A 288,358-nucleotide genomic window follows, 5' to 3' on the forward strand; every position below is an offset into this window, starting at 1 on the left:
GAAGTCTGGACAAGGAGTGAGAAAGGAGAGATCTGGAAAGAAGAGTGTGCTGACTGCCAGAGGAGTGGACTAGGCTGCAGAAAGGAGAGAGACAGGGAGAATCTGCTGATCGCTGACTTTGCTGCATTGTCTAGAAAGCTAATCTGCCAGCAGATGACTGGACGAGATACTGCAGATTGGACCGGAGGGTGCAGGGAGGCTCCATCGAAGGAGAGAGATTGCCAGAATTCGCCAGATGCCATCCCTTGGGCGAGAGAGTCCCAAGCATTACCAAGGAAAGGGAACACGAACACTTGCTTCATATTTGTTATATTCCTGCACACAGTTGCGGACATTGCACATAGTTATTACAAGTTGCAGCCTAGTTCCTTTAGCTGCTATTGCTTGACTGCACTCAACACAGCCTTATCATCAGACCTGATAGCAGGACAGCCATTCTACAGGCCAAACCACTGCTGTCACCACAATCTTAAACTTACTCTTCTAAAGAGACCTTCTCTCTTTGCACCAATAGTCTTGGAGTCTAGAGAGGAGCTACTCAGGAGCTGTCTCAACAATCACTTCTAACAGCTTAAGATCTCACTGCTTTAGATCTACTAGTGACTAGTGCTTTAAAGGGGCATTACTCATGTCAATTGCTGCTTTCAAGGTGGAGTGCTGTTCTTCCTTTGCTTTATTGCTTTGTTATTCAGAGATCTATTATTTGCAGTTCTTCCTATTGTGCAATAACTAGGCCCCATCACATGCAGAAGACTCTTCACTGCATTTAAGAGAACAATGGTTGTTTGGGGTAAAGAGCTCTTTTCTTATTTCAGGCTACCTCCCTGCTTTCAGCTCCTGAGGACCCGAAGTGAGCTAGTCTTACTGTAGTTCTCAGTGGGGACTGTAACTTCACCTCAGGTTGAAGGTATCCGGTTAGTTTCTGAAAAGCAGGCCTGCTAACATTAACTCAGACTCTGTGATAAGTGTTGTATTTTCTTAATTTAAGCTGACACAAGTAAAAACTGACTTTGCACATGCCAATTCTGTTTATGCTGTGCAATCAAGCTATACTGAGGTTTTCTATAAACCTCTTTATCAGTTTACTTCAATCAGTGTTTGAGTGTACTTTCTGGTGGTGATTTATGACGGTTAAGAGTGTACTGTGGTGTCACCAGGGGTTGGGCTTTCGGAGAGGGGTCCAGAGCAACAGGGAGCCCGAAAATAATTCAGCAACTCCTAAGGAGGTAGTGCTACACACCATTACCTGCTTCCACTCCTGGCTGACCACTGCTCCTTCTGTTACTTGTTGAACACTTTTGCTCCCCAACAATAAATTTTGATTAGAATGTACACTAGAATACATATAACCGCAAGGGTTAACTCAGTTATAGTTGTTACTGCACAGATACACTTATTCTCCATAACCCCAAGAGTTAGACATGTCTTCAAGTGTAAGTAAACCCACAACAGTAAAATTAGTCTGTATATGCAGTAAAGCATACTTGTTATATTCACTGTGGAACATAAGGGGTTATTCCTCTGCATTGTGTAAAAATGCTGTTTGATCCTGATTTCTTTTATCCTTCCCTTCTTCCAGTGTTCCCCTCTTATCTCCTGATAAGACATATCATGTGGAGACACTCTGCACATGCTCATTTTGGTGTGTATTGCTAGAAAGTTGTTTTTTTTCTCTGGAGAGTGCATGTGATCAGCACAGGGCCAATCAGCACTGTCCAGATAGAGGTCAGGGGTTCTGCATCTTCCTAGAGCAGAAAGAAAACACCTCCTACAAGCTTTAACATGTGCTCAGCTGGACATTGATAGAAGTCACAAGACTGTTCTAACTGCTGATGAGAAAATGTATTTAGCAATTTATAACAAAAGACATCGAAACGGCGCAAATAAATACTCAAAAGAATAAATGATAAATATTACAAAAAAATTCCCCCCAAAATTTCCAAATAATATATAAAATATTAGTTAAATAGTCCCACTCCAAAAAATTTTTTTATTGAGCTGAATATGGTGAGTAGAGTGAAATTAAAAGTCCTTATTCCAAGACCCTTGACCAGTGTTCACACCTGTTTGTGCTAAGATCACACACCGCACTCACCAGATAATGGTGAAAAAAATGTCTTAATTATGGGCTCTGGAATCCTCGACCCCATCAACTCAGGCCTCCAATCACCAAGTTTAGGTGGAAATTCCCCTATGCAGGTATAGATATATGCCTCAGAACTCCAAACTGAATGAATGCAAACAGGATGAATGAAAAAACCAAACCGCTCACATCTTGGTCTGTGAAAACGTGTTGACGCATTTCGTGCTTCGCCGTCCAACGTACCACGTCACTTCCGGTGAGTGGAGTGCACACCGGCATGCAGCGCTCTCAGGGGCCATCTTGCTAGAGGGTGGATTCTTACATGCTGTCATCTATTGCTGACTGGGAGATATTTACCCTGGTGATGTGGAGTTCTGGCTCCAAATAAACAATACATGCTGATTATATTCTTTTAAGATGTGAGTGGTTTGGTTTTTGCATTCATCCTGTTTGAGTCTTGCAGTATTACACTATATGTAAAAAGTAGGAATATGAGCGTGATCAAGAATGTATTGTAGCGGCTAGAACACAAAAGGTAACCAAACAACACCTTCAATATAAAAATATGAAACAGAAAAGTTATATAAGTAATAAAATATAATGCAAAGTTCCTGTCACTGATAGCGACAATTTATATTATAAAGTCCCAAGGATAATAGAAAGCCCACATGGGGATCAAATGCGATTGTGAAGCATATGCGTGGGGGGACTATTTATTTATTTTGAGTATTTATTTGCGCTGTTTTGATGTTTTGTGTTATTTTATTAGTCGTTACACTAAGTAGCAGCAGCATTTATTTGGGAATTGTTTCACAATTTTTGGCACTGATGATTTTTGTATATATTTAGAAGTTTATATTTACTAAAATAGTTGCATTTCCATGTTCTGTGTACTGTTGGAGACCAGATATAGTGAATGCAGGGTCCTGGGTTTAGTAACACTTTCACTTCCAGTTCTTTTGAATACACTCTGAATTCACCAGGAATACACCATTTAAGAAATAGATTTGTTTCATCTTTAGTAATTCAGGTGAGGCAACAAAACATACATTTACTTATTAAACTCTCTCACATTGTAAAGACAAGTTCACAGCAAGTGCATAACATGCTCAGTTACTGAAATTCTTTACAGATATAAAGAACATTTGCAGATAACACAGTCCCTTCTGGCTGTGCATTACAAATTACTAGTTCACAATAGGCTGTGCTGTTACTCTGTGCCCTGCTCCATGGTGCTACCCATTCATGAACAAGTTCCAAGCCCTCTTTATCAGAAAGTCCATGGTTCTGGAACCCTGTATTGGGCTTCCATTGGAGGGTGTTGAGCAACTGGAATTGACTATATGAGCATAACAGATCCTCTCTCTTACACTCCCATCCTTGACAGCAACCACAAAGCAGTTCTTCTCTAGGGGTTTGGGGAGTGCGGACCGCACCCGGGCGACACCCGTGAGAAAGGTGACACCACTGGTGTAGCTACAGGGGAAGCAGTGGTCGCAATTGTGGCCCCGTCAGTGTTCCAGGAGCCTGTGTGCCCCACCCCCCTGTCATATTATTCCCTATCACACTCACACAGACCATACAGCTCCTTTCAGTCTCCAGTTATGGTACTGGCTCAGCTGGTGATTGGTGGGATCAGTTGAGGAGGAGCTGGGTTTCTGCTATGCCTCATGGTGCCTCTGGACTGCTCCCTTCCGCGTGGCTTATCTCCAGGTCATTGAAGAATAAGGGGTGGCTTGGTGGTAAATGAAGAGAGACACCCGGTAGCACGCAAACAAATTTGAGCACATCCTGTGTATATGCAGCAAAACCATGTCCGCAATCCTGCCTGCCATGGTGCCCACTGTCAGAAAGGCCACAGCTGCATTGAGTCCTCCTATAGAAGCCTATCTTCTGACTGTCCTGTGCCAAGCCTGACTCCTTGATGTCACCTCACACTGCATGCAGTGAGCAACTTCTGCGTGCCTGTGTGACCCCCCCCCCACATCTGTCCCAGTGCCTTCCCTCCCAGCAGCCTCTGCTTTGACCCCTAATACACATGTTCTAAACAGCCCACCCTGAGCCTTCACCAACTCTGTTCACCCCCCCCTTCTCCATCCCTTCAACTCTGCTCACCCCCCTCTTCTCCAACCCCCCAACTCTTCTCACCCCCCCCTTCTCCATCCCTTCAACTCTGCTCACCCCCCTCTTCTCCTACCCCCCAACTCTCCTCACTCCTCCTCTTCTCCATCCCCCCAACTCTGCTCACCCCCCTCTTCTCCATCCCCACAACTCTGCTCACCCCTCTCTTCTCCATCCCTCCACTTTTGTTAAACCCCCTCTTCTCTATCTCCCCAACTCTGCTCACCTCCCTCTTCTCCAACCCCCCCCCCCCCCAAGGGAGACATCTGGAGATTTGTATAGTATAGAAGGGCTGGATGGGAGTTGAGTTTGTACTGGGGGGGGTAACCAAAGAAGGGTGGTGCCTATATTAAGGATGGTCTGAAGATATGGGCTGCAAGGGGTCTATATTCAGTGGAGAGGGGTGTCTGTACTGAGGGGGGTCTATATTAAGGGAGGGGGGTCTGTTCTGAGGATGGGGTCTTTATTTAGTGGTGGGGGGTCTGTTCTGAGGGAGGGGGAAAAAAAAATTGGGGGGTGGGTGACACCATGTTTACCACACCAGGTGACACCAACCCTGTGATGCCACTGCCTCAGAAGAGGAAGTCATGTGCACACAGAAGAAGAAGAATGGCTAACCAAGACTGTCTTTACTTCTTGAATTCCTAAATTCTTGAAAATCAGAACATAGCATGCAATTACATCAGAAACACTATGCACACAGTAGGCACCTGCCTACATGTTCTGTTCATCTAGTTCTGATGCCACACAGCACAGACCTGTCTTGAAGGGCCAAAGACCTTATTTTCCACTCAGTGCACCTTTCAACTTGCTAGGGAATTCAACCATTCCTGAAAGAGTCACTTTGCTCTCTATCCCTTTGAACATGCTTCCTTTTAGCACAACAGATTGTGCTGCTTCTCTCAGAGTGTTGTTGTACAAGCATTGCAAGAAGCTAATACCAAGTAAAATTAAAGTACCTTTAAAATGTAAGGTACATTTAGTGACATATTAATAAATACAATACTATGTTAATTTCTGCCTTTTATATATTCCTTGAGTTCAACTATAACACTATGTGAGAGTGTTTACAGACTATGAATAATATGTAGATTTCCTGCTGTTGGCTACATATATAGAAGGGCATGTCCAGTTCTTGTTTACTGCTTGACAAAAGGGCTTGATTGTTCTTCACACATAGTAGTTGCTTCTTAAGATTTGCTTAAAAAATACCAGTTTGCCAACTTATCTGTGATCAGCTAGTTATTTTATTTAATGCTCCTCACTCCAAAGAGCAGCTCATCTGGTAACATACATACAGCCTCGAATCAATTATGTTTACTGTGTGGCCAGCTTGGTTCCACATAGCCTTTGCAAAAACCTCAGTCTTCCTCCTCTACACACTACACATGTGCACTGTGGCCTATTTCATTCCTCTAGGATGGCTCATGATGATGGTTGTCTCTTTTGTAAAGCTTATGCAGAGCTAACATTACTGGATGGAAATTGAAGGGTGAATCACCAAAAGTATAATTGTCCTTTAACCTCCCTAGCGGTCTGATTATGTCCATATTTCTGTGCTCAAAGAGGTACATTTTTTTGCATGGAAATATGTTTTTTTTTTATTGTAGGCCTGTAATTTTTAGGAATAACTCACTGAAATCTGTCCGAACAAGAGTCTAGTAAACATCCCGGGTAGGATAAAACTTGAAACACAAAATCATAAATTATAATTTAATAAATAATCATAAAAAATAATATAATAATAATAAATTTAATTCAATAATATAATCAAACCAAAAACACTGAAATTTGAAATATAGCGCCAAGTTCGCACATCACTGAGCAAAGTCGCAAAATCGTTTTCAGTGTCTGATGACGAATTTCCCTACAAATCATTATCACTCAATTCTGCAAGTGGTTCTGATTTACTATCGCTGTTCTCTAGCTGGTCTAAAACCGCTTTTGACCTAAAGGGACACTTTTTGGACACCATGGACGTTTCTCAGTTTCCAGGCAGAAAGAACAGTAAAAATGCAGGCAGGGCACAGGACAAAGCACTTGGGACAAAATGTATGTGAAATGGTTTGATACAGTAATGTTTTACTATGTGATTTTAGTGGTTTTAGTGAATGTCACTTTTTGTCATTTTCAAATTTCCCGCCGTTCCGTCCCCCGTATGTCCCGACGCTTGCAGGAGACGGAACCCAGATGACAGATGCCGGCATCCGCCAGATTACATTGCCGGGGAAACTGCAGGAGGGACATAGCGGCAGCGCAGGACAAGGTAAGTGATCGAGGGATCCCGGAGCAGCGCCGCATGGTAAGCCCAAGTGTAGCTCGGGGTTACCGCTTGTGGTACTGTAACTTTACCCCGAGCTACACTCGGGAATACCACCAGGGAGGTTAACCAATCATTATTGTACTAGACATTTCAAGAGCTGCCAGTTAAGGTACACCTATGAAGGACAGACTCAAGGACATAGTTCTTTTTTCAGCATTGAGAATGCACATCTTTCATCAAACATACAATACATAGTCTGCCATATCTACTTCTTTCGTATCTTTACCTTATGCAACTTTGGTGCATTATATTGTGTTTTCTGAAACTGCAATGCAGCACTAAAACAAATGTATATCTGTTCACTAAACATTCATTTGTTCCCTATTACATGCCTCAGTACATTAGAAAACCGATAAGCATAATGTATGTCATGATTTATGTTACTGTAAATACATTCTAGATACATGGCTCAGTGAAGATGAAATTTAAATGCTGTAATTGTATAGCAATTACCTGCTTCGTACTTTATCATTTCATAATAACTGCTGGAAGCCTTAATTAACATGTGTTTGCTCATGTATAGGTGTTTCCCAGGTCACACATGAAGAAATAGATTTCCCCCACAGATGGTGCCATTGTGTATAATGCATACTACCAGAGGATTATTAAAGATGGTGCATGGCAGAAAAGGTTCTGTAACCCATAAATAGCACTCACTCTATTCTGTAATGCAATTTAGAAATGTAATGTGCACGTGTAATATGAAAGAAATTGTAAAGAGGCAACACAGAAAATAGGCAGCCAATGGGGATGTTCTGCCTACATACAGACTAGGCCCCACCTTACAAACACTAATCTCCACCTACTGTGCATTTGTTGTCTATAAATGAACTAGGCTGTAGAAGAGTTTAGGGTTACAAAGAATAATTTTCTAATTACAAAATTAAAAAAGAAAGCACTCACCTATTGCACGTACCTCCTTCCCTTCCCTTATTAAAGGATATTTTGGCTTAATTTTGCTAGATTTGTGAGTCATTGGAGAGACTCACTAAGGGTACAAATGTGAAATGCTTATTAAAACCATTTAAATACAAATATATGTGTGTAATGCCCTCCAGGTTAGCTAGGTAGCTGTTTGTTTATTTTTTCTCTTTTTAGGCAGAGGCTGAGTAGCACCCTGGGATGTGTCAGCCTGTGGGTGAGACAGGAGTTTACCTCAGGACAGGCTGAGAGGCTCTAACAGATCAGGGCTTCTGGATCCCTCCCACCCTTCCAGAAACTTAGAGAAATTTCTGGAAGAGGTGTGGAGGAAGGAAGGAGGCCCAGATCTGCATGTTTGAGGGACCTTGGTCAGTCCCCTGGCAGGAGGCTGGGCATGGTGTCCAGGGAAATCCTCAAAAGTGACAGAGCCTGTGCAGCGTTAGGTCAGTGTTGGGTGGAAGATAAAGTTAGAGGCTGGAGTGTGGAGCCCAGGAGGGGGCCGAGAGGGGGCCTTCCTACTGGCAGGGTGCTGCAAATGAGGACCTCTCTGCCTCAACGTCTCCTGAGAAAGGACAGCCCAGCATCAGGCCTGAAGGCAGACACCAACCCACTAAGCTTTCAGGAGAGACAATGAATAATCCTACACTCCCTGGGCTGCATGAGGGGATAGGGCAGTCAGATGGAAAATCAGCTTCTCATCAGGGGGCTGCTGTGTTAAATTGCCCAGAGAATATCCTCAGTGCAGCTGGGTGAAGAGGAGGATTTAGCTGTGGCATGTGGAGAGACTATTTTGTCCACATCTGTACATAGTTGCTAAAGGAGAGACTATTTTGTCCACATCTGTACATAGTTGCTAAAGGAGAGACTATTTTGTCCAAATCTGTACATAGTTGCTAAAGGAGAGACTATTTTGTCCACATCTGTACAGAGTTGCTAAAGGAGAGACTATTTTGTCCACATCTGTACATAGTAGCTAAGTAGTTTGTCCTCAAGTTGCAGTTTCCTTAGGCATCCCATACGCTCCTCAACCCCATCCAAGTTCTAAACCCCTTAACAAAATCACAAAACCAAGCTCAAGGACTGTTTACTGACTCTAAATGTAAAGTGTGGAGGAAAATATGTGTTGCCTGGCTGTGCAGAGCTTTAGGGGGACCCAAAACTTAACAGCTATTAAGAGGGTAGTACTATATATATATATATATATATATATATATATATATATATACACATACACAGTGCTCAGCATAAATGAGTACACCCCAACATATTTGTCAGAAAACCTTAACTTTCCTTTCAGAATCAACATTTTCTATTGGACACTATACTAAAAAATACTCCTACAAATGCGGGCCTTTGATTGCAACCAAGATTTGTTCATTTCCACACAAAAAAGTATTTTTCCTACAAATTACAAATTTATTCAAGACTATGTTGCAAAAATGAAGACACCCCAATGAAAGGAGAAAAGCTAAATTTTAGACAACAAAATCCTAATGAACAAGAAGTCAACTACAGATATATATATATATATATATATATATATATATAAATACAGTATATATACACACACACACTATATTGCCAGAGTATTGGGAAACCCCTACAGTCATTGGGTTCAGGCGTTCCAATCACCTCCATGGCCACAGATGTATAAACTAAAGCACCTAGGCATGCAGACTGCTTCTACAAACATTTGTGAAAGAATATGTCACTCTCAGGAGTTCAATGAATTCAAGTATGGTACTGTGATAGGTTGCCACCTGTGCAATAAGTCCATCTGTGAAATTTCCTTGCTACTAAATATTCCACAGTCAACTGTTAGTGGTATTATAACAAACTGGAAGCAACTGGGAACAACAGCAACCCAAACACGAAGTGGTAGGCCACGTAAAATGACAGAGCGGGGTCAGCACATGCTGAAATGCACAGTGCGCAGAAGTTGCCAGCTGTCTGCAGAGTCAATAGCTAAAGACCTCCAAACTTTGTGTGGCCTTCAGATTAGCAGAACAGTGCATAGAGAGCTTCGTGGTATGGATTTCCATGGCTGAGCAGCTGCATCCAAGCCTTACATCACCAAGTGCAATGCAAATTGTCGGATGCAGTGGTGTAAAGCATGCTGTCACTAGACTTTAGATCAATGGAGGTATGTTCTCTGGAGTGATAAATCATGCTTTTCTATCTGGCAATCCAATGGACATATCCAGTTTTGACGTTTGCCAGGAGAATGGTACTTGCCTGACTGAATTGTGCCAAATGTAAAGTTTAGTGGAGGGGAGATTATGGTGTGGGGTTGTTTTTCAGGGGTTGGGTTTGCCCTTCGTTCTATTGAAGAGAACTCTTAAAGCGTCAGCATACCAAGACATTTTGGACAATTTCATGCTCCCAACTTCGTGGATGGGGATGACCCCTTCCTGTTCCAACAAGACTGCACAGCAGTGCACAAAGCAAGGTCCATAAAGACATGGATGAGTGAGTTTGGTGTGGAGGAACATGACTGGCCTGCACAGAGTCCTGACCACAACCCAAAAGAACACCTGTGGGATGAATTAGTGCGGAGACTGTGAGTCAGGCCTTCTTGTCCAACATCAGTGCCTGACCTCACAAATGCACTTCTGGAAAAATGGTCAAATGGAGAGATAGAAGAAATAGAAGAAGTTGAAAGTATGAACAGGAGCCAGGCGCTGTGTAGTTTTGTGATAAAAGTAATACACCTTATATGGAGGTGTGCCTTTAAAAATTCATACAGTAAAAAATAGATAACCAGCCTCTGGCGTTGGATACATGTGGTCCCTGCCCTGACAGGCATTCTACTCTCCACTGCTTCCCTCTGAGCAGACGCGACGTCCATCTTGGAACCTGGCTTCTTAAAGCCACAGGCTGGTTATCTATTTTTTACCGTATGAATTATTAAAGGCATACCTCCATATAAGGTGTATTACTCTTATCACAAAACTACACAGTGCCTGGCTCCTGTTCATACTTTCCACAAACCGATGTGTTTTACCATGGCAACAGTGAGTTTTTTCCCCACTAATCACAGTTGACATATACCATTCACTTATTTCCTTTGGGACACATCTGTGCGCTTTTATCCAGACCGAAGAACAAGTTGAACCTCCTAAATCCTACCCAGAGAATCTCATTATATATATATATATATATATATATATATATACACACACACACAGTATCTCACAAAAGTGAGTACACCCCTCACATTTTTGTAAATATTTTATTATATCTTTTCATGTGACAACACTGAAAAGATTACACTTTGCTACAATATACAGTAGTGTGTGTACAGCTCTGAGGAAGAAGGTACGACATTCGAAATGCGTCAGCTGTACTGAGTGTCTACCCCCATGATGGGATTCGCGCTGGCCTCTTGTCTCTGAAGTCCCTTGGAAGACTTACATACCTTTTTTTATTCGCTGAGCTCTGAGGAAGAAGGTACAACCTTCAAAACACGTCAGCTGTACTGAGTGTCTACCCCCATGATGGGATTCGCACTGGCCTCTTGTCTCTGAAGTCCCTTGGAGGACTTACATGCCTGTTTTTATTCGCTGTTTGTGAGTACCATTCCTTTACTAATAAATTTTGGTTACTGAGGTAATGCGCAAGGTTGGTGCGCTTCTTGTTTTTTTCACTTTGCAGTATTGTTCGGGCTTCCCCAGCCTTGTTTTGGAGCTGCACGACCTTTCATGCTCTGGTGGTCATTTCGTTTGGGTTAGATTTCACCTACTCGCCACCGGCCTGGGTCCTGGAGCGCAGGAGGAATCGTATTTTGTCCACTGTACAGCTTGTATACTAGTGTAAATTGTTTGCCCCCTCAAAATAACTCAGCACACAGCCATTAATGTCTAAACTGCTGGCAACAAAGTAAGTACACCCCCTAAGTGAAAATGTCCAAATTGGGCCCAATTAGCCATTTTCCCTCCCCGGTGTCATGTGACTCGTTAGTGTTACAAGGTCTCAGGTGTGAATGGGGAGCAGGTGTGGTAAATTTGGTGTTATAACTCTCACTCTTTCATACTGGTCACTGGAAGTTCAACATGGCACCTCATGGCAAAGAACTCGAAGGATCTGAAAAAAAGAATTGTTGCTCTACATAAAGATGGCCTAGGCTATAAGAAGATTGCCAAGACCCTGAATCTGAGCGGTTGCAAAGACCATACAGCGGTTTAACAGGACAGGTTCCACTCAGAACAGGCCTCGCCATGGTCAACCAAGAGGAGTCCAGTGGCAACCTGTGAATCTCTGGTGAACTCCATGCCCAAGAGGGTTAAGGCAGTGCTGGAAAATAATGGTGGCCACACAAAATATTAACACTTTGGGCCCAATGTGGACATTTTCACTTAGGGGTGTACTCACTTTTGTTGCCAGTGGTTTAGACATTAATGGCTGTGTGTTGAGTTATTTTGAGGGGACAGCAAATTTACACTGTTATACAAGCTGTACACTCACTACTTTACAATGTAGCAAAGTGTCATTTCTTCAGTGTTGTCACATGAAAAGATATAATAAATATTTACAAAAATGTGAGGGGTGTACTCACTTCTGTGAGATACTGTGTCTATGTGTATGTATATATATATATATATATATATATATATATATATATATATATAACATGAGATTCTCAGGGTAGGACTTAGGAGGTTTAACTTGTTCTTCCATTTCTTCTATCTCTCCATTTTACTACTTCCCACAATTGCTGGTGTTGACTTACGATGCAAAGGTGGCTCCTTGGCCTATGGCTTTTATGTGCCTGTGTTCCATGAAGAGAAACCATTTGAGGCTCAAGTACTATTTAAAGAACATTGTGGAGTGAGTCAAGAGACAGACAAGTAAACTAATACAGTAAGAGCCATAGAGGTCCTTAGCTATAATCAAAGGGAACATGGCATGGAAGTCAATAATGGGAACAAGAACAGCTGCAGGGAATTTACCGCCACTGCTAGTAGATAGTTCTTTGTTTTGTTTTTTTTTGTCTTTTTGAGCTCAGCTTTCACAGTTCAGGTTCTCTTTAAATAGACCCAGTCAATGACCAAAACAAATTGCTGGTAAAAGTCCACAAAAATCAAGCATTTTAAATTCTTACTTACTTTGTTTCTGTCTATAAACAGTTTTTTTCACATCTAATGTGTCTCTGAACTTGCTAGGGTATGAAGATTACAAAAAGTGTCAGTTCTCTAGCAAATTATAGCCCTCTCTTTTTCTGGGAGTGTCGTTTACTGTCTATACTGGTCCAGTAGATCTGCCCCTTCCTCTACCCCCCTACTTAACCTTTTTATGTATCTACCAGGGAAGGAGCAAAGGGGAATAGTATAGTGTGTCATTTGAGTGACTTCTCTAAGTCTGCTGAGACTGCTGATTTTGCATGTCCAGCAGAAGTCTCAGGGATTTTGGATGTTTTATAGGTAAATAGCAATGTAATAAATGCACATATAATCTGTACAGATTGGTCTTGACAACAGAGTCTCTTTAAGGCGAACATATGGAATGTTCTGATTTTGATCCTCAAGTTGACTTTACTTATTTTCTAGAGCTACTCTGTTATCTAAGTTAACTATGCAATAATACTAAAACCTGTTCATTAAAATATGATTTCACTGTTAGTTTGCCATGTATAGTCTTGAGCCATGTGTCCACTTTCATTACCTCCTAGTCATAGCCAATCATTATAATAAAATGTAAATTTGTAATCTCCAGCACAATTTTGAATAAAGATGACGATAATCCACTGAAACCCTGCCAATGCAATTTCAGTCTTCAAGTAACAGTTCATTTGTACAAAAGAAGTTGACAAAGTCATTAGACTTTGAGCAGAGCTAGCAAAACACCCATGCTTGGAAAAATAGTCATTTATAATACAGAAGGAAAATTAGCCTAGGCTATAACCATTTTTCATTACCAGTCAACCAAAATGCATATGTGCACAATAAGATAAAGATCAAGAGATGATTGGATGGTGTACATATTCTTTTTATCCACTAATCCTTTTAACATTCCATAGAAAGGCATATTTCACATATATTAAAGGAAACATGGGAGCAAAAAATATGAGCACTGCCATTGCTGACTTGTTTTTTTAAAATTGCAAGCAGTGGAATCTATCAACCTTGTCCTTACTTCACTACTTAATGAGATGGCAACCTTAAAGGATAAGTTCACCTTCTGGACAAATATAATACATGCACATTTTTTTGCAGGTAAGATAATGCAACAGAGGCCATAACTCTAGCATTACAGGCAAATTAAAAAAAAAGTGGTGGGTTTGTGGGTGGGGAGTTGCAGAGGGGCTTGTGACGGTCGCGGCATCAGACCCCCAGCCCTTATCACCAATTCGTGACCGTAGGACTAGCCAATCTAAAACCGCGCTGTCACGTGCGTAACAATACCACACTCAGCTGCACCCTGCACAAAGTTTTTCCAGCTAATGGACCACAATCTATGTACCGCAGCCTGAGAGCGAATGTTACTGGGTCAGGTTAATTACACAAATAACCCTTCACACTGCCACCACCTCCTTTTGTACAGAGAAAAAGGAAACTCACCAATCTTAGCAGTAACACTATGATGTTTGAATAATCATCTGTATACACACTGTCACCACAGGCAGATGTATATAGAGGTTTAAAACACACAGTAGCACTCTTCAGAGACAGGGATTCTTAGTTTGCATTAAAAAGCTTTAGAAACAGTTCAACACTTTTCAGAAAATAGGATTTATTACTAAAAAGGTCAAAATGGTGCAATAAAAGTATTTACAGAAAAAGATGTAGCCAATATATATATATATAAATAAAGAGAGCAATACCACAACAGAGAGATGACAGAAAGAAGTTTAGAGAGGTAGAATACTTGCCGTCAGCTTTGGTTTAAGCAGCATTCAAGTGTCAGATCAAAAGGGTGCCTTTTCTCCCAAAGTTGGTTCCTGATGTTAGAAGGGAGATCTCTTCAACTTACTGCTCCAAGCATAACAGCCTTTTTCTAGGAACCCAGCAGGGTGTCTCCTTTAAAGCAGAGAACCAATTGCCACATTTGGGGAGGGGTGGTTTAGGTGGGGAACTCAGGCTATGACCAAATCCCTCCCAGTTTATATCATGGTCAATAACCTTTCCTATGTACATGTAGCAGCCTAGCCACTAGTAGATTAATATGCAGAATGATATCCTGAACGTCCAGACATCAAATATGCCATATTTTACTGTTTAAGCTAGACCTATATGGCTTCCTACTCTCCTGTAGACTTTAACTAGGGGTGTAAGATATCAGGCGACTTGCATTAAAATGACCAATCTGAATATATGTTTTGCTGTATGGTATGTATTACCTACTGGAAATTACAAAATTGTATGAAAAAGTGTTTTCACATGGGATATATGTTTTACTGCTATCCTAGAATGCTTTTGAAGTCCAGTGACTGCCGGGTTTATGGCTTAATGATCAGCTTCAGAGCATTCAGAGCAAGAGTGGGACAGAAACCCTGGCATCAGCTAATTGGATTTACAACCATGAAGGATATCCAACTGTGTCCTGTGCACTTCTGAACCCAGCACACAAGGACCTCGTGTCACTCAACAGAGAGGGAGGGGGGAGCTGATTTGGAGTGAGAAATGATACAAGATGGAGGGTCTTTACTAAAATGGATGTTCGCATCCATATTTGTATGAACAATTGCTACAGGGCTGTGACTTTGTTATGACAGGCAACTCTCCAAAAGTAGGTGAGCAGTCAGGCGGATGTTAAAGAAGGTTGTAGTATTAAAGCTAAATAGGTTGGATGAAGGTGTCGGCATGCAAGGATATTTGCAAGGTAGAGAGACATTATTATTAAGTTATGAAGACTTTTTTAGTGGTGGCCAAATATGGAGACACTAGAGTGGTGGCAAGGATATCTAAAGCAGGTGGGCATAATCAGCAATGGATTTGGCACAGAGGAAGGTGGTGGACTGTCTCGGTAGATTATACAGCCCTTGAGCACCTCATGTTTTGTCTCTTGGCTATCAATGTCACAGTTTTTATTCTACCATAAATCCTGTCAAACTGAAAAAGAAGAGTAATGACAAACATAATGTCATTTGCAGTATTTGTGCATACTAGCATCTGAAGCAAAAACAACAAAGAAACATCTTTGGACAACATTGTGTTATATATCGAATAATTGTGACATTTGCATTTATGGCTGGTATGATAGGCATCACCTACCTTTGCAGTCCATTTTTAGACTTGAGTTTGACATGCCTGCTGCGAGAGGATAAAACATACCAGGGTCATGAAATAAAGATCTCTGGTCAAACCCTTTCCTATAGTACTAACCCATCTCTATAATAATAATCAGACCAGTTTAAAAGCCTTTACCACACTGGCTGCCTATTTACTTCCTCACAAATCACCTCTGAAAAAGTAAGACCTGCATGGAAATTTCAAATTGGCTACTTTTTCACCTAAAGCAGAAATCCATGACTAATGCCTAGCCACAAGCCATTGTGAAATTCTGGAGAAGTTGTTTTTTTTTTTTTTTTTTTTTTTTTTAGGGCAAAGTAAATGCTTTGGTGCTTCTTTACAGGTCATGCCTTTTAATGGAGAACAAAGAGCAGGTAAGCAGGGGGTCTTATACAATGAGAGGTCTGTTTAAATGACAGAAAAAAAAATCAGCAATTTCGAAGCTTTACATTTGAATTTCCAGACCCTGCAGCAGAAAATAAAGAGATGAGAACTCTTGAAGTCTTCTGTGCCTGGATGCTGGAAATAATTATTCAAAACTGCTGTGCCCAGTGGGATTTTTGTATTATATTGTAACATTAATCTAGACATTGACAGATTCTAGGGGATACAGATTCTGTACTTTACTTCATCTCACTAGTGAACTGCTGCATTCCTTACACAAGAGATTCAATGTAACCCAATAATATACTATAATAGTATGTGGCACCACATGTTGAATATTTCCTGCCAGGCTGCCACCCTCTCTAGAAAATGATATGAAATTTTGAGGTGATATTATTTCACCAGAAATGCAATGATAAATGTGTCTTTTTCTTTGAGATTTCTACAATTAATTCCAGCTTGCCATAAAATTTAGCTCAAGACAGTAAATTGGACTTATACTACATCAGAGTCTTGTGCTTTGGTAACTCATGCATGCTTGCTGAAGAATATGGCTGTCTCCCAACTGATCAGAATAGATCAATGAGGATTACAACAATCAGAGAGGATGTTCTATGAGCTGTACATATTATTCCTCCTGTAGGACACCATGCAGCTACCAAAAGCAGCATCAAACAGAGGGATGTCTTTTATGTGTGAATCAAACCAGTCAAGGAGTGTATACACAGAACACAATATTACTTATTCTGCCACTGCTCAAAATAACTTTGCATGAAATGACAAGGTCTCATTACAGGAAAGCATTTTAAACATTGTATTCAACCATGGAAGGGATGATTCAGTGTGGACAGAATGTTCCTGATTTCCATACATAATGCACATTCCAAACAGAACATGTATCAGGTGATAATAGAGGCATTAGTAAATAAACATTCTTGTCAAATGCAGTTTTTTCATTTGAAAACAGCACTGCTCAAACTCATGTATTTGAATGTAAAATGCAACATTTGACATTAAAAAGTGAAATTGGCTACAACAAGAAATTATGTGTCTAAAGAGACAGAATGCAACAAAAAGCAGGTCAAGAGCAGCTTTTGAACCTTCACTACTCTGTTGAAGTGCATTTGATGTGTTCTTCAAACCCATGTCAGACTTAAAAAAAGCTCACTACATGAGCCCTAAAGCCCCGTATACATGTTGAGAATATCGGACAATTGATCGTCCATTTTTTTTTTTTGCATGCTAGTCTCATATCGAAAGTAAAGAAGTTACTAGAGTTATGAAAATTCTCGTACAACAGAATAAAAATTTAGAAGATGTAATATATTGTAATGTATTTGTATCATATTTTCGGATAAAAACTGTACTGGTTAAAGAAAAATCCTACAATCTGGTATTGTACAACAAAAAATGTTCAAGCTTGTCCCTTCAAGTAATTTCAGACGATTGCTGTGTACTACCAATCAGATTTTCTGATTGTGTGTATGGGGCTTAAGGTCCAAACCTTCATTATATGCCCTTTGTACTGTTTATGATATCTGAAATGTTTGTACAACAGAATAAAAATTTGGAAATGATGTCATGTATTGTATTGGTGTCATATTTTTGGATGAAAACTGTACTGGTTAAACAAAAATTCTACAATCTGGTATCGTACAACAAAAAATGTTCAAGCTTGTCCATTCAAGTAATTTCAGACAATTGCTGTGTACTACCAATCAGATTATCATATGACCGCTTTGAAAGCAGTATTTTTCTTACGATTTTCTGATCGTGTGTTCGGAGCTTAAGGTCCAAACTTCCATTACATGCCCTTTTTTTTAGATCTCCTGATTCAGTTGTCTACAGTGTATCCCATGACTCCAGCTCTGCCAGTTTCGAGTGAAAAATGTCTATCAATTTGGTTAAAAATTGTTCATACAGCTTTTGTAGGCCTTGCTTTAGGGAAGGTCTCCTTTTTAATCATCCACTCCATTTACAATTACATACTCTTCCTTTGCAGCTTCCAGCACCAGAATAAGCAGAACTAATACATATCCATTATGACAACTAGAGCATGGCACTCTGTGACATTACGGGGCTCTACTTAGGCTACATTATTTGGTCATTGATTGAGAGCAACCACTGTATCAAGCTTTCACATAATAAACTCTTGTGGCTCCAGTGGTACAAACAGTTCAGTGCCCATTAGTACAGTAAGGTGCTGTAAGTTTAAGATTAGTGGTCTTCTTTTTATGGGAACACCAGCATGTATGTGTAGTGGGCTGAGCTAGCATTTTTGTTGCTAGGAAGGGTCATTTTATTGGCGTTTGCATCAATTGTTTGTCTTTTCAGTTGATTTTTCCTCTTGAAACATTTTTCTGCTTAATAGTTAAATGTCCTTAGAACTTTTCATTTCAGATTCCTCATGCAGTTTCCTTCTGACAGTCTTTTGGAAGAAAAAGAAGAGAAGAGAAGAGAAGATGAGGCATTACTGGATGGAACATTTTATGTGGGCAAAGAATGATATAACATACACTGCTCAAGAAAATTAAAGGAACACTTTGAAAACACATCAGATCTCAATGGGGAAACATATCATGCTGGATATCTATATAGATATGGACTGGGTAATGTGTTCAGAACGTAAGGATGCCCCATCATTTGATGGAAATTATAAACCTGCAGAGGACTGAATTCATAGACACCACGAAAAGCAAAGTGAAAAAATGATGCAGCAGGCTAGTCCATTTTGTTGAAATTTCATTGCAGCAACTAAAAAATGGTACTCAGTAGTTTGTATGGCCCCCACGAGCTTGCATGCATGCCTGACAACGTCAGTGCATGCTCCTAATGAGACGATGGATGGTGTCCTAGGGTATTTCCTCCCAGATCTGGACCAGGGCATCACTGTGTTCCTGGACAGTCTGAGGTGCAACCTAGCATCATCGGATGGACCGAAATATGATATCCCAGAAGTGTTATATTAGATTTGAAGACTTGGTTAACTCCCTGGAAAAAGACCTGACCCTGAATGAGCTGCAGTGTGCTTTGAAGCAGATGAAACCAGGTAAGAGCCCGGGCCCTGTTTGTTTCTCGGCAGCCTACTACAAATCCTTCTTAGATATCCTGGGTATTCCCTTACTTTTGGCATTTAACACTCTCTCTCAACCCCCCCAGCCTCAACATCGACTTTTAGAAGCTCATATAACAGTCATCCCCAAAGGTGATAAAGACAACACGCTGTTTTTTAACTAGACCCATTTCCCTGCTGAATGTGGACATTAAATTATTTGCAAAGATCCTCGCTAATCGACTCCTCCCCCTGCTTCCCTCCTTGATCAATCTAGATCAAGTGGGATTCATACCGGGTAGGGAAGCCAGGGACAACACCATTAAGGCCCTTAACCTTCACCATTGGCTTTGTAAATCTAACACTTCCGGCTTCTTCCTCTCCCTGGATGCAGAAAAGGCCTTTGATAGGATTGCTTGGGATTATCTGCAGGCGTCTTTGATGGCACTGGGTTTGAGTGAGAAGATGCTCAACTTTATAATGACTCTGTATTCTGGCCCCACTGCCTGAGTCCGGGTCAATGGACATTTGTCTAACTCTTTTCCTTTTACAAAAAGCTTTATTGAATAATAAGCAAAGATGAACAGACAGTCGAAGCAAAAATTCAATGACCAACATTTACAAATTACAATAAATGAAGGGAAGCTGGTGCAAGGCATGCATCGATAAAAGCATAATCTGAAAAGTTTACATAGGTGCCCTGAGGGAAGGGATGGGGAGGGAGGTTGGGAGGGAACGGGTAACATACCTTTGTGGGTCAATGATAATGTAAACTCTAAAGGGAAATTTTGCTACATCAACATTATAAAAAAACAGGAGAGGCCCGAGAAGAGGCCGCATCAAAAAACAGTACATATTCATGACCTAGAATTTAAAAAGAAATCTAGATTGCATAAATAGTATTGCGGATGTAGCGCAGAAAACAGCAGGCACAATCCGCAAATTATGTTTAAGGACAGAGTAAACAGAAGAGTAGAAAAAGAAAAATAGTAGAGAGACATGGACAACACACACACAAAAAAAAAAAAAGGGGGGGAGGGAGGGGCTCCGGGGGGATCACAGTAGAATCCATCTTCATAGTGATAGAAGGGACTGGTCGAATCTCGAGGGCTGAGCTATATCCAGCCAGGGACGCCATATCTGCAGAAATTTTGTATGGGTATCCAACAATATGGCCGTCAGTTTTTCATTGACCATTAAGAAGTTCATCCGATTTTTGACAGCCTCAAAGCTAAGGACAGGAGTCTTCCAAGCCCTCGCAATCGTCAATTTAGTTGCCATAAATAAATGTGATGCCAGCTGCCGTTCAGAGTGGAGAAGGCCCTCTAGTGGTTTAAATAGAAGCGCTTCATATGGATTACGCTTAATGTCTGTATGAAGAATAGTGCGGAGGAGGGCATACACCCTAATCCACAACCTGCTTACCTTAGGGCAAGTCCACCAGATGTGGGCCATGGTACCCAATTGTTGACATCCCCGAAAACAAACCGGGGAATAGGTAGGGATAAAACTAGCTAGACGGGCAGGCGTATAATACCATCGGTATAGAATTTTGTAGGCATTCTCAAGAATAATGACTTGTCTAACTCTTTTCACTTAAGAAACGGAACACGTCTGGGCTGTCCCCTCTCCCTGCTCTTGTTTGTCCTATCCTTCGAACCCCTACTACGCAAAATTCGCTCAAATTCTGATATCAAAGGGATCAAGGTAGCGGACAAAGAATATAAGCTCACTGCTTACGCAGACAATATCCTCCTCTTCCTTGCTGACCCTAATCTACTAAAAGATTTCGCCCTCTTTAGATTCTTATTGAATTTTAAAATCAACTTCTCCAAGTCCTCCACCCTTAACATCACTCTGCCCCCAGAAATAGTCTCTTTCTGTGAATCTCATTTCCCGTTTCAATGGGAAAAGGACTCCCCTTCCTATCTTGGAGTACTGCTTACCCGCAACCTCGATGATCTTTTTGCAAAAAATTTCCTTCCCGCACTCCGGTCTCTCCAAGAGGATCTAAATAAAGTGCATCGTCCTTGCTTCTCTTGGTTTGGAAGGGCAGCGATAATCAAAATGAATATACTCCCCCGCCTCCTTTATCTTTTCCAAACACTGCCAATTCATCTACCTGTTGCTTTTTTTACATCTTGCAAAAAACTGTGCTCTTTATTCCTATGGAACCATAAACGTCCGCATATTGCGCTCTCTCAATTGACTCTTCCTAAACTTAGAGGTGGAATTGGGCTCTCTGACCTTCACCGTTACTATTGGGCCTGTCACCTTTCCTGCATATTATTATTATTATACAGTATTTATAAAGCGCCAATAGTTCGCTCAGCGCTGTACATTACAAAGGGGGACAGAACATGTGACAGAACAATACCAATACAATGCAAAACATGAGGGGATTGAGGGCCCTGCTCTTTCGAGCTTACAATCTAGGAGGGAGGGGATAGTGGTACAGGAGGAGATAGCTGTGGGGGATGGAGTGGTAGGAAGAGTGGAGGAGGTCGGTCAAGTTAGCAGGGGGTAGGGTAGGCTTCCCTGAAGAGATGGGTTTTCAGGGTGTGCCTAAAGGAGAGGAGAGTAGGTGATAATCTGATGGGTTGGGGCAGGGAGTTCCAGAGGATGGGTGACACCCTGGAGAAGTCCTGGAGACGGGCATGGGAGGAGGAGACCAGGGAACTAGAGAGAAGGAGGCTTGTGAGGAGCGGAGTGTGCGTGCTGGGCGGTACTTTGATATTAGGTCAGTGATGTAGTTCGGGGCAGTATGGTGGACGGCTTTGTACGTCAGTGTTAGGATTTTGAATTTGATGCGTTGCGCAATCGGAAGCCAGTGGAGGGATTGACAGAGGGGGGTGGCGGAAACGGAGCGGTTGGAAAGGTGAATGAGTCTGGCAGGCGTATTCAGGATCGACTGAAGCGGTGATAGCCAGCGGCGAGGCAGGCCAGTGAGGAGGGAGTTGCAGTAGTCGAGTCGTGATACGATAAGGGAGTGGATGAGCTGTTTAGTGGTTCCTGGGGTTAGGAACGCACGTATTTTGGCGATGTTGCGGAGGTGGAGTCTGCACGAGTTTGTTAAAGATTGGACTTGGGGCTGGAAGGATAGGTTGGAGTCCAGAATGACACCAAGTACTCTGGCCTGCAGGGCGGGTTTGATATTGGCGTTGTTGGATGTGATGGAGAAGTCAATGGGGGGTGGTGTCCGGGCTGGGGGGAAGACAAGAAACTCGGTTTTGGAGAGGTTCAGTTTAAGGAAGTGGAGCGACATCCAATCTGATATGTCGCTCAGTAGGTGTGTGATTCGGGCAGAGACCGAGGGGGTGAGGTGGGGGGTTGAGAGATAGATTTGTGTGTCATCCGCATAGAGGTGGTAGTTGAAGCTGTGAGAGTGTATGAGTTGGCCAAGGGAGGAGGTGTAGATGGAGAAGAGAAGGGGCCCAAGGACGGAGCCTTGAGGGACCCCAACAGAGAGGGGGAGTGAGGGGGAGATGGTAGCATTATAGGTAACGCTGCATAGTGGATTGGCATGTCCACACTGCCTCTAAAGACTGGGACCACCTAGAAAATACCTTCTCACCCTCACCCCAGGCATCAATTCTATGGCTCCTGCCAAAACACACGCCTCAAGTCCTTCTCACTCATCCTTTGGTGGAGCCCACTTTAAAAATTTTCTGCCTGACTTGTAAATCAGCATCCATTTCTGAGTCACCGAATCCCTTAACCTCTATTCGCCTTAATCCTGACTTCCCCCCCCCGGCATGCACAAAGACTTTTTATCTAAACATTGGCCACATGACCAGATTTGAAACCAATCCACGATCTGTGTGAAAGCCTGGGTGTCCGCGAACTTACTTTTTGGGCCTATTTGCAAATAAGGCACTTTTTGCTTTCACACAAACCGTTTCATAATTGGACTCGTCCTCTTACTTCTTTTGAATCTATATGCTCGAAAGCTGAACCGCGTAAACACCTGATCTCGAAGATTTACCCCCTCCCCGTTGAAAGCAGGGCCTACAACTCTCCAAGCCGGGCTTGGAACAGAGACCTGGAAGATAGTCTGGTGGATTCCGACTGGGACCTAATATTCATGTATTCCCATAAATGCTCCCTTAATGTCTCGACACAGGAAAACGGCTACAAACTGGCTTCGAGATGGTACCATACCCCATCGAGAATCTCTCATTTCAACCCCTCCTTCCCCAACAGCTGTTGGAGATGTGGGACACCAGATGGGTCTTTTCTCCATATTTGGTGGTCCTGTCCGGGCATCCAACCATTCTGGCGGGAGGTCCATAGGCTTGTAGTTTCCATGACTACCTTGCCCTTAGCTTTGTCTCCAGCCCAGTTTCTTCTCCATCACTCTTCCCTTCCCAAGGGACAATACTTCAAATCTTTAGCCATGCATATGGTCAATGCAGCCAGACTCTGTCTTCCCGTTCAATGGGGCTCCACTCGCCCTCCTCCCATACGTGATTGGCTCACCTGTGTTGGTAAAATGGCGGAAATGGAAGAACTGATCACGACTGCACTTGACACCCCTACTAAATTCTCCCATATCTGGGCCTGCTGGATTTACTTCATATCTACCCCTACATACCAGTCCCTCATGGACCGATCTGCCTGATGTAATTTAATCCTCCTGTGGGCGATACTCCTTTACCCTAGATCCTATTGTAGGAAACTCTCTTTTTTCCTCCAGGGTTTTTTCCCCACCTTCTTGACCTTGGTGATAGCCTAACGCTTGAACTCATCCACGTATGACCCTTGGTATTGATGACAATACAAATCCCGCTCGTTTCCCCCCCGCCAACCCCCCCCCCTCTCCCTTTTTTTTTTCTCTCTCTTCTTTTCTCCCCCTTCTTTTGCTCTTTTTCCTTCTTCTTTCCCTCTTGGCACATGTGTTGATAAATTTTGGATACCTTTCCAGAGAACATTGGCATGCTAATAACTTACTTTCTCTACTCTCATCAGCGGCCATCACGACAGTTTCAGTTTGCTTTCAGATACCTCTACTGACGTGAGATTTTGTCCTCGGCATTGGTACCGCATCTACCCTCCCTCCATTTACAGCTCCGCAGTGAGGTACACACACAGGGGGCAATATTTCCAATTATACTAAAATAATGCCTGAGTATTACAAGCATTATTTTGTCGTAGACTAGTAAAACAACGTTGCATATATTTCTGCATGCTACTTCTTGCTTTTTCAGGATATGCATTGCCAAATGTCTTATCTAAGTATCATTTGCACATCTTCTGTATCATTCTGTACTTCATCAATAAACGCTTTTTTTTGGTAAAAAAAAAAAATATTAGATTTAGGTCAGGCGAGCGTGGGGGCCATTCAGTGGTATCAATTCCTTCATCCTCCAGGAACTGCCTGCATACTCTTGCCAAATGAGACCGGGCATTGTCGTGCACCAGGAGGAACCCAGGACCCACAGCACTAGTGTAGAGTCTAACAATGGGTCCAAGGATTTCATCCTGATACCTAATGGCAGTCAGGGTATCATTGTCCAGCCTGTAGAGGTCTGTGCATCCCTCCATGGATATGCCTCCATAGGCCATCACTGACCCACCACCAAAATGGTCATGTTGAATGATGTTACAGGCAGCATAATGTTCTCCATATCTTCTCCAGCCCCTTTCACGTCTGTTACATGTGCTCAGGGTGAACCTGCTCTCATCTGTGAAAAGCACAGGACTCCAGTGGCGGACCTGCCAATTCTGATGTTCAATGGCAAATGTAGTTGAGCTCTATGGTTCTGGGCAGTGAGCACAGAGCCCAATAGAGTGGGTCGGGTCCTCAGGCCACCCTCAGGACACATTCATACTAGTGGCCTGTTGGAGGGAATTTTGTAGGGCTCTGGCAGTGCTCATCCTGTTCCTCCTTGCACAAAGTAGCATATACTGGTCCTGCTGATGGGTTAAGGACCTTCTACAGCCCTGTCCAGCTCTCCTAGAGTAACTGCCTGTCTCCTGGAATCTCCTTCATGCTTTTGAGACTGTGCTGCGAGACACAGCAAACCTTCTGGCAATGGCACATACTGATGTGCCATCCTGGAGGAGTTGGACTGTCTGTGCAACCTCTGTAGGGTCCATGCAGTCCAGCGGACTGACAACTCATGGGACCCCTGTGTCCTTGCCCACACCCAAAAAAGCCTATAAAAAGATACCAGGGGCATTTAACGGGTCCCCCTACTGACCCCGGGCCCTTGGGCAGTGCTCAAGAGCTCGAATGGTCAGTCCGCCCCTGGGTCTGGTCTGTTTATCACTTCATGCTACCAGTAGTGTCACTGACCCTAGCCGAATGCAAAACTAGTGAAAAACAGTCAGAAAAGATGAGTATGGAAAAAAATGTAAGTGGCCTGTCACCTGTAAAACCATTTCAGCTTTGGGGTTGTCTCATTGCTGTCCATCTAGTGCACCTGTTGTTAGTTTTATTAACACCAAAGCAGCTGAAACTGATTAACAAGCCCCTCTGCTACTTAACTGACCAGATCAATATCCCAGGAGTTTAATTGACTTGATACTATACTCTGATTAAAAAGTGTTCCTATAATTTTTTGGAACAGTTTACATTTTACAACACACTCTTTTGTGCATATTTATTGTGTTTGACTTGGCAATTTGAGATACTGAGTTACAATAAGGTGCTTTAAGGTTAAGATTAGTGGTCTTCTTTTTATGGAAATATCAGCATGTATGTGTGATGGGCTGAGCTAGCATTTTTGTTGGGAAGGGCCATTTTATTGGAGTTTGCAATAATTGTTTGTATCCCCAGTTGATTTTTCCTCTTGAAACATTTTTTTGCTTAATAGTTAAATGTCCTGAGACCTTTTCATTTCAGATTCCTCATGCAGTTTCCTTCTGACAGTCTTTTTGAAGAGAGAAGAGAAGATCACATGAGGCAACACAGGATGGAACATTTTACGTGGGCAAAGAATGGTATAACATATATTTTACAACACACTCTTTTGTGCATAGTTATTGTGTTTGACTTTAAAGATAATCAATTACTTTGCCTTTTTATTGCAATATGACAGTTTCCTATTAGTCCACCCCCCTGATCCACTTATATTTGCCTTCAATTCATTCCTCTGCTGCATGTTTGCACTGTAATAGCCACTGCAATTACCAGGAATTTCTAAATATAAAGAAGTATGTAACTTTGTCCCTAAATGCAGTGCTTTGTTTGATTGGACAATCACAGGCCTAAACAGTCACCTGATTAGGAAAAGGAGGTAATCAACCCTGTGTAAGCTCCTAAACCCTCTGACATTGAGCTTACACATTGTTTGATACTTGGTGTTACAGATTGGCAAAAGGGCACAGAAAAGTAGAGTGTAAATGGGTTGGGGTGGGCTAATGAAAGAATTATAAAATAGAAATTCCTCTTTATATTAGTGCTAAAAAACATACGGTATATATAAACCAAAGGGTTTATATCCGGCTATTTTCATTCTAGGCTTTTAGTGCCCCTAATCACTATCCTATATATTTGAACCAACATTAACAACTACTGCTTTAAAAACATAATCACACATCATCCAACAAAACTTTTTTTAATACCTTCCTTTAATTAAACAAAACTGTTGGCAATTTGAGATACTGAGCTACAAAACAGTACGCAGATATCCTGCACTTTCATTTAATTTCAGATAAGAAATTGAAACGTGCTGGCTGCTATGATATAATTATTCCGCTACACTTTCCGCAAACTTTCCATTCATTTCCCTTAATCCCTCGAACCACTTTGAGTTTTGCCAGCAGTATAGGGTAAATCCTGGCTGTCTACACACATTCATTGTCAGATTGTTAATCAGCTTGAGCAACACCTGAAATAATTGATTGGGCTTTTTAACTTTTAGCTCATAAACATTTCATAAACAGAACAGACAATAAGGCTGAGACAGAAACTGGCTTTTTATTGCTGTGAAGCTGAAAATGACCCAGCATTACTCAACTCAAGTGTACACAAAACACAGCCTGCTAGCACTCCATTCCAATTTCATCTTTGCTATTTCAACATTACGCATATTTATAAACTGCAAATTAACTCAAATCTAATCTTTTTATAGCACTATATCCAGGGAATTCTTTTTTTCTCAGTAAGTACAAATCACTTTTGTTTTACAGACAGCTGAAGCTTTGATGTCCTACTTATTGCTCATTCAGTTGCAAAACTGTCCAGAGAAGATCAGTTACGAAGATTTTGAATAACAGATGAAAAATGCATAATGATTTCTGTGGCTGTGTCAACCTTTAATCTTTAGGGGCATAAAACAAAATTGCTTTTCACAATCACTGGCTGCTCTAGAGAGATAAAGAATGGAGAGCAGAAAATTTCAAAGCAATTTTTTTCCCCAGAAAAGTGATACCATAAAGGTAAATCTTGCGCTACACCAGTATAATAAGATCTTTGATCCTATTCTTCTTGTCTGGATGACGCATGGGGGAGGAGCTACATTAAAGTCTAATGTTGCATGGATACGTGAAATTGATGGCAGATTAAATGCTTGCACTTCTCTTTGCTTTGTTATATTTATGACTCATGATCCTAACATCATAATAGATCATTTCATGTGTCTTAATATATAAGTGCTGGGGATAAAATTAGATAGATACATAGATAGATAGATAGATAGATAGATAGATAGATAGATAGATAGACAGACAGACAGACAGACCACTGTTCTTTGTTGTTAGGACATCATACTTTACATGCAGAAACACTTGCAATTTAATTGGTATTCTTTCAAAACCCAGTAAAAATTCTCTGTTTCAGGAAATCATCAGGACAGAATAGATACCACATTTAAAACCCAACTATGGGCAAAAAAAAATTTCTGCTCATTGCTCATTTTTTTCTAGAGGAAAGTAGAGAGGAGATATACTTACCTGATCCTCCAATCCTCCCATCACCAGATTGGTCCAGCACCCCTGCGCTCCAGCGGTTTTGAATAGTGGACTGTTCCTGACATCATCATGCCCAGAGCAGGCTCTATAGACCAGAAACAGTCCACCTCTGGACCAGGGGGGAAGTGCTGCTTTCCAGAGAATCGAAGGATCTGGTGAGTATGAGCTTTCTTCTGACTCCTAGACAAAATGAGCAGTTGACCCCTGCAATGCAGGCACACCCCAAATTCATGGGAAAAAAATGTTGGGGCCCAGAATTGACTCCCATGAAATCTTGTATCCTGTGTGTGTCCTGCAAAGCTAAATTGTAGGCAGATATACACGAAAGACGCTAGCAAACAAAGCACTGTATTCAAATTAAATGTATTTTTTTAAAGCAGCAGTGTAAATACCTGAATTTGACTTGGTTTCACCCTCTTGCAGACCCTATACAGCAGAGCTCAGACTTATAGATGGAAAAACAGCTCAAAAAGCCAATCAGCTTTGCTGTAGTGCAAGGGGCATTCTGATAAGAACAGAAAGTGAAGTATAACAAAAATGAGCTCATCAGTTTGCTGCTTCTCCTTTCACTGCACAATCACTGCCTAAGGGATGAACAAATCCTGTAAGTGTTAATCAACTGCAGCTGAGAAATATCAGGTCTCCTGTCCTGCAGGAAAGAGCTGTGTTGTGAGTTAGACCTGTTTTAATCCCAGAGTGGTGTGGACAGGAATACAAACCATTTAGCAGGTAAAACAGCGCCCAAATATGTGTATCATTTGAGTGTTTTTAACTATCTGCTTGGAGTTTAGCATTATCAACTACCAGGTCAACATTAAATTTTTTGCGCACATGTAAAATCTACAGTGTTTGCTATAAATTACTTTAAAGCCCCCAAATTTTATTTATATTGTAAAAGCAGAGGCCCTGGAAAATAAAATGGTTGCAATTTTTTATGTTGCACAATATTTGAGCCACTGTTTGTCAAACTCATTTTAGGAAGAAAATACACAAAAATGACTTTTGGTATACGCAAATACAATAAAATTCCCCAATTCTTTGTAAAATATAAAAGATAGGGGTGTATTGAGAAAATTGATACCAAGCATATCAAGCCTGGGCATGAGCTCATAAAATGGCGTAAGACGAAGTTGCTGAAAATTGTCCATAGGCGATGCTTTAAAAGCCATTATGGCTTGTCATTTTAGAGTTAACCATGAAATATGGCACACAAATTATTGCTCTCACTCTGATGTTCACGGTGAAAGCTCACATGTGTGCAGAAATTGCTGTTATCTTACACATGTCTGCCCTACATATACCTGTGTATGTATGTGCGGGGCAACAGAAGTATTTTTAATTATTTTATCAAAATGTTATTTTATTAAATGTAATTTTTAAAACACTTTTTTATTTTGTTTAACTTTATTTCTATCACAAGAGGGCTAACAAGCTCCTTATGTAATAGCATGGGCAGGTGACAGGTCCTCTTTATGAAGATGTTAGTAGACCCCCCGTGTCTCCCCTGCCCTCCATTGCATCTAAGGAAACATAGATCATGCTTGTTTTCTTTTCTACCAATGAAGTACCCTGCCTAAACACAGTGAAAAAATAGAGAATAATGCTTCAAGCAATAATTAATCAGCAATCAATGTGATCAATGTGTGTGTCCCAGGTTTAGAGTAAGAAGCATGCATCTATTATGTCCTAACTACAGTCAACTATACCCTAGCTAACTTCTGACAAGTGTGTAATTCTGCCACAAACAGCTGATAGTGGGGCCATTTAAACTTGATGCTTTCTGACTCAGCCTTCAAGTGAATATATTTGTAATCCACAAAGTAGTGTATAGCTTCACAAAAGATCTCCAAATAAATTGTCAATGAAGGGATGAAGAGTTCCCTTTTAAGGAAATCCTGCCTACGTAAATGGTGTCCCAGGCTCAGTTCAACATCACAATGGGGGGCAAAAGGCTGCTCTCCATTTGGATGTCCCAAGAATGTCCTGGATACACTCTGTCTCCTGAATTTGATACCTGCAAACTGAGATTATGGCAAGAGGTTGTGGATCAGTGTGAGAAAAGGTTGCATTGTATTTTGCAGAACAAATTTAGAAGAGAGGTAGGTCACACTGCTTCTCACAGGATGGAGATTAAGCCAAGCAGCTGCCTTACAGTGCCTTCCCACTCTGTTCTCTCTCTGTGGCCAGACCATATGGGAAGGGTCATTTACCAAAATACATGGCTGCTCTTCATAGCATAAGGGTTAAAGCTGGAAAAGACACTAGAGAGTAGTTGGATGTGCAGATGCAATCTGACTTCTCTCTGGCATCTGGCACCCGTGTTTAGGTCTGAAGAGAGAGAAGTGGAAGAGGTGGGCTTGCTAGTCTCTTTGATGAGCAGGGGCTAGTGATGTCTTTATATAGCCTTTTATTTTTAGATTATTGCCCAATCCAGTCAGTAATAGTTGAATCAGAAAAGTATTATCTTTTGTCTATGAACATCTTAGACTCATAATCAGAAGAATAGGCTGTCTGTGCCTTTCTTGCCTGATAACTAGCACACCCCCATTTCTTGTATAGGTGTGATAAAGACAATAAATTAGGGCAATCTTCCTGATGGGGGCCACAGGCAGCAATAAAAACCTGATTAAAAATTGTAACTCTTCCCCACTCTAGCCAAAATAAATAGCCAGTTCAGCCAGTACTGAATTGCTGTAAAGGAAAGCACCAACACAATTTGATAATCACTATAGACAGTATTTATTATTCTCCATACAAAATAATATGGGCATAGGAGGGTTAGAAACTCTGGTGAACTCCCCATTGTTCACCCTCTCTGTTTTGTCTGGTTATCATTAGTACCAGAAAGTGATTGGTAATCTTACATTTGGGAAATTGCCACCAGAACAGGTGGTGAGGAGAATCTTATAATAGGGTCACTTGTTCTAATGACAACTATCTAAGATGGGATACCCCTAATTTTAGAGAAATTTATTCTTCTTTCTCTGTGTACCTGGTGGACAGGAAATAAAAGAACATCTCCTGGATGGACACAAACAGCAGAGAAAAAAAGGTTTTGTGTATGTATATATATGTATATATATATGTGTATATATATGTATATATATATATTTTTTTAATATATATATATATATATATATATATATATATATATATATATAACACTTTAAGCATTTAAGCACAGAGTTTTTCCAGACAGTGTGAATTGGACACTGAAATTCACTTGATCATTTGCTTTGTTGTAAATGTATTTATGGGCAACTCCAGATAGCAGGTAACATAATGTTTGGATTGATAATGCTATCCAGGAAACATTCCAGCTAAGTTAAAGTAAGGAAAGTAAAGTATGCAGTTCACTACGGCTTGTTTAAGGCAGAAATTAAGAAACTACTAAGTCATAGACAGCCAGACCGCTCAAATTTTTAAAAGGAGGTCAGCAATGGCAGGCTATTTATTTCTCTTAATTTCATTTAAAGTGACTCTGTCCCTGCATTAAAACAATATACAAAAGAGGACCTGAAAAAAGAGGCTTTATACTTAACCCCTTGACACCGACGTCACACAAATATGCTGCCACACAGAACTGGAATTTTTTCCACGGGGCCACATATTTGCGTACCTGTCTTTGTGCTGGGAGCACGCCGCACGGCGCACTCCCAAAACAAAGACCGTGGTGTCACTGAGAGCACCAGGTCCCGTTCTAACGATCGGGACCCAGGACTCCTGATTCCAGGTCACATGATCGCTGTGATAGCCTCTGATTGGCTATCACAATGATCAGTCACTGTACAGCCCGCCCCCTTGTTTTTTCCTGTATCTGTGAATGGAGGAGAGAGATATATTGTATCTCTCTACCTCCTGGCATAGAGGGGGGGGGGGGGGAAATGTTTGTGGGGAAAAAAAAAAGATAAATAAATAAATATTAAAAAAAGAAAAGAAAAAACCTAGATCAAGGTTTGATCTAGTTCAGTGCCAGGGTTAGTGTTTGGGTCAATGTCAGGGTCAAAGGTCAGGGTCAAAGGTCAGGATTTAAAAATAAAAATTTGGTATCAGTGTCAGTTAGTGTCAGTGTCAGTTTGTTTTAGGTGAAAAAAGACAAAAACAAAATGTGCACTATTGTTTCTGGGCTGTACTACGGGTACAAACAACAAATAACATACACATATATGGTATCGCTGCGATCGTCAAGAGCTGGAGAATTTATTTTGGGTTGTTCTTTGATGGTAGGTTATGGTAGTAATAGTAATAAGAAACACACAAATAAATAAAAAATATATTTTTTTTTTACTATTTTGGCCAGTTTTCCTTTGATAATCAGGATATATCCATTACCATTGATCACCAAATGAAAGCCCAATTTATCCTGAAAAAAACAAGGTATAATTCATCTGAATATACAAAGTAGTTGTGATGATACGGTTTTACTAACACATGTCAGTGTTGCAAAATTGTGCTTAGGCTTTACGATTTGTTTTACCCTTAGGAGTGAAGGGGTTAACTGTCCCACCATCCATTCCTTGAGTCTTTGCTCTGTTGATGGTGAACAATTTGGTGAAGAGTCCTCACATTCCATATATTTCAGAATGTCAGATGCCTGCCTAACCTGCCAAATTCTGGTTCTTTTCACTGACCTTTATGTCACTATTGTGTCCTGTAGTGACATGGGGGCCAATAGCAGGAATAACTGAGTTCAATGGGGCACTTAGGCATTCACCACTCCCAGCAATGTTAAATTTGAAGGTTCTCCAGGTAGTCATAGATCTTGAAAAGTAAGAAGAGAGAGGAGTGAATGGTAGGAAAGGTGAGTATGAAACATTTTCTTTGTTGATCATCTTTTTATACTTTGAATTGTTTGGTTAGGCAAAACCTTGGATAGAGTAATACACTCTATCAAGTTTTATTGCCTCCTGTGGGGAGATTCAACCTATGTTTTTACTGATGACTATTGTCACCAAGAAAGAAAGTGAGGGGAAATCCAAAATGTTAGAATTGCTCCCAGAACAAGAACTGGAGGGGAAAACTTTCAATGTGCACTCTAGTTCCAAGAACAACAGTCTATAAAGGGATATCTTTTCCCCTGTGGGACAGGAATTAAAGGGAAAATGACCCAGTGGTACACAGACAGCAAACAATAAATCCTGTGAGGAGTTTTAACCCTTTCCTAGCCTGTCCAAAACCTAAAAAAATTGTCATACACTGTATGTATTGGGGTGGATTGATGTTCTATAACTATATCTGAACGTAAAACAAAGTCTTGGGCAGGGTTTTTTTCACCATAGTTCACCTTTAATATTCAAATGAAAAAAACTGCTACCTGTTTCAATAACTGCTATTCTTTGCTCACATGTAATAAATAAGCCTCCATACAACATCTAATCAGCCTGCCCTAACTGCAGTTATCCTTTCATTAGCACGGCCCCAGCCATCTAAGTACAATGATACATACTGGTACTTTGCTTGGAGATCTTTGGCTGATTTCAAGTGTGTCACAATAGAGGTTGTAAATAATCAGCTTGTATTTTCAAAACAGAAGCCTTTCAATATAAATTATGTTAGATGTGGCATGCTAGTGATGTTTAAAGTTTCTGCTTGCATATATTTGTGAGATAAAAATATGAGGAAAGGACTTTAAAGGGGCTAGCCAGAAATAATGTTAGAAATTCTGTATATAGCCCTACAGAACAGACAGTGCACAGTCCACATGTGTTTTAATGCTTCACGTGAATACTGGAATATATATGCATAGGGTTAAAGAGTGAGTCTAGGAGGTGCGCGATATCTTGAACAGTTGTAATATGTCTGAACATGTCATTTTGTGTATATAATAATGACTTTATGTGTTTTTATAATATTTGTGGTGATGACATTATCAAATTAGTAGTTTAACAGTTTTTGATGTGTGGATTAATTCATATCTTGAGTGCCTTAATAAGCACTTTCAATCCCTATGCAAATAGTTAACAAGAATGTTGGCATAGAGTATACAATCTTGTTTATCTTGCACCCATATACTTTTCTTACTGTTTTCACTGATATATTCACTGCATGAGTTGCCTGAACGCGTGTGCATTAACACACCAAAGCAGAATGTGTGAAGGGACTCTTAAAAGAAGATTTGGTTCCAGGGTGGTATGTTGGGGTTTTCATTTCTCATGTAGGGCTTTTTATTTGGGGTGCTTAAAGCAGAACATTCACGTCTACCTGACCATTTGTTCATTAAGCTGCCTTTTTTTACAGCACACATCTAAACCACCTCACATTATATCACTCACATTAATGCAGACCTGTACATGCAATGAAAGTTAGGCAAACTCCAGTAAGGCCTATTAACCGCTATATCTTCTGCGAGTAAAACATCTGGCTGTACACTTTTTTTTTGTTGTACATTTAGGCCGATTCTGCCTCATTACCTAGTTTAGGACAAAACATGTCAAAATACAATGTGTGTGTGTTTAGTACATCCAGTCCTTCTGCTCTGATGCCCCTCTTAAAATGAAGCTGGGAATTGCTGTGTACATAGTTTAGGATTCTAGTGTAGGACAAAACATTTCAAAGTACACAGGGTGTATGTGGTATATCCAGTCCTTCTGCCTTTATGCCATGTCCTCCATCACACTTGCTGGAAGCTCCCAGTTCCTAAAATGAAGCTGGGAGTTGCTGTCTAGCAGCTGTTTCTGCTGTAAAAAAAACCCATAGCAGTGCAATAGTGTGGTATATACAGGGTTAATACAGGTAGTGAGGAGATGACACACCGCCTCCTCATCATCTGTCAAACACTTGTGAAAAGTGATTCAACGTGGATTGCTTTGCCCACTCTCTGCCACTAGTGTAAGCCTAGCCTTAGTAGATCTTCTGTTGACAAGCAATAAAATGACATTTAGAAACATGCTTTGGGTGGTGAGTGCATTCTTTATTTATGATCCATAAAGGTTTTTGCATTACTCTGAAGTATATTTAGGACTGGGGGTGGGGAGTTAAAAAAAAATAAGCATGATCAGTACGGACACAGTAAATTTCAGTTAAAAATGTAAACTGGATATTGACTACACCAGAAATGTGATTTTGTGAAGTCAATGCAAACGAATGCAAACATAAAAAAGTAATAAGAGACACAAGTGATGTGCCACTTAAATCATTTTAGAACACTGAAAACAAATTAAATATAGGAAAGAACTCATTAAAAAAGAAAGAACTGTATTTAGGACCACAATTTTTGCTAATCCGTGAAAACATTTTAGAGGTAAGATTTAAGTTGTCATAATTGTGATGATTATGGCTTACAGATTATGAAAACCCAAAATCCACAATCTCAGAAAATTAGAATATTACATGCAATCAATAAAACAAGGATTGTACATAGAACAATATCGGACCTCTGAAAAGTATAAGTATGCATTTGTACTCAGTACTTGGTTTGGGCCCCTATTGCAGCAATTACTGCCTCAATGCAACGTGGCATGGAAGCTATCAGCCTGTGGCACTGCTGAGGTGTTATGGAAGACCAGGATGCTTCAATAGCGGCCTTCAGCTCTTCTGCACTGTTCGGTCTCATGTCTCTCATCTTTCTCTTGGCAATGCCCCATAGATTCTCTATAGGGTTCAGGTCACGCGAGTTTGCTAGCCAATCAAGCACAGTAATCCCACGGTCATTGAACCAGGTTTTGGTGCTTTTGGCAGTGTGGGCAGGTGCCAAGTCCTGCTGGAAAATGAAGTCAGCATCCCCATAAAGCCCGTCTGCGGAAGGAAGCATGAAGTGCTCCAAAATCTCCTGGTAGATGGCTGCGTTGACCATGGACTTAATGAAGCACAGTGGACCAACACCAGCAGATGATATGGGTCCCCAAATCAACACAGACTGTGGAAACTTTACACTGGACTTCAAGCATCTTGCAGTGTGTGCCTCTCCATTCTTCCTCCATACTCCTTGGTTTCCAAATGAGATGCAAAATTTGCTGTCATCAGAAAAGAGGACTTTGGACCACTGAGCAACAGACCAGGTCTGTTTTTCTTTAGCCCAGGTAAGACGCTTCTGACGTTGTTTGTTGTTCAGGAGAGGCTTGACAAGAGGAATACGACATTTGAAGCCCATGTCCAGGATCCGTCTGCGTGTGGTGGCTCTTGATGCACTGACTCTGGCCTCGGTCCACTCCTTGTGAAAGTCCCCAACACTTTTGAATGGCCTTTTCCTGACAATCCTCTCCAGGCTGCGGTCATCTCTGCTGCTTGTGCACCTTTTTCTTCCACACTTTTCCCTTCCACATAACTTTCTATTAATGTGCTTTGATACAGCACTTTGGGAACATCCAACATCTTTTGCAATTACCTTTTGAGGCTTTCCCTCCTTATGGAGGGTTGTCAATGATGGTTTTCTGCACAACTGTCAGGTCAGCAGTCTTTCCCATGATTGTGATTCCTACTGAACCAGACTGAGAGACCATTTAAAGGCTCAGGAACCCTTTGCAGGTGTTATGGCTTAATTAGCTGATTAGAGTGGGACACTTTGAGCCGAGAATATTGCACCTTTTCACAATATTCTAATTTTCTGAGATTGTGGATTTGGGGTTTTCATGAGCTGTAAGCCATAATCATCACAATTATGACAAATCAGGGCATGAACTATCTTGCTTTGCATGTAATGAGTCTATTTCATATATTAGTTTCACCTTTTAAGTTGCATTACTGAAATAAATGAACTTTTGCACGATATTCAAATTTTTTGAGTTTCACCTGTATACAGAGATCAGTACAGAGTCCTGGGTTTGAGGAGTATCTTGAAGAGTCCTGGTGGAAGGGATGTCCTGGGTCTTCAGCTAGCTCAATAGGGGCCCAAAATATTGCTGTGCAATGACAAGCAGCAATAATAGATCTTTTATGTAGCTGATTCCACATAAAGGTCTCAAACTTGTAAACAGGTGAGAGGTATAAAAGGTGTCTGCATGCTGTGTCCCTTAGTGAAGAGTGTACACAGTGTGGGCTTCTGCCCGCTCACCAATCCTGATGATCCCAAGGCTCAAGGAATCCTGGGTGTCCTGGAAAGCTCCTGCAAACCACGTGGGATGCTCGGCCTAGCACCTTTTGACACTGGGATTACTCTGTAGATGGGATGTGACAATGCTCACAAGATGCTCACAAGATGCTCACAAGACTTCCATTCCATCTGGATGGATCATGTGGCCTGTTCAACTCTCCACAGCAGTGGGTCCCTGCTTTCAGCTTCAACCCATAGTCCCAAGAGGAAGAGCATTCTTTGGAGTCTGACTTATATACCCTCTCCCAGCATTAATCTCTTCTCCAGCCAGCTGGAACCTTTAGTTCCCAGCAGCATCGATTCCTAGAAATTCTCTCCCATCCAGACTACATGTCCCACAATTGCCAGCTCTCTGTGGGATCCTCCTCTCCCTCTAAGCCACTGAACACAATGTCACTCTTACAGCTGGACACTAGAGGGTGGCATTAATTCAACACACTCATTATTATTAATATCTAGCGGTGGCACAGATAAGTTGACCAGCTCTGGGCTACAGATGTATTCTTGCTAACTGCCAGTCCACCAAACTATCATTGAAGTCAATCAATTGCCAACTGCCTTCATACAGAGCTTGAACTATATATTAAAGACTAAGTTCACCTTTTCATAAACTAGCCCATGCAGACAATGGGGCCTCAGTAGTTTAAAATACACTTTGCCATACCTGTAGACCTTTCACCTGTGATACTTGGCCACTTCTATGGCCAAAATACTCCCAAAGTCTACATTCCTATGTCCTGCCTTATTTCCAGGACAAGGCAGTTATTGAGCACTGCCCCCCTATCAACATGACAAGAGTGAGCATGCTTCCTGATTCAAAATATGCATGTGCACTGTACATCTCATTTTGCAGCAAAGACTCTCCAATCACACATCTACAGCAGGAGTCTCAAACTGCTATAGCCCATCTCCATCTTCTCCATCTTCTCCATCTTCCTCATCGTTTCCATCTCATACTCTGGGCTACAACAAAAATAGCCAGCAGATTCTTCCTTTGAAGACAACTAAAGAGATTATTACGTGTTATAGTTGTCCTAAAAAAAGGCTTAGTGGCCATTTTTTTGTAGCCTGTGAACTGGAAATAAGCATAACAAATGTCTCCTCTGTTCCCTCATATGCCAGGTGCACTATCCAATAAGAATATCTCAGTGTCCATTAAGGGCTGAATATTGTGATGTTAGGTCAGACTTATGTAGCACTAATCCCCAGAAGGATCCTCCAGAAATAGATAGGTTTTCCTTCTTTTATTTATTTATGTTAAACGTGTATCCCAAAAGGAAAAAAACATGTTTACTGTAACTGCTTTTAAAGTATTAAGTGGAGTTTAGCTTCAATTTGTTAGTGTATCTAAATCTGGTGGACATCTAACACTCTCCTCCCCCAGATTAACAATACTGCTGTCCAAAGGTGCCTGCAGTGCCAGATGAAACTCTATTGGAGGACCCTAGACAGACAAAATCTGGAGCCCCCCTTGCGGGTTTCTGGATGTTTCTCATGCATGCACTCTAGTGGGATAACATTGAACATAGTAGTGTGCAAGGGGCACTGGTGCTCAATCAGGGCATATGGGGGTCCTGGTTGCTTTGTGGGGGGGGAGATGGGGGTCCTGGTGCTTAGCAGGGGGAGATTAAGGGTCCAGGTGCTTAGTGCTTGAGTTGTCCCACCCTTTGCAGCTATAACAGCTTCAACTCTTCTTGGAAGGCTGTCCACAAGGTTTAGGAATGTGTCTATGGGAATTTTTGAAAATTCTTCCAGAAGCGCATTTGTGAGGTCAGGCACTGATGTCAGACAAGAAGGCCTGGCTCGCAGTCTCCACTGTTATTCATCTCAAAGGTGTTCTATCGGGTTGAGGTCATGACTCTGTACAGGCCAGTCAAGTTCCTCCACTCCAAACTCACTCATCCATGTCTTTATGGACCTTGCTTTTTGCACTGGTGTGCAGTCATGTTGGAACAGGAAGGGGCCATCCCCAAACTGTTCCCACAAAGTTGGGAACATGAAATTGTCCAAATGTCTTGGTATGCTGATGCCTTAAGAGTTCCCTTCAGTGGAACTAAGGGGCCAAGCCCAACCCCAACCCTTGAAAAACAACTCCACACCATAATCCCCCCTCCATCAAACTTTACATTTGGCACAATGCAAATACCATTCTCATGGCAACAGCCAAAACCCAGAGACATCCATCGGATTGCCAGACAGAGAAGCACGATTTGACACTTCAGAGAACACCTCTCCATTGCTCTAGAGTCCAGTGGTGGCATGCTTTACACCACTCCATTCGACACTTTGCATTGCACTTGGTGTTGTAAGGCTTGGATGCAGCTGCTCGGCCATGGAAGGCAGCACAAAGTTTGGAGGTCTTTAGCTATTGACTCTGCAGACAGTTGGTGACTTCTGCACACTGTGCACACCTGCTTGGAATTGAACATGATACTGCTGCGTCTTGTAGTGCCACATTGCTTGTTTACCCACATTTACTTTTTTTTTGTCATTTGATATTTTTTTGGATGTATTTATATTTGTTCATCACACCACTTAGTTATATATTGACTATTTTGCATATATGTTTGATTGAGAAATTTACATTATCCAATTTGCACTGGTGTTATATTTTACCTTCAATTATTTAATATTCAGCGCTGCATTTTATATTTATATTCTATTGTGATTTGTCATCACTGTCTCTTGTGCTAGCAGCTTTGATTTTTTTTATATCAGCACTCGCTACATATCTATATATAGTCAGGTCTATAAATATTGGGACATCAATACAATTCTAACATTTTTGGCTCTATACACCACCACAGTGGATTTGAAATGAAATGAACAAGATGTGCTTTAACTGCAGACTGTCAGCTTTAATTTGAGGATATTGACATCCAAATCAGGTGAACGGTGTAGGAATTACAACAGTTTGCATGTGCTTCCCACTTGCTAAGGGACCAAAAGTAATGGGACAGAATAATAATCATAAATCAAACTTTCACATTTTAATACTTGGTTGCAAATCCTTTGCAGTCAATTACAGCCTGAAGCCTGGAATGCATAGACATCACCAGATGCTGGGTTTCATCCTTGGTGATGCTCTTCCAGGCCTCTACTGCAACTGTCTTCAGTTCCTGCTTGTTCTTGGGGCCTTTTCCCTTCAGTTTTGTCTTCAGCAAGTGAAATGCATGCTCAATCAGATTCAGGTCAGGTGATTGACTTGGCCATTGCATAACATTCCACTTCTTTCCCTTAAAAAACTCTTTGGTTGCTTTTGCAGTATGCTTTGGGTCATTGTCCATCTGCACTGTGAAGCGGCGTCCAACGTGTTCTGAATCATTTGGCTGAATATGAGCAGATAATATTCCCGAAACACTTCAGAATTCATCCTGCTGCTTTTGTCAGCAGTCACATCATCAATAAATACAAGAGAACCAGTTCCATTGGCAGCCATACATGCTCACGCCATGACACTACCACCACCATGCTTCACTGATGAGGTGGTATGCTTAGGATCATGAGCAGTTCCTTTCCTTCTCCATACTCTTCTCTTCCCATCACTCTGTTACAAGTTGATCTTGGTCTCATCTGTCCATAGGATGTTGTTCCAGAACTGTGAAGGCTTTTTTAGATGTCGTTTGGCAAACTCTAATCTGGCCTTCCTGTTTTTGAGGCTCACCAATGGTTTACATCTTGTGGTGAACCCTCTGTATTCACTCTGGTGAAATCTTCTCTTGATTGTTGACTTTGACACACATACACCTACCTCCTGGAGAGTGTTCTTAATCTGGCCAACTGTTGTGAAGGGTGTTTTCTTCACCAGGGAAAGAATTCTTCGGTCATCCACCACAGTTGTTTTCCGTGGTCTTCCGGGTCTTTTGGTGTTGCTGAGCTCACCGGTGCTTTCCTTCTTTTTAAGAATGTTCCAAACAGTTGTTTTGGCCACGCCTAATGTTTTTGCTATCTCTCTGATGGGTTTGTTTTGTTTTTTTCAGCCTAATGATGGCTTGCTACACTGATAGTGACAGCTTTTTGGATCTCATCTTGAGAGTTGACAGCAACAGATTCCAAAAGCAAATAGCACACTTGAAATGAACTCTGGACCTTTTATCTGCTCATTGTAATTGGGATAATGAAGGAATAACACACACCTGGCCATGAAACAGCTGAGAAGCCAATTGTCCCATTACTTTTGGTCCCTTAACAAGTGGGAGGCACATATGCAAACTGTTGTAATTCCTACACCGTTCACCTGATGTGGATGTAAATACCCTCAAATTAAAGCTGACAGTCTGCAGTTAAAGCACATCTTGTTTGTTTAATTTCAAATCCATTGTGGTGGTGTATAGAGCCAAAAATGTTAGAATTGTGTTGATGTCCCAATATTTGTGGACCTGACTGTATATGGTGTTTGGGGTAGAGGAACTTGACTGGCCTACACAGAGTCCTACCTCAACTCAATAGAACACCTTTGGGGTGAATTAGGGAGGAGACTGAGAGACAGGCTTCCTCGTCCGACATCAGTGCCTGACCTCATAAATGTGCTTCTGAAAGGATGATCAAACATTCCCATAGACACACTCCTAAACCTTGTGGACAGTCTTCCCAGAAGAGTTGAAGCTGTTATAGCTACAAAGGGTAGGCTAACTCAATATGGAACCCTATGGACTAAGACTGGGATACCAATAAAGTTCATGTGCGTGTAAATACTGTTGGCAATATAGTGTGTGTGTGTATTTATATATATATATATATATATATTTATTTATATATACATACACACACAACATACTGCCTGTGTGCATGTACATACAGTGGATATAAAAAGCCTACACACCCCTGTTAAAATGTCAGGTTTCTGTGATGTAAAAGAATGAGACAAAGATAAATCATTTCAGAACTTTTTCCTTTATCTTTTACCTTTAATGTAACCTACAACTCAGTTGAACAACAAACTGAAATCTTTTAGGTTTAGGGACGTAAAAATAAAACACTAAAATAATATGGTTGCATAAGTGTGCACACCCTTAAACTAATACTTTGTTGAAGCACCTTTTGATTATATTACAGCACTCAGTCTTTTTGGCACATCTTGACTTGGCAATATTTGCCTACTCTTCCTTGCAAAAACACTTAAAATCTGTCAGATTGCGAGGACATCTCCTGTGCACAGCCCTCTTCAGATCACCCCACAGATTTTCGAACGGATTCAGGTCTGGGCTCTGGATGGGCTATTCCAAAACTTTAATCTTCTGGTGAAGCCATTCCTTTGTTGATTTGGATGTGTGCTTTGGGTCGTTGTCATGCCGAAAGATGAAGTTCCTCTTCATGTTCAGCCTTCCAGCAGAAGCCTGAAGGTTTTGTGCCAATATTGACTGGTATTTGGACCTGTTCACAATTCCCTCTACCTTGACTAAGGCCCCAGTTCCAATGGAAGAAAAACAGCCCCAAAGCTTGATGCTGCCACCACTATGCTTCATTGTGGGTATGGTGTTCTTTTGGTGATGTGCAGTGTTGTTTTTGTGCCAAGCATATCTTTTGGAATTATGGCCAAAAAGTTCAACCTTGGTTTCATCAGACCATAACACATTTTCCCACATGCTTTTTGGAGACTTCAGATGTGTTTTGCAAAATGTAGCCAAGCTTGGATGTTTTTCTTTGTAAGAAACGGTTTCCATCTTGCCACTCTACCCCATAGTCCAGACATATGAAGAATACGGGAGATTGTTGTCACATGTACCACGCAGCCAGTACTTGCCAGATATTCCTGCAGCTCCTTTAATGTTGCTGTAGGCCTCTTGGCAGCCTCCCAGACCAGTTTTCTTCTCATCTTTTCACCAATTTTAGAGGGACGTCCAGTTCTTGGTAATGTCACTTTTGCGCCATATTTTCTCCACTTGATGATGACTGTCTTCACTGTGTTTCATGGTATATCTAATGCCTTGGAAATTCTTTTCTACCCTTCTCCTGATTAATACCTTTTAACAATGAGATCCCTCTGATGCTTTGGAATTTGTCTGCGGACCATGGCTTTTGCTATAGCATTTGACTAAGAAAATGTCAGGAAAGCCCTAGTAGAACAGCTGAACTTTATTTGGGGTTAATCAGAGGCACTTTAAATGATGGCAGGTGTGTTCTGACTCCTATTTAATATGATTTTGAATGTGATTGCTTAACTCTGAACACAGCTACATCCCCAGTTATTGGAGGGTGTGCACACTTATACAACCGCAGTATTTTAGTTTTTTATGTTTACTTCCCCCCTAAAAGATTTCAGTGTGTTTTTCAATTGAGTTGTACAGTTTATACGTCACACTAAAGGTGGAAAAAGTTCTGAAATTATTTATCTTTGTCTCTTTTTTTATATCACAGAAACCTGACATTTTAACAGGGGTGTGTAGACTTTTTATATCCACTGTATATACAAGACTGCCACATTAAACACACATGTAGGTTCAGCTGTTGAGCTACAGTATGTTAAACCATCTCACTGATCCAGTGTGCAGGAAACAAGAGCTGGAATAGCTGCAGTTGTAAAGCACATTACTATACAAATCAAACAAGTCAGAACAATTTGTATGAACTATACCTATTCATATCCCAGCCTAGATGAATTATTCATCTGTGAAGAAGTGCACATACATACACATTTATAAGATGAGAGGCGGTTTAGCCTTTTTTCAAGATGAATTGGATGGAGGTTGTTCAGTTCATCAGTCTACTTTTTCTTGTATTAGAAATTATCGAGCAACTGCTGAGTGAGTTGTAACTCTTGCTTTCTGAATTCCACATGGTTGAGTATTTTCTTTCCATCTTACTGACCATGCTTCTTTTCTGGCTTGTATTTGTAGAGAATAGAGAAAAGTGAATTGATTTCTGCAAGTCAGAAATTTCAACAACTCTGGATAATTTCCTTTGCCTCTGAAAAAAATTTCCCTCAAGTTAAAGAAGCATAGCCAAAGCTATTTGTTCTTACTTCTCCAAATGGATCACAGGAGTACAGTTCGTTCTGTTCTCCTCTGACTAGTTTTCAGCCAACACTACTAAGAGGCTGAGCCAGCTGCTCCCACTCCTCCAAAGCCCATCAGTCCAGTGAGCACTGGAGAGGCAGAGCAGAGAGCCAATGGAAAGGAGAGGACCTTTATTTATTTATTTATTTGGGTGGGGGGGGCAGTTTTAATGCAAAGGCATTTTAAGTAAATCAAGTAATGGTGTTCAGTGCCGTTTACATTTTCAAAGTCCTGGTGAATAATTAGTCATATTTGCATATTTATTTCTGTGAATATTTAGTCCATAATAAGGAGTGTGTCCTGTTAATACAGTCTATCTAGCTGAGTCTGCATGGCAAGTATGAAATGAACAGATCTCATTCACCTATTGAATTGTAGGTGTATGGCATTCTGCTCATATGTGGCTATTTGGAGTTCTGTCAAACTGCATTAGGTAGACATGAGCCCAGCAGAGATGGGGTGAAAACAAGCTTTTTTCAGAGTGTCAGATGCTGATCTACTGACAGTAGAGATGAGCAAATCGAAGTAGGCGAAGTGGAATTCGTTTCGAATATTAGGAAAATTTTGAATCGCGTCTAATCCGAAAATAAGCAGACTTCAAATGCGCGAATCGAAATTTTTCCTAAAATGGCGGCGACATGTGCGGCGACGGAGCGGGGATGTCTGGGAAGGCGCGCAGACAAGGAGCGCTGACCCATAATGCATTCATTCATGACATGTGATCACATTAGCCAATCAGCAGCCAGCCAGCCAGCACAGTGTAATGGTCGAGCTATAAATGGCGGCCATTTTAGAATTCTCCATTTGCCTCCAGTCATTCAACAGAGGCAGACCTGGCTGTATTCAGGGAGAGAGTTAGGGACACAGAAACGTTAGTTAGGGCCACAGAATCGTTACTTAGGGCCACAGAAACGTTACTTAGGGCCACAGAAACGTTACTTAGGGCCACAGAATCGTTAGTTAGGGCCACAGAAACGTTACTTAGGGACACAGAATTGTTACTCAGGGACAGACAGAATTGTTACTGAGGGATACAGAATTGTTACTGAGGGCCACAGAATCGTTACTTAGGGCCACAGAAACGTTACTTAGGGCCACAGAATTGTTACTTAGGGAGAGACACAGAATTGTTACTGAGGGACACAGATTTGTTACTGAGGGCCACAGAATCGTTACTTAGGGCCACAGAAACATTACTTAGGGCCACAGAAACGTTACTTAGGGCCACAGAATTGTTACTTAGGGACAGACACAGAATTGTTATTGAGGGACACAGAATTGTTACTTAGGGCCACAGAAACGTTACTTAGGGCCACAGAATTGTTACTTAGGGACAGACACAGAATTGTTACTGAGGGACACAGATTTGTTACTGAGGGCCACAGAAACGTTACTTAGGGCCACAGAAACGTTACTTAGGGACAAAGAATTGTTACTCAGGGACAGACACAGAATTGTTACTGAGGGATACAGAATTGTTACTGAGGGCCACAGAATAGTTACTTAGGGCCACAGAAACGTTACTTAGGGCCACAGAAACGTTACTTAGGGCCACAGAATTGTTACTTAGGGACAGACACAGAATTGTTATTGAGGGACACAGAATTGTTACTGAGGGCCACAGAACCGTTACTTAGGGCCACAGAAACGTTACTTAGGGCCACAGAATTGTTACTTAGGGACAGACACAGAATTGTTACTGAGGGACACAGATTTGTTACTGAGGGCCACAGAAACGTTACTTAGGGCCACAGAAACGTTACTTAGGGCTACAGAATCGTTACTTAGGGCCACAGAAACGTTACTTAGGGCCACAGAAACGTTACTTAGGGCCACAGAATTGTTACTTAGGGACAGACACAGAATTGTTACTGAGGGACACAGATTTGTTACTGAGGGCCACAGAAACGTTACTTAGGGCCACAGAAACGTTACTTAGGGCCACAGAATCGTTACTTAGGGCCACAGAAACATTACTTAGGGCTACAGAATTGTTACTTAGGGACAGACACAGAATTGTTATTGAGGGACACAGAATTGTTACTGAGGGCCACAGAACCGTTACTTAGGGCCACAGAAACGTTACTTAGGGCCACAGAATTGTTACTTAGGGACAGACACAGAATTGTTACTGAGAGACACAGATTTGTTACTGAGGGCCACAGAAACGTTACTTAGGGCCACAGAAACATTACTTAGGGCTACAGAATTGTTACTTAGGGACAGACACAGAATTGTTATTGAGGGACACAGAATTGTTACTGAGGGCCACAGAACCGTTACTTAGGGCCACAGAAACGTTACTTAGGGCCACAGAATTGTTACTTAGGGACAGACACAGAATTGTTACTGAGGGACACAGATTTGTTACTGAGGGCCACAGAAACGTTACTTAGGGCCACAGAAATGTTACTTAGGGCCACAGAATCGTTACTTAGGGCCACAGAAACGTTACTTAGGGCCACAGAATTGTTACTTAGGGACAGACACAGAATTGTTATTGAGGGACACAGAATTGTTACTGAGGGCCACAGAACCGTTACTTAGGGCCACAGAAACGTTACTTAGGGCCACAGAATTGTTACTTAGGGACAGACACAGAATTGTTACTGAGGGACACAGATTTGTTACTGAGGGCCACAGAAACGTTACTTAGGGCCACAGAAACGTTACTTAGGGCCACAGAATCGTTACTTAGGGCCACAGAAACGTTACTTAGGGCCACAGAAACGTTACTTAGGGCCACAGAATTGTTACTTAGGGACAGACACAGAATTGTTACTGAGGGACACAGATTTGTTACTGAGGGCCACAGAAACGTTACTTAGGGCCACAGAAACGTTACTTAGGGCCACAGAATCGTTACTTAGGGCCACAGAAACATTACTTAGGGCTACAGAATTGTTACTTAGGGACAGACACAGAATTGTTATTGAGGGACACAGAATTGTTACTGAGGGCCACAGAACCGTTACTTAGGGCCACAGAAACGTTACTTAGGGCCACAGAATTGTTACTCAGGGACAGACACAGAATTGTTACTGAGGGATACAGAATTGTTACTGAGGGACACAGGACCGTTACTTAGGGCCACAGAAACGTTACTTAGGGCCACAGAAACGTTACTTAGGGACACAGAAACGTTACTTAGGGCCACAGAAACGTTACTTAGGGCCACAGAAACGTTACTTAGGGACACAGAAACGTTACTTAGGGACACAGAATTGTTACTCAGGGACACAGAATTGTTACTGAGGGCCACAGAACCGTTACTTAGGGCCACAGAATTGTTACTCAGGGACAGACACAGAATTGTTACTGAGGGACACAGAATTGTTACTGAGGGCCACAGAATAGTTACTTAGGGCCACAGAAACGTTACTCAGGGACACAGAATTGTTACTCAGGGACAGACACAGAATTGTTACTCAGGGACAGACACAGAATTGTTACTGAGGGACACAGAATTGTTACTGAGGGACACAGAATTGTTACTGAGGGCCACAGAACTGTTACTTAGGGCAACAGAAACATTACTCAGGGACACAGAATTGTTAATCAGGGACAGACAAAGAATTCTTACTCAGGGACAGACACAGAATTGTTACTCAGGGACACAGAATTGTTACTGAGGGACACAGAATTGTTACTGAGGGACACAGAATTGTTACTGAGGGACACAGAATTGTTACTCAGGGACACAGAATTGTTACTCAGGGACAGACACAGAATTGTTACTGAGGGAACCAGAATTGTTACTGAGAGCCACAGAATTGTTACTGAGGGACACAGAATTGTTACTGAGGGCCACAGAACTGTTACTTAGGGCCACAGAACTGTTACTTAGGGCCACAGAAACGTTACTCAGGGACACAGAATTGTTACTCAGGGACAGACACAGAATTGTTACTCAGGGACACAGAATCGTTGAATTAAAGAGTATGTCAGACAACATGCAGAGGAGTGGCAGAGGAGGCAATGTTTTAGGAGCGAGCAGACGTGGCAGCAGAGGAAGGGGTCGAGGCAGCACTATTCGCAGCCAGAGGCCAGTGCTCCCGGTGTCATCCAGTACAGTGAGGAAGAGCTAACAGAGGGCGGTCAGGAACGGGGGGAGACATCCGCCTCTTCAGCAGCCAGGCAAAGAAGTAGTGGCAAGGAGAGTGGCTCGGTAGCCGGTCTAGAGACAGGTCTGTCTCCTGACCCACACGCAGCCGTGGGGGCTAGTAGTGAGGCGGAGACCCTAATTGATGATGATGAGGCTGATCGCACTTGGCAGCCTCGTCGTCATCAGGCTATTGCTTCCGCATCATCAGGAGAAGAGGGTGGCAGCTTGGCAGCGAGCAAAACAGTCGGTGGGTTGTCTCCATCGCCACACTCTGCCATGTGCCACTTTCAGGTCTCCTCACACACTGCTGGTGTGTTCCATTTTTTGTCATAGGGTGCTGGCAGATTACGGGCCTCCCATAGCTGCTGCCAGGCCCCTAATCTGCCATGGGCCCCTGTACCGCCTCCTCATGCTGCTGCCAGGTCCACAGTGTCTCATGCCATGTGCCACTTTCAGGTCTCCTCACACTGCTGGTGTGTTCAATTTTTTGTCATAGGGTGCTGGCAGATTACGGGCCTCCCATAGCTGCTGCCAGGCCCCTAATCTGCCATGGGCCCCTATACTGCCTCCTCATGCTGCTGCCAGGTCCAGAGTCTCTCATGGGTCCCTGTACGGTCTCCCATAGCTGCTGTCTCCATCGCCACACTCTGCCATGTGCCACTTTCAGGTCTCCTCACACTGCTGGTGTGTTCAATTTTTTGACATAGGGTGCTGGCAGATTACGGGCCTCCCATAGCTGCTGCCAGGCCCCTAATCTGCCATGGGCCCCTGTACCGCCTCCTCATGCTGCTGCCAGGTCCACAGTGTCTCATGCCATGTGCCACTTTCAGGTCTCCTCACACTGCTGGTGTGTTCCATTTTTTGTCATAGGGTGCTGGCAGATTACGGGCCTCCCATAGCTGCTGCCAGGCCCCTAATCTGCCATGGGCCCCTGTACCGCCTCCTCATGCTGCTGCCAGGTCCAGAGTCTCTCATGGGTCCCTGTACAGCCTCCCATTGCTGCTGTCTCCATCGCCACACTCTGCCATGTGCCACTTTCAGGTCTCCTCACACTGCTGGTGTGTTCCATTTTTTGTCATAGGGTGCTGGCAGATTACGGGCCTCCCATAGCTGCTGCCAGGCCCCTAATCTGCCATGGGCCCCTGTACCGCCTCCTCATGCTGCTGCCAGGTCCACAGTGTCTCATGCCATGTGCCACTTTCAGGTCTCCTCACACTGCTGGTGTGTTCCATTTTTTGTCATAGAGTGCTGGCAGATTACGGGCCTCCCATAGCTGCTGCCAGGCCCCTAATCTGCCATGGGCCCCTGTACCGCCTCCACATGCTGCTGCCAGGTCCAGAGTCTCTCATGGGTCCCTGTACGGCCTCCCATTGCTGCTGTCTCCATCGCCACACTCTGCCATGTGCCACTTTCAGGTCTCCTCACACTGCTGGTGTGTTCCATTTTTTGTCATAGGGTGCTGGCAGATTACGGGCCTCCCATAGCTGCTGCCAGGCCCCTAATCTGCCAAGGGCCCCTGTACCGCCTCCTCATGCTGCTGCCAGGTCCACAGTGTCTCATGCCATGTGCCACTTTCAGGTCTCCTCACACTGCTGGTGTGTTCCATTTTTTGTCATAGGGTGCTGGCAGATTACGGGCCTCCTATAGCTGCTGCCAGGCCCCTAATCTGCCATTGGCCCCTATACCGCCTCCTCATGCTGCTGCCAGGTCCACAGTGTCTCATGCCATGTGCCACTTTCAGGTCTCCTCACACTGCTGGTGTGTTGAATTTTTTGACATAGGGTGCTGGCAGATTATGGGCCTCCTATAGCTGCTGCCAGGCCCCTAATCTGCCATAGGCCCCTATATACCGCCTCCTCATGCTGCTGCCAGGTCCAGAGTGTCTCATGGGTCCCTGTACGGCCTCCCATTGCTGCTGTCTCCATCGCCACACTCTGCCATGTGCCATTTTCAGGTCTCCTCACACTGCTGGTGTGTTCCATTTTTTGTCATAGGGTGCTGGCAGATTACGGGCCTCCTATAGCTGCTGCCAGGCCCCTAATCTGCCATGGGCCCCTATACCGCCTCCTCATGCTGCTGCCAGGTCCAGAGTCTCTCATGGGTCCCTGTACGGCCTCCCATTGCTGCTGTCTCCATCGCCACACTCTGCCATGTGCCACTTTCAGGTCTCCTCACACTGCTGGTGTGTTCCATTTTTTGTCATAGGGTGCTGGCAGATTACGGGCCTCCCATAGCTGCTGCCAGGCCCCTAATCTGCCATGGGCCCCCGTACCGACTCCTCATGCTCATGCTACTGCCAGGCCCGTAATCTGTCATGGGCCCCTGTTGTCGCTTGTTGGCATATTCCGCTCGTTCAGATGCTCCTTCTCCTGCTACTCCTCTTCACGGATTCCGTCAGCAGTCTTTCTTGGAATCCGTTTCCAAGAGACAACAGTTTGCGAGCACGCACCCGACGGTGCAGAAGCTGAACGTCCTCCTGTCCAAGTTTCTGCTGCCAGGCTTGTAATCTGTCATGCGCCCCTGTACCGCCTCCTCATGCTGCTGCCAGGTCTAGAGTGTGTCATGGGCCCCCGTACCGACTCCTCATGCTGCTGCCAGGCCCGTAATCTGTCATGGGCCCCTGTACCGCCTCCTCATGCTGCTGCCAGGTCCAGAGTGTGTCATGGGTCCCTGTACGGCCTCCCATTGCTGCTGTCTCCATCGCCACACTCTGCCATTTGACACTTTCAGGTCTCCTCACACTGCTGGTGGTTTCCATTTTTGTCATAGGGTGCTGTATGGCCTCCCATTGCTGCTGCCTCCACCGCCACACTGTGGCTCCACACTCTGGTTTTGGCCCAAATGACTGCCCAAATGAGTGAAGTGTGCGGTGATTCTAAGATCGACGGCACTCATCTGCATGTCATACTGACTGTCAGTATTATTTCTCTTCCCCAGCAGACTCCAAGGGCATTTAAATTAAAGGTACAGTGTTCTGCACTAATATAAAGGCTCTCTGAAGCCTAGAAACACCCTTTTATAAGTTAAATTCACAGCGAATATATTCGACTCGAATCAAAATTTTTCCACGAATTCGCCGAATCAGTCGAATCGAATTTTTGAATACTTCGCTCATCTCTAACTGACAGACAACAGCAGGATGGAGGAGACTGCTAGTGTTGCGAGAAGCAATACTGTGTGACATCACACAGTTACCTGCTTCACCACTAATGCACTTCAATTTTAAAAATGATCTATATCAAGGACTAACAAAGGAGTGAAAAACCTTCCTTATAAAGCGCATCACTCCACCTTCTGCTTAGTTCAACCCTTCAGTTGCTGCATTGAACTTCTATACTGGTTTTACACCTATTTCCTTGGGATATCAAGTTGCCACATTTACATTTTAAATCAAGTTTATTAAAATTGTCTATTAAAGCATTTTGACTTTGTATACCATTTTCATTATATCATGTTGTCCAGCTGTAATGTGCTTTATATTAAATATTATTCTATTCACTTGTTATTATTACCATTTTTTGTTGCAAATTGTATGTATGCAATCTGTGTTCACATACATACTTATTTTCAACAAACAGAGAACTTTGGATAATAATATAATCTTTTTTAGAAATTACAAAATTAGTTTACTTTCTAATAGAGTATTAAGCAACATTACTTCCAGGATTTGTGAAAATCTTTCTAACCATTTAAATAAAAAATTAAAATCTCCACCAACTAGTTCTTCATTCTGCTCAGGTATTTTTAGAAAGCTTCTGTTGACATTGTCAAAATCATCACTGGGATCAAAGCTTTGTTCTATAAAATGGACCCCAAAGACAGGAGTGGAGCTTGGTTTAAAGAAGAAAGTAGGAAGCCACCAGTAGTAAACTAATGATTTTTGGTCATGCTTTGAAATATTGGTATACAATGCAATGAGCTTGGAGCAATTATGATAAATCTCTAATAATTTTTGATTTGGGCAAAGGTCACTAGAAAAGCTGTTGGCATTCTCTACATAAAATAAATTCAGTTTTAGTTCTCCCCTTGTATATAGATTTCTTAAATATACCGAAGAGGTTTTAACAAAATGAAATGCAATTGAATAATATCATTTGGAAATATGAATGTTATGGAAATTAAATTGTAGTGGCAGACATTATTTCTTTAGATTCCTTTAGCTTTAATAAAGTGGTGTTTAAAATTCATATAATTACATTAGCGTGAAGAAACATATTAACTAATGGCAGTCTCTGCAATTTGATTCTATGAGATTATCTTATTAGTTGATGTAACCATGTATTCATTTTCAGTTAGTGGACAACAAGATTTCGAGGATTTAAAGATCAATATGAACTTTACTTATCCACCATGCCCCCAAGTCTAACCTCAAAAGGTCTGCATATTTTCAATTTTCCCAAGGAAAAAAATAACAAACAGAAGAAAAGGCTAAATCTGAAAAAGATTAGGATGAAAAAAGTATTGTCACTATTGGCATGTGATAGCATCTCCTCCCCTTTAAATTGACTTGTCAAACAAAAAAGAAAAATTTCCAACTCTAACTTGCCAGCCAGCCTGCAAACAAACCAAATTAACCTGACTAACAGTATGCGGTAGCCTCCCTAGTGGTCTGATTATGTCAGTATTTCTGTGCTCAAAGCAGTACATTTTTTTGCATGGAAATATGTCTTTTTTTATTGTAGGCCTGTAATTCTTAGTAATAACTCACTGAAATCTGTCCAAACAAGAGTCTAGTAAACATCCCGGGTATGTTAAAATTTGAAACCCGACATCATTAATTATAATTTAATAAATAAACATAAAAAAATAATAATATAATAATACATTTAATTAAATAATGTAATCAAACCAAAAACACTGAAATTTGAAACAGAGCGCCAAGTTCACACATCACTGATCTTAGTTGCAAAATCGTTTTCAGTGTCTGATGAGGAATTTCCCCATAAATCATTATCACTCAATTCTGCAAGTGGTTCTGATTTACTATCGCTGTTCTTTAGCTGGTCTAAAACCGCTTTTGACCTAAAGGGACGCTTTTTGGACGCCATGGACATTTCTCAGTTTCCAGGCAGAAAGAACAGTAAAAATGGAAACAGGGTACAGGACAAAGTACTGGGGATAAAATGTATGTGAAATGGTTTGATACAGTAATGTTTTACTGTGTGATTTTAGTGTATTGAGTGAATGTTACTTTTTAAAATATTTAAATTTCCCGCCTGTTACGTCCCCATACGTCCTGACGACGCAGGGAACGGAACCCGGAAGACGGATGCTGGCATCGGCTGGAGGAGATGGCCGAGGACGCTACAGGGGGGACATCGCGGGAGCGAAGGACAAGGTAAACGCAGAAGGGATCCCGGATAAACTTTGCAGGGTATTCCCGATTGTAGCTTGGGGTTACCACTTGTTGTGCTGAAACTTTACCCTGAGCTACACTCGGGAATACCTCCAGGGAGGTTAAAAACAGGGTTTAGTTAGCACACATTTGGAAATACATGCATAAGCTACAGAGCCTTGTCACAGCACCCCAGTATTCTGTAGTTAATAACTCTCCAATTTTAAGAGCCCCCATAGTAGAAGCACACGTATTTAATGGATAGACCAAGGGCAGATGGACCTGAGGGGGCCCTCCCTTCCTTAAAGGTACAGGTGCGCACTGGACACCCAGCATGTAGCACAATGGCAGCTAAGGTGTCCAGTGTGCCCCCTCACCAACAATTCAACAGTACTAAAAATGGCCACTGCCCCAGCCTATAACTAGCCTTCACAGCAAGGATCACATGGAAGGGCGACGCATGTCAAACAACAGAAAATAAAAATTCCCAGCTCTAACTTGCCAGCCAGCCTGCAAATAAACTGAATTAACCTGTCTAACAGTATGCATTAAAAACAGGGGTTTAGTTAGCATACTTTTGCAAATACATGCATAAGCCACATAGCCTCGTCATGGCACCCCAGTATTCTGTAATTCCTAACTCTCCAATTTTAAGAGCCCCCATAGTAGAGGCACATATATTTAATGGACTTAATACTACTTATAATACTTTAAATGAATTTGTCATGATTTAAATATTTAAAAGCCCATCACCTACAACAGAAGGTTGTACATACTCATCTCTCTCTCACTCAAGAGCTATGGCCTCCAGAAAAATATTCATATCCACTATGTTGGATGTCTGGCCCCCCACTGTGCACTGTGGTTTTATCTACCAGCCCCTACAGCACTAGGCAGGGGACCAGGCAATGTTTCAAACCAGTGGTGACTGTAGCTCTACAAGAGGTAAAAAATTTAAAGCACCAACCACCATTTCTTACAACCCTTATGAAAAATTGATATCAACCAATGAAATATTTAGACAATGCTTCTATGCATTGGAGTAAAGAATCACAAACAACAAATTAACTCTAAATTTCCTTACTCTATATAACCTTACAGCTGATTCTCAGTCACTAACTTATATTCATTCTGACCTTTATTAAGATGATATTAAACCCAAAAAAAGCATTTATTATATTGCATTATTTAGCCAGTTTTATATCCATTTACATACTGATTTTTCCAAGCCTGTAGACTTTACTTTACACATTAGCCATGTGTGGGGAACTGTGTCAAATGCTTTTGCAAAATCCAAGTATACCACATCCACATACATCCCTCTGTCCAAGGTTTTGTTCATCTCCTCATAAAAAGAAATCAGATTTGTTTCACAACTTTTGTCTTTCATGAATCCATGCGGTCTGTTGCTTAACATATTTTTTTCAAGCAAGAATTCATCTATGTGGTCTATTATCATACAAGTTAAACTAGCAGGTTTATAATGACTTGGTAAGGATTTTGATCCCTTTTTAAATATAGGCACCACATTGGCTTTATGCCAGTCTAGTGGTACTATGCCAGTCAAGAGTCCCTAAAAACTGGAAACAATGGCTTTGAAATGACAGAGCTCAATTCTTTAAGGACCTGTTGGTGTACGCCATCCGGTCCAGGGGCTTTATTCACCTTTCTTCTTTCTGAATATTTCTGGATCATATCAATTGTGAGCCAATGTGGATCACCAGAGGTTGTGTCAATACCAAGCCCATTATAGACAAGAGCTCCTCCATGCTCCCTTGTATACATAGAGCTGAAGAAAGTATTTCATACATTTGCCTTCTCTTTGTCCCCAGTCACCCATTCTAGATTATTTTGTAAAGGGCCTACATGCTCAGACCTGTCCTTTTTACTATTAGTATGTTTGAAGAATTTTTTGGGGTTTGTCCTGCTATCATTTGCAATCTGTGAAAATCGGTTTCAATTTTTGCGGCTTTGATTTCCTTTTTACATATGTTATATTCTGTTATATTCTTTGGAATGTTTAAATGATGATAGCGTTCCTTCATTTTTATATTTTATAAAAGCTCTTTTCTTATTATTTATAGCTTTTTTAACTTTGGCTGTAAGCCACATAGGTTTTATTTTTAGCCTTTTAAAGGCAAATTTGTCTTTATTATTTTGCATAAATTTAACAGACATAGCATGAGAAATACAAAACACATGTACAAGTAGATAAACAAAAAAAACCCATCACAGATGAGGTTATGATCCATATGGATGTATGAAAATAATGCAGTAAAACTGCAAGAGGAAACGAACAATAACCTATATTACGGAGGTATAACATAAAAAAGTCGCAGGGGGGTATCCCCGTGCGAGATGTCTGAAACAATATGAGAGAACTCCATACAACCAAAAATGTAAACTAAAAAAAAAAAAGAGAAAGAAAGGAAAAAAAAGGGGGGGAGGGAGAAAAAAGCCAGCGGAAAGAAAAGTAAAGGAGGAGAGGAGAGAAGAGAAGAGAGGGGGTTGGGAGACGGAGACAGCAGAAAGCAACAGTAGGGTGGTTCCTTAACCAAATCTCACTGAAGCGACCCCACTGCCCGCATCTCAGCACAGGTCGCAGGGTCCAATCAGTGGATAAGCCAAAATAAAAATTAATCGTGGGAGCAAGGCTCAACTCCACTAGAGTGCAACAGGGGAGCACATATCTCGGAGAGTCACAGAGGAGGAGAAATGGAGCCAGATCGACCACAGCAACTTATGTTTATCACAGGTATCATTGGTAAACATCAGCATTTCCTCCTTACGCATGGTATCATTAAGTACAGAGCTCCACATTGGGAAAGGAGGGGGGTGACCGTTTTCCAAAAGAGGGGTATCAATTGACGGGCCACAGACAGAAAGAAGCACAACAGACTTTTCTTCTGTGCTGTCCGTTTGCCCAGTAATATAGATAGAAGGGCAATTTCCGTCGAAGGGGCCAAGGACTCACCATAGACCCGGTTATATACAGCAAAGACTTGTCACCAGAAGGGTTGTATTTGATCACAATCCCACCAGATGTGGAGCTGTGTACCAACAGCCCTATTACAGCGCCAACAAAGATCAGGTGTAGAAGGAAAGAATTTGTGTAAGGAGAGGGGATCCCTGTACCATTGAGAAAGAAGCCTACTCTTGTGAGCAGCAAGAAATAGACGATTTATGAGTAAAGTGGAACGACGTGGACCAGTCTTCCGCCGAAATGTCCTTACTTAGGTCTCGAGCCCACTCCTTAGTGTTGGGAGAGAGTTCAGAGTGAAGAGCATTGTTGAACACTTTATAGAGAGAAGATAGGACGTGTCCCTGAGGAAGAGTGGGGTTATCAAATAGTGGTGATAAGGGAGAGGGATCGGAAGATAAAAGAGTAATTATGCCTCGTTTATACCACAACCCCAAAACTGCTAAAGTCAAAGGGGACAAGCTGGGAAAACGCAGATATTCCCGATCATGCCCCCATGGTAATGCCCGAAGATCAACCTGAGAAAGATCCTGTTCAATCATACAAGAGGCTTTACGGAGGGGTCTAGGAAACCAATCAAGCATCCGAGCTAGTAACGTGGCTCTGTAGTAAAGCTCAAAGTCCGATAAACCCACTCCGCCCTCGAGTTTCGGATAAGTAAGTAACCTGTGTTTTAATCTGGAAAACCCACAATGCCAAATAAATCTAATCGAGAGGGAGCGTAATGAAAGGAAAAAACTCCTAGGGACAGTGATCGGTACAGTCTGAAAAATGTATAGTAGTTTAGGCAAAGTATCCATCTTGAGGGTGTTGATGCAGCCAAACCAGGGCAGGGCTGAAGTGCCCCATGAAGCCAAATCCCTTCAGATACGCAAAAGTAAGGGTAAATAATTAAGGGAAATTAGAGCATTAAGATCGGTCGAAATCTGGATCCCCAAGTAAGTGATAGGCTTCGGACGCCATTGAAATGAAAAGTTAGGCCGAAGGTTCGTCAGTACATGGGGAGCTAAAGAAATATTGAGGACCTCCGTTTTAGAGATATTAAGTTTAAAGTTGCTGAAGGAACCAAATCTACGAAATTCGTGGAAAAGACTGGGGAGGGAAATAAGTGGCTGTTGAACGAAAAACTAGAAGGTCGTCGGCGTATAAGGATAATTTATGATGTGCGGAGGGAGTGTGGATGCCCAAGATTGAGTCGTTAGCTCGTATGGCAAGATGTTCCATTATTAAAACAAAGAGAAGGGGCGAAAGGGGACATCCTTGTCTGGTCCCATTTGATATGGGAATGGTAGAAGAAACCGTACCGTTGACCAGGACACATGCCGAAGGATGAGAATAGAGGGACATAATCCGAGCAAGGAACCGCAAACCCAAACCGATCTGTTCTAAGGTAAGATGGAGAAAGCTCCAGTCGATGCGATGGAACTCCTTCTCAGCGTCACATGAAAGTAGGCAAGCCTTTAAGCCATGTTGCTTGATATAAGAGATAAGATGGATTGTTTTAGAAATATTATCCCTAGCTTAACGACCCGGGACAAAGCCAACCTGGTCGTGGTTGATCAAGGTTGGTAGGAAAGGGGAAAGACAGTTCACTAAAAGTTTATCAAAAAGCTTAACATCCAGGTTAAGTAGAGAAATTGGGCGGTAACTACCACAATGAGAAGGGTCCTTACCCAGCTTAGGAATAACTGAAATAGTGGTGGACAAAAAAGCTGATGAAGGTACATTCAAATCATCAATAACATTAAACGCTTAGGCCAGAAGCGGGGCTAATTGGGTGCCGAATGTTTTGTAAGAGTGTGGGATGAATCTGTCCGGACTCAGGCACTTATCAGTTTTCAGGGCCTTAATTGCCCCGAGAACTTCTATAATTGAGAAGGGCTCCTCCAAATCCAATGCATCTTGGGGGTCTAGAACAGGTAACGCCGTCTCCATAATATATTGGGACATAGTTGGCAGGGAGGAAACAGGAGGAGCATCAAGATTCGCCGCAGAGAGGTTATAGAGTTGAGAATAGTAGAACAGATGCCCTTATTGTGATAGATTTTAGTATCGTCAGGCACCTTAATATGCTGGATCGGACGCCGGGACAGTCGAGGGTGGAGTACACGCGCCAGGTGCTGACCACATTTGTTAGCTAGAGAGTAATGAGTGTTGATTGATTTGTCTCGTGCAACAAGGGAGGAGGAATCTAGTAGGTGGAGTAAATCTCTACAAGCGTTAGAGAGGTCCACCGCAAGCATCGGGTCCAATGTACATTTGTGGGACGATTCAAGGCTTGCAATGAGCGAAAATAAGCGGTGCATCTCTGTCATATGAGCTTTTTTCAAGCGAGAGCCATGCTTAATAAGAACCCCTCTAAGAACACATTTGAGTATCTCCCAAGAGGTTAAGAGTGGTGTCCGATGTGTGGTCCAGAATAAAGTCCTGGATAGTCGTCACAACCTCCACGATACATAGAGAATCTTTGAGTAGGGTATCGTTCAAGTGCTATGAAAAGTGACGCAAAGACGACGGTCGATCCTGAATCGAAAGATGGACTGGGGTGTGGTGTGACCATAAGAAATGACAGAGAGAGAATGAAATAGGAAAATCTATAAAAGACTGTGAAACAAAGAAAAAGTCTCAATAAAATAGGTGCAGCGCTAAAACAAGGTAAAATACATTAATAGATGAATATGTAAATAAATATAATTATAAAGTGGAAGGTGATCATTATCATCATATTCAAATCAATAAAGATATATATATATATAAAGTGCAAGGTAAACATCACCACATGCTGACGGTAATGGTGATAAATTGTCACAAAAAAATAAAAAACGTGAAGATCTCGTAAGATCATAATCTGAGTATATTGGTAACTGATCCAGGGGTGACAGTTGATGTGTCTGAATAAGCGAAGTGCGCACTTACCAGAAGCACGCTTTAAACACGCATTTGAGATTAATCCTGTCTCATCAGGTATAATCAGGTCATCTGCTCCCAGGTCAGGCCAGGTTCCTATACACCACTGGGTCCTTGAACAGGTGTCACAGCGTCTGGTCCCATCTGTATTAGACTCTCTGGGTCCCTTGGTATGTATCAACGCGTTAGGTCACCTCTATGATAGGCTCTGCGAATGACGGCATTCACAGGGAGAGCCCAATAAAGGACACCACATAGCGTGATACTGTATAAAGGGATTAGAGATGAGCGAATCGAACTCGGCGAAGTGGAATCCGAAAATTAGCAGACTTCGGATGCGCGAATCGAAATTTTTCCAAAAATGGCGGCGACATGTGCGGCGACGGAGCGGGGATCTCTGGGAAGGCGCGCAGACAAGGCGCGCTGACCCATAATGCATTCATTCATGACATGTGATCGCATTAGCCAATCAGCAGCCAGCCAGCCAGCACTGTGTAATGGTGGAGCTATAAATTGCGGCCATCTTACAATTCTCCATTTGCCTCTGGTCATTCAAGAGAGACAGACCTCTCTGTATTAGGGACACAGAATCGTTATTTAGGGACACAGAACCGTTACTTAGGGACACAGAACCGTTACTTAGGGACACAGAACCGTTACTTAGGGACACACAATCGTTACTTAGGGACACAGAACCGTTACTTAGGGACACAGAACCGTTACTTAGGGAACAGAACCGTTACTTAGGGACACAGAACCGTTACTTAGGGACACACAATCGTTACTTAGGGACACAGAACCGTTACTTAGGGACACAGAACCGTTACTTAGGGACACAGAATTGTTACTCAGGGACAGACACAGAATTGTTACTCAGGGACAGACACAGAATTGTTACTCAGGGACAGACACAGAATTGTTACTCAGGGACAGACACAGAATTGTTACTGAGGGACACAGAATTGTTACTCAGGGACAGACACAGAATTGTTACTCAGGGACAGACACAGAATTGTTACTCAGGGACAGACACAGAATTGTTACTGAGGGACACAGAATTGTTACTGAGGGACACAGAATTGTTACTGAGGGACACAGAATTGTTACTCAGGGACAGACACAGAATTGTTACTCAGGGACAGACACAGAATTGTTACTCAGGGACAGACACAGAATTGTTACTGAGGGACAGACACAGAATTGTTACTGAGGGACACAGAATTGTTACTGAGGGACACAGAATTGTTACTCAGGGACAGACACAGAATTGTTACTCAGGGGCAGACACAGAATTGTTACTCAGGGGCAGACACAGAATTGTTACTCAGGGACAGACACAGAATTGTTACTCAGGGACAGACACAGAATTGTTACTGAGGGACACAGAATTGTTACTCAGGGACACAGAATTGTTACTCAGGGACAGACACAGAATTGTTACTGAGGGACACAGAATTGTTACTGAGGGACACAGAATTGTTACTCAGGGACACAGAATTGTTACTCAGGGACAGACACAGAATTGTTACTGAGGGACACAGAATTGTTACTGAGGGACACAGAATTGTTACTGAGGGACACAGAATTGTTACTCAGGGACACAGAATCGTTACTCAGGGACACAGAATTGTTACTGAGGGACACAGAATTGTTACTCAGGGACACAGAATTGTTACTCAGGGACACAGAATTGTTACTGAGGGACAGACACAGAATTGTTACTGAGGGACACAGAATTGTTACTGAGGGACACAGAATTGTTACTCAGGGACAGACACAGAATTGTTACTGAGGGACACAGAATTGTTACTGAGGGACACAGAATTGTTACTCAGGGACACAGAATTGTTACTCAGGGACAGACAGAGAATTGTTACTCAGGGACAGACACAGAATTGTTACTGAGGGACACAGAATTGTTACTCAGGGAAAGACACAGAATTGTTACTGAGGGACACAGAATTGTTACTGAGGGACACAGAATTGTTACTCAGGGACACAGAATTGTTACTCAGGGACACAGAATGGTTACTCAGGGACAGACACAGAATTGTTACTGAGGGACACAGAATTGTTACTCAGGGACAGACACAGAATTGTTACTGAGGGACACAGAATTGTTACTGAGGGACACAGAATTGTTACTCAGGGACACAGAATTGTTACTGAGGGACAGACACAGAGTTGTTACTGAGGGACACAGAATTGTTACTGAGGGACACAGAATTGTTACTCAGGGACACAGAATTGTTACTCAGGGAAACAGAATTGTTACTCAGGGACAGACACAAAATTGTTACTGAGGGACACAGAATTGTTACTCAGGGACAGACACAGAATTGTTACTGAGGGACACAGAATTGTTACTGAGTGACACAGAATTGTTACTGAGTGACACAGAATTGTTACTGAGGGACACAGAATTGTTACTCAGGGACAGACACAGAATTGTTACTGAGGGACACATAATTGTTACTGAGGGACACAGAATTGTTACTCAGGGACAGACACAGAATTGTTACTGAGGGACACAGAATTGTTACTGAGGGACACAGAATTGTTACTCAGGGACACAGAATTGTTACTCAGGGACAGACACAGAATTGTTACTGAGGGACACAGAATTGTTACTCAGGGACAGACACAGAATTGTTACTGAGGGACACAGAATTGTTACTGAGGGACACAGAATTGTTACTCAGGGACACAGAATTGTTACTCAGGGACAGACACAGAATTGTTACTCAGGGACACAGAATTGTTACTCAGGGACAGACACAGAATTGTTACTGAGGGACACAGAATTGTTACTGAGGGACACAGAATTGTTACTGAGGGACACAGAATTGTTACTCAGGGACACAGAATTGTTACTCAGGGACACAGAATTGTTACTCAGGGACACAGAATTGTTACTCATTGACACAGAATTGTTACTCAGGTACAGACACAGAATTGTTACTGAGGGACACAGAATTGTTACTCAGGGACACAGAATCTTTGAATTAAAGAGTATGTCAGACAACATGCAGAGGAGTGGCAGAGGAGGCAATGTTTTAGGAGTGAGCAGACGTGACAGCAGAGGAAGGGGTCGAGGCAGCACTAGTCGCAGCCAGAGGCCAGTGCTCCCGGTGTCATCCATCGGTCGTGTCTCCACCGACAACCCTGCCATCATCGATTGGTTGGCTCGGTCGTCTTCCTCTTCCCAGGTCACCTCTGACACCTACAGCCAACGGTCGGTGGGTACATCAGACACAACCGTTAGTTGGCATGGCCCGGAAGCAAGCCCACTGAAATCACGTGTCCTCTACCTGCCCCTGTCCTTTGGTGTTCCCTCACCAAGCGAAGTATCGCATGCTGTGGGCTCAGCCCCACTGTACAGTGAGGAAGAGCTAACAGAGGGCGGTCAGGAACGGGGGGAGACATCCGCCTCTTCAGCAGCCAGGCAAAGAAGTACTGGCGAGGAGAGTGGCTCGGTAGCCGGTCTAGAGACAGGTCTGTCTCCTGACCCACACGCAGCCGAGGGGGCTAGTAGTGAGGCGGAGACCCTAATTGATGATGATGAGGCTGATCGCACTTGGCAGCCTCGTCGTCATCAGGCTATTTCTTCCGCATCATCAGGAGAAGAGGGTGCCAGCTTGGCAGCGAGCAAAACAGTCGGTGTGTTGCCCAGGAGGCAGCAGGGTCGCAGCAGTGTCAGTGGAAGGCAAACGGCCACGGAGTAGAGCACCAGCTCCACTGCAGCCTACCACCACGGCCAGTAGTGGTGCCGGTGTGCACGGAGGAAGTAGCAGTCAGCCAGTGAGGAGTAGCGGGGGCAAAGTTTCCTACTCGGCGGTGTGGCAATTTTTCGTCAAGCCGCCCGAGGAAGTAAACGTAGCCGTATGTCGACTATGTGGCCAGAAAGTCAAGCGTGGCCAGGGGGCCCATGTTGGTACTACAGCGTTGCGTCAGCATATGCAGCGTCGCCATTTGGTGGCCTGGGAAAACCGTGATAAAGATACGGCGGTTCTGCCTGCCCCAGCCCCCGCTCCATCACCCGCTCCGTTACTTGCTCCGTCACCCGACGTCATTCGCCCTCTATCAGCCAGTCAAGGCTCCAACACCTCTGCTGAGGGGAGTTGTCGCTCGTTGGCATCTTCCGCTCGTTCAGATGCTCCTTCTCCTGCTACTCCTCTTCACGGATTCCGTCAGCAGTCTTTCTTGGAATCCGTTTCCAAGAGACAACAGTTTGCGAGCACGCACCCGACGGTGCAAAAGCTGAACGTCCTCCTGTCCAAGTTGCTGGTGCTGCAGTCCCTCCCTTTCCAAGTGGTGGACTCAGCACCTTTCCGAGAAATGATGGCTTGTGCCGCGCCGCGGTGGAGAGTGCCAAGCCGGCATTTCTTCGCCAAAAAGGCAGTGCCAGCCCTGCATTCACATGTAGAAGAGATGGTGGGCCAGTCTTTGAGCATGTCGGTCTCTGCCAAAGTGCACGGCAGCGCCGACGTGTGGAGCTGTAACTACGGTCAGGGACAGTACATGTCATTTATGGCCCACTGGGTGAACGTGGTGCCGGCACAGCCGCACCAGCAACTTGGACAGGTCACGCCGCTTTTGCCTCCACGTTTGCACGTCCTTGGTCCGGCAAAGATGTCCGCCTCTACCACCTCTTCTTCCGCCGTGTCCTCAGCCGCCACCCCCGTGCCAAGTCCCATTACCCGACCGGCATATCACATGTGCAGGGCGCAACGGTGTCACGCTGTGCTGCACCTGGTATGCCTTGGCGAACGTAGTCACACAGGGGAGGAACTTCTGAGTGTAATGAACAGAGAAATCGACAGATGGCTGTCTCCGCGCAAACTGAAAATCGGAACCATGTTGACCGACAACGGAAAGAACATGGTGTCTGCTCTGCGTCAAGGAAGGTTGTGCCATGCGCCATGCATGGCTCACGTGTTCAATCTGGTTGTCAAGCGGTTCCTAAAATCCACCATCCCACTGCAAGACATCCTTTGCATGCATTTCAGCCATTCCTACACCGCAAAGCACACCCTCCTTGAGCTGCAGCGGCAGAACGGAATTCCACAGCATCGCCTGATCTGTGACGTTGCAACAAGGTGGAATTCAACCCTACACATGTTAGACCGCCTTTACGAACAGCGAAAGGCCATCACCGATTTCCTGATGTTACAAGCGGATAAAGGTACTCCCCTGTGTAACTTCGATGTCAGCCATTGGCAGCTCATGCGTGACACCTGCCACTTGCTCAGGCCCTTTGAGGAGGCCACGCTATTCGTGAGTCGGCAGGACTATGGGATGAACGACGTCATTCCTCTGTTGCACGTCCTGGAACAAATGCTGTTAACAATGGCTGGTCAGGGTGCGGTAGACGTGGCGCACAGATCTCAACGCCACATGACCCCTGTGGGGGCAGGACAGGAAGAAGAGGAGGAGGTAGAGGAGGACATTGGTGCTCAGGAATTATTGAGTGAAATGGGTGGTTTTTCCACTCAGCGGACAGGAGTGGAGGAGCAGGAGCATCTGGTAGAGGAGGAGGAGGAGACAGAGGACCCAGACGCACCGTGGCAGTATGCTGTGGAGATGGAGGCAGGGAGTCCCTCGCATTCCTTGGCACAAATGGCCCATAGCATGCTCGGTTGCTTGCGTAGCGACAGCCGAATAATAACCATCAGACAGAGGGATGACTTTTGGCTGTCCACCTTGTTGGACCCTCGCTACCGTTCAAAAATGGTGGCCTTTTTCACACCTGCTGAGAGGGAGGCCAAAATAACGTACTATAAAAACCACCTATGTAGTCAGTTGGTCTCTGCCTTTGTGCGCCAACGTCCATCCTCAGACACTGTGGGCCCTGTGCGCTCGCGTTCCCCTGCCATGGCAGCAGGGGAGGGGTGGGGTGGTAGGAGCAGTGGCAGCTCCACCAGCAGAGGCTGCCACAGTCTGCAGTCGATGATGAGTAGCTTTCTTCACCAGCGCAGTGAGGAAACTACTAACCAGCCGCAGCAGCAGCAGCATCAGGTGGACCTGGAGCAGGACCTCAAACAACAGGCTTGGGCCTACTTGGACAGCACCCTGCCAACCGAGGTAGACAATCCCCTTGACTACTGGGCAACGAAACTTGACCTTTGGCCCCAACTAGCTGAATTTGCCCTTGAAAGGCTGTCATGCCCGGCCAGTAGCGTGGCATCGGAGCGCGTGTTTAGTGCGGCAGAAGGTATTGCAACTCCGCGGAGGACACGACTGTCCACCCAAAATGTGGAGAGACTCACGTTTGTGAAAATGAATCAGGCGTGGATTAGTCTGGATTTCAAACCACCAGTTCCTGACACAACTGACTAAATTCGCCATGAATCATGCCCCAAACATGTGCCACTTTCAGGTCTCCTCATACTGCTGGTGGGTTCCATTTTGTCATAGGGTGCTGGCAGATTACGGGCCTCCCATTGCTGCTGCCAGGCCCGTAATCTGCCATGGGCCCCCGTACCGCCTTCTCATGCTGCTGCCAGGTCCAGAGTCTCTCATGGGTCCCTGTACGGCCTCCCATTGCTGCTGTCTCCATCGCCACACTCTGCCATGTGCCACTTTCAGGTCTCCTCACACTGCTGGTGTGTTCCATTTTGTCATAGGGTGCTGGCAGATTACGGGCCTCCCATTGCTGCTGCCAGGCCCGTAATCTGCCATGGGCCCCTGTACCGCCTCCTCATGCTGCTGCCAGGCCCGTAATCTGTCATGGGTCCCTGTACGGCCTCCCATTGCTGATGTCTCCATCGCCACACTCTGCCATGTGCCACTTTCAGGTCTCCTCACACTGCTGGTGCTGTCCATTTTGTCATAGGGTGCTGGCAGATTACGGGCCTCCCATTGCTGCTGCCAGGCCCGTAATCTGCCATGGGCCCCCGTACCACCTCCTCATGCTGCTGCCAGGTCCAGAGTGTCTCATGGGTCCCTGTATGGCCTCCCATTGCTGCTGTCTCCATCGCCACACTCTGCCATGTGCCACTTTCAGGTCTCCTCACACTGCTGGTGTGTTCCATTTTGTCATAGCGTGCTGGCAGATTATGGGCCTCCCATTGCTGCTGCCAGGCCCGTAATCTGCCATGGGCCCCTGTACGGCCTCCCATTGCTGCTGTCTCCATCGCCACACTCTGCCATGTGCCACTTTCAGGTCTCCTCACACTGCTGGTGCTGTCCATTTTGTCATAGGGTGCTGGCAGATTACGGGCCTCCCATTGCTGCTGCCAGGCCCGTAATCTGCCATGGGCCCCCGTACCGCCTCCTCATGCCGCTGCCAGGTCCAGAGTCTCTCATGGGTCCCTGTACGGCCTCCCATTGCTGCTGTCTCCATCGCCACACTTTGCCATGTGCCACTTTCAGGTCTCCTCACACTGCTGGTGTGTTCCATTTTGTCATAGGGTGCTGGCAGATTACGGGCCTCCCATTGCTGCTGCCAGGCCCGTAATCTGCCATGGGCCCCTGTACCGCCTCCTCATGCTGCTGCCAGGCCCGTAATCTGTCATGGGTCCCTGTACGGCCTCCCATTGCTGCTGTCTCCATCGCCACACTCTGCCATGTGCCACTTTCAGGTCTCCTCACACTGCTGGTGTGTTCCATTTTGTCATAGGGTGCTGGCAGATTACGGGCCTCCCATTGCGGCTGCCAGGCCCGTAATCTGCCATGGGCCCCTGTACCGCCTCCTCATGCTGCTGCCAGGCCCGTAATCTGTCATGGGTCCCTGTACGGCCTCCCATTGCTGCTGTCTCCATCGCCACACTCTGCCATGTGCCACTTTCAGGTCTCCTCACACTGCTGGTGTGTTCCATTTTGTCATAGGATGCTGGCAGATTACGGGCCTCCCATTGCTGCTGCCAGACCCGTAATCTGCCATGGGCCCCTGTACCGCCTCCTCATGCTGCTGCCAGGCCCGTAATCTGTCATGGGTCCCTGTACGGCCTCCCATTGCTGCTGTCTCCATCGCCACACTCTGCCATGTGCCACTTTCAGGTCTCCTCACACTGCTGGTGTGTTCCATTTTGTCATAGGGTGCTGGCAGATTACGGGCCTCCCATTGCTGCTGCCAGGCCCGTAATCTGCCATGGGCCCCTGTACCGCCTTCTCATGCTGCTGCCAGGCCCGTAATCTGTCATGGGTCCCTGTACGGCCTCCCATTGCTGCTGTCTCCATCGCCACACTCTGCCATGTGCCACTTTCAGGTCTCCTCACACTGCTGGTGCTCTCCATTTTGTCATAGGGTGCTGGCAGATTACGGGCCTCCCATTGCTGCTGCCAGGCCCGTAATCTGCCATGGGCCCCTGTACCGCCTCCTCATGCTGCTGCCAGGCCCGTAATCTGTCATGGGTCTCTGTACGGCCTCCAATTGCTGCTGTCTCCATCGCCACACTCTGCCATGTGCCACTTTCAGGTCTCCTCACACTGCTGGTGTGTTCCATTTTGTCATAGGGTGCTGGCAGATTACGGGCCTCCCATTGCTGCTGCCAGGCCCGTAATCTGCCATGGGCCCCTGTACCGCCTCCTCATGCTGCTGCCAGGCCCGTAATCTGTCATGGGTCCCTGTACGGCCTCCCATTGCTGCTGTCTCCATCGCCACACTCTGCCATGTGCCACTTTCAGGTCTCCTCACACTGCTGGTGTGTTCCATTTTGTCATAGGGTGCTGGCAGATTACGGGCCTCCCATTGCTGCTGCCAGGCCCGTAATCTGCCATGGGCCCCTGTACCGCCTCCTCATGCTGCTGCCAGGCCCGTAATCTGTCATGGGTCCCTGTACGGCCTCCCATTGCTGCTGTCTCCATCGCCACACTCTGCCATGTGCCACTTTCAGGTCTCCTCACACTGCTGGTGTGTTCCATTTTGTCATAGGGTGCTGGCAGATTACGGGCCTCCCATTGCTGCTGCCAGGCCCGTAATCTGCCATGGGCCCCCGTACCGCCTCCTCATGCTGCTGCCAGGTCCAGAGTCTCTCATGGGTCCCTGTACGGCCTCCCATTGCTGCTGTCTCCATCGCCACACTCTGCCATGTGCCACTTTCAGGTCTCCTCACACTGCTGGTGTTTTCCATTTTGTCATAGGGTGCTGGCAGATTACGGGCCTCCCATTGCTGCTGCCAGGCCCGTAATCTGTCATGGGTCCCTGTACGGCCTCCCATTGCTGCTGTCTCCATCGCCACACTCTGCCATGTGCCACTTTCAGGTCTCCTCACACTGCTGGTGTGTTCCATTTTGTCATAGGGTGCTGGCAGATTACGGGCCTCCCATTGCGGCTGCCAGGCCCGTAATCTGCCATGGGCCCCTGTACCGCCTCCTCATGCTGCTGCCAGGCCCGTAATCTGTCATGGGTCCCTGTACGGCCTCCCATTGCTGCTGTCTCCATCGCCACACTCTGCCATGTGCCACTTTCAGGTCTCCTCACACTGCTGGTGTGTTCCATTTTGTCATAGGATGCTGGCAGATTACGGGCCTCCCATTGCTGCTGCCAGACCCGTAATCTGCCATGGGCCCCTGTACCGCCTCCTCATGCTGCTGCCAGGCCCGTAATCTGTCATGGGTCCCTGTACGGCCTCCCATTGCTGCTGTCTATATCGCCACACTCTGCCATGTGCCACTTTCAGGTCTCCTCACACTGCTGCTGTGTTCCATTTTGTCATAGGGTGCTGGCAGATTACGGGCCTCCCATTGCTGCTGCCAGGCCCGTAATCTGCCATGGGCCCCTGTACCGCCTTCTCATGCTGCTGCCAGGCCCGTAGTCTGTCATGGGTCCCTGTACGGCCTCCCATTGCTGCTGTCTCCATCGCCACACTCTGCCATGTGCCACTTTCAGGTCTCCTCACACTGCTGGTGCTCTCCATTTTGTCATAGGGTGCTGGCAGATTACGGGCCTCCCATTGCTGCTGCCAGGCCCGTAATCTTCCATGGGCCCCTGTACCGCCTCTTCATGCTGCTGCCAGGCCCGTAATCTGTCATGGGTCCCTGTACGGCCTCCCATTGCTGCTGTCTCCATCGCCACACTCTGCCATGTGCCACTTTCAGGTCTCCTCACACTGCTGGTGTGTTCCATTTTGTCATAGGGTGCTGGCAGATTACGGGCCTCCCATTGCTGCTGCCAGGCCCGTAATCTGCCATGGGCCCCTGTACCGCCTCCTCATGCTGCTGCCAGGCCCGTAATCTGTCATGGGTCCCTGTACGGCCTCCCATTGCTGCTGTCTCCATCGCCACACTCTGCCATGTGCCACTTTCAGGTCTCCTCACACTGCTGGTGTGTTCCATTTTGTCATAGGGTGCTGGCAGATTACGGGCCTCCCATTGCTGCTGCCAGGCCCGTAATCTGCCATGGGCCCCCGTACCGCCTCCTCATGCTGCTGCCAGGTCCAGAGTCTCTCATGGGTCCCTGTACGGCCTCCCATTGCTGCTGTCTCCATCGCCACACTCTGCCATGTGCCACTTTCAGGTCTCCTCACACTGCTGGTGTTTTCCATTTTGTCATAGGGTGCTGGCAGATTACGGGCCTCCCATTGCTGCTGCCAGGCCCGTAATCTGTCATGGGTCCCTGTACGGCCTCCCATTGCTGCTGTCTCCATCGCCACACTCTGCCATGTGCCACTTTCAGGTCTCCTCACACTGCTGGTGTGTTCCATTTTGTCATAGGGTGCTGGCAGATTACGGGCCTCCCATTGCTGCTGCCAGGCCCGTAATCTGCCATGGGCCCCCGTACCGCCTCCTCATGCTGCTGCCAGGTCCAGAGTCTCTCATGGGTCCCTGTACGGCCTCCCATTGCTGCTGTCTCCATCGCCACACTCTGCCATGTGCCACTTTCAGGTCTCCTCACACTGCTGGTGTGTTCCATTTTGTCATAGGGTGCTGGCAGATTACGGGCCTCCCATTGCTGCTGCCAGGCCCGTAATCTGCCATGAGCCCCTGTACCGCCTCCTCATGCTGCTGCCAGGCCCGTAATCTGTCATGGGTCCCTGTACGGCCTCCCATTGCTGCTGTCTCCATCGCCACACTCTGCCATGTGCCACTTTCAGGTCTCCTCACACTGCTGGTGCTGTCCATTTTGTCATAGGGTGCTGGCAGATTACGGGCCTCCCATTGCTGCTGCCAGGCCCGTAATCTGCCATGGGCCCCTGTACCGCCTCCTCATGCTGCTGCCAGGCCCGTAATCTGTCATGGGCCCCTGTACGGCCTCCCATTGCTGCTGTCTCCATCGCCACACTCTGCCATGTGCCACTTTCAGGTCTCCTCACACTGCTGGTGCTGTCCATTTTGTCATAGGGTGCTGGCAGATTACGGGCCTCCCATTGCTGCTGCCAGGCCCGTAATCTGCCATGGGCCCCCGTACCGCCTCCTCATGCCGCTGCCAGGTCCAGAGTCTCTCATGGGTCCCTGTACGGCCTCCCATTGCTGCTGTCTCCATCGCCACACTCTGCCATGTGCCACTTTCAGGTCTCCTCACACTGCTGGTGCTGTCCATTTTGTCATAGGGTGCTGGCAGATTACGGGCCTCCCATTGCTGCTGCCAGGCCCGTAATCTGCCATGGGCCCCTGTACCGCCTCCTCATGCTGCTGCCAGGCCCGTAATCTGTCATGGGTCCCTGTACGGCCTCCCATTGCTGCTGTCTCCATCGCCACACTCTGCCATGTGCCACTTTCAGGTCTCCTCACACTGCTGGTGTGTTCCATTTTGTCATAGGGTGCTGGCAGATTACGGGCCTCCCATTGCGGCTGCCAGGCCCGTAATCTGCCATGGGCCCCTGTACCGCCTCCTCATGCTGCTGCCAGGCCCGTAATCTGTCATGGGTCCCTGTACGGCCTCCCATTGCTGCTGTCTCCATCGCCACACTCTGCCATGTGCCACTTTCAGGTCTCCTCACACTGCTGGTGTGTTCCATTTTGTCATAGGATGCTGGCAGATTACGGGCCTCCCATTGCTGCTGCCAGACCCGTAATCTGCCATGGGCCCCTTTACCGCCTCCTCATGCTGCTGCCAGGCCCGTAATCTGTCATGGGTCCCTGTACGGCCTCCCATTGCTGCTGTCTCCATCGCCACACTCTGCCATGTGCCACTTTCAGGTCTCCTCACACTGCTGCTGTGTTCCATTTTGTCATAGGGTGCTGGCAGATTACGGGCCTCCCATTGCTGCTGCCAGGCCCGTAATCTGCCATGGGCCCCTGTACCGCCTCCTCATGCTGCTGCCAGGCCCGTAATCTGTCATGGGTCCCTGTACGGCCTCCCATTGCTGCTGTCTCCATCGCCACACTCTGCCATGTGCCACTTTCAGGTCTCCTCACACTGCTGGTGCTCTCCATTTTGTCATAGGGTGCTGGCAGATTACGGGCCTCCCATTGCTGCTGCCAGGCCCGTAATCTGCCATGGGCCCCTGTACCGCCTCCTCATGCTGCTGCCAGGCCCGTAATCTGTCATGGGTCTCTGTACGGCCTCCAATTGCTGCTGTCTCCATCGCCACACTCTGCCATGTGCCACTTTCAGGTCTCCTCACACTGCTGGTGTGTTCCATTTTGTCATAGGGTGCTGGCAGATTACGGGCCTCCCATTGCTGCTGCCAGGCCCGTAATCTTCCATGGGCCCCTGTACCGCCTCCTCATGCTGCTGCCAGGCCCGTAATATGTCATGGGTCCCTGTACGGCCTCCCATTGCTGCTGTCTCCATCGCCACACTCTGCCATGTGCCACTTTCAGGTCTCCTCACACTGCTGGTGTGTTCCATTTTGTCATAGGGTGCTGGCAGATTACGGGCCTCCCATTGCTGCTGCCAGGCCCGTAATCTGCCATGGGCCCCTGTACCGCCTCCTCATGCTGCTGCCAGGCCCGTAATCTGTCATGGGTCCCTGTACGGCCTCCCATTGCTGCTGTCTCCATCGCCACACTCTGCCATGTGCCACTTTCAGGTCTCCTCACACTGCTGGTGTGTTCCATTTTGTCATAGGGTGCTGGCAGATTACGGGCCTCCCATTGCTGCTGCCAGGCCCGTAATCTGCCATGGGCCCCCGTACCGCCTCCTCATGCTGCTGCCAGGTCCAGAGTCTCTCATGGGTCCCTGTACGGCCTCCCATTGCTGCTGTCTCCATCGCCACACTCTGCCATGTGCCACTTTCAGGTCTCCTCACACTGCTGGTGTTTTCCATTTTGTCATAGGGTGCTGGCAGATTACGGGCCTCCCATTGCTGCTGCCAGGCCCGTAATCTGTCATGGGTCCCTGTACGGCCTCCCATTGCTGCTGTCTCCATCGCCACACTCTGCCATGTGCCACTTTCAGGTCTCCTCACACTGCTGGTGCTGTCCATTTTGTCATAGGGTGCTGGCAGATTACGGGCCTCCCATTGCTGCTGCCAGGCCCGTAATCTGCCATGGGCCCCCGTACCGCCTCCTCATGCTGCTGCCAGGTCCAGAGTCTCTCATGGGTCCCTGTACGGCCTCCCATTGCTGCTGTCTCCATCGCCACACTCTGCCATGTGCCACTTTCAGGTCTCCTCACACTGCTGGTGTGTTCCATTTTGTCATAGGGTGCTGGCAGATTACGGGCCTCCCATTGCTGCTGCCAGGCCCGTAATCTGCCATGAGCCCCTGTACCGCCTCCTCATGCTGCTGCCAGGCCCGTAATCTGTCATGGGTCCCTGTACGGCCTCCCATTGCTGCTGTCTCCATCGCCACACTCTGCCATGTGCCACTTTCAGGTCTCCTCACACTGCTGGTGCTGTCCATTTTGTCATAGGGTGCTGGCAGATTACGGGCCTCCCATTGCTGCTGCCAGGCCCGTAATCTGCCATGGGCCCCCGTACCGCCTCCTCATGCTGCTGCCAGGTCCAGAGTGTGTCATGGGTCCCTGTACGGCCTCCCATTGCTGCTGTCTCCATCGCCACACTCTGCCATGTGCCACTTTCAGGTCTCCTCACACTGCTGGTGTGTTCCATTTTGTCATAGGGTGCTGGCAGATTACGGGCCTCCCATTGCTGCTGCCAGGCCCGTAATCTGCCATGGGCCCCTGTACCGCCTCCTCATGCTGCTGCCAGGCCCGTAATCTGTCATGGGTCCCTGTACGGCCTCCCATTGCTGCTGTCTCCATCGCCACACTCTGCCATGTGCCACTTTCAGGTCTCCTCACACTGCTGGTGTTTTCCATTTTGTCATAGGGTGCTGGCAGATTACGGACCTCCCATTGCTGCTGCCAGGCCCGTAATCTGCCATGGGCCCCTGTACCGCCTCCTCATGCTGCTGCCAGGCCCGTAATCTGTCATGGGTCCCTGTACGGCCTCCCATTGCTGCTGTCTCCATCGCCACACTCTGCCATGTGCCACTTTCAGGTCTCCTCACACTGCTGGTGCTGTCCATTTTGTCATAGGGTGCTGGCAGATTACGGGCCTCCCATTGCTGCTGCCAGGCCCGTAATCTGCCATGGGCCCCCGTACCGCCTCCTCATGCTGCTGCCAGGTCCAGAGTCTCTCATGGGTCCCTGTACGGCCTCCCATTGCTGCTGTCTCCATCGCCACACTCTGCCATGTGTCACTTTCAGGTCTCCTCACACTGCTGGTGTGTTCCATTTTGTCATAGGGTGCTGGCAGATTACGGCCTCCCATTGCTGCTGCCAGGCCCGTAATCTGCCATGGGCCCCTGTACCGCCTCCTCATGCTGCTGCCAGGCCCGTAATCTGTCATGGGTCCCTGTACGGCCTCCCATTGCTGCTGTCTCCATCGCCACACTCTGCCATGTGCCACTTTCAGGTCTCCTCACACTGCTGGTGTGTTCCATTTTGTCATAGGGTGCTGGCAGATTACGGGCCTCCCATTGCTGCTGCCAGGCCCGTAATCTGCCATGGGCCCCCGTACCACCTCCTCATGCTGCTGCCAGGTCCAGAGTCTCTCATGGGTCCCTGTACGGCGTCCCATTGCTGCTGTCTCCATCGCCACACTCTGCCATGTGCCACTTTCAGGTCTCCTCACACTGCTGGTGTGTTCCATTTTGTCATAGGGTGCTGGCAGATTACGGGCCTCCCATTGCTGCTGCCAGGCCCGTAATCTGCCATGGGCCCCTGTACCGCCTCCTCATGCTGCTGCCAGGCCCGTAATCTGTCATGGGTCCCTGTACGGCCTCCCATTGCTGCTGTCTCCATCGCCACACTCTGCCATGTGCCACTTTCAGATCTCCTCACACTGCTGGTGTGTTCCATTTTGTCATAGGGTGCTGGCAGATTACGGGCCTCCCATTGCCTCTGCCAGGCCCGTAATCTGCCATGGGCCCCTGTACCGCCTCCTCATGCTGCTGCCAGGCCCATAATCTGTCATGGGTCCCTGTAAGGCCTCCCATTGCTGCTGTCTCCATCGCCACACTCTGCCATGTGCCACTTTCAGGTCTCCTCACACTGCTGGTGTGTTCCATTTTGTCATAGGGTACTGGCAGATTACGGGCCTCCCATTGCTGCTGCCAGGCCCGTAATCTGCCATGGGCCCCTGTACCGCCTCCTCATGCTGCTGCCAGGCCCGTAATCTGTCATGGGTCCCTGTACGGCCTCCCATTGCTGCTGTCTCCATCGCCACACTCTGCCATTTGCCACTTTCCATTCTCCTCACACTGCTGGTGCTGTCCATTTTGTCATAAGGTGCTGGCAGATTACGGGCCTCCCATTGCTGCTGCCAGGCCCGTAATCTGCCATGGGCCCCTGTACCGCCTCCTCATGCTGCTGCCAGGCCCGTAATCTGTCATGGGTCCCTGTACGGCCTCCCATTGCTGCTGTCTCCATCGCCACACTCTGCCATTTGCCACTTTCAGGTCTCCTCACACTGCTGGTGCTGTCCATTTTGTCATAAGGTGCTGGCAGATTACGGGCCTCCCATTGCTGCTGCCAGGCCCGTAATCTGCCATGGGCCCCCGTACCGCCTCCTCATGCTGCTGCCAGGTCCAGAGTGTGTCATGGGTCCCTGTACGGCCTCCCATTGCTGCTGTCTCCATCGCCACACTCTGCCATGTGCCACTTTCAGGTCTCCTCACACTGCTGGTGGGTTCCATTTTGTCATAGGGTGCTGGCAGATTACGGGCCTCCCATTGCTGCTGCCAGGCCCGTAATCTGCCATGGGCCCCTGTACCGCCTCCTCATGCTGCTGCCAGGCCCGTAATCTGTCATGGGTCCCTGTACGGCCTCCCATTGCTGCTGTCTCCATCGCCACACTCTGCCATGTGCCACTTTCAGGTCTCCTCACACTGCTGGTGTGTTCCATTTTGTCATAGGGTGCTGGCAGATTACGGGCCTCCCATTGCTGCTGCCAGGCCCGTAATCTGCCATGGGCCCCTGTACCGCCTCCTCATGCTGCTGCCAGGCCCGTAATCTGTCATGGGTCCCTGTACGGCCTCCCATTGCTGCTGTCTCCATCGCCACACTCTGCCATGTGCCACTTTCAGGTCTCCTCACACTGCTGGTGTGTTCCATTTTGTCATAGGGTGCTGGCAGATTACGGGCCTCCCATTGCTGCTGCCAGGCCCGTAATCTGCCATGGGCCCCCGTACCGCCTCCTCATGCTGCTGCCAGGTCCAGAGTCTCTCATGGGTCCCTGTACGGCCTCCCATTGCTGCTGTCTCCATCGCCACACTCTGCCATGTGCCACTTTCAGGTCTCCTCACACTGCTGGTGTTTTCCATTTTGTCATAGGGTGCTGGCAGATTACGGGCCTCCCATTGCTGCTGCCAGGCCCGTAATCTGTCATGGGTCCCTGTACGGCCTCCCATTGCTGCTGTCTCCATCGCCACACTCTGCCATGTGCCACTTTCAGGTCTCCTCACACTGCTGGTGTGTTCCATTTTGTCATAGGGTGCTGGCAGATTACGGGCCTCCCATTGCGGCTGCCAGGCCCGTAATCTGCCATGGGCCCCTGTACCGCCTCCTCATGCTGCTGCCAGGCCCGTAATCTGTCATGGGTCCCTGTACGGCCTCCCATTGCTGCTGTCTCCATCGCCACACTCTGCCATGTGCCACTTTCAGGTCTCCTCACACTGCTGGTGTGTTCCATTTTGTCATAGGATGCTGGCAGATTACGGGCCTCCCATTGCTGCTGCCAGACCCGTAATCTGCCATGGGCCCCTGTACCGCCTCCTCATGCTGCTGCCAGGCCCGTAATCTGTCATGGGTCCCTGTACGGCCTCCCATTGCTGCTGTCTATATCGCCACACTCTGCCATGTGCCACTTTCAGGTCTCCTCACACTGCTGCTGTGTTCCATTTTGTCATAGGGTGCTGGCAGATTACGGGCCTCCCATTGCTGCTGCCAGGCCCGTAATCTGCCATGGGCCCCTGTACCGCCTTCTCATGCTGCTGCCAGGCCCGTAGTCTGTCATGGGTCCCTGTACGGCCTCCCATTGCTGCTGTCTCCATCGCCACACTCTGCCATGTGCCACTTTCAGGTCTCCTCACACTGCTGGTGCTCTCCATTTTGTCATAGGGTGCTGGCAGATTACGGGCCTCCCATTGCTGCTGCCAGGCCCGTAATCTTCCATGGGCCCCTGTACCGCCTCTTCATGCTGCTGCCAGGCCCGTAATCTGTCATGGGTCCCTGTACGGCCTCCCATTGCTGCTGTCTCCATCGCCACACTCTGCCATGTGCCACTTTCAGGTCTCCTCACACTGCTGGTGTGTTCCATTTTGTCATAGGGTGCTGGCAGATTACGGGCCTCCCATTGCTGCTGCCAGGCCCGTAATCTGCCATGGGCCCCTGTACCGCCTCCTCATGCTGCTGCCAGGCCCGTAATCTGTCATGGGTCCCTGTACGGCCTCCCATTGCTGCTGTCTCTATCGCCACACTCTGCCATGTGCCACTTTCAGGTCTCCTCACACTGCTGGTGTGTTCCATTTTGTCATAGGGTGCTGGCAGATTACGGGCCTCCCATTGCTGCTGCCAGGCCCGTAATCTGCCATGGGCCCCCGTACCGCCTCCTCATGCTGCTGCCAGGTCCAGAGTCTCTCATGGGTCCCTGTACGGCCTCCCATTGCTGCTGTCTCCATCGCCACACTCTGCCATGTGCCACTTTCAGGTCTCCTCACACTGCTGGTGTTTTCCATTTTGTCATAGGGTGCTGGCAGATTACGGGCCTCCCATTGCTGCTGCCAGGCCCGTAATCTGTCATGGGTCCCTGTACGGCCTCCCATTGCTGCTGTCTCCATCGCCACACTCTGCCATGTGCCACTTTCAGGTCTCCTCACACTGCTGGTGTGTTCCATTTTGTCATAGGGTGCTGGCAGATTACGGGCCTCCCATTGCTGCTGCCAGGCCCGTAATCTGCCATGGGCCCCCGTACCGCCTCCTCATGCTGCTGCCAGGTCCAGAGTCTCTCATGGGTCCCTGTACGGCCTCCCATTGCTGCTGTCTCCATCGCCACACTCTGCCATGTGCCACTTTCAGGTCTCCTCACACTGCTGGTGTGTTCCATTTTGTCATAGGGTGCTGGCAGATTACGGGCCTCCCATTGCTGCTGCCAGGCCCGTAATCTGCCATGAGCCCCTGTACCGCCTCCTCATGCTGCTGCCAGGCCCGTAATCTGTCATGGGTCCCTGTACGGCCTCCCATTGCTGCTGTCTCCATCGCCACACTCTGCCATGTGCCACTTTCAGGTCTCCTCACACTGCTGGTGCTGTCCATTTTGTCATAGGGTGCTGGCAGATTACGGGCCTCCCATTGCTGCTGCCAGGCCCGTAATCTGCCATGGGCCCCTGTACCGCCTCCTCATGCTGCTGCCAGGCCCGTAATCTGTCATGGGCCCCTGTACGGCCTCCCATTGCTGCTGTCTCCATCGCCACACTCTGCCATGTGCCACTTTCAGGTCTCCTCACACTGCTGGTGCTGTCCATTTTGTCATAGGGTGCTGGCAGATTACGGGCCTCCCATTGCTGCTGCCAGGCCCGTAATCTGCCATGGGCCCCCGTACCGCCTCCTCATGCCGCTGCCAGGTCCAGAGTCTCTCATGGGTCCCTGTACGGCCTCCCATTGCTGCTGTCTCCATCGCCACACTCTGCCATGTGCCACTTTCAGGTCTCCTCACACTGCTGGTGCTGTCCATTTTGTCATAGGGTGCTGGCAGATTACGGGCCTCCCATTGCTGCTGCCAGGCCCGTAATCTGCCATGGGCCCCTGTACCGCCTCCTCATGCTGCTGCCAGGCCCGTAATCTGTCATGGGTCCCTGTACGGCCTCCCATTGCTGCTGTCTCCATCGCCACACTCTGCCATGTGCCACTTTCAGGTCTCCTCACACTGCTGGTGTGTTCCATTTTGTCATAGGGTGCTGGCAGATTACGGGCCTCCCATTGCGGCTGCCAGGCCCGTAATCTGCCATGGGCCCCTGTACCGCCTCCTCATGCTGCTGCCAGGCCCGTAATCTGTCATGGGTCCCTGTACGGCCTCCCATTGCTGCTGTCTCCATCGCCACACTCTGCCATGTGCCACTTTCAGGTCTCCTCACACTGCTGGTGTGTTCCATTTTGTCATAGGATGCTGGCAGATTACGGGCCTCCCATTGCTGCTGCCAGACCCGTAATCTGCCATGGGCCCCTTTACCGCCTCCTCATGCTGCTGCCAGGCCCGTAATCTGTCATGGGTCCCTGTACGGCCTCCCATTGCTGCTGTCTCCATCGCCACACTCTGCCATGTGCCACTTTCAGGTCTCCTCACACTGCTGCTGTGTTCCATTTTGTCATAGGGTGCTGGCAGATTACGGGCCTCCCATTGCTGCTGCCAGGCCCGTAATCTGCCATGGGCCCCTGTACCGCCTCCTCATGCTGCTGCCAGGCCCGTAATCTGTCATGGGTCCCTGTACGGCCTCCCATTGCTGCTGTCTCCATCGCCACACTCTGCCATGTGCCACTTTCAGGTCTCCTCACACTGCTGGTGCTCTCCATTTTGTCATAGGGTGCTGGCAGATTACGGGCCTCCCATTGCTGCTGCCAGGCCCGTAATCTGCCATGGGCCCCTGTACCGCCTCCTCATGCTGCTGCCAGGCCCGTAATCTGTCATGGGTCTCTGTACGGCCTCCAATTGCTGCTGTCTCCATCGCCACACTCTGCCATGTGCCACTTTCAGGTCTCCTCACACTGCTGGTGTGTTCCATTTTGTCATAGGGTGCTGGCAGATTACGGGCCTCCCATTGCTGCTGCCAGGCCCGTAATCTTCCATGGGCCCCTGTACCGCCTCCTCATGCTGCTGCCAGGCCCGTAATATGTCATGGGTCCCTGTACGGCCTCCCATTGCTGCTGTCTCCATCGCCACACTCTGCCATGTGCCACTTTCAGGTCTCCTCACACTGCTGGTGTGTTCCATTTTGTCATAGGGTGCTGGCAGATTACGGGCCTCCCATTGCTGCTGCCAGGCCCGTAATCTGCCATGGGCCCCTGTACCGCCTCCTCATGCTGCTGCCAGGCCCGTAATCTGTCATGGGTCCCTGTACGGCCTCCCATTGCTGCTGTCTCCATCGCCACACTCTGCCATGTGCCACTTTCAGGTCTCCTCACACTGCTGGTGTGTTCCATTTTGTCATAGGGTGCTGGCAGATTACGGGCCTCCCATTGCTGCTGCCAGGCCCGTAATCTGCCATGGGCCCCCGTACCGCCTCCTCATGCTGCTGCCAGGTCCAGAGTCTCTCATGGGTCCCTGTACGGCCTCCCATTGCTGCTGTCTCCATCGCCACACTCTGCCATGTGCCACTTTCAGGTCTCCTCACACTGCTGGTGTTTTCCATTTTGTCATAGGGTGCTGGCAGATTACGGGCCTCCCATTGCTGCTGCCAGGCCCGTAATCTGTCATGGGTCCCTGTACGGCCTCCCATTGCTGCTGTCTCCATCGCCACACTCTGCCATGTGCCACTTTCAGGTCTCCTCACACTGCTGGTGCTGTCCATTTTGTCATAGGGTGCTGGCAGATTACGGGCCTCCCATTGCTGCTGCCAGGCCCGTAATCTGCCATGGGCCCCCGTACCGCCTCCTCATGCTGCTGCCAGGTCCAGAGTCTCTCATGGGTCCCTGTACGGCCTCCCATTGCTGCTGTCTCCATCGCCACACTCTGCCATGTGCCACTTTCAGGTCTCCTCACACTGCTGGTGTGTTCCATTTTGTCATAGGGTGCTGGCAGATTACGGGCCTCCCATTGCTGCTGCCAGGCCCGTAATCTGCCATGAGCCCCTGTACCGCCTCCTCATGCTGCTGCCAGGCCCGTAATCTGTCATGGGTCCCTGTACGGCCTCCCATTGCTGCTGTCTCCATCGCCACACTCTGCCATGTGCCACTTTCAGGTCTCCTCACACTGCTGGTGCTGTCCATTTTGTCATAGGGTGCTGGCAGATTACGGGCCTCCCATTGCTGCTGCCAGGCCCGTAATCTGCCATGGGCCCCCGTACCGCCTCCTCATGCTGCTGCCAGGTCCAGAGTGTGTCATGGGTCCCTGTACGGCCTCCCATTGCTGCTGTCTCCATCGCCACACTCTGCCATGTGCCACTTTCAGGTCTCCTCACACTGCTGGTGTGTTCCATTTTGTCATAGGGTGCTGGCAGATTACGGGCCTCCCATTGCTGCTGCCAGGCCCGTAATCTGCCATGGGCCCCTGTACCGCCTCCTCATGCTGCTGCCAGGCCCGTAATCTGTCATGGGTCCCTGTACGGCCTCCCATTGCTGCTGTCTCCATCGCCACACTCTGCCATGTGCCACTTTCAGGTCTCCTCACACTGCTGGTGTTTTCCATTTTGTCATAGGGTGCTGGCAGATTACGGACCTCCCATTGCTGCTGCCAGGCCCGTAATCTGCCATGGGCCCCTGTACCGCCTCCTCATGCTGCTGCCAGGCCCGTAATCTGTCATGGGTCCCTGTACGGCCTCCCATTGCTGCTGTCTCCATCGCCACACTCTGCCATGTGCCACTTTCAGGTCTCCTCACACTGCTGGTGCTGTCCATTTTGTCATAGGGTGCTGGCAGATTACGGGCCTCCCATTGCTGCTGCCAGGCCCGTAATCTGCCATGGGCCCCCGTACCGCCTCCTCATGCTGCTGCCAGGTCCAGAGTCTCTCATGGGTCCCTGTACGGCCTCCCATTGCTGCTGTCTCCATCGCCACACTCTGCCATGTGTCACTTTCAGGTCTCCTCACACTGCTGGTGTGTTCCATTTTGTCATAGGGTGCTGGCAGATTACGGCCTCCCATTGCTGCTGCCAGGCCCGTAATCTGCCATGGGCCCCTGTACCGCCTCCTCATGCTGCTGCCAGGCCCGTAATCTGTCATGGGTCCCTGTACGGCCTCCCATTGCTGCTGTCTCCATCGCCACACTCTGCCATGTGCCACTTTCAGGTCTCCTCACACTGCTGGTGTGTTCCATTTTGTCATAGGGTGCTGGCAGATTACGGGCCTCCCATTGCTGCTGCCAGGCCCGTAATCTGCCATGGGCCCCCGTACCACCTCCTCATGCTGCTGCCAGGTCCAGAGTCTCTCATGGGTCCCTGTACGGCGTCCCATTGCTGCTGTCTCCATCGCCACACTCTGCCATGTGCCACTTTCAGGTCTCCTCACACTGCTGGTGTGTTCCATTTTGTCATAGGGTGCTGGCAGATTACGGGCCTCCCATTGCTGCTGCCAGGCCCGTAATCTGCCATGGGCCCCTGTACCGCCTCCTCATGCTGCTGCCAGGCCCGTAATCTGTCATGGGTCCCTGTACGGCCTCCCATTGCTGCTGTCTCCATCGCCACACTCTGCCATGTGCCACTTTCAGATCTCCTCACACTGCTGGTGTGTTCCATTTTGTCATAGGGTGCTGGCAGATTACGGGCCTCCCATTGCCTCTGCCAGGCCCGTAATCTGCCATGGGCCCCTGTACCGCCTCCTCATGCTGCTGCCAGGCCCATAATCTGTCATGGGTCCCTGTAAGGCCTCCCATTGCTGCTGTCTCCATCGCCACACTCTGCCATGTGCCACTTTCAGGTCTCCTCACACTGCTGGTGTGTTCCATTTTGTCATAGGGTACTGGCAGATTACGGGCCTCCCATTGCTGCTGCCAGGCCCGTAATCTGCCATGGGCCCCTGTACCGCCTCCTCATGCTGCTGCCAGGCCCGTAATCTGTCATGGGTCCCTGTACGGCCTCCCATTGCTGCTGTCTCCATCGCCACACTCTGCCATTTGCCACTTTCCATTCTCCTCACACTGCTGGTGCTGTCCATTTTGTCATAAGGTGCTGGCAGATTACGGGCCTCCCATTGCTGCTGCCAGGCCCGTAATCTGCCATGGGCCCCTGTACCGCCTCCTCATGCTGCTGCCAGGCCCGTAATCTGTCATGGGTCCCTGTACGGCCTCCCATTGCTGCTGTCTCCATCGCCACACTCTGCCATTTGCCACTTTCAGGTCTCCTCACACTGCTGGTGCTGTCCATTTTGTCATAAGGTGCTGGCAGATTACGGGCCTCCCATTGCTGCTGCCAGGCCCGTAATCTGCCATGGGCCCCCGTACCGCCTCCTCATGCTGCTGCCAGGTCCAGAGTGTGTCATGGGTCCCTGTACGGCCTCCCATTGCTGCTGTCTCCATCGCCACACTCTGCCATGTGCCACTTTCAGGTCTCCTCACACTGCTGGTGGGTTCCATTTTGTCATAGGGTGCTGGCAGATTACGGGCCTCCCATTGCTGCTGCCAGGCCCGTAATCTGCCATGGGCCCCTGTACCGCCTCCTCATGCTGCTGCCAGGCCCATAATCTGTCATGGGTCCCTGTACGGCCTCCCATTGCTGCTGTCTCCATCGCCACACTCTGCCATGTGCCACTTTCAGGTCTCCTCACACTGCTGGTGTGTTCCATCCATTCATAGGGTGCTGGCAGATTACGGGCCTCCCATTGCTGCTGCCAGGCCCGTAATCTGCCATGGGCCCCTGTACCGCCTCCTCATGCTGCTGCCAGGTCCAGAGTGTCTCATGGGTCCCTGTACGGCCTCCCATTGCTGCTGTCTCCATCGCCACACTCTGCCATTTGCCACTTTCAGGTCTCCTCACACTGCTGGTGGGTTCCATTTTGTCGTAGGGTGCTGGCAGATTACCGGCCTCCCATTGCTGCTGCCAGGCCCGTAATCTGCCATGAGCCCCTGTACCGCCTCCTCATGCTGCTGCCAGGTCCAGAGTGTGTCATGGGTCCCTGTACGGCCTCCCATTGCTGCTGTCTCCATCGCCACACTCTGCCATGTGCCACTTTCAGGTCTCCTCACACTGCTGGTGTGTTCCATTTTGTCATAGGGTGCTGGCAGATTACGGGCCTCCCATTGCTGCTGCCAGGCCCGTAATCTGCCATGGGCCCCCGTACCGACTCCTCATGCTGCTGCCAGGCCCGTAATCTGTCATGGGCCCCTGTACCGTCTCCTCATGCTGCTGCCAGGTCCAGAGTGTCTCATGGGTCCCTGTACGGCCTCCCATTGCTGCTGTCTCCATCGCCACACTCTGCCATGTGCCACTTTCAGGTCTCCTCACACTGCTGGTGGGTTCCATTTTGTCATAGGGTGCTGGCAGATTACGGGCCTCCCATTGCTGCTGCCAGGCCCGTAATCTGCCATGGGCCCCTGTACCGCCTCCTCATGCTGCTGCCAGGCCCGTAATCTGTCATGGGTCCCTGTACGGCCTCCCATTGCTGCTGTCTCCATCGCCACACTCTGCCATTTGCCACTTTCAGATCTCCTCACACTGCTGGTGTGTTCCATTTTGTCATAGGGTGCTGGCAGATTACGGGCCTCCCATTGCCTCTGCCAGACCCGTAATCTGCCATGGGCCCCTGTACCGCCTCCTCATGCTGCTGCCAGGCCCATAATCTGTCATGGGTCCCTGTAAGGCCTCCCATTTCTGCTGTCTCCATCCCCACACTCTGCCATGTGCCACTTTCAGGTCTCCTCACACTGCTGGTGTGTTCCATTTTGTCATAGGGTACTGGCAGATTACGGGCCTCCCATTGCTGCTGCCAGGCCCGTAATCTGCCATGGGCCCCTGTACCTCCTCCTCATGCTGCTGCCAGGCCCGTAATCTGTCATGGGTCCCTGTACGGCCTCCCATTGCTGCTGTCTCCATCGCCACACTCTGCCATTTGCCACTTTCCATTCTCCTCACACTGCTGGTGCTGTCCATTTTGTCATAAGGTGCTGGCAGATTACGGGCCTCCCATTGCTGCTGCCAGGCCCGTAATCTGCCATGGGCCCCTGTACCGCCTCCTCATGCTGCTGCCAGGCCCGTAATCTGTCATGGGTCCCTGTACGGCCTCCCATTGCTGCTGTCTCCATCGCCACACTCTGCCATGTGCCACTTTCAGGTCTCCTCACACTGCTGGTGCTGTCCATTTTGTCATAAGGTGCTGGCAGATTACGGGCCTCCCATTGCTGCTGCCAGGCCCGTAATCTGCCATGGGCCCCCGTACCGCCTCCTCATGCTGCTGCCAGGTCCAGAGTGTGTCATGGGTCCCTGTACGGCCTCCCATTGCTGCTGTCTCCATCGCCACACTCTGCCATGTGCCACTTTCAGGTCTCCTCACACTGCTGGTGGGTTCCATTTTGTCATAGGGTGCTGGCAGATTACGGGCCTCCCATTGCTGCTGCCAGGCCCGTAATCTGCCATGGGCCCCCGTACCGACTCCTCATGCTGCTGCCAGGCCCGTAATCTGTCATGGGCCCCTGTACCGTCTCCTCATGCTGCTGCCAGGTCCAGAGTGTCTCATGGGTCCCTGTACGGCCTCCCATTGCTGCTGTCTCCATCGCCACACTCTGCCATGTGCCACTTTCAGGTCTCCTCACACTGCTGGTGGGTTCCATTTTGTCATAGGGTGCTGGCAGATTACGGGCCTCCCATTGCTGCTGCCAGGCCTGTAATCTGCCATGGGCCCCTGTACCGCCTCCTCATGCTGCTGCCAGGCCCGTAATCTGTCATGGGTCCCTGTACGGCCTCCCATTGCTGCTGTCTCCATCGCCACACTCTGCCATTTGCCACTTTCAGATCTCCTCACACTGCTGGTGTGTTCCATTTTGTCATAGGGTGCTGGCAGATTACGGGCCTCCCATTGCCTCTGCCAGGCCCGTAATCTGCCATGGGCCCCTGTACCGCCTCCTCATGCTGCTGCCAGGCCCATAATCTGTCATGGGTCCCTGTAAGGCCTCCCATTGCTGCTGTCTCCATCGCCACACTCTGCCATGTGCCACTTTCAGGTCTCCTCACACTGCTGGTGTGTTCCATTTTGTCATAGGGTACTGGCAGATTACGGGCCTCCCATTGCTGCTGCCAGGCCCGTAATCTGCCATGGGCCCCTGTACCGCCTCCTCATGCTGCTGCCAGGCCCGTAATCTGTCATGGGTCCCTGTACGGCCTCCCATTGCTGCTGTCTCCATCGCCACACTCTGCCATTTGCCACTTTCCATTCTCCTCACACTGCTGGTGCTGTCCATTTTGTCATAAGGTGCTGGCAGATTACGGGCCTCCCATTGCTGCTGCCAGGCCCGTAATCTGCCATGGGCCCCTGTACCGCCTCCTCATGCTGCTGCCAGGCGCGTAATCTGTCATGGGTCCCTGTACGGCCTCCCATTGCTGCTGTCTCCATCGCCACACTCTGCCATTTGCCACTTTCAGGTCTCCTCACACTGCTGGTGCTGTCCATTTTGTCATAAGGTGCTGGCAGATTACGGGCCTCCCATTGCTGCTGCCAGGCCCGTAATCTGCCATGGGCCCCCGTACCGCCTCCTCATGCTGCTGCCAGGTCCAGAGTGTGTCATGGGTCCCTGTACGGCCTCCCATTGCTGCTGTCTCCATCGCCACACTCTGCCATGTGCCACTTTCAGGTCTCCTCACACTGCTGGTGGGTTCCATTTTGTCATAGGGTGCTGGCAGATTACGGGCCTCCCATTGCTGCTGCCAGGCCCGTAATCTGCCATGGGCCCCTGTACCGCCTCCTCATGCTGCTGCCAGGCCCATAATCTGTCATGGGTCCCTGTACGGCCTCCCATTGCTGCTGTCTCCATCGCCACACTCTGCCATGTGCCACTTTCAGGTCTCCTCACACTGCTGGTGTGTTCCATTTTGTCATAGGGTGCTGGCAGATTACGGGCCTCCCATTGCTGCTGCCAGGCCCGTAATCTGCCATGGGCCCCTGTACCGCCTCCTCATGCTGCTGCCAGGTCCAGAGTGTCTCATGGGTCCCTGTACGGCCTCCCATTGCTGCTGTCTCCATCGCCACACTCTGCCATTTGCCACTTTCAGGTCTCCTCACACTGCTGGTGGGTTCCATTTTGTCATAGGGTGCTGGCAGATTACCGGCCTCCCATTGCTGCTGCCAGGCCCGTAATCTGCCATGAGCCCCTGTACCGCCTCCTCATGCTGCTGCCAGGTCCAGAGTGTGTCATGGGTCCCTGTACGGCCTCCCATTGCTGCTGTCTCCATCGCCACACTCTGCCATGTGCCACTTTCAGGTCTCCTCACACTGCTGGTGTGTTCCATTTTGTCATAGGGTGCTGGCAGATTACGGGCCTCCCATTGCTGCTGCCAGGCCCGTAATCTGCCATGGGCCCCCGTACCGACTCCTCATGCTGCTGCCAGGCCCGTAATCTGTCATGGGCCCCTGTACCGTCTCCTCATGCTGCTGCCAGGTCCAGAGTGTCTCATGGGTCCCTGTACGGCCTCCCATTGCTGCTGTCTCCATCGCCACACTCTGCCATGTGCCACTTTCAGGTCTCCTCACACTGCTGGTGGGTTCCATTTTGTCATAGGGTGCTGTATGGCCTCCCATTGCTGCTGCCTCCACCGCCACACTGTGGCTCCACACTCTGGTTTTGGCCCCGTGACTGCCCAAATGAGTGAAGTGTGCGGTGATTCTAAGATCGACGGCACTCATCTGCATGCCATACTGACTGACAGTATTATTTCTCTTCCCCAGCCGACTCCAAGGGCATTTAAATTAAAGGTACAGTGTTCTGCACTAATATAAAGGCTCTCTGAAGCCTAGAAACACCCTTTTTAACCAGTTGCCTACCAGGCACTTATACCCCCTTCCTTACCAGGCCACTTTTCAGCTTTCAGCGCTGCCGCACTTTGATTGACAATTGCGCGGTCATGCAACATTGTACCCATATGAAATTTTGATAATTTTTTTCTCACAAATAGAGCTTTCTTTTGGTGGTATTTAATCGCCACTGGGCGCTTTACTTTTTGCGCTATAAATTAAAAAAGTGCAAAAAATTTGAAAAAAAAAAAAGTTTATTTGTTTCTTTTATAAAATTTTTCAAACAGGTATTTTTTCTCCTTCACTGATTTGCGTTGATGAGGCAGCACTGATGGGCCCTGATAGGCGGCACTGATGGGCACTGATAGGCAGCACTAAAGGGCACTGATAGGCAGTACTAATGAGGTTGCACGGATAGGCGGCACTGATAGACAGCACTAATTAGGGGTCACGGATAGGCGGCACTGATATGCAGCACTGATAGGCGGCACTGATAGGTGACACTGATGATGGGTACTGATAGACGGCACTGACTGGCATCACTTCTGGGCACTGACTGGCGGCACTGGCTGGCACAACCCCTGGGCACTGACTGGTGGCACTGACTGGCAGCACTGCTGGGCTGCACTGGTGGGTGGCACTGGTGGGCAGCACTGGTGGGTGGGCACAGGTGGGTGGCACTGGTGGGCACAGGTGGGTGGCACTGGTGGGCACAGGTGGGTGGGCACAGGTGGGTGGCACTGCTGGGCACATGTAGGTGGCACTTCTGGGCACAGGTAGGTGGCACTGCAGAGTGGCACAGGTGGGGGCACTGCTGGGCACAGGTGGGGGCACTGCTGGGAACGGGTGGGCGGGGCTAGTGGGCGCACTTCTGGTCGGAACTTGCGGGTGTCACTGCTGGGTACCAATCATCAGGGCACTGATCATCAGTGCCCTGATGATCGGTGCCGATCCCCGCTCTGACAACTGCCGGTTCTCGGCAGTACTTTCCTCACGATCTGACAGCGTGAGGAAAGTGCAGCCGAGAACCGGCACTTGCATTTCCCTGTGATCAGCGTGTCATTGGACACCGCTGATCACGTGGTAAAAGGCCGGTGGGATCGGCCTTTCACCACATCACGTGATCAGCTGTGTCCGTAGGACACAGCGATCACGGAGATCGCCGGGTGCGCGCCCCCTGGGGCGCGCAGGAGAGCGCGTTCTGGGAGGACGTCATATGACGTCCACTCAGAACTGGCCGGCCGCGGTGAAGCCGTCATTCGGCTATGCGCGGTCGGCAAGAGGTTAAAGTTAAATTCGCAGCGAATATATTCACCTCGAATCGAATTTATTCCTCGAATTCGCCGAATCAGCCGAATCGAATTTTTGAATACTTCGCTCATCTCTAAAAGGGATGACTTTATTTCACAAGGCAGGTGTATATAAAAAGTAAGGACACTGACCATAAGTACTTCAAGATGGCCACCAGCGGTGGCGTGACATCTGGATGCTGTAGCCCCTCTGACACGTTAGGGTGCAGGCTTACAGCAGGAGACGTCAGTGCAGGTCTATTTATTTTGAAAAATGGCGCTCACACTTATCGCGCCCACCATTTTGCCGACTATCGGTTCATGCACAGTGCGCCAGCGCCATTTTTCCGTGGACCAAAAAAAGACAATTGCATATCTCCGTGTCCTCGGCAAGTGCGTGCGCACCGTGGCGCAATTTTGTTGGCAGTATTCAGAAGCCAACAGCTAGTTTAGTTTACCAGGTAATGCAGATCGTTTATAAATCGTGAACGCAAAGTGTAAAATATAATTAATTAATTTTATTTTATATACTTTTTACACATATGTAACATATGATCATAATATGGTGATTCATTCATATGTGTAATGGGTGGATCCCGCACTTCACTATCTGCGGTACCTAATGTATTCATGAGGGATATATATTAATAAGGTACTCTCATGCAATACCCTTTCCCTTTAAGGCTCAATTAGGATATTTTATCCGAAGGCGCCCCTGCCCGTCACCGCAAATGGCAATGGTGGAACCCGGGGACCAGCCATAGGCCACAGCCCCAGAAACTACAAACATAGGCAAACATAAGGCACAGATCTAATAGAAGTAATCAACAGCATGTGCAAAAAACTGTAGGGAGAGGAGGAAAGGGAAAAACCTCCCGATTCACGCAGACAGGGAGTCATCCCTCCGGGATCTTTTGGGAGGAAGATCTGGAACGCTTCTTCTTCTTGTGATCAGACAGAGGGGAATGGAAGTCCAGGAGTCGGTAGTTGAAAGGACCAATACGGGAGGGACACTTGAGGTAGCTCGAATACACCGAGAAATGTAGGCAAGTCCCCAAGGGTGAGGAATTGAGCAGATTTACCGTTCTGGGAGGTGTGAAGTTGAAGCGGAAACCGCCACTGGTAGTGGATATGCCTCTCCTGCAACATCGAGTGAGAGGGCGCAGAGCCCTGCGCATAGCTAGAGTCTGGCGGGAAAGGTCAGGGAGGAGCATCACTGGCACTTTGTTAAATAGGATGGTGTCCTGCATGCTGGCCTCACGCATAATGGCGTCCTTTGTCCTTTGTCATATTGTTTGGCGGTTCCTGTTCACAATGTCATCCTGTTGCTACATGAGCTGTTGTATAAGAACCGTATAGGAGTTAAGGGTCTCTTTGTGGGTTTGTAAAGCGTTACACAGACTGTATTTTCAATCTCTTCCATTCACACGCAAATGTCTTGTTTAAGATCAGAAATTTCCTGCTTGTATGTGCTTTCAATATGTTTCACATAAATCTCAAAATCTTTGTGGGAATGGATTTCATGTAGGTGTGCAGGGACTGCATGTAGGACTGCAGATCCCAGCCATCCTCAGAGCAGAGAGATGCTGGGGAGGGGCTGCGGGATCTCTGTGTGCCCTGTGTTTGTTGTGCCTGCAGAACAGGATCCCCAGGAGGAGAGAGAGAGAGAGAGCCCCGAGGGCTTACCTGCCCTTCTTCTTTACGGAGCCCTTTATCGACAGGGGACGAGGAGGGGAGAGGTGCCAGCACCATCTTGGAGGCCGGGGCACCCGAGGCCTCGGCCAAGGATCGGGTCAAAAACCAGCTCATATCACTGCCGGACCAGCTCCCCGTTGCTCTCCGGAGGGTCCGATGCTGATTCCTCCCAATGGGGATTATAATGGTAAGTCCGTGAGGGAGAGAGGGAGCCTGCAGCGGAGGTCCGGGCCGGGAGCTGTGCAGAGTAGCTGCTACCGCTCCATGCGCCAAACCATGCCCCCATTTGTAGCCTTTCAAACGTGTTACCCATGGGAATATATTTTGCAGTGTGTTCACATACAGTCTTTTTGAAGAACTCCCATTTCTGTGTTGTGTCCATCCATGCCAATATACCCTCCCAGTCTAAGTTTTGGAGAGCAGTTCTCAGCCTTGTAAAATTAGCTCTTTTAAAGTTGAGTGTTTTAATTTTTCCCATATGTGCTTGTTGTTTACAGCTAACAATAAATTGAATCATGTTATGGTCACTGCTCCCAAGATGTTCTTTTATATGGACACTAGTAATAAGCTCTGCATGGTTTGAGATTACCAGGTCCAGCAGAGCATCCTTTCTAGTTGGGGCCTCTATGAACTGTACCATAAAATTGTCATGTAGTAGGTTTATAAATATTTGCCCTTTAAGTGTTCCTGCAGTGCCATGACTCCAGTCAATTTCTGGGTAATTAAAATCCCCAATTATTATCACTGTCCCAGACCTTGCAATCCATTCGATCTTTTCAAGGAGCTAAATCTCCACCCCCTCATTAACACTGGGTGGACTATAACAAACTCCAATGATTACCTTTGTAGTGCTGTATGCACCCCCATGTGCAGTTCCACCCATAATGCTTCAGCCTCATCACACTCTCCATCAAATTGGTCCTCTTTCACACGCACTTTGAAATCACTTCTCACATAGAGATAGACATCATCAACTTTCCTTTTTACCCTGTCTCTCCATAAAAGAACATAGCCAGGAATATTAATAGCCCAGTCATGTGAAGAATGAAGCCAAGATTCAGCAATACGAATTAAATCATAGTTCTCTTCATGCACCAAAGTATCTTATTTTGCTTTGCAGATTTTTGGCATTGGTGAACAAATACTTTAATTCATTGACACATTTTGCACACATATTTTGTTTATTTTTTATTTTCATACAAATGGTACCAATTCCAATGGTTGTTTTTAACATGGAAACCTTCTTATCACCTGCCATAGCCCTCCCCCCATTTTGCCCATTCCACCCACCAATAAGGACTGACCCTTGTCTGATCTGTCTGCCCCATTATAATCTAATTCTCCCTACCCCTTTGTTCCTAGTTTAATAATTCCTTCAGCCTTCCCATAAACCTCTCCCCCAGCACAGCAGACCCCCTTCCATTTAGGTGAAAACCATCTCTAGCATATAGGTTGCACCCCAATGAAAATTCAGCCCAGTGCTCTAGAATTCCAAGTCCTTCCCTCTTAAACCATGTCTTTAGCCATGCATTCAGTTCTCTAATCTCCCCCTGTTTTTCTTGTTGCGCATGGCATTGGTAATTTTTAAGAGAATATCACCTTGAAGGTCCTTCCCTTCACCTTGCAGCCTAGTTCTTTAAATTGATTCTTAAGGAGCCTCCACCTTGCATGTATTCTGTCATTGTTTCCAATATGTACCAAGATAGCTGGGTCATGCCCAGCCCCACCCAGTAATTTATCAACCCGGGCCACCACATGCCGAACCCTGGCATCAGGGAGACAGCAAACCATTCAGTTGAGGCGATCTTGGGGACACATTATTCTATTAGTCCTTCTGATTATAGAATCCTAGTTGTCAGTGAGGAAATGCCCCTTTTTTTTCAGGTTCAGTTGAGAAATGTCCCCTTACATTGATGGTAAATTGCTCTCTTTTATTGGTGGTTGGTGGTAGAAGGTCCTTTTTAAATCTGTTGGTGGTCAGTGGGAGTGGAGTATTTTTACATTGGTGGTAGGGGAGAAGGTCGCTCTGCTACTGCTCATTGTTTTTACAGTAAAAACCCTAAAGTTTAATGAAATCCTGGTCCAGATAGTTTGGTCTAGGGCATCACTGAAAGCAATGACCTCTATACTCAATCAAAAATACAGTAGGTGAAACTGTAACTACAGCAACAGCATAAAAAGAAGGGGCAAAGTGTCAATCTATTAACTCATCAAATTAGGTGTGGATCACTGTACCCCAAAAGGCATATGTATAGAAAGTTTTTAGGAAAAGATCCCTAAAGAAAGGAAGTACTAGGTGCGTTCTAAGTAATTTGACTAAAATATCAAGCTTTATTGAAAAACCAAAATATGAAATAAACAACATGAAAATTAGATTTCCACTCACCATATAGGGGAAGTGTTGAAACACAGTGCTGGGGGCAAATCAAGTGCAAATACAATAAAAGCTATTTGGTACTGATACGTTACGCCTTGGGGAGGACTCGCATCAAATAACACAAAAGTCTCCCTGGTCATCAATGCATCATATTAACCTCAGTTGGAGCTATGGTGCAAAAGAGAGCAATAGCTTTTATTGTATTTGCAATTGAGTTGCCACCTGCAGCACTGTGTCTCAACACTGCCCCTATATTCTAATGTATGTATTACAAAAATCTACATGCTTGGATTCCGAGCGGAGTTGAAGTGCTACAAGACACAGAAGTTACTGGTGGATGACATCTTCATTTGAATCACATATAGTCCAGACTCCTTGATTTTAAAATGACAATGTTGTCAAGGCTTTAATGGTGAAGGGTGGATATTTATTTTTGTCTTGTGAGTTTTCATGTTGTTTATTTCATATTTTGGTTTCTCAACAAAGCTTGTTATTTTAGTTAAACAACTTGGATCGCACTTAGTACCTCCTTTCTTTAGTGATCTTTCCCTAAAAACTTTTTCTATACAATGGCCTCTATACACCTGCAATGCTTTTATGAGGGTGTTGTGTGAAACGATGCAGACCTTTTCTAAATAACAGTTAGAAACTTGAGCAGGTACAGCAAAGGATATGGGCACGCAAGGCAGCAAGAAGCAGCCATTTGCCAGAAACTGAGAATGGCAAAACTTTTTGACGACAGAACTTAGTGAATATCCATATCAAGCAAATTAGTGTGACCTGGGTGGAATCCAATGCATCAAATGAAACATGAAAATCATAGACATAGTGAATAAATCTACAACATATCAATATATACTAATTGTGACCTTTCTGGCACTTGCTTAACAATAAATTAAATGTTAATGTGAAATTCTGCTCAAAATGGAAATAACAGTTAGTCAATATTTCAGTTAACAGACTTGCAATTAAAAGTAATTAATCATTTGAATTTCATTTAGCTTGGCATAAGTGCTGCCTTGATGCTCTGTATATCACACTTGATTATATAAAGTATTTAGACATCTATAGAGTCACATATGAGTTATGCTCTTCTCTGAGTTACACTACACTTCACCATTAGTCTAATACTGTATTTAAAACTACACTGTAGGATAGACTTAAAACCCCCTTTCACACCTTCTTTCCACCCCCAAATACTGTTTTCACTTTCTTATGTTGTGGTCACATCTACATCATCATCTACAAAACCGAAAAAAACACAAATGCAAAGAACATCCTAATACAACACAAATACAATAAAAGGCCAAAAATGCCCCTGCCCCCCCCCCCCCTAAAAAACCCTCTTAAAAAATAGGAAAGAATTTGAATATTGTTTTCTTTTTTGCTTAAACAATACACTAAGTGAAATAAAGAGTATTTGCTTTGATGGCAGCATAGGAATTATTAGGAGGAACCGGTAAGAGCTGCAGGGGACAACAGAGATCATCACTCCCATCAATCACACTTTGCGGAACAGTATCTTAGGACCAGAATAGTGTTTATTTCCAAGGGCATCAAGAGAGGTAAGTATTATATATCTTCTTTACAGGTGTGTGCTTGCGTTAGAGTTTCTAATTATGTAACATAGTTGCTTAAAGTGTAAGGTTAACTTAAAGTGTACGTTTAGGTCTAGTTTTAGTTGCTATAGTACAACTGTAGCTTTCTTTACATCATTCAGCAGAGGATGGGGTGTGCAATGCCATCTAGCCTGTGAGGGTGCCAGGTACTGGAGTGTTGCTAACAATAGCTGTCCTCCTCTGTCTGAGAAATGGTCATCATTAACCTCCCTGGCGGTTTTCCCGAGTGTAGCTCGGGGTAGAATTTCTATACCACAAGCAGTAACCCCGAGCTACACTCGGGCTTACCATGCGGCGCTGCTCTGGGGGTCCCTGCAGCACTTACCTTGTCCTTCGTTCCCACGATGTTTCCCCTGCAGCGTCCCCGGCCATCTCCTCCGGCCGATGCCGGCATCCGGCTTCTGTGTTCCGGTCCCCGTGACGTCGGGACGTACGGGCGCCGCCGGCGGCGGGAAATTTAAAAAATTTTAAAAATGTCATTTTTTTTTTTCAATTTTAAATAGTAAAACATTGCTGTTTCATCCCATTTCACATACATATTGTCCCGAGTGCTTTGCCGGCGCCCTGCCTGCATTTTGTCTGTTCTTTCTGCCTGGAAACTTAGAAAAGTCCATGGCGTCCAAAAAGCGTCCCTTTACGTCAAAAGCGGTTTTAGACCGGCTAGAGAACAGCGATAGTAAATCAGAACCACTTACAGAATTGAGTGATAATGATTTGTGGGGAAATTTTCCTAACAATTACAGCCTACAATAAAAAACTATTTCCATGCGAAAAAATGGTACCGCTTTCAGCACAAAAAATCGGAAGGAATCATACCGCTAGGGAGGTTAATAATGGTTAAAGCTAAGGATTTCTATAGCTCAGTGCTACTATTTGGCAAGCCATGTTTGTGTATTTTTAATGCTCTTGCTTTTAAGTCACATAATCCCATTTTCAGTATTGTGAATTAGGACAAAATGTTTTGTTATGGAAAATAACACCTACAAATGCATACAACCTATAAATGTACTATGCCCAACAGAGTGATTTCATATTCCATCTCTGCAGATGTTTTGCATCAATGATGCTGTTTTATACTGTGAGGACACAAGTATTTTCCAAATGAACATTTTAACACTAGATGTGTTTTTAAATCTAATTTATACACTCATTACATATATTTAGGGGCTCTTTTTTACTTTATAGGCCTATAATGGTTTTCTACACCTGAAAGAGGATGTTGTTTAATCATAATAATGATTCTGCCACAAAAGCCCAACTGTCCACTGTGTTCTTGATGAATGTCAGTGTTGCTTTGCTGTTGAACATGGTTTCCGTGATTCACTTGTATGTCTACTTGCTGGTAACAATTATATGGAGGTTTTGAATCACTATACAGTATTTCAATAATCCCCAAACGGCAGTTCTAGAATAGCGAAGAGTTCAAACTTACTTGGGTTTGGTTCAGGCTGGGTTGCTGAAATTCGGATCCTGAATCCAAACTCCAGTGAAGTCAATAGATGTATGTTAAAAAGTAGTACTGGCCACTTTCTAATAGGCAAGGGGTTGTGATTCAAATGGCATGGGAAGCATGATACTGCCCTTGAGAACCAAAGCAAAAAAAAAAAAAAAATTAACTCCATTTGATGGGGGACTAGTGATTTTTAATAATGCTTAAAGGGCAAACATTAAAAATGCTAATTCCGTTAAACAGCATGCCTGCATATACCCTTAAGCTGCCTTTGAAGTGGTGCATCTGTAGGATGCATACAACCTACTACAGCAAAAATTACATTTACTAAAAAAAAAAGAATGCTGCCTAGATTGCCTCTAAATGACAGCTCCCAGCCACTGTAATTAAAGCGGCTGGGGATTCCTTTTATCTATGTATATCATCTGATATAAATGATAGTGAGGGATCCTACATACACAAAAAGAAAAAAACAGGGTATGGTTCACCCTAATAATACATAACAGACCTTATCCTTGATAATATCAAGGGGGACCCCACAAAAACACACAAAAAAATAAAACAAGGAGCCCCCCCAAAATCTGCCTAAACCCTTATGAGAAAATGTGTGAACATGGTGAAAAGTGGGGAGGGTATCTTACTAAAGAAAACTACCCATGGCAAAGCAACTTATCCTTATGTACATGAAAACAAAGGTTTCTTCTGCTAAACCCTGACTGGACATTGTGGGGGTCTGTGGGTAAAGGCTTAACAAAATCTTGAAGCCTGCTTTAAAAAAAAAGGGTCCTCTAGATATTGCCCCCCCCCCCCCCGGTGAATAAGTAAGAGGTACTACTTAATGCTATGTCATTTAAATTAAAACTATAGGCCAAATTTTTTTTTTCATTTTTGGATAGAGAAAGGGAGAATTATACCCCCTGTCAGATTTTTTTCTGCCATCCGTGTCCCAAATGGAGATTTCCCTTCACTTCCTGTCCTATAGCCAAACGGGAAGTGAGAGAAAATACTAGCAAATAAAGGTAATTTCTTGGGGACCCCCAGGTCACCAGAACTAGTGTCCCCTAGTTTCCCCTCTATTACTTTTTTGGGGACATCCCAAAATTTGGGGGTTTCTTTTCTTTTCACTTTCAATTATAAAGGTAAACAGGACAAGCAGAGAGGGCGAATCTCCTTAATGAGTGGACAGAAATGAATAAAAATGACGAGTGTTCTAATCCCTCTCTACCTTTAGTTATACTTTAAGCGCTATGATTACACAGGTAAAGATGTTATTAATGCCAGACTTTTTAAAAAAACTTTTTTTTAACTTAAAGTGATAGTAAATCGCAGAAAAAAAAATTCCCCTGCTAGGTAATGCCATAATGTGCTAGTATGCATTGCATACTAGCACATTATATAGGACTTACCTTAAAACAAAGCCCTGGAGTGGCATGCTGTCAATGCTGCAAAGGCTTATATCTTCACCGGGTCTCCCTTCTGGGTTTACTGACTGGCAGGGCCATGATGATATCACTCCTGCGCATGAGCGAGGGAGTCCCGGGCAATGGCTCAGTAGTCCAAAGGAACGGCACAGATATGCCGTTCCTTCAGAGAACATGTGCTGGCTCTAAAAAAGAGTGAATATCTCCTAAGCAGTGCAAGTTTAGGATATATTCATTTTACCTACAGGTAAGCTTTATTAGAAGCTTACCTGTTGGTAAAAGTTAAAAAATTAGCTTACTACCACTTTAGAGGGTAACTCCAATTTTGTTAAGAAAAAAAATATCCTCTATGAACATTGCAAGGATTTTTATCAAACTATGTTGCAGAATCTTACCTCTTTCTGCTCTGAAGGAATATTGTTAGAGCATGTCTTGTGCAGGACTGATTCTGAATGAGAGTGACTTTTTCATTATCAATCAGCTTATGTACTTGCAGTGCTCTAATGAGGAGAGTGGCAGGGTCTGCATTCCTTTAAAAGTGATTAACCCTTTATAAGTATCTCACCAAAACTAAAATTGTTGCTGTAGAGGATGCTTAAAATCTGACTTGTATCTTAGTACAGACTTCTTGGAAAATAAATGAGGCCATCACACAAGCAGGAAATTACACCTTTGGGGGCATTCCATACACGATCGCATTCAGGTTGCCATTTTGCATTGAATTTTAGAGAAAATTACAGCACTATCAGTTGAAAAGGAAATACAGTGCTCTGCATAAATATGGACACCCCTTTTGAAAAGTAAGATTTTAATCAATATCTCAATGAACACAAGAACAATTTCCAAAATTTTGACAAAACTGAGTTGTATAGAACATTTGTTTAGCTCATTACATGAAAGTAAAGTTAATAATATAACCTAGATTACAAAATCTTCAGTTTTACTCAAATTAGTTGATGCAAAAATGAATACACTCCACAACAAAAACTACACCATCTAGTATTTTGTATGACCTCTATGATTTGTAAGACAGCACCAAGTTTTCTAGGCATGGAATGAACACGTTAGCGACATATTGCAACATCTGTCTTTTTCCATTCTTCAAGAACAACCTCTTGAAGCCTGGATGCTGGATGGAGAGTGATGCTCAACTTCCCTATAGGTGTTCGATTGGGTTCAGATCAGGAGACATGCTTGGCCACTGAATCACTTTTACCCTGTTCTTCAGAAATTAAATAGTGGCCTTAGATGTGTGTTTTGTATCACTGTCATGTTGGAAAAGTGCGCGAAAACCAAGAGCATGGAATGATAGTAGTATCTTCTCTTCAATATAGTGCAGTGCATCTGTGAATTCATGATACCGCCAATGAAATGCAGCTCCCCGACACCAGCAGGGAAGCCCCACAGAAGGACACTGCCACCACCATGTTTGACTGTAGGCACCACACATTTTTCTTTGTACTCCTCATCATTGCAACAACACACAGTTTTGAAGCCATCAGTTCCAAAAATATTTAGCTTGGTCTCATCACTCCAGAGTACAAAGTCCCAATAGTCTTCTTCTTTTTTGGCATGGGCCTTGGCAAATTCTAGGCTGCTTTTTTGTGCTTGGGCTTTAGGAAAGGCTTCCTTCGTGGACGACACCTATTCATGCCATTCCTCTGCAGTGTGCGCCATATTGTGTCACAGGAAACAATCACCCCAGTTTTGCTTTATACTTCTTTAGCTAACTACAGTGAACTTGCATGGTGATTTTCTTCAACCCTTCTCTGAAAACGCTCCTATCGAGGTGTTAACTTCCATGGATGGCCTGGATGTCTCTGTGAGATGATTGCAGTTCCATCTTTGTTAAATGTTTGTATCACTTTTGCTACAGTTTTCTGACTGATAAGTAAAGCTTTGCTGATCTTCTTGTAGCCTTCACCTTTTTGTGTAAAGAAATTATTTTCTATTCCATGTGGTACCATTGCTGACAGCATGCAATGAGATGGGGTTTTCTTTAAGTAACGCCCTTTTATATTCAACTGTCTGCTGGACACCTATTTAATTATTAATTAGGTTCAGCTGTAGTTGAATTCTTGTTAATTAAGATTTTGTTATCTAAAGTTTAGCTTTGCTCCTTAAGACTTTCATCGGCCTGTATTAATTTTTGCAACATGGTCTTGAATGAATTTGTTAGGAAAAATACTTTTTTGTGTGTACAAATTAAAACATCTTGTTTACAATCAATGGCATTATTTGTGGAAGTATTTTATAGTATAGTGTCCCATAGAAAATGTTGTTTCTGAAAGGAAAGTAAAGGTTTTCTGACAAATCCCTTGGAGTGTACTCATTTATGCTGAGCACTGTAACTGTTAATAACAACAAATGACAATATTTTGAGAGAGATGCTGTTCCAAGAAAATGCAAGTAGTCGTTTGCATTGTTTATAGTATTTGTTTCTAGTGAGTGTGTAAGAGATTTCTGGGAAGACGAATTGCGAATAGAAGTGCGCATAGGAACGTCCGGAGAAGAGTGGGCGGTTGTGCGCATGCAAGCAGAAATGAGCAATCGCGCACACGCACATGCACACTCACAGCGAAGATTGGTGCCAGACGGGCTATTTAAAGAGTGTCTTTGTCCATGTTAGTTGCTGACTGGTCTTCAGCTCCACTGTGTCCTGCTTGTTCCTGTGTGATTCCTTTGTTGCTGACCCGGCTTGTTCTTGACCTAACTCTGATGGCTCTCCTGATCGATACTGGTTCCTGACTTCAGCTCTGCACCTGACCTTGGCTTTCCTTCTGTTTCTGTACCGTGCTGCCCAACTGTTGATGACCCTGGCTATTCCATGACACTGCTCCTGTCTCTCACCCTGACTACCTGCCTTGCTCTGGTGCACGCCTGGCAATCTACAAGACCTGCTCTGCTTGTTACTACTGTGCCTGATTTAGAGGATCATCAGTCTTCCAAAGTCATCATCTGCAAGAGCTGTAAACAACAACTACTGGTGCTCTTGTCCCCCTGGTACCTAGACTCCCTCTGCTCCAACTCCAGTGGGGTCAGGGCTAGTGACACAAGTGAGGCCGACCTCGTCATTTCAGTCTCCCATCAGGTATGTGACAGAGTGTCTTAAAGACCATGCTGCCCCCTTCAATAAACTGATCCTAGGCAGACCTGTACTACATAGTTTTGTCTTATGCTTGTTGCATATCCCTTTACAATTTTATTGACAATTTTAATTTATCTTGCATTCGTACAGTAAACATAAAATTGCACATTACTGTTTTTCTGATTATTTGTTTGATTATTTGTGTGATGAGAAATTTTTTATAATGCATTTGTTCTGTGAGAAGGCCTTTCTGTGTACACCTTTCTTTTTAAAAAGTTAGTTTTAAATTAATTTATGCGGGAAGTCTTTAGCTGCCATTGCAATGGTGTAGCATCAGAGGTCAAAGGGGTCACACTTGCAACCCATGACAAGGGGGCCCGGGTGTCCGCTGCAGGTCCAGTACAGTGATTCTGCACTGAACCTGCAGCTGCTCTGTGAAGTCAGATTCCTGCTGCTGTTACTGCCCCAGGTAAGCAACAGACTTCTTTCTGGGAAGCCGCCAACACTTTCTATTACCACTCTGCAGCCAGTCAGAGCTTCTTGTGGGACTAGGCAGCTTTGCTACTGTTCTGCCTTCATTGTTTTGTACTATGGGGAGCTGGATAGGTTGACAGGTCCACAATCTCAGGAATGTGAGCAGAGAGAACCTGACTCACAGCTTATTTAGGAATGCAAGTAGCTCCAGTGTGCAGCTGAGCAGAGACATCATTAGCTTTAACCCACGTCTCAGCAAATGATGTCTGAAATTCCTGGGGACAGTGTGCAAGAGAAATAAGGCAATGTGTGTGTGGAGGGGGATGGGGCCAGCGTATAAATGGAGGGGGCAATCTGTGTGTAGGGGTAATGTGAGCAGGAGGAGGCAGTGCCTACAGGGAGGAGGATAATGTGTACAGGAGGTGGTGGTGCATACAGGGAGGGGAGTAATGTGTGCAGGAAGGGGGAAATTTGTACAGGAGGGGGCAGTTCATACAGAGAGGGGGAAAATGTGTACAAGAAGAAGCAGTGCATACAGGAAGGGAGTAATGTGTACAGGAGGGGGCAGTGCATAAAGTGTGGTAGTGTGGGGGGTCCCAGATCAACTTTTGCATTGGGGCCCACAAGCTTCAAGCTATGCCTCTGTGCCATTGTGAGGTGCAGGGCTTCTGCTGTGCTCCACAGACTTTAAGGAAAATGGGCTATTTTCATGGCATACCTGCCCTCAAAGTCCCTCAGAGTTTTTATTTCTTTATATTTTCCAAGAAGGAGTATCTAATAGATTAGAGTCAGGAGTTAGGGACCAAACTTCACAGAGGGGCATTGACGTTGCAGTGTGAAACACCTCTGTTTATAAGGCAAATTGTTTTTTTTTTTTGCTAGCTAGCTGGTACATGTGTTGGAAAGATTTGTATTGTGTTTGTTCTGTGAAAAGCCCTTTTCATGTGCATCTTACTTTAAAAAGCTAGTTTGATTGGAATGTGTCAGGAATGGACTGGCCAGCAATAGTGGGACTCACCTGCCTTATGAGCTGCAGTACCAGGGCTGGCCAGCGGGTGCTCCCAGCAATCAGAGACTCAACCTTGCAGCCAGTCAAACACCTGGAACTGATTATACTGGTGTATTTAAGGGATGGCCAGACCTGCAGACTCTGCCTTGGTGTGTGTTTCTCCTGGGCCCTGTATCCTGTTCCTGCTCCCTGTTCCTGTTCCTGTCTTGTTGCTGACCCTGCCTGATCTGACCTCTGCTGACTTCTCCTGCTCTGACCCCGGCTCGTTCCTGACCATCTCTCTGCCTGACCCTCTGTACCACGCTGCCCGCTACCTGCTGAACCTGGCTTGTGACCCCAACCATTCTCCGCTTGCTCCCCCTGTACCTACCTGCCCGATTGATATTGACCCGGCCTGCCTGAGGACGCTTGCATTGTATGTACTGTCATCTGTGGGTGGTTGGTTTGGTTTGTTTGCACTGTGTTATGTTTTAGTATTGCACTGCGTTTATGTTTGTATTGTTAGTGTTAATAAATTATATTGTTTATAACATATCTGAAGTCTGCGTTTCCCTGCGTCAGTCACACACCTCTGGTCATACCTGGGAGCCCTGACATTACACCAAGGCCAATCCTGACCAGAAGTGGCTGCACAGGGAAGCCATCTTGGTTTGTTGATGGGAAGGATGGATCTTGATGAGGTTGTGTATTTATATCTGCTAGTGTTTGATGACAGAGAGTATGCTTATCAAACTCTGAAGGAGTATCCCCGGGATGAACTGCTAGAATGTATATGGCTCGCTCATGTTCTAGTAGATCAGGGCACAGAATTCTCTGAGGTGCAGCCATTGATTCAGATTTGTGCGGAGTTGGCTTCATCTGGTACCTCCGAATGCAGGGATGAATTTTTGCCGCCATTTAGTGCCGACCAGGTAGAGTTCCTGGTATGGTTATTAGAGGATGATGTGGATTGCTTCTTGGAGCATTATGCTGCATGTTCACCACAGATACTAAGAGATTGTATAAACGCAGTGCAGTCTTTGGTCAGACAGGCTTTGTGTAAGCTCAGCTTTGTTCAACCCATACTGCAGACATGGATAGATTTGTTGCACCCAGCCTCAGTCAGCTTACAAAAACCCAGTCCTGCTTCTAATCTATTTCCTCAAAGCTCTATTCCTGCATTCCCAACAGCTCCTCCTGCCCTGCTATCTACCGCATGTCAGTACCCTGTTCCCACTCACTGCACCTATCCTGCCTTTAACCCTGTAAAAAAGCCCTCTGTAGCAACTGCTCCCTCCTCTGTTCCATCCTCCAGCTCTTCTCTGTCTCCAGCTGCTCTATTCGTTTGCAGACCTGCGTTTACTTGCAGTGCTCCAGTAGTTAAAACCAGAAAAAAGCGAAAATTCTTTCCAACCAATACCATCCTGCCAGTATCCAAACCGGTGAGCCTACCGTCTGAGAACCTGCCTTCCGTGGTTCAGCCTGATGCCTCGGCACCCGCACTTCAGCCTGATGCCTGTACCCAGCCTGATGCCTGTCTTCAGCCTGATGCCTCTCTTCAGCCTGATGCCTCTCTTCAGTCTGATGCCTCTACTCAGCCTGATGCCTCTACTCAGCCTGATGCCTCTACCCAGCATGATGAACTGATCCAGCCTGATGATCCTATTAGGCCAGTTGACTCGATGCCCGCTGTTGATCCAGATGATCCGGTACCTGATCCGGTGCCCGCTGTCGTGCCAATTGACTCAGAGCCCGCTGTCGTACCTGGTGACTCGGTGCCCACTGCCTTGCCAGATGACGCGGAGCCCGCTGGCGAGCCAAATGACCTGATGCCTGGTGACCCAGTGCCCGCTGTCATACCTGGTGACCCGATGCCCGCTGTCGAGCCAGACGATCCAATGCCTGGTGACCCGGTGCCCACTGCCTTGCCAGATGACGCGGTGCCCGCTGGCAAGCCAAATGACCTGATGCCTGGTGACCCAGTGCCCGCTGTCATACCTGGTGACCCGATGCCCGCTGTCGAGCCAGACAATCCGGTACCTGATGACCCGGTGCCCGCTGTCGTGCCAATTGACTCAGAGCCCACTGTCATGCCTGGTGACTTGGTGCCCACTGTCTTGCCAGATGACACGGTGCCCGCTGTTGAGCCAAGTGACCTGATGCCTGGTGACCCGATGCCCGCTGTCCAGCCAGACGATCCAATGTCTGACCCAGTGCCCGCGGTCATACCAGTTGACTCGGAGCCCACTGCCTTGCCAGATGACGCGGTGCCCGCTGTCGAGCCCAATGACCTGATGCCTGGTGACCCGATGCCCGCTGTCCAGCCAGACGATCCAATGTCTGACCCAGTGCCAGCGGTCATGCCAGTTGACTCGGAGCCCACTGTCGTGCCTGGTGACTCGGTGCCCGCCGCTCCGCCTGGGGGCCCAAGACCTGTCGCCCCGCCTGGGGGTCCGGCGCCGCCGCTCCGCCTGGGGGTCCGGCGCCCGCCGCTCTGCCTGGGGGCCTGAGACCTGTCGCTCCGCCTGGGGGCCTGAGACCTATCGCTCCGCCTGGGGGCCTGAGACCTATCGCTCCGCATGGGGGCCTGGCGTCCGCCACTCCGCCTGGGGGCCCGAGACCTGTCGCTCCGCCTGGGGGTCCGGCGCCCGCCGCTCCGCCTGGGGGCCTGAGACCTGTCGCTCCGCCTGGGGGCCTGAGACCTGTCGCTCCGCCTGGGGGCCTGGCGTCCGCCACTCCGCCTGGGGGCCCGAGACCTGTCGCTCCGCCTGGGGGTCCGGCGCCTGCCGCTCCGCCTGGGGGTCCGGCGCCCGCCGCTCCGCCTGGGGGCCTGAGATCTGTCGCTCCGCCTGGGGGCTTGAGACCTGTCGCTCCGCCTGGGGGCCTGAGACCTGTCTCTCCGCCTGGGGGTCCGGCGCCCGCCGCTCCGCCTGGGGGCCCGAGACCTGTCTCTCCGCCTGGGGGTCCGGCGCCCGCCGCTCCGCCTGGGGGCCTGATGCCTGTCGCCCCGCCTGGGGGTCCGATGCCTGTCGCCCCTCCTGGGGGCCCGGCGCCCGCCTCCTTGCCTGGGGGCCCGATGCCTGTCGCCCCTCCTGGGGGCCCGATGCCTGTTGCCCCTCCTGGGGGCCCGATGCCTGTCGCCCCTCCTGGGGGCCCGGCGCCCGCCGCTCCGCCTGGGGGCCCGATGCCTGTCGCCCCGCCGGGGGGCCCGATGCCTGTCGCCCCGCCGGGAGGCCCGATGCCTGTCGCCCCGCCTGGGGGCCCGATGCCTGTCACCCCGCCTGGGGGCCCAGTGCCTGTCGCCCCGCCTGGGGGCCTGGTGCCTGCTGCTCTGCCCGGTGGCCCGATGCCTGCTGCGCCGCCCGGTGGCCCGGTGCCTGCTGCTCCGCCTGATGGCCCGCTACCTGCTGCTCCGCCTGGTGGCCCGCTGCCTGCTGCTCCGCCTGGTGGCCCGGTGCCTGCTGCTCTGCCTGGTGGCCCGGTGCCTGCTGCTCCGCCTGGTGGCCCGCTGCCTGCTGCTTCGCCTGGTAATCCGATGTGCCTCTGCCCGGAGTCCAGCCCCATGTGCCTCTGCCCGGAGTCCAGCCCGATGTGCCTCTGCCCGGAGTCCAGCCCGATGTGCCTCTGCCCGGAGTCCAGCCCGATGTGCCTCTGCCCGGAGTCCAGCTCGATGTGCCTCTGCCCGGAGTCCAGCCCGATGTGCCTCTGCCCGGAGTCCAGCCCGATGTGCCTCTGCCCGGAGTCCAGCCCGATGTGCCTCTGCCCGGAGTGCCTCTGCCCGGTGTGCCTCTGCCCGGAGTCCAGCCCGATGTGCCTCTGCCCGGAGTCCAGCCCGGTGTGCCTCTGCCCGGTGTGCCTCTGCCCGGAGTGCCTCTGCCCGGAGTGCCTCTGCCCGGTGTGCCGCTGCCCGGAGTGCCTCTGCCCGGAGTCCAGCCCGATGTGCCTCTGCCCGGAGTCCAGCCCGATGTGCCTCTGCCCGGAGTCCAGCCTGGTGTGCCTCTGCCCGGAGTCCAGCCTGGTGTGCCTCTGCCCGGAGTCCAGCCCGATGTGCCTCTGCCCGGTGTGCCTCTGCCCGGTGTGCCTCTGCCCGGTGTGCTGCTGTCCGGAGACCTGCCCGGTGTGCCGCTGCCCGGAGTCCTGCCCGGTGTGCCAGTCTTTGATATCCCGCCAGTTACCAGACCCGGGCGGTGGAACATTTTGTCCAGCTAGGACTGTTTGGAGCGTCCTGAGACCGCTCCTTGAGGGGGGGTACTGTCAGGAATGGACTGGCCAGCAATAGTGGGACTCACCTGCCTTATGAGCTGCAGTACCAGGGCTGGCCAGCGGGTGCTCCCAGCAATCAGAGACTCAACCTTGCAGCCAGTCAAACACCTGGAACTGATTATACTGGTGTATTTAAGGGATGGCCAGACCTGCAGACTCTGCCTTGGTGTGTGTTTCTCCTGGGCCCTGTATCCTGTTCCTGCTCCCTGTTCCTGTTCCTGTCTTGTTGCTGACCCTGCCTGATCTGACCTCTGCTGACTTCTCCTGCTCTGACCCCGGCTCGTTCCTGACCATCCCTCTGCCTGACCCTCTGTACCACGCTGCCCGCTACCTGCTGAACCTGGCTTGTGACCCCGACCATTCTCCGCTTGCTCCCCCTGTACCTACCTGCCCGATTGATATTGACCCGGCCTGCCTGACGACGCTTGCATTGTATGTACTGTCATCTGTGGGTGGTTGGTTTGGTTTGTTTGCACTGTGTTATGTTTTAGTATTGCACTGCGTTTATGTTTGTATTGTTAGTGTTAATAAATTATATTGTTTATAACATATCTGAAGTCTGCGTTTCCCTGCGTCAGTCACACACCTCTGGTCATACCCGGGAGCCCTGACAGAATGGTTGCCATTTTTGTTGTAATTGCTAGATTTGTTTTACCTGCTATTGTGCTGTGCTGTGCTGAGCTTCTGGTGTGTCCTTGTGCCTTTAAGGAGGAATGGCTTCCAGCATGGGGACTCTCATAGACCTGGTTTAGAAACCACACTTGTAGCCTAGGTGCTATCTGCAACTCCAGCACCTGCCCTCTCGCAACCCTCTTCCCCTCTTCCTGCAGCCACAGCAGAGAGGGAGATAGAGCAGCTGGAAGCTGGACCAGTGTGATGTATGGGAACAGGATTTATAATGGCAGGCTATGTGTAACTTCCACTTGCCCCCACCACCCCTTCTTCTGTCAGCAGCGGGAGGACAATAATAAAGCAGTTAGAGGACTGGAGCGAGACATTGTGTGTAGCAGTGGGCTGCATATGGTGATTCCAGATCGCCATCCACTCTGTGTTCTCCCCCCTCCCTCCTGTCAACAGCGATGGACCAATCAGCAGTAAGGAGGAGGGAACAGAGAACCAGATTTTCCCATTAAAAGTGATTTCTCTCAAGGGAGGAAGTCAGGGACAGGCACCTGCAGTACATTGCTATCTCTAATAGAGAGACTGAACCTGTGGAAAACCTCTACAGTGTGCAACAGCACTGAGGGGACAGTGCTGTGACCCGAGAGTTGAGGGACGGAACCATCGCCAGGACACATACCTCACTGTGCTACCTACCGGAGTCGCCACAAGCAACCCAGAGCGAGGGCCTTGTGGCCACTACTTGTTACCAACGTTAGAAATTGAGCCATTAGGAAATGCCTACCTGACACTCTACAGCTCTAATACTGCCTGCAGGCCTTGCTGACTGCTTTAAATTGTGCCAATGATTACTGAACCACAAGGTTTAGCCAGCTGAAGAGTCAGGACTAAAGATTGCCCCTACCGGTTGCTGCCCTGAGGCCTTATCACTGTTATTTGCTGAGCAAAGTCGCAAAATCGTTTTCAGTGTCTGATGACGAATTTCCCCACAAATCATTATCACTCAATTCTGCAAGTGGCTCTGATTTACTATCGCTGTTCTCTAGCTGATCTAAACCCGCTTTTGACCTAAAGGGACGCTTTTTGGACGCCATGGACTTTTCTCAGTTTCCAGGCAGAAAGAACAGACAAAATGCAGGCAGGGCACAGGACAAAGCACTAGGGACAAAATGTATGTGAAATGGGTTGAAACAGCAATGTTTTGCTAAGTAAAATTTTTTTGGAAAAAAATGACATTTTTAAAAATTTTCAAATTTCCCGCCGCCACCCGTACGTCCCGACGTCACAGGGACCGGAACACGCCCGGCCGGGCGTTTGCGGTGCGGTTGTGACGCGGTTACGGGGTGTTTGCGGAGAGGTAACACCATTCAAACTGCATTATAGGCATTTGTGGGGCATTTTTAATGCTCGGCAAATGCCTAGCAACCTCCGCTAAACCGCGCATGCGGCGTTTGCGGAGCGTTAAAAAACGCTCTGCAAACGCCGGACCAACCCTTGCCAAACGCTATAGGGGCTCTTGTCAAGCATTGGTAAAACAGCCAAGTGTGAACGAGCCCTTACTCTGCTCGCCTTCACCATTGTACCAGCATTACATCTTTCATCACTGCATTTGTGCTTGTTTTTCTCCTCTCTCCCCAATGCGCCTGCATCCCATCTATTTCTCACCACTGCACTTTTTCTTGTTCCCAGATATTCTCCAGCTCTCAAAATACACCGATACAGGATATTTTACACTCTCAAACAGTGCCTGCATGCCTCCTCCCTGCTACCACCACCATAGTTGCACACTGCCCCCCTCAATACCACAATTACAACCCCACTTTGGCAGCAGCCCCCCCACCCTCACTAACTGACCCACCCTCAACACCACACCTGCAACCCTATAGTCCCACCTCTACACCTGTACCCCTCCCACCTTACAATTACACAATTTCCCCTGTGCATGTTATCTTTCTCAACACTTCATTTGTACATGTACAGTATGTGTATGGGCTAGCGAGCGCACAGTGTAAGCAGCTAATGCACTAAAAGGAACCACAAAACCTTTCTGAATATGCAAAATAGAAATAAGAAGTGCAGCGCTACAAGAAATAAATAAATAAATAGATAAATAACCAACTGAGTGGAGTTTTATGCAAATAGCGTATTAAATAAGTGGGATATGAATCCTATGTAATTAAAGTCCAATATAGTGTATGATATATAGTCCAAAGTGATAAATGTGACTTCAGTCAAAATTAGTGCATTCCGGTATCCCGAGGTGAAGGTATAGAAAGATTGCCCCCTCACCGGAAGCGCAATCTTAATGCGCAATATAGAGATCTCATGTAGCCGGGGGTCCTATGTGAGTATTGCCTGGTAATGAGAAGATCCTCTGGTGGTCGCTCAGGTGGCAGGTGACGGGGCTAATGGTCTGGTCTAACACTCTTGCTTCTCCAGCCTGGACAGGTACCTGGAATACTGGGCTGAGGTGTGGAAGCTCAGTGCCAAGTAGTAGAAATAGAGGAGCTCATAGTGTAGTATTACAAAGGTTTATTGAATAAAAATTAGCGAAGTAACAACATGAGCATAAACACACAGGGTGAATGTGAGTAATAATAAGCTCCTGAATACACTGACCAGTAGAACCATAGGGTGGCTGCCGGACCTCCTGATCTGGTGGCGTGACGTCAAGGCGTGCAAGGGCTTCTCCTAGACGCGTTTCTTGTAGTGACACATCTGCTGTAGGGGTAATGCCATGCTGGCCGGACGTCACACTGATCTATTTATAAAAATGTGGCCAATAGCGCTAGCGCCATCTTGCCAAAGTTTGGCCCACTACGCATGCGCGAGCGCCATGTTTTTAGTGATTTTCAATTTTAAAATGGCCAACGCACATCCCACCGTGCATGCGCGAGTGTTCCATTCGCCATTTTCTTGGTTTGAAGACATGTAGAGCCGCACTGAACAGCGCATACACGAACCGTACGGCCGCCATTTTGCTGATGTCTCAATCCAGGATGGAACAGTGTTTAACCAGGCTAAGTACAGTACTATAAATATTATAATTATTGGCTGGGAAAGTTGACAAATACCCTGGAGACAAATATTATAAGAAATACACAAATGAGGTGTATATGAAAATCGTGTGCGCAATACTCACATAGGACCCCCGGCTACATGAGATCTCTATATGCGCATTAAGATTACGCTTCCAGTGAGTGGGCAATCTTTCTATACCTTCCCATCAGGATACTGGAATGCACTCATTTTGATTGAAGTCACATTTATCACTTTGGACCATATATCATACACTATATTGGACTTTAATTACATAGGATTCATATCCAGCTTATTTAATACGCTATTTGCATAAGACTCCACTCATTTAGTTTTTTATCTATTTATTTATTTCTTGTAGCGCTGCACTTCCTATTTCTACTTCATTTGTACACACTAGGGGACAGGAGCCACTCTTGGGCAGGGAGTATGTCAGCTACACAGTGGCAGAAACAGAGGTGGTTAACCACATATCATCTTGTGGCAGGAAATGCTTTGTGTGACACCAACAACAACCTGCTGCCTGCCCTTCGGCAGAAGTCTGGTTAATACAATAAAAGAGCTGGAACTGCTGATACATGAGGAGGCTTTTGACTTTGTGGGAATATCCGAAACCTGGTTTGACAGCTAACATGACTAACTTGCAACTGTCCAGGGGTACTCCCTGTATCAGAGGGACAGGGTAGGCAAAAGGGGGGGGAGGTGTGCCTGTATGTCAAGAGCAATTTGCTAGTGAATACAAGGGATGTCATTGCTAAGAATGCAAGGCAGGAGTTGGAATAGCTAATCCAAAAAACTGTTCTTTAAAAAATATACAGCCAAGGGGACACCATTAGCATTCCAACACTACAAAAAATGCAATAAGAAATGTAAGAGAGCGATCAGGGCAGTGAGCACAGACTACGAGAGACACAAAGTAGAGGAGAGTAAAAGAAAATATCCCAATTTTTTTAGACATATTAATAGTAAAAGGCAAGGTCAGGGCATATTGACCGTATATAAAATAATCAGGGGAAGTTGGTTACAAGTGACAAAGACAATGCAAATATGTAAAATACATTCTTCTCCTTTTTTTCAAAGGAAAAGAAGGGGTATAATAAACTAGACTGTATTATAAGTAACACAACTTGGCATGTACCCGTGTTGCAAAAAGAAGCCAGTGTTCAAAAAAGACTTGAAAAACGTAACATAAAAATTCACCAAGACCAGATGGCTTACACCAAAGATTCGTCAATGACTGTAATTCCTAATCTTTAAGAACAGCTTACTGGCAATGATACAAGATTCATAAAAGATATACCTGGATACTACAGACCAGTCAGCCTAACATCAGTAGTATGTGAACTATGGGAGGGAATGATAAGGAACCATATCCAAGAATGTGCTCATGAAAATAGTATCATAGTAGTAACCAGCATGGATTTATGAAAGATCATTCTGCCAGACCAACCTTCTATGAGGAACTGAGCTGTAATATGGACAGAGGAAGGCCTGTGGACATGGTGTACCTGGATTTCACCAAGGCATTTGATACAGTACCCCATAAACCCTTAATTTACAAATTTAGGTCTGTTGGCACTGGCAATAGTGTACGTACAGTAACTGGAAAGAAAACTGGTTACTGGAGCACACACAGAGGGTCCTGATGAATAGCGTATCTTCTGGAATAGTCTGAAGTTGTAAGTGGGGTACCCCAAGATTCTGTCCTGGGACCAATTCTGTTTACCTTGTTCATAAATTATATTTAGGTTGGAAAATTGGTTCAGTCTCAGTATTTTCTGACTATACAAAGCTAGGCAGTGCACAAACTTCACAATAGGATACAGAAACTTTACAAGAGGCCCTCGATAAAATAAAGGGGTGGGTAACTACATGGTAAATAGAGTTTAATATGGAAAATGTAAAGAACAGCACTTGGGGACTAAAAATATGAATGCAAGTTACTCGTTAGGAGATGAACCTCTGGGGGAACTGAGGATGTAAAAAGATCTGATCCTAGTAGATTACAGGCTCAGCAACAGCATGCAATGCCAAGTTGCAGCAAGCAAGTCTATTAAACTATTAGCATGAAATAAAAAGGGTATCTAATCAAGAGATAAGACAATAATTCTACCACTTTACAAAATTTAGATTTTTGAGTATGCTGTTCAGTTCTGGTCACCATTTCTTAGGAAGGATGTGCTAGAACTGGAGAACATCCAGAGAAGGGCAACAAAGCTAATGAGGGTGGATGACCTCAGTAATAAGGAAATGACTACAAACACTGAACTCATTCTCCCTGGATAAGAAGTGCTTAAGAAGAGATAAGATTGCAATATACAAATAGAGGGAAAACCATTAAATCTTAGGTCTCTTAAGAAGACATGCGGCCAATAAATGAAGTTGAATGAGGAACAGTGTAAACTTAAACTGCACAGGTAGTTCTTTACTGTGAGAGCAGAAAGGATGTGCAAAGACCTTCCACAGTTGATGGTGTCAGCGGGAAGTGTTGATCATTTCAAAAAGCTTCTAGATAGGCATGTTAGCAAACGCGGTATGCCAAGTATATGGGAAATGGTAGTGACATAAACATAAACAAACACACACACACACACACACACACACTGAACTGGATGGACTGGTATCTTTATTCAACCTTACAAACCATATAACTATATAAAATAAAGTTAACAAGCATGCCTTGCCTGGCACACATTCTCATCCTGGTGGTTTAGCACTTCCTGGATAGGTACCTTGGCTTTTTAAGATCTTTTCAGGCAGGCCAGAAAGGTTTGTAGCCAGTTCAGGTGATCATATCCAGCCAGTGTGTGGCTGGGTACAATTTAGCAGGAACTCCATCTGAGCACATATTGCCTGATATGCAATATAACCCCCAGGTGGAACCTTGGCCATGCTGCAAGGGCTGCACATGCATCAGTGGGCCATAAATGAGTACCTATGCATATATGGCATGAGCACAAGCTCAAGGGAGCTAGGGTTCTTGTTACATCAGTAGAATATACATTGGGGTGTTTGCTTTCCAAAATGGGGTCATTTTGCTGATAATTCCATTGTCCTGGTGCTCCAGGACCTTAAAAAATGTGATAGGTAGTCAGGAAATTAGATGTGTAATTTCTGCCTCCAGAACACCTATAGGTACTACTTGGATGTTGGGCCTCTGTATGTGGCCAGGCTGTGGAAAAATCTTACACATGTGGTATCCCCATACTCAGGAGGAGCTGCAGAATGTATTTTTGGGTGTAATTTTGGTATGTACATGCTATGTGTTAGAAATATCTATAAATGGACTACTTTGTGTAAAAAAAAATACATTTTCATTTTCTTTCCACATTTTATGAAAACTTGTGGAAAAAAATGACATGTTCAAAAGACTCATTATGCCTCGTAGGTTATACATTGGGGTGTTTTCCTTCCAAAATGAGGTCATTTTGTGAGTAATTCCATTGTCTTGGTGCTCCAGGGCCTTCAAAAATGTGATAGGTAGTCAGGAAATGAGATATGTAATTTATGTCTCTAGAACGCCTGTAGGTGCTACTTGGATATTGGGCCTCTGTATGTGGCCAAGCTGTGGAAAAGTCTTACACATGTGGTATCCCCATACTCAGGAGTAGCAGAATGTATTTTGGGGTGTAATTTTTGGTATGTACATGCTATGTGTTAGAAATATATTATAAATGGACAACTCTGTAAAAAAAATACATTTTTATATTCTTTCCACTTTTTCCAAAAACTTGTTTAAAAAAATGACATGTTCAAAAGACTCCGACTGCAATATGCCTGCTTAATTCCTGCAAAATTGTGCCCTGTCCAAAACAGCTTAATAGTTGTGCTAACCGTGTAAAAATGTTTCCACTCCAATCAAGTCAAAACACTACGTTTTTACTGCCAGAAGCAATATGCCTGCTTAATATGCCTGCTTAGAAATTTCAGACTGTCTATACAGACTTAAGATCTGTGGTGCAAGACTGTAACATTTCATTTTTCCATTTGCAGTCTTCTACAAATTAATTATTATTATTTTTAGATGCAATGTGTTTGCATTCTACCTCAGAAATCATGGCAGATTTAACAAAGACTTCACATCATAACAGTATGCTGCACATCTGTACAATTAATTTAATTTAAATTTGAAACAAATTGACACTCATTTTTTCTTTCCAGGTGCAATATTCTTGATTAATCAGTATGAAATTGTGGTGGGTCAAAGCCGATTTTAAAGCTGTAATGCTAAACCATAAGAATGTTTCCCTCTTTAGCCTCTTAATTAGGATGTTGATGTTTTATTTTCAGATGCAATGTGTTCACTAAATCACTCTGAAGTTATCTTAATATCTATACTGCAAATCTATAAAATTCCCCCATTTTTAGTATCCTAAAACATACATTTTTTTCTTTGCAGTTGCAATGTACCTGCTCTTGCTCCGAAATGGGCACACCCAAGAAAGACATAAAAGTTGTGCTACAATCTGTCTTCAATCCTAGGAAGTAGACTGACATCTTTTTTACATGAGATCTGCCTGTTCTCTGCCTATGAAATAGCAAAATATCAGATGATCAAAAACTCTTTCAAACATCTGTTGCAAATATGCACTCATTTTCACTCTTCAGTAGAAAAACTGTTCCTTATCAAACTGAAATCTGTATGCTCTCTTCCTTTGAGATAGCATCTTAGCTAAAAAGTAATACATACTGCCAATACATCAAATCTGCTTTTCTTGCTAGAGGCTCTGTAAAATAGAATTTCAATTTAGTTACATACAATTCCTGCAAAATCTCTGTGACTTCAATTGTGGTAAAAATACTTACATGGTGTGCAGCATGTCCTTGAAATATTTCTGGCTTTTGACTGTGACATAATAAAAAATATTTTTTTTCAAAATAACATACCATATTTTCCGGCGTATAAGGCAAATGGGTGTATAAGATGACCCCCTAATTTTCCAGTTAAAACATAGGTTTTGGGCTATACTCGCCGTGTAAGACTACCCCCCTTCTGAGGCAACACCATTTAAAAACATCAGATTTTTTAATTGAAATGGTTATGACTTACCGGTACTTAAAATCCTTCAAAATCCTCATGTTCATCCTCTGACATCATAAGTTCATGAATGACATCTTGTGATACATTTGTAAGACAGTCATCATATGGATCAAATTCCAAATCAGATGGTTACTGCTGGATGTGCGGTAATACAGTAGCTTCAGCTACATACAGTATACAGTATATATACAGCCCGCTGGATGTGCAGTAATGTACATACAGTATACCGTGCTGAACCAAGCTGGCTCAAAACAAATGTCCCTATGACAGATTATTCTGTCAGCCCCTTGGATGTGTGGTATATACAGTATACTGAGTATATACCACTGTAGTATATACAGTATACTGAGTCAAGCTGTTTCAAAATGTACTGGTTTGTCCCTACAGTAATCAGACCGCTGGATGTGTGTATGTACAGTAGCTGAGGCTACATACAGTATACGCTGGGCCAATCACGGCGAGTGATATATGCTCGGATTGGCTGAGGTTGTGACATCATCAGCCCACCTCTCTGACTCAACCAATCCGAGCAGGCTTTGTATTCATTAGTAGAATACATCACTCGTCGTGATTGGCCCAGTGTATCCTGTATATAGCCGCAGCTACCGTACATACACGCATCCAGCGGGCTGATTACAGTAGGGACATACCGGTACGTTTTGAAACCGCTTGGCTCAGTGCAGTATACTGTATATACCGCACATCCAGCGGGCTGACAGATTAATCTGTCATAGGGACATTTGTTTTGAGCCAGCTTGGCACAGCACGGTATACTGTATGTACAGTATTACCACACATCCAGCCAGCTTGACCCAAACAAACTCAAGGTTCACATTTTATACCCTGCGTATAAGACGACCCCCAATTTTTGGGGTATATTTATAAGTATAAAAAGTAGTCTTATATGCCAGAAAATACTGTATGCCTTATTTTTTGCTTTAACACAGTGACCAAGAACGAAGTGTTTGCAAAATGTGCAGTGAGTCTATACAATTGTTATTTCTTAAAATAATGACTTATCTATCCCTCTTACTTTCTCTAATCAAATTGCTTACATAATCTCCAGCTACTGTGAAATATGTTTGATTGTTGTCGCAGAAACACGGTATTCTAATTTTTTTTAGTTTGCCTTAACAACTGCCTCACCTCTTTGTACACAATACAATGTGGTACTGAACAGAAGATTACAAGTTATGCTATGTGACTTGTTTTGACACTGGCAATTTGTAAGAAGTTAATAGCATTAGCTTTTTTATATTCAAAGTACATACTTTGCGATAGATTATATTCATATTCTCCCTTCTACTTCCGGAGCTCAAATATTCTCTATCACTGATAAATAAAACAATTGTTGTCTTTGACAACAACAACCTAATAAAGCCTTTTTCTTTTTTAAATCAACCATAGTGGGTTGCTGCTGCTATATGTACAGTAAGTCAATGAATAATGTAAAATAAGCTAAATTATTACACATGCAATTTATGTGATACCACAATAAATTGTTACTGTTGCTGTACCTGACAATTGTAATGTGCTGTGATACTACATAAAGCTTTAAAGCATCTTCTAAGCATGCAGTTTGAAGAATTTTTGTATTTTGTAATGTTGCCCTTTAAGCAGACTCCCCTCTGAACGAAACATTTGTACTTTTCTTTCATTTTTATATGTCCCCCAGGTCACTTCCCAGCTACCAATTCCCTTTGTTTCACAATCCTTTGCCTATTTGAAAATGGTCACTACAGATTTCTTGGCTTTCTTGACTGCGATTGGTTTTGGATTCAGAGTCAGAACTTTGGGCATTGTTACAAACCTGTGTCAAACTGGACCCAGGTACATTCAACTCACCCTTACCTGAGACATCTCAGTCTGCAGTCACACATTCCAACCATACAAACTGTACACTGTCCCAGTCTACCCCATAGACATTCCTTGCTGAGCTCAGACATGCAGTCTGCAAGTTCAGTTCAGTTCAGCAGCAGACTGTGCCCCCTCCCCTCTCTGCAGTAGCAAAGTTTCTCATTAATTCCTATCATATTGTTCAAGATTTGTTTGTGTGTTCTCCAGTATTCATACCAAGCATGAGATGCCTCTCCAGTACACACTACTTTCTAACCAGATGTATACCAGTAAAGTATGTACATTAACCCTTTAGTCACCAGGCTGAATTGTACACTCATTGGTCACTTTATTAGGTACATCTTGCTAGTACCGGGTTGGACCCCCTTTTGCCTTCAGAACTGCCTTAATTGTTTGTGGCATAAATTCAACAAGGTGTGGAAACATTCCTCAGAGATTTTGGTTCATATTGACATGAGTTACTGTTGCCTTTCTGTCATCTCAAACCAGTCTGCTTATTCTCTTCTGACCTTTGACATCAACAAGGCATTTTTGTCCACACAACTGCTGCTCACTGGATATTTTCTCTTCAGACCATTCTCTGTAAACCCTAGAGATGGTTGGCATGAACATCCCAGTAGATTAGCAATTTTTTAAATACTCAGACCAGCCCGTCTGGCACCAACAACCATACCACCTTAAAAGTCATTTAAATCCCCTTTCTTCCCCATTCTGATGCTCAGTTTGAACTTCAGTAAGTCATCTTCACCACGTCCAGATGCCTAAATGCATTGAGTTGCTGCCATGTGATTGGCTGATTAACAATTTGTGTTACCAAGCAATTGAACAAGTGTACCTAATAAAGTGGGCAGTGAGTGTATGTTCATTAAACTCTCATTGCCCTCACAGAAAAAGCATTAAACCCTCAGTCCCCTAGTTTATAAGCATTAATCTCAGTGGTCTGTCTGCAGTGTGCATGGTCTGTCTCCAATGCATGTGCTATAATTTCTCACACTTTCTACACTCCTTTCATGCACATATAGCCTACCGTCATACCCTCTGCACTCCTCTCCTGACTATAAAACATATCCAAAACCTCTACCATTCTGGAAAGGGAACACTTTTGCTAGTTATTAGGTAAAACAATGTTAACGTTTAGTAATATTCAGTTCATTGACTGACTGGCTCATTCCTCATTGGCTTACTGGTTGTAGTTGACAGCAGCAGAAGTCAATGGCTCCAACTGCTGTCCCAACCAATGAGGAGGGAGAGTCCCGAGGCTCTTGTGCACATCATTAGATTGTGATGGGGCTCAGGTAAGTATTGAGGGGGGTGGGGTACTGCTGTACACAGAATGCTGCATAGAATGCATGAAGGTAAAAAACCTTGAACCTATACAACCATTTTAATGTTTCCTTAAAAGTGCTCCATATAATATAAAATCTGAATAATTCTGCATATTTATGGTCCTGGTTAGAAAATTACATGATAAAACTGCTTGTTACTAATTACACAGACATGTTTCATTTGCTTCGATATACACCCTGTTCCAAATTATTATGCAAATTCTATTTAAGTTTCACAAAGATTAAATATTTTGTTTTTCAGTGTAACTCATGGATGGCATTGTGTGTCAGGGCTCTTTTGATCACTGAAAACAATCTCGGACACCTGTGATAATTAGATTGGCAAGTGAGCCCAATTTAAGGAAAAACTACTAAAGGAGGGTGTTCCACATTATTAAGCAGAGCACCATTTTCAAGCAATACGGGGAAGAAAAAGGATCTCTCTGCTGCCAAAAAGAGTAAAATAATTCAATGCCTTGGACGAGGTATAAAAACATTAGATATTTCACATAAACTTAAGCGTGATCATCTCACTATTAAGAGATTTGTGGCTGATTCAAAGCACAGACGGGTTCGTGCAGATAAAGGCACATTGAGGAAGATTTCTGCCAGATCCATGCATCGGATCAAGAGAGCAGCTGCTATAAAACCATAACATAGCAGCAAGCATATATTTGAAGCTGCTGGTGCCTCTGGAGTCCCACGGACATCAAGGTGTAGAGTCCTCCAGAGTCTTGCAACTGTGCATAAACCTTCTATTTGGCCACCACTAACCAATGCTTACAAGCAGAAACGGCTGCATTGGGCAGAAAAATACATGAAGACTAATTTTCAAACAGTCCTGTTCACTGATGAGTGCCGTGCAACCCTGGATGGTCCAGATGGATGGAGTAGTGGATGGTTGGTGGATGGCCACCCTGTTCCAACAAGGCCGTGACGTCAGCAAGGCGGTGGTGGAGTCATGTTTTGGGCCGGCATCATGGAAACGGAGCTGGTCAGCCCCTTTAGGGTCCCCGAAGGTGTAAAGATGACCTCTGCAAAGTATGTGGAGTTTATGACTGACCACTTTCTTCCCTGGTACAGAAGGAAGAACTATGCTGTCCGTAATAAAATCATCTTCATGCATGACAATGCACCATCTCATGCTGCAAAGAATACCTCTGCATCAATGGCTGCTATGGGGATAAAAGGAGAGAAAGTCATGGTGTGGCCTCCATCCTCCCCTGACCTCAATCCTATTGAGAACCTTTGGAGCAACCTCAAGCAAAAGATCTATGAGGGTGGGAGGCAGTTTACATCCAAACAGCAGCTCTGGGAGGCTATTCTAACATCTTGTAAAATTCAAGCAGAAACTGTCCAAAAACTCACAAGTTCAATGGATGCAAGACTTGTGAAGCTGCTATCAAATAAGGGGTCCTATGTTAAAATGTAACGTGACCTGTTAAAATGTTTAAAAAGTTAAAATGTTGTTAAAAGTTTGATTGAAATAGCTTTTGATTTCAGTAAATATGCTGCAAACACAACAAATGACAATTTTCAGTTCTTTACAACCTATAAAGTGTTTTGAATCTTACTTTATGTTTAACAAAAATCCTGTTATCATTAGGAGGTTTGTTCAATAAAATGTGAATGGCACTCTTAATAGTTGATAACATGAGAATTATGCTGACTGTTATTTACATCAATTATTTAGGTAAATGAGAAAAATATAATTTGCATAATAATTTGGAACAGGGTGTAGTACTGTAATACTTAGTACTGATATCTCTTCTGGATTCAGCACCATGGACAGAAATGTAATGTACCCTATGTAATATAAAGTCAGGTTGCAACATTGTGTAGTTCTTGAGGCATCTGCTACTGAGTGTGAATTTAAAGTGTTACTAAACCCACGGCAGTAAAATCAACCTGTATATGAAGTAAAGCATGCTTGTTATACTCACTGTGGAACATAAAGGGTTAATCCTCTGCATTGTGTAAAAAGGATGTTTGATCCTGTCTTCTCTGATGCTAACCTTCTTATACTGTCCCCCCATCCATCTCCTGATAGAACAGAGCCTTGGTGGTAAGCTGCACATGTTCAGTTTAATGTGTATTGCTAGATAGTTTTTTCTGTTTATTAGGAGGGTGCATTTGATCAGCTCAGGGCCAATCAGCACTGTCCAGACAGACTGCCTCGTATTACAGTGAGAGGAGAATTAAATCTCCTACAAGCTTTAACTGGTGCTCTGCTGGACACTAATGGAAGTCACAAGACAGCTCTAGCTGCTGATGAGAAAAGATATTTAGCATTTTATATTTATTAAAATAATTGCATTTCCATTCACTGTGTACTGTGGGAAACCAGATATAGTGAATGCAGGGTCTTGGGTTTAGTAACACTTTAACTCTAAATTCCAACACATGTACCAGCATACAGATACACCCTTTTGCACAATCCTTGCAATTGCCTGCTTAGGCAATACCTTTAAGCTACATGGGGGGGGGGGGGGTACAGAACAGTTCTAACCTCACAAACAATGACATATTCTGAGTATGTACAGTAATATATTTTATTATTTTACAATGTTGCTTAATTTAAATACAGCACCGCCAGCTCATTCTGATCCAATTCTACATAAATAAGGATCAGTGGCCAAACAGTTTTATAGTAAAGTTTTACTGCATTGTTTTAAAAGTTGAATAAAAAATCAAAACAAAAGCGCACAATCTACATTCCGGAGACATAAGGCAGTTTTATCCTGAAAAAAATTCATACATTTTAAACATTTGAGTCTATTATGTTAAAGAAAACAGCCAGCTTGTCTGTAAGCAACTTTAGTAGGCCACAATTTCACAGGGAGAGATATGGCAGTATTTTTCACAAACAATAGCCAGAGTATATTACAGTTTGTACACTGCATGTATTGAGCGTTAATAAGGTGCAGTTTCAGAGGGAGAGAAAAAGGCTGTTATTATCATGAATAAGGATCAGAATGTATTATTTAACCACAAGCCTATAGGGCACTTATACCCCCTTCCTGCCCAGGCCAATTTCAAGCTTTCAGCGCTGTTGCACTTTGAATGACAATTGCGTGGTCATGCAACACTGTACCCATATGAAATTTTTATCTTTTTTTTTGTGACAGATAGAGCTTTATTTTGGTGGTATTTAATCATCTCTGGGTTTTTTTTTTCTTAAACAAACCAAAAACCACTGAAAATTTTGAAAAAAAAGATTTTTCTTAGTTTTTGTTATACAATTTTGTAAATAAATGATTTATCTCCTTCACTGATGTGTGCTAATGAGGCTGCAGTGATGGGCACTGATAGGCTTCACTGATGGACACTGATAGGTGGCGCTGGTAGGTGGCACTGATGGGCATTGACAGGCATCGCTGATGGGTACTGAAAGGCAGCACTAATATATGGCACTGATAGGCATCACTGACTGACACTGATAGGCGGCACTGACTGGCACTGTTAGGTGACACTGACTGGCACTATTAGGCGACACTGATCAGTGATGCGCACTGATAGGCGGCACTGACTGGCACGGATAGGCGGCACTGACTGGCACTGATAGGTGGCACTGATTGGCACTGATAGGCAGCACTGATTGGAAGCAATGATAGGTGGCACTGATTGGGACTGATAGGTGGCACTGACTGGGACTGATGGGTGACAATGAAAGGCAGCTCAGATGGGCACTGATATGTGGCATTGATGTGCACTGGTAGGCACTGATATGTGGCACTGATGGGCACTGACAGTTGGCACTGATGGACACTGACAGGTGGCACTGCTAGGGCTACACTGATCATCAGGGCACACTGATCATCAGTGCTCTGGTGATCAGTGTACATATCCCCTCCGCGGAATGCGATTACCGGCTCTCCTCTCGAGCTGTCAGCATGACAGTGAGAGGAGAGAAATGCCGATAACCAGCATTTCCCTGTTTACATGTGATCAGCTGTGATTGGACACAGCTGATCACATGACCGAGCCAACATCTTCGGCTCTTTCCATGGATCGGTGATCCGCTGTGTCTGAGGGACACAGCACACCGCCGATCACCACGCTGTGCACTCTGGGAGCAGCGCATGCGCGGATAGAATGGGAGGACATCATATGATGTCCTCCCAGAACGAGAAAAACCACCTTGTGTCCGTCATATTACTATATGGCGGCAAGGAGGTGGTTAAAAGAAAACAGACATACTTTTTGTACAGTCAATACATGGTATGTAAGCAACTTTAGTGAGCCACAATTTCACAGGGAGAGATGAAATTTTATCTAGATATAAAAAGAAAAAATTATAAAAAAAATATAAAAATTAGAGTATTTTTTCCAGAGACAATGCCAACAAATATTGTACATTTACTGAAGCATATGTAAGCAGGTAAAAAAGGATGCAATATAAAAGAGGGAGGACATGAGGCAGTTTTTATTTTGAAATAAAGATTAGAGAGTATTATTTCTAAGAGCCAATAGCCACAAATATTTTTACTGCCATAACACTGGAATATGACACACTCAAAGAGACACAGTGCATTATTTATCCTGCAGCAAATATTTAAACGTTTGTAGCTAAGACCCAGGAGCTGGTAAAAGTGGTAGGCTGGTAGAAGGTGTAGGTGCTAGTAAGGGTGGCAGGCCAGCAGGGGCAGCAGAATCTGGTAATGGTGGCAAACCAGCAGAGATCGCAGCAGACACGCAAAAGTGACAGGAGCTTGTAATAGTGACAATCCAGCAAAGGTGGCAGGGGTAACGGAGGCAAGCCAGAAGAGGTGGCAGAAGATTGTAATGTCAGCAGGCCAAATGCAGTGGCAGGAGCTCATAATGTTTTCACGTTCCTTTATATTTTGGGTTAGATGACAAAGAAAGATCAGTCTACAGGGGTTTTGTAAGCATTGCTGATCCAGCAACCTGCCACTATCTGGAAATGCAGCCAACTTGGAAAGAAAGTCTTGAGAAGCCACTGTGCATCCTCCTCAGTGTGATTTGGCTAAATAGCATGCCCCATTCTAGAAAGAAAAAGCAGACATGTCCTGCCTCTCAAAGCCCCCACTTTGCTGCAGAATCTGCTTGGCCACTACTAACTGTGCATGAAAAACCTCTCCCTTTAGGCCTTACGGACATTATATACACAAGGAATTGTCTAACTTTATTAGTAGCTATGGCAATAGGGCAATTAAGAATGTGGTGCTATGGTGCACTTAACATTGTAGTTATTTCATGCACTAATGTATTGCACAAAATATTTGGTGATGTACTGCAAACAAAGGGCAGCTTTGCCTGCCCCAGGAACAAAATGACACTGCTGACTGAGAATCAGAAAAGACCCTAGCAAAATTATATTATAACGAAATATACCTCCCATAAAAAAATGAAACCTAAAACAGTAAGAAGCCAATTCCAACTCTATTCACACTCTTTAGCCCACCACACTGCAATTCAGTGTTGTGCAGCACAATACAGCACTTTTTATAGCACTCTATGTTGCATGATCTAGAGTCCACCACTCCTCTTTGCAAACTGTGCTGTACATTTTACACTCCATCCCACTCCACTCTGAATACTGCTGTATATTCTGTACTGCAAACTACTATATGTTCTGTACTTTATACCATTTGGCTCTGTACACTGTGCTATAAGTTGTATGCTGCACACCATTCCAGTCTCTGCACTGCATATTTTACACTACTTTGTTTTGAATGCTCAACGCCACCTTTTCCATTGTATTCGGAGTGTACACTATATTACTTACTGTTTGATACGTCAATCTGTACATTATATTGTATATTATTTTCCTCATGTGTATTATTATTATTCCCCATGTGTTACAAATTGCAAAAACACCCTACTCTGGACACTTTGAACAACATTGGTAGCTCCAAAATGCACCACTCTGTATTTTTTGCTGAATATTACTGTATTTGTTAAAAACACAATTATGTTATTACTCTATGTTAATTTTATATGTTGTATGCATTCTACTGTACATAACACACCCTCCAATGTCTTTTGTCCCCAATCTGGCTCTCCAAATACCAGATTACATTAAATGTAATATGACAATATGATAAAACAATGTTCAGTCAGTGGGTTTTCCTTTCTTTATTAAAATTATAGTTTGGTCCAGTAGCTCTAACCATTATTCGGTAACTTTTTATGAAGCCTATAAATGAAACATTAGTAGAGCAAGACTGTTTGCCTACCAACAATTAAGCCCAGCAGTTCTCTAATAACTGCAGAGTAAATTAATATTTTGCATTCATCTCTCCATAAAGTCTGGTAGGTCATGTTATTAATTTTAATAGTCTGCACTTTATGCTTATTGTTAGATTGCTTGTTTTTGTTATGTGTGATTCAAGGGAAACTAGTGTGTGTTTTTTTTATAAATATTAATGCAATTTTCATTTTACTTTTTAAAATAGTTTACAGACCTTTAAACTGAAATTGTATGTAATTATATTCAATGCTTGTATACATTTTTTTTAATGCAGTGTGCTTCTATGCGTAAATGTGTGTCGTGCATACTGGTCTCCCTAATAGGAAAGCCTAGTACTTGCTTGCACTTATGGACTACTCCTGCAGATTGAATATCTAGATGGGAATTTTGTCCACTAGTTGAGAAGGAGAGGGTTGTGTCAGCATCCCTGCTTTAAAGTGGAATTGCAAAAACAGCAGCAAAAGAGGTAAGATACTACACACTAAATTGAACAGGTGTATGGTCCTTTTAAGGTGATCCACCTTGAAGGAAGTCTTATCCCAGACAGTTTACTAAATCCAGCAGATACTACTGTTAAGCAATTATCTGTACTGTGAATGGAGGAGGTGCAGATGAACATCACAATTTCCCCTTCTCCATTTACAGAATGCCCTGCAATCTATAAAAAAAAGAAGCACATTTTCTGAATTGAGAACGTGTAGCGTGAACAAGCCACTATTATCTGTGTATTTCAGCCAGAAGTCTCAGTGCCAGATGTTTAACTCTTACTGTACTGTACCAGCTTAATGAAGGTAGAGAATATGCATTTCCATTTTTTCATTTCGCAAAGAGGGTATCGAAAAAAATTGAGAAATTGCACAGAAAGGCAAATAAACTTATAAGAGGCTTGGAGGAGCTCCGCTATGTGGAAAGATTAACAGAACTGAATTTATTCTCTCTTGAGAACAGATGATTAAAGGATAAATTCACTTTTTAGTAAAAAATAATAAATGCACCTCTTTTTTGCAGGTAAAAAAATGTGCATTTATTATTTTTGTCTGCAAGAGCCTGTAAAGCATTACACCAGTGATCAGCAGATTTATGTTGTCATGCAGGTCTCCTGCAGATCTTTTAGGATATCTGCTTGCTCGTACGGGATGTACGAGCAAGCAGAAATACTGACAGAAAGAATAAATTAATTAACCACGGTGCTGCACAGTGCCATGGTAGTTCATTGAGGACTACAAGCTGACAGCTGCTAAGGCTGCCGGGACTTGTAGTCTCTTATTCACAGAAAGCAGTGAATGAGTAATGTGGCCGGGCAGGCGGAGCCCTGCACAAACACGTTTTTAAAAAATTTGACAGCTAGCAGGGTGGGGGGAACATCTGCTATCTGTCAAAGCGGGGATCCAGGGCGGACCGGGGGATCATAACATGTTACACCCTGCATATGGGTATAACATGTAACATGTTACGAAAGGTGAACTTATCATTTAAAGGTGATATGATCAACATGTATAAATAAATAGTGGTCCAATAGTGAACTTGGTTTACAGTTATTCACTTTCGGTTCATTAAAAGGACCACTCTTTATGTCTGAAAGAAAAGAGATTTAACCTCCACATACTGAAAGGCTTCTTCACAGTAAGAACTGTGAAAATGATGAATAGACTCCCTCAAGAACTAGTTCTGTCAAGCTCAATAGAATGTTTTTTTAAAAAATCTGGATGCATTCTTAAAGGCACAAAATATAACTGGATACTAAATTTAAGAGGTAATAATGCCAGGGTAGTTGATTCAGGGAATATCTGATTACCTCTTGGGGGATCAGGAAGGATTTTTTCCCACTGGAGTGAATTGCACTATTCTTTATTTTCTTTTTTTTGTCTTCCTCGGGATCAACTATGACTTAGGGATAGTGTATATGGAGGTTTTCTATTTGTGTGTGTTTTTTTAATGGTAGAACTAGATAGACTAGTGTCTTTTTTTCAACCTGACAAACTATATCACTATATAAAAATGTTGATTTGTGGTGGGGGGGGAGCAGAGTCGGAGCGCAGACAGCATAGCTGCTTGATCACACAGAGCTAGGCATCCAGCTGTGATCTCAGGGTGTAGCAAGCAACTGATCTGCTCAAAAACCTATTTGTCTGGTGGGACAGGGACACCCAACCTGGGTCAACATCCTGACTGGGATGGCTCCAAAGTGGAAAACTTTGTATAAGCTGTAAAAACTCATAGCTTTCTCCCATCAGCCAGCGGGGAGAAGTGGTCAAAATGTTACCAGAATGGCTGCACAGTAGGCACGTTCCTCTCCTTTCAGAAATTGCGACTGAGCAAGACTGGTCAATCCTGGGAAAGCAGCCCAGCTAAATTCTAGCAGCGTTTGGAGGATCCTGTCAGTCTTGTGGCTGAGGTAAGCCCCTGCAGTTTCTCCTGCAGGATTCAATAGCTGCCTTCCCTACAATGGACCAACCAGTCATGAAAACAACTTTGAAAAAAATGCTCATCTCCCTGCGTTCCTCTCTTTATAGCGATTTTCTGTCACATCCAAACATTTTCTACAGAAGTGCATTCCTTGGCAGATAGGATTGAGTATGTTGAAAATAAAATGGGGGAGTTTGCAACCACCATTGACAATCTAGTTGACGTACATGAGGAAAGTGTGGAGGAACATGAGTGGTTACTGGCAAAATTGGCAGACCTGGAAGACAGTGTTAAGCGTCTGTGGTAGTGCAGATTGCCAACTCAGGGTTCTTCAGGGTGCGGAGTCTAAGCACCAGCCTACTTGTTCACCAGAGCCCCTGGTAGTGGGGATGGACTTGCAGCAAGCTGGAACCAGGTTGCAACCCTCAGGTACATCCAGCTGAGGATGCGGAGACCACTCATGTGAGCAGAGTACAACAGCAGGAGACAACAGGATATCCAGTAGACAAGCCGAGGTCAGGACTGGCGGCAAACAAGCACAGATGGTGGGCAAAGCTGGGATTGGTAAATGTGTAGTCAGGAACAGGATACACAAGTAGCAAAACAAAGGTAGCTCAAAGAACTGTGAAGTTGCTTAGGCAATGTGAACTAGACTGTGCATGTCTTATATAGGCAAGCAAACTAGGAGTTGGACCAGGCAGTAATGGAGGGAATGAAATGAAACCCACAGAATAGCAGGCAATGCCCATAGGTAAGCACAGCCAAGCCACACTTGTAAAGGAATCAGGGTAGGAACAGCACTGCAGCAAATCTGTATCAGAATACACAGGCAAGAAACTGCAGGCTTGAAGTTTGGCTAGATCCATAAGCAGTCCTTTATCTGTGACTATGTTGCCTAGAAGAGAACCTGGGTGTTCTCAAAGTGGCACTTATCCAACTTTACATACAGGCGGTGGTCCTGCAGATGTAGAAGAACTATACATACGTGCTGACAATGAGTGTTCAAATATGGAGAAATGTTGTCCACATGCACAATAACACAAAAGTAAAAGAGATTAGAAAAAATGCCATTAACAAAGTTTTGGAAGTCGGCTGGGGCGTTACATAAGTCAAAGGGCATTACAAGATATTCATAATACCCATCTCTGGCATTGAAAGCTGTTTTCCGCTAATCACCTTTTTGCATCCTAATCAGATTATATGTTCCACAGAGGTCTAGCTTTGTGAAAATTTTAGCATCCCGAAGCCTTTCGAAAAGTTCATAAATCAAAGGTAGTGGGTACTGGTTCTTAATGGTGATGGCATTGAGACCTCTATAGATTCAATGCAGGGCTGAAGCTTACCATCTTTTTTCATACAAAGAAGAAGCCAACCCCAGCAGGAGAATTTGACTTACTTATAAATAATTTCTGAAGATTTTTCCGGACATACTCAGACATGGCTTAAGTCTCAAAGATGGAGAAAGGCTAGATTTCACCTCGATGTGGAGTATTCCCAGGTTGGAGGTCAGTAGTGCAATCATAGGGTCGGTGAGCAGGCACACTGTCAGCAGCTTTTTTACAAAAATGTCCTGGAAGGCCTGATAATGCAGAGGTAGCATTAGAGAAGTGGTGACCATGGCCATGGGTACACAGATAAATGGGAGCACCTTAGGGAGAGAAGACTGATGGCATTGCAACCCCCATAACAACACTTGGCCAGAGTTCCAGTCTTGATAGGGTCAGTGTTTCTGCAACCATGGAAGTCCAAGAATGATGGGACTTGAAAACTTAGGAAGGATCAGGAAGGAGATTTCCTCACGATGAAAAACACCAACATGCATAGTCATTAAGTTAGTTTGGAACCATAGGGGTCTTATGGTCAAGGTAGAGCCATCAACTGCAGATATTGATAGAGGCATCACCAAGGGAATGAGAGGAATGTCCAATTCAGTGGCCAAGGACTGCTCAATGAAGTTCCTGGCTACCCCAGAGTCCACATATGCAGAAACTTGATATGAGTTCAGGGCCCAATAAATGGAGACAGGTATGATAAAATGGGGGAAGGTGGAGAAATTCAGGTTCTGGTCTAGATCACCTCCCTCTGAGTAACCTAGACTCAAGAGTTTCCCAGACAGACAGAACAGGACAAGAGCGATTGCTCTTGTGGAGTGAGGCGTTTCTGGCCTAACTGCATAGGCTCTTCAGATGCTGGCATGGTTCCAGAGGTGGGTTGTTCAGGAAATTTATAGAAAACAGAAGCTAAATGACCCACTGGGAAACAACATGGGCCATCCCTTTCCAGATCTCACTCCTGGAAGTGGACATCGATTTGAATTCTAATAGCAATCAAGTCATTCAAGGTGATGGGTATGGTTCTGCCAGCTAGTTTGTCATTAATACAATCTGCTAGACCCTGCCGAAAGGTTGTGGTAAGGGCCTCATTATTCCATGCCAATTCTGAAGCTAAGGTGTAAAACTCCATATTGACCAACAGTCATCCTTCCATGACGAAGCCGAAGAAGAGCTCCCACAGCGGATGAAGCCCTGCCAGGCACATCAAAGGTTTTACAGAAAACTTGCTGGAAGGTAGAGAGACTGTAAATAGTAGGGTCTTGATGCTCCCACAGTGGCGAGGCCCAAGCCAGAGCTTCACCAGAAAGGAGTGATATCATATATGCCACCTTGGAACGGTCAGTAGGGAAATGGTAGACCTCTAGCTCAAATTGAATTGATCACTGATTGAGGTGGCAGAGGCAGCTAGAGTTAAGAAGGACTGTCCTTCAATGGAGTAACAGCGGGAGCCAGCACAGCAGGAACCAGAAAAGGATCTGGAACAGACAGCGAGGAAGTGGACACAGCCTGCAGCTGATCCGAACAGGAAGAAAGTTCCTGCAGACACTGCATAATACATTCTTGATAGGCCTGCTGGCCTGCTGAACATCAACTCTCTGCGCCAAACACTGAAGTTGTTCTAGAAGAGGCTGCAGTGTCTCCGAGAAGCTCATGACCTAAGAGAACCGTCAAGTGTCTGTGGTAGTGAGCCCTTGTAGATCGCCAACTTGGAGTTAACCCAGGATGTGGAGTGTAAGCCCCAGCTTGCTTCTTTACCAGGGCCCCTGGCGGGGATGGATTTGCAGCAAGCTGGAACCAGGTTGCAGCCTCTAGGTACACCAAGCTGAGGATTCAGAAACCACTCACATGAGCAGAGTACAACAGCAGGAGAAAACAGGAAATCCAGTAGACAAGCGGAGGTCAGGACAGGGGGCAAACAAGCACAGATGGTGGACGAGTACTACATGTTCCCTGGCCTCACCCCGAGATCCCTGAGATGCCGCCAAAGTGCCTAATTGCTCCTACTGAACATTACCCCCAATTTATAAAGACAGATAGTATCTGCACATGGCTTTTTTAAGCCTTTATTCTTTATTACATACGCACATTTTTCGCTTGTTTCTTTTTATCTATTCTCTTCACTGGTGTTACTGTGGAGTCATACCAGCTCCTTAGCCTTTTTTATTGAACTGCTTTATTTATTCAACTGGACTGTTTCTAAGTCTATAACCCCTAAGTGTTTCAGCACCAAGCAGGAACCAACTACATGTTATGTCCTCTCATTCTCGTCTATCTCAATTAAGTGCCTGTAGCATTGTCTTGTGATGATACTGTTGATCAAAATTTTGTCTCTCAATACTAAAGGGTTAAATCATCCGGCCAAATGGTGTTCAATGTGGTGAGAAGCAATTGATAGTGATTGACTGTGATTTTCTCTGTATACAAGAGACGCATTTTGAGTCCTCACCTCCAAAGTGTTCCCACCATAACTTCCCTTACACCTATCAGGCAAATATCCCCACAAAAAAACAGGGTGTTATGATGGCTATAAAGGATACAGTTTATTTTCATCTTCACTGGTCGGTTATGGATCCTGCAGGCCATTACATTATTTTGATTTGCTCTCTGAATAATATGAAATATACATTGGTGAATGTCTATGCACCAAACACGCACCAACTTGTTTTTTTATTTAGAAAACTGCTGAAGAAAATAACTAAACTACAACAATGCCTACTTCTTTTCTGTGGGGACTTTAACCTAGTTCCAAACTGTAGTATGGATTCCACAGCTCAGAAGTCCCTCTGCTCAACCTTTGCTAAATGCTTACGACCTATATGATGCATGGAGATGCCGCCATCCAAATGAAAAAGATTTTACTTTTCTCTCCTCATGCTGCAATACATACTCCAGGACTGACTTATTCCTCATGGATAAGGAACTTCCCTTATGGATTTCTAAAACTGGGAAACAACATGAAATAACAAATAATGGACCACGCGCCTGTTAGTTTGGAAATAGAGGATGGTCCACCTCCTACCACTATTTGCCTATGGAGATTAAACTAGACCTTGCTGCAGAACTCTTTTTTGGGCAACATCTTGCAGCAATGCCTAATAGAATGTTTCAAATAAAATCATGACTCACTTGAGAATCCATTTAGTTTGCGGAATGCCCACAAGGCTTTTATGTAAGGGATCTTCATACAGTTCGGATCCCAAGCAAAAAAGAGTACGGCGTGGCAATTGGATGCCGTTCTGGCAGACATTAAGCACATGGAAGCACAAATAAGAACAATTCCTGTGTAGCTCTAACTTCTCTATTGACTAAGCGTAGGCATGGTCTTAGAGCCTTATTGCTCGATTCTTATGGGGAGTCTTTAAGGTGCTTAAAGATGATGTAGTATTCATCAGGAAACAAAGTGGGCAAGCTCCTAGCAAGAATCTTAAAGGGCCAGTATAGTAAAGCTAAGATCGTCTTCATCTATGATCTGTTTTCTAAGATCCAATTATATGACCCTCAAGCTATCACTGATGCGTTTGGCGACTATTATAGTTCATTGTATAATTTAAGAGATTATGTGACCACTGTCCAGCCAACCCCAGAATCTGTATAGAGCTTTTTTTTCACAAAATAACTTACCTAGCCTTTCTCATTCACAATTACAAAGGTTAAATATGCATTTTACTTCCCCAGAAATAGCCAAAATTATTGCTCAACTTCTGAACAATAAATCCCCAGGTCCACATGGGTATGCAGGAGAATATTATAAGAACTTTAGCCATACTTTGTGCAAACACTTAGAATCTGTGTTTAACCATGCCACCTCTTCCACACATTTTCCTAGTGAAATGTTATCAGCACTGATTGTAACACTTCCCAAACCAGGAAAAGAGCCTACCCAGCCTCAGAACTTCTGCCCTATATCCTTATTTAATATAGACCTAAAAATATATGTCAAATTAATCACCAATAGAATTAGAGGTATTCTCCCATTTCTCATATACAGTATGTTGATCAATCCAGTTTATAAAAGGCGGCAGTCTTCCAACACGACAAGAAGATTACTCAATATAATTAATCTAACTGCTCTCAGACGCCTTTTCTTCTTCTTGCTCTTGACACAAAGAAGGTGTTTAATAGGGCCTACTGAGAGGATTTAACACAAGTGTTGAAAATAAAATTTGAATTCAATGGTCAAATATATTTGGCTAATATGGCGTTATACTCAGGTCCCTCTGCAAGAGCTTATACCAGTGCGGTCCTTTCTCAACCATTTATGATTATGAACAGAACTAGGCAAGGTTGCTCATTATCCACAATTTAAAAAATGATTATATACACCAATAGGGAACCATGTGGCTCTCAAGCATGGTCACAATACCAGCATGATTTGTTTTGCAGCAATAGAGAAGGTGTTTTGAAGATCCTCAGGGTGGTAATTTTGACAAAAAAACTACTAAGGGAAGCAAGGTGGATATATACTGTGAATGTCACCTCCCCTCCAGGCCTCAATGTGGGAATTAGTTTCAAACCCTTTCTTTAAAATATTATTTTTATTGACTGTTTTGTACGCTGTTCCACTTTGGTGCCTTGGCATAACAATCCTTATGTATCAGTATTGAGTCCGTCTATGGGGCAAATGTGTTTTAATTTAGGAATTGAATATTTTTTAAATCTATATTGTGATTTTTATCATGTTTGTTAACTTGCTGGGTTGCATATTTACAGTAGAGTGCACTTGGGTGGCTTGGTGGCATGTTGCCCCTGGTATATGGACTGATGTGGACATTGTACACTGTGAGATTGTCATAGAATTGACCATCTGTTCTAACATAAATTAGTCAATTTTAGCCTATGTGTCTTTATACTATGGGATTGGGTTCACCAGGGATGGTCATCTGGGAGGTCTGTTGGATAGTATGGTCCATCTTTTGCCTGCCCACGGATGTAAAAAAGAGATGGAAAGGGTCTGGCCTATCTCCTTTAGTTCTGTCACTTGTATTTTCTGTTTGTTGTTCTTAATCCCCCACTGTCATGGCAGACATGCACGATGCAGCTCTAGGTCGTAATAGCTGCGGATCACGGTTAGCGCTTTGTACCGATTGCACATGTGCGGCTGTGGATAACAGAGTGCACACGCAGCCGGAAATGCAGACTATGAAGTGATATCAGTGGTGGTAGTGGTGCTTGTCCACTTCTCCCCATTGTATAGGGATTATTTATAGTATATGAGCTGGGATGGTGCCTATTAATGACACCATCGTCCACGCATTAAATGATGTGATGCCTCTCTGGCATTTTGGCACCAATTGCTTGACTTCATGAGCGAGACAAGCTGTTTGATGGTTGAACAGTGGAAAAAGATTGTTTGGGCAGTTTGTAGGTGAGTGATGTGTTTTTATGGGAAAGGCATATCTTTGTATTGCATAGGTATGGATTGGTATTTATTGGTTGTTATACTTAGTTCCTTTTTGAAGGAGGTGTCTTTGAATGATGAATGGGTTAATCACAGGGATCCGGTCATGGTTACAAAACTAAACCATTCCAATGGATAATGCCTGATGTCTTACAATAGGTATGTTTATACATTGTATATATTGGATCTATGAATGTGTCCCTGATTATAGAGTATGATATGGTTATATATTGGTTGTATTGTTAGATGGGAACAACTTAGGACATCTGCCTTGCGATTGGTAGCCCTGATATACTATAACTTCTGGTTCTAATTATCCCAGACTGGAATGGTCACTTATGTTATGGGGCAGGGCACCATATTAGCATGTTGTGTTATTCCTTTAGGCTTTTGTTTATTTTCAGGAATATTGATCATTGTTACTTTTGTTGTAGTTAGCTGCTATATCAGCTGTAGCCTTTTGGACCATATAAATCATCATATGGATACCTGATCACCCTACAACTCTAGCTTTTGATGCCCACTCTATGTCTCTCTGCCTTCTTTCCTTGATCCAGAGGTGATATGTGAGTTACACTGATTGCACTCTACAGACCCATGTGACTTCTTGTATATTAAAAATATACATCAAATTGTAAATTTATTTATAAGTCAGACTGTTCTCCTTTTCCTCTAAGTATACAAGGTCCTGAAGAAGCTAATTATGAGGAATGAGTCAAACTTTTGGGATTGTTATAGTAAAGTGATTATTGGACAGTATAAGTTGAATAGCATGAATTAATACAAAGGGGAACCATCCTCTTGTCTGGCTTTCATGATTTGATTTTACTTTTACTGTAAGAAACTTTTGTATATTTTTTAACAAAATAAATGTGTGTTGGTCCTCTCTGTACCAGTACAGTGCAATATTTTGTGGATATAAGGTTAGATAATTGATGGATGTGGTACAGGTATTATCAGCCCTAGCTTTAATATATATATATATATATATATATATATATATATATATATATATATATAAATATATATATATCAGGGGTGGACTGACTGACAACTCATGGGGCCCCCGGGCAATTTGGGGATCATGGGGCCCCTGTGTCCTTGCACAAACTAAAAAAAGCCTAAGAAAAAGGTACCAGGGGCATCTCATGGGGCCACTTACTGACCCTGGGCCCTCGGGCAGTGCCCGAGTTTCCAAATGGTCAGTCCGCCCCTGCTATATATATATATATATATATATATATATATATATAAAAAGGACATTTTTTTGAATAACCAAGAGCATCGTATTAGTCTTTTTGAAGGCGATGTCATATTATTGTTGACTGACCCTAAATGATCCTTAGAGGCTGTACATGAATCTCTACATTTGTTTAATGCAGTATCATATTATAAACTAAATGACTCAAAGTCCATAATTTTGAATTTGTGGATATGTACTTACATTAAGCAAAAACTGTGTGATCTCTACCTGGGCAGACTCTGGTATAGGTTAATTGGGGATAACCCTGATGAGGATGCTATCTCTTTTTATGTAAAGAAAATAATGGTCGCCTGTTGGATACACTAAGAAAAGATTTGAAACAACTGGCTACGCATCATCTCCTTTGGTCTGGAAGACTAGCATCATTTAAGATGATGGTGTTTCCTAAAATGTTATATGTATTTAGGTCCCTTCCCATAGGTATACCCCAGGCCTACTTTCGTAAACTACAATCTATGATTAACACATATGATTGGCAAGGTAAAAAAAAGCATGATGTGCCCATTCCAGACTCATTAAGAGTAGATCCACGAGAGGCCAAGGAATGATAGACATTTATGATTACTACATAGCCACCATGCTTGCCCAATTAAAAGAATGGATCCACCCCACCCCAACTATGCTATGGGGATCTCTGGAAGCTTATACTCTTCCAGGGAAAAACATTCTCACATGGCTACTTAGCTCCTCATTAGTAGAACAAAGAGTTTATTATCTTTTCCCTACCATACAATCCTCTGTGAAGGCCTGGAAAGTATTGATCACCTCCCCAGTAGGAGATTAACCAAAATCTCTTTACTTTCCCATTACTGTTCTCTCATTATGTATTCCTGACCTTTTGTTAACTTCCTGGCCCAATGTATGGTATTAATTGGATTGATGACCTTTATCATAGGGGAAACCCCAAACCATTTTTTATCGCTCCAACAAGAGTTTAATTTACTTCTCATTGAGTATTACAAATACATATGACTTTCTGCTTTCCTCAAACAAAAGGTATTTTTCCCATTACAATTCATAGCAATGCCTGACTAAATTATTTCTCTGATCGTCCCCATCTCAAAGGCATCTCATTATTCTATAATCTCCTGAAAGAGAAATCTGTATTAATTAAATCTATAAATACAGTATATTACACTGGGAGGGTGACCTACAGTTTCAATATTCCATATCCCAATGGTCTAGAGCTATAAAAACTAATGTTAATCTACGGGAAGTTTACCAAAAATATTGGTTAAGATGGTATCTTACACCAACTCACATTTCCAATTTTGCTCCCCACATATCTCAAGGTTGTTGGCAATCAAGTGGTGGAAAAGGCACTGTTGAGTACAAGAACGGCTTTTGGACTCTAGCAAATCGTCTCTATGTACCTGAGTCTGCTCGGGTGGAAGTCCTCAAATTAGTTCATGACTCCAAACTGGCAAGACACTTTGGGATTTCAAAAACTGATGACCTTCTGGTGGCCTAGTTACAAGAAGGATATCAAACGCTACGTGGCTTCTTGTCTGACGTGCGCACGTCATAAGACACCCAGAGCTTCTCCTTTGGGGTTGCTCCAGCCACTTCCTGTTCCATCAAGGCCTTGGGGGTCAATTTCTATGGACTTCATAGTCGAATTACCTCCCTCAAAAGAAATGACTACTATCTTGGTAGCCGTCGACCGCCTTACTAAAATGGCTCATTTCATACCTGTTAAGGTGGTACCTTCTGCTGAACAAACTGCAGAGTTGATGGTTCGAGATGTTTTTAAATTACATGGAATTCCTGATGATGTGGTATCTGATAGAGGAGTACAGTTTACTTCAAAATTTTGGAAAAGCTTTTGTTCAGCTTTAGGGGTAACTGTTAAACTGCCCTCCTGCTTTTCATCCACAGTCTAATGGTCAGACAGAGAGGACCAATCAAACTTTGGAACAGTACCTTCTGTGTTTTGTCAGTTATCTTCAGGATGACTGGGTGGACTATTTACCTATGGCAGAGTTTGCCTATAACAATGCTAAATATAGCTCCACCTCCCAAAGCCCCTTTATCTTCAATATGGGGTATCATCCAGTTTTTATTCCTGATCTCCCTATCGCAACTCAAATTCCTGCTGTTGCCAACAGATTAACTACATTCCAGTAGATTCAGACGAAGTTTATCGAGACCTTGGGGGAGGCTCAGGAATGTTATAAAAAGGCTGCCGACAGTCATCGCAGATCACTTCCTACCTTTCATGTGGGCGACAAGGTTTGGCTATCTACTAAAAATCTGAGGTTCAAGTTCCATCTGCAAAGTTGGGCTAAAAGTTTGTGGGACCTTTCCAGATTTCTGCTCAGATCAACCCAGTCACCTTACGCTTAAAACTTAAAAGTTCCTGACAGTATGAAGATTCACCGTTTTTCATGTATCACTTTTCAAACCATTTCATGAAAATCCTTTCTCTGGACAAATTCTTCCCCCTCCTCCCCCTGTTGAGGTACAGGGTGAAGAAGAATATGTGGTGGAGAAGATTCTTGACTCTAGGATGTTTAGAGGAAAATTGCAATATCTTGTCCAATGGGAAGGATATGGGCAAATTCTTGGGAGCCTGATGAAAATGTCCATGCTCCTAGATTAACAAGAGAATTCCACCAGTGGTTTCCCCACAAGCCTGGTCCTAAGACGTCCAGGGGATGTCCTGTGAGGAGGGGAGTACTGTCAGAACCTGGGATCGAACGTGGGCCTTCTGCGGTGAGAGGCAATGTTTCTTCTAACTGAGCTACCTGGGATGCTGGACTACACTCTGCCTGATCTATTGGATAATCCTGCCTTGTGCCTTGTTTTCTCTTGAATAGCTTGCTCCTCCCATGAACGTCCTGATAAAATCCATGTCCATGCACTTCCTCCTTGCCAGATTATTGTGCCTTCCCAGCCAATATCCCACTTATCGTTCTTGCTGCCGTCTACATCTTCGCTACCGACCTTTGGCTTGCTACTGACTACGATTTTGCCTCATCCTCATCTGCTACCATTTGTGACCGACCCTTGCTCTGTGACTGACTCCGCTTCTGTTTGATCCCTAACCTGTTTGATCCGCTATTGGTTTCCAGGTTGCTCATTCCCTGGTGGGGTGATCCTGAGATCTGCGACCTGGTGTTAACACGCAGCTAAATCCATCTCCGCCACTAGGAGCTCTGGTAAAAACTGGTTAATACTTAGACCCCGCACTTCAGGTGAGCCTACGCTGTTTCCCAGGGTGACCCGCTGGTGTACCGATCCTGTTGTTTTCAGGTAAGCCTTTTACTGCTATAGCAACTGATAGAATCTGTTTCTTACCACCTTAGAACCATAGTTATTCAGTGGAAACCCTCCCAAGCCCCTACTGTTATATCAACCCTAGAAACACTTTATATGCACTATCAGTATGAACTAATGTGGGCATCCGGTAGAGGCAGACTTAATACCTCAACTGTAGAATGGTCTCCATGGTTCACTTGGACACAGTAAAAATTTTGTAATTTTGTTTTTATTGATGATACTTGGAAGTTACAAAGCTTGGATATAAATATTAGAAGCTTTTGACTTTTTTTTACTCTTCTTGTCATTTCTTGCAACTGCTTCATCTATTGTGTATTGGCTATTGGAATAGCCTAAATGTACCCTGGTTTTATCAATGGAATTGGTTATTGTTTTTTTTTTTGTATACTTCTTAGATTCTAGATTCTAACAACCAAGTCTCTCACACTTTAATCTTCAGTTAAATTCTGTATCTCTGGTGTATATTCTTTTGTTATGTACTATGAAATATGTTGACTCTAAAAATTAAAGGATAATTGTGTGTACTCAGTAAGACAAAAAACAAAGTGACCATCTCGGCTATGTAAATTAATCAATCAGATATAATTGAGTCCCAGCAAACTGGAATCTAGTTGGTTGCTGCTACTGCACTTTTAATTTTTGCTTTTTTGCTCTGCCTTATAGAATGAACTCGGCAGTTACCAATTATCAAATGACAGTAGAGCCATTTCTGCAATGCACAGCCAGGTTTTATGAATCAGGCATGCAGTATGCAATGTCACTGCTAAGTACTAGCAAAGAAATTAATCCCAGCAGTAGTTGAACCAGGCACATGAACTATTAGGATGTATACCGTAGAGTGATAACAAATGCAATAATAACTAATCCTTTAATGTTTTCCACAGTGGAAGGATTTTGTGCATAGTTCTCATCTTTCACAGGTCATTAAAGCATGACGTGACGTTTGTGTTGTGATGCATGGCTCTATAAGTAGTCGAGTATCAATAGGTGCAGCCTGCGTACCGACAAAGACTCTGCTCCAGTGAGAAAGGATATTCCGTTATTAAAAGGTGACAGGAACCTGGTAAATTACATTCCACAAAAAAGACGAAAATGCTGAAGCTTCACACATCATTGTGCTGTAAACGGCAGCTCTGCCAGCACAAATGTTTGAATTGACTTCATCATGCAGTTCTTGGTCTCCATGACATGAATAAATTACATCTGTTGGTTGCGTGGCCTCTCTGTCTCTCACTTATCCTTCCATGCAGTGGATGCCTGTGCCTAATGTACTGCTGAAGCAGAACTCTGTGCTCTGTAACTCTCATTCTCATTTGTCACACAGATAGATTTTCCTGAAAGCTGTTAGCTGGGGCATCACTTCCTCATTCCTCATTGCTCATCTTGGGCTGCCGTGATTAATTAGGGAGTCTTCCAACATCCCCCCCTTTGTTCCTGTGCATATGTGTTAACGGAAACATGGATCCAAGCAAATTTACACGGTTACAGCATATAAATGAGGGTATATCAATTGGCGCTACCAGACTCATTAATGACTATCTCTGAACATTGATAAGAAAGTAACCAATCATCTCTGGCTTCTAGTGATAATTTATGGAGGTGCTCATTTTCTCTTTTCAGCTAACAATCTTTCTGCCACCAGATGCTCTAATTGGTTCGTTTGGTTTGTGTCTGACTTGTATGGCATTCCAATAAACTTGTGTTTAAGGAGGAGGTTTTAAATAGATTACTGGTTGGCTATTTATATGTAATGTATGCAAGCTGTCTCTTTTTTTTTCTTTACTTTTTGGATTAATTTGGCTGTGGATGAGAAAATGGGATTAGGAGAATTTGAAGCTAGTCTAGGGTATTGTATTTCCTCACAAAATACCTTATTATCTTATTAGCCAGTTAAACTATGGGACTACAGTTATGCTTTATAAGACACTATTCTGCATTGAACTTCCCTTCATCCCACCTTCCCTTATTTCCCCTGTATTATTGAAGAGGAATTCCAGAAATGCAGTCACTTTTTTAAATGTGTTGGCTTATAATGAGGTGTATGCCATCTTATGGACTTATTGCTTTTATTTACAATTTACGTTTTAACTGAGCACTGGGAGTATAGCTATTGCTATACTTCTTATGCTCCAACCATGAAACTTAGGGACTGCGCACTCCCAAAACAGTGACCAAGCTGTCATAGACAGCTTCCAGTCTCTAATTATGATTGGGAGACAGTGGGACTGGCTCACAATCATGTGACTACTGTGATAAATACTCACAGTGATCATGTGTTTGTCATGTCTATATGCTGCTTTTGATTGTGAGAAGGTCAAGGCAACATTCTATCACCCACAATGCAATATAGATACAGTTGTGGCCAAAATTATTCAACCCCCAATGCTGTAAAGGGGTTTAGGGACTATAGTGTACATTTGGAATTGTATTCAGAATCAAATCCTACAAGGACGTTGTAACTACCCAAATGCAACTAAAATGACATCAATTGTTTATGTAATACAGTAGTAAATGGTTCTTATGTGGTTTCTTCATTGCCACAATTATTCAACCCCTTAAAGACTACCACTCTGAAGAACAGAGGTTCATACAGGTGCTTTCCATCAGGTATTGAAAACACCTGTGGATGTCACCGAGCAGCAATCAAGCATAATAAGCACCAATTAGGCAGCTTTAAAATGACTGTGATACTCAGCTCCTTCTAGACATTTACTGGTGTGGTTACAAACATGGTGAAGGCAAGAGAATGGTCCAGGAAGACAAGAGAAGAGGTGATTTCTCTTCACAGGAAGGGCAATGGCTATAAGAAGATTGCAAAGATGTTAAACATACCAAGAGACACCTTAGGAAGCATCATTCGCAAATTCAAGGCAAAGGGCACTGTTGAAACGCTACCTGGTCGTGGCAGAAAGAAGATGCTGACTTCGACTGCTGTGCGCTACCTGAAGCGTAGAGTGGAGAGAAGTCCCCGTGTGACTGCTGAGGAACTGAGAAAAGATTTGTCAGATGTGGGTACAGAAGTTTCAGCCCAGACAATAAGACGCACACTGCGTAATGAAGGCCTCCGTGCCAGAACTCCCAGGCGTACCCCCTTGCTGTCTCCAAAGAATAAGAAGAGTCGACTGCAGTATGCCAAAAGCCATGTGGACAAACCACAAAAGTTGTGGGATAGTGTTCTGTGGACTGATGAAACAAAATTAGAACTGTTTGGGCCCATGGATCAACGCTATGTTTGGAGGAGGAAGAACAAGGCCTATGATGAAAAGAACACCTTGCCTACTGTGAAGCATGGTGGAGGGTCAATCATGCTTTGGGGCTGTTTTGCTTCTGCAGGTACAGGGAAGCTTCAGCGTGTGCAAGGTACCATGAATTCTCTTCAGTACCAGGAGATATTGGATGGAAACGTGATGCAGTCCGTCACACACCTGAGGCTTGGGAGACGTTGGACCTTTCAACAGGACAATGATCCCAAGCATACCTCCAAGTCCACTAGAGCATGGTTGCAGAGGAAAGGCTGGAACATTTTGGAGTGGCCATCGCAGTCACCAGACTTAAATCCGATTGAGAACCTCTGGTGGGACTTAAAGAAAGCAGTTGCAGTGCGCAAGCCTAAGAATGTGACTGAACTGGAGGCCTTTGCCCATGAAGAATGGGCGAAGATACCCGTAGATCGCTGCAAGACACTTGTGTCAAGCTATGCTTCACGTTTAAAAGCTGTTATAACTGTAAAAGGATGCTGTACTAAGTACTAAGATTGAATGTCACTTGGGGGTTGAATAAAACTGATAATGCTGTGAGCACAGAAAAGACATTTGTGGTTATTTCATTATAACTGTTATGTTATATTTGTCTGACCTACAAGTGCCTCTTTAATGTAAATGTAAGCAAGATGACTGAATGATCAAAAGCAATGTCAAACTGGCCAAAACACTCAATTTCAGTGGGGGTTGAATAATTTTGGCCACAACTGTAACTGTAATGCATTGTAAGATGTAATGGGAGCATATCTATAAATTTCTTTCTGTAGGATTTGCATAGGAATTCTGGAGGCTTTAGGAAACCCTGCAAACCCACTGAAGTTAGCAGAGATACAGGCAGCAGAGGTTTATCCCATCATTTTATTAATTATCCCCATACCCGTATAATTAAGTTCATGGAACTGCAAGGAACACCCAGAAAAAAATAAATAACATAAAACACATTTACTTACCTATTGAATACATTCATAAATAACCACAAAGACAACAAATTATGCCATTACAATTGGAGCTGTATTTAATAGCTATTACTGAATATGAATCGGATTGTACAATCTACCTAAGATTTACCAACAATTTTTTTGTCTAACAGATCAAACCTAATCATTCTTGACCAAATATAATTATTCTTGACCAATTGTATTTAATAGGACATCAAGGCTTGTTAAAGCTCATAAATAATAAAACCTCAAATACTCAGGGAAAACAACATAACTATACTCAGGCCGAAGCATACATTGCTCAAATTACTCTATTATTTAGCAAAAACTCCCCTCCCCACAGGAGGTGACAAAAAAAACCAATAACTACAACTGGTATGTGTGGGTAGTGATCTCTCTAGAAGGTAGCTGGCAAGTTGTAAGTAGGTAGAAGTCCCCTTAAGGGTTGCTCCTCCTCCTGGTGGAGTGTCATGTGGGTGTCCTTTTAAAAGGTGGGTGGGGCTTGGGCTCATGGCTTGTCCAACTGGGAGAGACAAGGAAGGCCTGCTGAGGGTGGTCATGCTCTTCCTTTCTAGGGAGGGGCTTGGGAAGGTTCTCATCCCAGAGAATGAGGAAAAAGGACTTAAAAGTGTTACTAAACCCAGGACCCTGCATTCACTATATCTGGTCTCCCACAGTACACAGAACAAAGGAATTAAATTATTTTAGTAAATATAAACTGCTAAATAACTTTTCTCATCAGCAGTTCGAGCAGTCTTGTGACTTCTATCAGTGTCCAGCAGAGCTGTGATTAAAGCTTGTAGGAGGAGTTTTCATTCTCTCCTGATTGTCCTATGAGGCTGCATACCCCTAACTGTCTCTCTGAACATCGCTGACTGGCTCTGTGCTGATCATATGCACTCTCCCCCCTAAAAAAAAACCTCTCTAGCAATACACACCAAACTAAGCATGTACACCTTGTCCCCAAGGCTTTTTTCTATTAGTAGATGGATTGGGGACAGTAGAATAAGGAGAGGATCAGAGAAGACAGGAGCAAACAGCCTTTTTATGCAATGCGGAGGACTAACCCCTTAGGTTCCACAGTGAGTATAATAATCATGCTTTACTGCATATACAGACTGATTTTACTGTTGTGGGCTTAGTAACACTTTAAAGACAGAGAGATTGGAATAGCATTCTGCAGAGAGGAAGAAGGTTGGTGTCTCCCCCCACTGTGGTCAGCTTTATGTGCAAGGAACTGAAAAAAGGAGTGACCTACTCTAGCTGAAAGCCACAAGCTGTCTAAAGGCCAATGTAGTCATTGAACATCTCTTAATTCGTGCCATAGTTTGGAACTAATTCTTGCCATTATTTGGACTGTTCTGTTCTATTTGCTGACATATGCAAGTAAAGACTTTTTTTTGCAACTACAAGCCTGTGTTAAAATCTAATGAAGTGAAGTGCCTATTATGGCCAATACCTGGGGGTTGGAGCAAGTTTTGTGTTTTACTAGTACAGTCCTGGTCAGCACTGGAGTTAGTGTTAATGGGGAAAAGGAGTCCCCCACCAAACAGTGAGAAAGAACCCCCTTATGCAGCATGTGTCAGGTGGCATGGGAACCCATGTCTCATGGGCCCTAGGTAGTGGGCTGGATTCCTGAAGCTTCTGTCTGAACCATGCGTCAAACATGGACGTTTGAGTGAGTACGCTAGGCAGAAAGGGGTTGATTGTGAGCAACTTTTGAGGTGACCAGGAGGCCTAAGGCCACCATCCATGCACAATAGTATGTGATCCATGCATGTGGTTTGGGCTGAGAAACATGGGATATGTGAACCTGTATATTTAGGGGGTGACCCAGTTGTGTGTAATAGCCATTAGAAAACTAGCCAGGCACAACCCACGCAGTGGTGTGTAGTCTCAGTAGTGGTAGGTTTAAATACAGACATTTGGTCAAATAAGAAGAAGCACAAGGAATCTTTCTCCCCATTGAAAACCTACTAGGAGTCTGCATGGAGATCAAAGGGTGAGGAAAGAACTTTTTAAGGCCCATCACAGCTCCAAATTGAGTCTACCCAATAGTATGTGTTCCATTTTCATTTCTTTTACATATGTTTATTGCCATCACAGCTCTAAGGATTTTATGTTCTGTGAGAGTTCAATAATACCTATAGCAATCTTTAAAGTGATTAGCATTTGTACCAGGTGCCAGCTATATCATTATGCCTTTCAGGGACATTTACTCAAACGACTATGATTAGTTCATGTCCCCCTAGTTCCCGGTACTGGGACTGCTGCATCACTTCCCAGTTCTTCTGACAGAAGAGGATCTTGGGGCCCGTAGTCCTACAGCCAATACATACTGTTTTTCTGAGTGCTGATTAAATTACAACTATCAGAGAGCTGGGGAACCAAAAGGTTGCTGAGCAGATATATTCTACAACAAGGAACTGGCTAGCTCTATTTGCATAGGATTAAGAGCTGAACATAGGGGGACTGCTGTTCTCCTCCAGAGACAGATAGTTTTCCTTCTGCTGTGGGACTTTGCACATCAGTTCAGTACAGCAGTGACACAGATGGCCACACTGGTATTGCACCAGCTTCTCTACATTGGGAATGTCACTATCCGGTCTTCACACATACATATCTGTACACTGTGCTGACTGGCTGTCAGGTGGCTACTCTACACATCCCTGCAAACAGCCAAGAGCCTGTGTAAGAATTCTTGCCTCTTTATGTCATCATTCTAGAGACACTGCATGCAGACACCTTTACACCACAGTATCGGAAGATATTTGCTTTGAGCAGTACCACAGCATGTTTAACATCATTGAATTACCAGTACTGTTTATAGGCCCCACTATTGCAAGCAGAAGACAACGGACACCACCATACACCACAGAACTCAAGTTGCAGTCTCTAGTTAAAAGGACCTCTTCACTTGTAAGACCATTATTATTCAAATTAGGATACTTATATATATATTTATGTTGGAGTATGCATTTACATACTTTTCTGCATCCACCATTGCGGTGCCGGTGGTCTACAGGCAGTTGATAAGTCAACAAGCCTTTTCTTCCCCCTGTTGTGGACCTTTTGAAATTATGTCTCAAAAACATGATTTATCAAGACATAATCCTATATAACATCAAGTCAGCATAGCCGGATGTTAAGGGTTAATTTGTCTTGGTTGGAAAGTCGAATGACCATCTAGCTAGAGAAATGTAAATGATGGGTGAAGGGATTTTTTTTTTCCTCCCAGAGACAATAAACTATTTTGAAGTTCTACAGGTGGTCAAACACCATTATTCAGACTTCAATAGCAGGTAAACATATACAAGGTCTGGACATGACAATAGAGGAACCAAACTGATTGTCTGAGAGCTTACCCAAACCTTGCAGATTGTGATAAACCAACAGACCTCTCAAACTATCACAATATGCTATTGTCCACCAAGGGTGAAAGTATTAATAGTTGTTTACTGTGACTCCAATACAAGAGCCAGGCAAACAGAGAGTTTTTCCCTACACATAGAAAATGTTGGTTCTAAAACAAAGAAGTTAAATTCAGGACATTTAAGACTAAAAAATTGAATGTATCTAACTACAAAGATATTACTACAAAAGCATAGTATCTAGAGATGTTATAAAGAATAGGTTTCACACACCACCAAATAGTCAGCAATGGGAATTATATATCACTAACTTGAGTATTGAGATGATGAAAAGTAAGATGTATTATAAACTAGCATTAGTTATATGTCTTATCAGGAAACAGACAGGATGGTATTTCAAGAAGGAATAACTGAATATACACCTATATTCTATGGTCCCTATTTAGAATATTATAGGTATGATCACTTATATATCTGGAAAAAGACGTATATTTAATCCCTGTAATTACCTTAAAATTCCACCCGAGGTATGAGTCATCTCAAATACTCAAATTGTTCTATGATACATGACTGCCATCTGGGGGGCAGGTGAGAAATAGCTTATGTACACACATTTCTCAACTAGCCAATCAAGAAGCCTGGTGGGAAGGTATCTTAAAACAATGGATTAGTGGATATAAAAGCCCATGCACCTTTAAGAAAAAAAAACTCATCAAAAGAAAAAACTCATCAAAAGAAAGAAAACCTGACTGAAGAAAGACCTGATTAGAAGAATCTGAAGACATCTGAAGAGACCTCTCTATAACCCCTCTTCCATCCTTTCAAACTTCCAAACTTTACTAAATTGCTAAACCTCTGTACTCCTAATTTCTTACATTCTCCCATACTAAATATCTATCACTTGCCCTGTGATATCATTTCTAAAGGCGTTCCATTGCCAGCTGATCCACGGGAGAGTTTCATAGTCTGAATTCCGGGTGTGGTGAGACTATTAATTTAATTTTACATTGCCTACTTTCTCTGTTGTATAGAGTCATAGAATTACCTTAGTGTATTACAAATATATTGGGTAGTTATATATATGTAGAGAGATCCTGTTTTACTGTTAAAAATTGTTTGGTGTCAAATTATAAAAAATTTTCATATTTCATAATTTATTAAATATTAATAATCAGAGTATAATTTATCAAGGAATAGCTTCTTGCAATCCTATGGCCACGGCTTGTGAGAATATAACCTTTGAGATACTCGAAATTATTAGTTATTAATAAATTTAAATTTTTATCAGATCATTTAGAAATTGTGATATTGATTTAATTATTTGGAAACATTAGTATTGTGTATTACATTGGTAGGGTATGTCTTTGATTGTGTGTATTAATATTCATTTATCACCAGTCTTTTGCGTTTTGTGTTAATATATATATAATGTTTGTACATAAATAAATTTTTATATTTATCTATTATAAGGCAAATTTTGTGTGTATGGTACGAAATCATACTGGCTAAAAGAATTCAAGGTATAATAATAAGTGGTGATCAAATTATCAAGGTGTCCAAATTATTGGTTTACTAAATATTTGCCGTATTTTAACGGCTGGAGGCACTGTAATATTTCATCTAAGGGAAAGGGACACGCCCTTTATAAGTAAAATATATCCTTACATAAACCACCACACCCCTCTTACTGCTGATGTTGCAGTTTAATAGTTGAAGCTTAATACTCATGATTGTATAATTTGTTAAACATTGCTAAGTGATTATTCCTGTTTTACCAGTATACTATGTTTATGTGTTAACTGGGGTTGTATATCCTAAACCCATTATTCTTGTGGTCAGCTCTTTTGAACAAGATTAATATAGATGTGCTACTAAAGAAATTTGTCTCTTGCATTATTATCCCATACTGTTGAAATATGTCTGAATGCTCCTAGATTGTAAGCTCGAAAGAGCAGGGCCCTCGAACCCCTCGTGTATTGTATTGTACTGTATTGTCTCATGTTCTGTCCCCCACACTAATGTACAGCGCTGAGCAAACCCTTTGGCGCTATATAAACACTGTATAATAATAATAATAATAATAATGCAGAGTGTCAGAGGTGTCGGGAGACTTGTAAGGTCAGGGCAACCACTGGGGACAAGCATTATCAAGCAGCCCCTGTGGAGGTAGTGCTACATACACTTCAGTTCTAGCTCTTCCAAAAACTATCTTCTTAGCACTTCTGAGGAAGCATTAAAACAATGTTGGAGTACAAAGACTTCAGCGGGTACTGCAGAAACTAACAAAACGTCTACTCCTCTCTTGTCGTCCTTCATCAATAATCAATCAATCTCTGATTATACTGATGTAAAGTGATGTTATTTCTATCCATAAAAATTAGATTTCTACCATTTAGATTTTTAAAAAGTTCTTGACATCTTGCCCCCTTAGAAGCTCACTCCTGACCACTTCATATCAGTGCTCCACAATACCCCTTCCTCTCCCACAGCTGCCACAAAAATACTTAAGGGTTGATTTAATAAAACTGGAGAGTACAAAATCTGGTGCAGCTGTGCATAAAAACTAACCAGCTTCCAGTTTTTTTGTTAAAGCTTAACTGAAAATGACGAAGTTAGCCCCATATCCCTAAATATTATGTGGCCTCCCAAATCTCTCCTCTGACCAGGCTCCATGCCTCTTCCAATGTACCTTTATGGGTGCTGTTGAAGCTTCCTAGCTGCACCCTCCCTCTCTGTACAGACATTATGGTTCCCACAGAAAATCAAACTTGTGGCTTAGAGTCCACTTATGCAACATAGCTTGAGATTAAGGGTAAGTGCATTACTCGAGCTGCCTAATGTTTCCTTTCCTTCCTTTGCTACCTATTACCAACAACCTCCTGTTTCCCCCTGGCCTTGATCAGCCTTGAGCTTTCACTTGGTGGACCTGTCGTGGTCGCATACAAGTGCAACACTTTCTTACCATACGGTCTCCCCCTCCCTGTGGGCCATCTTTTGTGAGTCCCCAGTCAGAGTTTTTTCATTTTCTTCAGCTTCAACACTGGATATCCTCTCTCCAGCATACCTCCTCCTATCCATTCCTGAAAAACTAAATTTGTGCACACCTGTCAGCACTCCCCGGGCTCCCTGGGTCTCATTTCATCTCTTTATGCATCTTTGAATAGTCAATCATCCCCTGCTTCCCTTTTCTGTGTGGCCCAGTGGGAACGGGACTGAAATTGATCTGGCAGACTGGAGCAAACCCTAGAGGCAGTGAACAAAGTGTTGCTACAGTGGTATTGGGTCCCTGCTCATATAGTTCATGCTAACCCACCTTCTAGTGACAGCTGTTTATGTAGTTGTGGCCATCATGAGGATGTTTTGCATACCTGGTGGGCATGTCCACCACTGGTAGGCTTTTGATCTTGAGTGTTTGGTCTGCTATATTCCCTGTTCCATTTGTACATCAGAAAGTAGGCTAAATTCACTTGCTGCATTGCCCCATCCCAGGGTTATTCTCTCATCCACAAAAATTGACATCCTATCATTTCATAGCAACCAAGAGGATGATTGCCCAGGCCTGGAAGAAACCTACAGTCCCCTTTCAGTGAAAGAATGTCCAATGGTTATGATGCTTAATGAAGAAATGTCTAGTATTCTTAATGACTCCCACATTAAATTTCTGAAAATTTGGGAACAGTGCTAGCATATCCTTCCCTGACCTTTCCTTGACAATTGTGGGTCAGCTCTGATTGGCGTCTCCATCTATCCCAAGTCCATTGTCCTTTCCCCTGCTCCTTTTCCCATCTCTGTCTCATTCTCTTATTTCCTCCCTTGTCTTTCTTATTAAGATGGGTCTCTTTGCCCTCCTTAGATTTATTTATGCCCAGGAATCTTTACAATGTGATTTGCTAGCTTATGTCCTGGCTGCCTTTGACAACCACAGGGTTTTCCCCGACACCTTTGTATGTCACACTTAGGTTTAATGTGAATGTTTTTGGAAGATGGTTCTCCTCCTTTACTCATCCTATGTATGTTCTACTTGACAGCGCCAGTCATAGCCCTTGTGTGAGCAGGCTAGGTGCTCTTTTGTATTATTGTGTTTCAATGCCACAATCAAATAAAAATTATTGAACAAGGAAATGCTAAAGTTAGAAGCCAAGTGGCTACTGTGCATAGCTTCATCAGATTTTCCACTCTTCAGATTTAGTAAATCACCTTCTTAGTGTCCAATAGTGTCAGATCTTAGAAGCAGTGGTGACATTACCCTTTCATTCATTTGTGGCTAGGTCCAAATACTGCATCATGAGGGAAAGTAGGTCATATACTTCCCCATACCCTGCAATCACTGGGTATTTTGCAGCAGCAGGCACAGAAGAAGAGGTGGCAGGAGAGCACTGGAGAGGTGAGTATAAATTGGTCAAACGGTTGGCTTTATGACTAGTTGTTGTGAGTTATACACAGTAGCACTGTTGATATATGATAGGATATGGGATATGTAGGCTAAGTCAACAGACACATATTTATGATTTTATTGAAGAAATCATAAGAGAATCATTTTGTAGACTTAACAAAACTGTCCATTCTAGGAAATCTTCTAATGTTATTAAAAAAAAAGATTGGGAGCTCTCTCACTTAATAAAATGTTTATGGGCCCAGTAGGAAATCCTGTTATGCTACAAAGCAAATGTTTGATAAATGCTTTAAATGCAAAATGCAATAAAACGGCAATGATACAATGCAACTGTAATAAATAATTCAGCTTTAAATAAAGGAACGTGGAACAAAGAGTATTTCTTTCTCTCCCAGGCAGTTCTCAGCTTTATTAGTATTAATTTTATGAGTTTCTTGCTGATCTTCCACTATAATATCCTTACATTCTGTTCTAATATAATGCACTAGCCCCTCACACAAAAAAACATTGTTCTCAAACCAGGTCTGCTGTTCTGTTTTTGTTCTGCTGTGTTTTTTTTATAAAATGTTTTGCTTTAGCTTTGTAAAACAAATTCAGTTCAACTCTAAAAATCTTAGTTTTGACAGCTTGTAATTTCAAATTGATCCTTGTGTAGGGCTACCCTTGTAGACGCCGCTTGTTAAGATGGATCCTTTGTTCTTTGCTTCAACCCCCATAAGGACTTCAGCCCCTCTGACACACTAGGTGGAGTGTATAAAGCATGCAATATCACAGAAAATCACTGAAGATAATTCCTGGTAATCACTAATAATACCATGTCCAAGAAAACAGGCACTGAACCAGTTAGTAAAGGCAAACCTAATATAGTATATTGTTACTTGATATAGTAGGTAATGAGGCAAGCATGAAAATGGTTTAACAAAGATAATAACACAATTTAGCATACAGACTGATACGTAAGAAAGACTAGGCATAAAATGACATTTGGCGTCCATATGAACATAAACAGTAGCAAGGTCACATTAAGTGCAGCAGGGGGCAGTAGTTAAGTTTGATTTACCAAATACACAAGATTATACTGCTGAAGTGTGATAATGATGACTATGCTAGGCTTAGACTGTCTGATTGTAGAATGTCCATAAGATTAAAGAAAAGGGAAAATTGATCAAAAGGAACTTGCAGGCTGATTTTGCAGGAGGGGCAGTCCTTAATGTTGTTCCTTTGCGGGCTATTGTTTGAGACCCTTTAAGAAGTGGTGGTGCACTTAATAGCAGTTTTGGTAGACCAGAATGCTGTATAGTTATGGTAAAGATGCAGTATAGGTGTGGTAGATATTAAGTCAAGGTGTGGTGGGATTGCAGTGTAGATGCAGGTCAAATGCAGTGACAGTTCAGTATACCTGCAGTATAGGGCTGATATACTGTAGATGCAGTATGTGTTGGATGCACTTGGTGTCCTGCTCTTAGTGGCTCAGTCCCTGCTAGCAGTATCAATAATGGGCAGATTGCCCTCTCAACAATTCCCAGGATGTGGCTGTGGACGCTCGCTGTAGAAGGGGTCCCCTCAGTCTCTTACTGAAAGCCTCAGATGATCAGCAGAGTGTGAGTGGCAGTGATGCAGATGCTGTGATGTCGGCGGTGATGCAGTGCCCTCGGGTGTCCCCACTCTCAGGTTTGTATCCTCACTGGCAGGTGAATACACAGAAAGATGCCCTCTCTTTCTAACTGCCCAGCGCCCAGTGGAAGCAGTTTTCCTGGGTAGTTCAATAAAAAATCTTTCTGCTACTGCTCAGTGTCTATAGGATTTGAAGTCTAAAGAGTCTATGAGGGAGATTTACTAAAACTGGAGCATGCAAAACCTGGTGCAGCTCTGCAGAGAAACCAATCAGCTTACAGGTTTTATTGTCAAAGCTTAATTGAAGAAGCTGAAGTAAGAAGCTGATTAGCTACCATGCACAGCTGCGCCAGATTATGAGTGCTCCAATTTTAGCTAATCTCCCCCTATGTGTGCCATAATATAATTCTCCCAAACTACAAATCCCAGGATTCTCAGTGCTCTGCATAGAAGTCGGTGGGCTTGCTTGGCTTTAGCTCTCCCCCTGCTGACCAGAGGAAAATGATGCAGAATAACATCAGTATCTCAATTGAAAGAAAAATATTCTGATTATAAAGGGGAAATATATCCTCCTCCATAATTCTGCAGTCCAGCATCTAGATAAACGTATGTCCTTGATGAACCCCTTTAGATCCAAGGTCCAGACTGTAAACAAGTCCTTGATTTTTTCTCAAGTCTAGGTTAAACCGCATCCACTGTTATTTGCTTATCAAATGTCAGAACTTCAATGGGTAAGAGAGACTCTGACATTTGATGAATAAATAGCAGATCTAAATTAGTGCTGGGAGGGAATGGCACCCTCACCTATATGGCATCTTACCTATATGTAGAAGTCAAAGACCTATGTACAGCTGGACATAGGATCAAAGGGGGCTCCACTGAGACAAAGGTATCATTATAAAGACTAACACAGGTACTTAGGAAAAGTCACTTTAATGTGTTACTTTGGCTAAATGCAAATAACCCATAACATTATTGTGAGCACTATATGCAACTAGAATACTTCTTTAAAGTAGTAAAGTGGCAATTATATAACGGTGTCTAGTCTTACGTTCCCTACGAATTTACACTTCCACCATACAAACAGCAATGTGGATAGCTCACTATAGCAACCCAACTATGATCATCTTGAAATTGGCCTATGTCAGACTAGTCATTCAATCTCTTCAAGCAACTTGTAAACAATAGGATAGTTAAATACAACACTTGTCTAATTCTATGGTGTTTCTCACTTGCAGATCAAGGGGAGCAAAGCCTTGATGGTCCAGCCAGGAATCGACATCATAAAAGCAGTTGAATGGGGCTTTGGTGATCCCCTGGTGATCTTGTCACTGAACAGTGATGGGATGATGAGCCTGACATAGCCCTTAAAGTCTAAAATGATATTTCTTGAAAGTACAAAGTTGCAGTTCTGTAAATCACCAGCCTATACTCACTTAACCCCATCCCTTTCTAATTTCAGTATTGTATTTGATGTGTAGAGTGTTGGTATTGCAGGAACACTATCTCCAGGACTATCTCCTATTGGGTGAAATGCTTTGGAGAGGTGTTCATAGGGCAGGGACTGTAACTGCAATACCTGTGGGTATCTTATGCAATAAACATTGATGTTAGTGATCTTTTACGGTGTTGGTGCAAAACACTATTTCACCTTAAAGACCAATCCACTCAAAAGTGGTATTTTAGCTATAGGAGGAGCCTGGTGAGCTCTGTCAGTCCTTATTTTTTTATACGTATTGGATACAGTGACTCGTGAAACCTAATACACATCTAATAGACCCCCTCCCCACCCCCCAAAAAAAAATTAACAATATACAATACATTTTTTTAACTTTAAATAATCAATGTCTTCAGTCAAAATCAAATCAATTAAAAAAAATAACTTTTAACATGTGCCACCAAACATATATGAGATATCTTTGTGTTGTAAATTAATAAGTAAACATGCATCATACACAAAATAATGAAATTATACAAATGTCAATCAGTCTGTATATCACAACATCAGCAATGGAGTATATGCTTGGTCATCTACGTATACAGTAAGTGTATATTCACACCATAATTCTTCACTGAAATCTTTCAAGCTAGTGCAAACCACCACCAAAATCTATATAGACAGAGATGTCTACCAACATTGACTTAGCTGTAAATAATTATGTCTCAAAAGCCTGTTATCCACTTTTGTGGCTATCAGTCTTTAATCCACTCTGGTATAGCTTCTGCCCTTGTATTAAGACCTTTTTCATTACAGTAAAAAAGGTTAAGTTTGATAAATTTTGCAATATGATAAAAACTCTCATAATGTAGCAAATAATATTATTGAAATTAATAATGTCAGTTTATAAACAGCATCCACCAAGCACTAACATGCAGCCCGAAGCAGAAACTATTTTTCTTTAAGGTAGCATACATGACCACATAGTATAACATCCTTTTTACCTATACACTTTCATAAAGTGCCCTTTCGTTAACTGAAATCCAGTGTGGGTAGAGGAGCGAAGCTGATATTATTGTGCTTGGCACTGTCTAAGGGTAAGTAAGAGGTTGTTGTTTTGCTCAGATACGGGGCATTGCTAGCTTCCTAAAAGACCTAGAGAATTTATGGGCCTTTAGATTGAGATGTTGTCTGGTTTGTAGAATAGCATAACTAAAAGTGAGTGACCCCAATATCATCATTCCCTCCCTTTATTTTATTCTATCTGCCTTCCCTTCATTTGGTCTATTTTCTCCCTTCATTTGGTCTATTTTTTTTTTCCCTGCTGCACTTTCTTGACATTAGTGTTCTGGCCCTTTGCTGACAGTAATCTCAAGCTAAAGAGACAGGGCTCATGAAAGGCCCCTCAAATGTTTCTTATCATGCCACTGCTTCCATCACACTTTATATTGTATACACTATTTAAATTGCACAAGAGTAAGTTAAATCTTGTAATTGTCTTTATTGGTATTACATTTTAATACAATCTATTTTACTAAAGCAAGTTAAACTATCTTAACTGTAACTTAAAAAAATGGTGATTTAGGGATTGTGCATTTCCCAGCATCTGTAGTTTGCGTATATTGTATTTTTTTCGGTCTTTCCTTAAATGTGGTGTTCTGGGCTTCCTGTATTTACATTAATCTTCCAATCACTCTTTGAGGTTAGGTTCACACTAATGTGGTGAGGTATATTGCATGTGATTCGCACAGGAGCCATACATTATGTATTGCTCAAACTTCAACGCACCCGCAGGACCCTTTTTTGGGTCGCATGGGTACTCACACCTATGCAATCCAATTCTGCACATCGCACCGTGTTTTGCGGACCAATTTCGGGTGTTGTTAACTTAACATATACACCTGCATCGGTTTGCATGATGTGATTCCGATGCGGTGTGGTATTCGCACAGAAAACGCTGCGTATGAACCCAGGTGTGAACTCAGGCTGAAGGAGGCTAAAGAGGCATAGTTAGGGGGTATGATCAGAAATGTCTTGCTTGACTTGTCAGCTAGCCAACCCCTGGTGGGTTTGTCACCGGGGGATTATATTGCGCTTTGACAAAACAGCTCAGCCCCATTCTGTAAGGGTCCTTGGTAAATATAAATCCTCCTCTACTGGTAGAAAGTGGCTAGTTGAGAAGGCTGCATGTCTAGCATAAGGGCCAGGCCCAAGCCTAGAGGGTCCTACCGCAGGCTGTGCACCTGGAAGATATGGTGGTCTAACTTTGTGCTATGCTAAAGTCAACAATGGAATGGACATATACCAGAACCTCCAGTCTTGTGATTGCTTCAGAAGAAGTTCTGTATGATGCTTCTGGATGTTGTGATCCACCCAGCAACATTTATTCTGAGAAGCTGTCAGAGCCTGACCATCAAGTTTTGGGGTATTCCATCATCTCTGGTCCTACCTCTTATTGAATCTATAATTAAACCATTAAATTACATTCAAGTCTGGACCTGCACTTCTTTGTCAACAGAAAATGAGTGTGTGTTGTACCATTCTAGTGGAGACACTAAGGATTCAAGAACTCAGAGACACAGCCCTAAGCTCCTACTTGGTGAAATCTTGGGATCCTCTATTTGCCCAGGTTCTGCTACAGCGTCCTGTGTAACTGCTGTAAGGAGAAGATCATCTCACATGAATCACCCCAAAACAGGGTTAAAATGATGTGACCAAAGGTAAAAATACCAAATAACATCATCATTGCTTAACAAAAGAAGAATGCAGTAAATTCAGTCAAAATGGAAGTGTCTGTGTAGCAGGGCCAGTCTTGGGGTGATTGAAGAATTTAATGCAAATGAGACATAAAGCACACATTAGAAGACCCAAGGTATAGGTCAGCACAGTGGCTAAATGGTTAGCACTTCCACCTGGCAGTACTAGGGTCCTTGGTTTGAATCCCAACCATGGCACCACCTGCTTGGAGTTTGCATTTTCTCTCTGTGATTGCATGGGTTTCCCCTAGTATGTGTATGTATGAATGTGAGTTAGGGAACTAGATTGTACACCCCCTGAGGGTTAGTGACTGATGTGAATGTACAATATATATGTAAAGTGCTGCGGAAATTGACGGCACTATATAAGTACCTGAAATAAATAAAATATAGCTCCAGGAATGCCTTTAGTTTATTGTGTTGAAGAGGACATTCTTTTGTAAAGACTGGTTTCATGACAGCCCAACTGCTCTCAATCATAGAACATCAACTGACATGGATAAACATGCACTCAAAGATGGACAACTACTGTGGTGAGTTCTCCATGCTGTGATAGACCAGAAGAACTATTAGAGGCCAGGAATTGGACCAGTTTACTACCGCTGTGATGGGAAGCAGCTAATACAAGTCTAATGAATACTACTGCAGCTTCAGAAGGACTTAACAGGTTTGACAAGAAATCAGATACCACAGAAGAAATGACACACCATTCCAAATACACCTACTTCTACATAACCTCATTCTACTCATTTTATGATGCCTAGAGTTGAGCTTTAAAGAAAACCATTAATGTTTATTAGTACAGGTAGTACTCAGACACTGCAAAGGTCATGTCGGTGGCACACAATGACTGACCAAGGTATGGGAAAAAACAGCTTAGTAAAAATATCCCATAAATAAGACAATAGTATAAAATTTCACTTATGTTAGGAACATTTTTCAGTTACACTGTAAACTTTAGCTATTACCGTAGCATCAATCTTTCAATAGGTTTAGCAGAAACACAGCACACTTCTCCTGAGATATTTATGAATGACTGCTCGCTGGCAGCACTTTTCCTCCACTGAGATTAAATTGAAGTCAAAACTGAACTGGAAGGTAAGGTGACCTTTGAAGCATGACAACAGGTGGGGATTCTGCTAGATTTTACAGAAAAAAATAAAAATATGCCAGGATATCTAATGTTATTTTCCCTTCCATCCATTGCACCAACTAATTATAATTAGAGCCTTGTAAGTGTGAGGGAATCAATAGGCAGGAAAAATGGAGCTTGTGAACGATGATTAATTGCTGCTGAAGATCATGTTTGAAATCCACAGTGCAGACCTTCCCTGCTTTATTGCTGTATATTAGATAGGACACTGCATCCTCATAACCATTATGCTATCAGTCAATGTGATGTGCGGCAAGAAACGAGACAGATGCGAGTCCCATTTACAGCATTAAGTGTCAGTGACACTCACAGCCTCCTTTATGGCAGCGTTTGGGCTGCTAATAGAGACTGCAGGGAAAATATATATAAATCTAATGGAATATAGAACAAAGTTATAAGTATTCTGTTTTCAAAGCCTGACATATATGACATAAGATCACCAAGATTTTCAGAAGGCTGAAGTAATTTAAAGATTACTTTTACTTTTTAAATAAATGCTGACATTAGTAGTTATGGCAAGTTCTACTTAAAGTGAAACTTCAATTTTGTTATAGAAAACACAATTTCCTCCAAGCCAGCAATATATAATCCATGGATTTAGCAAAAGTCTTTGCAGCCTTATATGCTTCTGCTCTGTAGATAGTGAAACAGGCAAATCCACTAACGCTCTCACACAGGAGGGAGTGCTAAACTACGGATAATCACATGGTCAAGTTTTTTTAAAGCTGAAGTTTAGTCTAAATTTAAAAAAAAAACAGCACAAGGAACATTACTTCCAATCAATGCAATGTATCATGTGATGCTGGCACCTGCTTTTGTTGAAATCTTCCTCCTCCAATACTCCCCACTCCCACTCACTCCCCTATAATTTACCAGTGTGATACCAGAGTTAATAGAGAAAAAGGGAGCTGTTCTGTCATAGGAATGTATCAAGAGTGCCCAACTATTCCCACCAGTTCCACACCCCACCCTTTCATTTATAGAAGCTGAATGAAAAGCTATCTATGAATTAAAGACAGGACGATGATTGAAAGTTAAGCCTACTATATTCAAAAATCAAGTTTAATTCATAGAAGGTATAGTACAGCTTATGTTAATAGAGGTGGATGGAAAGAGTGGTCATAGTCGGATATTCTTGATGAGTGCCTTAACCCTCACTGAACCAGAAGATTACATCAGAGGGGGTAGAGGAAGCATCAGAGGACAGAAGATTCCATCAAAGGTGGGCAGCCAGCAGCACTAAGGACGCATCACATTTTCAGCCAAAATGATGTATTTTTTATTATAGTTTTGAATAGATTTGGAAGCTGTTAGAACAACTTAGCTCCTTAGCCTTGGTTAGAAAAATATCCTGTCCTGCTGATAATGTTTCCCAGAAATGAAGTGAGGGGAATTCTATAATAGCAATAAAAACAAAAAAAAATGCTTTCCTTCAATAAAATGGGGAAGGCCAGAGACCATGTTAGAGTTTTATTTCTGTCTGTCCCATTTGAAAATTTTTGCTAATCTCCTGTCTTATGAAACCAATAATAGAGTGTCGAAAAGCATTTAAGACACACTAGGGGTTCTTTTCCTTCCCCACTCTTTTCAAAACTAGAAAGAATAATTGATATACATTTTAAAGTAGATCTAAAACCCAACTGGATGAACTTTGGTTCTCATTTTTGCTGTGGATGAGCTTCCTGATAGTAAAAATTGGTGCTTGCTTATAGCCTCCATAGGGCTTTGGGTGACAACATGACAATGCAGGAGTATGACTAGGAGATAGTTGTCACTCCATCACTGGAAGTTCTTAGAATAGAATCTTTATTGTAGGATCACTAGGTAGTATCTTCATGAAAATTGCAGCTCTAAAAAGAATTAAATTTAAATTACAATGCCAAAAGAAACCTCCCTGCAAGTTTTATACCAACTTGACCCCAATCCAGGGTTGCCCCCAAAGCTGCAGAGCCACTTATCAAAATCTTCTGAACTGGGCCCACCTATGGGCTGTGTGCTCTCTATTTATTCTAAAGGAGAGTTAGTACTTTATACTCTGGAAAGCTTATAGATTTTATCATTTGAAGTTTAGATCTACTTTAATTATTAGAGGGTAGAATATAATATAAGTGTCACTAAAGGCAAAACTATTTTGTTTCATTTTGGATAGAGTAAGGGAGGTTTTTAACTTCTTGCCAAACACGCTATAGCCAAATGACGGTCCTGGGAGGTTGTCATATGACATCCTCCCAGAACGTTCCCTCCCACATGCCCCGGGGGCACTCACCTGGCGATCTCTGTGATCGCTGTGTCCTACAGGCACAGCTAAACACATGATGTGGTAAAAGGCCAATCTCAGCGGCCTTTTACCACGTGATAAGCTGTGTCCAATGACACAGCAGATCACCGGTAAATGCAGTTGCCGGTCATTGGCTGTCACAGCGTGAGGAAAATACTGCCAATAACCGGCAATTGTCAGAAGATGGATCAGCACCGATCATCAGGGCACTGATGATCAGTGCCCAGCAGTGCCGCCCACCTGTGCCTAGCAGTGCCTAGTAGTGCCACCCACCAGTGCCCAACAGTGCCACCCACCAGTGCCCAGCAGTGCCACCCACCAGTGCCCAGCAGTGTCGCCTATTAATGCTCATCATTGTTGCATAGCAGTGCAGCATTATCAGTGCTGCCTATCACTGCTGCCTATCAGTGCTGCCTCATCAATGCACATCAGTGAAGAAGAAAAATTACCTGTTTGCAAAATTGTTTTATAGAAACAAAAAAAACCTGTTTTTCTTCAAAAGTTTTGCTTTTTTTTGTTTATAGCGCAACAAATAAAATACCCAGTGGTAATTATATACCACCAAAAGAAAGCTCTTTTTGTGTGACAAAAATTTATAAAAATTTCAAATGGGTACAGTGTTGCATGAACGCACAATTATCATTAAAAGTGCGAGAGCGCTGAAAGCTAAAAATTGGCCTGGGCAGGAAAGGGGTATAAGTTTCCGGTAGGCAAGTGGTTAATCCCTGTCAAATTTTTTGCCATCTGTGTCCATTTGGGGAGATTTCTTGTTACTTCCTATCACATAGCCAAGGAGGAAGTGAGAGGAAATGCCTCCAAATTAAGGGAATCGCGGACACCAGAATTAGTGTCCCCATTGGAAGATTAACCTCTACTACTGTTCTGATGCCAATCTAAATTTTTGGATTTTCTTTTACTTTACTTTTATTATCAAAAGTCAAACAGGACAAACAGAGAGAGAGAGAATCTCCCTAACAGGGACACATACAGCAATAAAAACTGATAGGTGTTCTAATCCCTCTCCACTCTGTCAAAGTATAACAAAAAGCAAAACTAGTTTTAGTTTTTTTTTAGTTTTAAAGAAAGGGAAAAACTGATCTGAGAGACACAGAGCTAATCACAAATGCAGGAAAAGAGATTTCTGGGGGCCCCTCTATTCACAGACTTTGTACAAAGCCCTCGTTGTTGCTACAGTTGACATACTTACCTACAGTTGCCATAATTACAAGGAAGAAGATTTTTGGTCATTCTAAAAAATATTGCTGGCTGTAGATTGAAATGGAAAGGTAGTTATTATTAACCCAAGTATCTGCAAAAATGTTTTGCTCCTAAGGACTCATGTATACCAGATGCAGTCAGATGCCTTTTTAAACGCAGTATGAATGCAATTGCAAGAAAAATGAATGTTTTTCTATGAGCCTAGTTTATGCTGCACTTTGATGTGTGCTTAAAAAAGTACAGAACCCTGCATTTGTTCACAGGTAAATGAACCAGAATGCACATGAATGCGACACAAATGCATCTTAATGCAACTCATTAAAAAAAATACAGAATTACTAATAAAAACACCACAAACGCACTGCAGACATGCCACAAAAGCTTTTGAAATGTATAAAATCACACATGCACACTGAATATCTTAAGTGCCCCATAACAGCCAATACCAATGCCTAGTAAAAGCTGGATTCTGGTTGGTTGGTAATTGTTAAGTGCACTTAAGAATTACCACTTAAGAATAAGTACTCTTTAATGACTAAAGCCATAAATTACAAAATCATTTCTGCAGCAATTATATGTCTTATCATTTTTAATGGAAATATTCGTCTCTTTTAAATTTCGAACTCCAGAAGAGGACACGGCACAAAGTAAGAAGCTCTTGACACTGTTCTGTGCCTGGACGCTGCAGATAAGTATTAAAAATGGCTCTGCCCAGAGTGAATTTAATTTTACATTGTGACATTAATCCAGCCACTTAGAAACTTGGCAAACATTGCTCCTCTACATAATCTGTGAACTTCTGCATGGCTAATTGTTTTTTTTCTTGGTGACAGATTCCTTTTATGGAAAATGTTAAATGACATTTGTACATACCTGTAAAATGATTTGTACTGATCTTACATGTCCTTTAAACTGGAAGAACAAATGATCACTTTGTATACTGGCACTTTATTACAGCAGGCCTTTGTGAACTCTGTAAACAATTTGCAACTTTGTTAAAAGAATCATTCTACTGGGATGGCCCTGAGGAAGAGGGGCCCAATCCCAGGACCATGTTGGCAATTTCAATAAAACTTTCAAAATTGCAGCTGTCTCCTGTTCCCATGTCCAGGCAGCTTGGTGTAGTTAGCTACCTTGGGATTTGTGCTCCAGCTATTTATCTTTCCTTCAGCAATTTATATTGAGGGCATCCATTCAGTCTCCCAAAGTGTATATTGACCTTTGTAGCCAAATTGGCATAAAACCTGTTTCATGTTTGTTACATGTTCTCATTTACATAGTATAAATTAAATATATATATATTAGATCATTTCTGCATAGTATTTAAATGCTCTTTCTGATAACTCCACGGACATATCGGACATATCTCATCAGTTGTAAACAAGAACACTTTCTGTTCTAACAAAAGTTTAAAGATTTATAATCTTGCCCCCTACATTGTATGTTCTGAGATTCAGCTCAGACTGCCCAAAGTCCCTGATTCCCTCTCAACTTGTCAAGAAATGCTTGCAGTGAACCATGAAACCATCTGCTAAGAGTATTAAGAAACATCTAAAAGTTTTATTTTTTTAAATATATTTCTTGCCTTTAAGTATGCTGTGCGAATGGGAGCACATAATGAACATAGTGGGGATTATGTCAAATTTGACTGCAAAAGTGGAAATACACGTTAAGTGGTGAGCAGCCATTGGTCCATTCAAGTCAGAAAGTTGGGTCTGTTATACACTGATCAGTCCAGCTCTTGATTACAGGACTTTCTAGGCAGACAGTGCTATATAAGAATGCCTTAAATATACTGTTAAGTAATTTCATCCCCCAAATTTTAAGATAAGAATGGGGTATAGCTTCTAAATAAATACTTTTTTTAGGATATAGTTCCAGTAACACCATTTGAATCTCAAAATTTCAAAGAACTTTACAAAAAACTAAGCATCAGGTAAATGTTTTAATATGATTAGGGTATGCATTCTCATATCATAGCATGTTCTTTTCAGCTGGTTTATAAAGTATACCACAAAACATCCTTTAGCTGGAGGAGGGACTTTTTAGATACCAGAAACATGTGGCACACAAATTGTTACATAAAATACATCATAGTCTTTAATTATCATTAAGAATTATCTTTAATTCGATGGCCTAGTAATAATCCTTATACCCTTGGAACATTGTACTTAGGAAAACATGTACATTTAATGTTGTTATGTCTTCATACATACAATGTTCTGGCGATTATAAGGACTATTACTAGGTCATCAATTAAAAAAAAGGTTTGTGTATATGCAATGTAATAAATATTACAATGTATTTTATGTAACAATATGTATGCCATGTGTTTCTGGCACCTAAAAAGTCCCTTAACTAGCTAAAGGATGTTTTGTAGTATGTATGTTGTTGTATAGGGATGTCGTGCCCAATGGCCACCTCCCGCACCAACAAATTTTGATGTAGTGATTTAGAAAGTAGAAATATTGGACAGAACATCAATTGTAACATATACATAAAAAATAAAGGAGTACTAATGTCATATTCATTACATTAGGAATTATTACAGAGCATTTCTTTTACTTTAAAAAAGTGTCCATATCCTTAGTCCACCCTTGTAGCAGCAGCTGTGTTTCCAGCTCTTCATAGCAGCCACCTGGGTGATTCATCAATTTCCTGCTGATGGCAAAAGCGAAAGAACACATCCTCATAGATGTTCATGTTCCAGAGAGGCATCTTGCCGCTGGATGGTGTAGATTTTGCAGTCTGCCAATCAGTTGCTTTCTTACATTCTCAGACCAGCTTCATCTAATCAATGTAACTGATAAGCACAGCGCAGCTAACGTCTGCACCATCCAATGGCCAGCAGGGGATGTGTTCTTTCACTCAGGCTAGTCATTTGTCATCACTTACACTCCTATCACTCAGGGGCTACATAGGGAGATATTGGAAGAACAGAATGAATTGTAAACAGGCATAAAGGAAATGAATGCAGTTGGGGATCTCTGGAGTGATTTTAAGGTATGTGTGGGGACAAAATTTACACAGAAATTTAAAGAAACAGAGTGAAAAAATTGGAAATGAAAAAAAGTGTGTTTTAGTTAAGTAGCAGTATCAGGAGTAAGCTCTGTTTTTGAGCAGACAGAACAACTTGATACTTCAGGGTATGGGGATCATGTGACTTACTTCCTTCCCCCATGTGATGGGGATGGTGCTAGGTGAATGCTTAGGTTGATGGACAAAGCACAGGTTAATAGAAACTCTGTTCCTCAAAGCCCATTAACAAAGCATGTTTCCCCCACAATAGCACTTACTGGCATAACTACAATGATTAGTAAGCTATGCAACAGATCATCTTTAATTATCCAACCTATGAGTTGCAGAAAAGAAAATGTGAAAATCAGGCATGATATTAATGACTGTCTGGAACAGCTTTACTTTCTTTGCTTTTGCTAAGAGTACATTTTCAAATGATTAAAAAAAAACATTTCTATATGCTTGTACCATCTAGGCTGTATTGTAGTGACACACATAGCATCATCATCAGTTCTTTAGTCTTTAACATATACTGAGTCATGAACAGCAGTCTCTTAACAAAGTCTGTGTGACTCATTGCTTTAGACAACATGGGAAAAAAGCATAGAGTATCTTTTATTCCTTTGAGGTCTTATCATTGTATATTAACCCAGGTCTTCATAGCCTATCCACAGACTAGGTTTAGAAGAGAGAATGTGCTTCGTTAGAACTGCAGGAGACCTAATTAAATACCAGCGCATCAGTTTGACACACTTTCCTGAGGGAATGTCTTTTTAAAGGGAAACTATAATAGTTTAGGTCACTGTCATTTTACCTTTTTAATTATTTAAGATTGATATGTTTTATAAATGTAACTCACTTGTATAATTGTATATTATTTTCACAAGCAAGCTTTAAATACAAGGTTGCAAGAGCTTCACTGTTTGAGATCACTGTTATCATTGAAACACTGCATGGTGCCATACAGAGCAGCAAGAGTGGGATTACTCTTTTTATTTGTTAAGTTTTGTGTGTATAATTCGAACTCCATCTAGTCAGCTCTTTTTTTTTTTTTTAGCAAAGCAGTTAAGGTTAGTCGGATAAACATGATAAAAGAAGATGAGCGTGCCATCTATTGGCTGAAAATAAAAGACTGTAGCACTTCTATATTTCAAGCTTTCTGGGGTTACTAAAAAATAATTCAAACATACCTATTTTATCCTTCTAGCCTCTCAAATGACCATAGCCAAGATGTGATAAAAGCAATTCACCCGCTTCCCTGAAATGGAATCCCAAATAGATGGTTATCCAGCATCTTCGCTAATAGCCATGCCAAGTTTTGCAAAATCTGGGACCCTTGGATCGCATCCGAATATTGCCATCTAATGTGGGCTCTTATTGATCCAACCATTGATGATATACGAGATACCCTGCGTCTTTTTTTTTTTTTCTTTCTTTAGTTTTTATTGAGATAATCCATGTTGAGTTGTGCCCACTGCTTTCTTAAGAACAAGTTAGAGTTAATTGGCTGCCAAACATTTTATATCTTTCCAAAACTCAGTAAATAATGTTTGAAGAAAAGATGTACAATGATACTGTACAATATAAAAACTGCCAATGGTCTTTTATTGTTGTTTTGACAATGCAACTTTTCTAGATGTCTATGGTTTTATTACTTTGAGTAACTGACCTAGAGCATATGAGGTCAATGAGAAGCCAAAAATTCAGATGTGCATATTTGTCCCAGGCTAGTGATTTAGAATAAAATAAAGCAACTGGGTCAGCATGGCGGACAGGTAACTATAATTTTTATAAGGGAGAGGTCAGCAGCAAAAGGCTACATATTCTCCAGGGCAGGTTTCCTTGAAAGAGAATTATAAAAAGAGAAATTAAAATCACCTCTTTGATCAAGACTCATGTTAGAACATAAGGGGGCTTTAGACCCCAAATAAACAACAAAGATGTTTTTTCTGTTGTTGCCTGAAATGTTTGGTGGACTAAAGTCCAACCAGAAAAAAAAATGCCATTTGGCAGTACTTTTTAAAACTGCCCCACCAACAGTTTCATTTTTTTAGATATTCAGGCAAGGAGATAAATTGCAATACAGACAGGCATGGGGACAGGTGAAATATCGACAGCCTCAGATAAGAGGTAGAACGGGAATGGTGGAGGGGGTGGGGGTCTGATAGTTGCTGCTGATTGGATGTGGCCAGGAGGCATGTGATCAAGCACAATAATAGCACCATGAGTGCTGATGCTTTTGGTAGTGCTTGGAATGGAGAAACAGCCCTAGCAAATTTAATGTTTGTGACACTCTAAGAGGGGTTTATTTACTAAAACTAGAGAGTGCAAAATCAGGCTCACTTCTGTATAGATACCAGTCAGCTGGCTTTTGCTCTCAAGCTTTAGTATATAAACCCCTAAGTATCCAGAAATGTTTCACCTTGTTCATATACCAAATATATCTATATTTGATCATCTTCACATGGAAACAAAATAATCAAATATGTGCATTGCATTATTATTCTCTTTAGTTTAGTCTATATAATTTCTTGATATTTCTATTGTGTCTGATGGATATTATGGACATTTGCTGCTTATTTCCATGGACATCTTGGCACATTCAGATTTTGTCTATTTTGGTCAGTATATCTGCGAAGGTTCTCATTTATCCAGGTCGTGGTACAGCTAGTAGTGGCTGCCAAATGTCTTCAACATTACAGAACAAGACCAGTTGAATGTGATAAATTGCTACTAGCTACTCCAAACTCAACCACACATAATTCAAGCAACTGTAGACCTTCATATTTGGCAGTGTGCAAATTTCAGTATTTCATTTTGTACTCAATGGCTAATTTAAAAACCAATACATAATATGTACAAGCTTAAACTCACTGACCTGACTTGTAAACCCAGATTGATCAGAATGACTGAGAGTGGAATAAATATTTTAATATGATGGGTTAACATCTCAGTCCTTCAGTGATCTACGATGCAGACACCATGTTTATTTAAAGATTCTATACTGATAGAAGAATAGTTTCATTATCAGCAGAGGAATGGGAGCAGACATATTATAGGTGTACTGAAAGCCATGTACAGACTCATATAAATAAGTAGAGAGGAGAGGGCTGTCATTTGAAGACAGGCAATTTTCTGGCTCTGTACGAAACAAACTAGAGCCTATAATCATTGACAGGGAGACCAGAAGGATTGTGACGTAAAACTGACATCCATGATACCAGCTCGTTGGAATACAGATTTCCTGTTCTACCATTCTTGTATATCATATATATGGAGGAATAAATCTAAAGATAATCTAAATAGATAAGTTGAAGGTACATTGTGTGAACATAATAGTATCCTAAGAAGTTTTAATGAGCCCATAATTGTGTAAAGCTCCCTCAGTTTTCCATTGCACACACGTTATCTGTTTAACTGGACTCACAACCTAAAGCTGCCCATGCAAGTGTAGATTTAGTCTGCCTTAAACTTACATTTTTTCAGCTGTTAGCATCCCAATCTGAAATAGATATAGCTCTCTAATTAAAAAAATGTTAAGTATAATGTGCAGTCACTTATCAATGAGTTGAAGGCAAACTCCAGGAACAGTCAGAACTTGCTAAGCAGAAGCAGCCAATAACACTGTTCAACAAATATTTATTTTTTGCCAGTTTTGGAAACAAAAGGATCCATTTCTTAATGAATTTCACATTCTGAGTTCAAATATAACAATGACATTTGTCAATTGGCTCTAGTTTTTCTGTAAACGGAAAGTTTTCTACTATAGGCATAATGACTACTAGAGATGAGCGAATTATTCAAAAATTCGATTCGGCTGATTCGCCGAATTTGAGGAAGAAATTCGATTCGATGCGAATTAATTCGCTACAAATTTAACTTATTAAAAGGGTTTCTAGGCTTCAGAGAGCCTTTAAATTAGTGCAGAACACTGTACCTTTAATTTAAATGCCCTTGGAGATGAGGAAGGACAAGGAGAAGGAGAAGGATGAGAAGAAGGAGAAGGAGAAGGATGAGAAGAAGGAGAAGGATGAGAAGAAGGAGAAGGAGAAGGATGAGAAGAAGGAGAAGGAGAAGGATGAGAAGAAGGAGAAGGAGAAGGATTAGAAGAAGGAGAAAGATGAGAAGAAGGAGAAGGAGAAGGATGAGAAGATGGAGAAGGAGAAGGATGAGAAGAAGGAGAAGGAGAAGGATGAGGAGAAGGAGAAGGATGAGAAGAAGGAGAAGGATGAGAAGAAGGAGAAGGATGAGAAGAAGGAGAAGGAGAAGGATGAGAAGAAGGAGAAGGATGAGAAGAAGGAGAAGGAGAAGGATGAGAAGAAGGAGAAGGATGAGAAGAAGGAGAAGGATGAGAAGAAGGATGAGAAGAAGGATGAGAAGAAGGAGAAGGATGAGAAGAAGGAGAAGGATGAGAAGAAGAAGGATGAGAAGAAGAAGAAGGATGAGAAGAAGGAGAAGGATGAGAAGAAGGAGAAGGATGAGAAGAAGGATGAGAAGAAGGAGAAGGATGAGAAGAAGGATGAGAAGAAGGAGAAGGATGAGAAAAAGGAGAAGGAGAAGGATGAGAAGAAGGAGAAGGAGAAGGATGAGAAGATGGAGAAGGATGAGAAGAAGGAGAAGGATGAGAAGAAGGAGAAGGATGAGAAGAAGGAGAAGGAGAAGGATGAGAAGAAGGAGAAGGATGAGAAGAAGGAGAAGGAGAAGGATGAGAAGAAGGAGAAGGATGAGAAGAAGGAGAAGGATGAGAAGAAGGAGAAGGAGAAGGATGAGAAGAAGGATGAGAAGAAGGAGAAGGATGAGAAGAAGGAGAAGGATGAGGAGAAGGATGAGAAGAAGGATAAGGAGAAGGATGAGAAGAAGGAGAAGGATGAGAAGAAGGAGAAGGAAACAAATAGATACAATGTTTCAACCGCTGTATGGAGGGAATGTCACAGAACTGTCAGAAATAGCGGAGCTCTGCAGATACACTTAGCGGAGCTCTGCAGATAGATACAGCGGTTGAAACATAGGCTATGTTTCAACCGCTGTATGGAGTGAATGAGCTGTATGGAGTTTCAACCGCTGTATCTATCTGCAGAGCTCCGCTAAGTGTATCTGCAGAGCTCCGCTATTTCTGACAGTTCTGTGACATTCCCTCCATACAGCGGTTGAAACATTGTTTCTATTTGTTTCCATTTATGGAAACAAATAGATACAATGTTTCAACCGCTGTATGGAGGGAATGTCACAGAACTGTCAGAAATAGCCTATTTCTGACAGTTCTGTGACATTCCCTCCATACAGCGGTTGAAACATTGTATCTATTTGTTTCCATTTATGGAAACAAATAGATACAATGTTTCAACCGCTGTATGGAGTGAATGTCACAGAACTGTCAGAAATAGGCTATTTCTGACAGTTCTGTGACATTCACTCCATAAAGCGGTTTCAACTCATTCACTCCATACAGCGGTTGAAACATTGTATCTATTTGTTTCCATAAATGGAAACAAATAGATACAATGTTTCAACCGCTGTATGGAGGGAATGTCACAGAACTGTCAGAAATAGCCTATTTCTGACAGTTCTGTGACATTCCCTCCATACAGCGGTTGAAACATTGTATCTATTTGTTTCCATAAATGGAAACAAATAGATACAATGTTTCAACCGCTGTATGGAGGGAATGTCACAGAACTGTCAGAAATAGCGGAGCTCTGCAGATACACTTAGCGGAGCTCTGCAGATAGATACAGCGGTTGAAACATAGGCTATGTTTCAACTGCTGTATGGAGTGAATGTCAGAGAACTGTCAGAAATAGGCTTCTTCTTCTTCTTCATCCTCAGAAGAAGAAGAAGAGGATGAGGATGAGGATGAAGAGGAAGAAGAAGAAGAAGAAGAAGTAGGATGAAAATAAGAAGAATTCCAAGCCGGCAAAAAGTGTATCTGCAGAGCTCCTCTATTCTGCAGATACACTTAGAGGAGCTCTGCAGATACACTTTTTGCCGGCTTGGAATTCTTCTTATTTTCATCCTACTTCTTCTTCTTCTTCTTCATCCTCATCCTCATCCTCTTCTTCTTCTTCTGAGGATGAGGATGAAGAAGAAGAAGAAGAAGAAGTAGGATGAAAATAAGAATAATTCCAAACCGGCAAAAAGTGTATCTGCAGAGCTCCTCTATTTCTGACAGTTCTCTGACTTTCACATTTACAGCGGTTGAAACATTGTATCTGTTTCCGAATAAAAACATCTGTATCCTAAATGGAAACAAATAGATACAATGTTTCAACCGCTGTACATGTGAAGGAACTGTCAGAGAACTGTCAGAAATAGCGGAGCTCTCTGCAGGGACACTTTTGCCGGCTGATCGGGAAAAATCCGATTTGCGCACCCGAAGTAGGCTAATATTCGGATTCGACGCGAATCGAATTTTTCCTGAAATTCGAATCGAATTCCACTTCGCCTGGTTCGATTCGCTCATCTCTAATGACTACATAATGCACAATAATTATATAGATAGATGTCTTTCCACAAATATAACGCAAGTAATATTGACTACATAACAAAGCCTAAATGGCATAATATATTGCATAGGATTACCAAGAAAAATTATAGCCATAAGCTAAGTTGAATCATTTTAATACTTAGGATTCTCACTAGTTTTGTCTTCAGTTTGTGTCGGTTTTGCTTCTCTTGGCTTTTCTCTTGTATTTGAGGAAAGGGCTATCTCTTACAACTGCACGTGACTACATGCTTCAGGTTCTTCCTCACTTGACTGAACCACGAAGGATTCTGGTGCTTTAGGAATTGGTAGCCCCTCTCCATGAGGAACTGGACGTATTGCCGATGGAATATTTGGATAGTGCACAGATAACTTTTTCTTCTTATTTAGCCCTTTTACAATTGGAGGCACCATACAAAAGTAACAATTACTAACATGATCTGTTGGCTCTCTCCAAATCATTGGCACAGCGAAAGGCATAGATGCCTTTTTTCCATTCAACCATTGCTCCAGTGCCGTCCCACAAGAATTGCAGCATATATGTGGTGCCCAGCTCTTGTCCTGGTCTCCTATCTTGCAGCCAAAATACAAGTTGTAGGCTTTCTTAATCATTCCTGTTATCCTCCTTTTTTGTGAGATAAAAGTTATTTCACCGCAGATATAGCAGAAATTATCTGCTTTATTCACACAAGTTCGAGGCATTACTGAGTAGCCTATATAAGCATAAAACGAAATGTAAAGACGCTGTCGAACTACAATCAGCTACAGATACTGCCGCTTTTATGCAGTGAAGTGATGCAATTAAAGGCTAATATTGCATCATCTCAGTATACATGCAATTTTCTATTGGTCACCAGTATCAATTGCGCAATATGCAGCTGAAGTTGCATCATAATTTTGAATGGCTTACGTCATTAGATGGGTGAATATATCATGGAAACTAGAGCCAATCAACATTTTTTAGGGTCATTTTCGTTTTCAGCACCCCAAAATTATGTAAGATTAGCTAATTTTATGCCCAAAACTTTTTACCTGTTGAACAGTGTAAGCTGCAGCTGCTGATCAGAATACTCTGATAACGTTGGGTGCAACGGTCAGAATACGTTGTCTTAGAGGGGGGTTTCCTTCATCCACCTTTGTTTTCTTGGTCAGTTTGTAATGACATTCCTATAGTATGAAGTCATAAGATAAAACCATCCTTATGTGTCCCTATAAGGTGCTTAAACAGGTTTTGGAGGCATTCTTATACGTTAGTGAGCCACAATCAAGAAAAAATGAAGTTCTCCAACACCCTTATCTACCACTGGCTGAATGAAAAAATAACTAACTGTCAGCTTTAAAGCATATGTAAACCCAATCAATAACATTCTATACACACTTTAACATTCATGTAATTTCAAAAGTAATTTTCAATCATTTTAAATATTTTTGATCTGCACCAAAAATACTTGGTGGTCTGCCATAAATGCACTTGTTGAGACACATCCTGTTATAGAATCTGCCCATCTATTAGTGGTGCTTTTGCATTGTCACCTTGCCACATAGGCTAGCTATTGAGACTACAGGTGGCCCTTTTAATAGACTATATGCAAGTATTTTCCACTGTTGTCACCATCAGGAAACCCTCCCAATGCCATGCAGCCATCACTGGAGTGCATGTACAGTATGTAGGCATTAAGTGGCTGCATGAGATCAACAAGAATGAAAAAAGGGTGAAAACAAATATTTTATTTGAAAAAATATAAATTGTTTATGGTATGAAGTGATTTCTCAAACTAAATGTCATTCATTTAAATTTCATGCTCATATAAAATAGAGATTTTACAAGAGGAAGAACAAGTCCATGCTGTTACACATGGGGTCTGAAATGGGTATTTTTTTTAAAACGGAAAATCACTTCAAAATGTGTTACTTTTACTAATTTACTCTATTAACACTATACTGTTGTCATGTTAACTAGCAATGGACGAGAGGAAGAGTGGCAGAAGGAAAAAAACAGCAGGTTAACTACAAACCAGTCATGACAGCAGCTTGTATCTTGCTTAGGCCACACACAGAGTAAATCCATCCAAACTCAGTCATCACGTCTTATGGGCTATTTACCAGTCTATTGTAATGATTGCTGTTCATTTTCACTCTGCTGTCTCACCCACTGGAATGATATCCATTTGGAATCAAATTGCAATGAGAAAGTACTTGTTCATGTGTAATGCAGACTAAAATGTATGCAAGCACAGTTCTCTATAATCTTCAGATAATAGTTATTCCAATGTAAGGCTGTACAATGTGTTACTGAAAGCAGATTTAAATTGAACCTGTACTTTTCCCATGCTAAGAAAAGTAAAAGGTTCACATTACAGTAGGGACCCTAAGCAGTGTGCATTTTACCTTTCTGCACTCACTGACATCCTTATCTGTCTTGTGATTACTCAAGATTATTGTACAAATTCTTACTAGCTAAGCAAGTCTAAACTCAGGGTACATTCAGGCATGCTGCTGCGTTACAATGCAGCAGCTGGTGTGTGGTGATTGGCAATTGGCCACCCAAACATTGTAAGTAGGCAGGCAGGAGGAGTGGAAAAAAACAAAACAAAAGGTGCACCAGCCTTGCACATTACCTTAAAAACTTTTTTATTGAAGAATTAAAACAGATGTCTACTCACAAACAGCACATGATATCAAGTTAATCAATATCCACAGTGACCTATACACCCTGATCCACTGCGCCAATACCAATGTAGGGAAGACACTTCAAATTGGTGATGTGCTTTGAGGGTTGGTACCCTCTTCTTCTGAGCCAACAAGTCTTGGCTTTGGATCTGAACAAGAGGGTACCTATCCATGAAAAACGTCATCCGTTTGAAGTTTCTTACCTAGGTTGAGAGCGTTTCAGTGGACCAGGGTGTGGAGGTCACTGTGGATATTGATGAGATTGATATCATGAGCTGTTTGTGAGTAGATATCTGTTTAATTTCTTCAATAAAAGAGTTTTGAAGGTACTTCACAAGGCTGGTGCATCCTTTGTTTTTGTTTTTCCAGTGCTCTCTTTGGGCTACCCCAGTCCTCAGAGGGCTGCAAAGTTTTGCTCAGTTCCAAGTTGCTGAAGAACCTAAACGTCTCCATCCACCTTGAGCGCAAAAGGTTGTTTGTTTGCTAGGTAGGAGAAGTGTCATATGTTTTCTCATACCTGAATTTCCTGAGTATTTTTGGTAGGTCTGACAAATGATCAAATTTGCTAAGGTAGTAGAGGAGCATAAGGAAAGCAAATGACTTTTTAATCCGTCCTAAAAAAGTAAACTTTTCACCTTGCTGTAAACATATTTCTACTTTTGAAGTCCAATTTCAGAAAATTTCACAATATGTTTGTTATGTATTCTCATTTACAGAGCATGACTAAAAAAAAAATTCTCAGGAAGAGGTGTCATGGCTGAGCAAGTCTCTCCCAAGTCTGTCTCCATTAACACACAATGTAAGCAGTGCAGCCTCTACTCCATTAACTCTTTGTAAGAGTAATGTTCAAAAATGTTTTGTTTACAACTGATAATAAAGACCTGTCTGCATAGTAAAGACAGGATTAATTTCGGTCAACACAGCTGCCCAGCCCCCTCATACCTACCAACAACTACCTAGGCTGAAGAGTCTAGAATACAGCATAAACGTAAAAGTATGTTTATAATATACACTAATGTATACAGAAAGTAGTACAAGCACCTAAGTATATAAGTAACAAGCTGCTATGCACAAAAAAGGTACCAATATCACCCTAGAAACAACAATGTATATATAAAGTGCAGCGCTCGATATTAGAAACAAATATATGTATTGTAATGAAGGTAGATCCTATATAAATAAATAAATATAAGTTCAAAAACGAAGAAATCGTCCAGGAAATTAATATAAGGATTAAAGTGCTCAGATGACATAGGATTTAGCTGATTATTGTTTAAGTACATAAAAAATCATTCAATAGGTCCTAGGTCACCAGAACAGATGAAGAAAAGATAATCAATGAGCCACCAGTAAAATCTAATATATGGACAAAAAGGATAGTCATGCCCAAATATGTATACCCTCTCCCACCAACCCATATATAGGTTGGCAAGAGAGGGTTAAAACCTAGCGCCCATTGCTGCCCCACACCAATGCCAACAAAAGTCTCAATCAAGGGCAAAATAATAGTGTGTGAGCAGGTCCAGACACTCCAAGATAAATTCTTTTTGTGTCTCCGAAAACCTGCTGCACACATCAAGGTAATGGGAATCCACTTTTAGACCCAGGGAGTGAGGGATGGATGAGTATTAACTGGAAACATCACATGCTATCCTGCCACTCAAACTCCTGGCACAGATTTAATAAGTGCTGGGTATCATGCAGATAACTAGGTAAATACATGACCAATGGTTGAAAACTCCTGGCACAGATTTAATAAGTGCTGGGCATCACACAGATAACTAAGTAAATACATGACCTATGGTCCATTGCCCCAAGTGTTCATTCAGGAACCCTATTCCTGCACTGCAACAATGGGTATACCCACAAGTGGATCAAGCCCCTTGTGGGTTTTATGCAAATAATAGAAAATGGGGGCAATGCGGGCCTCAGGAATAAGTGTTTAACTTTCTTGTCTAGTGAAGACCCCCAATCTCACCCCTTTTCCTGCCAGTGTTATGAAGATAGATTTATACTCAGTGGTGGGATCTTTTCTCAACCTCATGTATGCAGTATTATGCAAGAGTTGTCTTAATGCTTCCTTTCTATAACTGTCTGCATCTTGGACAACAATCATACCCCCCTTACTTGAATTTTAATCACTATAGGATTGTTCTGTAAAGGAGCACCTTTCCTCCACACTTAGATTGTCCCTCATGGCTCTGTCACCAAAAACAGTCCGTGGGGCTGATCTGGTTAGCTCTATTTCGACCATACTCTGCAAATGGTCCATCTCTTTGCCTCTGGACTGTATGGGGTAGAAGTCAGAGCGACATCTGAATGGAACCAAAAGCCCAGAGACCTGTTCCTGTACCTCAACTGATAACATTTCAACTGCTAGTTCAGTTAATTCACAAAGGTTACACTGGTCTCTAAATGTCCAACAACTCTCAACAACCCCCTCATTCCTTGGATGACCAGTTTCCAAATTATTTGACCCACTATAGTAATGTTTTTGGAGTGTAAGTAAGCGTGCAAATTTATCGACATCCAATTATGTTTCAAAAAGATTAAAGTGACAGACTGGAAAAAAATTGGAGCCTTTAGATAACAAGGACTCATCACTGTCAGAAAGCACCCTGCGTGATAAATTCAAACCATCATTTAAGGTTTCTGTTGTGTTCTCCTCAAGAGGTAGGGGTTTACTCTTTTGATGTTTACTTGTTGGATGTATAAGTATAATTTCTTATCACCACATAAAATTTGGTAATGGGAAGCCGTCTTTTTTGCAGTTTCTTATATGGTGGTGTTAATCCTTTGATTATAATATATTATTAACATGCTCTCTCTGTAGATAATTTGTCATCATTAACATCAGTATTTCCTGAATAAGTGAATGTTGCTTGACAAAACGCGTGGAGATTTATGGCATTGCCTCATCATTCTTATGTGCTCATAATGCTTTCATACAGCATTTTTAGTTATAAAGTGTACACCAATGTATTTTTTATATATTTATCTGTACATTTGTAATAGTTGATTGTAATATTGATATGTACTGTATATTGTGAATAAAAATTGAACATTTTAACATTGTAATGTTTTTTGGCGTGGCTCTTCAAAATCCTAATGGTGATTTTTTTATTCATGAGAGATTTCATTCAGTATTGTTACTGAGCTGAGGCTCATCTATGCATACTGGCCTTTTTTAGTGTCTCAGCTCTGTCTGAACTTATTTATTGTTTCTGCATTTTGGATTTCTCCTAAGTTCATGATATTGTTTGCATGTGCCTGCTGTTGAGGAGTGTCCTCAGTAGAGCAACATTCTTGAGTTAAGGATATGTATTTATCTCTGGCAAATCTGATTTATGGCTAGTGGAGCATATTGTGGAAGAATATTTGGAATGACTTTGGAAGCGGGTTTTTGCCTCCTGTGCTAAGGCCAGAGGGAATAACCATTAGTAGTGGAGCAGTAAGATATATTCCTATGTGGAGCATCCTGAGAAAAGGTTTTGCTGCTGAATAGTGTCCTGGAGAGCTGGGTGCAAGTTGCTGCTAGTAGACATTGCAGGAAGTGTTAGAAGATACTTGTGCTGCCTTTATTATTGTTATTATACAGTATTTATAAAGTACCAACAGTTTGTGCAGTGCTTTATAATATAAACAGAGACAGTACAGTTACAATACAATAAAACACAAGAGGGTTAAGAGGGTCCTGCTTGTAAGAGCTTACAATCTAATAGGATGGGGCAAGTGATACAAAAGGTAATAACTGTGAGGGATGAGCTGATGGAAGAATTAAAAGTTTGGTTATTAGGTGGAGGGAGGATAGGCTTCCCTAAAGAGATGGAGAAGAGTTCCAGAGGATGGAAGAGGCTCTAGAGAAGTCCAGGTGATGAGCATGGGAGGAGACAAGAGAGCTAGAGAGCAAGAGGTCTTGGGAGCAGTGGAGAGGATGGTTTGGATGATATTTGGAGATAAGGTTGGTGATATAGCTCAGGGCAGAGTTGTGAATGGCTTTGTATGTTGTTGTTAGTATTTTGAGTTTAATTCACTGGGCAATTGGAAGCCAGTGGGGGATATTGGCAGAGAGGGATGGCAAACAGTGCGTTTTTGGTAAGGTGGATCATTCTGGCAGCAACATTCATAATAGACTGAAGGGAAAATAGCCTAACTTTAGGAAGACCATGAGAAGGGAGTTGCAATAGTCAAGGTGAAAGATAACAAGGAAGCAAATTAATAGCTTTGGTGCTTTTCATTAAAAAGGTGCAGATTTTAAAGATGTTACAGAGGTGAAGTCTACAAGCTTTTGACAGTGATTTGATTTGAGGTTGAAAAGACAGGTAGGAGTCTAGGATTACACCTAGTACCCTGATGTAAACACAACCTGCCTGGTTGTGTTTAACAGTCTACCAAGGCGGATTGCCTCAGCCTAAAGATCCATAGCCTGTACTGACTCCCCCAAACATACTAAAGTGACTGGTGCTCAGTTCCTTTCACCTCACAAATAGTCAAGGATTCTACCCTGAAGTTTGAAATGCTATTTCACCAAACTGCCGGAGGGTCCTCTTTTCTGCCTAGGGGTAACAGGTTGCTACAATTATTTACTGTAACCTAATTTATTAATGCTAGATTTACCTGCTACAAATTGCCCTTGCTCATTTTTCAGTGTATAAATGTAGTAATATCTGCCAAACCAGGTCCTAATTCCAGCTAATTTTCTTAGTTTTGGATAGAGTAGGGAAAATATAAAGGATTTCTGTCAACTTTGTTTTCTCTGAGCCCATTGCTGAGATGTTCTCTCCTTGGGTGCCCATACAAAAAATTGGAGGTGCAGTTGTCATGGGAACTAGAGGGTAGGGACAGCAATAAATCCATTGTCAGAAGTTCTTACCACTGTGCCAAAAATGTTTTTGTTTCTCCAATGGAAAGACTAAAACATATTTTCCTGTATGGACAGGAAATGAAGGGAAATCTCCCTAATATGAACACATATGCCAATAAAAATCTGATGGACGCCTTCATCCTTCTCCATTCGATCCAAAACAAAATAAAACCTTTTGGCTTTAACTGAACTTTAAGGCTTCATAGGCAGACCTCTAAGTGGTGAGTCTGCTTCTCTGTGGACAGCATTAAGCTAAGTATAGACATCGGAGTGCAGACAGATAGATGGCATGATACAAGAGCTAAATATTATTTTAAAATGTGCACATACATACATACACCTGTCACGTAGTCATGTGCACAGTCTAATGGAGACCAGTAGATACTCGGCAATACCTCAGTTCAACTACCTTGAGAAAAACTGGTTGGTGGTGTTTATGTTAATGTAAAGTTTGCCAAGGACAAAATAATTATTGCTTGATCATAGTGAAATAAAACAGATAGGACATTTTTTTACCTAATGTCTAACCACCTAATCTAATAAAGAACTCTGATTCCAGAAGTACAGATGTACCTTTTTATAAAAACAAAACCCTGTGCAGCCCCCCTGATCTATTATACCAAAATCATTATGCAGCATGCTCCCACTTTACAGTGCCCAACACTCTGATGCAGTAAGCAGTGTTCATGTTTAATTTTCTCCGGGAGCCTATACTGCAGTGCACAGGTGTTACTACAAGCTCTATAGAGATGAATGGCAGATACAAGTTTCAAATCTGATTTTTGGTATAGATATGAAGGATAGGGGGACTGTTACTTTATGCATTTATTCAATAGCAACACATCAAAATGCACCGTGACCAGCGCAAGATGAATTGATTGCTGTGAATTACTACTTCTAAGAGTCAGCATTTACATACAATAACTTTTTATTGAATAAGCCCTTTTTTAGTTTGAGCTGAGCTAAAGTATAAAGCAAGTTACCCAAATATACTATTTCTTACAAGAATGGGTCTGGTGGAAATGGATCCATTTATGTTGCTGTGGAGAAGGGCATCAAACAGATATCAATTTTCTGATCCCCTTTAACAATCCAATACTGAAAACGCGACCCTAAATGAGATTCTTGTAGAACAAGGGGAATATATGGAAGTCAGTGTTCTCAGCCCATAACACCTGTTACAAAGGTAATAGATATCTCCTTAAAGTATTCACTACATCATGTGACTTTGTGCAGGTTGCTCTCCTAAGCAGATTAATCACCCAATAATGTCACTGTCACCCTCAGGTGCAAGGTTATAATGTTACCAGAGAGCCAATGATGTTAGCACTTCCTCCACTTGCAATTTTTCCCCCAGGAAAGATTTCAGCTCTTGAAACAAGCAGGGAAACCTTTGGCTTGCACACAATACAATCAGTTATCTGGTGTGATTTCAGGCAGCATGTTGGAGAGAGATATATGTGTAATTTACTCAACCAGCTCCGTGTTCCCTTGGTACAAGCTGGCGGTTTCATTTAATAAAATAATAATACAATATTTTACCTACAGCATGTGTAAGCTTCCTGGATATTACAATAAACAACAGACTCTTACAAGACAAGCCACCGCTTACATTGGAAACAGTTGTCTGATTTTTATTACATTGTTATATTAAAAAAAAAAATATGAACATGAAACTCATCCTATAACTCCATTTAATTCCAGCTCTGCTGAGGAATTGGACTGTAACACTCAGATCTTAGGAGAAAAGATATAAAGACAAGAGAGAAAGACACAAGAGAAGAGGGAGCTGAGATAGGGAAATACATAGAATATCCCTGACACTTTATAAATATTCCATAAATTAACGCATTCGCTGCCAGAGCCTGTGCTTCACTTTGAAACCCAAGTGGCCGGACCATTTTTGCAATTTTTCCATTGCTTTTTTATTTTTCCCTTACAGCTCTCAGAGTTTGTTAAAGACCCCCCAAACCATATATTTTCTGAAAGCACATGAACAGTAGAATAAACATAAGGTGCTACTGATATTTAGTGCAAATGTTTATCAAAACAATATTTTCACTAAAAATACACTAAAATCTTTATTGGCAGAGACAAACACAGCAAATTTTACAATATTCTGGGTAAATTACTACTAAATAAAAATGTTTAACCTGTATTGAGTCAATAAATAACAAATATTTATAAATTTTAAATTGTGCCTTTTTGCAACATGGTGAAAAGCAAACATACGCAAAACTGTAAATAAACAAATTTCTCAAAAAATCTGGAGGTTATCATTTTTCACTTACAGCTTTCAGAGACTGTAAAAAAACCTAAACCGTATATTTTCCAAAAGCACTTGACCAGTAGAATAAAAAGAAGGTGCTACTGATTTTTAGGGACTCATGATATTTGAGCAATTGTTTATCAAATCAATATTTTCACAAAAAATACACTAAAATCATTATTATCAGATATAAACACAACAAATGTTACAACATTCCTGCTAAATTCCTACTAAATATGAAAGTTATATCTATTTAGTTAATAAATAACAAATATTTGTAAATTTTAACTTGCGCCTTTTTGCAAATGGTGAAAATTGAATGTATGTAAACATTTCTCTAAACATCTGGAGGTTTTAATTTTTCACTTACTGTTTTTCAGAGTTTTTAAAAGATCTCCCAAACCATATAATTTCTGAAAGCACATGACCAGCAGAATAAAAAGAAGGTGCTTCTGATATTTTTAGGCCCCACAATAGTTGTTAAAATGTTTTTCAAATTGCTATTTTCACCAAAAAAACCACAACCACATAACCTACAAAATTCCTGCTAAATTTCTACTAAAGCCTCATTCAACGGGATGTGCCATGGAGGGCATGTTTACCCACATGAGGATGCACAGGTGTTCGGGGCATCCCTCTGCAGGAAATCCTATTCATGTTAACTGGGACACAGCAGCTGCAAGGACAGATCTGACATCCATGTGGGTGTAGGTGCATGGCCCCAAACGCAGACAGAGTGAGTTCAGGGACATGTGCCCACATGGATGTCAAGTTGGGAGCAGTGGCTGTGTTGATGCATCCCAATTGATATGGATGGGACTGCCTGTAAATGAATGCATGGAACACTTGTGCATTCCAGTGCAGCCACTGTGTCCCAATTGATATCACTGGGACAGCCTGCAAGCATGGAATGCCTGTGTATCCCTGTGCAGTTAAACATGGCATTGCTGTAATATGCCCCGCATGTATGAAGCCTTAGGCCTTGTTTAGACTTGCAATTGAGTGGGACAAAAATGCGCAATTGAGCTGCGTTTTTGCTGCCTGCAAAAGCCTCTTAAGCTGCAATAGGCACTGGACAGGGTGCTGATGCAAAGTTATTGGCATGGCAAAATTGACCCAATTTGTAGTGATGCCATCCGGCAAACACTGCACATTCACATCAACAGGGAAGCGCCACAAATGCCCTGCAACCTCGTGCAATGCATATGGTTGTGGTGCATTTGTTGGTAAAATGGGGTTAAAACAGGCAGTGAGGAGGCATCACAATATAACTAAACCACAGCGCAAAAATTAATAAATTAGTACATAATACATTTCATCAGTGAAATAAATAAATGTGAATATATAACAAAAATAATTTATAAATAAAAGTCCAATGTCCCAAATCAATAGTGAAAAAATGTGCTCCAATCAAGAAAACAGTTCTAAAAAAAACTCCAATGTGCCCACACCATCCATGACTTCCAATATGGCCCACACTCACCAAATAGAATGGACTCTTAGCTGATAGGGCTTAAGAGTCAAACAAGGTGGGATATATCCTCCAAAAGTGAATCCCACTTAGGAAATTCTTGCTTGACAACCTTTAAACGGTCACCCACAGGTAGATGAAAATGCAAAGAGATAACAGAAACACTGGAATAGGTAGTTGAGCAGTCAAATGGTCTGAATACTTAACATATACCTGCAATTTTAACAAGCAATATGCATTTTCATGTAAAATTAACAAATGTTTTAACTCTTCTCCACTCTACTAAAAACGTCTCACCATTGGAGAGATTTCTCATCAACTCCTATCTTGACCTACAGAGACAAAGATTTACAGTACTGTGCAAATGTTTTAGGCAGGTGTGAAAAAAATGCTGTAAATTAAGAAAACTTCCAGAAAGAGAGTTATTAATAGTTTATTTTTATCAATTAACAAAATGAGTAAACAAAAAGTAAATGCACAAAAGAGAAATCCAAATCAATATATGCTGTGATTACCCTTTGCCTTCAAAACAGCATTGATACTTCTAGGTACACTTGTACAGCACTAGATTTATAAGGAGGTATGGGGGCAAAAGGGACAACTGCCCTGGGCTCTCCTGACAGAGTCCCCATGGGCTCTAGACTTCCTTTATAAAAAAAATGTGAAAATGATAAAAATGTGTTTTATTATTAAAAAAATTACCAAAGCGTATATGGGCGTCAGAAAAGAGAACAACAGTCGCAGTCATTGTTTGATATGTTGTTTCTGGGAAGTCAGTAGAAAGATTTCTAGCTTTCCTGTACATTGTTCTCACATGGCTGAATTATTGACTGCATCTCTGCTAGAGGTATTAATTTTGAAGACTGCAGAGGACAGTCCTAGAACAATGCCAGCAATATGTCTGGTCATTACACAGGAATGCAGGCCAGACGTAAAAATAAGCATTCTGAAGCAGTTTTTATCCCCTGTGCTGCTCACTCATTGAATCTTGTTGGACAGGTTGCTGCCTGCTGCAGTGTTGAAGCTCTTAATTATTTTGGCTTCATACAACGCTTATACACCATTGTTTTCTGCGTCAACACACAGATGGTCAAATCTAATGAAGATTTTGGAAAGAAAGGAAAGAGCACTAAAGGTAAAGTCTCTTTAGACACTTGTTGGTCAGCAAGAGCTGACTCTACTGAAGCCCATGTAGATGGATACAACTCTATTTCAAATGCCCTCAGAGATATTGAAAGTAACTTGGAACAAACACCTGAAGCAAGACATGAAGCTTGGGCATTGGGAGACAAATGGACTGTCTTAAAAACCACTCTGATGGCTAAGATCTGGAACATAATTCTTGTATGGTTCAACAGTACAAGTAATGCTTTCCAAGGTGTTGACGATGACCTGATGGGTCTAATTGATTTTCTAGAAAAGTTTCTGGAATGACTTCAAGATAGGTATGAAGAGCTGGAACTGGATGCCAGGACCTTCTGTGGCAATGTAAACTGCAGGTAAAAAAAAAACCCAATATGATGCAAACCCAACCTCAGTCTCAGAAGAAGCATTTTTTTACTCCAAGAGAAAAATTTGATGCAAAACTTTCAATGTTATTTTAGATCAGTTGTCTGTTGCCTTAAAAGAGCACAGGGCAGCATATTAATCAGTGTATGACAGGTTCAAAGTAATAGTCGACTTATGTAGTCTACCTTATATAGTTCTTATACAGTACATTTGCGCATGATGGTCACTAGTTGTTCAGGAGAAAAGTTGTTCAACAAATGTTTACTCATAATGAACTGAGAACCACGATGACCCATGAAACACTAAGTACTCTGTGCCTTTTGGCTGTTGAGAGCAGTGCCCTCAAGATGATACAGTTTGATGAGTTAGTTAAAGATTTTGCAGATGCTAAGTGCAGTAAGACTTTTTGTAAATATTGTAGTGTGATGCATAACTACCAGTTCCAATTACCCCCCAGCCCGCGCCCCCCCCCCGTCCTCTCCATCACGACCAACAACCACCATCAGTCCCACCCCGCAAGCCAAAGTCCTAGGTGTCACTCTAGACTCAAACCTGTCCTTCCAACCCCATGTCCAATCGCTGGCAAGCTCATGCAGGCTCCACCTCCGCAACATCTCCAAAATACGTACGTTCCTAACCCCAGACACTACTAAACAACTCGTTCACTCCCTTATTATCTCACGTCTGGAATACTGCAACTCCCTTCTCACTGGCCTACCCGAACACAGGCTATCCCCGCTTCAGTCTATCCTGAACTCAGCAGCTAGACTCATCCACCTTACCAACCGCTCCGCTTCTGTCACCCCCCTCTGTCATTCCCTCCACTGGCTCCCGATTGCCCAACGCATTAAATTCAAACTACTAACATTGACATACAAAGCCATTCATAACGCTGCTCCAAACTACCTCACCGACCTGATACCCAAATACCACCCAACCCGTACTCTTTGCTCCTCACAAGACCTCCTAATTTCAAGCTTCCTGGTCTTCTCCTCCCACGCCCGACTGCAGGACTTCTCCAGGACTTCCCCCATCCTCTGGAACTCACTACTCCAATCCATCAGACTGTCACCTACCCTCCTAACCTTTAGGCGCACCCTGAAAACCCATCTCTTCAGGGAAGCCTACCCCACCCTCACCTAACAGCCGATCTCCTCCACTCCTCCTACCACTCCATCTCCCACAGCCACTTCCTTCTATACCCCTATCCCCTCCCTCCTAGATTGTGAGCTCGAAAAAGCAGGGCCCTTGAACCCCTTGTGTATTGTTTTGTTACAGTATTGTCTCATGTACTGTCCCCCACTATAATGTACAACGCTGAGCAAACCTTTTGGCGCTATATAAATACTGTATAATAATAATAACTTGTGTAATGTATATTGTTACAGGATAAGAGTAATAAGGAATGCAGCGCTACATTCAAATCATAAAAATATGTGAATGTGGGATCACATGTTTTGAGCTATCCACTTTATTTGTGTTGATGATATTATTAACGAGCACTTATTGATATGTATTGTTAACACCGTCACATTTTATCTAATTTAACTTATTTGATATTTTGGGATCCCACATTCACATATTTTTATGATTTGAATGTAGCGCTGCATTCCTTATTACTCTTACCTTACGTAATCACTGGTACATGATTTAATGTTAGCAGCTCCCTTTGGGATTTATACACATATTTATTTTATTTATTATTTTTTAGTTTCAAAAACACTTGGGAGCGCAGGAGGTTCACACCATCACTGTTATATATATTGTTACAGGCAATACAATTTAGGAAATTATCAGACACATGTCTTCTTCATATTCCAACATGTGTTTTAGAACAAATGCGGTTAATCATTAATTCAGTTCACTTTTTTGTTTGTCATACAATTTAATTTCTGTGTTGAAGGGCCCCCGGAATTTGAAGTGCCCTGCCCTCCCCAGGTCTATAATCCAGCACTGCACTTGCACAGTGTTTGAAGGTACTTGACAGGTAGGTTGTTCCAGACATCTTGGAGAACTAACCACAAATCTTCTGTGGAAGTAGGCTGCCTGAAATCCTTCTGTCTCTTCATGTAATCTTAGACAGACTCGATGATATTGAGATCAGGGCTCTGTGGGGACCAAATCATCGTTTCCAGAACTCCTTGTACTTCTTTATGTTGAAGATAGTTCTTAATGACATTGGTTGTATGTTTAGAGTAATTGTTCTACTGCAGAATACATTTGGGACCAATAAACACCTCCCTGAAGGTATGATGGCATGATGGATAAATATTTGCCAGTAATTCTCAGCACTGAGGACACCATTATTACCATTATATTACATTATATTTTGTAAAGCAATCTTACTTTACAGCATTTCTTCATAGCTGGCAAAAAAAAAATTATATATATATATATATATATATATATATATATATATATATATATATAGTCATTTTCCCTTTACACGTATGTTTTACTGTTTGTTTATAGTAGCATAGTTACTTCTACATTTTTCCTCTTGGGGATATATTGCATTGAATTCTGAAAATGTGAAAGGCACAGAAATAATAGGAAACCCATTCCAAGAATATTTTATTTGATTGTCACTTTGTTCAGCTGAAGAGATCTAAATGCAAACCCCTTGAAATGGAACTTTTAAAAATAAGAAAGAAAATTAAACCTCCAACCTTAATAAAAGCAGATTTGTATTGTATAGTTAGTACTGCACATATTTTCCTTAGAAATACCAGGTCTTTTCACCTTACATTCATCCATATTTGCCTTGAAACACCTTGGCAAAAGCCATGTGCTCATTTAGATTGATTCTACAGCTTAAAGAATAAGTTCACCTTTCGAACATGTTAAAAGTTCAACTCGTTTTTAGGGTGGAACATGTAACATGTTCCCATAGTCGCAGCCATGCCCATTGCACCCCCCCCCCTCTTCCTCTGACAGATAGTACGGGGAGAAGTCTGCAGAGCGCCATGATAGTTCATTGAAGCTTCCTGTCAGAATATCTGCTTGACTGTACATCCCGTACGACATGCAGATATTCTGACAGGTCTGCAGGAGGCCTGCATGGCATCAGCAGTCTAGTAATCACTGGTGCAATGCTTCCCAGGATCCTTTGGACAAAAATAATAAATGTATTTTTTTACCTGCAAAAAAATGACCATTTAGTATTTTTGTCCAAAAGGTGAACTTATCCTTTGAAGTGTAAGCTTGAAACTTTCTGTAATGGCAAGCATATTTACCAGAACAAAACAGTAAAGCTTGTTCTATACTAGTGAAGGTGCTTTTCCTGTTCTCAAAAATACAACAGTAAAGCTGGCCATACATGGATTTGGCCAATTCAGCAGGTTCAGTAGATCCACTTCTCTACAACAAGCCTGTTGAATTTTCTCCGCTCAGTCAGTGCCTCTGGCTATAGCTGGTGGAGCTGGTCAGTGTATCCTGACCGTGGGGAAGTCTCCCTGTTGGCAGTAGACAATACCCCAGCATGGAGGATTGAGTGTGTAGATGGGGAAACTGAGTCATAGTTTTCAATGCACTTTTTCTTTTTCATTCAACCAGCAAGATGAAACCAAAGACTAAACTATGGGCTGCTTAAGGGGTATATTTATCAAAGGTGTCATCTTTCATAAATGCATGACATGCTGTGAATATTATATGTTCTAATGTATCAGCAGTGATAAATTGTATTTGGCCTGGAGCTGAATGAAACTAAGAGGAGGTCCAGCATAACTGGGGCATATAGAAGAGATGGAGTTGTACAAGATTTTTGGTGGATTTATTAACAAATCTAAATGGACCAGTCGTAGCATCACCAGCATTGGACAGGTTTCTTCTGCCCTCCTTCTCCTAGACATTTTTGCTTTTGCATTTTTTTCAGCCTTGATTGATTTCACTTGTTTCACAACCAGTTATGGTTTTCTTTTTTTAGACTTTTTTCCAAAGAATAGAAAACGAATGCAGCCATCACATCTAAAAATTGGTAGCTGCAATATAAGTGTTTGCTTTTGGATTTAATACTGCTTTCAGTTAATTTGTCATAGCAGCAGACAAGGGTCTCTGGGTCTTTGAAGGCAGTGTTGATTTAAAGTTTTGGAGAATTATGAATTGGGCTCATCTCAGGTATGGGTGTCCCTTCCTAACAATAGGTAATTTTAATAACATTGGGTTGTTGATTAGTTTGTATTTGAGGGTACGTAGGCGTGCAACTATGTGGAAGATATAGCTGGGTTGTTGTGATTATATACTGTATGTACCTTCAAAAATCTTAGACCTCATGTTTTTGTTGAAATAGTCAAGGGCAAAAATATTGGAACCCCTGCATTTCTGTCAGATAATTCACCACTTCACCCAGAAAATTGCAGCAATTACAAATGTTTAGGCATTCTCATGTTTACTTTTTCTGTTTGTATTGGCATGACACAAAAAAAATTGGAGAAACAAAAGCCAAATCTGACATATTCCATGCAAAACCACAAAAATGGACTGGACAAAATTATTAGCACCCTCAATGTAATATTTGGTAGCACACCCCTTCAAAAAATAACTAAAATCAATTACTTCCTGTAACCATTAATGAGTTTTTTACACCTCTCTACTGGCATTTTGGACCACTCTTCTTTCACCAACTGCTCCAGGTCTCTCAGATTGTAAGGGTTTCTTTTCCCAACTGCTGTTCTGAGATCTCTCCACAGGTACTCTATGGTAATGAGATCTGGACTCATTGCTGGCCAATTCAGTACTCTCCGGAGCTTTGTCTTAAACCATTTCTGGGTGTTTTTTGACATGTGCTTTGGGTCATTTTCCTGCTATAAGACCCATGACCTCTGATGGAGACCCAACTTTCTGACACTAGGCCTTACATTGCACCCCAGAATTCTTTGGTAGCCTTCAGATTTCATAATGCCATGCACACTGTCAAGCCATCTAGTGCCTGAAGCAGCAAAACAACCCCAAAACATCAGTGAACCTCCACCATGTTTGACAGTAGGGACTGTATTCTTTTCTTTAACCCCTTGGCGCCAGCACCTCCCGGCCCTTTAAAGGTTTCAGAAGCTGGGAGGCAGGGCAGGGTTTTAAGGTCATGTGACCGCCGTGATTCGTCGTCACGGCGGTCACATGATCTGGAAAAGTCCCGATCGAAAGAGGAGATCAGGATCTTTCCGTGAGTACTGGACATGTGTTCTGGGAGCATGGCAGGGTGCTCGCTCTCAGCACATATGTTTTTGTTAATTGCACGCAAATGTGCAGCCACTCAGCGTCAAGGCCCAGGCGCTGGGAGGCCGCACATTTGTGTGCAGCTGGCGTGAAGAGGTTAAAGGCCTCATTTATTTTTTCTGAAAACAGTAGAATGATGGGCTTTACCAAATAGCTGTAATTTTTATTCGTCTGCCCACATCACATTGTCTCAAAAACATTTTGGCTTCCTCAGGTAGGTTTTGGCAAATTCTAAACTAGTTTTTTATGTTTCTGTGTCAGCAGTGGGGTCCTCCTGGATCTCTTACCATAGCTTCCCTTTTCATTCAGAGTGCATTTTATAGTGCAACCTGACATAGTTGTACCCTGTGCCTGAAGGTCAGCTTGAATTTGTCTGGAAGTCTTTATCCACCATTCAAACAATCCTTCATTGCAATCTTCAAGTTTTTCTCTTTCGTCCACATTTAGGGAGGACGTGCCACAGTGCTACAGTGCCAAGGGCTGTAAACTTCTTGACAATGGACAGTGGACACAGGAACATTGAAATCTGTTAATTGATACAGGTGAGTTTAATTACAAATTACAAGAGCATCACAAACTTGGAACACAATTATGTCTTACAATTTTGAGAAGGTGCAAATAATTTTGTCTGGTCCATTTTGGGGGTTTTGTGTGGAATGTGTCAGATTTGGCTTTTTGTTTCTCCACTTTTTTGTGTCATACCAATACAAACACAAGAAATAAACATGAGAATGCCTAAACATTTGTAACTGCAACAATTTTCAGGGTGAAGTGGTGCATTATCTGACAGAAATACAGGGGTGCCAATATTTTTGGCTATGACTGTATTTTTTTTTATTGATTGTGCTTTTCTCAATTTTGTATTTAATTTTGTTGATTGTGTTAAATAAAGGGTTGCTATGGCCATTCAACTCCAAAAAGTGGTATTTGTCATCTGGTATCTTTACAACCATGCTGCTTAGCACCGAGGACGAATTTGAACAGGAACCAGGTGCTACATGCACTTGGTCCTCTGGAGGAATAAATAACCTGTAAAAAGCTGTGATAAAACTTCTTTAGAATGATACTAACCTGACTTTTAATTGAGAAATTACAGAGTCTCAGTGGGCACTTCAGTGTTTAGCACTTGAGAGTTGGCAGGGGGTGGAATACAGTGCCAGAACAGTTGCCATCTAAAGTGGAACTATGGGGAAAATAAAACATACCATTTAAAACACAAGCAATTGTAGTGCTACTTCCACAGGGGCTGCTGATTTTAACTTGTTCTCCCCCCAAACAGCAAAGAGGCTACCAGTCACCCAAGCAGTCCGGCTCCAATAAACAGTTTAGGGGTTGTGTTTTTTAGATTTATTGCTGGAAGAAACTTGTAACACGGGAGGGGTTGAAGTCATGGGATACTCCAAAATGGGTAACAATTGGCTGTGAGACAAAATCTTTTTCTTAAACAATTGTGAATATTGGACAGTCTAAGGTCTCATAGGCTGCTACAGGGGAAATAGCCCCTTGTGGTTTGTAACTCTCCTTTCTGGGGAAAGAATCTCTCCAGGGCTCCAGACTATTTATCTGCTTCCCAACCACCATCTGGGCACACCACCCCAAGAATTGGCTAGGCCCTGATTATCCAGGTTAGTTTTTTGAATTCTCCCACCCTAGCTCTAGAAATACCTTCTACAGGCAGCAGGAAGAAATCAAACACCCAGGCCTATGAAACCATGAACAGACCAGACCAAACAATCTCCGCTTCCCTGATTACAGAAGGAGCCAAAAACCAAATTTACCTAGCAGCCTAACTAGGAGGGAGCTGCATGGTATTAACACAGCAGTTTTTGTTTTTCCTGTCTTCTCGTAACATAACATGATTACCTTTTCACCCTGCAGTAAATACATTATTTTTCCACCTACTTTAACAGAGCTGACAATGCTGTTCACATGAAATCATTGCAGCTTCATATCCCTGTGGACAGCATAGTCTAAGATATGGTAGATTTTCTAAAACTGGACCATGTAAAATCTGGTGTAGCACTGCATAGAAACCAATCAGCTTCCAAGTTTTATTATCAAAGCTTAATTGAAAGAGCTGAAGTTGAAGCTGAAGTTGATTGGTTACCATCTTTCCCAAAGTTTTAAATGGACTTTATAAAAAAAGTGTGAAATTACCCCATATATTACCCACTGTGTAGTTACAACAGTTTTTTGTTTTGTTTTTTTCAAATACACCATATGAATAAAAGCCGATTATTGTCAGCACATCCAGCAAGTGTGTCTCATCACCTGTAACTTTCATTTTTGCTGGAGTACTTGATCTGTTTGTAAACGGTGACAAAAATATAAATAAAATGTGAAACAAACAATATTTCATATACTGAATACTATTATTACAGGTAATACCATATACATTACAAGAATGCAAGAATGTTTTTACTATAATGGTCCTTTAATCATAACCTAGGAAAAAGGGAAGTCACTTTATACACTGGCCTAGGAGCCTTAGAGCTCCATATGGACACAGGGCTCAGTCTGAAGACCAACCTGGGTCTCTTAATTTGATTGTATGACCCACAAAGTGTAAGAGGGAAAACCAGCCATTTGTCTGTATACCAGAAATTTTCAAAGTGTTAGTAGTGTAATAGGAATGCTCCACCACTTTGTATTTCTTTCTTGCACACATGACACAGTCATCGTGGGTACACTTTTAATTGTGTTCTTTCAGTCATGTGTTTAAATGTTATGTCCAACTTAAACTGACTGCTTAAAGTGGTTGTAAAGTTTGTTTGTTTTTTAATAAAAACTTTGTTATACTTACAGTATCTGCTCTATGCAATGTTTTGTGCACAGAGCAACCCCAAGCCTGCTTGCACTTTTAGCTCCTCCTCTTCTCCAAGTGCTCCCATAGCAAGGTGCTTGCTATGGCGCCACTTATGCGGGCTAGATCCCGAGGCAGACTTTGTGAGTCCATAGACACACACAGCACGGCCCAGCTCCCCCCCCCCCACACAAACACACAGGGGCGTATTTACCGAGAGGCAAACAAGGCGTTTGCCTAGGGCGGCACTTTTCAGGGGGGCGGCATGGCCCCCCTTCTCCCGGCAGGAGTGACACAGGACACAGAGTGATCTGAGTGCTGGGACTGGGAGCAGCCGGGGCTCAGCTCTGCTCATTTTGTGTGCAATGGGGAGGCGGATCGACGCAGGGTCCATCGGCAGGGGCACCGGAGCTGACACCGCACCAGTTACACTGATCCGCAGCTCTATCCCCGGCTGGCTCCCAGCAGAGCACACCGAAGCCGCCTCCCTCTCCTCCACTGTCTATATGTACACGGGAGCAGGAGGGGGGAGGAGGAGAGACACTGCTGTGCATGTCTGTGCTGATCTGAGGTCTGTACAGATTTTCTTTTATTGTTCCTGGGCAGAGGAGGGGGACAGAGTGACTGGGAAGGGGGGGACAAGTTAAAAAAAATTTGTGATGGGGGGTTATGTGCTGGGGGGGGGGCACCTTGGGAGGGGAGAGGATCTATACTAGAAGTTGGTTTTGGAATTGAAATCTGACCCCGCACAAGAGAACATGCCTTCTCCCCTCCGAAAGCACCCCCCCAGCACATATCCGACCCCCCCCCCCGCACCTCCCTACTAGCACAAGTGGAGGGGGGTCTGTACTGAGAGAGGGGGGGTCTAATGATGGAGAAGAGCCTGTACTTAGTGGAAGGGGGGTCTATACTGAGGGAGGGGGGAATCTATACTTAGAGGGGAATGAGGTCTGTACTCAGAGAGGGGGGTCTGTACTGAGGGGGGACTATACCTGGTGGGGAGGGGGGTCTATACTTGGTGGAGAAGGGGTCTGTACTGAGGTGAGTGGGGGATCTATACTTGGTGGAGAGGGGATCTGTACTGAGGTGAGGGGGAGATCTTTATTTGGTGGAGAGCAGGAGCGTATTTACCGCAAGGCAGCATTTTTGAGGGGGGGGCGGTAGTACTGGGGCAGGGAAGTGGGGGGGGGGGGGCGCAACAGCCAATTTTTGTGTTGCCTAGGACAGCACAAAACTTAAATACACCACTGCCCACACACACACACACACACACACACACACACACACACTCCCTCCTCACATGATTTGACTAGCAGCAGCAGGAGCCAATGGCACCAGCTACTCTCAGCCAAACTTGTGAGAACACAAAGAGGGGAGAGAAAAACTGAAGCTTGGCACATCACTGGATTGATAGAACATTCTTGTAAGTGTTTAAGGGGGTCTTGGGGGTGCTGTTGTTGGAAGGTGTTTGAACTTAATGCAGAAAAAGCCTTAAGGTGAAAAAAACTTTTTTGCCTTTACAACCACTTTAAGTCCTCATGCACACTGGATGTTTTTACAGCTGCTGTTTTTGGCTTTTGACATTTTTTTCTACAGCCAGTAAACCCCCCAGCATGTTATCCTATGTGTCCATACACACATAGACTGTAATCAATGTTTTTTGACAGGGACGTTTTTTGGCTGGAAAAAAACCCAGGACTAGTGGGTTTCTAGAGACGTTTTTTAGCTGTAAAAACGCTCTAACACTGAAAAACACTTAAAAACATGATAAAACGCTGCAAACCAGCATTTTTGGATGCTAAAAAACACAAATGCAGAAAAATGTGGGAAAATGCTGCTAAACACCGCAAAATGCCACTAAATGCTAATGCAAAAACCCTAAAAAAAGCTGAAAAACTCACGTTTTTAACATGACTTTACACAGCTAATGTTAGCAGCATTATCAAAATGTCCAGTGTGCATGAGGACTTAATCTTTCAGGGTAGTTACAGCAATATACAGTATCCCCAGCTGACTACTGCACTGCTGTAACCTATTAAGCCATGACAACATCAAGTTAGTTTTTTTTTATCTTTCTGTTGCATTTTTTGTATTGTACAATAAATTACATCTAGATGAAATCTACAGTGCTATAATCTCTTAGACTTACAGTACTACCTATTTCCCATAACTTAAATAATAATTCTGGACATATTGCATCTATGAAGCAAAATTCAAATAACTTAATATCTTACTTAAAGGATAAGTATAGCCAAAGCTCTTTTGGCTATACTTCTGCTGGGGATCACAGGAGCTCTGCACTGCTGTGACCCATTTTCAGCTGACAGCGGACTGATGCTGCATCCACCTAGGTGAGTATATATGTGTTTTTTGTTAACTCAGACTTCTCTTTCAACTACATACATTTGATATGTTTTATTTATGTAGCATCCTGCTCTAGGCTGGATAAATTTAGTGTTTGGCTCTGCTGTACCTAGTTGAGCAGGAATTTTTTTTTCGGTCTGGTCAGGTCTTAACCTGGTGGTTCATTGCTGCTGTCTACCTCGGGAATAAGCTTCTAAAAATAGAGTAGGAGAGTCAGTTATGAATATTTATCTGACCTAGGCCAATCCCTGGGAGGGTGCACCCAGAAGTTGATGGGAGAAGATAAAGATTTGGGAAGGGTTGTTCAGAGCTCTCCTTAAGCTTCTGGCCTGGGAGGCAGCTATATTACTGATGATATGCTGCTGCTAGGCACCAGCGTGTATCTGGCTGAGGACCTGGAGGAACCTAGATTTAAAGACATTTGGTGGACGAAACTACCTTAGGGAGCTGGACTAGAGAAAGATTTCTTTTCACTGAAGAGAGTTGCAGGGAAGCTGGTTGAAGACAGCTGTCCTTGGATATTGTGAGTAGGACCATAGCCTAGAGCTCCAGATGTGCCCGAAGGTTGGACAACATGCAAGCTGCAAGGACTCTGTCTGCTTATACACAGTATCAGATGGACTGGCTGTTCCCACCTCCAGCAATATTTACGTTTGCTGCTAAAAGATTTTTTCTTGAGAACCTGTCCTCTTGTAACTGCTGGCATTTTTGGAGTATACTGCACTCTCATCCCTCTCTCCTGTTCAACTACTGCAAAAAATCTACAAAAAGACATCCTCTAGATTGAGCCTATGTTTGTCGGTGTGCTCTAGAACTGCTCTGGGCCTGGCAGCCTCTGAAGAGGAAAGGGAGACCTGGGGTATTTCTAGTGGCCCCTCTGGGTGTGAGCGCTACATTTATATTTTTGTTCACTGCATAAACCAGATGGGGCCACCCCTACTTCACTTCCATGCTTGCTCAACCTGCTCATTGACAATACGTCAGCAACAGAGCTGGATCATCCACAAGGCAATGCATTCAGGATCCTGGGGCCCAGAGGCTGTCCAGGGGTCAAGCTACAACTTTAATACTTCTGAAATAAATCAGGTGGATAACATAGCTGGTCAAAATTGTGTATCTGCCTTCACTTCACAAGGTAGGATACACTTGTAAGCAGTTGGTGTTCAGATAAAATGGGCATATCAGCAGCAAGAGGTTAATCTATCTCTGATCAGCATGATCAGGTGACACAGGAAATCAGAGTACTCATGCAATAAATAAAAGTGTCACCAGACTTGCTATTCAGTGTAATACAAGTGAGCAAACCACAAGACTGTCTGAACAGGAGTACAGATCTTTTGACATGTGCAATAGCTTACATACAGTAGATGTACTTCAGCTGTGCATTTAACTGCATGCCTATGCATTGTGTGTAAGTACTGTTCACAGGTCACTGACAAAGCAATACAACATTTAAAATGCTTAATATAAAAAAAATCTTTATTTTTAAAAGTAATATGTGTTAAGAAAACATAAAATATTACTGAGGATGTCTGCAGCTGCACATACCATCAGGGTTGCCTCATTTCTACACGTCCAGTATAATGTGGAAAAGTGAGAAACATTGCAATGTCTGCTGCAACACAAGAACATATTGTTTTTATTGACTGTACTTCAGTATCTGTATCTTTCAGGACACAGCCAGATAAGTTATTCACAACATATTTTATGTGGGATTTACAGCTAAAACAAGCACAATGTTTGTTTACCTGCACAGAAAAAACAAAAACGTTGATTGCCAGCAACATCTAAAATTAATTTACTTTTTATTATTGTTTGCAAACTACCAAATGGCTAGCTCTACAATCTGCGGCCAAGACACATCTACTTCCTTAAACACTTTCCACTTGACCTGTTCTTTTCTCTGCTGAGAAAATTGAGGTCATTGGGCCATCGATACAAGACTCTAGGGAAAGAGAGCCAGAGCAAGAGGATACACAGGAATGGGAACTGAGACAAGTAAACAGAAAATGCAATTAGAACCAAAGTGGAGGCAAAATGGGGTGATAAAAATACAAACAGGGGATGACTTTTTTGTTTTTGCAGGTACTGGGTTACTGTGGTGATAACCAAAAGAAAAGAGCTAAAGGAAATAATAAAAACCTAAAGCAAAACTCATATAGAAAGAGTAGTTAACAATTAAAACAACGTAGCTTCATTTATAAATACGCACAATCAGTAACTATCATATTAGTTATACCTGCTCATTAAAGAGAACCAATTGTCAATGGACGTTTATAGCCAAGTGAATCTGTACTTTTAATTGTTTTAATAGTACAGCCATATTATTATTATTCAGGATTTGTAAAGCATCAACAGTTTATGCAGCACTTTACAGCATGAGGGCAGACAGTACAGTTACAATGCAATTCATTACAGCAGGAATCAGATGATTCTTCTATAATCTACGAGGGAGTGTCAAGTGATGCAAAAGGTAATAACTCTGGGGATGAGCTGATAAAAGTACAGTTGTTAGGTGGGGCAGGATAGGCTTGTCTGAAGAGAAGGGTTTTCAGGGATTGTCTAAAAGTAGACAGAGTAGGAGATAGTCAGACAGATTGGGGTAGGGAGTTCCATAGGATGGGAGAGGCTTTGGAGAAGTCCTCAAAGGGGAGCATGGGAGGAGATGACAAGGGAGCTAGAGAGTAGGAGATCTTGGGAGGAAGAGAATGATTTAGTTGGTATTTTGAAATTAGCCTAGTGATGTACCTGAGTTGTGGATGGCTTTGTAAGTTGATGTTAGTATTTTGAATTTTATTTTTTGGGTGAACGGAAGTCAGTGGAGGGATTGGTAGAGAGGAGTAGCAGACACTAAACAGTTGGTAAGGTAGCCGAATCTGGCAGGAGCATTCATGATGGACTAAATGACCCAGGGAGGAGGTATAGAGTGAGAATAGGAGGTCTAAGAACAGAACCTTGAGGAACCCTGATGGAGAAAGTAAAGGAGAGGAGAAGTTAAATTGTAAGTGACACTGAAGGTGCAGTGGGATAGGTAGGATTAGAACCAGCAAACAGTACTGTTACAGAGACCAAAGCAGTGGAGTTTTTTTAGGAGAGGGTGGTCCATTGTGTTAAAGGCAGAAGAAAGGTCCAGGGGTAGGAGTACAGAATAGTGTTTAGTAATTAGTGAATTGTTTGTGAGTTTTATGAGAGCTGTTTCTGTGTTGAAGTGTTGACGGCGAAATCCAGACTGAAGGGGATCAAGAAGGTTATGTTCAGTAAAATGGTCACTAAATCAGTTGTAGACCAGATGAGTCCAATGAGGGTTTTTTAAATATGTGGGTGACTAGTGCATGTTTGAGAGACTTGGGGAAGATGCCCAAAGAGAGGAAGACATTAAAGATGTTAGAGAGCATTGGATAAAGCCAGAGGGTGACTATAGCATTTGTGAGGGAACAGGAGTCTAGGGGACAGGTGGTTAGGTGGGTGTTAGAGAAAAGTTTAGCAATCTCATCTATAGAAGGGGGATTGAATGAGGGAAGTAATGACTGTACCTGTGGACATGGAGTGTTAAGTGGGGTAGGTATCTGTATGGCAGAGACCTCATCACAAATTGTATCAATTGTATTTTTGGAGTAATTGGTGATCTCCTAGACAGTGAGTGAGTTAGTGGGTGGAGGCAGTGGAAAACAAAGTAGAGAATTGAAGATAGAAAAGATTTGATGGGAACTGGATGAGAAATTGTTAATGAGAGTGATGAAATAGGTCTGCTTGGCAGTGTTGAGGAAGGAATTATATTTTTTGAGAGTATACAGAAAATGGTTAGGGTGGGACAGGACAGAGGTGAAAATTTGTCATAGAGGTGATCAGTAGCAGATTAGAGAACGGATAAGACTCTCAGATATGATTAGATTTTTTATTTTTTACTTGCATTCTCTTCTTTCAGCATATGCGTAATGCTATACCATCATCTCATCTAATACCCTGTTTAAGCTTGGTTCTGATATAAGGCATTCATATCCAGGTCATATGAAAGAAAATAATGGCAATGTTTATTTAGATTTTCATTCTCTACCAGTATTTGGAAGAGAGTGTCAGTTATAAGCCCAGGATTAAGGCAGAGAGTGTATTGCCAGCATACCATGAATCTTTAAGATAGTGTCCAAAAGTGCATTAAAGTAACAACATCACAGCATACAACTGCAACATTTTGGGGCCTGTACAGGACCCTTTCATGAGACATGCCTGATGAAGGGGTCCTGCACACCCCTGAAATGTTGCAATATTATGCTGTGATGTTATCCCTTCAGTAAACTTTCAGATGCACAATATGTTGCTGATATGCAGTATATGTCTTAACCTTGGATTGATATTGGTTTCTAGCCAGTGGTTGCTACAGCACCCACTTATTACAAAGCCATTTCCAGGAACATGTGCAATGGGAATATTTTACTGGAGTTTTTAGCCCTGAACTCCAGTTGGAAACAGAACAGCACTTGCGGCAGCCTTACAGTTTAACACTGAGCTGACATTTCATTCCTACCAGGGAGAGAATGCAACTAAATACAGTAAGAGCACACACACATATTCTCGAGAAGTAAGGCTGCACTGTTATAACAACTGAAAAGTGAGGATTCTTTTTCTTACAAATGCCCATGACCATAATGTATATGTTAGAATGAAACAATGTGTAATCAAAGAATTTTTAACCATGGAATAGTGGTTGGTGCCAGATATGGGCATTTCAATATGTAACTTCTGAGCTACTGGAATTTCTATAATCTGTCATCAAAAGCAATTTATGAGAGAATCCAGGAAATGTAATAACATTTGTTCAACTTGATTGAAAATTCACAACAGCTCAAAGCAGACCTTACAGTAAAGTGGAAGGTTTGCTTACATTGTCCAGGCCCTCTCCCCTTCACTATAGTAGACCTGAAATGTACCTGTAAAACAAGTTAGAAATTAATAGTTACATCATCCCCTTCTTTGCTCCACCGTAGTGCCTCAGCGTGGAAGATGTCACACTCCTTTCTACTAGATCCTGAGGAATGGAGAGCAGCTGGATCCTAATAGAAGACATTCTTGCAATAGGCTGCAAGGTCTTCTTGTGAAATTTCTCCTGCTTTGATTTGTGCAGTAAACTTCATTGTAGGACAGTGACATCATGCCCAGTGATGTGGAAAACAGGGGTAAGGTAAATATAAAACTAATTTTTATAGGTAAATTTTACACCTATTAACATGAAATACTTTGGGGCATGGGTGCAGGCAATTTTAGCAGACCTTGCATTTCTCAAATAGTGGTTCACATCTTACTCCTACAGCAGTAGAAGGACCCACTAGGTTCCACTCTTGTCAGTTAGAAAACAGAAAATGAGGCTACACTGGGATTGAGATTACCAAAACTGTTTTTCTTTTTCTTTTAAAACAGCCAAATGTCACAGCTAGAACCTGGCAAAGACGACATGAACCCATCAGTCCATCCTGTCTTGTGCAAGTGGTTAAAGTTGGAAAAAAATTGTTTAAAAGCATGGGGAAGGTTATCTTTGCACATACCTGGGCCCTTAATGCCAAAAAGGAATAATTTAAAAAAACATAATGAATATTGTCAATGACCATGTTCACTCCTATTTAATATAAACATTTGTAAACTCTCTCTTTAGTGGTTAGTTATATACCAAATCAGTGCTATTGCCTTACTTCCTAAAAAGCTGCAGAAATAAAATCAGTTATAATATAGTCTTTTTAAAACATGGACCGTTTTTAATTAGAACAAACTGCATAACTGAAGGGGAATAACATGTACAGTATATATCTAATGTAAAATAATACAATTAAAATCTTGAGACAGAGATAAATTAAACTATATACAGGAACTGCATTTTTATTGGTGGGGGTGAGCTCTTACCACAATGTGCAATTATGCACAGTATATATTATAACTGACCTACCTCTTACTGTGCTACCCTCTACCAAAGATTGGCCAAGGCTCCTGTCACTGCTTTCTCTCCAGCCACCATCATATACTAAGCTGTTGCTTCCCAGTTCTCCACATGTCTCTTCTCTCATACAAAAATCTATCTCCTGGTGATCTTTGGTTGTGGAACTTTAGTGTGGCCAATATTATGCTACGTTGCCCACATTTGTATATCTTTATAGATTTTTAAACTGGTATATGTATATATAGTGTGTATACAGCATATATACTGTGTGTGTATATATATATATATATATATATATATATAAAAAGAGAGAGAGAGAGAGAAAAAAGAGAGAGAGAGGGTTTTAATACACATTTTAAAATATTTCTAAAGAGAAATAGAGTGAATCAATATACTCTGACTTAATGACTTACAATTTGTACAAAATGTTGGTGAAAATGTGAATATTGCCAACGTGAACATAGCCTGACCAAACAAAAAGTTGGCTTTTGGTGTCTCCAAATGCCAAAATCTAAGCTAAATAAAGCACTGTGCATTAATCAGTTGCCATGTTTTATGTTTTTTTTTTTTTAAGAAAATACTGTTTTTATTTATTTTTACTTATTTCCATCCTTTGTTGCACCTCAGTGCTACTGATCTCCTGCAAGCCACTTTCCATCTACAGTATGTCTGTGCTCCAGCAGCTTCATGTTATTGCCAAATGTAGGCTTCCTGGTGGTGATAGTGGCAGAAAATGTCTATGCAAAGATTGTTGGCACAACCACTTATGGTCTTTACTGGAAGTTCCTGTGGCAGGATGATAACGCAGAAGAGAAATTGAGAGACAGCGACAGAGCATTCTCACCAAATAACAGGAAGTGCATGAGTAAGGACCATCACAAAATCACAATGTATTAATTTAATGACAGATATATATTTTTAAAAAAATTTAAATTGTGGTTTGAAAGTTTTTGAACATGGTAGTAGTTATATAAATGTTTTTGTGAGTAAGTTAACATCTTCTTTAAGTAAGTATAAAATGTTACTCTTTTGCTCTTACAGATATTGAACACCTAAATTTGCTGTCAGTAATTCTATATAACAATTACAAGAGATGGATGGAGGGAAGACCAAAACAGGCACCATGTCTCATATACAGTGAGGCAAAAAAGTATTTAGTCAGCCACCAATTGTGCAAGTTCTCCCACTTAAAAAGATGAGAGAGGCCTGTAACTGGCATCATAGGTAGACCTCAACTATGAGAGACAAAATGAGAAAAAAATCCAGACAATTACATTGGCTGATTTGCAAAGAAATTATTTGTAAATTATGGTGGAAAATAAGTATTTGGTCAATATCAAAAGTTCATCTCAATACTTTGTTATATATCCTTTGTGGGCAATGACAGAGGTCAAACGTTTCCTGTAAGTCTTCACAAGGTTGGCACACACTGTTGCTGGTATGTTGGCCCATTCCTCCATGCAGATCTCCTCTAGAGCAGTGATGTTTTGGGGCTGTCTCTGGGCAACATGGACTTTCAACTCTGTGTTGCCTTCACAGGCTAATTGAATTGAAGTTACTTATATGGGACATGTAGTGAACCACTGCCATCTAGTGGCAAACATGAATGGCAGGTCTCCTCTGCATATGTAAGCTCTCAGACAGGAAGTGACTCTTGGTTTAGGAAGCTCGTCAGCCATTTTAGACTTCTATTCACTGGGGATGCAGTGTGCTTGCTTCTCTCCCAAGGGGCCTGAGACATCATCACCTGTAAGTGCCTTTCTTCTGTGTCATCTGTCATTTATGTTACACTAGTTATTCTATGTATACTGATATGCTGTTATTGTATTGTGTTTCAGTTTCACCTATAAAATAAAGTTGGATTCTTTGGTAGACAACACAAGCAGTGGGCTTCTGTTTGCTGGAGATTCTGACAAGGGTTTAGCTGTCCGTTTAGAGCCACACATAGTCAGTGTTTTGAGAACGGAACAGTGAAAAGGTGAAGCGCAACAAGCCTGGAGATAGGAGTCACTGCACAGACAGAATGAGTCTAAGATCAGGAAGACAGTATAAGGCTGAAGATCAGCCACCCGGGACACATCAAGGCAGGGAGAGCATGCCAAGTGTCCAGCAAGATGATGCACGCTCACACTCGTCTAGATCAGCAAGGTCCAGTCAGATTTCATCAGCAAGTGCCCTTTTAGCCAGAGCTCGCGCCAAAGCAGAGGCAGCTCGTGTTCAGCTAGAATTCGCTGAGAAAGAGGCCACCGTTATGAAGGAAATTGCTGAGAAAGAAGCCGCCGCTGCAGCAGCAGCAGAGGCTGCCATTATAAAGGAAAGGGCTGAGAAAGAAAAAGAAAAATCAGAACAAGAAGCAAAGTTGCATATTCTTCAGCGTCAGTGTGCAGCCGCCGCCGCCACAGCAGAGGCCGCAGCTTATGCCGAAATGGAACGGTATGGAAGTGGGTCTATCCACGAAGGCCCATATGTGCCTGAGAAACCCCTCTCCTCAGTAGAACGCACAAGGGAGTATGTCCAAGAACTTTCAAGCAGCAATGCAACAAAACAGTTCCCTAATCTAGAGTCAGCTGAATCTAAACCAAGACCAGCAGAATCCCTGAGTGTACAAAAACAAACCAATCCAGAATCAGCTGAATCTAAACCAAGACCAGCAGAACCCCTGAGTGTACGAAAACAAACCGATGAGGCCAGCAGTACCAGAGCGATTAAAAATGAATCCTTAGTACAGCAATCCAAACACCAGAGTACACAAGATGTCACTAAATATCTTATCCGTAAAGAAATGGTTAATTCGGGCTTTCTCAAGTTTGATGACTGCCCTGAGAATTACTGGGCATGGAAGTCTTCTTTTCTGTATGCAGTCAAAGACTTAGGCTTATCAGCAGCCGAGATGCTGGACCTGATGATAAAATGGCTTGGGACGGAGTCAGCAGAACATGCAAGAAGGATGCGCAGGGTACATATATTTAACCCTCCAGCAGGACTTGATATGGCCTGGCAAAGGCTAGAGGAAAGATATGGATCACCAGAGGCAATTGAAGGTGCTCTAATGAAAAGACTTGAGTCTTTTCCCAAGCTAAACAGCAAAGACAACTTGAAACTGCAAGAGCTGGGTGATATTCTTTGGGAAGTCCAGTGTGCCAAAGAAGAAGGCTATTTAAGAGGACTTGCACATTTAGATACCGCCAGCGGTACTAAGCCAATAGTGGAGAAACTACCTCACAACCTGCAAGAAAAATGGGTGAGTGTTGGAGCCAAATACAAAGAAGAATATGATGTCCCCTTTCCCCCTTTCTTTGTGTTTTCTAGATTTGTACAGCAGCAAGCAAGGATCCGGTGTGATCCCAGCTTTTCCTTCATCACCAGCAGTCAACTGCCAAAGGCAGAAAAGCCACTTCGATCCTACAATAGGACTTCAGTGATCGCCCACAAGACAGCGGTTCCCTCTGAGGACCCAGGCTGTCCAAGCAGCTACAAGGTAAACACCTTTGAAGGTCCTGACAGACTTTGCCCACTTCATAAAAAGCCCCATCCTCTAAACAAGTGCAAAGGGTTCAAAAGTAAACCCATCAAGGAAAGGATAGCCTTTCTTAGACAAAACGGCATCTGCTTCAAGTGTTGTGGATCCACTAAGCATCTAGCAAAAGACTGCAAAATACAAGCGGATTGCTCAGAATGTGGCAGTAACAGACACATCACAGCTTTACACCCTGATACATTGCATCAACCACTAGAGGTCGCTGAAGAGCAGAAAGATAATGTCCAAATGCACTGAAATCTGTGGCGACAGTACAAGTCCACGCTCATGTGCCAAGATCTGCCTAGCAACAGTGTACCCCACAGGAAAAAAGGAGAAGGCAGTTAAGATGTATGTAGTTCTGGATGAACAGAGTAACAGATCACTGGCAAGGTCAGACTTTTTCGATGCCTTCAACATTACATCAAGTGCTATCCCATACACCCTAAAGACATGTGCAGGAATGATAGAAACTTCAGGAAGAAGAGCTACTGACTTTACTATTGAGTCTCTTGACAAGAGAGTCCATCTCTCACTTCCCATTTTGATAGAGTGTGATATGATACCGGATGATAAAACAGAAATCCCTTCACCAGAAGTAGCCCGTCATCATCCTCATCTCAATTCAATATCTCACCTTATTCCAGCTATCCAGACAGATGCCTCTATTCTTCTACTTCTTGGGAGAGACATTCTACAAGTACATAAGGTACGCCAACAAATTAATGGGCCCTTTAATGCCCCCCTATGCCCAAAGACTTGACCTAGGGTGGGTCATAGTAGGAGAAGTTTGTCTAGGAGCAGTACATCGGCCTGACAGTGTCAATACGTCAAAGACATCTGTGCTACTGAATGGACGCACATCCCTTCTAAGTCCATGCCAAAACAGCTTTGTTGTGAAAGAAACCCTTAACATCCCAAAACCATACTGTGACTTTCCTTCTAGTTACAATAGAGACATTAGTAGTGGCATGGAGTCTGACACTTTAGGGAACTCAGTATTCCAGAGAACAAAAGATGACGACAAACAAGCAATGTCTATAGATGATCGAGCTTTTCTCCATATCATGGATAAAGAGACTTTCCAAGATGAAAACAACAATTGGGTAGCTCCCTTACCCTTTCGCACACCAAGGTGTTACTTACCCAGTAACAGAGAGCAGGCCTTGAAGCTCCTGAACACACTATGTAAAACCTTGCAAAGAAAGCCTGAAGTGAAAAAAGACTTTACAGAATTCATCAAAAGGATGCTTGATAATAATCATGCTGAAGTAGCACCATCACTGGATGAAGGTAAAGAACACTGGTATCTGCCGATGTTTGGCGTTTACCATCCACACAAGCCAGACCAAATAAGAGTTGTGTTCGATTCCAGTGCTCAACATGGAGGTGTTTCATTGAATGATGTACTACTGAGTGGCCTAGATCTAAATAACACACTTTTGGGAGTCCTCTTACGCTTCAGGAAAGAGCCTATTGCTTTCACAGGTGATGTGCAACAGATGTTTTATTGTTTCCTAGTGAGAGAGGACCATCGTGACTACCTGCGTTTCCTGTGGTACAAGGATAATGACATAGCTAAAGAGGTGACAGAGTACAGAATGAGAGTACATGTTTTTGGTAACAGCCCGTCTCCTGCTGTTGCCATATACTGCATGCGCAAAGCTGCCCAGAAAGGTGCAGAATGTTATGGTCAAGATGCCAAACACTTTGTGATGAGACATTTCTATGTAGATGATGGACTTGCTTCAGCTAACACACCTGAAGAAGCAGTCGACATTCTCAACAAAGCAAAACAGATGCTGGCGGAGTCTAATCTGCGACTACATAAGATTGCCTCTAACAGCAAACAAGTCATGGAAGCTTTCACCGCAGAAGATAGAGCTAAAGATCTCAAAGAACTGTGCCTGGGAACAGACACCCTTCCTTTACAGAAGAGTTTAGGCCTAAGCTGGGATCTAGATAAAGACTGCTTTGTGTTTCAGGTTTCTTTAGCAGAAAAGCCATTCACAAGAAGAGGGATCCTATCCACTGTGAACAGTCTTTATGATCCTCTCGGGTTTGTAGCACCAGTCACCATAAAAGGTAAGGCCTTAGTTCGTGAACTGTCAAGTGGAGAAAGTGAGTGGGATGCCTTACTTCCACAAGAGAGACTCCATGAGTGGGTACAATGGACAGAGTCTTTACAAGCTTTACAATGTCTTCAAATATCCAGATGTTATGTTCCTGTTTCATTGTCACAGGCCTGCAAGAGAGAACTATACATCTTTTCAGATGCCTCCGTTATAGCAATAGGTGCAGTCGCTTACTTGAAGGTAAGTGATGCAGGAAATGTCTGTCATGTTGGATTCGTAATGGGAAAATCCAAACTGAGCCCTAGGCCGGCACATACAATTCCACACCTAGAGTTATGTGCAGCTGTACTAGCAGTTGAACTATATGAGCTAGTGAGAGACGAGATAGACCTAAGCCTAGATGCTGTGAAATTCTTTACAGACAGTAAAACAGTTTTAGGCTATATCTGCAACACTACAAAGAGATTCTTCTTGTATGTCTCCAATCGGGTGAATAGGATCAGACAAACAACCTGTCCAGAGCAGTGGTTCTACCTACCCTCAGAACAAAATCCTGCAGATTATGCTACCAGGCCTACACAGATAGCTTGCCTTCAGAACTCTATATGGTTCTCCGGTCCACCTTTTCTGTATCAGACAGCTGTAGATAGTCCTGATGACAACAATGTTTATCCTTTAGTGGATCCTGAAGCTGATCCTGAAATTAGGTCAGAAGTAGTAAACTTCAGTACTAAAGCCTTTGACACCAGACTACGGACGCATTGTTTCGAAAGATTTTCCAACTGGAAGAGACTAAGCAGGGTTATAGCAAAATTAATTCATGTTGCCAAAAGCTTCCAAAAGAAAACGAATGATGATCAACCCGGAAGCTGGGGAGTTTTCCATGAAAGAGTCAGTTTAGAAGAACTTTCACAGGCCAAAACAGTTATAATTTCTTCTGTACAACACGCATGTTTCAGACAAGAATATGACTGTATTGAACAACAAAGGACACTTCCAAAACAGAGTCGTCTTACAAAACTGAGTCCCTTTGTAGATCAAGATGGACTGTTGAGAGTGGGTGGCCGTTTATCCTTCGCCACGCTGTCAGATGAGGAGAAGCATCCTGTCATCATTCCTCATGATCACCACATTGCTACATTGATCGTAAGATATTATCACAACCAGATAGTTCACCAAGGGCGCCACATAACAGAAGGTGCAATCAGAGCTGCAGGTTTCTGGATTCTTGGTGGAAAACGTTTAGTGTCTGCAATTATTCACAAATGTGTCATGTGCCGTAAGCTCAGAGGGAGATTAGAAAGCCAAAAGATGGCAGAGTTGCCAAAAGATAGAGTCAATCCTGAACCTCCCTTCACTAGTGTGGGTGTTGATGTGTTTGGCCCCTGGGCAGTTGTAACACGATGAACTAGAGGAGGCAGTGCTGACAACAAACGCTGGGCTGTTCTTTTCACATGTCTTTCTACAAGAGCAGTGCATATAGAATTGGTTGAGTCTATGTCAGCATCCAGTTTCATTAACGCTCTAAGAAGATTCTTTTCTATTCGTGGTCCAGCTAAGTTGATTCGCTCTGATAGAGGTACTAACTTTGTAGGAGCATGCAAAGAGCTGCATATATGCTCAAATGATGCAGAACTTCTAGACTATCTTGAAGACAAAGGATGCACATGGATCTTTAACACTCCACACTCATCTCACATGGGAGGTGCTTGGGAGAGATTAATAGGTGTAGCTAGGCGCATTTTAGATGCAATGTTACTCCAAGCTAAACCTACTCGTTTGACTCATGAAACTTTGAGTACTTTCATGGCAGAAGTTATGGCTATCATTAATGCAAGACCTTTGGTACCACTATCTACAGATCCTGATAATCCTACAGTTCTTACGCCTGCCATGCTCTTGACCCAAAAGGTAGACTCTTTATCGGCCCCTTATGGGGACTTTAGTACAACAGAACTTCATGTAAAGCAATGGAAACAAGTCCAATGCCTGGCTGATACGTTTTGGAAGAGATGGAGGAGAGAATACCTGTGTACCTTACAAAGTCGCAAGAAATGGACTGAGACCAGTCCCAACGTCAAAGATGGAAATGTTGTTTTATTGAAAGATAGTCAAGAAAGCAGAAACAACTGGCCTGTGGGAATTGTCACAAATACATTGCCAAGTAAAGATGGTAATGTCAGAAAGGTTGAAGTCAAAGTGACAAAACAAGGGACTGCTAAAGTGTATACTAGACCAGTTTCAGATGTCATTGTTCTCCTTTGAATAGCATTTCTGTTGTGTAGTTGGCACAATACATAGCAGAGAGCTCCTCACTGATAGCGTTCAGGCGAGACATTCGCCATTGAGTTAAATTCCATCCTGTGGATTACAATTGGGGTTGGAGATAGTTTGGCCTTGGGTGGCTACTCCAATCCGAAGATGGGTTTATGGACTAAACTATTTCTTCATGTGGGCCATAAGCTTGAAGTACCATAGACAAAAGACCCTGATATGTTGTGGACTCATGTTTTAGTTTATGTTACCAATCTAGGCCGAAATGTATTTTCTTATGTGTTTTCCCTGTACAGTAGATATGCATGGGCAGTGATATAATATATTATATCAGGCAGGGAGTGTGTTGCCTTCACAGGCTAATTGAATTGAAGTTACTTATATGGGACATGTAGTGAACCACTGCCATCTAGTGGCAAACATGAATTTCAGGTCTCCTCTGCATATGTAAGCTCTCAGACAGGAAGTGACTCTTGGTTTAGGAAGCTCGTCAGCCATTTTAGACTTCTATTCACTGGGGATGCAGTGTGCTTGCTTCTCTCCCAAGGGGCCTGAGACATCATCACCTGTAAGTGCCTTTCTTCTGTGTCATCTGTCATTTATGTTACACTAGTTATTCTATGTATACTGATATGCTGTTATTGTATTGTGTTTCAGTTTCACCTATAAAATAAAGTTGGATTCTTTGGTAGACAACACAAGCAGTGGGCTTCTGTTTGCTGGAGATTCTGACAAGGGTTTAGCTGTCCATTTAGAGCCACACATAGTCAGTGTTTTGAGAACGGAACAAACTCCCTCCAAAGGTTTTCTATGGGGTTGAGATCTGAAGACTGGCTAGGCCACTCCAGGACCTTGAAATGCTTCTTACGAAGCCACTCCTTCATTGCCTGGGTGGTATGTTTGGCATCATTGTCATGTTGGAAGACCCAGCCATGTTTCATCTTCAATGCCCTTGCTGATGGAAGGAGGTTTGCACTCAAAATCTCACGATACATGGCCCCATTCATTCTGTCCTGTACATGGATCAGTCATCCTGGTCCCTTTGCGGAGATACAGCACCAAAGCATGATGTTGCCACCCCCATGCTTCACAGTAAGTATGGTGTTCTTTGGATGCAACTCAGCATTCTCTCTCCTCCAAACACGACGAGTTGTGTTTCTACCAAACCATTCTATTTTGGTTTCATCTGACCATATGACATTCTCCCAATCCTCTTCTGGATCATCCAAATGCTCTCTAGCAAACTTCAGACGGGCCCGGACATGTACTGGCTTAAGCAGGGACACACATCTGGCACTGCAGGATCTGAGTCCCTGGCGGCGTAGTGTGTTACTGATGGTAGCCTTTACGTTGGTCCCAGCTCTCTGTAGGTCATTCACTAGGTCCCCCCTGTGTGGTCCTGGGATTTGTGCTCACCGTTCTTGTGATCATTTTGACCCCATGGGGTGAGATCTTGCGTGGAGCCCCAGATCGAGGGAGCTTATCAGTTGTCTTGTATGTCTTCCATTTTCTAATTATTGCTCCCACAGTTGATTTGTTTACACCAAGCTGCTTGCCTATTGCAGATTCAGTCTTCCCAGCCTGGTGCAGGTCTACAATTTTGTTTCTGGTGTCCTTCGACAGCTCTTTGGTCTTCACCATAGTGGAGTTTGGAGTGTGACTGTTTGAGGTTGTGGACAGGTGTCTTTTATACTGATAACAAGTTCAAACAGGTGCCATTGACACAGGTAATGAGTGCAGGACAGAGAAGCCTCTTAAAGAAGAAGGTACAGGTCTGTGAGAGCCAGAAATTTTGCTTGTTTGTAGGTGACCAAATACTTATTTTCCACCATAATTTGCAAATAAATTCTTTGCAAATCAGCCAATGTGATTGTCTGGATTTTGTTTCTCATTTTGTCTCTCATAGTTGAGGTCTACCTATGATGCCAATTACAGGCCTCTCTCATCTTTTTAAGTGGGAGAACTTGCACAATTGGTGGCTGACTAAATACTTGTTTGCCCCACTGTACATGTAGCACCCTCTAGTGCTACAAGAATATTGTAGGTAAATCTATTGTAAATGACTCATGGTAACTGTGTGAGTCTGTGATTAAGGTGGGGATACTGCAGGTGAAGCTGGATGGCTTAACAGGTTTGGACTCTATTGCTTCCACCTGGTTCTGGAGGACCATTGGAACCTTCCAGAAACCAATGAGCAGAAGAGGTGGAGACCTAATCTGCATGTTTAACCAATCCCAGGTTTGGAGGCTCTGGTACAGTGGTGGACCAGCCCATAAAAACGGGATAGTCAGGTTGGCTGAAGGAGTCAGGTGGAAGATGGAGTGCTGAGGAAACTGTTGGTGGCCTGGGAGGGGACCCCTAGGTCTAGGGTGGGGGCTGGCCTCCAGGATGGGTTCTGTCTGGCTCAGGAGGTTCCATTCAGCAGTACGGGATGAACAGGATCAAGGCCTGGGAGCAGAGGGAGCAAAGAGGACCAAGTAAGTACATCAGCACACTCACAAAGGGAGAGACTGCCACATGTAGCAAGCTTTCAAAGCACAGCGCTGTGCTTAATCCTTTATCCTTGTCCTGGGAAATCTTCAGAGCAGCCAGGAGGGTTGGTAGTGTCTGCAAGCTTTAGAGCTGGTTCTACAGAGAAGAGGAGACATCTCCGCATGTAGTTGATGAGTTGAGCTGATTGTTTCAGAGGGGCTGTGAGTTCCTCGTCCATAAGGGGCTGTTGTTACTGATTTGCAATGACTGATGGCTTTCAAGGAAAAGAACAGTCCAGGATCTGTTTCTGTAAATAGGAAGTAAGTTGTCCCCCTGCTTTGATTTAATTAAGTAGTACATCCCATAATTCCTTTTACCCCAGCCAATTTATTTCACCTAATAAAATAACAAAAACCAATTCAAGGACTGTTCACTGACTGTGGGTGCAAGTGTGGAAAATGCATGTTGCCTGGCTGTGCAGAGCTTAGGGGTACCTAGAAACACAGCCACCCTCATGAGGGTAGCACTAAATACAAAACACGCAAACTGGAAATGTGGCACTTTTCAGTTGCCAAAAAGACTTGAAATTCACATAATCTTAAATAAAATCAATATGCTTTATTATACAATGATATCACAATACAATACTTCATAAAAAGCAGTCATAACCACTTGATTATCAGAAATTACAGATTATCAGAAGAGTACACAACCATTCCAAATTACAGGTGTCTCCACAAGTTGCTAGAAAAGTAGTGGCTTCAACATGTTTTGTAGATAGCTTCATCAGGAAGGCACACTACCGGGACACAGACATCCATCCATGGTGGGGATTAGGGCCCTATATGTCCCCAGGGAAAAATTCTCAACATGCTAGTTTTCTAGACAATCGTCCCTGGGAGCATACAGTGCTAAGTGTTAGTACCACTTGGTACACCAGCTTTCTGCCTCTCATAGAGGTTTATAGGCTGCTGGCAACAAGGTTGGGTGGAGCACTTGTGCCTTCCATCTGCACACAAATGCCAGATTCGCAGGCAGAAGAGCTAAATGTCCTGTGTGTTTTAGGAGGCATCACACTGTGGTGAATTCTGAATCAAACTGGAAATCTTTACTAAACCAATAGATACAATCCTTGTCCCCACAAAATACCCCTCAGTTAAGTTCCACAGACACATCAAATACTGGAAAACCATTCTGAAAATTAAAACAGAATATAGGCAAAGCTAAAACTTTAGCCGTGCCTATCTTAAAGAAGACATCTATTAAAAAAGTAAGAAACTACTTAGCAATCAGTAACTGTTGCAGCTATAAACACTTTCGTCAAAACTTTGTAATGTGCACCAGTCAGCACTACTGTAATGCACAATACAATATATAAAGTAGAGCGGGCATCATGATTTAATGTAAAACATAATATATAGAGTGCAGCAGTCATGAATCATAGTGTTCCTTATACTGCTGGTCAGAGGGGAACAAATGCTTTGAGCCTGTGGTCAGCAGGATGAAAAACATGTTCAGCCTTAGTGGTTGGTGGGAGGAAACAAATACCCGCTATCTTTGGTCAGTGAAGTGGGGTGGACAGGGGGCCAGTGCAGAGGACAGAAGGGCAGTGTGGTGGACAAGGGGATAGTGGGTTTCACAGAGGAGAAGTGGGAGGTGGTTGGGGGTGAACAGGTGGTGTCACATACCTGATTTGAGACTGAAATGACGAGGTCGGCCTCACTTGTGTCTCTTGCCCTGACCACACTGGAAGTGGAACATTGGGTGTCTAGGGACCAGGGGCACAAGAGTGCCAGCAGATGTTGTTTGAAACACTTGCAGCTGGAGTCCTTAAAAGACTGATGAACCACCGATTCAGGAATAGTAGCGATATGCAGAGCTGGTATGGTAGATCACCAGGCGTGCACCAGAGCAAGGCAGGAAGCTGGGTGGAGAGACAAGAGCAATGTCATAGGAATAGCCAGGGTCATCAACGGGCGGACAGCGAGGTACCAAATCATAAACAAGCCAAAGTCAGGAGCAGAGCCGAGGTCAGGAACGAGTATCAAGCAGGAGAGGAAGCAAGAGTCTTTCTGTCTGGTCACTCTTCTCTGGATATTTCTGTGGGCAGGCGCATTTCTATTTGCCAGCCATCTCACAGGAATTCCCTTACAGGTGGGCAGTGGGGGATAGGGACAGTGGGGTGGAAAAAAGGGCAGTGGTGCTCAACAAACTCCTATTTCCCCTCCAGCACCAGAAGGGACTCCTGCCTGCAAATGGGCCTTCATTACACTGTTACAGGCTTGTCGAAGCAGACATCAGTAGCATATACAGTTGTGTTCAAAATAATTGCAGTCAGACATCACTAACCTGATCAATCACTGTTTTTGATAGAACTTATATTTCTACATGGCAAATAATTTACTGGCAGGTGTAGTAGAGTAATAGAAATCCAACAGACCCAACAGTCATGACATGCATGCTGCTGATTCTGTGTAATTGAATCACTAATTGAAAGGGGTATGTTCAAAATAATAGCAGTGTGGAGTTCTATTAGTGAGGTCATTCATTCTTTGAAAAACAGGTGGCAATTATTGCCCTTATTTAAGGAAGGAAGGCAGCAAATGTTGTACATGCTGGTTACAGTGCATTTCTCTCTGAAATTCTGAGCAAAATGGGTCGTTCCAGACATTGTTCAGAAGAACAGCGTACCTTGATTAAAAAGTTGATTGGAGAGGGGAAAACATAGCAAGAAGTGCAGAAAATGATAGGGTGCTCAGCTAAAATGATCACAGATGCTTTAAAATGGCAACCAAAACCTGAAAGACGTGGAAGAAAGGGAAAAACTACCATTCAAATGGATAGAAGAATAGCCAAAATGGCAAGGACTCGGCCAACAATCAGCTCCAGGAAGATCAAAGAAGGTCTAACGTTACCTGTGAGTACTGCTACAATTAGAAGACGCCCATGTCAAGCCAAGCTATCTGCAAGAAGCCCCCGCAAAGTCCCACTGTTGAAAAAAAGACATGTGCTGAAGAGGTTACAATTTGCCAAAGAGCACATTAACTGGCCTAAAGAGAAATGGCGCAACATTTTGTGGACTGATGAAAGTAAGCTTGTTCTTTTTGGGTCTAGTGGCCAGAGACAGTTTGTCAGACAACCCCCAAACACTGAATTCAAGCCACAGTACACTGTGAAGACAGTAGCTTCCAGACCAAGAACAAAGCCAGAAGGTTTCCTCCAGCCAACTCCAGATGTTGCTACTGCTACTTTGTACTAGTAGAGAAGCTGGAGTCTGGTGTGCATCAGTTTGCTGAGACTGTCAGGTGCCCAGGGCAGCCAGAGCTGGCCAGAAGGACCCCCACATATCCTTCCCCACTCTAAAAGATGGAGGGAGTGCATGACAGCACACTCCTGCTGAGACATGGCCCCATTTGCTTCAACAGCTAAAGTACAGCTCTCCTTCCTCTCCACCACAGAGCTGAAGTATTTTCCTAATATGAAGCCAAAAAAATCTACAGAAAGAAAGCCTGAAGAAACTACAGCAGGGGGGCACATGCACGACCAGGGATGATGGCGGTCGCCTAATTGTTGAGCTCCGCTCATCCCCAGCCAGCACGGACTCACCCGCCATGTGTCTCTGCTCTCTCTTTGCTCTGGGTGAGTCCCACTTCTTCGGCACCCGGCCTGGCACCAGGGAAAGGCTCTCATGGGGAAGATAGGCCGCTGGAAGCCCCCCTCTCTGCATCCGCAGGATCTGCGGCCCTCACCGCTCCGGCGGTTTCTCTCAAGGCCACAATCCCCAGCCTCTAGTGATAACAGGAGCCCGGGGAGTAATCCCAGACCCCCAGTGGCCATGGAGGGTAGTGCAGCTCCCTGCAACATAACACACCTGACAGCCACTGCCCTGATCCATCCCCAGATGGAGGATTCTGACCCCCAGAATATAATTGGAGGGGCCTTAGATCACCATACAGCAGGGACTCAGCAACCCTCTACCCAGATTTCTCAGCAGGCTGCATCATCATCTTCTCTCACACTTTCAGCGTTGGATGATAAATTGCAAGTATTTTTGCGCAATATCACCGCATCCATTTCTGCTGAAGTTGGAAAATTGGCCTTGGATCTCAGAGGGGAAATAGCTCAGATTGGAGACCGCACGGATCAATTGGAAAATAAGTTCGATGAATTGGTGCAATACGTTCATGTTTTGGAGGAAGACAACGCATATCTGAAGCACTCCATGTCCCAAATGCAGCTCCAACAAGAGGACTTGGAAAATCGAGAACAGCGCCAAAATATCCGTATTTGCGGTATGTCCGAATCTATTGCTGACGCACAATTGCACCGTCACCTGCTGTCCTTCTTCATCGCAACTGCTCCCATGGTTCCAGAGGTTGATTGGCGAATGGATAGGGCTCACCACTCTTTGGGCCTAAAGCCTGTTGAAGGCACCAGACCACGTGACGTCATAGTTCGCTTTCATTTCTTTCAAAGCAAAGAAGCCTTATTATCAGCAGTTCGCCATTAATTCTCTCTGGAATTTAAAGGTGACAGACTTCAACTCTTCTGCGACCTGTCCCCGATTACCCTGGCCAAATAGCGAGCTCTGAAGCCGATCACCACACACCTTCAGCAACACCGTGTCCCGTATCGGTGGGGGTTTCCCTTTAAGCTGGTTGTATCTAGGGACAATACTCAAGCTGTTCTCCGTGATCTTCAAGAGGCAGACTCTTTCCTAAAACAGCTGGAACTTCCACCTTTGTCAAATTATGTGTCCTCATTGCCATCTACTCCATCACGTCCTTCCGCCACCCCCAGCGGGATCTGGACTTCAGTTCGCGGAGGCCGGAAGAGACCCTCACGCACCCCACAACGTCCACGTCTTCCTCGGTCAACCGATCTGCCTGCCTGAAGATTTTCTGGGGTGACCTTCTGTTGTGAATCCGGTGATGATCTTTCCTTCCTGCTTCACACATGGTTTTTCCACAGGCTTTTTTTTCTTTGGCCGATTGAACCCTTGTTGGGTGCATTTTTCATTTTTGTTTTCCCTGGCTAGGTTTAACGACCTTCCTGATGTGTCGGATGTCATGCTACTCCTGATTTTGTCTAGCCATTGGCCTAGACGACTTGGATCTAGTTGTTGCTCCCAAGTTTATATCCTCATGGATATCTGTGTCTCCCACTGTGTTTTATCTTTTCTGTGTTATTTTAATGTTTCATGTCCCTACAGTTCTTAGGTTTGCCTCATCGATGATATCTCCATTATTCTTTATACGGGTACATTTGCTATTTGTATATTTATCTAATGATGACTTTACGGTTATTATCATACCATGTCAAAGGTCTTAACTTCATCCAAAAACGGTGGATGGCTTTGAAGGATTTTCGGTCCTCAGGAGCAGACATTATTTTCATTCAGGAGACCCATTTTAAGTCGACTGGCTCTTTTTGTTTTGCCTCAAGGTTTTTTTCCCAATCCTACTCGGCTTTTGATCCCACTGGGAAAGCCGGAGTGGCTATTTTGATCCGGACACACTGCTCCGTTCGGGTCATTTCCTCCAGGGTCGACCCACGGGGTTTTTTTATTCCATAAAAGTTTATTTAGAAGTGACAACATGTTACAGGAAAATATAAAGAAATGCACATACAGCCTCAATCAGGTCATAGTTACAGCTTAAACCAAAATACAGGAAGAAACAACATGGTAGAGTGCGACACTGTGGATAACATAAGCATGGCAAATTACGGCAGAGATAGGCCTGTAGTACTCAAGGTTCAAAAATGTACAATAGAGAAGGTAATAACAGCTTACTTCCACCAAGTGAATATCGGCGTACTGGCCTATGCATGGAGAAAATGAACCTTCAGAGCCTAAACCAAAAGCAGTACGCTATCATGAGGCCAAATGAGCATCGCAGTATAAGAGAAGATGTCATGAGTACCATTGACTATCCTAGAAGAGATAAGCTAACCATATACCAAGTAATCCTGGATAAAATGAAGACTAAGCCTGATCGAAGACTAAGAGGTTGTCGAGAAAGAAAAGAAAAAAGGGGAATAGAAAGAAAGAAAAGGATAAGAAAAGGAAAAGAATGGGAGTCATAGTAGATAGAGAGAAGAGAAAGAAGGGAAAAAAAAAAAAAAAAAAAAAAAAAAAAAGGGGGGGGGGGGGGGAAAGCAAGGGAAGCAAAAGGTCCAGGCTGCGAAGTTTGTGTCAACAGTGTTAATGGAGATCAGAAATGAGAGTGGCAAGAATTTAAACACACACCAAAGCTAAGCAGGCAAATATAAATTACCGGAAAGGAGGTCATAACCACGCAGATCAGGAAAGAACCAAGGGCATAACCAGAGGTAGGGCTGAGCTCAATTAGGTATCCCGACCCATGAGAGATCCGAATTCAGGGGTAGTTACAAAGTGGGTCCAGCAGGCCCAAACATGTGAGTATTTAGTTGGCATGTCAAGTGCAGTCGCAATCAGTTCCTCCATTTCCGCCACTTTGCTTATTCGATTGAGCCAATTGCGTATAGTTGGGGGGTGAGTGGAGCCCCATAGCACAGGAAGACAGAGTCTGGCTGCGTTGATCATATGCATCGCTAGGGACTTGAAATATTGACTCCTAGGAATGGGGGTATGATGAAGCAATAGCTGAGCAGCAGAGAAAACTATGGGCAAAGTGGTCACTGAAGTCACCAACCGGTGGACCTCCAGCCAGAATGGTTGAATAAGTGGACAGGACCACCAAATATGCAAGAAAGAGCCATCAGGTGACCCACATCTCCAGCACACGTCAGGGACAGAAGAGTTAAACAGATGAAGTCTGGAGGGAGTACGATACCATCTAGTGGCTAATTTGTAGCCATTTTCCTGCGTCGAGACATTACTCGAGCAGGAGTGGGAGTACATAAAAATGCGGTCCCAATCCGACTCCGATAAATCCGTCTTTAGGTCTCTGTTCCACGCACGGCAAGAGGGGAAAGAAGTGCAAGTCCTGCTGTCCCCTAGGAGAGGATAAATCTCAGAGATCAAATGCGTCCGTGGTTCGGATTTAGAGCATAAGGATTCAAATGGAGTAACAGGGCGAGTCCAATTATGGCGGGATTTATGGAAAAGCAGGAAATGTCTAATCTGAAGAAAGGCCCAGAGAGGGAATTCGCGGATATTCAAGCTAACCTTCAGCTCCTGTAATGTTTTCACCTTGCCGGAGTGAAGAAAATGTTTTACTAGAATCTGATCGTGTGGCCAGTAATTTGATAAAAAATCCTTGTGCAACCCTGGGGGAAAATCTGGATTCAGGCGGAGCGACGTCAAGGGACTAGGAGAGTCTGAAACGGACGACGTTTTACAAGCCTTGCGGAAAACTTCTAACGTGGGACCTATCAAAGGATGGGAGAGGAGAACCTGAGGTGTGTGTTTCGGCAATAGCCAAGGGATCGATGGTAGGGGAGTGGGCGAAAAAGCCTTCTCCAAAAGGACCCAGTCTTTGGAAGCAGAATGAATGTGCCAGTCGACTATGCGGGAAAGATGACACGCCCAGTAATAGCGGTGTAGGTCAGGGAGCCCAATGCCCCCGCTGAGTTTGGGACGAGTTAGCTGAGAGAACGAGACCCGCGGACGCTTGTGATGCCATAAAAAGAATGAACATAGTTTCTTACAAGAAGCAAAGAATGTCATTGGAAGTAGAATTGGCAAAGTTTGGAAGAGATAGAGGAGACGCGGAAGTATATTCATTTTAATAATTGCAGCCCTACCAAACCAAGAGAAGCAAGGGCGATGCCACTTGTTTAGGTCTTCCTGTATGACTTTGAAAACCGGTAAGAAATTTTTGGCATAAAGGTCGTCCAGATTACGGGTGAGATGTATACCAAGATATGGAAGGGCATCCCTCACCCACTGAAATGGAAAATGAGACTCACAGAAGGAGACGAGATCAGTGGGAAGGGTTATGTTGAGGGCGAATGACTTTGAAAAATTAATTTTCAGATTCGACAAAAAGCGGAAAAAAGCAAAGTCTTTCAGCAAACTCGGTAGAGTGGTGCGAGGGTCAGCCAGAAAAAGAAGGATATCATCCGCATAAGCAGCAATTTTGTATTCTTTGTCTGCTATCCTGATCCCCTTAATATCTGCATTAGCGCGAAGTTGTCTCAAAAGAGGTTCAAGGGAAATGACGAACAAAAGCGGGGATAGGGGGCAACCCTGACGAGTGCCATTTCCAAGGCGGAAAGGGTTGGATAAGTGTCCATTAACGCGAACTTGAGCTGTAGGGCCCGAGTATAGGGTCATAATAAAGTTCAGCATTTTCTCGCCCAGGCCCAAAGCTACCAGCGATCCCCGCAAATAATCCCAAGGAATCCTGTCAAAGGCCTTCTCAGCGTCCAATGAAAGGAAGAAGGCCGGAGAGTTTGATTTGCAAAGCCAGTGTTGGAGATTAAGGGCCTTGATAGTGTTGTCCCTTGCTTCTCTACCAGGGATAAATCCCACCTGATCCAAGTTAATGAGGGATGGGAGCAAAGGGAGAAGTCGGTTAGCAAGCATCTTTGCAAACAACTTAATATCCACATTCAGCAGGGAGATGGGTCTGTAATTAGACACCTGAGAGATATCTTTACCGCTTTTGGGGATGACGGAAATGTGTGCTTCCAACAGCCTATGGTGTGGCCCAGGGGACTGAGAAAGAGTATTGAAAGCGGAAAGAAATGGAGTACTCAGAATGTCCAGAAAGGATTTATAATAAGCCGCAGACAAACCGTCAGGACCCGGACTTTTGCCCGCTTTCAACTGCCGTACTGCGCACTGCAATTCGCTTAAGGTCAGATCCTGGTCCAGCGATAAAACCGTCTCCTCAGAGAGAGCGTTTGGACCATGAAGACGAAGAAATTCAGAGATTAGGGACACTCTAGGCCTGTCAATGTGCATCGGGGGACGTTCTGGTGGAAGATTATAAAGGGACTTATAAAAATGTTCGAACTGAGAGGCAATATCAGGATTGGATGTGGCCATCACACCCCCAGGGCCTCTTATTTTATGTATAGTCATATGGGATCGTTTTTCCCGAAGAGCCCGAGCTAGAAACCTCCCGCTTTTATTGGCAAACTCATAATAAAGCTTTTGGGAGAGGATGAATCTTTTCTTGACCACTTTGCCCAGCTCAGTGAGAAGTTGCAAGCGAGCATTTGTGAGTTCCGAAAGAGTCGACGCAGCCAGAGTCTGTTTATGTGCCCTCTCCAGAGAGCGTATCCTATCTGTAAGTAGCTGCAAACGTTGCTGTCTGTCTTTCTTACGTCTCGTTGCTGCCGCTATAAGGCAACCCCGGATAACACATTTATGAGCTTCCCACTGCGTAAGGGGGGAGGTATCCGAAGAGCCATTTAAAGAGAAATATTCACGCAGATCAGAGCGAATGTCTTGTTCAATAGCACAATCTGCTAGAAGCGAGGCGTCTAAGCGCCATAGCTTCGAGCGAGCAAATTAGTCCGGGAGCCGCAAGGTTACGGTTATGGGGTGGTGATCGGAGAGGACCATCGGCTCTATAGAAGCAGCATGTAGAAATGGGAGGTCCGATTGTGACAGAAAAAGGTAATCAATCCTAGAATACTTATTGTGCGGCGGAGAAAAGAACGTGTAATCCTTAACAGTGGGGTGGAGTGTGCGCCAGGAGTCATGTAATTGCAAGTGTTGCAACTGCAAATGTATCTGCCTAAGGGCCTTAAAAGGCAAAAACGAACTGCCGGAGGAGGAGTCTAGCAATGGGTTTAATGGGACATTCAAGTCCCCCCCCAGTATCAGCATACCTGATTGAAACTCAGCCAAAGTAGCAGCAGTCATACGCATGAACGTGACCTGTTTGGTATTGGGAGCATAAATGTTGGCAAGTGTGATGGGTCTGTTGGAAAAAGAGCCCTTTACAAACAGATATCTGCCCTCCGGGTCAGCAAGGGAATCCTGTAGCACGAATGGAAGATGTCTGGCAAACAGGATAGCCACTCCTTTCGATTTAGCCAGTGGATTGGTGGCATGAAGAACAGTAGGGTATCTGAAGTTAAAAAGCTTGGGTATGGAGTCCCTGCGAAAATGCGTTTCCTGGAGGAGGAGTATATCCGCCTTTTGCTTATGCGCGTAAGAAAGCAACATAGATCGCTTTTCGGGAGTGTTCAAACCCTGAACATTGAGCGAAAGAATTCTTAAGGACAGCAGTCCCGCGTTAGAGGCGGGAGAAAGCATGACTGTCGAGCTTGTTTGCGGAAGCCTGCTGACAAAACTGCAAATGTACAGGGAGGGAGGAGAAAGAAAAAAAAAAAAAAATGGGGGGGGGTGGAGTAGGAGAAGAGGGAGAGAAGTAAGGGGGTAGAGAGTGAGAAGAAAGAGAAGGAGAAAGAGAACTCCCAAGAGAGAAAAAAAAAGAGAGGGAGGAAAAAAAGGGGGGGAAAGTACTACACGGCTCGGGGAGAAGACCAGCTAGTCCACGTATGAAAGGAAAAGTACAGAAAGAAGGAGGGAAAATAGAAAAAGAGAAAAAAAAAAAAATTTGAGCCAAAGAGAGAGAGAAAGAAGAAAAAAAAAAAAAAAAAAAAAAAAGGGGAGGGAGAAAAACGAGAGAGAAGAAAAAGTAGAGGAGAGAAAACTAATAATAGAAGCCTAATGTATGAGGTCAGTGAAAGCTCACAGAGCTCACTGTGTGGGGAACGAAGTAAGCGTTGAGCCAAGAGTGAAGCAACCGCCGGCCGGTCGCCTTGTAAAGTGCATAATCAAAAAGACAAGACTAAAGGAGGGTGAGTGTTGAAAAAAAGGGGGGGCTCAAGCAAGGCATGTAATACTGTGTACGGTAAAGGCCAAGCTAAAAGGGAAAAGACCTTTGACAACCCCAAGAGGTGACAAGCCAGGAGGCGTATGTGGGTGCCCGCGGCGGGCACGCTGGCAAAAAGGGGCAACAGTGACGGGATAATAGGTCACAGATATTCCAATATACGGATTGAGAAGATATCGAGGGGCTAACCAATCCTGCATGAGGACAGGGCAAATTATATCCGTATAAGAACAAAACCTACAGGCAGGACATGTAAAACAGTGGATCTGTGAGAGGCCGTAAGGAGTAATACAGGCTTATCAATTAAAGAAGCAATAATACAACATAACATATGAACAAATGCCATACAGGAAAAACAAATTACAATACAAAAACTGAGGTCAGGAGAGAACCCTAAAAAACAGTATACCCCAGCTTCAGGCATCCATACTACTCAGGATCCCCAGACTCAGTGCTAGAACTGTTATCCCGTGGAGACTAGCTCATCTAATTATTGCAAAATATGGAACGGATTCTACCAAAACCCCTGTGACACCCACGAGAATGAGCAGCACCTCTCCCACAACCAATGCTGAAAGGGGGGGGGGCACACCCCCAGGACTGGGGGGAAGCATAGAGCCCCAAAACAGCCGTAAGCGCTTACATAAAAGCGGGTCACAGGGGAGTACACCAACCGGCTCCGTGAGGCCTCAAACAAAGTGCGCAGAGGTGATGGTCATTCATGCGGCGTCGTTCAGAATGTAACAGGGCTCCCATCATTCCCCTGGCAGCAGCATTGTGAGGTAGATCCCTCTCCCCCCCGTCCCACCCCCCTTCCCCTAAATAACAACTACCCCTCATCAAAATCCCGTATCTAGTGCAGAACTCAAAAAGGATATCAGATGTAACCACGGGTATCATATAGAGCACGGGTCCGAAGCAGGAGCAGAGGCAACTCCCTCCGGTCAAACAGACCCCAAAAGGCTGCAAAAATCTTTCAGATGAAGCCGGGTCGCGGCCTGGGCTTGTAGTGCAGTACAAACTGGAAGGAGCCGGCCTTCCCGAGAGCTTTCACCAAACCGGAACGAGAGGAGCTGAAGACAGGAAGTGAACCGGGCACCCGGAAGGAGATAGAGACCCCTGCCGTGAGAGCAAGACCATTCTTCTGCAGTAGGCAATATATTGCGGGGAGATAGCTCCAGGATGCAATAGGCGCAGAGATCCATAGCAAGAGCAGTAGGCTTGTTAGAGCAAGGAGAATCCGCAAACCAATGGGGCGTATATTGGGTGTCGATCTTGAACAAGTCTCCTGACCTGTATGCTAATAAACATCACCCCAAAACCTGGGGAGGTGGCATATCAACATGGGTGACTAAAGCCTGCGGGAGCGACTGTAACGAGGCAACAGTAACCGTTGGGGCAAACCAGTAGAGCCCTACTCAAAGCAAAAGTAGCTGGCCAATCACAAATCAACAGGAAAACTTGAAAAACGGAGGCTGAAAGCCTGCTGGTGTAGCGGATCATCGGTTCTCGTGCCGAGGCTTCCTGTGCGCCGGGGAGGCCGTGGGACTGAAAGTGTCCATAGAGGCCCCTGCAGGGCATCGTGGAGGTGTCGAAGGGACCATCCGGCGCCGTCGCTGAGCAGGGTTAGGCCCGCCCGTTGCACCATTTTCAGCTCTCAGATCTGGGGCACGTGGCAACCTCATAGATCCGGTCCAATCGGGTAAGGCAATCGGAGGAATATCCAAAGCAGAGCAAAAAGATGGCAGTTCTTCAGGAACACGTAGGTTGAAATTATGGCCATTCACTTGAGCAGAAAGGCAAAACGGAAACCGCCATCTATAGGGGATGTTGTGCGTGCGGAGAGTATCCAATAGGGGGCGCAGCGCCCGCCTTTGTTGCAGGGTCAGATTGGATAGGTCCTGATATAGCTGTATCTCCGCCCCCTCATAAGCATGATGTCTTCTCCCCCTGGCGCATTTGAGGATATCCTCTTTAAGCGGGTAACTTTCAAGACAGCAAATTATGTCCCTGGGGGGGTCTGTGTCTCCCCCCCTAGGACGGGTCGCCCGGTGTACACGTTCAATAGCAATCATGGTTGAAGGTGGGCGACCTAGGAGGTCATTAAAGATCGCTATTACCGCTTTAGGGACATCACAAGGTTCCACTGATTCAAGAAGGCCCCGTACCCTAATGTTGCGTCTGCGTCCACGATTGTCTAGGTCCTCAATGTGTCTATAAAAATCTCGAATGGTCGACACGTGCAGCGCTGATTGTTGTTGTAAATCAGAAATTGCCGCCTGATTCTGCCTAGTATCCAGCTCCACCCGCTCCACCCTTGTGCCCATAGAGCGGATGTCATCCCTTAATTCAGTGAGGGCAGAGGTTAATGTAGTGGTTAAGGTGGTTAAGGTGGACTGCCACAGCCTGGAGGTCCCTTAATGATAGGGAATGTGTAGCAGAGGATGAATCCAGCTGTGGCACTGTGTCCAGCACAGCATATTCGGCTGTGCTTGCAGAGCCTGTGTCAGAGACTGCAGAGGGAGGGGGAGAGGGGGATGAAGCTGGAGGAGGAGAGGGCTGCGGCCCGTCTTTCAGCTGGGAGCGGAAGAGCTCCTTTATATGCCTCCCCTGTGTGTGCTGACCCCGCGGGGACCGCGATCTGGCCCCAGAGGGTGCCCTGTCGGTCTTCCCCATAGCAGAGGGGAAAGGTCTCACCCGTCAGTGCAGAGTGGCAGCAAGGCAGGAACCGGCCGGCGGGAGCTCCGTGACTATGCGGCCATCCTCACTCGTGGCTCGGCCACGCCCCCCGACCCACGGGGTTTTTATATCATTTTGGAATATATGTTTGCTGGTTCTCCCCTTATCCTGTTAAACTTGTAAGCCCTGAATGCGGGTCACCTACATTTCCTCTCCCAAACTCTTCCCAGACTAAATGCCTTTACCACACCACATATGATCATTGGAGGTGATTTTAATTTAATTATGTCCCCCCACAAGAATAGGAAGGTACTATTTGAATCCGCCCCCTCGAAGCGGCAGTGTTCCTCTTCAAAATCTTTTCACAAATTGATAAGGGAACATTGTCTCTTTGATGCTTGGCGGATCAAACATCCCCTTCATAAACAGTATACTTTCTACTCCACCCCTCATCAGAGTTTCTCCCGCTTAGACGACTTTTTTGTCTCTGCCCCCTTACTCCCTCTTTTGGTTTAATCTGAAATCAATTCTATTACATGGTCCGATCACGCTTCTTTGATTCTGAATCTTTTCTTCCCTGATTGTTTACCGAAAGCTTGTCATTGGCGTCTCAATGAGACCTTTCTCACTACTGCCCATCTCCGTGAAGAACTCTCCCGGGGATTGGATATGTACTTTCAACACAATGTTGGCTTGGTGACTTCTCCCTCGACCCTTTGGGAGGCCCACAAGGCCGTTTTTTGGGGAATATGTATCTCTATAGGCTCCCATTTGAAAAAATCCTCAGCCAGAGCCAAGGCTTCTCTCATTCGCCAATTATCCTCGGCCGAGCGTCAACTGCTAATCAAACCGTCCATAAGCCGTCTTTGTAGGGTTACTTCTCTACGCGACCAAATCAAAGCTCTTGACTCACATAGGTCCGTGCAATCACTTCTTTGGGTCAAACAGAAATTTTATGAAATCTCCAATAAACCCCACCGCATGCTAGTCAACAGGCCTAAAACGCAATCCTCTTCCTCGCTACCAGATCATCTTCTTCAATCGGATGGTACACCTACATATGACCCTCATGTAATGGCCTCACTTTTTGGATCATATTATAAGACTCTCTACAACTGTTTAACCCCAGATCTTCATCCTCCTCTTCGTAAAACGTCATGCCTTCTTTGAATCATTCGCTTTGCCGCAGATATCACCCTCTGACCTTTCGGCCCTCAATGCCGATATCTCATCTGAGGAGCTGTTTGATACGATTAAGCAGCTCCCTTCTCACAAATCACCGGGACCTGATGGCTTACCTTATTCTTATTACAAGACTTTCATAGGCATTTTGGCCCCCCATCTTCTCTCTCTGTTTCATGATCTCTTAAGAGGTGTCCCCCTCGGGCTGATTTCTCACGTGCATATATTTCCCTAGCCTGATAAGGATCATTCTATTCCGGACAATTACCGCTCCATTGCCCTGTTAAACTCTGATTACAAAATATTTACTAAGATTTTGGCCAATAGGCTCTCCGGATTCATCTCCAATACTCAGGGACCAAGTGGGCTTTGTGCTGGCCAGACACGCTGTGGACAATACCAGGAGGTCTATTGACCTGATCGACCTGATTAACCGAACTTCATCCCCTGCTATATTGCTGAGTTTGGATGCTCAAAAAGCTTTTGATCACCTTAGCTGGCCCTACATGTTTATGGTCTTGGAGAGATATGGTTTCTGGGCCCATTTGTGGCGGCCTTGAAGGTCCTTTACTCCTCCCCGTCCTCAGAGGTCAGATTGTCTTCATTTCTTTCACCTTCTTTCAAGATGTCGAACGGTACGAGGCAGGGTTGCTCACTTTCCCCTTTACTGTTTATCCTCTGCCTAGAGCCGCTGGCCATTGCCATTCGATCTAATCCTGACATATGAGGGATACATTCCCATGGGCGTGAATACAAATTGTCCCTGTTTGCAGACAATATCCTTTTAACTCTAACTAGCCCTTGCACCTCTCTTCCGGTTCTTCATAAGACTTTACAAGTATTTGGGACCCTGTCAGGCTACAAGGTAAATACATCCAAAACCGAAGCACTCCCACTTCATATCCCACCCAATATGCTAACCTCTCTCCAAGGGTCTTACCAATATCGTTGGTGTTCCCACTCGCTGAAGTATTTGGGTACCAACCTTACTTCCTCCTACCATTCCATATATGAGGCTAATTTTCCCCCCCTATTTGTCGCTATTCCCGTTCCTATTTTCTTTCTTGGACGTATAAATGTTATAAAAATGACCGTACTGCCCAAACTTTTGTATCTATTTGCAACTCTCCCCGTCCCCATCCCTATGTCCAAGCTGCATTCCATCCAAAAATCTTTCTTACGTTTTATTTGGCATAACAAACAACATAGAATTGCACGCACTGTACTCCTTTCTTTACGCTCTAGGGGAGGCTTAGGAGTGCCAGATATTGTGACCTATTACTATGCCACCCACCTTTGATTTTTAATCTCCTGGTCCACCAGACGCCACCCCTGATGTGCTCCATTCTCATAACCTGAGCGCTTCTCCTGCCTGCTGGCGCTGCGGGAGGGAAACCGGCTCCCTTTTTCACATTTTTTGGGATTGTAGGCTTATCACTCCCTTTTGGGAAGAGGTTTTGGCCTTACTACAACTGGTATTACATACCTCTCTCCCTTTTGAGCCTCTTTGTTTTTTATTGGGTCTGCCCTTCCCAGGTCTCTGTAGACCGTTGTGGAGACTCTCCATGCATATTTTAACTGCGGCCCGGAGAAGCATTCATATGAGCTGGCTCTCCCCTACACCCCCCTAATGTTGACATTATTTAAGATTATTGCAGATATCAGAAAAATGGAATATCTAACCGCTTCACACGCCGATTCTATAATCTCATTTGAAGTAGTATGGAACCCGTGGGATGTTTACACCTTTGGTCAACTTGCTTGCCTTGTGCGGACTTGATCATCCTTCCACTGTTGCCCTAATGTCATTGTATACTATTATTCTTTCTACCCATGTTATTATCATCACTGATCCCTTTGTTTTTCTTTATCTTTACTTCTCTTTAAAATGTCATGTATGTATATACATGTGGAAAATTTAATAAAAATGTTAATCACAAAAAAGAAACTACAGAAGCCCTCCACACTTCTCTCCAGAGTGTCTACCAGTCGGCATTCTTGGTTCACATTATAGTGGATGGAGGGCGATTTAACACTAGCTGCTATATGTTTTTTATTAGTAGCCTCTCCCGCAGCCAAACCTTTGTGTGTGTTATGCAGAGGGGACTTTTACAGACTGCTAAAGTTGCACACTGGGCTACATTTATATATACAGAAACCTCACAGGTTTGGTCACTGAGTAGCTTAGGTGAATTTTGTGTGAAATAAATTCTTTATATAGGCCTTAATCACACAAGGGTATCTATCCATGTGTAGCACTACCCCCTTAAGGGCCACTGGATTTTTGGGTCCCCCTATTCCTGCACAGCCAGGTAACATGCATTTTCAACTTGCATCTACAGTCAACAACCAGTCCATGGGCTTTTTTGTTGTTGTTTTATTGAGAGAAAACAATTTATATGGGGATAAGGGGATATGGGATACCCAACTTGACTTAGTATAACAACTTTGAGGACAATTTCCTTCACTATGTACACAGAAATGGATCCTGGACTGCACTCCCTATAGAATGATTTCAGTCTCTTTTTGATCTCTCCTGGGAGCACTGTGCCCCCCTGATGAAAGTCTCAAAGCACAAGTTAGCAGGAAATACCAGCCCACCTGCCTACCTTGTGAAGTATCAAGCATTAGAGCAGGGGCACTATCCTAGTGAAAGTATGCTGGATATTGCACTACTAACTAGGCTCTTCAATATTTAAGGGGTGACCCAACCACCCTGCCAGTCCTCCTGCTGGGGATTGGTCAGATTCTCATAAATATGCAGATCACCACCTCTTTGCCTCCACCCAATAGCTTTTAGAATCTTTTGTAAGCTCCTACAACCAGGGGGAAGTACCAGGGATCTGTAGAGCCCTCCAGTCTGATCTAAATTAAGCCCAAAACAATACCCTAGACTCTCCACGCTTCTGTGAGCTATTACTTTTTCCTAACTCTAACTGCACACTAGAGGGTGCTACACATACACCCATGTGAAGGGTTTTCCCCCACTGGATGCACAAATTAGAACCAGTTGCCAGAAACAGTTTAAAGAAGCTTCCATAAGCCTCAGAAAAAATTAAAGCTCATCTCTAAAAATCACCAAAAACCACCTTAATTTTGCCATTTTCATGGTCTCTAATGCATTTTGTCAAAATGGTGAAATTTTGCTGAAACTGATTTTGTCTGATTTCATCCAAATTTCAGGGCAATGAAAACTCCCTATTTGGCTTATCCCTCACTTCAAACAACTTTTTAATATGCCTTCAGATAAGTAAAGGCATCTATAGGATAACTGCCATGTAGGAAACAATGATCCTTCTCAAAGGTCTATACTAATCTGCCGCATTTCACAGAATACCCTTCTCTGTCCAATATCTTCCATTAGTGGTAGCAGACATGTTTACCTTCACAGCTAAACAAAATAACCAGTGGACTCAGTGCAGTGAAAATGTGAATGATTAAACCAAATACAGAAAATAAATGCCATGTGTTGTCTATGAAAGTACTTCTCATTCTACTTAAATAACGCTTTCAAAATAGAACAAAAATGCCCTGAACTAATCCGAGAAACAACACAGTGAAAACAAAAAAATGAGCATTTTAAGCCGCATAAACTGATAAATGATTGCATTGGTTGTAAGTCGGACAGTAGTACTTTGTGAGCTGTGATGATTTGTAGATAATCTGAGGTATTACTTTTTAGCTGAATCATAATAGGTGGCCGGCTCTCTAGGAGTCCCACGCGACACAATTATATATCTTTTAAGCCTGCAGCTCTCACTCCATCTGGACCTATCCTCGACCAATGGAATTAATCAGTAGATACTTAAGGTCAGCTAGTTGGAACTGGAATTCCCAGGAGTGTTGCTCAGAAGTATAAACTCAGCGAATCTCAATGTGGAAAAAGGGATAATATAAGTAAACCAGACCAGCAGCAGCATTTTATGGGAATGCACATGAGATTTAGAACATATATAGCAGATTTTAGCTCCATCCATAACTATTCAAAAAAGTATAGTAAAGCTTTATAATTTGATTCTGTGATATTTGCAAGGGAGTTTTTGTTTTGCATACTGTGCAAACTAATCAGTATTTAAAGCTCCATAATAAAAATTGAAAGTTAAGCAGCCTAGCATGTTTGAAAAAAAGAAATGCTGCTTTCCTTGTAATAATGACCTCCTCTTTGGTTCTGCCCTCCTTAGATTTACCAAATTAGACTTATCTATAATTTAGGGCTAGCCCACTTCTAGACTGTATGATGGCCAGCATCACTAACCTACTTCCTGTAAGCCTAGGGCAACATGGACATATCCCATGGGGGTGTATCATCATTTCAGTCTAAGCTCATAGTACTACACTTAGAGCTTCACCTACACATCATTATGTCAATGCCACTCTGTCCAGAAGTATGGATCACCAAAAGAGAAGAGGAAGAACCAGTAACATCAGACAACTTCCCAGATAAGTGCAGGATTTAGGGCTCATTCACATTTTGCCATTTTTTTGTATTACATTGGCCCGGATTGTGTCACACATGAATTGATTTAAGGCAGTCCATTCAATTTGAATGAGCTGTTTCCAGCACATCACACTGTAGTTCTTTACCCTACACATGTATGTTGGCGCTACAATGCCATTTTTAAAATTAATGGTACTGCAATACACAAGAACACATAATGCATTGTTTCATAGTGCAATGCATCACAAAAGTGTGTTTTGGCCCCTAACGTATGTATAAAGGGAGTTAAAAAAAAAGTGATTGTACTAGTGCAGGAGATTAGTGACACAGCAACTGATGAGGCCCTTTCAGCCTTCCGCAATCAGCATTCTTCCATGGTAAAGAAGATTGAGAAAGACTCAATAAAGCCAAAAGATGAATATGAAACAAACAGCAAACAGGCAAACAACATCTTCAGAAGCAGGGGCTGGTAATGGCAACCTCCACATGTCTTTTATAACAGGTTTCTTTTAGCAGTGTGGTGAATGTTCTCTTCTTGCCCATCCCTGATCATTGACTCAAAATATTGAATCCAACAAATCAATAGGACAGGTAGTTAGCATCATTAGCATTTAAGCATTAAAGAACATTAAGCAAAGGTCAGCAATACAGTAGCAGTTTATGCATGACTTTTACCAGAGATTTTCAATAGAGTAGAATGGAAAGAGTCCATGTGAAATTTGATGGTAAGTTTGAAGAGAAAAAGGAGAGATTACAAGCGTTTGCTGTTTCCTTTTTATTCTTCCTTAGAGGTATTCAAGCTTCTATGGAGGAAAGTGCAGACTCCACAGAATAAGGATATCTCAGCCTTAATTTCCTTTTACAGATTCAGACCTTTGTTTTAAGGTATTTATCATTCCAAGCAATGCACCCCAATATATAAAAGAAATCAGACAAAGGAAATGTTCACTCTATTTATAAAAAGCCATCAAGAAAACTACTCTATCCACCAACTAGGCATATATCACATTGTAGGCAGACCTCACACTGAACCCTAAAGCTAGGGCCCTACTACTAAATAGGGATATTCAGTTAGTCCCGTATACTCTGTACCCACCAGAGGCCTTGCAGGCCTACCTGTCTGGCAAACGTGTACAGATGGCAGGTTGAGACCAATACACTCCACCCCACAGATACAAATCTACAAATACCTGTGCACTCTTTAGGGACTGCTGTTTCAATGTGGTTCAGTTTAGGGAAGAAGGGGGGAGCACAATTTCTCTTCTTAACCACCTTCTTCTCCTAGACCAATCAGGTTTGCGCTTATTACTTCAGGTTACACTACCCTGATACAGGTTATGCTTTATAAATTACACTCAAGTTTACACAAGTGTCTTCATCTACCATATTATGAGTTTACCTTGCCATTACTCGACTGCCAACAGCTATGCAACAATCACACGTACTTTACATGCTAGGACTTTAGTGCACACATTTGGAGGCTTTTTCAGCATGCTTTACTTGGAAAAAAAATGTCAGTTGCAAATGCAAGGCACATCTTTTGCTGAGCACTTGATGAGTACAGTCCCAACAACATGGCCTAATTTATTTCCATACATATCAAGGGATTATAGTGCCATAAGGTGATAGATATAGTCCAATTGTAGGGGAACCAAGTGTGCATGACAAGATTAGAAACTGTCCCCAGGATAGAGTAAAGTGCCAGGTACAAATTGTATAACACTTCCTTTACTGATTCCACTATAGTTGTAAAAAAAACCCTAATTTCCATTTTTCCAACTGCATGCCAAAGGCTCCATGCTTGTTCTGTCAGGAAAAAGTATACATGGGTGTGTTGTCAGAACTGCATCCTGCCTGTCCCTCTTCCTTTCAGGTTCCATGCAGAAAAGACTTCCTGAATAGTTGAGGTGCAGACCAGCTCCGCAGAAGTGGCGACCACATTATTTTCTCTATGCAGCCACATGATGATGCTGCCTTTCTGCTTTCATGCCATGTGAGGACTTACTATAAAATGGTAGGCATGTGATATATAAATCATAGCTTTGACAAAATGGCCACCCAAATCTGGTAGAATTTCATTGCCATTCACAGACACTGGCTTCCCCGAAATGGCTGCTTGGAGCCCATAACAGAGGACAACTTAGTCCCCAGTGAGCTTGAAGATCGAACATTACCATCTTCAGGTCAACAGACAAACTGCAGCACAACGACTTTCTACAAATAGATCTTTGCTCAAGAAGGGGATGAACCAGTCTGAATTTTGTTCTTCTCATTCTGCAATTGGCCACATATAGGACCCTAAAACATTGTGTTTTACAGTCAAGATAAGTGTTTTCTCTATCTTTTATACAGTGCTATTGTTTTTTGTTTAAACGTGCAATTAACTAGCATATTCTCTGCAATGCTCCTATACTCAAATAAAAATTAAACATGATTCAATAAAGTGTTTGCACATCCATAAAGTCTCTCTCTACATATAAAGCATCCAATTATTAAACACAGAACACTCACCAGATCTATATGACTACCTATCACAGGTGAGTCATACAATGCTTAGTATCATAGATAACCACCATCAGCCTTCTCCTTCTTGGACCAGCTGTGCTTCTTCCTTTTAAATGTCTCATGCAACATGTAGGGAGAGATGGAATGAAGCTACCATCATGTGAAATCTTATTTATTAAAAACCAGTTCCACAATGCCCCCTCAAATTGTTAGGTGCATACCATTGCACCAGGATAAAAACGCATCATATCATAAAAACATCATAAACGTAGGGATAACGTAGATCTGGCTCTAGGCTCTCTCTCCGACACCTTCTCCTGTATTAACCACTTTTGGTATCGCTGTGTGGGATGATGTCCCTTCCTGCTAATTCCCCGATGCAGCATTTCATCAGCCTGACGTTCTCAAGAGGCCAAAGTGTTTTAGGGCATCAATACTCAGAGTTTTGACATTTGTTCTGGTTACCACTGTCATTGCATAAATGAAGGAAAAAAACAAAATTTTCATTGTCACCAGAACAGAAATGGAGGGAATATCTTCTAATGGCAACATTTGTTTCAGTGATAACTGTCTAAGAGGGGATTTCCCCCACTTTGGAGAGATTTGTGTCTCCAGGACAGGAAGTGAGGGAAAATCTGCGCAATGTAGTACAGATGGCAAACAAATCTTAAAGGGATTTTAACCATTCCCTACTCTATTTAAAAGAATAAAAATTTGACTTTAGATATACTTAAAGTAAACCTCCCTACTGTCCTTCATTTGAAATGACTGTCTATTTGTCCTGTTTACCATTATCATTGAAAGTGAAAGTAAAAGAAAATCCCAAATTTTGGGTTGTCCTCAGAAAAGTAATAGATTGGAAATCTTCCAATGGGAACACTAGTTTTCGTGAACTGAGTGTCCCCAGGGAATTCCCTTAATTTGCAAGGATTTCCTCTAACTTTCTACTTCGCTGTGGGACAGGAAGTGAATGGGACACAGATGGTGAAAAAAAATCTGACAGTGGTTATAACCCTTCCTTGCCCTATTCAAAATGAAAAAAAAAACGTTTTGCCTATAGTTCTACTTTAAATATAGTACTGGTTAGATTTTCTATATTTTATGTTTTTTTACTGGACTTCAGTAAGCAATGAGGATTATCTGTAGAGTGAACTTTCTGCTAGCAGGCCAGATTTCCCTTCTTTTTTTGATTCAAATCTTTTATTAAACTTTTTTACCATTACAAAAACACGGCAAAATATCATCGTTTTCATCCAAAATGCAAACATTTCTCCTAAATTTTGCATTCCAACCTCCCCACTACCCCCCCCCCTTCCTCACCCAAAACCCCCTACAACGTACCCAGGTCCATATAGCTCTTCCCTTCTCTTTCCAACTATCCAATTCATACCTGTAATCTGTGTCCTCTATCTTCACTTCCAACTCTTCCTTTTTCTTACTATTCTTTCTTTCCCTCCAACCTTTCTTTTCCCTTCTCCTATTCCTGCTACAGCCTTACAAAACATTCCGTTTATTCTCCCACCTCAAATCAGATTCCTAGGCCTCCCACTACTTCCATATATTTTACAGATGTCTAGAAGTCAGACCATCTTCCCCATTCCTTTCTAAATTTACCCATATTACCTTCATCTATATGGTATAACTCCTCCATCTTATTTATATATTCCACCCTGTCTAACCAGTCCCTCATTGCTGGAGGCTCCTATACCTGCCGAAATTTAGGAATAAGCCCTTTATCCGCACTAATTAGATAGTATAGTACACTATTTTTATACTGCTTCACTGGTACTTCTCTCCTGTAGAATAAACACACCCACGGATCCTTCTATGCAGTTGTTCCCAGTATCACTTTTATAAACTGGATTACAATTTGCCAAAACCCCTGTATTTTTGGACAGTCCCACCATATATGTGCCATTGTTCCCTTAGCTCCACATCACCTCCAACAGAACAGTGAGACTTCTACTCGTTGTTTATGTGCAACACTCGGTGTCAAATACCACCTCGCTAAACATTTATAATTAATTTCAACTGTATTCATATTAATCACCCCATGTGTTAATTTTAACATTTTAGTTCTCTGTGATTCATTCTTTTTTGTTCCTAGCTCCATTTCCCACTTCTCTAAGAACAGCGGGTGACCCCCCCCCCCCACACACACACACACACTCTTTAACAAAAATCTTATATATCCCAAAAGTGACATGTTTTGGAGCCATACCGGATCCCAATATCTTTTCAAACAGGAGCATGTCCTCCGTCATCCTCGGTGGATGAGTCAACTTCGCAACACAATGTCTTAATTGATAATATCTTAATTCATCTAGTGCTGCAAATAACTCTTTTCTACTCTTTAAGTCTTGAAAAGTGCCCAACTTCCCTTCAAGTACTATATCCCCCAAACGTGCATCTACATCTTTAAACCATTTCCCCAAAATATTATCCTTCCCCGGCGGAAAAACGTAGTACCCACCAGGGAAATCAACAGTGTATTCTTCTTCCAATCCATTTGCTTATGCATACTATCCCAAACTTTTAATACCTCCTGTGTCAATGTACTAGTAGTCTCATCCATAGTGCAAAACTTTCATGGTATCCAGAAAATCCTCTCCAATCGTGTATTACTTAACACCTTCCCACCCGGCCTATAGCAGATTGACGGCCGGGCAGGACACTTGCCGTTGTGACTGGGCGTCATATGATATCCTGTCAACATGAGCCACTCATGCGGCCGCGGGGCCGTGCAGTGGTGCAATATGTCACCGGCTGTGTCCATGGGACACAGCTGATGACATATCACTACACTGGCCCATTACCAGTGTCATGTGACAGCTGTGACCAATCATAGCAGATCACATGTCAATTGTATACAATGGATGGCTTCCTGTCATGCCATCCATTGGATACAATTACGTTGTTAGCTGTGGCTGGTCAAGGCAGTCACATGATACAGACAGGGCCAATCATAGCCCATCTGTATCATGTGATCAGCTTTGCCCAATCACAGCTAATCACAACAAAAGACTGAATGAATCAGTTTCATTCAGTAACAATGATTGCAAATATCAATGAAATACATTGGTATTAGGAATCATAATGTGTTAAAAAAAAAATCCTGATCACGTGCCCAGAGTAGTACAATGTTACTATGGTAACATTGTAATGCTTTGGTCACAGTGTGATGAAAATTAAAATCGTGAAAAAAAGAAAAAAAAAATAATAAAAAATTTAAAAAATAATAATTGAATTTGTTTTTTTTTTAAATGTTTCTATTATTTTTACCAAAGAAAGGTAGAAGAATACATTTTGCCCTAAATTTATGAAGAAACGTTATTTATTTGTAAAATTTTATAACAGATTAGAGATTGTAAGCTCGAAAGAGCAGGGTCCTTGAACCCCTCGTGTTTTGTTTTGTTACTGTATTGTCTCATGTTCTGTCCCCCACTCTAATGTACAGCACTGAGCAAACCTTTTAGCGCTGCATAAATACTGTATAATAATAATAATAATAATAATAACAGAAACAAAGAAAAGTGCATTTTTTCAAAAGTTTCAGTTTTTTGTTTAATTTAGCAAAAAATAAAAAACTCAGTGGCAATTAAATAGCACCAAAAGAAAGCTCTATTTTTGTGAAAAAAATGATAAAACTTTCATATGGGTATAGTGTTGCATGACCGCGCAATTGTCATTCAAAGTGTGACAGCGCTGAAACCTGAAAATTGGCCTGGGCAGGAAGGGTGTATAAGTGCCCGTTATTGAAGTGGTTAATATACCTTCTGTTTTAACCTAACGCTTCCCCTGTGACTTATATGTCCAATCTACAATTCGTGACAGTATCACCACTGTATAGTAATTCTTAATATTGAGCAGGTTTAATCCTCCTTTCTCTTTCTTATTACACAGAACTTCATACCTAATTCTCCAGTTCTTATTGGCCCTTATATATTTAAGTATTAGTTTTTTATTATCCCAAAAAAGGACCCTGGGATATGGAGTGGAAGCATGTGGAATTTATATAAGATTTTTGGAACTATCACCATCTTAACCAAATTTATACGCCCGATCCAAGAGACCCTTCCCCTTGAGAGTCTTCTCAACTTATCCTTTATTTCATTTACTAATGGAATATAGTTTACACTGTATATATTTTTTATAGAAGGAGTAAAATTTACACCTAGGTAACCTAAATCTTTCTCCCTCCATGAAAATGGGAAGTCTTTTTGTAAAGTCTGCATCACATTTTTTGAAACATTAATGTTTAAGATCTCTGATTTTGAGGTGTTTATTTGCAATTTTGAAAGCTCTCCATACCTTTTTGTAACACTTTTAGGTTAGGTAACGTTAACCCAGGATTCACAATATAAAACAGCATATCCCGCTACTTTATGCTCTGTCTCACCTATCTTAATGCCGCTAATATCTACACTCTTTCTTACCATCGCCACCAAAGGTTCCAAGGATATAACAAATAGTAACAGTGATAAGGGGCATTCCTGTCTTGTACCATTGTACATCTTTAAAAACCTTGAGCGGGACCCATTTACCTTAACCGTCGCTGACGGGCCATTATTCAACTCATCATCTTAGTCCCTATTCCCAAGGCCTCTAGGGTATTTGTCAAAAAACCCCACTCTACCCTGTCAAAAGCTTTCGATTGAAGTGTCGATTGAAAATAAAATTGTTGGTATCTTTTCTCTCTGCCTTCTGTAAAAGGAGCAATGTTTTTAGACCATTATCCCTCCCTTCCTGTGAAAAAACCCACTTGATCTAAGTGTGTCCATTCCGGCATCAGCTCTTTTAACCTCATAGCTAGTACCTTTGCAGACAATTTTGTATCTATATTTAGTAGTGATCTAGGTCTATAGCTAGCGCATTGTGAGCTATCCTTTCCTTCTTTTAAGATGATTGTTATAACGTTTGCAGCGATTCTGCTCTTAATCCCATTCCCTTTCCTAAGGCATTAATATATGTACAGAGTTTAGAGACCAATAAGTCTCTATATTTCTTATAATACCCCACCGTATACCCGTTGGGTCCTGGACTCTTCCCTCCTGCTGTATTCTTCAGGGCTGTATTAATTTCCTCCTGAGAGATCACTTGAGATACCGATACTAATTTTTCGTCTCATATTTTTGGCAGGTCAGCTGCCTTTAGAAATTCCTGCCATTTTCCCTCTTTTCTTCCTTTGTAGCTTTCGGGTTCTTAGATTTTTCATCATACAGCCTACTATAAAAATGTTTGGAACATTTCAGCAATATTAGTGGGGGAGTAAACCAGTTCACCTTTTTCATCTTTAATTTTTTTCAATATAATATTTCAATTTCTTCTCCTTGAGTCTTTTCATTAAATATTTTCCTGGTTTGCTCCCCCACTGATATCTTTCCTTTGAAACCCTATTGAAAATCTACCTTGATTCCTGTTCCAATAGGTCTTTTAACTCTTCTCTTTTAACTATGATCTTCGAATAAACCTCTGTATTCTGTCTTTTTTTTGTGTGTCTGTTCTAATCTATATAACTCCTCCATCACCTCCTTTATTTTTCTCTCACGATCTTTCTTTTTTTAAGTTCCTACAGCTATCAGAATTCCCCTCACATACGCCTTATGTGCCTCCCAAATGGTTGCTTCAGAGACTTCCTCAGTTTCATTCAACAGAAAAAAATTGATTTCCTCCCTTAACCTCCTCTCTACTTTGGGGTCCTGTATAAGTGTTTCATTTACTCTCCACATTGACCTTTTATTCCCTTCTCCTTATCTTTAATCTCACCATGACATGAGCATGATCTGAGATAGACATAACTTCTATATTGGATTTAACCAATGAATCCAACTGTCTATGCTCGATCATGGTATAATCCAACCGTGAGTATGATCTATTCACCAGGGAGAAGAAGTTATAATCTCTTTCTCTGGGATGTTTCACCCTCCAAGAGTCCATTAACTGACTTTGATATAACCTCTTTTTCAACATTCTTAATTTTTTACCTCCTCCTCTCTGCACATTCAAAGACATATCCATCCATGGATCAAGACAAAAATTAAAATCTTCCCCCTCTTAAACTCCATAATTTTCCACAACGCTCCATACAGAAATGCTTCTGGATTTTGATTCGGTTAATAGGTATTTACCAAAATATAGCTTTGTCCCCACCTTTTCCCTCTTAAGCATAAAAACCATCCCTCTGGGTCCACTAATCTCTCCTCCACATCAAAACCCAAGTTTTTGAGAACTCGACCACTACTCCTTTAGCCCTCTTTATTGGTGAATCCGCATAATACCAAGTTGGGTAATACATTGAGTATAATTTGACAATAGTATCGTATGATAAATGTGTCTCTTGTAAGAACACAATGTCTGCAGAGAGTTGGTGAACTTCCCTAAGTATCTTATGTCTTTTGGTAGGAGAATTTAAACCTTTCACATTATATATCAATAGATTAAACAGACTCATTGCTGTGAAGTATTTCTGTTCTCTTTCTTGTTCAAAGGGAAAGCGGTATAGACTACCCATCTCATGGATATTCCTACAACCCCACCCCTCACCCATCCCCTCTGTCCCACCCCTTCCCCTCCCCCTCCCATCCCTCTCCCCCCCACCCCAGACCTTACCTAAATTACTAAAAACCCATTGCCCTGGAATCTGATGTGGGGTTCCCTCACTGGTGATTCCTAGGTTGGGGTAAAACTCTGAACATGGACACCTACTCCTACCCCCGCTCTCAACATACGGTTTAAGTGTTTAGTATCCTACTTGGCCTCTCAATGCCCCACACCCCACCAACTCTACTTATTTTCCCCGAAGACCTACTGGGAACACAGGGGAGGGGGAGAAAGGGAGAAGGAAAAAAAAAAGAAGGGGGAAGAGGGGAGACAACAATTCATCCCCCGAAGCCCCCATCCCTCTCCTTCTACCCCCTCACACACCCCAATCCAGTCTATATTCTCTTTTTATTCATTGGCTGCCACTTCTCTTTTTTTGACCTTACACTTTCATTTGACCCCTCCAATCACCCCACAATTCCTACGTTCTGCAGTTCTAATTTTTCACAAAAGTCACTGAGTTCTTCTGGGAATCTTAGCCTTGATGATTTCCCATCTGTCCATCCAATCAGACATGCCAGGAATCCCCAGTTATATTGCATTCTTTTTTACCTCATCTGGTCCACTAAGGGTTTCAACAATCTTCTTCAAGTTAATGTCTCAGAGGATATGTCTGCAAAAACTTGTAGTTTCATTTCTCCAGATTTTAATTCTGGGATTTCACGCAATTTTTTTCCATAATTCTCTCTCTGTCCTCATAATGATGGAATCGGACAATTACGTCTCTAGGGGAGTCTGATGTTACTCCTGGTGGGCATCTTAATCGATGTATTCTTTCAATCTTCAGAGGATCTGTGACTAATGTACCTGTCAATGGGTTAAACACTTTCTTTATTTTTTCCCAGAGGTCCTCTTCACGCGAATCTTCTGGGAGGCCCCTGATCCTTAGATTATTTCTTGGTCCTCCAATTTATATGACAACTTCCTCTGTTCCCTACTTCTATAAACTCACCATCCCCTTACGAGCCTGGAATTCTGAGTCCGTCTGTCTCTGTGCTCTCTTCTGCCCCCATCGGGGTCTCATGTCCCAGTTTGTAGAATCATCTGAGGGGGGGTCTGGGCAGGGGCTCACAATGTCCTGTGTCCAGGTGTCCTGTTTCTGGTGGTATCTCCTGGCCACGGATCTCTTGCAGTACGTCATCCAACCAGCCTAGTGCATCCCTACACAGACCGTCTCTCCTGGGGCCCTTCCCCACTTGGGTGCCTCCTCCTGTGCTCCAGGAAGCTCCCCCATCAGCTGATGCGGGTCCCTCTAAGAGCTCTGGAATCCCAGCCCCACACCACTGCCACTCAACCCCACTGCCAGGGCTCCCCGCCACCACCAACTGCCACGTGTCCAGCGCAGGTGGGACACGTCACAGCTCCAACTGGGATCCAGCAGCAAGGCCAGGTAAGCTTATGGGGTGGTATGGTGTAGGTCAGGTCCAAGCAGCTACTTCATGGCAGCATCGCAAGCTCCAGCACTTAGCAGTCTCCCAGCGCCATGATCAGGCCACCAGATTTCCCTTCTATGGTAATTGTTAGTGAGCGATCATTTTTAATTGGCTCTCATGGGTCAGTCTAGACATTTTTCTTGGCCTTAACTGCAATAAGTCACTTTGTCATTTAAACATGGCTCCCTATGAGTTAAAAGCAGAAGTGACACTAGCTAGTTGCTTTCTGACAATGACACATTTACAGAGACTGGCAGTCACTGCTTCAGGAATCTGCCCTCTCTCTCCTGCTATCGAGTGATCACTGCTTTTCTTGCTGTAACGAGAAGTTATTAAAAAGGAATCTGTGTTAAGACTTGCTGCAAAGACTCCTGGGTTTTGCTCAGTAATTGAAGCTTTCGCCTCAATTTTTCTGTTTCATCCTGTGTTATATTTCCCCAGTGACAGCAGATGAGGTTCCCTGGCTTTCTATCCGATGGCAGCATCCCGACAGCCACTTGTTATAAGAGGTGAGGTAAGCTGGATAGAGAGCCAGCTGCACAGAGGAGATAGCATGTACAACTGATCAGTGACCGCAAGTTTCCTAATTGTTTATTAAGTGCTCTTTGTTTCAGGAGAGAACTTATTGAGCGTACAGGTTGTATAACAAAGAGTAGTTATTGTGGATTTCATGAATCATGAGTCTGCTCTTTGCAACAGCAACCTAGTATCAATGGGATACAGCACCTTCTGCATTTAAAGTAAAACACCTCTGCCAGTGGATCTTGGTATCGCTGTCATGTACCATATTACACAATGAGACAATGGCACATGGGACTGGCTCAGAGGCATATACCTGTACTGCAGCAGGTGATCCCATTGTCACTGCCACCATAGAATAATTATGTTATATGGTTTCACTCCCAAATATTTAGATTTAGATATTAAAATAAATGTGGCTATACACATACAAATCCAATCATACCATTATTCAAATGTTTTTATATTCTGATTATACTCATGAAAAACAACATAAATAGGTATTTTCAGATACTATTTCAGTATATTTTTGAGGTTGAATTGCAAAGGAAATGATATAACAAGTTTAAATCTTTGCAGTCTTTCTTGGTAGGTTTATCTTTTTTTGTGATATGCTTTGACAGGTGACAGGTTCCCTTTATAGGTATAGGAAAACAATAGTTTCTGTGCTTAGCCTATTGTGTTATGATGGCTCTAATTGGAGAAAAAAAAACATTCTAAACCTCATCTTCAAGATATCATTGATATGTAGGCATTGACCAGTAACAACATGAATAGACAATTATTGCTCCCTTTAGAGCTGTAACTAGGTATGACAAGGCCCCTAAGGGTGATTTTTTTAATGATTCCCAATGCTGATTGCATTCATAGCCACACTACAAAGGTTTCTAAACATATATTAGATTGTAAGCTCCAAGGAGCCCTCCTAACCCTCTTGTATTGAACTGTATTGTTGCTGTATTGTCTCCCATTATATTGTAGAGCGCTGAGCAAACTGTTGGTGCTACATAAATCCTGTATAATAATAATAATAATATATTGTATCTGCATTTTAATGCTACCTGCCCTAGGCCCCAAGTGCATCTGAACCCATTATCTGTTGCATTGTCTGCTATTGCCATGAATCAACAGAACTCTTGGGGGCACAACAAGGTAGGTGTCAAGTCAGAGGGAAGAAAACTGTATGAATCAGAGTAGGGAAATGGTATGGAGGGTATAGATTAGAGGTGTGCAGTGAAGTTGTACTTTGCCTGACTTCCAGTTTTTTCTTACTGTTTGACAGTATCCCTAACATGTGGTTTTATACACTGATTTATTTCTTAGAGTTACAGGATTTGATATAAAATATAAAATTTTACTAGTGAATTTCTGGATGTCTTTATGGTATGGTCAGACATCCACGCAAAGGGATGTATCTAGCTCTATTTACAGGAGCAGCAGTCACTTGAATGCTTTGGTGGATATTCAGACTGCACTTAAGGCTTATAATGAGTAAGATTTATAATTCTGTAGTATGAGTCTTTGGAGGTGATTTTCAAAAGATAAGACTTTGTTTGAAAAGAGTCCAAAATTTCATAAAAAAGAGCAGGATGCAACGCTATAATGTGTGGGGATCACCACCCCTCATCAGGTCATACATAAGTAGTTGTCAGATGATGGCCCCACTGTAACCATTGAACAACAGTTGATTGTATTGACATTTTTTTAACAGGATGCTTGACTGTGTTATTTATCTATTATATGCGGTCAACATTTTAAAGTTTGGACTTTGTTAGCAAAAGGCTATTGTTTTCAATTAAAATCCAGACAGGAATCGCCGAGTCCTTATTTTGGGGATCAGTAATTTTTTAAATTTGCTTGGCATCAGATAAATTCAAGTATAAAGACAACTACATCTATTGTGTTTTACTTTGATTCTGCCCCAAAACTCCAATCTTTTTTTTTTATTAACAGAATGGCAAACATATAGAGCTTAAATTCTGTTTTAATGACAAATAGACATAGGAATTTATTTACTAAAGCTCAAGAGTGCAAAATCAGGTGTACATCTGCATAGAAACCAATCAGCTTCCAGGTTTTATTGCCAAAGCTTAATTGAACAAGCTGGGGTTAGAGTCTGATTGGTTTCTATGCAGAAGTGAGCCTGATGTTGCACTCTCCAGCTTTAGTAAGTGTAGCTCTACCCCCTCAGGGGCCGCTGAGTAATTTTGGGCTCCCTGTCTTTTTTTAACCCACTCAAGAAGCTCAACCTTTGCTAACACCACCTTAAACCTCTGGCCAGAAGAGTTTTCTGGCTGCAACCATAAAAACAGACTCATGCACAGTTTAGAGAGAACTAATATTTTGGGTGTATTGGGATCATATGTAGGCACAGTAAAGCAATAGGAAAATATGTGCATACGACAACAGCTGTCACTCTACTAACTTCAAGCAAAAGTCACAACCTAGCATAATCTCAATCAGTCCTAGGGGTCCTTCAATTCAGAATTTAACCAGTAACCTCACTCTTGAGATATTTCTTCCCTCGATGAGCAGAGAAATTATCAAGCAATGTGGTTAACTCACTTTGGGCCCAATTCTGTCTCTTTAAACTGCAGTATAAGGTCTTCTGTGCACTTGATGGGGCCCAAGTTGGTGCACTTTAAGGATTCAAATTTCTTTGGAAGTAAAGATGGACGTTCCTAAAGGGTGAATACAAAAGACGTTAGGTAATGTTCAATTTGTATGATGTCTCCTTTAACACACATAGGATAAGGGTTAAAATTTGTAGAAATAAGTAGAAATGTGCATAACACACTTCTGATGAGTTTGGTTCTTGCTTAGGCCACAGTGGCAAGCTGCAGCAACTTAGGCCTTAACATGTAACTTGAAGAATGATAGTAATCAAGCTGAATAGAGAATGACTGAACTTGGTAAAGTCATGTGCAACTTAGATGGCTTGAATATGCAATTTTCTTACCCAGTTCGTGGTCTTGGTCAGGTAGCGGAAAGTTTATCTGTAGATGGGGGCCTCCATTTTCTCTGGCGTCCTGCACGATCCTCTCCTCACACTTGCCCTCCAGCTGTCTCCATCCACATCCTGTCCTCTGGTTCCAGGGCTACGGTATTTATCTGCCCCTGCCCATTAGCTCTTCTGGAAAATGTAGTTTAATAGCTCCCTGTCAAATAGTGAAAACCTGCAATTCAGCCTGTGAATCCCACAAAGCTTTTTAGCAAAGTCTGTGCAACTGGGCTGCAGGACACTGCCATCTTGTGTCCATTTAACATCCTGCAAACAGTATTTCTGCAGGGTGTTAGCCTTACTCTTAGACCAAACTCAATACTGTTGGCATTCTGACCCTCAAAAGTTGTGGTCAATCATGGAAGCTCATGGAAGCTTCTCTCCTACCCTCTAAACATCCTTGATCACACATACAGTTGCAAGAAAAAGTATGTGAACCCCTTGGGATTACGTGGAGTTTTGCATGAATTGGGCATAAAATGTGCTCTGAAGGTCATCTAAGTCACAACAATAGAAGAACACAGTCTGCTGAACATAATACTACACAAACATTAGATGTTGCAATGGTTTAATTGCACATAACATGTAAACATTCACAGTGCAGGGAGGAAAAAGTATGTGAGGCCCTAGCTTAATGACTTCTCCCAGAGCTAATTGGAGTCAGGAGTGAGCCAACCTTGACTCCAATCAGTGTGATGATATTGGATGAGTTGCTGACAGCTGTCCTGCCCTTAAAAAACACACACCTGTTTTGGGTTTACTGGTTTCAAGAAGCAATGTCTGATGTGAACCGTGCCTCGCAGAAAAGAGCTCTCAGAAGAACTACGATCAAGAATTGTTGACTTGCATGAAGCTGGAAATGGTTACAAAAGTATCTCCAAAAGCCTTGATGTTCATCTGTCCACAGTAAGACAGACTGTCTACAAATGGAGAAAGTTTAGCACTGTTGCTACTCTCCCTAGGAGTGGTCGTCCTGTAAAAATGACTGCAAGAGCACAGCACAGAATGCTGCATGAGGTAAAGAATAATCCCAGAGTGTCAGCTAAAGACCTACAGAAAACTCTGGCACATGCTAACATTTTTGTTGACACATCTACAATAAGGAAAACATTAAACAAGAATGGAATACATGGGAGGACACCATGGAGGAAGCCATTGCAGTCCAAATAGAATATTGCAGCACGTTTGAAGTTTGCAAAAGAGCACCTGGATGTTCCACACCACTACTGGCAAAATATACTGTAGACAGATGAAACCAAGACTGAGTTGTTTGGGAAGAACACACAACACTATGTGTGGAGAAAAAAAGGCACAGCACACCAACATCAAAACCTCATCCCCACTGTAAAACATGGCGGAGGGAGCATCATGGTTTGGGGCTGCTTTGCTGCCTCAGGGCCCGGACGGATTGTTGTCATTGATGGGAAAATGAATTCCAGAGTTTATCAAGACATTTTGCAGGAAAACGTACGACCATCTGTCCGCCAACTGAAGCTCCGCAGAGGATGGGTGATGCAACAGGACAATGACCCAAAGCATACAAGTAATTCAACAAAACAATGGCTGCAACAGCACAGAATACACCTTCTGGAGTGGCCCAGTCAGAGTCCTGACCTCAACCCGATTGAAATGCTGTGGCATGACCTTAAGAGAGCGATTCACACCAGACATCCCAAGAATATTGCTACACTGAAACAGTTTTGTGAAGAGGAGTGGTCCAAAATTACTCCAGATCGTTGTGCAGGTCTGATCTGCAACTACAGGAAACGTTTGGTTGAGGTTATTGCTGCCAAAGGAGGGTCAACCAGTTATTAAGTCCAAAGGTTCACATACTTTTTCCTCCCTGCACTGTGAATGTTTACATGGTTTGTGCAATTAAACCATGGCAACATCTAATGTTTGTGTAGTATTATGTTCAGCAGGCTGTGTTCTTCTATTGTTGTTATTTAGATGACGTTCAGAGAACATTTTATGCCCAATTCATGCAAAACTCCACGTAATCCCAAGGGGTTCACATACTTTTTCTTGCAACTGTATTAGCATGTCTACTACAAAACCAAGCTTGTTTATCTCGATACCCCTCTATCCAGACTACCCTCAAAGCACTAAACATACTAGTTAAACACCCCTGCCCTTGCCCCTCCCTACATAAAATATCTATCCTTCTTAGAATATTTAGAACTCCAAATTCCAGGCCTCCCCTTGGATAAAATGTGGTATCCGAAACACTCAACATCTACTAGTAGAGGATAGACTATTATCGTTCGTTGACCTTCAGACACAATATCATCTACCAATTTCAGAATACTACCAATATATACAGATCTCAATTATTTAAGTCAGACAAGATCCCTATATCGCTTGACCTGGACGAAGACTTACAGCATATCACTTCTATGATCCAGATAGGTCTCCACTGGCATTGCTTTCTTCCACAACAAACTTAGTAAATCTCATATCTTTACCAAAACATCTACAATGTTAAAGTGGGAGCAATACATAGGTCAGCAGTATTCAGAATTGGTATGGTGATCAGCTCTGACCTTGACATATACATCCACATTATGCTCATACCATTGGGAATACTTCCAAAAGATACTACACAGGTGGTATTTCACGCCATACAAATGATCAAAAATGTCACCTACCAATTCTAATAAATGTTGGAGAAATCACGACTCTGTAGGCTCCCTAACCCATACTTTTTGGCCTATTAGATCATATTGAAACCAGATCTTCAAAATATTCTCAGAATTCACCCACATCCTATACCTCTTTTCGTTGAGCTAGCTTTCTTACATCTGAATATTAACACTATTCCTCATAGAGCCAGGACAATTGTAGTACATATACTCTTGTCATCTATACTTACCATAATGAGACATTGGGGTTCCTTAGACAACCCAAATGTCTCCGATGTTATTAGAGAGGTGAATAGAAACTGTTCTCTTGAACATATATTTATTATGAAAAATGTCAACTTGGAAATATTTACCCTACTATGGGACTCTTGGCTAACATATCAATACTCCTCCACTGACTGACAGTTGTGTATATATAAAAGTGTTGTGCCCTCATGCCTAGGGATTGTAAAGTTCACTATATTACTGTTTATGCCCTGTTGCCAGATGCAATGTATAGTCTGTATACTGTGTTTGACCGCTATATGTGTATATGTGTAATATGCTTCTTTGTGTAGTTGTAGCCGCACCGTTGAGTATTGATGCTTGCAATCTCTGTATTGGTGTGTGTGTATATATATATATATATATATATATATATATATATATATATATATATATGTGTGTGTGTGTGTGTGTGTGTGTGTGTGTATGTGTGTGTTTTGTTGTTTTTTTTGACAATAGAGATTTGGAATTGAAAAAAAAGCAAACGGTTTCCATACAAAACAATGCAGTTATACAAATATGATCAATAATTAAATGCCTGCAAGACAGGCTTTATTCCTTTGTTTATCAGCTATACAGGCCTTTTGCATATTATTCCCACCTATTGCTACTCTTCTAATACTCTGAAACTTTCAATAAAAAGTATTGAAAATAAAAGTAAAAATACAGCCTAAAATTAGGCACATCAATGCACCCGCTATAATTTTTATTGCCAAAAAAAAACAAAAAAAAACAAACCTCTGTTCCCCTCAAACAGGTTTAATTTGGTCAAGTAAAACCTTAGTTTCCCAGGGCTAAGCCCCTCCCACCCCACATGCCATACCCTTTTCCAATTAGATTGTCACTCCAAAAGACATGCTGGTAGGTTAATTGGATCCTAACTAAATTGGCCCTATGTAAAGTGCTGCATAAATTGATGGCGCTATATAAGTACCTGAAATAAATAAATAAATAAATTGGCCACAAAGGCACGCTCATTGAAGACGAGGGTGACAAGTATGCATATCTCAAAATCAAGCATGTCAAGCCAATATTAACTAAGTTAAAAGAATTTATGTACAAAAGATGATTTTGTGGCTGACAAAGGTGAAAGCACAATTTTTACTTTTAAATGTTTAAAATAGCCAAAAGGCTTGCTTTTGCAGCAGCAGCAGCATGGCCTGTGACATACCATATGAAAATGTGCCAAATAAACAAACAATATCATACAGTTCATTTTAGAAGTACAGTATATTACAGGGGTTTATAAGGATGAAAAGGGGTTTTCTTTAACAACAGAGTGCAATGGAGCTCCTTTAGAAAAGCAATAGTTAGGGAGAAATAAAGGTGACAGCAGATTCTAGTAAGGTAATCATCGAAACCCTGCTCATCTAATTAGCAGCCATCTCACATCTATTTCTTGCAAAGTGAGCAGTAAATAATTGTTAGAATGCAAAGTGTTTAGTAGACATTGGGAGAGCCACCCATTAAAGTGAATGAAGTCTGCAAATAGGTAGTTTGACTGTAAATGAGCGTTCTTGATATGAAAGCAGCCGAGGTCATCGTTATTAACTTGTGAGTGTAAAATGGAATGACGAGGTAATGAAAATATATGGTCCTGTACAAAGTAAGTGGGGATGATCTCAGAGGACAAAGATCCTATAGACGATGCAAAATTCTAACTTATAGATGCCATAAAAGCACATTTCCCTACCAGGACAAAGGTGACCCAAGGACATAATGGAAAAGCTCTATTTGCTTTCAAATACATCAACATAACCATTTTGTTAAGTCTGTTTGAAGTATGCCTTACAGTTATTGCAGAATTCATAAATGTTTACTCTCTAGAATTTAAAACTACCCTACAGGGATATTTAAAACCTTAATAATTTACAAAGAACTGCAGGCTTTCCTTTCTAGGACTTGAATAAAGTGTAATAATTAAAAACAATGTAGTAATATTAGTCCAACAACATGTGTCTATATATTACTGCTGTTTTTTATTACGTTTTTTTCTCTAGATTCCTACTGAGTTATTATGTTACTTTATGTCCTCGTAATACAATTCAATAGAGGAAAAGGAAAAACGATTACAGTTATGAAAAGATGTGATAGGCCACTGTAGCATAGATGAAAAACTGTTAACAAGGAAAGAAATTAGGCGAGCAACATCCATGTCATAGACTATTGTCAGACATTTGGTAAAGTGAAACAGTTAAAAAGATACTTAAAATAAGACTGAGGCATAACATAAAATTTGATGTAAGACAAATCGTGAATAGAAATGCGCATAGGCGCATGCGCGGCCAGGGATGAAGACGGCCGCTTTCCTCTGAGCTACGCTCCTCTCCCGGCAACCGAGACTCACCCGCGGCGCATCACCGTCCTGTAGGCGTCCCCGGGTGAGTCATATCAGCCAGGCACCCAGCCCAGCACGATCCCCAGCGATAATGGGAAAAATAGGGCTCTGGAAGCCCCCCTCTCCGCCCCCACATGAACCGCGGCCATCTCCGCTACAGCAGTTCCTACATAGGCCTCAATCCCCGAATTTCTGCTGCAAGACCAAGAACGAGTTCCGGACCCCCAGTGGCGGTCGGTGGTACTGCAGCTCCTAAATTACTGTAGTCAACCTCTCCACCTTCTCCTGCTTCCCAGATGGAGGAATCTGATCCCCTGATTCCTGGAGAAGGGGCGTCAGAGCGACCTGTCCTGGTTATGCCTCCCACTGCTTCTGCCAACCACCTGCCTGCTTCAACTGCTCTCACGGTATCTTCATTAGAGGAAAAAGTGCAAGTATTTTTACATAATATTACTGCCTCTTTATCCGCTGAAGTGGGGAAATTGGCCTTGGAGCTTCGTGGGGACATAGCACAGATCGGAGATCGTGCAGACCAATTGGAGAATAAATTTGATGAATTGGTGCAATACGTCCATGTCTTAGAAGAAGACAACGCGTATTTGAAAAACACCATGTCCCAAATTCAGCTCCAACAAGAAGATTTAGAAAATCGGGAACGCCGGCAGAACATTCATAATCGTGGTATGTCCGAATCTATTGCCGATTCCCAACTCTGCCGACATCTCCTGTCTTTCTTTGTTGCAACTGCCCCCATGGTTCCAGAAGTGGATTGGCGCCTGGAAAGGGCCTATCGTTCACTAGGCCCCAGACCTGCAGACCGCACTAGACCACATCATCTGCAACATCAACGTGTCCCCTATCGCTGGGGTTTCCCCTGCAAGCTTATCGTCTCTAAGGATGATTCCCTGGTTTCTCTTTGGGATCTTTTGGAAGCGGACTCCTTTCTGAAGCAATTGGGACTACCCCCTCTACTGGAAGATGCCTCCTCCCTGCCACCTACTCCATCTCGTCCTTCCGCTACCCCCAACAAGATTTGGACACCAGTTCGTAGGGGTCGGAAGTGGCTTTCACGTACGCCTCAACGTCCTCGTCTCCCTCATTCCAGCAATGAGCCTGCCTGATGCTTCGCTGAGGTCTTCATCTGTGGACTTTTCAGAATGGTGTCTTTATCCCCTCTCCTTCCCCCCTCCTCCCCTCTCCCTCCCACCCTCTTACCCTTTTCTCCCTCTCCCTTTCCTGTGCTTAATATGTTTTCTTCCTTTTGGCCAGGTTTGACGACTGTTTTGTCCCGGTTGTCGTGTTGCCTCCGACTTCGTCCAGTCTCTTGCCTGGACAATTTGAGTGTTGATGTCCTTCCCAAGTATATATCCTTATGTATATCTATGTTCTCCACTGTATTGTTTCTAGTTTATCTATTATTGTTCTTAGTTTTCTGTTGTGTCTCATCAATGGTATTTCAATTATCTTCTCTGCTGGTACATGTGCCTTACTCATTGTCATTTTATGATGGCTTTACGACTTCTGTCATATAATGTTAAAGGTCTTAATTCTGTTCAGAAGTGGTGGATGGCTTTGGAGGAATTTCGATCCTTAAGAGCAGATATTATTTTTGTCCAGGAGACCCATTTTAAATTGACAGGCTCCTTTGGTTTTGCTACTAGATATTTTTCCCAATCCTATTCAGTAGAGATGAGCGAAGTATTCAAAAATTCGATTCGGCTGATTCGGCGAATTCGAGGAATAAATTCGATTCGATGCGAATATATTCGCTGCGAATTTAACTTATAAAAAGGGTGTTTCTAGGCTTCAGAGAGCCTTTATATTAGTGCAGAACACTGTACCTTTAATTTAAATGCCCTTGGAGTCTGCTGGGGAAGAGAAATAATACTGTCAGTCAGTATGACATGCAGATGAGTGCCGTCGATCTTAGAATCACCGCACACTTCACTCATTTGGGCAGTCACGGGGTCAAAACCAGAGTGTGGAGCCACAGTGTGGCGGTGGAGGCAGCAGCAATGGGAGGCCATACAGCACCCTATGACAAAATGGAACCCACCAGCAGTGTGAGCAGACCTGAAAGTGGCACATGGCAGAGTGTGGCGATGGAGACAGCAGCAATGGGAGGCCGTACAGGGACCCATGAGACACTCTGGACCTGGCAGCAGCATGAGGAGGCGGTACAGGGGCCCATGACAGATTACGGGCCTGGAACCAGCATGAGGAGTCGGTACGGGGGCCCATGGCAGATTACGGGCCTGGCAGCAGCAATGGGAGGCCCGTAATCTGCCAGCACCCTATGACAAAATGGAACCCACCAGCAGTGTGAGGAGACCTGAAAGTGGCACATGGCAGAGTGTGGCGATGGAGACAGCAGCAATGGGAGGCCGTACAGGGATCCATGAGACACTCTGGACCTGGCAGCAGCATGAGGAGGCGGTACAGGGGCCCATGACAGATTACGGGCCTGGCAGCAGCATGAGGAGTCGGTACGGGGGCCCATGGCAGATTACGGGCCTGGCAGCAGCAATGGGAGGCCCGTAATCTGCCAGCACCCTATGACAAAATGGAACCCACCAGCAGTGTGAGGAGACCTGAAAGTGGCACATGGCAGAGTGTGGCGATGGAGACAGCAGCAATGGGAGGCCGTACAGGGACCCATGAGACACTCTGGACCTGGCAGCAGCATGAGGAGGCGGTACAGGGGCCCATGACAAATTACGGGCCTGGCACCAGCATGAGGAGTCGGTACGGGGGCCCATGGCAGATTACGGGCCTGGCAGCAGCAATGGGAGGCCCGTAATCTGCCAGCACCCTATGACAAAATGGAACCCACCAGCAGTGTGAGGAGACCTGAAAGTGGCACATGGCAGAGTGTGGCGATGGAGACAGCAGCAATGGGAGGCCGTACAGGGACCCATGAGACACTCTGGACCTGGCAGCAGCATGAGGAGGCGGTACAGGGGCCCATGACAGATTACGGGCCTGGCAGCAGCATGAGGAGTTGGTACGGGGGCCCATGGCAGATTACGGGCCTGGCAGCAGCAATGGGAGGCCCGGAATCTGCCAGCACCCTATGACAAAATGGAACCCACCAGCAGTGTGAGGAGACCTGAAAGTGGCACATGGCAGAGTGTGGCGATGGAGACAGCAGCAATGGGAGGCCGTACAGGGACCCATGAGACACTCTGGACCTGGCAGCAGCATGAGGAGGCGGTACAGGGGCCCATGACAGATTACGGGCCTGGAACCAGCATGAGGAGTCGGTACGGGGGCCCATGGCAGATTACGGGCCTGGCAGCAGCAATGGGAGGCCCGTAATCTGCCAGCACCCTATGACAAAATGGAACCCACCAGCAGTGTGAGGAGACCTGAAAGTGGCACATGGCAGAGTGTGGCGATGGAGACAGCAGCAATGGGAGGCCGTACAGGGATCCATGAGACACTCTGGACCTGGCAGCAGCATGAGGAGGCGGTACAGGGGCCCATGACAGATTACGGGCCTGGAACCAGCATGAGGAGTCGGTACGGGGGCCCATGGCAGATTACGGGCCTGGCAGCAGCAATGGGAGGCCCGTAATCTGCCAGCACCCTATGACAAAATGGAACCCACCAGCAGTGTGAGGAGACCTGAAAGTGGCACATGGCAGAGTGTGGCGATGGAGACAGCAGCAATGGGAGGCCGTACAGGGATCCATGAGACACTCTGGACCTGGCAGCAGCATGAGGAGTCAGTACGGGGGCCCATGGCAGATTACGGGCCTGGCAGCAGCAATGGGAGGCCCGTAATCTGCCAGCACCCTATGACAAAATGGAACCCACCAGCAGTGTGAGGAGACCTGAAAGTGGCACATGGCAGAGTGTGGCGATGGAGACAGCAGCAATGGGAGGCCGTACAGGGACCCATGAGACACTCTGGACCTGGCAGCAGCATGAGGAGGCGGTACAGGGGCCCATGACAGATTACGGGCCTGGCAGCAGCATGAGGAGTCGGTACGGGGGCCCATGGCAGATTACGGGCCTGGCAGCAGCAATGGGAGGCCCGTAATCTGCCAGTACCCTATGACAAAATGGAACCCACCAGCAGTGCGAGGAGACCTGAAAGTGGCACATGGCAGAGTGTGGCGATGGAGACAGCAGCAATGGGAGGCCGTACAGGGACCCATGAGACACTCTGGACCTGGCAGCAGCATGAGGAGGCGGTACAGGGGCCCATGACAGATTATGGGCCTGGCACTAACATGAGGAGTCGGTACGGGGGCCCATGGCAGATTACGGGCCTGGCAGCAGCAATGGGAGGCCCGTAATCTGCCAGCACCCTATGACAAAATGGAACCCACAAGCAGTGTGAGGAGACCTGAAAGTGGCACATGGCAGAGTGTGGCGATGGAAACAGCAGCAATGGGAGGCCGTACAGGGACCCATGAGACACTCTGGACCTGGCAGCAGCATGAGGAGGCGGTACAGGGGCCCATGACAGATTACGGGCCTGGCAGCAGCATGAGGAGTCGGTACGGGGGCACATGGCAGATTACGGGCCTGGCAGCAGCAATAGGAGGCCCGTAATCTGCCAGCACCCTATGACAAAATGGAACCCACCAGCAGGGTGAGGAGACCTGAAAGTGACACATGGCAGAGTGTGGCGATGGAGACAACAGCAATGGGAGGCCGTACAGGGACCCATGAGACACTCTGGACCTGGCAGCAGCATGAGGAGGCGGTACAGGGGCCCATGACAGATTACGGGCCTGGCACCAGCATGAGGAGTCGGTACGGGGGCCCATGGCAGATTACGGGCCTGGCAGCAGCAATGGGAGGCCCGTAATCTGCCAGCACCCTATGACAAAATGGAACCCACCAGCAGTGTGAGGAGACCTGAAAGTGGCACATGGCAGAGTGTGGCGATGGAGACAGCAGCAATGGGAGGCCGTACAGGGACCCATGAGACACTCTGGACCTGGCAGCAGCATGAGGAGGCGGTACAGGGGCCCATGACAGATTACGGGCCTGGCAGCAGCATGAGGAGTCGGTACAGGGGCCCATGGCAGATTACGGGCCTGGCAGCAGCAATGGGAGGCCTGTAATCTGCCAGCACCCTATGACAAAATGGAACCCACCAGCAGTGTGAGGAGACCTGAAAGTGGCACATAGCAGAGTGTGGCGATGGAGACAGCAGCAATGGGAGGCCGTACAGGGACCCATGAGACACTCTGGACCTGGCAGCAGCCTGAGGAGGCGGTACAGGGGCCCATGACAGATTACGGGCCTGGCAGCAGCATGAGGAGTCGGTACGGGGGCCCATGGCAGATTACGGGCCTGGCAGCAGCAATGGGAGGCCCGTAATCTGCCAGCACCCTATGACAAAATGGAACCCACCAGCAGTGTGAGGAGACCTGAAAGTGGCACATGGCAGAGTGTGGCGATGGAGACAGCAGCAATGGGAGGCCGTACAGGGACCCATGAGACACTCTGGACCTGGCAGCAGCATGAGGAGGCGGTACAGGGGCCCATGACAGATTACGGGCCTGGCACCAGCATGAGGAGTCGGAACGGGGGCACATGGCAGATTACGGGCCTGGCAGCAGCAATGGGAGGCCCGTAATCTGCCAGCACCCTATGACAAAATGGAACCCACCAGCAGTGTGAGGAGACCTGAAAGTGGCACATGGCAGAGTGTGGCGATGGAGACAGCAGCAATGGGAGGCCGTACAGGGACCCATGAGACACTCTGGACCTGGCAGCAGCATGAGGAGGCGGTACAGGGGCCCATGACAGATTACGGGCCTGGCACCAGCATGAGGAGTCGGAACGGGGGCCCATGGCAGATTACGGGCCTGGCAGCAGCAATGGGAGGCCCGTAATCTGCCAGCACCCTATGACAAAATGGAACCCACCAGCAGTGTGAGGAGACCTGAAAGTGGCACATGGCAGAGTGTGGCGATGGAGACAGCAGCAATGGGAGGCCATACAGGGACCCATGACTCACTCTGGACCTGGCAGCAGCATGAGGAGGCGGTACAGGGGCCCATGGCAGATTACGGGCCTGGCAGCAGCAATGGGAGGCCCGTAATCTGCCAGCACCCTATGACAAAATGGAACCCACCAGCAGTGTGAGGAGACCTGAAAGTGGCACATGGCAGAGTGTGGCGATGGAGACAGCAGCAATGGGTGGCCGTACAGGGACCCATGACGCACTCTGGACCTGGCAGCAGCATGAGGAGGCGGTACAGGGGCCCATGGCAGAGTGGCGAAGCGTAAGCAGCTTAAATTGAAGGCCATACAGAGGCGTATGTTAAAAATAATAACATGTTTGGGGCATGATTCATGGCGGATTTAGTCAGTTGTGTCAGGAACTGGTGGTTTGAAATCCAGACTAATCCACGCCTGATTCATTTTCACAAACGTGAGTCTCTCCACACTTTGGGTGGACAGTCGTGTCCTCCGCGGAGTTACAATACCTCCTGCCGCACTAAACACACGCTCCGATGCCACGCTACTGGCCGGGCATGACAGCCTTTCAAGGGCAAATTCAGCTAGTTGGGGCCAAAGGTCAAGTTTCGTTGCCCAGTAGTCAAGGGGATTGTCTACCTCGGTTGGCAGGGTGCTGTCCAAGTAGGCCTAAGCCTGTTGTTTGAGGTCCTGCTCCAGGTCCACCTGATGCTGCTGCTGCTGCGGCTGGTTAGTAGTTTCCTCACTGCGCTGGTGAAGAAAGCTACTCATCATCGACTGCAGACTGAGGCAGCCGCTGCTGGTGGAGCTGCCACTGCTCCTACCACCCCACCCCTCCCCTGCTGCCATGGCAGCGGAACACGAGCGCACAGGGCCCACAGTGTCTGAGGATGGACGTTGGCGCAGAAAGGCAGAGACCAACTGACTACATAGGTGGTTTTTATAGTACGTTATTTTGGCCTCCCTCTCAGCAGGTGTGAAAAAGGCCACCATTTTTGAACGGTAGCGAGGGTCCAACAAGGTGGACAGCCAAAAGTCATCCCTCTGTCTGATGGTTATTATTCGGCTGTCGCTACGCAAGCAACCGAGCATGCTATGGGCCATTTGTGCCAAGGAATGCGAGGGACTCCCTGCCTCCATCTCCACAGCATACTGCCACGGTGCGTCTGGGTCCTCTGTCTCCTCCTCCTCCTCTACCAGATGCTCCTGCTCCTCCACTCCTGTCCGCTGAGTGGAAAAACCACCCATTTCACTCAATAATTCCTGAGCACCAATGTCCTCCTCTACCTCCTCCTCTTCTTCCTGTCCTGCCCCCACAGGGGTCATGTGGCGTTGAGATCTGTGCGCCACGTCTACCGCACCCTGACCAGCCATTGTTAACAGCATTTGTTCCAGGACGTGCAACAGAGGAATGACGTCGTTCATCCCATAGTCCTGCCGACTCACGAATAGCGTGGCCTCCTCAAAGGGCCTGAGCAAGCGGCAGGTGTCACGCATGAGCTGCCAATGGCTGACATCTAAGTTACACAGGGGAGTACCTTTATCCGCTTGTAACATCAGGAAATCGGTGATGGCCTTTCGCTGTTCGTAAAGGCGGTCTAACATATGTGGGGTTGAATTCCACCTTGTTGCAACGTCGCAGATCAGGCGATGCTGTGGAATTCCGTTCTGCCGCTGCAGCTCAAGGAGGGTGTGCTTTGCGGTGTAGGAATGGCTGAAATGCATGCAAAGTTTACGTGACATTTTAAGGATGTCTTGCAGTGGGATGGTGGATTTTAGGAACCGCTTGACAACCAGATTGAACACGTGAGCCATGCATGGCGCATGGCACAACCTTCCTTGACGCAGAGCAGACACCATGTTCTTTCCGTTGTCGGTCAACATGGTTCCGATTTTCAGTTTGCGCGGAGACAGCCATCTGTCGATTTCTCTGTTCATTACACTCAGAAGTTCCTCCCCTGTGTGACTACGTTCGCCAAGGCATACCAGGTGCAGCACAGCGTGACACCGTTGCGCCCTGCACATGTGATATGCCGGTCGGGTAATGGGACTTGGCACGGGGGTGGCGGCTGAGGACACGGCGGAAGAAGAGGTGGTAGAGGCGGACATCTTTGCTGGACCAAGGACATGCAAACGTGGAGGCAAAAGCGGCGTGACCTGTCCAAGTTGCTGGTGCGGCTGTGCCGGCACCACGTTCACCCAGTGGGCCGTAAATGACATGTACTGTCCCTTACCGTAGTTACAGCTCCACACTTCGGCGCTGCCGTGCACTTTGGCAGAGACCGACATGCTCAAAGACTGGCCCACCATCTCTTCTACATGTGAATGCAGGGCTGGCACTGCCTTTTTGGCAAAGAAATGCCGGCTTGGCACTCTCCACCGCGGCGCGGCACAAGCCATCATTTCTCGGAAAAGTGCTGAGTCCACCACTTGGAAAGGGAGGGACTGCAGCACCAGCAACTTGGACAGGAGGACGTTCAGCTTCTGCACCGTCGGGTGCGTGCTCGCAAACTGTTGTCTCTTGGAAACGGATTCCAAGAAAGACTGCTGACGGAATCCGTGAAGAGGAGTAGCAGGAGAAGGAGCATCTGAACGAGCGGAAGATGCCAACGAGCGACAACTCCCCTCAGCAGAGGTGTTGGAGCCTTGACTGGCTGATAGAGGGCGATTGACGTCGGGTGACGGAGCAAGTAACGGAGCGGGTGATGGAGCGGGGGCTGGGGAAGGCAGAACCACCGTATCTTTATCACGGTTTTCCCAGGCCACCGAATGGCGACGCTGCATATGCTGACGCAACGCTGTAGTCCCAACATGGGCCCCCTGGCCACGCTTGACTTTCTGGCCACATAGTCGACATACGGCTACGTTTACTTCCTCGGGCGGCTTGACAAAAAATTGCCACACCGCCGAGTAGGAAACTTTGCCCCCGCTACTCCTCACTGGCTGACTGCTACTTCCTCCGTGCACACCGGCACCACTACTGGCCGTGGTGGTAGGCTGCAGTGGAGCTGGTGCTCTACTCCATGGCCATTTGCCTCCACTGACACTGCTGCGACCCTGCTGCCTCCTGGGCAACCCACCGACTGTTTTGCTCGCTGCCAAGCTGGCACCCTCTTCTCCTGATGATGCGGAAGCAATAGCCTGCTGACGACGAGGCTGCCAAGTGCAATCAGCCTCATCATCATCAATTAGGGTCTCCGCCTCACTACTAGCCCCCTCGGCTGCGTGTGGGTCAGGAGACAGACCTGTCTCTAGACCGGCTACCGAGCCACTCTCCTCGCCAGTACTTCTTCGCCTGGCTGCTGAAGAGGCGGATGTCTCCCCCCGTTCCTGACCACCCTCTGTTAGCTCTTCCTCACTGTACAGTGGGGCTGAGCCCACAGCATGCGATACTTCGCTTGGTGAGGGAACACCAAAGGACAGGGGCAGGTAGAGGACACGTGATTTCAGTGGGCTTGCTCCCGGGCCATGCCAACTAACGGTTGTGTCTGACGTACCCACCGACCGTTGGCTGTAGGTGTCAGAGGTGACCTGGGAAGAGGAAGACGACCGAGCCAACCAATCGATGACGGCAGGGTTGTCGGTGGAGACACGACCGCTGGATGACACCGGGAGCACTGGCCTCTGGCTGCGACTAGTGCTGCCTCGACCCCTTCCTCTGCTGCCACGTCTGCTCGCTCCTAAAACATTGCCTCCTCTGCCACTCCTCTGCGTGTTGTCTGACATACTCTTTAATTCAACGATTCTGTGTCCCTGAGTAACGATTCTGTGTCCCTGAGTAACAATTCTGTGTCCCTGAGTAACGATTCTGTGTCCCTGAGTAACGATTCTGTGTCCCTGAGTAGCGATTCTGTGTTCCTGAGTAACAATTCTGTGTCCCTGAGTAACAATTCTGTGTCCCTGAGTAACAATTTTGTGTCCCTGAGTAACAATTCTGTGTCCCTCAGTAACGATTCTGTGTCCCTCAGTAACGATTCTGTGTCCCTCAGTAACAATTCTGTGTCCCTGAGTAACAATTCTGTGTCCCTGAGTAACAATTCTGTGTCTGTCCCTGAGTAACTATTCTGTGTCCCTGAGTAACAATTCTGTGTCCCTCAGTAACGATTCTGTGTCCCTCAGAAACGATTCTGTGTCCCTCAGTAACAATTCTGTGTCCCTGAGTAACAATTCTGTGTCCCTGAGTAACAATTCTGTGTCTGTCCCTGAGTAACAATTCTGTGTCCCTGAGTAACAATTCTGTGTCCCTGAGTAACAATTCTGTGTCTGTCCCTGAGTAACAATTCTGTGTCCCTGAGTAACAATTCTGTGTCCCTCAGTAACGATTCTGTGTCCCTCAGTAATGATTCTGTGTCCCTGAGTAACAATTCTGTGTCCCAGAGTACCAATTCTGTGTCCCTGAGTTACGATTCTGTGTCCCTCAGTAAGAATTCTGTGTCCCTGAGTAACAATTCTGTGTCCCTCAGTAACAATTCTGTGTCTGTCCCTGAGTAACAATTCTTTGTCCCTGAGTAACAATTCTGTGTCTGTCCCTGAGTAACAATTCTGTGTCCCTGAGTAACAATTCTGTGTCCCTGAGTAACAATTCTGTGTCTGTCCCTGAGTAACAATTCTGTGTCCCTGAGTAACAATTCTGTGTCCCTCAGTAACAATTCTGTGTCCCTCAGTAACAATTCTGTGTCTGTCCCTGAGTAACAATTCTGTGTCCCTCAGTCACAATTCTGTGTCTGTCCCTGAGTAACAATTATGTGTCCCTCAGTAACAATTCTGTGTCTGTCCCTGAGTAACAATTCTGTGTCCCTGAGTTACAGTTCTGTGTCCCTCAGTAACAATTCTGTGTCCCTCAGTAACAATTCTGTGTACCTCAGTAACAATTCTGTGTCTGTCCCTGAGTAACAATTCTGTGTCCCTCAGTAACAATTCTGTGTCCCTCAGTAACAATTCTGTGTCTGTCCCTGAGTATCAATTCTGTGTCTCTGAGTAACAGTTCTGTGTCCCTGAGTAACAATTCTGTGTCCCTGAGTAACAGTTCTGTGTCCCTGAGTAACAATTCTGTGTCCCTGAGTAACAATTCTGTGTCCCTCAGTAACAATTCTGTGTCCCTCAGTAACAATTCTGTGTCTGTCCCTGAGTAACAATTCTGTGTCCCTGAGTAACAGTTCTGTGTCCCTGAGTAACAATTCTGTGTCCCTGAGTAACAGTTCTGTGTCCCTGAGTAACAATTCTGTGTCCCTGAGTAACAATTCTGTGTCCCTGAGTAACAATTCTGTGTCGATGAGTAACAATTCTGTGTCCCTCAGTAACAATTCTGTGTCCCTCAGTATCAATTCTGTGTCTGTCCCTGAGTAACAATTCTGTGTCCCTCAGTAACAATTCTGTGTCTGTCCCTGAGTAACAGTTCTGTGTCCCTGAGTAACAATTCTGTGTCCCTGAGTAACAGTTCTGTGTCCCTGAGTAACAATTCTGTGTCCCTGAGTAACAATTCTGTGTCCCTCAGTAACAATTCTGTGTCCCTCAGTAACAATTCTGTGTCTGTCCCTGAGTAACAATTCTGTGTCCCTCAGTAACAATTCTGTGTCCCTCAGTAACAATTCTGTGTCTGTCCCTAAGTAACAATTCTGTGTCCCTGAGTAACAGTTCTGTGTCCCTGAGTAACAATTCTGTGTCCCTGAGTAACAGTTCTGTGTCCCTGAGTAACAATTCTGTGTCCCTCAGTAACGATTCTGTGTCCCTCAGTAACGATTCTGTGTCCCTCAGTAACAATTCTGTGTCCCTGAGTAACAATTCTGTGTCCCTGAGTAACAATTCTGTGTCTGTCCCTGAGTAACTATTCTGTGTCCCTGAGTAACAATTCTGTGTCCCTCAGTAACGATTCTGTGTCCCTCAGTAACGATTCTGTGACCCTCAGTAACAATTCTGTGTCCCTGAGTAACAATTCTGTGTCCCTGAGTAACAATTCTGTGTCTGTCCCTGAGTAACAATTCTGTGTCCCTGAGTAACAATTCTGTGTCCCTGAGTAACAATTCTGTGTCCCTGAGTAACAATTCTGTGTCTGTCCCTGAGTAACAATTCTGTGTCCCTGAGTAACAATTCTGTGTCCCTCAGTAACGATTCTGTGTCCCTCAGTAACGATTCTGTGTCCCTGAGTAACAATTCTGTGTCCCTGAGTACCAATTCTGTGTCCCTGAGTTACGATTCTGTGTCCCTCAGTAAGAATTCTGTGTCCCTGAGTAACAATTCTGTGTCCCTCAGTAACAATTCTGTGTCTGTCCCTGAGTAACAATTCTTTGTCCCTGAGTAACAATTCTGTGTCTGTCCCTGAGTAACAATTCTGTGTCCCTGAATAACAATTCTGTGTCCCTGAGTAACAATTCTGTGTCTGTCCCTGAGTAACAATTCTGTGTCCCTGAGTAACAATTCTGTGTCCCTCAGTAACAATTCTGTGTCCCTCAGTAACAATTCTGTGTCTGTCCCTGAGTAACAATTCTGTGTCCCTCAGTCACAATTCTGTGTCTGTCCCTGAGTAACAATTCTGTGTCCCTCTGTAACAATTCTGTGTCTGTCCCTGAGTAACAATTCTGTGTCCCTGAGTTACAGTTCTGTGTCCCTCAGTAACAATTCTGTGTCCCTCAGTAACAATTCTGTGTCTGTCCCTGAGTAACAATTCTGTGTCCCTCAGTAACAATTCTGTGTCCCTCAGTAAAAATTCTGTGTCTGTCCCTGAGTATCAATTCTGTGTCCCTGAGTAACAGTTCTGTGTCCCTGAGTAACAATTCTGTGTCCCTGAGTAACAGTTCTGTGTCCCTGAGTAACAATTCTGTGTCCCTGAGTAACAATTCTGTGTCCCTCAGTAACAATTCTGTGTCCCTCAGTAACAATTCTGTGTCTGTCCCTGAGTAACAATTCTGTGTCCCTGAGTAACAGTTCTGTGTCCCTGAGTAACAATTCTGTGTCCCTGAGTAACAGTTCTGTGTCCCTGAGTAACAATTCTGTGTCCCTGAGTAACAATTCTGTGTCCCTGAGTAACAATTCTGTGTCGATGAGTAACAATTCTGTGTCCCTCAGTAACAATTCTGTGTCCCTCAGTAACAATTCTGTGCCCCTCAGTATCAATTCTGTGTCTGTCCCTGAGTAACAATTCTGTGTCCCTCAGTAACAATTCTGTGTCTGTCCCTGAGTAACAGTTCTGTGTCCCTGAGTAACAATTCTGTGTCCCTGAGTAACAGTTCTGTGTCCCTGAGTAACAATTATGTGTCCCTGAGTAACAATTCTGTGTCCCTCAGTAACAATTCTGTGTCCCTCAGTAACAATTCTGTGTCTTTCCCTGAGTAACAATTCTGTGTCCCTCAGTAACAATTCTGTGTCCCTCAGTAACAATTCTGTGTCTGTCCCTAAGTAACAATTCTGTGTCCCTGAGTAACAGTTCTGTGTCCCTGAGTAACAATTCTGTGTCCCTGAGTAACAGTTCTGTGTCCCTGAGTAACAATTCTGTGTCCCTGAGTAACAATTCTGTGTCCCTCAGTAACAATTCTGTGTCCCTCAGTAACAATTCTATGTCCCTCAGTAACAATTCTGTGTCTGTCCCTGAGTAACAATTCTGTGTCCCTCAGTAACAATTCTGTGTCCCTCAGTAACAATTCTGTGTCTGTCCCTGAGTAACAATTCTGTGTCCCTGAGTAACAGTTATGTGTCCCTGAGTAACAATTCTGTGTCCCTGAGGAACAGTTCTGTGTCCCTGAGTAACAATTCTGTGTCCCTCAGTAACAATTCTGTGTCCCTCAGTAACAATTCTGTGTCTGTCCCTGAGTAACAATTCTGTGTCCCTGAGTAACAGTTCTGTGTCCCTGAGTAACAATTCTGTGTCCCTGAGTTACAATTCTGTGTCCCTAAGTAACGATTCTGTGTCCCTAAAGTCTCTGTGGCCCTAACTCTGTCCCTAATACAGAGAGGTCTGTCTCTCTTGAATGACCGGAGGCTAATGGAGAATTGTAAGATGGCCGCGATTTATAGCTCCACCATTACACAGTGCTGGCTGGCTGGCTGCTGATTGGCTAATGAGATCACATGTCATGAATGAATGCATTATGGGTCAGCGCGCCTTGTCTGCGTGCCTTCCTAGAGATCCCCGCTCCGTCGCCACACATGTCGCCGCCATTTTTGGAAAAATTTGATTCGTGCATCCGAAGTCTGCCAATTTTCGGATTCGGCGCGAATCGAATTTTTCCTAATCTTCGAAACGAATTCCACTTCGCCATGTTCGATTCGCTCATCTCTACTATTCAGCCTTCAACCCATCTGGCAAGGCTGGTGTGGCAATCCTGATTCGGACACATTGCTCCCTTCGGGTTGTTTCCTCCAAGGTCGATCAACATGGTCGCTTCATTATCTTAGAATGTAAGCTCGGTGACACACCCCTTATTTTAATGAATCTCTATGCTCCGAATTCAGGTCAGTTACAGTTCCTCACACAAACGCTCGCTAAATTAGGCTCCTTTTCCACTCCACATATGATTATAGGGGGTGATTTTAGTTTAATCCGTTCACCTCACAAAGATCGGAAGGTTCTATTCGAGTCCACTCCTTCAAAGCGGCAATGCTCCTCCTCAAAATCCTTCTGTAAATTGATCAGGGAGCATCATCTCTTTGACACCTGGCGGATTCGGCACCCTATCCACAAACAATTTACTTTTTACTCTACACCTCACCACAGTTACTCCCGCCTCGATCACTTTTTCATCACAGCTCCTCTTCTCCCTCTCCTAGTCTCTTCTGACATCAATCCCATCACCTGCTCTGATCACACTTCTTTGACCTTAAACATGTTATTCCCTAATGTTATCCTAAAAAAAGCCATTGGCGTCTTAAAGAGACCTTTTTATCCACCGAACATCTCAGTACTGAGCTTTCTCAAGGACTTGATCTATACTTTCAACTTAATTTAGGCTCTGTAACATCTACCTCAACCGTATGGGAACCCCATAAGGCAGTATTTCGTGGCCTTTGTATCTCCATGGGCTCTCGCCTGAAGAAGTCCTTGGAGTGTGCCAGGATTGCTCTAGTCCACCAGTTAACCCTGGCTGAACGTAAACTCCTTGCAAAACCATCTATTTCTGGGCTGTATAGAGTGACTTCTCTTCATGACCAAATCAAGGCTCTTGATGCCTGTAAGTCCACAAAATCTCTCCTCTGGGTCAGGCAGAAATTCTATGAATTCTCTAACAAACCTCATTGAATGCTCGTTAACAGACTTAAAGCCCAATCCCCCTCTACGGTGCCAGACCATTTTATCCAGCCGAATGGGAGCCCTACTTATGATCCTCATGTAATGGTCTCCCTTTTTGGCTCATATTATGAATCCCTTTACAACTGTTTGACCCCATACCTCCATCCCCCTCTCACAGAGACCTCTTTTGATAGGTTGACCCTTTATTGTTGCCTAAGCATTCGTCTTCTGATATTGCAGCCCTCAACGCTGACATCTTGTCCGAAGAATTATTTAATACAGTCAAACATCTCCCATCACGCAAAACACCGGGACCAGATGGTCTTCCCTATTTTTACTATAAGACTTTCATTGGTACCCTGGCTCCCCATCTTCTTTCTTTCTATCATGACCTTTTTAGAGGTATTACTCAACAAGCGGACTTCTCCCATACATACATCTCTGTAATTCCCAAACTTGACAAGGATCATTCTATCTTAGATAACTACCGTCCTATTGCTCTACTGAACTCTGATTACAAGATTTTTACTAAAATCCTAGCCAACCGGCTGTCTAAACTCATCTAAACTCATCTCCAAAATCATACACAGAGACCAAGTAGGCTTTGTCCCTGCCAGACATGCAGCAGACTACACCAGGAGATCTATTGAAAAGCATTTGATTGTCTCAGTTAGCCTTATATGTTTATGGTTTTGAAGAAGTTTGGCTTCCATGGCCCTTTTGTGGCAGCTTTGAAAGTTCTCTATTCTCATCCTTCCTCGCTGGTCAGAATGTCCTCCTTTCTCTCATCCTCCTTTCAGATGTCGAATGGTACGCGACAGGGATGCCCTCTCTCCCCTCTATTGTTTATTATTTGTTTTGAACCACTGGCTATTGCAATCCGGTCCCATCCTGACATACAAGGTATAACGTCTCATGGCCGCGAATACAAATTGTCCCTTTTTGCGGATGATATACACTCTCGAACCCCCATATTTCCCTCCCAGCACTGCATAAACTTTTAGGACACTTCAGTCTCTCGGGTTATAAGGTTAACACCTCCAAGACTGAAGCACTCCCACTTCATATCCCACCAGCTGTACTCTCGTCCCTTCAAGAATCATTCCCGTATCGATGTTGCACCTGCTCTCTAAAATATCTGGGTACTAACCTTACTTACTCCTATAGTTCAATATATGACGCCAACTTCCCTCCCCTATTTATAGCTATTTCCCGTTCCCTGAAATTTTGGGATACTCTACTTTTATCATTCTTGGGACGTATCAACGTCATAAAGATGACTGTATTACCCAAACTTTTGTACTTATTTGCGACCCTCCCTGTCCCTGTCCCTCTGTCCAAGCTACACTCCCTGCAGAAATCCCTTTTACATTTAATTTGGCATAATAAGCGACATAGAATTGCACGTAGTATACTACTTTTCCTGTGTTCTAGAGGAGGCCAGGGTGCACCGGATATCGTAACCTAATGTTATGCCACTCACCTTACTTCATGGTCCACTCTATTCCCTCCCAATCTATGGACTGAGATAGAGTTCTTACAATCGACCCCGACTCATCCCTGCGCTCTCCTCTGGTTGTCTTCGGAGGTGTACCTTACCCCTATTCGTCGTTTGTTCCTTGGCCCCATGCAATTCTTCATGAGTATATGGCGGAAATGTAAAACCAGGTTTGCATTGGCCTCCGATTGCTCCCCACTGATTAATATCCTTTTTAACCCCAATATTCCAGACAGTTTGGCGGTACCTCGATTGTCCCCTTGGGTCACGGCCAGGCTCTTCCAACTACGTCACCTAATACATCCTGTTACCCGGAAGCTGCAGCCATTCTCATATCTCCAGAAAAAAGATCTGCCTTCTCTCTATTTTTATATATACCTCCAGAAACGTCACTTTTTCTCCACTATATCTCCCACACTGAATCTTGGGAATCCTACCCCCTTTGAGCGTCTCTGTATACAAGGTCCACATCAAAAGGGCATAGTTTCTAATATATATAATATTTTAATGGATGCTGCTCCCCTCACTAACGACACTCATCATTACATGCACAAGTGGTCCCAGTTTCTGCAATGTTAAATTGACCTTACACAATGGAAGAAAATTTGGGACAACACATCTAAATCTTCTGTCTGTGTGGATTCTAAAGAAAACACATATAACATTTTAATGTTATGGTATAAAACTCCCGAGGTTGTCCATGCCTTTAATCCGAGTGCGCTTCCACTTGCTGGCATTGTGGGAAAGATATTGGCTCCCTCTTCCATATTTTTTGGACTTGTGGATCCATTGCCCCTTTTTGGGAAGAGGTTTTGTCTTTTTTACAATTGTTATTGCAGACTTCTCTCCCTTTTGAGCCTTTGTATTTTTTACTGAGCCTGCCATTCCCAGGTCTTCCCAGAATGGCCAGGAAACTCTCCACACATATTCTGACTGCGGCCAGAAGAAGCATTCCGATGTGTTGGCTATCTTCTATACCTCCTTCGATGTCAACGCTGTTTAAAATTATTGCTGATGTATGACAAATGGAGTACCTGACTGCTGTACAAGCCTGTACGATTGCTGTGTTCGAGGCAGTGTGGCACCCATGGGACAATTTCTCCTCCTCCCGCCTTTCTGCAGATGTATAGTTCTGACAGCCACCCCAATGTAACTATATGACATACCTATGTTTGTAACCATGCAGATATCACCATCGATGTGCTCCTATTTTCTCCTGTGATGTTTTTTGTATACATATATACATATATATGTGAAAATCAATAAAAATTGGTAATACAAAAAAAAGAAATGCGCATAGAAACGGCCGGAGAAGAGTGGTCGGTTGTGCGCATGCGTGCAGAAATGCGCCATCGCGCACACGCACGGCGAAGATTTGCACCAGACGGGCTATTTAAAGAGTGCCTCTGCCCATGATAAGTGCTGACTGGTCTTCAGCTCCCCCGTGTCCTGCTTTTTCCTGTGTGATTCCTTTGTTGCTGACCCGGCTTGTTCCTGACCTGACTCTGATTGCTCTCTTGATTGATACTGGTTCCTGACTTCGGCTCTGCTCCTGACCTTGGCTTTCCTTCTGATTCTGTACTGTGCTGTCTGCCCGTTGATGACCCTGGCTATTCCACTGCTCCACTGCTCCTCTCTCTTACCCTTTCTACCTGCCTTGCTCTGGTGCACGCCTGGCGATCTAGAAAACCCGCTCTGCTGGTTACTACTGTGCCTGAATCAGAAGATCATCAGTCTTCCAAGGTCATCATCGGCAAGAGCTGCAAACAACATCTACTGGGGCTCTTGTTCCCCTGGTCCCTAGACTCCCTCTGTTCCAACTCCAGTGGGGTCAGGGCTAGTGACACAAGTGAGGCCGACCTCGTCATTTCAGTCTCCCATCAGGTATGTGACAGATGGTAGCCAATATATTTCGGAGGCCAGAAAATCCCCCTACACCTGAACTTGAACCTAGTAGTTAGAACATCTATGTAGTACTATCTTTTTTAAAGAGATCCTAATTCAGAAACAAGCAAATTCAACAGCTCAATAGCTCAAAATGGTGTTGTGGGTGGCCATTGCATTTTCTTGTTCCTGAATTAGGATCTCTTTCCTGATGATTGTACTGTAAGTACATATTGGAAGTTTGACTACTAAGTCCAAATCCTGATGAATAGTGATTTTCAGGCCCCCTAATTGCCTTGCATACCACTCCCCTATTTCTTGCCACCCTACTGTCAAAAATAAAGATTTATGCACTCCAAAGACATGCTGGTAGGTAAACTGGATCCTGTCTAAATTGGTCCTAGTATGTGTATGTACGCATGTGAGTTTAGGACCCTAAATTGTAGACTCCTTGAGGGTTAAGGACTGATGTGAATGCACTATATATATATATATATATATATATATATATATATATTCTCCATTTTTCCTGCTCATCCAGTTACAAAGATACAACCAAGCCCTGCATAAGGATGATCGAATTAGAAGAATTGCTGATTCATCACTACTTGATTCTCCTGGATATCTGAATGCGGATTTATGTGATCTGCAGAAAATCAAACCATTTAGGAACTCATGCCATCATGATTAATTAATTTTATGATTCTATAATTACTTTCTAAATAGTTTTAGAAAACAGGAAAACTTGCAAAGCACAGACTTGCACAAACACCTGGTTTTCAGACCAATTGAATACAGTTCTTAAATTTAATATATTAAAATCTGAGCCCAGAGTTGTGATTTAAAGTGGTACTTTATGTAAAAAAAAAAAAAATGGGTAAACAGATGGAATTTTTAATGCAGAAGAGACATGCTTTGACTCTTCTGCATTAAAGTTACCTACTTGTCTGTCTGCCAGGGACAGAGCTACAAGAGGTCATCACGCAAACCCAAAATTGGATCAAAAGGTGGTTTTCTTTTATTTTCTATAATAATTTTCATGCTCATAACAAGGTGCACCATTTTAGCACTTTGTTATGACCATGATAATTATTTTTAACATTTTCATATACATAAACAGATATATGTTTAATCATATTCTAATTACATCCTATTTCTGTTATACTAAACCTGTACTATGATTTTTTTTTATACAAATTTCATATTTCAGAGTAGTGATGAACTTTATGTTCGACTCAAACATTGGCTGTTCATGTGTTCACTGAACAGATGAATAGTAAGGATGTTCAGTAGGCTGTTTGCCAGCCTTGCCCCACAATGCACTGCGCCCTGACAGTGCATTGTGATTGGCCAAAGCAATGCAGCTGACCACAGGGCAGGTGTAATGCTTTGGCCTGGGTCGGACTGACAACTCATGGGGCCCCCAGGCAATAGGGGATCATGGGGCCCCTGTGTCATTGCCCATGCCCAAAAAAGCCTATGAAAAAGCCAATTAAAGGTACCAGGGGCATCTCATGGGGACCCTACTGACCCCGGGCCCTCGGGTAGTGCCCGAGTGCTTGAATGGTCAGTCCGCCCCTGGCTTTGGCCAATCACCGCGCATGATGTCACAAAGGGGTATGGTTAACCATGTGATGTCATCACGGCATTTAAGAACTGTCATTGCGGCACAGCTGTCAGACAGCCAGTAGCCAGTGTCGAGAGCGGAGCGTTTTCTTTTTTCGGGTCAGAGGTTTCGGCGAGCATCATGATTGACGGCAGATCTACTTCGGAGGACATTTTTTCATTTTGTTTTTATTAAAGGACTTATCAAAGACTTTCTCCTGTGATTTTTACACTTATTTTGTTTTTTGTGAATGGGTAGCGGTACCATGTACCGCATACTCATTGACATAGGAGGGGCCAGGATCTGGGGGCCCCCTTGTTAAGGGGGGATTTCAGATTCCAACAAGCCCCATGCTCGCAGATCCCCACAACCACCAGCCAGGGTTGTGGGGATGAGGCCCTTGTCCCCATTAGCACCCCTCCCAATGTTGAGGGCATGTGGATTGATATGGTGTTCAGGGGGGGGGGTGCTCACTTGTCCCCCCCTTTCCTGACCTGTTGGGCTGCATGCTCAGATAAGGGTCTAGTATAGATTTTGGGGGGAACCCCCATGCCATTTTTTTTTATTTTGGCATGGGGGTTTCCCTCAAAATCCATACCAGACCTGAAGGGCTTGGTATGGATGGAAGGGGGGACCCTATGCCATTTTTTAAAAAAAGGCCGACAATTATTTTGACATTCATCTGTTAGCAGGGAACCCAGCTGACAGCTGAAAGGTTAAAGAATGTTTCACTACTAAAATTCCGCATGACTTAAAGTGATACTAAACCCAGGAGCCTACATTCACTATATCTGGTCTCCCACAGAACATAGAAATGCAATTATTTTAGTAAATATAAACTGCTAAATAACTTTTTCTCATCAGCAGTTAGAGCAGTCTTGTGACTTCAGCAGATCACTAGCTAAAGCCTGTAGGAGGAGTTTTCTTTCTGCTCTAGGAGGATGTGAAACCCCTGACCCTCTGTCTGGACAGTGCTGATTGACCCTGTGCTGATCACATGCACTCTTCAAAGAAAAAAAAAAACCCTCTCTAGCAATATACACCAAACTGAGCATGTGTATGTGACTACGGACTCAGTCTGTATCAGGTGATCATTTCAACAAGAGGGGCAGAGAAGAAAGGATCAAACAGCCTTTTTACACAATGCAGAGGATTAACCCCTTAGGTTCCAAGTGAGTATAACAAGCATGCGTTACTGCATATACAGACTGATTTTACTGTTGTGGGTTTAGTAACACTTTAATAATATAATTCATGCAGTATTTTAGTAGTTGAACGGTATCTTACCGCATACTCAGATGCAGTAAGATACCGCTCAGTAAATTGTCCCTGTTCAAAATTCACAGTTGAACTTGTGGCAGGTTCGAATGTTCGGATGCGCACCGAACAGGGGGGTGTTCGGCCCATTACTATTTCAGAGTATTTGACTCTTTATTTTGTTCTATTTTCAACACATAATAGAAATATTAGAAATAGAAATGTAGTTTTAATCAATTTAATGTTTACATTGTGTTCTTGGTGAGTTTTTGCGGTTTCCGTATTGCTCAGGAAGAAGGTTCCACAGCTGCATCCTCGCCAGTGAGCTGCACTGTGCGTCTCACTCCCTATGAGTCCCAGTTTTAACATCGATTGCAGTTGCAGTGACAATGGCTTCCTTCATCTTCAGCAAGCTTCTAGGTCTAGTGTGTTTTTTGAAGCACAATTCATAAACAGCACTCCAGAAATAGACATCCACTTCTCTACCATTATTTTAAAATACAGCATTATGGAAGTGGTTAAAAAATATCTCACAATTTGGAGAAGGTCTTTTCATTCAGCTTTGAGGGCAATATTAAAAATATCCAGATACTATAAATAGCATGCTTGAGGGATGCCTAAAAGCTGCATGTAATGTTGCAGAACAGCACAGTTCTCACAGACAATCTTAAAAACAGGGTCGATTGGCAGTACATATTTGATTGTGGAATTGATTTTTTTCTTTTACAATTAGCTTTGCTTACATACAATGGCAGCACCTCAATCTCATTTATTTTAGTTTGAAAAATGCATGCTTTTTCATGAAGTGGTAATAGACCTGCTTTCACCAGCAAATAGAAATTGATCAGTAGTTCACTAAGGCTGTCCTTGTTCCCACTATTTCAAAACTGTCCTGCTACTGGCCATTTTATATCAAACTCTCATTAAGAATTATTGGAGCACAGATGGTACAGCAGTGTAAAGATGACCGACAACAGGACATTTTAATGAGAGAGAATTGGCTGAAATACTGTATACTAACGAAAGAATATAGACAGCGGTTTTACTACATGAATTAAGAAACTGTAGATGACTCAGCATTGTAAAATTAACAAAAGTAGCAGGGCAACTTTAATAGCAAGGCCTAAAATTAATAATAAAAAAAAAAAATCACAGACTGGGGTTTTACTAGCAGAATTAAGGGATGAGCCGGGTTTAGTTTGAGCAGGGTTCAGCCAACATTAGATACGTTCAGATACCCCACTGAACTCAATGAGAGCCAAAGCTGTAAAATTAGTAGCCATTTTCTTAGCTATTAGGTTAAGGTCTATGAAACAAATGGTTTGAGGGCTGGGTTCTGACCTGGAGAACATGTCCTAATGCAAAAAAAAAAATTAATAAATGAAAACAATTCAGTTTTCTTGGTTGCAGCAATTTAAATAATGCTTGACCACTTCCCCTCTAGAGGATTTACTCCTCTTCCTGACCAGGACATTTTTTGTGTTACGGCACCATGTTACTTTAACTAACAATTGCACGGTCATGCAATCTGCACCCAAATTAAATTTACATCCTTTTTTGCCACAAATTGAGCTTTCTTTCAGTGGTATTTGATCGCCTGTGCATTTTTTATTCTATAAGCTAAAAAAGATCAACAATTTTGAGAAAAAAACAATATTTTGGACTTTTTGCTATTAAACATAAAAAATCATCAAATTTCATCATATATTTAGGTCAAAATGTATTCTGCAACATGTCTTTGTAAAAAAATAAATCCCAATACGTGTAAATCAACTGATTTACGTGAAAGTTATAGCATTTACAAATGGCAGTATAGATAATGGGATTTTTTTTTCTACTAGTAATGGTGGCGATCAGCGACTTTTAGCGGGACTGCAGCGGACATTCTGACACTGGGGGGGAACTAACTTGGTTTCACTGACACCCCAGTGCCAGTGAAAAAAAAAAAAGCACTGACACTGTACTAATGGCACTGGGCAGGAAGGGGTTAATGTGAGGGGCGATCAAAGAGTTAATTGTGCTGGGAGTGTTTTACTAGAGGGAAGGGAGGTATGTTCTTCACTGTAAGCACACTGATCGGGATGGCTGTACTGTGCACAGCCATCCCGAGTGGTGTGCTCAAGCTGACAGGGAGGAAGATAGTTTGTAAACAAAACAATCTTCCTCCCCATCGGAGATGCTCAGTAATCACTGAGCGCCGGTTGGTAATTACCATCCGGGACCCGGTGATTGACATACACGGCCACGAATGGCGGCATAGGTAGAGCATGCACCCCCTACCTGGAAATTCAAAATCACGTATATATACACATGATCCTGCGCACAGGTGTTGCCTTGTAGCAATATATCTGCAATAGGGCGGTCCTTAATTGGTTAAAGTAAAATGGTGCCCTAAATCAGCCTGTGAAGTGGTACTTCTGTGGGATGTTTAGAAACTACAACAGGAGCCCTGACATTTACAAAGAAAAATAATGCTGTGTAAATGTTAGAAAATGACACAACCCTGCAACCAAATTTTATTTTATCTATGGAGATTGGTGGTTCAGGTGAATATGAATGATGTCATGGGGTTGATTTACTAAAACTTGATGTGAAAAAATAAAACTACAAAAATTTCTTACTGCAAGTTAAGAGGATAGTTTACTAGTGTGCATTGCATACTAGCACATTATGAAAGATTTACCTGAAAATGAGGCCCTCCAGTTGTCATGGCTCCCTGGAGCTTCCATCTTCACCCAGTCTTCCTTCCTAGAACGTGGGCTGCGGCCATTTAACTGGCCGAGCTGTGATGATGTCACTACTTCACGCAGGAATTTCGGCTGTGGCACAGCTCTCTCAGTGGACTGTATGCTGTTTATTAAGAGCACAGTGTGCATGCGCCGGTGACATCACTGGCGTTGCTAAAGTATGTATCTCCTAAATGGTGCATGTTTAGGAGATATTTACTGTACCTACAGGTAAGCCTTATTAAAGAATTCCCTGTAGATAAAGCATATAAAAGAGAATTTACTACCACTTTAAGCTTTGACAAAAAAACTGGAAGCTGATTGGTTTCTGTGCAGAGCTGCACCAGATTTTGCACTCTCCAGTTTTAGTAAATCAACCCCAATGTGAGGTGGTTGAGGTGCACACTGTTCTTGTACCTATATTTGTCTTTTAAATGATGCAGCAGTATGCTGAAAACAAAAGGAAACTTCAGCAATAGATGATCAGTAAGCCTCCCCCTTTTTTATAAGAAAATAATTAAAAGGGGGGCAAATGCCCTTACTAAGCTCAATTATTAAACATAAGAAATGCACTCACAGTCACCTATTTAGCTATAGCAGTCAATAAGCCTAATGATCTGAATAAAAAATAGCATTCACTGGAAATGACTTCAGGACTCTTTACACTTTAATAATAAAAGAGGGGTAAAACACTCAGCCACCAATAGGGGCAAAGCATGTAATAATCATTCAGGAAGGTATACAAGTTTCCCTTCCTGTGGCCAGTGTACAGTCCCTGGATGTAAGCTGGCCCAAGCACCCACCCAAAGCTGGGGACCAGACCTCTTGGACAGCTTTTGAGTGATGTTCCGTAGATAGGCAATGCATTTTGAGGACAATAACCTTATTCTAAATCCAGATGGAGAAACGGATGGCATCAGCTTTAAATAATAGGCTTGTGAAGGACACACATGAATGACACATGTTCTGATTACAGGACTGTTCTCAACAAGGTTTTGCAATATAAGAGTTTAAAGTGATTCTAAAGGTTTATTTAAAAAAAAAAAATAACAAATATGTCTATACTTACCTTCTCTGTGTAGTGGTTTTGCACATCACAGCCTGGATCCTCCTCTTCTTGGATATCCTGCAGGCTCTCCTGGCCCCTCCCTCCTGCTCTGTATGTCCATTCACACATAGAGCAGTGGCTCAGCCCTGCCCCCTCTCTCTTCTCATTGGCTCACTGGCTGTGATTGACAGCAGTGTGAGCCAATGACTCCCGCTTCTGTCTCAGCCAATGAGAAGAGGGAGTCCCAGGATAGTTGAAACTCCAGTGCACATCACTGGATCGAGAGAGCGCTTAGGTGAGTATTAGGGGGGCTGGGGGGATGCTGCACATAGAAGGTTTTTTACCTTTATGCATAGAATACATGAAGGTAAAAAACCTTGAGCCTTTAGAACCACTTTAACATGTGTATGCAAAGAATGTTGTTTGTTCAACTTACAAAATCCATATGATGTTGATCATATGTCTCTATGCTGTAGTTCAATCATTCTCCATGCTCTCCATATTTTCCTGAAAAGATTAGAATTCATGAAATGCACTGAGACTCTTGTATGACACCCATCAACAACAAATAATACAATAGTTGTTCAAGATAAGCTATATATTATATATACTCTATTTAAAGTGGGATGTATTTTGTATGGTGATGCCACAATTTGTATCAGCCTATAGTATTTTTATTAGTTTGAAATAATATGAATAAATTATATTAATATATAATAAATATAAGAGATGGGTGATCATAATTATGGTACCTAGAAACTCCCATTCATTTTTGTATGTTGTTATAATCCTAACTTCCCTAGTCTTCCTATTTCCTTTTTCTCTTGTAAAAGAGCCAGGAAGTAAGAAAAATATCTATAATATTGGGGCAAACAGAGGTAAAAACATTTTTTAGTAGCATGCAGCAATTAGAACTTCTATCATGTTTATTTTTTTCTCTTTTATGGAGATTTTCCTTTACTTCCTGACCAAATTACATTTTGGGGTCTAATTATAAATTTTTTCACACAAGATTCACACTACTTTCACATGCATTTAGCACATTTCCAGTTAGAAACATGCAGGATAAAAGCTGTGTGAAAATAATTATAAATGAACCCCTTTGTGTGTCAGAGTGTAAAAGGGTCCCCTGGTGAAGAAGTAAAATAAATCTGACAGAAGGTCTTACCCTTATAAAAAATTAAAAAGAAATGTTTGTTTTGCAGTTCTAAAGTAGTGAATGACAGTTTTATTAAACCTGCTAAACTGCACATCGTGTTCCAATCCCATGTCTTTGTCATCTATTACTCAAGTCATTAATTTATTCATATGTCACTCATTTGTAAAAAGAAAAAATGTTCACAATAGCTCTCTTGGTGGGCGCCACTGTGAGAAGCAGTACAAACTATAGGCAGCTATAGCCCAAACCTCACATCAAACGTTGGGGTCACTGTGCCAAGTTACCCACCTGGCAAGCACTTACACAAGTCATTCAACTTCACACAGGTTGCTTGTGGATTAACTTGTCAGGCCTCAGAAACACCAACCACGCACCCAATAATAACTTCAGTGTGAATAAGGTCTTAGGGCTTCTAGCAATAGTTTACTGCTCACTCATTCCATTGCATGTGCACTTAACATCATCTAGCTGTGGTACCTGGATGTAGATCCTGGGCATAGCAATAGAACACAATGTTACAGATTTTATCCTAGCACTAGCCTTCAAAGAAGCCTGGTACCGAAATGAATCAGTGGATCTTGTGGGTTGCTGCCACATTCTCCTTGATTCCTTTTTTATTTCAAATATTTTTATTGAAAGAATTTTATCAAAACAGTATATGGTACAACAAGCGGTTCACATTAGGAACAGAGAGGTATATATGCAGTAATTTCCCTACCAGTTGGCTAGAGACAACATAAACAGAAGTTTCACTTAACTGAGAGGTATGCTTGGGAGAGTGTGAACCGGGGTAAGGTGAGATACTGTGTATAGAGTGGGTAAGGTATGGAAAAGGGGCTGAGGGGGGGGGATGGGGGAAGAAAGGGAAGTAAGCACCAATCACTTGCGGAGGGTATGTACAACATGGTTATATGAGTATCATTTCATAGTGTAGTTAGGGTTTTGAAGCCATCTAGACCAATGGAGTTCAAATTTGTGGTAAGAGGAATTGTGGAGTGCTGATCTTTTTTCCATCTCACATTGGAAATTGAGGTCGGTAACGAGATTGGAGATATAAGGAGTTTTGGATGATTTCCATAATTTAGCAATATTGGTTTTAGCAGCTGATAATATGTGAATGATGATAGTGCAAAGTTCTGTAGGGAACGTGTCAATCCCTACATGTAGGAGAGCGAGAACTGGGTTTGGTGTCATTGGGGATCCGGTGATTGAGGAGATCAATTGAAACACTCTATTCCAGTAGGATTTTAAAGATTTACATGCCCACAATATGTGGAAAATTGAACCTATTTCTCCGCAATGTCTCCAACAATTGGCAGAGTGTTGAGCGTAGTATATAGAGAGTTTAGCCGGTGTAAGGTACCATTGGTGTAGAATTTTTATGTATGATTCCCAGTGGGAACTACATTTGGAGGCTTTGTGGGTGATGGAGAAGATTCTTTCCCACGTGTGGGGTTGTATTGGTAGTGTAAGCGTTGTTTGCCAGTTGGATAGAGAAGTAGACTTTAAAGCAAACTTGGCGTTGGTTATAAGTGAATAAAAGGTTTAGATTCATTTTTTGGTGTACTGTGGCTTTTGTAAGAGGTTAAGTGTAGTAGAGGGGATTGCTATTGTGTGTAGAAAATTTAGTTGTTGTAAGAAATGTGCTATGCGCATGTATGTGTAGAATTCACTGTTAGGCAGATGAAATTTTTCTTGGAGGGTCGAGAAGGAGTCTAATTTAGTGTTTGGATAGATGTCTCTGATGTGTGAAATGCCATGCTTCTCCCATTGTCGTAAATTTAGGGAGGGAATAATAAAGCATAAAGTAGCAATTGGGGTAGGGGTTGGTTTGGTGAACCTTGATTCCTTTTGTTCCACTCACCTTGATTACATTTCCTCTTCATCAAAGTAAAGCTCTCTGATTTAAAGATCATCATTATAGCAAAGATTATCCACATGCAAAGACTCTGATAAGATCTAATCCCATTTCTATGCCTGGAATGTTTATACAAGTACTAAAAGAAATCCAGGAGTATGTGGCAGCAATCTACATGTCCCACAGACCCATTTCAGCAATCAGCTTCATTGAGAGCAGGTGCTAGGATTAAATCTGTAACCTCTTACCCGAAATTTGTCGTTTCCAGGAAACGTGTGTTTAGGAAACGTGTGTTTTAATTGGGAGGCCCATGCATGAATGCTTTCCAAGAGGTTTCTTTTTCTGTAAACAATTATTTTTCAAAAAGCTCACTTTGTGTAACAAATAGGGTATTATAACTGACAAGTCACTGCTGGTGGGAGAATACCAATCTACTAAAGGAAAACAAAAGTAAAGGTAATATTTTCAAAACTTTGAGGTGGAACTGCAGATATAGAGGTCAGTGAGGGCATGTTGTAAAGCATTTTTCTAATCATTAAGAATATATAAATGGTTGAATGTTCATAGCCTGGCCATGGTTCCATTTGTTCCGAGTGCAGCATGTAGGCAGGATCTAACCAGTGTACCCAAAAATCAAGTAAACACATGTGGATATCTGGCTGCCATTGGTAGACTGTTTGAGGAAGCAGAGGAGACACCTTGTAAGTGAAAAGCTACTATTTCCTTGCTTGAGAGGTATCCCTCCCTAATACTATCCCTTCTCTCTCCCTAGCCAGCAGGGCCTCTGTCTCTATCTTACTACAACAATTCAGATACACCAAATAATTACCCAAACCTCATAGACGTTTGGTATCTAATAGGATTGCCATCCATTCCTCCCAAGATAGCTGTCAGGAGCCCATAGCAGGGCTCACTTAGTCCTCAATGGCCTCCTGCCAGCCTAAATAAACAGCACAGTGCCACCTTCAGGTCGATAGACATACTATAGCCCACACTTGCCTATAAGCAGAGCTCTCAACTGTCCCTCATTTCAAACCAAATCTCTCTGTCCCTCTTTTCTTTTTAGATGTCCCTCTTTTTATTCTGTAGTTTGGTCCTCTATAAAATAAAACTAATGGTGAAAAACGAATGTGTGGGTTTAACCAATCATTTTTGGTGTATCCTTCAGAGTCTGCATAATTAGGGTGTGTTTTTTGCCAAGATACCTAGCGCTTAAATGCTACGTTCACCTTTTCCAGAAAATAGTATATGCAGTCAAGGGGCCCCAGTAGGTATTAAAAAAAACTGAAGCTCTGAAAAATGTCAATTGATTTTTTTTGTCATACATATAGGCCATTTGGGTTCCCTCTGAATCCTGATCTGCATACTCCTGTTTAGCAACATCCACGTCCTGACTTGTTGTTACGACATAAAAACATTTGGATGCTCCCTCCCAACATTGCAGGACCAACAGTTTTTGCATCCAGCAACAAGCCAAGACATGGAGGTTTCTATCTAGGTGTTTTCAGCCCAGGCTTCTGGAGGAACCAATAAAATTGTTGAACATTTTACAAAACTGCACAGTTTTTTAATGCATACTAGGGCCTATTGAATGCATAGGCTATTTTCTGGAAAAGGTGAACGTAGCCTTTAAAAGTGTACTTTTTCTCATCTTAGAAAGTTGTGGGGTATGACGTAGATAGCCTGAAATGTCATAATGAAACTTGTTATTGCAGCAGGCCCCTAGGCATAGAGAAGCTGGCAGCTAAAAAGCATTATGATTCTTTAAGATCCATTTAACGCTTTTTTATTTTTATTAAATAAGGTTGTATGTGTACAATAAATGATACATATGCCATTCTGCAATCTTATGTGCTAAGAAATTGTATTTATTAACTTGTGATAACTTCACTGTCACTCCTCAAATTCAGTACTCAGGTAAAAGTGTTTTGTTAGAAAAGTAATTATGAAACTGTCATTAATCAAAAAACCTACATAACATTTGCATATTTTGTACAGAAACAAGTGAAACTCTTTCGGTAAAGGTAATTGAACCTCATTTTGAAAGATGCATTTTGCCTGGATGTCGGAGTGGCCCCTGCACCCCCCTCTCAGTCAGGAGGAGTAGAGATTCTGCAGAAGAAATAGACTCTCTGCGTGTTAAATGATTTTCTAGGTAATGGTTTCTGGGGTTATGCAAATACATCCAACCAGATACATACTAATGAGTCGAGAGATATTCAAGCTTCTCATTAATAATTCATAATGACTAGAAAATTATTTTAATTACCAGAGTTCAATTTGTTATTACACACAGATTCAAAGAGAATTGTTAATGTTGAACCAAGATGGCTTGGAGGAGGATAAATAAACAAACGCTTTGATTGGTTTGAAAACTTCTCTTATGTTTAGGACAATGATATTGTGATCTAACAAACCATTGATTTAGAAAACACCTTAATTATCCACTTCAGAAATGTTTAGGTCCTGTCTAATAACACAAATATTTTCATTTGGAATTTACATATTGCTTTATGAAGCCGTTTGGAACATGAAAAGTGCTTTGGGTAAAGATAAAATAAGGAAGGGAAAAACTTTGTGGAAACTGGGAACAAAGTACCAAGGTTATTTAAGGACAAGGAAAAGATGACTTATGTAAAAGAAAAAGAATACAATTAATATTGAATCTCCTTAATGAAGATGAATGTGTGATTTAATTCGGCTTTGAAATGCCCTGGCTTTCCATTGGCCACCCTATTTGAAATATCACCTTGTGGGATGCTAAGGGCTTTTGCGCACTTCAGGATTAATCCACATTTCTGTTAGGGCAGACCACACAAGATAATGCTTAGCTGATTACAAAGTAGGAAATTAATGCTGTCATCAAGCAGCTCACAGCCATTTGATGGGAAACTATAATTTGTTAAATTATTGTAACATTTACCTGAAAATTATTTTTCATGAGACTTTGCAGTGTGTATTTGTTTGCTGTTGCATATTTTAAATTGTGAACTTTATAAGCAAATTGTAAATGGTCATCTCTATATCAATTAATTTTATTAGCCTTCCTTTTTTTAAATATATAATGGCTTTTGATCATTTCAACATTTTTATAATTATTAATGATCTTTTAAAAAATTTTAAGAAGGGAGAGCCTATGTTCACAATAATAAACACAATGTTGGAGATTGCACCTGTTGCAAATCCCCCTGAGTGCACCTGCTACCTGCTTGACATTCTACATACCTTCCTCATGGATTGCACCCAGGGCAATATCCCTATACATGTGTGGCCCAATTCTACACTGCCTATTAATTTAATTATTTGTATAAAATATATATTTTACAATTTAAATTCCTTACAGGGAGTATACATGAAAAATATGCTGATAATGAGTAGCTGATAACAACCGTTATGCTTTGTGGCAGGTTGCGTTTATCTACTAATGAAAATATTGTTTCTGTTAGCAGAAGGGATGAGGACTTTGTCCATCCACTGAGCGATTCATGTCTCTATTTAGTACTACATCTTCTTCCTAAGACTTTGCCTGCTGAGATTTACTTAGACTTCCAACCCCTGGCTGCATATGGGGAATATGAAATATTTACACATGCAATATTTCATTCTGACCTAACTGCGCTGAAATAAAAATACACTTTAATCAAATCACTGTTAAAACAAGCTTAGTTAGCTTCATACAGAATCAGACCCATGAACTTGTATTGAAAGGGATCAGAACAGTGAGTTACAGTCATTATGCAGTGCTACTAAATAGGCAGTGGAACCTGCATATAAATTATGAAGGACAGGCGCCGAAAAATAAATAATCCAAAAGATAAGATGGCACAGATGAAGTTTGAAAGGAGAGCACTCAGTAATAAGGTATATAACAAGGAACACGCTCATCTTCCTCAGGTCCTGAAACAGGAGAGTTTGTGCCTCATCAGAAAGTTGAAATAAATCTCATTACTGAGTGTTCAACTTTTTAAGCACCACCTTATCTTTTGGATTATAGGTATCCTATGCTTTATTGAGAACCCTAGTCTACTTTTTCTCAGATATGTGTGCATATGTGGGATTTACAAAATTGTAAATACTATATCCCCTGACAACAGCGTTATCTAATAAATCAACAATTTTTATAAACCCTTATAATGTGAAGAACAGCTGTTATAAGAAAAATGCTATGTTAAATCATACACATACAGTACACAACCACAGTTTGAACACAAATATGTGCTACAAATCCATGCCAATGCATGTGTCCTGAAATCCACATCAAATGTGTTCCAACTCTGGTATCCACTACCACCTTGTGAAAGGCACACTCAGATCTGCATATTCACCAGTACCTCTAGATTTCTCCTGATTTGAGAAAATGCATAGAATGAGGAAGATCAGGTACAATTGTTGCTCGGTAGACAACAGCAGACAAGCAAAATTGAAGCAGAAGGTCAAAACACGTGGGAGGCATACAGCAGACACTGAAAACAGTCCAAACCAGAGGCAACAAAAACAGGAGATACTGGAAAAAAGTGAAATATTAATAAAAGACAGATGCCAATTACTGCTCGTGCCATGAACAGGAAACCAGCTGGAAATTCATAATGGCAAAGTCTGAACAGGGAAATCTTTGTTTTGGCATTTGGTCAGTGATCTGATCCCAAATTAAGTTCTAAAGATTTGGACCAAGCATGCTTCTTCAGCATGACCACTATGCAATGCAGAATATTCTCTAGCAGATGGCATTGACATGTGCCTAGACAGAGCAAGTCTAAGCATTTTAGGAAGAGAATGCAATAAAGTAGAAGTGAAGGAACAGGTTTACCACATTCTATGCAAGACATGCGGCTGTGTGTAGATTGTTATGAAGGTTTCATCCAGTGCTGTACAAGTGAGCAAAAACCTACAACATTTGATCGCTTGATCTCTGCTGAAGAAGTAGATTAACCAAACTGAACTTTAATTTGGCCAACTTGACCAAATGCTTAGGCTTTGGGTGGCAAGACATACACTGAAGGGAGTCTGGAATTAAGCTGAATTTCACTGCATTTACTCTTGCTGGTAGGACTGATTACTAATGTTTTCAGTTTGAATGTCGGTAAAGCATTTTTACCTACAACAGTTCCTGCTTGTGATACTTTTAGATTCTAGTGCTAAATATTGTGCACAAAATAATTACAGGTGTAACCAACATTTGTTAGACAGTTTTTGTCTAACATCTACATCTAAAACATTTTTTTATCTAAAATGAAAACTTTTGTTAACGTTTTAAATTAATAATATCTTTGTCTCATTGGGGAAATGTCTTTTCACTTCTTGTTTCATAAACAAAACAAGAAATTAGGGGAATCCATTCCCTAAAATTGAAAAAATAAAATGGTTAATTATAATTTTTCAATCATGTTGATTTCAAAACAGTGTATATTTGTATATACTGACATTAAGTTTTTAATGGGTGGAGCTTTTATAAAGTGTTTCATAGCCTATTCAATCATGGAGTACAAAATGCCTGTGCTATGGTTACACTATACTATAGTATGTTCAGTATTTTTATAATCTTTTATAATCTTATTAAGGTGTAATGCATAATATATTTAATTTACACAATGTATATCCATACTGTAATAATATAGCTCCCTATCCTGGTCAACTTGTTTAAATATAGAAAAAGTAAACTAGTACACCAGAGGATCATCAAGAATATCATAGGAGTCTAAAGACCAAAGAGCTGATGTGGAAATAGGTTACTAGGGAGGTCACACTCATCACATGAGGAATGAGCCATATTCAGACCTATTCCCATACATCCCACATTTTGTGAAATGTTAACAGCATATCATTTACTAAAGCAGTTTGTTGCTCCATTCCACAATATGTATATCAGCAATAATATTCAGGAGCTGGGTCATAGAAGGAGGTATAGGGGACAACCAATTTATTGAGATAGTCCTTTTCACTGCAAACCATATAAAGGAAATAAGCTTTTTAACTGTTTTTCTAAGACCTGGAAAGGGAAGACACAAAAGATAATGTATCAGGTCTAGCGGAAAGGATACATCAAATATTTGTTGAAGAAGAAACATTACAGATTGCCAAAAGGGTACAACTGATGTACACTGCTAAAAATTATGGTAATGAAAACCTACCTCAGCATGACAGTGCCAACATAAGGGTGAGTGCAGGATCCTGGTGAAGCAATGCTTCAAGAGGCCTATACCAAAACATTAGGGTTTCATGTACACAACCAGCTCCTAAACTCAAGTTTAGGAGCTTTTGGCATTTCTTTTGCCACACATAGGCTTTTACCAGAGTTTAAGAGCTGCTGTGTTTAGGTGAGGTTAAACCTCCCTCTCCTGAATGTGGAATAATAGCATTCAGGATAGCAAAGTTTTTGGGAAATCGCGAAACACGGCAAAAATCGGCAACCGTGGTACCGTGTTTTTGCAGTGATTTGCGTTTTTCCACGGCCGTCAGTCAGGGTAGGCTTGTATACATGAAGCCTAAAACCCTAAAAGCCATCTTGCTCTGCACCAGTGCAAGTTTTTGGAAATAGAGGACCATATCTTGTCCCAACAAGGAAAGGTGATGGGCTGTTGATTTATGCATATAAGTGTGGAAATCCTCAGTTGGAGGGGGAGATTTGTGAAGTAATTTATAAATAGAGGATATCAAGTGTAGCTGCTATGGTCTCTGAGCACGTAAATATTCAAATTTAGGTGTCCGTTTATGACACACAGAATAGCTGAGATTCAGAGGATCACAGTTATTCTCTGGTCATTCACAGTTTATGACACCCAGGAGAATATGTTCAGCCCTTCTCTGGAGATCTGTGTTCTCCCTCCAGATTCTCCAGCCCAGAACTGGAGAATCGGAGGGACCGAAAACTAAGCAGAGATAATTTACCTCTGTTTAGTAAACTGATCTTTTATTGTAATCTCGCGAGATTATAGTAAAATCAGCTGTTTTCCAGCGTTTGTAGACCGTTCTCCCTTCGTTTGGAGAACTGATCTACATATGCTTCATAAACGGCATTAACAGGAGAACTGTGTTCTCCGAGAATTCCGGAGAACTGAGCAACGATCTATTACTGCTGGTTCATAAACGGGAACCTTAGTGGGTTTATGTAGGATAAGGGATGGGGAAAGGGAGGAAAGATAATGTTTAATTTGGAGATAGGAGTAGAAAATGTGTTTAGGAATATGGTATTTAGTTTGCAAATCATCAAAGAAGCAGATTGTTCAGGTCAAGGGGTTCACATAATGCCGTAGCTGTAAGAGAGAAACCTGGACCCAAGGGGCCATACGGGTGTATGATAAACTCTCCATAATGAGAGGATGGAAAAGCACATTAGACATTGGTTGACAAGGTGAAGAGAGAGAGAGAACTTAACAGAGCACAAGCATCAAATCTTCAAAATAAGCAACGTTGGAGCCAAACACAACTGCCTCAGTATGTGTAGAGGGAGTCCAAAGCAGGAAGCAAAGGTGTACGGGATGAAGGGACTCCATATAAATTTCTAACTATCTGTTTAGGGCATGCTGACTAGACCAGGAGATTAATGATGGGTGATCTAATAATATTTCATAATGTCAGGTGCTCCCAATTCTCCCCGTGCCTTAGGAGAGCATACCACATTGGTTATCCAATGTGTCTTGTTTTGCCAAATAAAATTGAGGAACCAGAGCTGTAGGGATTTGAGTTAAGACAAAGGTATTGATACAGTTAAAGTTTCCAACAAATAGAGCAGTTTAGGCATTATGGACATTTTTAAAACATGAATCCTTCCTAGCAAAGATATAGGATAAATGTCCCAAAGTTTTAGCATGTTATAAATTTCCTGGAAAAGGAAAGGATAGTTAGCAGCAAAGGTGGGAGGAATATGTGGGCATAAGCTGAACTCCTAAATACGTAAGGGAGTGAGAACACCATCTATAGTGATACGTTTGTTATAAAGTGACCAAAAGATCAGAGGGAATATGAAGAGTCATGGCTTTTGTTTTTTATATACTGTATTTACCTTATATCCAGATAAAGAGCCAAATTGAGTTAGCAGGCTGTGTAATGAAGGCAAGGAGAAAAGGGGATTGATCCAAGTTAATAAAATGTCATCAGCAAAGAGGGAAAGTTTAGATTCCTGCTGTTGCATAGGTACCCCTCAAATATCCAGGTGGGAGCAAATGGCAGCAGCCAGAGGTTCTAAGCATAAAAAAAAGAAGTGGTGATTATTATATTATTATACAGGATTTATATAGCACCAACAGTTTGCTAAGTGCTTTACAATATAACAGAAGATAATACAACAATGATACAGTTCAATACAAGAGGGTTAAGAGGGCTCTGCTTCTGGGAGCTTATAATCTAATAGACAGGGGCTGGTGGAACAAAAGATAATAACTGTGGGGGATGAACTGATGGGAGAAATAGAAGATTTGGTTTTTAGCTGAAGGCAGGATAGGCTTCCCTGAAAAGATAGGTTTTCAGGGATAGCCTAAAAGTGGATGGAGTAGGTGCTAATCGGACAGATTGGGGTAGAGAGTTCCAAAAGATCGGGGAGGCTCTGGAGATGAGCATGAGAGGAGACAAGGCAGTTAGAGATCAGGAGGTCTTAGGGGGAGCAGAGAGGACAGTTTGGCTAACATTTCAAGGCAAGATTGGTGATGTAATTTGGGGCAGAGTTGTAAATGGATTTATATGTTATTGTTAATGTTTTTAGTTATATTTGTTGGGCAATGGGAAGCCAATGGAGGGACTGGCAGAGAGGGATGGCAGACATGGAACAGTTGGTATGGTGGATGATAATGGACATCCCGGTCTGGTGCCATTGGATATTAGAGTGCAACAAAAAAAGAAGATAACTGAACTTGAGAAGTGGGGTAAAAGTATAATGGCTGAAGGGCTGCTCTAAAAAAAGGACCACGGAAACCATAATGAGATAAAGTAGCAAACATATGGCCAGCTTAATCTGTCAAACTCTTTTTGTGCATCTAGGCTCAGAATAAGTGACCAGACTACAGGCCCTTTTTAACATGTCAATTAAATAAATGATATGCCTAGTGTTGTCACCAGCATGCTGAGCTGGGACAAATCCCACTTGGTCTTTATAAATTATTTAGTAAGTATTTGGGTTAGTCTATTGGCCTGGGTCTTTGTAAAAATTCTATAGTCAGAATTTAAAAGTATTATTGGTCTATAGTTGTCAGGGATAGATGGGTCTTTATCTGGTTTCGGTAAAAGCATAATTCCCAAAGCTCATATTGCCAGCACTACCCCGCTATTCAATGATGGCTGGAAACCAATGTCCAGTGCTAGCCAACAAACTGTCTATACCCTGCCAGCAGGATACAGCCATCACCATATCAGCAGTCCAGTTCAAGTTGGAGCATCGGGGGTTAATCCAGTGGCAGAAAAGTTTCTGTAAGGCAGTCTGGCTGGTAACACAATGTCATTAGAGAGGGCAAGGCCATGCCCATTTGCACACCCATATGCACTCCCACACCTATGCCTTTAAGACCGCCTCCTACACCCAACAGAGGGGGAGAGCAAGATAGAGGAGAAAGACGGAGGGCGTATTGCCAGTATACTCCAAATTGTACCATCTCTAACTTACTCTGGTGGACACGGGGGTCTGCCTCAAGCATTGCAGCTGCTTTGCTCTAGGAATGCTCTAGAGAAGTTATGTCTAGTCTGCCCTGAATGCAGGAGGCCAACTGCCCTGATCAGAGCTTAGGTCAGGTGCAGACACTATGGAGAGACATTGAACACATTGCTACCCAGGGATCTGGTGCCCAGTAACTATAGTGTAGACCTGCAAATCCGGAAAGCCGAAGTCAAAAAAGCCAAAGGATGTTTGGAGCCTGCTATACCAAGTGGGGTCGAGTCCCAGGACCATGACTCCCCTGACACTGTTTGTGGACCCTCACAATGGAGGAGGGTCACATACCACATTTTCTGCTTGTCAAAGGATACTAAAGAGCTGGTGCCAACAAGTGCTACTTCTCAGGAACCAGTCGATGCCCTGGAACAGCCGGCCTCGCTTATCAGCCCTGACCTCTCTACTTGGAAGGAGCATAGTTTCAGGGATGACCATTCTTCGGGTGAGTTGGTAGAGAGTGTTAGTGGTGGTGAGGTAGATTGGGAGTTGCCCAGACTGCTAGCGAGGTTTGTGCCCCCGGAGATTGATCAGGAGGGATGGTCCATGGAGGAGACAGAGAAAGAATGGGACTGGGAGGTACCACAGATGAGCTGGATTCACTGACAGGACCATCAAATCCTTCTTACACACTAGAATCTGCTGGACGATCCTGTAGGTCAAAGCCTATCAGGATTCCTTCCAAAGCCCCACCACCCAAATCCCTTTCTTCACCCTGGCCTAGGACCAGGGCCAGGGATACTAAAGTGCAAGAATGGGTTGGTTGTTTGCCACAATACTGTGTTCAACCTGGGTTGGGGGACAAGAGAAACCTGCCCCACTTCTCCCATCTGCAATGGGAGATACAGGAGGAGTGTAACTGTAGAGTGGGGGCTGGATTACCCCTATGTCCATCAAAACATCATGGGCCTGGTCAAGGAATCCCAAAAGCAATGAGAGGAGGACTTGATTTGGGACCATATGCATTTCCCAAAACACCTGAGAGGGCCCCACTTGGTTCACCTGCCCTTGTTTCTATCCATTTAAATGCATGTGCCTCCATTGTGAGGACTCTCAAGATTTATAGAGTTAGGACCACAGATACTCAGGGTGCCGTGATGTGGCTCTGTGGCTTACCTATGTATTTGCAAATGTGTACTAACTAAACCCCTGTTTTTAAATGCATGTTCTTAGGCAGGTTAATTTGTTTTTTGATAGTTGGCTAACTGGCTGGCAGTTTGAGCTGGCTTTCTTATCCCCCTCTTTTGATAAGTTATACTTATCCATGTTCCTTGCCGACAATAGCCATTATTAGACTGGGGTAGGCTGGCAAGTTGAACTGTATAGTCCTATTTTTTACCCAGTTTGGAAGAAGCCTGGGCTCACTTTCAGGACATAGATAGGGAATGGAGTAAAGGCCAGGCCATTTACAGGGACCGGGTGGTAGTTGTGAAGAATGGACAGCCAAGCCACAGCTACTCGGTGGCCAGCCAGAGACCTGATGGCTCTCTGAAAAGAAGTATTATTAGAATCTCATTCCAGTAGGCTTTTTTTTTCTACTTGCCGGGCTCTATCATGATCCCAGATATGCTGGTCTGGGTCCATTTTTAAAAGGAGCCCGTTTAGTTTCTTTACTTTTTTTTAAGAGGCAACTCCTTCTTAAACTAAGGACTTTTATGTGGGTGGATCTGAGGAGTGGCTGGCCGTACTCTTCAGGGACCTCAGTCAATCCCCAACAGAAGGCTTGGCCAGGGGTTGGACACACTTAAATGTGTTAGAGCCTGCTCAGTGGCAGGAGTGTGGTGGGAGAGGTGTAGAGAGTTGGAGGAAGATGTGATGTTGGAGAAATAAGGCTGCCAGAAGGCCTAATGGGATGGGGCCTGCCTGCGAGCCTGGAGCTGGAGAGGGGGAACACTTGGAGCTCACTGGCCCCCTGAATGAGGACCATCTGTATGGCAGGTAAGGAGCAACCCAGCTGATAGGGGTGGTAGCAGCAGCCAACCCACAAGCGGTACAGGAGAGGATCTGAGTACACCTGCACCCCTTGGGTGGATAAGGGAAGGAGCACTCTGGTGGGAAACCAGACTAGTCATTGACTGTTTACCCATTTAAAGGAAAATGATCCCCTGCTCAGGGAAACTTCCACATTGCTGGGTGAAGAGGAGAATTTCATTTAGGGTCTGGGGTGGTACATCAAAGAGACACTGGCTAGCATTCCAGCAGAGACTGTGTTGCAGAAGAGAAGCGTGTCAATAGTTCCAGGAAGTTTGTCCTCAGTTATGGTTCGCTTGGATATCCTATATCCCCTTACCCTATCCCAGTTCTAAATCCCCTCAAACAACAAAACAAAAGCTCAAGGGTTGATTTCTGACTCTGAATACAAGCTTGTGTGCAGAATGCAGATTGCCTGGCTGTACAGTACTATAGGAGGACCCAAATCTCTTAGCAACCCCCAAGGGGTTAGTGCTACACCTATAAATGTTTGATAACATTTGCAAGCTCCTCCACTGAGATATCAACATTAAGCTTATGCAAATCAGAAAAGGACAATTTAGGCAGGTGTAGATCTGTAAAAATGTGTCAAAGGCCTCTTGTGAAAAAGTGAAATGAATTTCAGGGATAAGGCAGTTATAAAGTTTGCTATAAAAATCTCCCAAGACCTTAGACATAGTCTGGGGGCAGCGCATAGGCACACAATCTGGTTGGAGAAGAAAATCAGGAAAAGAGTGGAACGGATGTGGTTTGATTTTATTGACCAGCAGTGTGTGAGGTTTATTGGATTATTCATAAAATTCTTGTTTAGCCCATAGAAGAGATTTAGCAATATTATTCATGGCTAGGGATTTAATCTAGTTACACAGAAAACTTACTGTGCGGAGACGTGATATCGTGAAGAAAAGAAGGAGGCGTTTTGCATTGCGCAATTTCCCCAGATAGAGAGGACTATAAAATATTATCTTTCTTCGGACAAGAGCCCGCAGACATGCATTGTCCTGTAAATTATGCTTTGTGGGCCTCCCATA

This window comes from Staurois parvus, unplaced genomic scaffold, assembly GCF_062004578.1.
Source record: "Staurois parvus isolate SC_StPar_1 unplaced genomic scaffold, SC_StPar_1.0 ptg000102l, whole genome shotgun sequence".
Taxonomy (NCBI): domain Eukaryota; kingdom Metazoa; phylum Chordata; class Amphibia; order Anura; family Ranidae; genus Staurois; species Staurois parvus.